General features: G+C 43.1%; 9 protein-coding genes across 17 annotated transcripts; 3 read left to right on the plus strand and 6 right to left on the minus strand.

Moving 5' to 3' along the window:
* Positions 1–5,163: 5,163 nt before the first annotated feature.
* Positions 5,164–11,665, plus strand: PTPMT1 (protein tyrosine phosphatase mitochondrial 1). Its single transcript, XM_021009828.2, is given in 5 exon segments — positions 5,164–6,229; positions 6,231–6,311; positions 7,724–7,804; positions 10,159–10,350; positions 11,280–11,665. Coding segments are annotated over 5 exon segments (933 nt in total). The 5' UTR covers positions 5,164–5,815; the 3' UTR covers positions 11,445–11,665.
* Positions 11,666–11,957: 292 nt separating this feature from the next.
* Positions 11,958–15,782, minus strand: KBTBD4 (kelch repeat and BTB domain containing 4). Of its 3 annotated transcripts, none has more exons than XM_021009821.2 (4): positions 15,698–15,782; positions 14,755–15,372; positions 14,122–14,228; positions 11,958–13,580 (listed from the first exon to the last, which is right to left on the minus strand). In XM_021009821.2, the coding sequence occupies exons 2-4, from the start codon at positions 15,341–15,343 to the stop codon at positions 12,720–12,722; spliced, it is 1,557 nt and encodes a 518-aa protein (XP_020865480.1). In that variant the 5' UTR covers positions 15,344–15,372; positions 15,698–15,782; the 3' UTR covers positions 11,958–12,719. The 3 variants fall into 3 exon arrangements, with proteins under 3 accessions (XP_020865480.1, XP_078004798.1, XP_020865481.1); XM_078148672.1 differs by having other exon boundaries at positions 14,755–15,357; positions 15,659–15,760; XM_021009822.2 differs by lacking the exon at positions 15,698–15,782 and adding an exon at positions 15,568–15,638.
* Positions 15,783–15,855: 73 nt separating this feature from the next.
* NDUFS3 (NADH:ubiquinone oxidoreductase core subunit S3) lies at positions 15,856–21,704 on the plus strand. The gene is made up of 7 exons (XM_021009829.1): positions 15,856–15,937; positions 16,029–16,124; positions 17,848–17,945; positions 18,242–18,391; positions 19,429–19,554; positions 19,640–19,759; positions 21,472–21,704. The coding sequence occupies exons 1-7, from the start codon at positions 15,868–15,870 to the stop codon at positions 21,637–21,639; spliced, it is 828 nt and encodes a 275-aa protein (XP_020865488.1). The 5' UTR covers positions 15,856–15,867; the 3' UTR covers positions 21,640–21,704.
* A 72-nt stretch (positions 21,705–21,776) lies between these two features.
* Positions 21,777–26,905, plus strand: FAM180B (family with sequence similarity 180 member B). Its single transcript, XM_078148875.1, has 5 exons — positions 21,777–21,894; positions 22,207–22,259; positions 22,618–22,906; positions 24,131–24,201; positions 24,547–26,905. The coding sequence occupies exons 1-5, from the start codon at positions 21,777–21,779 to the stop codon at positions 24,925–24,927; spliced, it is 912 nt and encodes a 303-aa protein (XP_078005001.1). The 3' UTR covers positions 24,928–26,905.
* Positions 26,906–27,025: 120 nt separating this feature from the next.
* Positions 27,026–37,272, minus strand: C1QTNF4 (C1q and TNF related 4). Of its 3 annotated transcripts, XM_021009824.2 has the most exons (4): positions 32,448–37,272; positions 31,053–31,881; positions 29,653–29,831; positions 27,026–28,295 (listed from the first exon to the last, which is right to left on the minus strand). In XM_021009824.2, the coding sequence occupies exon 4, from the start codon at positions 28,288–28,290 to the stop codon at positions 27,274–27,276; it is 1,017 nt and encodes a 338-aa protein (XP_020865483.1). In that variant the 5' UTR covers positions 28,291–28,295; positions 29,653–29,831; positions 31,053–31,881; positions 32,448–37,272; the 3' UTR covers positions 27,026–27,273. The 3 variants fall into 3 exon arrangements, with proteins under 3 accessions (XP_020865483.1, XP_020865485.1, XP_020865482.1); XM_021009826.2 differs by having other exon boundaries at positions 29,653–29,772; positions 31,053–37,272; XM_021009823.2 differs by having other exon boundaries at positions 31,053–37,272.
* A 7,124-nt stretch (positions 37,273–44,396) lies between these two features.
* MTCH2 (mitochondrial carrier 2) lies at positions 44,397–69,197 on the minus strand. 3 transcript variants are annotated; one of them, XM_021009782.2, is made up of 13 exons: positions 68,939–69,194; positions 63,510–63,594; positions 63,215–63,321; positions 55,960–55,986; positions 55,682–55,753; positions 54,098–54,155; positions 53,798–53,849; positions 53,300–53,359; positions 51,879–51,972; positions 49,882–49,929; positions 49,035–49,102; positions 47,048–47,123; positions 44,397–45,529 (listed from the first exon to the last, which is right to left on the minus strand). In XM_021009782.2, the coding sequence occupies exons 1-13, from the start codon at positions 69,023–69,025 to the stop codon at positions 45,443–45,445; spliced, it is 921 nt and encodes a 306-aa protein (XP_020865441.1). In that variant the 5' UTR covers positions 69,026–69,194; the 3' UTR covers positions 44,397–45,442. The 3 variants fall into 3 exon arrangements, with proteins under 3 accessions (XP_020865441.1, XP_020865442.1, XP_078004799.1); XM_021009783.2 differs by lacking the exon at positions 55,960–55,986 and having other exon boundaries at positions 68,939–69,197; XM_078148673.1 differs by lacking the exons at positions 55,682–55,753; positions 55,960–55,986; positions 63,215–63,321; positions 63,510–63,594; positions 68,939–69,194 and adding an exon at positions 54,339–54,431.
* A 10,803-nt stretch (positions 69,198–80,000) lies between these two features.
* Positions 80,001–151,870, minus strand: AGBL2 (AGBL carboxypeptidase 2). Of its 3 annotated transcripts, none has more exons than XM_078148670.1 (20): positions 151,772–151,870; positions 151,028–151,156; positions 150,397–150,460; positions 137,589–137,723; positions 135,043–135,141; positions 133,031–133,216; positions 131,857–131,964; positions 128,542–128,692; positions 125,788–126,570; positions 124,312–124,468; positions 122,326–122,452; positions 121,417–121,517; positions 112,931–113,049; positions 109,342–109,408; positions 93,367–93,486; positions 92,457–92,624; positions 89,411–89,483; positions 84,939–85,154; positions 80,956–80,998; positions 80,001–80,381 (listed from the first exon to the last, which is right to left on the minus strand). In XM_078148670.1, exons 2-20 carry the CDS (start codon positions 151,058–151,060, stop codon positions 80,345–80,347), a joined length of 2,787 nt encoding a protein of 928 aa, XP_078004796.1. In that variant the 5' UTR covers positions 151,061–151,156; positions 151,772–151,870; the 3' UTR covers positions 80,001–80,344. The 3 variants fall into 3 exon arrangements, with proteins under 3 accessions (XP_078004796.1, XP_078004797.1, XP_078004795.1); XM_078148671.1 differs by having other exon boundaries at positions 84,939–85,151; positions 151,603–151,833; XM_078148669.1 differs by having other exon boundaries at positions 151,603–151,833.
* Positions 151,871–154,253: 2,383 nt separating this feature from the next.
* FNBP4 (formin binding protein 4) lies at positions 154,254–181,505 on the minus strand. Its single transcript, XM_021009718.2, is given in 21 exon segments — positions 154,254–155,323; positions 155,716–155,873; positions 157,043–157,176; positions 157,179–157,337; positions 157,879–158,023; positions 158,180–158,321; positions 158,323–158,351; positions 158,353–158,489; positions 163,374–163,564; positions 164,543–164,676; positions 166,040–166,144; positions 168,722–168,846; positions 169,981–170,191; positions 172,249–172,293; positions 172,295–172,588; positions 173,744–173,864; positions 173,987–174,134; positions 174,710–174,896; positions 175,141–175,277; positions 179,226–179,321; positions 181,011–181,505. Coding segments are annotated over 21 exon segments (3,183 nt in total). The 5' UTR covers positions 181,405–181,505; the 3' UTR covers positions 154,254–155,232.
* Positions 181,506–186,235: 4,730 nt separating this feature from the next.
* NUP160 (nucleoporin 160) lies at positions 186,236–232,929 on the minus strand. The gene is given in 37 exon segments (XM_078148961.1): positions 186,236–187,284; positions 187,503–187,607; positions 188,295–188,420; positions 193,051–193,192; positions 194,785–194,886; positions 195,447–195,570; positions 195,768–195,878; positions 196,210–196,270; positions 199,082–199,242; positions 201,738–201,843; positions 201,940–202,036; positions 202,113–202,207; positions 202,357–202,452; positions 207,404–207,523; positions 207,862–207,960; positions 211,082–211,151; positions 212,524–212,683; positions 212,816–212,886; positions 213,170–213,303; positions 213,497–213,657; positions 213,760–213,887; positions 214,418–214,583; positions 214,837–214,936; positions 215,139–215,309; positions 215,615–215,698; positions 222,781–222,849; positions 223,960–224,044; positions 224,317–224,414; positions 224,647–224,724; positions 225,765–225,923; positions 226,447–226,561; positions 227,989–228,067; positions 228,882–229,104; positions 229,376–229,586; positions 231,438–231,445; positions 231,447–231,553; positions 232,655–232,929. Coding segments are annotated over 37 exon segments (4,209 nt in total). The 5' UTR covers positions 232,755–232,929; the 3' UTR covers positions 186,236–187,197.
* Positions 232,930–286,804: the final 53,875 nt, after the last annotated feature.

Below are 286,804 nucleotides of genomic sequence, written 5' to 3' on the forward strand. Positions count from 1 at the left end.
TTTGTCCTTCCTCCCATCACCGCAGCCCAAAATGAGCTGCAAAAATGGGGGTAGGAGTGGAGACCACGGGTACATATAGTGCTATGTTCAAAACAAACCCAAGGTAATCGGGAAAGAGGGGGCAGAGGCGTTGGGGGCTTCAGGCACGGGGAAAAGTCTCAAGGAGAAGGTGGGACTTCAACTCACCTTTTGTAGGAAACTAGGAATTCTGACAGGGGTAGGTGGGGAGGGCGTGGGGAAAGGTGTGGAGATGGAACATGGAGATTACCTTATGAGAGACAACAGCATGTCCAATTTGGCTGGACTATGGAGTGCATGAAGAAGGGGAGTGATGAGGGATAGAAAGAAGAGTGCATGAATTACAGATTCTCCAAGTTGGAATAATTCTTAACATATACTTTCTCCCCCCCCCCCGAAGCTGTGTTTTACAAGACTTTTCTAAAACAGCACAATGCTAAGTACATAATAAGCCTGTAGTAAATATCTCTTAGTTGGTCCCCTATTTTAATGAGGGCTGAAAAATGGGCTCTGAAAGTTAACCAGTCAATAAGCATTTCTTTGTCTACCGTGGGGCACCCACTGTGTGAAGTGCCAGGGACCCAAAGAAAGTCAAGGAAGTCCCTACTCTTAAGGAATTCACTGTCAGATAGGGAGGACAACATGTAAACAAGTGTTCAAACAAGACACCCCATAAATTGGAGATGATCACAGAGGTCAGACACTAGGGTCTAGGGTGATCAGCTGGGACTAAAGCCCCCATATAGCCATCTTTTCCACAATCAGACTTCAAAGGGAGAAAGCTGCCTTCCCTTCTTTTCCAATGGCTGCATCTGACTACAACAGGGGTTCTTAACCTTTTTGGTGCCATGCACACCTTGGGGTATCTGGAGAAACCTATGGAGCCCTTCTCAAAATAATATTTGTTGCCTACATTGCACAATGGAAGGAAATGCTCAATTTCAGTTAGAGGATGGGGAAAGATGAAATCTTTCCCCATCCACATTCATGGTACCTCTATATGGACCCCAGGTTAAGAATCCCTGATCTACAGTAATGATCAAGAACTCCCACTGTCTGAAAAAAACAAAAACAAAAACATGAGCTTCTAGCAGTGGGCTATTAAATTGTTTTTCCAGCATAGTTTCCAAGGAGTCCATAGCATTTCATGGAGACAACCATCTCTGCTGGCCAAATAGAGCCCAAAATGAGGGGGGAAGATATAATGTGTACCATAGGGATTGAAAACCAAAGCAATAAGGAAGACAATTAATTAATTTCATGATTTATTTACAAAGTAAAGAGCAACTACTGGATAAACACTTGCATTTGGAAGTCTGCCTCAGACTTATCAGACTTAGTAGCTGGGTGGCCCTGGGCAAATCACTTAATCTCCTTTCCACAGTTTCCTCATCTGTTTACTGGGGATAGTAATAGCACCTACCTCCCAGGGTTGTTGAGAGGATAAAATGAGATATTTGTAAAGCACTTTGCAAACTTAAAAATGCTATATAAATGCTACCTGCATACAGTACTTTTAAATTTTCAAGAGCTTTAAAACACATTCAGGCCAGATGCAAAGAAGCCTGAAGTGAGATATAAGAAACACTAGGCTGAAGGCTCATTTGCTCCTGAGCAAGTCTCAATCCACTTCAACTTAATTCAGTTCAACAAAAGTTACATGCCTACTACATTCAGGGCATTGGACTAGCCACTAAACAGTCTCCCAGTTCAAATCTCCATTATCCTATTTGGATTCCCAGCTCCCAGTTTCTTCCCTCCCCAATCCATCCTTTAAATAGCTTCTAAATTATTCTTCCTAAAGTATAGTTTGATCATGTGACCTCCCTGCCCAAAGAAACTTCAGTGGCTCTATTATTTTTTTATTTTACCATTATTATATAGCACATATAATTATATTTATTATTTATACTGTTGTGACACATTTATTATTTTATATTACATTATATTATGTAGGGTAAAACCCAAAATCTTCTGCTTGGCATTAAAACCCTTTGCAATCTAGCTCCGTCCTGCTCTTCTAGGCTGGTTTCACATGAATCCTGTTCACTTACTCTACATCCCAGTCATACTGGCTTATTAAGCTGGTCCCTAAACATCTGCCACCTCCGTGCCTTCCCATAGGCTCTTCCTTTTGGCTGGAATGCATTCTCTCTACCTGTGCATCTTAGGATCCTTGGCTCTCTTCATAGTGAAGATCATGTGTCCCCAGCTTCTCACTGTCCTCACCCTTCTTAAATAACCATATGCATATGCACAAGTATGTAATATATTTAATGCATGTGTATACATGTGTAATATATTTATGCACATATACATATATTTACACATACACATATATGCACCTATACATACTTATGTTCAGTATCTTTGCTCCCTCCCCCTAAAAAATGTAAGCTCCTCAAAGGTAGAAAGTTTCTCTCATTTTTTTGTTTTATTTTTGTACATCCAACACCGAGCACAACACATTACACATAGTAGGTCCTTCATAAATATTTGTTGGATTTGGGTTGAATCGCTGTAGCTCAGGAGAGCCCTCTTTGGTTTACGATACAGGGTGTTGCCTTCACCTACATTTTACAGGGTGAGGAGTCCTCATTACTGCTCATTTACAGACAGACTCACTTGTGAATAGTAAGGGTTCCTGCTCAGTTCTTGCCTAGGGGAGCACATACTAACAAATGACGCATAGCCTGGCCAAGATCTCAGAGGGACCATATAATTGATTTTTTTTTCTTTCATTTATTTCTTTGTACCTCCTTCGCCACAGGAAAGAAAGGTACGGGGAGAAAGTGGCAAGGAAGAATTACCCTCACATTCCCAGAGATTTTTTAACAATGCAACAAAACAAACCAAATATTTTACCCTTTAACTACACAAAGCCAGTTATGAGAGGGGATTCAGGAGCCTTGAGCAGGAAGTTAGTTAGGCTGGGTCTGTTACATGTAGAAGGGATCACCTTGTGGGAAGAAGAGAAAGACACTAACCCACCCGTCATCAAAGGCTCACTTACGGAACTGGGAGCCAGAGAGGGAAAAATACAATGTTACATATTTAACATGTAATTAGATAGGTGTACACACACCCCAGACGTGTTGACAGAGTCTCTTTGGCTGGAGGACCTGATACATTTATCTGGAGGTGGAGAAAATTGAGGGGTGGGAAGGTGGTGGGAGGGTCTAGAGATGGGGCGGGGTTTGTGTTTTGAGATAAGAGCTCCTCCTACTTCGCTTGGCTTCTAGGGAACCATTTTGCGGGATTCATTGCAACCATTTTCCCAGCTTCTGAAACCACCTGCGTTCAGCTCAGAAGGAAACGCTCATCCAAGCGCAGGCTCCGGTGAGCGCTCTTGTTGCAGATCCTTGGCAGAGGGCAATGGATTGGGACAGTGACGGCAGCCGGCCTCCCATGATGAGGGGTTGGCGAGGTCTATGAGGAACAGACCAGAACCACCAGAAGAGGAGTTTGTGAGGCCCGTGGTGGCATGGTAAAGAAAGACAGGTGGGCAACTGAGCGCGCGGACACGTTATGTGTTCAGACCTTGCTGTTTCTTCTCCTTGGAACAGAACCTGATGGGGAAACAGCTGTGGGCTAATTATCAGTGATTTCTAAGAACCTTGCTGCTAACTGTCCACCCTCTCCGAAAGCTGTGTGATCCTGAGCCAGATGATTCCCATCCTCTTTGAGTCTCAGTTTTCTCCCCTGTAAAATGATGAGGTTGGATTACAAACAGCAGTTCTTAACCTGGGGTTCATCAAAGAGGTCATTGGATAGATTTCAGGAGATCTATGAATTTGGGTGTGAAAAAATTCATCTTTATTTTCAGTAACCTGTAACTGAAAATTAGCATTTCCTTTAGGTAATTAGAACATGATTCCGAGAACGGGTCTATAGACTGCCAGAGGGGTCCATGACACAGAAGGGCCCAGATCCTCTGTTTGAGAGGATTTCCAAAGATTTTTTTCTAGGGGCAAATCCTAGGATTCAAAGTTAAAAGATTGCTAAGCCAAGGGTCGATGGGCTTTTGGGACTGGAATCATGAGAGACCCTGTCGGTTCAGTATCTTGCAGTTGGGCACACAGTGTGCATACTGTTTATTCATGGACTGCCTGAAAAGAAGCGGAATCATAGGTCCATAGACCTGGAGCTGGAAGCCATCTAGTTAACACCCTCCACTCCTCAATTTGTTGATCAGGAAACTAACATCCACAGAGATGATGTGCCAAGATTACATAGGCAATAGGCTTTTGAGACAGCATTTGAACCCAGGTGTCCTGATTCCAGAGTGCTAACAGGCTGCTGCGTACAAGTGTTGGAGCTTATTTTTTTTTAGTCCTGTTTAAAATGCTGTGCTACTATCATAAGGACTCAACCTTTTTTTTTGTACTGTGATTAATCATTTTTCTCAGTTTTATAAGTTTATGTTTCTAGGGAAATGAGTTCAAAGACATGTACAATCATTCGCAATCTTTTTTTTTTGTTTTGCTAACCCTCTATTTCCTAGAATCCCTTTTTCCTTCATAACTCAGGTTAAAAACCATTTCTAGGAAAAGCCTTTTCTCATCACTTTGGCCGCTAGGAAGAAAGCTTTTGAATAAAAAAGCTCTTGAATTGCTTCTTTCTCTGCTTGTATCTGTAGCACAAAATAGGTCTTTAATAAACGCTCATTGGTTGATTGATAGGTCTTTCTTTGCCCTTCTATTTATTTTGATGTCTCCTTTGATAGAATATAAGCTCCTACTGGACCTGGACCTTTGGTGGTTTTTGTAATCCCACTGCTCGCTGTGTAATAGGCAATTAATAAATGCTTACTGATTGTTTCTTAAATGCTTACTGATTGTTTCGTTCTTTCTTTCATTTTTGTTCCTATATTTGAATACTCATTCTTATTAAGGGAAGTTTCAATAAAAACATTTTAAAAGATAAAAACAAGTTTGAATTTTTGTTGTTCTGTAAGATGCGACAGACAATAATGACGCATCTCCTACGTGCAAGAATCACGTCAGGGCACCATGTTGGATCTCTCCTTTTCTCGGTACCTACTATCTCTCCCACCTCCCCTTCACCCCCAATGACATTCCTACAAACCGCATCCCAGTAAAATGCAAGCTCTTTGAGGTGGTGCTTCTGTCATTTTTTCTCTCTGCATTTCCTGCACCCAGCTTGTGGCTCGTGTGCAGGTGTTCGGCTTGCACATTGAAAGTTCACAGAAAGAGTCCTTTGTCTCTTGCTGTTTCTCTCTATGCTTGTCTTCTTTCTGTTACCCACATTTTAGATAGGTTGGTGATATCTAAACAGCGCTCAGAAGAGGGTAACCAGGAGGAAGGCCTTTAGCCTAGGGCTACTCTTTGGCTCTCTCCTTAGGGGACATAAAAGACTTTTGTCTTTGAATAGATACTAAGTGGAAGAAACAGACGACTGCTGCGCCTGCCCACAGAAAGGAAAAGCACGAGCTGTGGGGGAGCTCCTGCGAGAGCCGGAGCAGAAGTCCATCCCCAAGCGTGTTCCATCTCCGGAAGAAAGACTCCCCTTAATGAAAACCTTCCAGGAAATCTGCATAACCCTGGTCGGGGAGTCGCAGGTCCGGAGCCCTCTGGTTCCTCTTCTTAGCACGATGCTGCCCCTACAGCTGCCATCAGTTTCTCTCGGTTTCATTTAGTGCCCCGCCTTTCTTCCTCTCGATTGGCCCGCGGGCCCGCCTGTGTCCCTCGGGCTCTCCCGGCGGGCCTCCCCATTGGCCGAAGCCGACGTAAAGCCGCGGGGGGCAGGGTCCGTTCCTTTTCCAGCTCCCGCCCCCATGCCGCCGGTGCCCGCCCCCTCGCTCCCCTCCGGGGCCGCCGCCCAGAAGCCGGTCTTGGGCTCGGCCGCCGACGCCGACGGCTCGCCTCAGCCTCCTCTGCTGTCGTTGCTCCCGAGCACGTCAGAGGGCGCCTCCGGGTTTAGCGAGGAGGCGGCTCCGAAGGAGCGGGGGCGGCGGCCGAGCCAGGTCTCTAGACAAGGCCAAGGCCGGGGCCGGGGCCGGGGCCGGAGCCGGAGCCAGGATCTCAAGCCGGGGAGCCTGAGCCCCACTCCGAGGCCAAGCCAGAACTCGGGCTCCTCGCGCTGGACCCGCACTGGCATGGCGGCCTCGACGGTGCTGGGCGCCGGCCTGGCGCGGATCCTCTTCTACCCGACGCTGCTGTACACGCTGGTGCGCGACAAGGTGTCGGGACCGGGGGCACCGCGACTGGTACCACCGCATCGACTCCACCGTGCTGCTGGGCGCACTGCCGCTGCGCAGCCTCACGCGCCGGGTGAGGCGGGGGGGGGGCGGGTGGAGAGGAGATGGAGGGAGGGGCCAGAGGGAGCGCGGCCCGGCCTCCCCCCACTCCGCTCCCTGCCGGCCCGGTGCAGTCACTGCGCAGCCTCATAGGCCAGCTGAGCGGGTGGGAGGGGGAGGGGCCTGCGGAGAGCTTGACCTTTCCTCGACCTCCTCGCGTGCGGGGTGGGGAGCCGGATGGAGGCGGATGGGAGGGGGAGTGGTCAGAGAACCTGGCGCGGCGGCCGGGGAAGGAGAGTGGGGGTCTATCCCTCGCCGGGGGAGCGGGACCACCGGGGACCTGGGCCTCCCCCACCTCGGCAGATCAGGAGCGGGCCGGGCCCTGTGCCGAAGCCCACGTTACCCCGAAGGGTCTTAGGATTGGAATTAAGCCGGCGTCTTTAAAGACGTCTTCGCTGTAGGGCAGGAAGGGACCCTAAAGGTCATCAAGCCCCACCCTCGTTCGTAGACACTAAGTGATTCGCTCAAGTTCATAGGGCTGGTCTCCCAGGGATATTTGAATCCAGGGCTTCATCCAGTCACTACACTTTCCTAAGGAGTCCAGTCCTCTCATTTTTTTAGAGGCCCTGAAAAGGGAAATGACTTATACTGGGTCAATCAGCAAACATGTTAAGAAGTTTACTTTATGCAAGGCTCTGTGCTGGGGATGAGGGATGCACATACAAAAGAGAGCCTAGTGCTCTGGATCAAACAGGTGTTTAAGTAGCAGAGCTGGGGTTTGAACCTCGGATCTCATTTGCCACCTGGGACTGGCAATAGAACAAGTAGTTTATTAAATACCTACTCTGTGCAAGGCATTGGGGATATAGACAAATGGGGGGGGCAATGGTTGGGGAGTCCCTGTCCTTGTAGTTTTACATTCAACTGGGAAATCAACTAAACTCATCCGGAAATTTCCCTGAGAGCTGTCCAAAGTGAAACTGTCAACTTCCTGAAGTAGTGGTCTTTACTGTGGGTCTTCCTGGAAGAACAGTTACTTGTCAAGTATATTTCTGCCTTCCTGTCTGAAGTGTACTAAATGACCTGTGAGGTCACATCGAATTCAAATTCTGTTAACATTTATTAACCCTTTACTGTGGGCAAGGCTAGTGCTGGAGATGAATGTTTAAAAGAAGCAATCTGATGTGCAGGGAAAGATCAGATTTTGGAGTCGGGAAACCTGGCTTCCAGTTTTGGCTACTTAAACAGTGTAACCTTGGACAAGTCACATCCTTTCTACAGCTTTAGTTTTTTCATTGGCAAAATGAGATTAGATTTACTGCTCTAAGTTCTGTAATCATAATAAAGATAACACATGGTAGTCTATATTAGGGGACCAAAAAAAAAAGGTAGAGAAAATGCTGGAGGAAAATTTGAAAAATTTTTTGGGTTTTTTTCTTTCTACAGCTGATAGAGAAGGAGAATGTCAGGGGAGTGATCACCATGAATGAAGAATATGAGACAAGGTTCCTGTGTAACACTTTTGAGGTGAGGGCTTCAGGAAATAAATCTCACCAAAACCTGCCAAGCACAGCTCTTACCCAACTTGCACTCAGGACCCTGTAGGGGTTTTTCAGACAGAGGTAGAAAAAGGTAGGCTGACAGGATATCTACAGGGTCTGGAGACTGTTCAGAGCCATAGGACCCTACAAAACTATGGGAAATTGAACACTCCTGTGCAGATTGACCTTGGACCATACAGTTAGATATTTCTTCTATTTATAGAAATCAAGGGCCTTAAAGTCCTTGTTCCCTTTTAAACTCAACTAATTCAGATGGTAGGTACGAGAGGAATAATCTGAAAATGGCATTTTGAAAGCAAATTTATTACAGTTTAAAATGACCACATTTATTCCATAGTTGTACACAGCGTAACATTATTTCAGATCCTGTGACAAAAATTGGCACTGTTTGATGAAAATATAAACCAAGTCCTTTGTTAAACAAAACTTAGGTCCATGCTGACTGCTAAAAGAAGATTCACATTCTTACTAGACAGATTACAAATTGTTTCTATCATCTCTACAACCCAAGTTACTAAAACATTTGAAGATTCTACAAGGACTTTCTGTAGATCTGGAGAAACATGTCTTCATGATAATAAAGTGATAAAATGCTATAACCTACTCCATATTATTAGTTTTTGGAGAGTGTTTTAAATCAAAAATGCTCTAGAGCTTCAGCCTCAAGACTACATGTGGCTCTCTAGGTCCTCAAGTTCAGTCCTTTGAATCCAAACTTCATACAACAATCCCCTTTGACTGAATCCAAACTACACAGAAACAAATCTCCTTAATAAAAGGATTTGTTCTATAAAACTTGGGACAGAAAGACCGAATTTGAGGACTTAGAGGTCCATGTATGGCCTCCAGGCCACAGGTTCCCTATCCCTGCTCTAGAGCCTTTGTTGAGCTGCCCATTTGGAGAGTGCTTAACATGAGCATATTAGCAATCTAAAATTGTTTCTGGCTTGCTGACTTCTTAAGGAAAGCTATTTCTTTTCAAAAGACCCAAGTAACTTTAAAGCACATTTTTGAACATTCTGAAATCTTCTTGGATTTATTTTTTATTACTTTTTTTAGGCAATTGGGGTTAAGTGACATGCCCAGGGTCACACAGCTAGGAAGCATCAAGTGTTTGGTCTGAGGCTGGATTTGAACTCGGGTCCTCCTGACTTCAGGGCCGGTGCTCTATCCAGTGAGCCACCTACATGCCTCTTCTTCTTGGATTTCTTAAAGGGCATTTGCCTCAAAGATCATTAGCCAGACCTTAAAATATGTATTAGTCTGTTAGTTGTAGAGCAAGTGAGGGATATACAATTTCTACAAAAGTATGCCCTAATTACATTTGCCAAATTTAGATTTGGAAACAAAGCATGATTACTCTATGTAACATAAATATTGATTTTTTTTAAAAAATCAATTTCCAAAATAACATTATATTTATGGCTTTATGTTCATTTAATCAAAGTTTTTAAACTATGGCCATTATGCATGGTTTAGGGTTTTCCAAGTAGGACTGAGACCTGATTAAGTATATACTCCACAGTTAGAAGTCTTAAAGCAAAAATAAAATTGCCAAGATACCATAAAGGCCCTTCCTGTTTGCATCTTTTCTGTCTTTCAAGTAATAATGATATGCAAATACTGGTGCATTGATTTTGATTTGAAAATTCAATTTCCTAGTTAATTTATGCATTCTTCTTTTCCTACCCCTGTTTCACCCCCCACCTCTCAGTAGGAATACTTCCATACAGGCTTAGAGAAACTGTGAAATAGTCCCATAAAAATATACTTAATAGGATTGTACATGTGTGGCCTATATCAGATTGCATGCTATGGGGGGGGGAGAATTAGGAACTCAAAATTTTATAAAAGTGAATCTTGAAAACTTAAAAAAAAATTTTTTTTTAAATTTCTTGTGGAAAATTTTTAAAAGAGATAGTTCCATAAACCCAGGAAACCACTCAGGTGCCAGGATGACCCAAAGACAGAATCACACAACTCCACAGCTGTTAAGATATTCTGTGGTGGAAAATTCTGTAAAAGAAAACTAAAATAGCCAAGAGAGGCATTAAAAAAAGATTGTGTTAAATCTTTAAAATGTTTCCACTGTTAAAAGAACAACTCTTCTTTCACTAAATATTAACAACATAGGATCAGCCATCTTGGAGACCTTTATGCAGAAGGCTTATTTTACAGAACAAGGAATGTTCAGTTTTACTCAGATGATGTTAAAGTTAACCCTGGTAATTATGCTTTGTTCTGCCGAATCTAATGTGTTCACCTTCATACCACCCACACTGTTTCATTTGTTTTTTCTACTGCTGGAATTGATTCCAGGAATGGAAAGCCCTTGGAGTAGAGCAATTGCGGCTCAGCACTGTGGACATGACTGGAGTCCCAACTTTGGAAAACCTAAAGAAAGGTGTCCAGTTCACACTCAAGTACGTGGCACTGGAGAAATGTGTCTATGTTCACTGCAAGGCTGGGCGCTCCAGAAGTGCCACCATGGTGGCAGCCTATTTGATGCAGGTATGAGATTGAGCAGAGTTCAGTACAAACCCTTCCAGGGACCCAGTCACAGACTTCAGAATTGGCCCATCAATAGACTGTCAGAGATCTAGCATAGACAGATAAATAGCTTGTCCCTTCTGGCAGACTTCAGGTTTCTTCTCCCCTGGTAGAAAGAGGAAAATTCTGAGGCCTTCTCTTAACTACTTTGTACCTCTCCTAGCATCTACTAGCGCTTTGCACATAAGTCACTCAACAAATGATTATTCAATGAACTCATGTGTTTCTATGTCATGAAACAAGAGAGAATGGTGTTTTCCGGGCAGCAGTGAGTCCGGGAGTACAGGTTTCTTTTGGTACTCCCGATGAACTGTAGGTGGGAGTGATGCTTTACATATGCTTTGTGCTCAAGAGTTTCAGAACAACATAGGCCCAAAGAACAAAGACCTGAACTGTCAGGCCAAGACTTCCAAGGGATCCTGGCTCTCTCCATTTCTAATCTAATGCAACAGCCTTGACACAAAGCAGTGACAGAAAGAGGTGTTTTTAATCGCCTTGCGGAATTTCACAGAAACGTCTCCTGTCTTGTCTGGCTCTCCTTGATGCTCTCAGTCCCTCATTTGGGAGAGAACTGGTTGGCAGTTCAGGCTCCTCTCCACAGCTTGGGTACATTAATTTGCTTTGCAGCACTACCCGCCTGTAGAGGTTTGTTAAAGCAAGAACAAGTTTATGAAACCGGAGACGATGACCACTTACCTCCGAGGGGAAATCCAAGACAATCTTCAAACTGTGTACGGAGAAAGCTGCAACATAAAATACCTCTACATAAAGTTCGGTTCAAAAATGACTTGAGAGAATAGTAGTCCCTAGACCCTTAGCACCTGGTCTTGGGGCCTGGGCAGAGACTCTCCCACCTCAGTTCATGCCTTCTCACTTTCCTTTCACTCCAGGTGTACAAGTGGAATCCGGAGGAGGCGGTGGGTGCTATCGCCAGGATCCGTTCCCACATCCACATTCGACCTGGGCAAGTAGAGGTCCTCAAGGAATTCCACGAGCAGCTCATGGCTGAAGCAGAAAAAACTAAGGCCTCCCAAGAAGTACCAGGTCATGAATGAAGGAAGGGGACTGGAAAGAACTCTTAAGACTCTGCTGCTCATTGCAGAATAAAGAAGTGCATTCAGTGGACCCTAGGGGCTGTAACCCATAATAGGCAGAAAAACATTTCGCTCTACCAGAAGTGTGGCAAAGGATGGATAACCATCCTTTTTGTCTGCTTTGTTTTGCTCCAGTCTCAGAAAACTGTTCATGTTAACAACAGAAACTAAGTGTAACCTCAGTTCTCAGTGGAATTTTATCTTTTACTACATAGGGGCCAAGAAAAACTCCATTTGATAAGTACCTATTAAGGTCCCATGTGCCCCCCATTTCTCCTCTTAGCATTTGTCACTGCAAAGCATCTTAATCCTGGGAAAGGGGAAGAGAAAGACCTCAGCTCTTGACCTTCACAGGTGTCTTTTTACAGCTCTGGATCTTGGATGAGAGAGAGAATGTCACATACAAGTCTTGGGCATGCAGTCACATGGCTTTAGGAGGTGACCCAGTCAGCGGCAGACACAAACACATACACATCCCACCAAAGACTTTTATTTTGAGAACAGTCCTGGCTTTTCCCTGGGTTCACAGCCTCTACAAGAACAGGAGCTATTTCCATATTGGAAGAACAGTTTCTGCTATGGATCAGAAACAAAATCTTTGCTCCAAATATAGTCACAGGGTAACCTAGAAATAAGTGCCATTTACTTTGACAAATGAGAAGACACTACAGAGAATTCCTAGAATTCTAGATTGTCGTTGTGGTCCCTAAAGGGCAGCCAAGCAATAGCCAAGGCTGAATCCCTCACTAAAACCATAGATCAGAGCCTGAAGGAAAACTGCAAACTCTTGTGTTTTCTTTAATTCACAAGGAAACAGTATTCCTTCTACTGCTTCAGTTTCCTGGAAAGAAAAGGCCCTAGGATGAGGAGCCCTCACATTTAACATTGTTCAGATAGAGGGAAGGCTGTGCCAAAAGATGTAGGAGTTGTTCTGTCCAAACCAAGCACAAAAGTGCCCAGGGATTTCAAACAGCAGGCTAGTCCACCCTTAACTCCAGGGAGGGGTCCAAGACGCCTGTGTAAAAAGCCCCAAGGAGAACTGTAGTCTACTCTAGTTTGGAAAAAGGCTCTAAGAAATAGCCTATGGTGAGCAGCAGAAGGTAGCATAGTGATCTGAGAGAACAGGATTCCTTGGAACAGTGGGTTATGAGGCCTTTCAGGCTAGGGTGAGGAACAGAAGGAAGTGACCTGGCAAAAAGGGAGGAGCAGTGGTCTACTTTTTTTCCCCGCAGGTCCTTAGGCCAATACAAATTGCAGGTTGGTGAGCAATACCTTGATGCCACTGGTGACCGTTAGAGCTGAGGTGGCAGGGTCAAGCTTGTAGGTGTTGGCATCCCCCTTTTTGTAGTGGTCCCGGAATACATAAATACTGCCGTTGCAGCTGGCGATCTTCCAGAGCGAAGGAGCTGAACTCCAGGCCTCAGGAAGGCTAAGCCGGGTAAAGCTGTCCAGCAGTGGGTTATAACACACTAGGGAGTCCCCCTCGGCTACGATGAACACCAAGTCCTTGTGTACAGCAGCATGCATGTGGCCTGCAAAGGGTAGCAGGTAGGGCTTCACATGGCATTTCTCTGTCTCTGTATCAAAGCACTGGATGAGCCTAGAAGGTTTTGTAAAGAAATCCAGATCATTCTCTTCACCCCCAAGCAAATAGATGATCCCATTGAGATTGGCCCCAGCAGCCCCCGATACTGCCACCTCCAGCTGGCTAGTCTCCGTCCAGACGTTGTCTCCCACTCGATAGTAGATAACAGCATTGGAAAGGGTATCTTGCAGGGTTTTGCCACCTAAAGAGTAGATGGCATCTTTTCCAGGCACAGAGACCAGGGTATGCTGGAGCCGGTCTCGGGGTAAGGGAGCACACCACTCCCAGTCAACGGTTGCATTGTTGCATTTCCACATCCTGCGGGGGATTGACCCACCTACCACATACAGGTCACCCCCGTGCTTGCAGGCTGCTGTGATCTGATGGCACAAGCTGTTCTGGCCACTTACACTGATAGAGTCATCCCCAGCACAGCGTAGGGAGACAGCCAGGGAATGAGTGCGAGATGATTCCTTCCCAATCAGGTAAATGTGTACATTCTCTCCGATTTCCTGTTCACACAATTAAAACACAGAAACTGTCACTCCTGGATTACAGCTGAGGAAGACCTGATCCCAATGAGCTCCCCTTCCCACTGCTGTCTTGCTCAAACTCACCCCCATCTGGTGGCTGTGGGAGCCTCAGCCTGACTCTCCTCCTATCACTGTTTTTCCAGGGCTTTTTATGCTAGAGGAAGAGAGTTAATTGCACTCAGATCTCCAGCTGTTTTACTATGTGGTTGTAAGTTAAATTGTAGGGTCTGTGTCAGTTTGCTAATGTTCAAGTGGTAATGGAAAGACCACACTTAGAGAGTAGCTGGATGGATGAACAAGTACTAGGCACGGAAAAAAAAAAAAAACAACACCCCAACCAGAAGGAGACTAGAGTCCACTGCTTTTTATCCATCTGGGACAATAAACACATTCTCCTGGGCAATCTCCTACTACAATCCTTAAAGCCAGGCTTTCCTTGTCCTTATTGTCTACATTAGGGAGGCCAGGGGAACTGAAGTATGTGGGGATTATTATGGTAGGTCTCTTAGGGATTTCATACCTTTAAGCTGGACCTGAGTGATTCTGAAAAACTCTCTCGCTCTTCTTTGTTGAAGTTGACCCAGGTTTCTATTGCCTCCGAAGGGTTCTGGGAACGTGGTACTCCATCTGGGGTGGGGGGTGGAGCAGAGGAAGAAGGCTGGCACAATCATTCCATAAGTTACAGCCAGAAGCGTCAGTGACACTAACCACAACATTTACCTACCTTCTTCTTAGGAGGAAAAAAATCCAGCCTATAATTAAGTCAACCTTGTATGCTAAAAGTATGGGTTTTCATGCCCTAGTCTTCCACCTAACGTTCCCACTTCTAATCGTGAACATGCAAAGCAAGGTTTCCGTTTTATCTCCAAGAACCAGCGTGTCCACCCAAAGCCAATTAATTCTTAAATTTTTCATTTCAGTAGTTTGATAACTTATACTAAACATTCAAACACAGCCAGATCCACAGGGCCTTCCAGGCATATGGCAGACCAGCACCTACGTGCATAAGCCAGATCCCCACGTAAAGATGTTCTTCCCCAAGCATCTGCTGGGTCCCCGGCTCTGGCTAGTTTCCAACTGTACAGCGGGTGGACGGGAACAAAGTCATTTTAAGTATCGGGTCTTCCTCGCCGCGTACCCTCCCCGAGCTTACCTTTGATGATGTCTGTGAGCAAGTGATGGGGCAGATGAAGAAACTCCTCGGTGTCCTGCAGCTGGGCGAGGTGGGTCTTGGCGCAGTGCTTGGCCGCGGCGTAGAGCTCGGCGTCGCTGTGCCGATCGGCCAGCCACATCACCTGCAGGCAGTTTCCCACCTGCACGGTCCGGGCCAGAAAGCGGGAGCACTCCTCGAACAGGGAGGTGAGCTGGTACATGTCGGAGACCTCGTAGATCTCCTGCAGCTCGTCGGCGCGCAGCTTCACCGTGCCGTGGTAGATGTAATCCACCAGGAGCTGGAAGACCGACTCGCTGACGTCCTGCAGCACGATCACGCGGTTGTGCGCTTCCCGCAGGTTGGACGTGAACATGGACCTGAAGAAGCAGCTCTGGGCCGACAGGACCAGCCTGTGCAGCTGGAACTCGCGGCCTTCCACCGAAATGGTGACGTCGGCGAAGAGCTCTTCCTCCAGGCACAGCTTCATGATGCCCTGGGCCACGCGGCCCGAGTGCGAGCGGTCCTTGAACGTGTAGTTCACGAAGTAGTTCTCCTCCGTCGAGGCCCCGGGCTCCTCGGGCGACTCCATCGCGGCGGGCTGCTCTCAGCTCGGGCCGTCTGCAAAGCAAAGGCGCCAGGATGGGCGGCCCGAACGTGCCGGCTTAAAGGGAGCCGGGCCACGGGCGGGGGCGGGGCTGCAGCTGCGGGCCTTTAAGCGCCTCGCGGGGGGCCCCCTCCGCCCCCGGCCCGGCCCCCGCCCCTGCGCTCCCCTCCCATCTGTCAGCACTGCTTCCCCGGCCTGCCGACCCAGACCTCTCGCTCTCCCCCGAAGCCAGAGCGTGACACCGCCCCGGGGCCGCCGGGCCGGAGGTGGGGGCCTCCCCGGCCTCCCCCCCTCCTCCACCTCGCCCGTAGCAGCTCCGCCTCGCCCTCGCTCGCTCACCTGCGCCTCCCGCTCTCATCCCGTACCCCGGAACCTCTGGTTCGGCGCCCGCGTGTCCCCCCCCCCGGATCCTGCGCCCGCCGAGCCCTTCCGCTTCCGGTCCGTGCCCTTGGCGCTCCGTGCCCTGTCTCGTCTCCTCCGCTCGTTCTGGGGCTCGGCGTCCTGGGGACATGATGGCGGCGGCGGCGGCCGGGGGGCTGCTGCGGGGGCTCGTGGGGGCGGCCGGAGCGCGGGCGCGGGGTGAGCGGGGGGGGGCGGCCGGGGCGCGGCCGGGGCCGGGGGACGCCCGGGGTCGCCTGGGGCCTCGCTGAGGCCGCGTCTGTGCTTGCAGGGGCGGCGCGCGCCGGGGCCCTGGTGCCTGTGCGGAGGGAGAGCGGCCCGGGGGCCCGCGACCAGGCCGGGGCGGCGGCGGCCGGAAGCCAGCAGCGTGAGTAGCGCCCCTGCCCTGCAGAGGGAAACTGAGGCGCGGGGTGAGGGGGAAGTGGGGGGGAGGGAAGGAGCCTGGCCCCGCCCCCCGCTGCGCCGGTGCCCGTGTCTGGGCGGCCGGGGCTCCGACGGGCCGGGGCCGGAAGCCGGCGGACCCCCAGGCTCGACTACACGCGGCGAGGACGGACCGAGAACCAGGATCGGCCCAGACGCCGCCTCGAGCCTTCTCCAGCCGCGGGACCCCGGGCCAGTCACTGCGCCTCGGTCCGCCTAGGCGACCTCGTCCGTAAAATGGGGGAGAATAACGGCATTTTCCTCCCAGGGCTGTGGAGGGAACCGAGTGAGATGATATCTGTAAAGTTCTAAGTAAATGCTAGTTATCGTTATTACGGGTACCTCCGCAGTGGGAGGAGTGTTGAATTTGCAGTCGTAGGACTTGAGTTCAAATCCTTTCTCCACCACTGACCCATCTGTGTGACCTGTGGGAGAGGCATCTAACCTCTCCAGGCCTGTTTCCGTAACTGTTTTAAAAAAACGAGTGGTTTGAACTGTTGTTGAGTTATGTCTGACAAAGGCCGTAGGGTTTTCTTGCCAGAGTTACCAGAGTGGTTTGCCATTTTCTTCTCCAGTGTGTCCCCAATTTACCATGGGGAATTGAGGCATTTGCTTCCATTAACTTAAAAATTAACCTCAAAAACAAGGGTTAAATGACTTACCCATAGTCCCACAGTTATTAAGTGTCTGAGGCTGGATTTGAACTCAGATCCACCCAGTGCTCTATCTACTGCTCCACCCCACTGCTGTCTTTTCAAGAACCTTTACTTCCCTGAATCAGTGACTCTGTGCTTAGCCCTTAGCACAGTGCCTGCCACATTGTAAGCATTAAGTAAATGCTTGTTGACTGCCCTAAGAGAAGCCTTTGAAGGACATACAGTCCTAAGCCTTTCCCTTTGGCAGTGAATAGCTGAGGCCCCAATGATGCAGTTTCCCAAGACCCCAGGACTGTTCACAGCGCCGAGACTTGAATCCAAGCCTGGAAGTTTACGTTGATGGTTCTTTATGATGCCCTATCATAGCGCCTTGAGGAGGAGGTTAGCTCTTGATTCATTCACCAGAGCTGTGGGATTTATGAAGAGAAGACATTCATCTGTGTTAATCGAGAAAGGTTTCTTGAAAGGGAAGGCTTTTAACAAGACTTTCTTGGGAGCAGCTAGATGGTGCAATGGATAGAACACAGGACCTGAGTTCAAATCCAGCCTCAGACCAAACACTTGACACTTACTAGCTGTGTGACCCTGAGCAAGTCACTTAACCCCAATTGCAAAAAAAAAAAAAAGACTTTGTTGTAGAAAGACCACTAGATTTTAAATCACAGGACCAACAGGGGATTTAACTTTCTGGGTGACTTTGGACAAGTCATTTAATTTCCTTGGCCTCAACCTCATGTCCCAGACTAAATCCTATAAATCTTTTCATTGAATTGCTTTCCAGCCTAAGCATTGCCACTGTGTTCATTTCATGGTAATGCCTTCTGGGATGCAGTGTGATTTTCCTGACTCCCAAGGGCCAAGTCTTGAGACTTTCAGGGATTCTTCTGAATTATTGCTAAGAAGGCTCCAAGTAAGGCCTTAAATGCCATAGCTAGCCTGTGTTCTTCCTTCTCTGCATGCATTCCCTTTCCATTTGCCCTCTGTAAAATGTGATTTCTTTTTTTTTCTTTTCAGCTACAGTTAAACAGTGGGACGAAGTGACCCATAAGCAGCTCTCTGCTTTTGGAGAATATGTGGCTGAGATCTTACCCAAATACATCCAGCAAGTTCAGGTGTGGCTACTCAGCATAGATGATTTTCGTGGCCAGTAGAGTTATTGGGCTGTGGGTCAGTACCTCCTCAGGGTCAGTGGCTGAGGCCTGAGCTAGGGAAGCATTGCATGTTTGTCACTCCCACTTTAGCAGGGGACTTAGCAAATAGTAAGCGCTTGAGCAGTGACTTTTCCTTGACTTGGTGGATCGCAACATGCTCATTCCAGACTTGTGCCTGCTCTGCCACAGATGGAATGCCTTAAGCCCCATTGTAGCCTCCTTCCAGCAGCTCTGGATTCCCTTTGCTTGCTTTGTAGGTGTCATGCTTCAATGAACTAGAGATCTGTATCCATCCCGACGGAGTCCTCCCTGTGCTGACGTTCCTCAGAGATCACACCAATGCCCAGTTCAAGTCCTTGGCTGACTTGGGAGCAGTCGATGTCCCAACCCGACAGAACCGTTTTGAGGTAAGTGGGGAGAATCAAGAAGCTTGGGGAGTTAAAAGAAGAGATGGATGGTCTCCTTGTGTTTGTGAAAGCTTTTTGAAAACTGTGAGCGTTATCCCTGTCACTGTGGCATTATTATGTATTACTTCACTCAAGGACTTGTGATTGTTTCTTGGTGTGCACTTCCTCCATCAGCACAGACCACAGCCCCTCCATGCTTTAGGAAACAGTGCTGTGAGTGGTGGTAGCCACCACAAGGTAGTGGCCAGTGTCCTGGAGATGAGCCTCCTCAGACTTAGCCCGGTCAGTCTTTGGATGACGCTTTGCGAAAGCAAAGTCACTTCCTTGCCCCAAAGAGGCATCAGAATAGGACTTGAATTAGGGGAGTGTTGGACAACATAGGAGGCAAAATATGCCCACCATAGAACATGTGCTAGAAAATGCCACCGACCTTCTTACTTCTGTTCCTGAAATGTTGGCAGACTAGGCCTCTATTACATTATTGTGGTTTTACTCATCCTAAAATCAGGAGCTTTTTGAAGCAACAGAACCTGTCCCTGTAGACTTAGAACTGCCGTGGAGTTTACTGAAGTCATTCTGTATAGTATGCATCTCTTAAGGGTACTAGGGTCACATCCTAAAATCAGACTTGTCTCATGGAACAGTTACTTCTGGATGCTGGCCTGGATAGATATGGGTGCCTCATAGTAACCATGAGCAAGGTTGGGAGTAGCACCACCTACTGTAGGACAGGATTGAGGAATTGCTAAGAGCTCTCAAGAGCTGGGTCTCCCACAGTTGCTTTTGTTTGAGCTTAGGGAGACTATAGCCACTCTGAGTATAGGCAGATAAGGTATACCATGCCACGCTTGCACTTGGGAATTCAGATGCAGCTGAATGCCTGGAGGTTTGGGGCTTGAACAGGGAAGGAGGGCACATTGGAAATGAAAATATTATGACCCCATTATTCCACACGCTTATCCAGTTTCAACCTCATTGCTCTTGCTGGAGCCCCCAGTGGAACCCAATTCGCTTTTTCCTTTCTGTTTCTGTTTTAGATTGTTTATAACCTGCTTTCTCTGCGCTTCAATACTCGGATCCGAGTGAAGACATATGCAGATGAGTTGACTCCTGTTGATTCAGTAGTCTCGGTGCACAAAGCTGCAAATTGGTATGAAAGGGAGGTGAGTTCCTCTAGTGTGAACATGAACCCTAAGCAAAGACACTGCAGGCAGTGTGAACCTGGTGTCTGGATTTCATTTCTTGTAGGTCTGGGACATGTTTGGAGTCTACTTTGCCAATCACCCCGACCTCAGAAGGATCCTGACAGACTACGGGTTTGAAGGACATCCTTTCCGGAAGGACTTCCCCCTCTCTGGATATGTAGAGGTACAGGGAACCTGGGTTTAGTCATTTGTGATTCTATGATCTGTCAAGCCTAGAAGACATTAACCACTGCCCCACCTGGCTGCCCCTGGTCTTCCATTTTCTACTTACCAATCATTCCCTGCTTCTCTCTCACCCCCCCCCCCCCGGTATTGAACCCTCCCAAGCAAAGGTCATTTCCAGCCTGGCTTCAGGAGAGACCTCACAGACCATCTGGTTGAATCCCCTCATTTTACAGAAGAGGAAACTGAGGCCCAGAGAAGTCATTTGACCTAGCCTTAGTCCCCCAGGCAGAGCTGCTGGGTTTTGAACTCAGGCCTATGGCTCCAAAGCTAATCTTTTCTACCCTGTATTTCTCTGTTGAGGCTACTGAGGGCAGGAGGAGTAGTCAGACTCTGGCATTAGTCATCTGCCCTGGTGGAGACTCCATACCCTAGAACCCACACCTGTTGTGTTGCCACCTAGTGGGTTATATGGATGTAGGCTAGCAATGCAAACCAACTTCGCTGGCTCTGTTATATCAGCCATGTACAACAGATCTTTCTTAAGTGTGGGCCGGGCACTGTGGTAGGCACAGGAATGGCAAGACAAAAGATGAAATGGTCCCTCAAGGAGCTTACATCCCACTGGAGGGATATAACTTAGACACAGTCAGTGAATCAGCAGGTATTTGTTAACTGCCTACAGTGTGCCGAACACTATACTAGGATGCCCATACCAAGAATGAAACAATCTCTTCTCAAGGAGTTTAGCTTCAAATGGAGAGACATAACACATATAAGTATAAACTGAATAAGTAGAAAAAGAATAAATACAAAGTATTTAACTACATTAGCGTTTGAGAGTAAAGAGCCAGGGGATGGGAAGGTCAGGAAAGGCTTTCATGTAGAAAGTGGTGCATGAACTGTGTTTTAAAAGAAAAGAAGCATTCTGAGCATCAGGGATAAGAAGGTAGTGCAGTCCTGGGCTGGGGGGTGGCCAGTGCAAAGGCTCGGAGACAGGAGAGGGAGTGGGGAATGGGAAGGAGGCTTTTTGGCTGGATTTTGGAGTACACTGTAGGAGTTTTGTACGGAGAAGCCAGAAAGGAAGGTTGGGTTTGGTTACAAAAGGGCCTAGGCAAGAGAGTGTTAGATAGGTTAACCCAAGTCCTCCGGCACAGCAAGAGAAATTGGAGCATCTCCCCCGTGGAGGTGGCTGGTAGTATCATTTGCCTATTGGGCTAAAGGAGACCTGCGTTCATATTTATTCTTTGACATTACCTAGCTCCAGGACCCCAAGCAACGGCATCAACCCGTCTGTTACCTCCTCTGTCAGATGGAGATAATAAGAATCCTTCCCACGCTGAGTTGTAGTGAGGGCCAGAGGAGATCATCCGTGGCAGGTGTACTTGTCCACGTCAAGCACTGTGTCCATCATGTGAAGGATCTTCAGCGTGGTTGCCTAGTTTTCAGTCCCACATCCACTGAAGCATAAAGACCCATGGTGTCATTGACCTTGCAGAGTGCTATTGGAGATGCCAGGCAGGCATTAGTCTTAGCACAGCCTGGTACCTTGTTGGTCATTGACATGGACAGAGGATGAAAGGAGAGGGTAGGGATCAGTGAAGAATTGGCTTCTGGATCTTAAAAGCTGAAGCAGGGCTACACCTGTGGCTAAGTGACCCTGGGCAAGGTGGCCGCACCCCCAGCTTGCCCCTGGCCTTTTGCTCTCTGCAGGTCCGATACGATGATGAGGTGAAGCGAGTTGTGGCAGAGCCAGTGGAGCTGGCCCAGGAGTTCCGGAAGTTTGATCTGAACAGCCCCTGGGAGACTTTCCCTGCCTTTCGCCCGCCTCCTGAGAGCCCCAAACTCGAGGCTGGAGATAAGAAACCCGAAGCAAAATAGCTTCTGGCAAGAGCAGAGCCTGCCTTGTAACTGAATATTTATGTAAATAAAGTCTTGTACCTGGACTTGCAGCTTCCTCTTCGTTGGTACATATGAAGGCCCAGGGGAACCTTCTGGTGTCCTTTGTTTAGAGAATGATGCACGTGAAGAAGCAACAGAGCTGGGAGTCCGTCTCAGCAGGTGGAAATGAGCCAGCCATGCACCAAGGGTCCAGCAGGATCCAGGCCTGGTTCAGTCGGCCATGGGCCAGGCAAGGTTTGGTTGTGTTCTGGAGATGAGCCAGAGTGGACTAGCATTGACTAAGGTCGCTGTGACTGGTCTGGGTAGACCCCAGAACTGGCTCTGACTTGAGTGATTTGTCTCCAAGGACCGAGCAGTTCTGAGTTACAGGTTTTGGCTGGTAAACTACCTTGTTTAGGTCCAAGAGAAACATGTCCCACCCACCCTTTCTTTCATTCTGCAGACGTGATGATAGACAGGAGCGCTTTCTCCCTTTTAGGGAACTGAACACACATTCCTGTTCAGTGAGGCTATCCTGACAGCTGAATGGGTCTCGGGGCTTGCCAGACCTTCAGAACTTCACTGAGAAAGATTTTGAGGGGCTAAAGAAGAGTCCCAGGGTATGGGTGTTTGGAGAGCCTGCAGCCAGGGGTCAGCCTTCCCCAGAGAGAATCATAGGGAGTTTGAGATGGTGTCTAAACTTATGTAATTAGCACAAAGCCCACCCTCTGAGTAACTAACTGTTGGTCTTGGCTGCTAAAAAAATCCCAGAGGCGTTGGCTGTGTTTGGTGGACAGTGATGACCAGTTGTAGGATGTTTTCAGAGTGAGCACAAAAAGTATTGTGGGGTCACAGGACCCAGGCATGGACACACCCCTAGGGGAGTGTCAGTAAGCATTTGCTACCAAACGCCTTGTTCTTATTAGCAGACGTTCTTATTAGCCAGCTGGGCATAAGCAGAGGGAAATGGGGCTCTGAGTGCCAGAAAAAGCAAATTCCCCAAATTCAGGGGATGAGAAGTCCCCCTGGGAAGCAGTGGAGACTGCAGCCAGCCCCACCCTGCTCTACATTGGAGGCAGATGGGAGAGTGAGGAAGAACCGGTTCCAGTGGAAAGTTGGAGCTGTGGTGGAGACGGGAAAGCTAGGAAGCTGGGGAAGTCAGACAGCATTGTACGTGGCATGGCCCTGGATCTGCAGCTCCGAAGCTGGCTTTGGGCAATCCTGTGCCTCTCCCTTCCTGTGGGGGCTGCATCTCGATGGCACACAGGTAAGATCAATGAAAGAGGAGCAAAAGAAAGGCAGGGCTCCTCTAAATCCAAGGGGGCAGCCTCGGGGTTGTGGTGCCAGACCCATGGGCCCTGCTCTTGGACAGTGGAAGGGCGTAGGAGGCTATCAGGGTGCTGGTAGATGCGATGATGCTTGCTTATTCTTACCTCCCCCCAAGGTGTGCCCAAGCCCTGGACAATACTGGGCTTAACAGAGGAAGATACCAGAAAGTTCCTCTGACTCCAGGCCACAGAAAGGCCTCTTTCAGCCTCCCAGATAGGAAGGGCTCAGCTAGAGCTGAAAGAGGCCTGCATTAAATAGATGCCATGATAGCTTTCCCTTATCTTGATCAAGGGAGCAGTGAGGGCCTGACCTGGGTGGTGATGACCCAGAGAACTGTCCGTTGCCTTTCTCTCCCTGAAAGCCAGTGCTTTCAGGCCACCTGCCAGTAAGGTACCAAGGGAGTTTGGAGCAATGCTCTTATCCTGTCAGTGGTGTGAGATGGCTATATCTTCCCTGTCCTGGGAGTTGTCCTGGGATACCCTATTCCAGCCACGTCCTCCCTACCCAAAAAGGATCCTCTGTCCCAGACAAAGCCTAGGAAACTGTTTCTTCGGTGGAAAAGGATCCTGCTGGTCCCAGACAAGCTACTGGCTGGGGGGGGGGGGAATCATGTGCTAGGGTCAACGATTGGACAGTCCCTCCCCAAATGCAAGGCTGGGGTGGAGGAGCCCAAAGAGCTTGACTGGGCATATTACAGAAAGGAGGAGTAGGTTAAGACTGAGCTCGGCTCCCAGAAACAGGAGCTTGAGTGGGGTGTGGCGGGGCAAATAGGACACAGTCTATGCTTGCATTAGGCTCTTTCCTTTGAGTGAAGGTTAGGGAAAAGCAATGGATTTATTTGGAGGCTGGAGGCCTGAGTTCAGAATTCCAATTCTGTCACTGAGTGACCCCAGGCAAATTGCTTCCAATCTCTGTTCCTCAGTTTCCTCACCTGTGAAATGAGGGGATTTAACTCAATGATCTTTAAGGTCCCTTCCTGGTCTAGATCCATGATCCTGTGATCTTTTCATGTGCCCTAGAACAAGGCAGCTAAAGGGCCAGGGTGTCTGGGATATCTCCACTGTGTTAGTGGCTTCCTGTACTATGGATAGATGCTTATATCGAGGGGTGTGGCTGGAGAAGAAGGGGGAGGAGGCCCTGAAACCTGTCTCTGGTTCTCCAGGACAGCCTATGGACAGTGCTGGTGTGGGCGGTGTTCCCCCGGAGCCAGAGCACCTGGACGTGGTGTTTGAGGTCACTGACCAGGGCCAGGACTTGCTGGGTGGTGGTGGGATGGGTTGAGGAAGGAACTTAAGGCCTGACTCTGGGGTGGGGAGAATAACAGAGGTCCCTAAGCCCTGGGAGAGCCACATTCTGCTGAGGGCGTCCCATTATTCAACCTTCTGCCTTGAGGTCCCCTCCCAACTGACCTATAACACCTCCTTGCCAAAGCCCTGTCCATCCTGTTTCCCAAGACCCACACATCCCCTATTCCAGTCCTGATACTGGGGCCATGTTTACCCTGGCTAATCTGTGTCCTAGACCATTATTTCTCCCCCTGGCTCCCCTCCCCTCCCTCAAGTCCCTCTTTCTCTTTAGCTCCTGTGGACAGGGCTGAAGCTGGACACCACAGGACAGTTCAGCGTCCGGGATGAGGAGCTGGCGTCAACGCGCCCTGGCCGACGCCTCGTCCTCTTCCTCCGGCGCTGGGTCCCCAGCACCTTGGCTGGCACTGAGCAGCAGCTGGGGCAGTGGCACCAGGCCACCCCCCTGAGCCCCTCAAGCTTCCGGCAACTGATGCTCACTGGCGTGGCCTGCATCTATCGCCTTCATGCAGCTCTCGAGGGAGAGGAGAGGGCTGGCTGGGCTGAGCTCTTCTCCCTTTTGGGACAGGAAATCCTCCAGGACCTGTGCAAGGACCACTGTCCCCAGGGCCAGACCCCCTTGCTGAGTCCTTGGGCCTTCCCCAGTGACCCCTAAGCCCTGCCCTGGGCAGTGGGCATCTCCTGCTTCTTTCCAGCTCCCGCCCCTCCACCTCGGGGAGCCCCCCTGCCCTGGGGGGTTCAGCTCTTCTCTCTCCTGCTCTTGCCTCTTTCTCAGACCCGTGGTCCCCAGGAAGCACAGGGGAAGTCCCCTAGGCGCTCTGGTCATCAGTTGCCTCACCTGTAAAATGAGAGTTGACCTCGATGATTTCTAATGTCTCTTTCAGCTCTAAATCCTATGGCTCGGCACGGGGTCACAGCTTGGGCAATATATATGCATGTACACATACACACATACATATTTATATGAGAGTAGCAGTCCTAAGAACAATCGCAGAGCTGGAACTAGGGGATGTGGTGTCCGGTCTTCCCTGGGCAGCACTTCGCAGTGCATGGCACATAGTAGGCACTTAAAAAAATGTTTATTGACTGACTGACTGAGAGAATTGTGGAGTCATCAGTAATCCTCCAGGGGCCCCCTGACTGACTGGCAAGGCTGGGGATAGAAAAAGAACTTTTCCCAACCCTAGACTTGACCTTGACTTTGAAATCACAATTTTAACCATAATCCCAACTCCCAATCCCATAGCTTCCTGAAAAGTCTTTCAGCAATAGGATTAAGTGAAGGAGGTTTGGAGGGAGGAGCCAGGAAGCTTGCTGAACGTCAGTGAGATCTGATGTGGGAATGATGAGGGGGGACGGGGCCCTGTGCACAGGTAAGGCAAGCATCAGCAGGGCATGCTGCTCCCGCCATTCTAACGAGACCATCCCACCTTCCTGGGAGAACTGAGGCAGACGCTGAGAAGCAAAGCCAAGCTCTTCTTGAGAGTCACTTGGTTATTGCCAAGTCCTGGGTCGACTGCCAGAGGTCAGAATGGGACTCTCAAGGAACCGAGCTATAATGGCGGTGGGGAAGGAGGTATCTAGACTTATCCTCCTTTTGGGAAATTTCATGTTGGACATGAGCGTTGTGAGGAGCAGAATCTGGACTGCTGAGCCACCTAAGCCTCCCACCCCCTTTTCTGTCCTCCCAGGCTCCTAGGGTCCTGGCCTAAAGAGCAACCGTAACCTCATGTCCCTGCCAACCTTCCCCTAACGTACTCTGCAGATCTGCTCTGTGGTAACGTTTTGCTATGGGCATGGTGATGTCCCCTTTCCTCCTCTATTCATTCCTCGAACCAGTTCGTCCATGTCAGAGCAAGTGGCTGTTCTCAGCATCAGCCCATGTTAAAGCTCACATTCTCCTACGTCCTATAAACCATCCTCTTCAATGCCATGAAAAGGAATCAGAGATTCGAGGGAGGGTTGGGTGGTGGGTATGATAGAAGAAAGTCCCGACGTAGACATTGGGTCAGTTAAAGGGATCTAACGAAATGGGCACGTGGAAGGAGGGTTGGGCCAAAAGTAGGAGGAGGTGAGCTAGGGAGGTTCACCAAGGAGTATATCTGGCTGAAGAGAGAGGAGAGCATGGAGGAGTGGGGATGAAGAGGTTCAGGTAGGGAATCCAGTTAGAGGGGAGTCAGGGACGTCAGGGAGTCAGCATCAGACTGGGAGAGGGGTATCATTGGGCCAGGGTCAGAGCCCAGGAACCATATGGGGAAGTCAGACCATCAGGCTTAGATGATGAGGTCAGACGCCTAAACAGGGGGTTAAAACAGAAGTCGGGTCAGATGAGAAGGCAAGTTAGGGCACAGGGGCTGAGTTGCAACTAGCATCTCTATGCACTGCCTTTTTTTTCTTTAGGGGTTAAGTGACTTGCCCAGGGTCACACAACTAGTAAGTTTCTGAGGCTGGATTTGAACTCAGGTCCTCCTGACTCCAGAGCCTGTGCTGTATCCACTGTACCACCAACTGCCCCCCAAAGTATCTCTTTTCCACTTAGAGGATTTGGCCTATAACATAAACAGAGTTTCTCTGTCTTTATATTGCTGGCGTCTAGCACCATTCTGGGCACTTAATAAATGCTTGTGGATTAAGTGATTCTTTCCTGAGCGTGGCTGACCCCCACCCAGACACAGACCACAATGTTATCTTTCCCACCCCTGCCCCACCTCACTTCAGGGCAGAACCCAATCAGTCCATGCTGAGACAGAGAGTTCCAGCTCAGATCTTGGCAGCTGGAGGCATTTGGAGCCCTGCTGCTTTATTGGCCCAAGTGCAGACCCCATCCCCACTGAATGGCTCCTGCAGCATTTCCAGCCTTCATGCTGACACAGTGACACAGACATGTCAGTTGAGCCCACTGGGGCACGAAAGACAGACACACGTATACACAGCATGCATCCCTCCCCCTCCCATACCCAGTTGGGTCTTCTGTCTCCACAGGCCCCCTTTGGAGAATGGATCAGGGGTCCAGGGGGCTGAATTGGCCTGGAGGGATGTCTGGGTAGACCAGGAAGCCAGTGAAAGTGATGTACTTGCCGTGATTACTGTAGGCTCCATAGCCCTCATGCTGGTGACTGTGGAGCCAGACAGTGTCCCCAGGTTTCAGGGCCAGCATCACACTCTGGCTCTGCATCTCCCGCCGCCTCGAGGGACTGTCGTCGTAGATCATGGCTTGTACCTCGTCCCGATTCTTCATCAGCTTCACTGACAACATCTTGTGAGGCATCTTGCCGATGGTGAAGGAGAAGTAGTAGGCGCCAGGCAGGCGGCAGCGGAAGATCCCTGAAGCGGCATCGAAGTCCCCTCCGATGTTGACGAATTCCGTGTCAAAGGTGAGTGGCCTGTGTCTGACAGAAGGCGCTTCATCAATCCCTACCAGGCTCTCAGAGCGGGCCGCGGAGAAGGCAGAGCGGGGATCGGGTTCAGGCTCTGCTGCCCGGGCTCCAGGCAGCTGGGCAGGGAGGCCCTGGTGGCTATGGAAGTAGGAGGAGGTGTCTGGATAGATGAGGTAGCCACTGAAGGTGGTGCAGGGCCCCCCTGCTGAACCATAGAGTGCATACTGGGGGTCCCCATGGAGGCGCAGCCAGACCGTGTCCCCATAGTCCAGCTGCAGCATGGCGCTCTGGCTGGCTGCCTTGCGCTCAGGCCGCTGCTGTTCATCAAAAGCCAGGGCCTGCACCTCATTCCTGTTCCTCACCAGCATCACTGACAGGCTCTTCTGAGGGTATTTACCCACAGTGAAGGAGAAGTAGTAGGCCCCTGGAACTCGGCAGCGAAACAGGCCTGTCCCAGGGTCAAAGTCACCTCCGATGTTGACATAGACCTTGTCAAAGGTCACTGCCATCTCCGTCGTACCCTCCAGGCTGGTGGTCCGGGCCACGGAGAAGGCTGAGCGCAGCTCAGAACCTGAACCCAGTGCCCAGCAGGCCACAGGGCCAAGCAGGCTCAGCAGAAGCCCAGTGGTCATCAGTGACATGGCCTCTGCAAGGGAAGGGAAGGAAGGCCCTTCAGGAAGGCCTGTGCAGCTTGGCTTCAAGTGAAAGGCAGAATGATAGGCTGAAGGGCCCTCCCCTTTTTTTAGCCTGCTCCACTCTGTGCCAGCCTTGGGGCTAGAGGCTGAGGAAATGCTGGCAGAGTCAGGAGGGGCTGCTGAGAGGGAAAGCTAGGCCTGTAATATGGTAGGGGACACTCTAGAAGCAGAGTCCCTCTCTGGGCTTGGGCAGTTCCTCTATATAATGAGCACTTTGGACAACATTATCTCTCAAAGTCCCTTCACACTCAAAATCGGTGACGTCATCATCTGTGAACAGGCCTGGTGGGTGATAAAGGATTCAGCTGGTCTTCCGTGGCCCACCTACACCCAAATCCTGGTTCACATGTACTTGGTACTGTGTTGGCAGCCCAGGCCTCAGGTCTCAACTAAAAACTGCGATAAACTTATTCACTCTAAAGTCTGAACTTAATGATACCCTGGGAGATTGGCATTTAAATACAAAAGTCTGGAGAAGACCATGTCCACCCTCAAGGAATGAATCTCTGGAGATATTTCTTTAATGGAGGAGCTTTTCTGGGTATCCTCAGATTATGCCACATGACTACCTACTTATAAAGTCAGCCCCGACTACAAGACACAAAGTCCGAGAGGGTCCCAGAGCGCAGACACAGTATAGCGTACAATAACTGAGAGGCTGGGACTTGGCTTAGGACTCCTGCTTATCATATATACATACTGTATAAGACATAGTGTCATAATGTCATGCCTAATACATAGTATAGCGCAAGGCACTCTGGGTAACAGACCATGTAACCTGGATGGAAGCCTGGTGGGAACCAAAAGAATCACCCTTTGGGGATGGGGGGGGCAGGTAGGGCTTGGGTCTTTAGACACACTGTGCAGCAAGTCACTAGGTGGTCTAAGGCCTTATTCTGGAGCCCAGGGCTAGGGGCTGACTGCGTGCCTGCCTATTCTCCCAGCTGGCATCTCCCAGGTTCCTAGGAGCTTTCCAAGGCCCAACAGGAGTTGAGGCAGGCCTGGGAATAGATTACAGTAGGGAACTTAGGAGCAAAAGGGACCACAGGCCATCAGCAAAGAGCTCCAAGCTCAGACCAGAGGGTAAGCTAGGAAGGGAGTGAAGCCAGTTCACTGGCCTTACCTGTCCTGGTCTCTTCTCTAACTCCAGCTGCTCTGATCCCTGCCCCTGAACTGAGTAGCCTGATAGCTCTCTTCCCATCACTGCCTCCCCTTTAGCCTCATCCCCGTCATTTGCATGACGATTCCTCCCCTTCCACAGCCCCCCAGCTCCCTTCTTGGCTCTGGCCAGGTCTTTTCCCTGCTTACGTTGCTCCTCTCCAGTGCAGCCCCAGATGAAGAGGGATGCTGTCACTTAGAAATTCCAGGGAGGATGGAGCTGGAGCAAATCGCAGCTGTCTATTCAGACTCAGTTTCTCCTTTTGCACACTGGAGGGAAGACAAGTGGATCCAAGTGCCTGATGTGAAGTAGCTAGAGTGGTGGAACCCTTTGTAAAAAACAAACAAAATACCCCAAATGCAACATTTTCACCCTAAGGAACAGGGAAACTGCTCTGCTCTGCCCAGCCCCTCCACGTTCTATTTTTAGAGGATTCTGAGTGGGTGGAACCTCACAGATCAGCCAGTCCAACTCTTCATTTTATCAATGTGGAAGTGGAAAGGAAGGGAAATGACCTACCCAAGGTAACACGACTAGCTAATGGCAAAGCCAGGGCCAGAACTCAGGGTCCTTTCCACTCCGCTCCACTCCATTCTCTTCTATCAAACACTCTGATACCAGCAGTAGCCTCTTCCTGATCTCTCATCTCCCCTATCCCCCCACCCAGGGTCCTCTTCCTGATTCTTCCCATATTCATGGTGCGGCTAGTTTGAGACCCTTCTCATCCACCATCCTCCATCCAGTGTGGCAGCTTCTGTAGGAGGGGAGGGGAGAGGATGGGGGTTTTAGAGGGGGTGGAATCAATCTCTGCATGCCCTTCCACCTTCCATCAGCCAGCATGTCCCGTGCCATCTGGAGCTACCAAATTCTGAGCTCAACCCCTCCAAGGCCCAGTGGGTGCTATCCTAGGACAGATGTGAGGCAGCGCTGGACTGTGAGTTAAAAGGCTGTTCCCTTCACTTACCAGGTGGGGCCTGAAATAGAAGACAATAAAAGAGAGGAAACTGGGACAGGGAGAGAAACCAGAGCTAGCAGCTCCAACAGACAACACTAAGGAATGGAAAATGCAGCAAGCTGAGCCCGAGGCAGACAGCGCCCCCCCCCCCCACTCTAGCTCACTGAAGCCTGAGCAAAGTGTGGTCCTAGACTCTCTACCCCAGGTCTCTTCCTACCCCAGCCCCATCTCCAACCCTGATGGCTCCAGCGGTTCCCCCTCTTACCTGTGCATGCCACCCCTTGGGGCCCCAAGCCCTCTCTCTTATCCCTGGAGAATAAAAGCCCTTGATTGACTGTCCGCTGCGCCCCCCACCCCACTAATAGCCCCCCTTTCCAGGGAAGGAGCCCTCTAGAGGAGAGGACCTTGGGACCCTCTCCTGCCCAGAGCATTTCCCTTCTCTCCTACCTCACCACCTTTCACCAGCTAAGCTTTCAGCGAAAAACCCTTCGTTCTTTCTGCGTTCCTGGAAAGGGCTTCCCGAATCCCCCCTCCAAAGAAGAGGCCCCCTCCCCTATGGCACCGTAGGGTGCTCACCACCACAAGCAGCCTCACCTGGCTGTGCCTGAGCCCTCTGTGATCCCGCGATTCTGCGATCCCGCGATCCCTCGATCCCTCTCGGGCTCCAGGAGCAGCCGCCGGCCGGAGCTGCGCACTGACAGTCCGGACAGTTCCGAGGAAGGCTCGAACGAGCGCTCGCTGCGGTGGCTGGCGGCTGCAGGCGGGCCAGTAGGGAGTCGAAGGGGCGGGGGACCGAGGACAGAGGCGGGAGGGGGCAGAGGGAAGGGAGAGCGAGCGGTGGGGACCTCCGGGGCTGGGGTGCTGGGAAGGCGGGGGACAGATGGAGGGAGGGATGAGCAGGAGAGGAGGCGCTGGGGGAGGGGAGGAGGAAAACGGGGTGGAGGAAAGATAATGAAGAGGGGAAACTGTAGGTGGGCGAGGAAGGGAAATGCAGAAGAAAGACTGGAAAGGAAGAGGGAAAAGGGGTGTGTGTGTGTGGGTGTGCAAATAGCAGATGCTCCATAAATGTTTATTGAATGAATAAAGCAACACATGTGACCTTGGACAAATCACTCCACCACGATGGGCCTGTCTTGAACTGGATGCAAGACCCCTGCAGGGCTTACAGTCGATGCTCTATAAATGTCACCGTGTTACTTGCAAGTAAAAAAGTGAGCTGAAAGTCATTGTTGAAGACATGCGCGAGGGAAGAGGAGGCAGGCTGGCCATTTGGTGAGGGTAAGGATGACAGATAGCAGCGAGCTGCCCAGTGGTCCAAGGGTACCAGGAAATCAGCAAAGAGTCCACCGGGTCCAAACATTCTTCTTACAGGTATGAAGCATGTGTGGGGACAAATGGCCACTAATTGTAGAGGGGCTGGGATCTGCAAAGGCAGGTTTTTGGGTTACAGGGGCTTCCCAAGGTCCTTTGAAGTATCCAAGGATGAATGCATAGGCATTAGCAAAAGAAGGCAAGGAAGATCATACAGGGAAGGCCAGCTACTAGGGCATTGGGGGATTCAGGAGAGAGGACTTAGGATTAGGGTTTGGGTTCTCCTTTCTTCCCTGACCTTGCTGGATCATCACGATCTCCCTACAAAGAACAGTTATTATTAGTCCTATCCTACCCCAGAAACTTCTGTTGAAGTCTTCCTGCAAAGAATGCTGGGCTCTCTAAAAGAAGGCTGTGCCATTGGGGCATGAGCTCTCCCCAGGCTGGAAAGGCTCCAAGTAGAGCTCCAGTGGTGGTCTGAAGACTGGACTACTTCAGGGGAGACATCTTACCTGGCTGAATACAGACCAGGTGATGGATTTTTCAGCCACACCAGCTTTCTACTAAATCACAGAAGGGTTGCAGTCTGCAATGGTGGAGAGAGCCACCCACACCGACCAAACTCAGATCGCAAGTATTGAAATCAGAAGGAAATTCAAGGCTGGAGTGATGAAATACCTTTACCAAAGGTCAAAGTGAGATAAGGGGCTCAGCTAAAACTCAGTTCTGGACTGGAGTGGGGTCCACCGAAGGCTTGAGATCTAAGCAAGGAGAGGAGACAAAAATGAGGGTGGAAGGTCTGAGAGAAGAGAGTAAGGGATGAGAGGGCTTAAATGATTACTGACCAAAGCATCACCATCCTCCTCATCACCCAGGCTCCTAACCTGGGGATCATCCTCAACTCCCGACTTGCTCCAATATTTTTCCTCTCCATCCCTTTTCTTCTCGCAGTTGTCACTTGGGTGCAGTCCCTCATACCCTCATGGCCAGACTTTTGCAATAGCTTTCTGATTGGTCTCTGCCTCAAGTCTCTCCTCCCTCCAATACCACTTCCATACAGCTGCCAAAGTGATTTTCCTAATGCCAAGGCCTGATTGTGTCATATACCATCACCACCCTGCTCCCTCATTCAAGAAGTTCCAATAGCTCCCTATTACCTCCTGGCTCAAATATAAAATGCTTGGCATATAAAGCCCTTCACAATCTGTCCCCTTCCTATCTTTCCAACCTTCTTAAACTTTTACTCCCCTCTGTAAGCTAGCTACACTGGTCTTGCTGTTCCTTGAACATAACACTCCATTTCCTTCCTGACTTCTCACTGTCTGTCTCACATGCCTATAACACTCCCCCTCCTCACCTCCACCCCCTAGCTTCACTGGCTACTTTTAAGACTTGGCTCAAATCTCACATTCTAGTCTCACCTCTCTCCCCACACCGCCAATGCCTTGCTTCTGACATGCTCTCTCATTTACATTACATAGATCTGGAATGCATATTTTTTTTTTGCAAGTTGTCTCCCTGAATTAGAATGTGAGCTCCTTGAGGACAGGGGCTGTATCTTTGCTTTTCTTCGTAGCCTCAGGGCTTAGCACAGTGCTCTGGCTCATAGTGAGTGTTCATTTAATATTTCTTCATCATAAATCTGAAGAGATTGAGACAGATTAAGAAAAGATAAACTTGGCCAATGAAGGAATCATCCTGGATTTCTTCTCTCTAGGAGTGTGTGTGTGTAAAGAGAGGCAGATAGACAGAGACAGACAGAGACGGCAGGCCCATCAGGAGTAGGGTTCAAAGCAAGGTAGAATTAGGTGATAAGGTTATTTGCTCAGGCCCAGTTACAAATGAGAAGGGGTCAGTAGAAAGAGGGAGAGAGACACACCTAGCTATAGATAGCTGCTCTTTAGAAGTTGGACATACCAGGAGCTAAGGAAGAAACAAATCCCAGAAAGTTATACTCAGATAATCTCTGTTGGAAAAGATCTTAGAAGTAATTGATTCCAACCTCTCATGGGCTCCCTGCAGGAATTCTCTCTATGGGATACTTGAAAGGAGGGGGTGGTTACTCAGGCTTTGCCTGAACATTTTCTTTGATGGGAGCTGGAGGAGATGGATGACGGAGACAAGGGTAGGAAGGGTCAGCACTTGGCGGAAAGGCTGGAGTCCTTCCAGACAGTTTAATTAAATCCCTGCAGTAGCCTGCCTTGGGGTTCTGAGCCATGTGGTCCTTTCTCTTCTCCACAACAATGACTTTCTCTAGGGAGAGAAAACCAGGACAGAAAGCAATGGGTCAAGGGCAAGAGAGGATTTCCACTTTTGGAATATGTCGAGATCTTCCAGAAAATGAAGGTGCCAGGTCAGGGGAGGGCAGTTTAAAACCCAAGGGAGGAGTCCTTTTTCAAGACGATGGAGTGTGCCAAAGCTAGGAGTTATGGTGAGGAAGTAGTTTCTAGGAGGGATGAGACACTTAGCAGTCTTGCCAAATAAAATCTACCTTGTCCTAAAAACCCAGGAGCCTGATGTAAGACCAATATAAGACTGGCCTGGCTGATTCTGGGTCAGGATCTAGTTGAAGGCCCTTTGCTAAGCACTGAAAAAGAATCTTATACCTTCTCACAGAAGACCAGGAAGACAACTACGACTTTGTAACTTTTCTCTTGTTATTTTGAAATCAAGTATGTGTCAAGGTAAAGAGGTAGGGGTTGCCCAACAGATACCTGAGCTGACCTTGGAGTGAGAAAGATCTGGGTTCAAATGCTGCCTCTGTCACTTAGACTGCCTGTATGATTCTGAGCAAATCATTTAACCTCTCTCTCAATGTTCCCAGGTAACTAAGACTGTAAATTACGGGGAAGTTATGTTCTGTATACACTGGTTATATAACCTCCACTGGGCTCTCACTGCTGCTGGGCAATCCTGCTATACCTCCCTTATATCAACTCGCTTTCCCACGTACTTCCAAACCTTCTCATCTCTCCTGAAATCTCCCCCTACGCTCTCAGCTGAGAACCTCCCCTCATATTTTACAGAAAAAAAAGGAGGCCATCTTCGGTGAGCACCCACTTCTCCCCTCTTCCTCACTGCTGAGCATTCAAACACCTTCTGCCCCTCTGTCCTCCTCCCGTTTCACATGATGAAGCTGACTTATTCCTTACCAAGGCTAACTCTTCTACCTATTCAAGGGATCCCATTCCATCCTGTCTCTTCCAACAGATTGCCCTCTCTGTTATCCCCATTGTCTCACTTCTCTTCAATTTCTGTCTGTCTACTGGCTGTTTCCCTACTGCCTACAAACACACCATGTCATCCCCATCCTCAAAAAAACCTTACTCGATCCTTCCCCATTAACTATTGTCCTAGACCTGCTCTGCCCTTTGTGGCTGAACTCCTTGAAAAGACTGTCTACAATAGGTGCCTCCAATTGCTTTCCTCTCCTCTCTTTTTAACCCCTTCCAGTCCAGCATTCCACCAAAACTGCTCTCTCCAAAGTTGATCACTTTGCTGGATCTTCCTTCAGATCACTCCCTCTAACCCTAAGTGTCCTGGGCTCTCTTCTCTTCTCCCTATACACTGCCTCAAGAGTTGATCTGATCAGCTCCCATTGATTTAACTACCATCTCTATGCTGATAGTTCTCAAATCTACCTATTCTGCCCCCACCATTCTGCTGACCTCTAGTCTTGCACCATCAACAGCCCTTTATCCATCTCAAACTGGATGTCCAGCAGACATTTTAAACTCTGCATGTACAAAAATGAACTCATTACTCTTTCTAAATTTCCCCCCCTCCTACCTTTCTTATTGCTGTAGAGGGCAACACCCTCGCAGTCCATCAGGCTCGAAACTTAGGAGTCATCCTGGCTCCTCACTCTCTCTCAACCCCCATATCCAAGCTGGTGCCAAGATCTGTTGATTTCACTCCTGCAACATCTCCCAACTATGCTCCTTTCTCTCCTCTGATCCTGCCCCACCTCTGGTGCAGGCCCTCATCCCCTCACCCCTGGACTACTGCAACAGCTGTTGATGGGTCTGTCCGCCTCAAGTTTCTCCCCACTCCAACCCATCCTCCATTCAGCCACTAAAGTGGTTTTTCTAAAGTGAAGGTCTACTTCTGTCGCCTCTTCCCATCTCCCATAAATTTTAGTGGGTCCCTACCACCTCCAGGATCAAACACAAAACACTCTGTTTGGCATTCGAAGGCCTTCACAACTTAGCCTCCTCTCACCTTTCCAGTTTTTTATACCTCACTCCCCAACCTGAAATACCCAAAGACTCTGGCCTCCTGGCTTTTCCGCCAACAAGACACTGCCTGCATCTCTTAGCTCTGTGAATTTTCTCTGGCTCTTTGTCATGCCTGGAATGATCCCTCTGTTCATTTTGACCTACTGGCTCCCCTGGCTTCCTTGAAGTCCCAACTAAAATCCCATCCTGTACAGGAAGCCCTCCTAACACCTCTTATTTCTAGCGCCTTCCCTCTCTGAATTATTTCCTATTTATCCTGCACACAGCTAGCACATACATATGTATATGTGTACATATGTATGTATGTACACACACATTTTTTTTTTGTCTCACCCATTAGATTGTGGATTCCTCAAAGGGGCTGTGTTGACTCTTTTTGTATCCCTAGTCCATAGCACAATGCCTGGCACACAGTAAGCACTTAATGTTTATTTATTGACTAACCAATAAAATCACAGGTTACACACACACACAGCATGTTCTCCTGTATTTGCTGAGAAGTAAGCTTAAAAGCTTACTTTAAAAGTTTTAAAAGCTTAAAGAAAGGTGGTGTTCTGATAAAAGAAGGGACATAATTAATGTGTCCTGGACCTTGGAACCCAGTTCGTAAGGAAGAATGGTAGCAGTGAGAAGCCAGTAGGAGGAGTCAATGAGTCCAAAGCAGGGATTGCAGCTAGACGGCAAGGAAGAGGGGAGGGAGTCTTGGGGTCAGTGGTCAGCCTCCATTCCCTTCCAGAAAATGCTTTTTCACCCCATTGTAATGACATTCCTGCACCTAAGAGGGCCTCTGAGTAAGGACAGACTGGGCCTTCTTAGTTGGACGATCCTGGGCAAATCACCACACCTGTGATTGTTTCTCCAGCTGTAAAATGGAATAATACCTATTGCAGCCACTTTGAAGGTTTGTAGTGAGGATCAAATGAGATAATGCATACAGGGTGTTCCAAAAGTCTTAGTGCAGTTTTAAACTAATAGTTTTAGAGTTAAAGTTAAAGACTTTTAGAACACATTGTATAAAAGTTCCTTGTAAATGTGAATGTGCTATTATTAAATGTTTTGGGTCTCTGTAGAACATAGCATCCCTAGGGAGGCCTGTGAAAGAAGTTACTAACTTCCAGGGAAGTTTCTATTCGTCTTTTTCTATGTCACAGACCCCTTGGCAGTCCAGAGAAGCCTTTGAACCCTTTCTCAGAATATTTTAAAATGCATAAAATCAAACACATAGGATTGCAAAGGAAACCAATTATATTGAAACAATAATAAAAGTATTATTTAAAAAATCCAAAACAATGGAAACCAAGGCAGACAAGTTAAATGATTTACCCAGGCTCACCCAGCTAGTAAGTGTCTAAGGTCAGAGTTGAACTTGCCTTCCTAATTCCAAGCCCAGAGCCCTCTCTCTCTTTACTGGGTCACCTGGCTATCTCTAAAGTCAGGATCTGAGATGTGCCCCCAAGTCCCCTATATTATGTCAATCTCTGATCATTCAGGTCCTGTTCTGGTATTCATCCTTCCTTCACTTGGTGCTATAATGAACAGATGTGATGAGATCTTTTCTAGAAATGTGGCATAACCAGAAAACATTCCATTCCTTTGGCTGACTTCTCAAGGCTGGGGTTGATACCAGTGAAGCACCTTCTCATCCACCATGCTTATGACTCCCACTGATTTTTAAGACTTAAGAGTGGGAAAGACAAAGGCGGGTCTGTGTGGGGGAGCACACAGTTGTCCTCTGATCCTTCTGGATACTTCCAGGAAATGCTTTCCTTTCCCCTACCTTTTTTTCCTCTAGATTCCTATCTCAGTTAAAACAGCCAAAATCTCCCTCGCTTGTCTCCACAGAATATTGGCCACACTTCTCCACTTCTCCTGCCTCTCTGGGATGCCTTCAGGGTCTCTGGTCTTTTCTTGGCTTTGAGTTCCCAATCTGGCACTATTGATAAATATTCCTCTTCAGGCTTGCAGTAAGTCGATTCCAGGACAGTTGCAATTTAACCCAGATTTTAACAAATGTTTATCAGTTCCAGCCTGAGATCTGCAGCCAGAATGCCTGAGAATTGAGATTGAGCTATACCCAAAGCAAACCAGGTCCTTAGGGGCTCCTATTGCCATCATCACCATAGGATCCCAATTGCCCAGCTGTTCTCAAATAGGGATAGTTTTCCATTTGGGAATACCTAAACCTCCAACCAGAAGGCCCTCCCCGGTCACTTATTATCTATCCCAGTAATATCAATTTTTTGTCCAATCTCTCCTCACCTCCTATTCTTGCTTAGAGAAAAACCGGTCAGTTTTGCCTCCAGGCTACATAGCCTCAAGGCTGCTGATCTTTATCTCTTATAGCAGGGATTTTTCATCTTTTTTTTTGTGTCATGGGCCCCTTTGGCAGGTGATGCCTATGTATCCCTTCTCAGAATAATGTGGTTTTTTTGGTGAGGCAATCAGGGTTAAGTGAGTTGCCCAGCATCACACAGCTAGTTAAGTGTCAAGTGTCTGAGGCTGGATTGGAACTCAGGTCCTCTTGATTCCAAGGCCAGAGCTCTATCCACTGTGCTACCTAGCTGCCCCAAGACTAATGTTTATAAATGCACAAAATACTCAGGACAGTAAACCTGCTATATTGAAACCAATTACATCGAAATAGTTAACATTAAAAAAAAAGTTCACAGACTCCTTGTTAAGAACCCTTTTGTGGTAGAAGCAATTACCTACCCCTTCCCCAAGTTAGGCTAGTTTTTCTTTCAAAGGTATTACAAGCCCTCCTTGAGATTTAATTGGCTCAGGGGACTAAAGTCTCAGGCTGTTGACATCATTTCTTGGCCATCTGAGAAAAATGAGCACAAGGAGCTCAGGTGTACTCTGATGCCGGGCTAGAAAACAGTGTGCTGTGAGGCCTGGTTGGAAAAGAGTGGACAAGTCAGGCAAAGGAGCTCAGCTCAGTCGAATTGACTTAGGACCCACCTTACTGAATGTCCTTCTCCTGCTATGGCTAAGTAAAGCTCCCTTTGTTAACTTACTGTTGGACCCCTTCTCACAATATGCACAGGATTTCAATTATACTTAAAGTCATCTGTATAATATCTATCTATATATATATGTATTTTTTTAAAGTTCATTGACCTCAGGTTAAACATCCTTTATTCTAGAAGTAACAAGAAGTCACTGGAGCTTACAAGGTGTAAACTTTAAATTGTGCAAAGGAACGAATTGTCAGGAATGTGCTCTATGAACATCACTGTGGCTGAAAGGAGGACAGATGGACCAGGGAGAGAATTTGGGGCAGGGAGAATAATTGGGAGACTTAGCAATAAGGAAGCTAGAGGACCTAAGAAAGAGGCCCTTTAAGTAGATGGAAAGGGTTGGATGCCTTTTAAAGGTTCTTAATGTTTTCTGATTACAGCCCCTCAGCATCAGCATCTTTTGACAGGGGCAACTTCTTGAGAGGCTCAACAGGAGGTACAGAAGCTGTGGCGATTCAAACTCCTGGTCTCCTCCACCTCTGAGGTTTACTGAAAACCTTGGTTACGGGTACCTGACAAAAACACACTTAAATGACAGAAGCATAGCTCATGTGAGGGATGTTTCTGACTTCTCTTCTAGGTGGGCATCCTCTGCCTTTACCCCAAGCTTGAATTCTACAGTCGAGCTGGGAAATGGGGAAACAAGTACCAGACAGGTGCAATGTATACACCTATTGATCCAATGTTACTGAGATCAGGCCTGCATTGTGGGCCAAAACAATGAGGCAGAGAAAAAATCTGAGATGGGTAGAAGGATAGTGAGGTATGGGATTGGCTAGTTAGGGTGAAAAACATCTAGGTAAAACACCTAGGCACCTGGCTAACATTTGGAAAGCACTACGTGCCAGACACTGTGCCAAGTGTTCTACGTCTGATCCTCACAACAGCCCTAGCAGGTAGGTGTTATTACATTATCATTTCACAGATAAGGAAACAAAGGCAAATAGAGGTCAAGTGACTTACCCAAGGTCATATAGCTATTAAGTGTCTGAGGCCAGATTTGAACTCTGCTCTTCCTGACTCTAGGCCTAACACACTACAACTAGAGTCAGGAAGACCTGTCAAATCCAACCTCAGTCACTAGCTAGGTGATTCTGGGCAAACAATTTCTATTTGCCTCAGTTTCCTCAATTGTAAAATGAAGATAATAATACCACCTACCTCCGATGGTGGTTGTGAAGATCAAAGAAAATATTATTTGTAAAGTTTCTAGCACATAATAAATAGGTGCTACATGTTGGCTATCATCATTATTCTCAGTTTCTATTTTTAAGTGACCATAATTTATGGGAGGACAAACCATGGTAGACATTGTATTCTTTGTTCTCCCTTAGGTTTCTTCCTGAAGAAAAATAATTTTTAAATGTCAATGTCAAGAGGAAAGCTTCCTTCATAGGAAAAAAAACATTGCTGAAATTGTAATTTACCATCTTTTGGACTGTAGAGAAAATAAGATAACTGAGATAGAAGGGAAAAAGAAAATGAAAGGAAATATTACTATAGTTTAAGTGGCTGATCTAAAGTTTCCAAAAACTTAAGGGCATCTTTCCTCCTCTAGGTGCTGGTCAAAAAATTGATGAAGTGGTCAAAGAAGAAGCCAAAAAGTTTGAAAGACTTAGGACCTTTTGATGAGGCAGCATGAATGCACAGGTGTGGGAGGTGGGAGGGGAGGAAAGAGAGCTCGGTGAAGGGAGAAAGAGACAGGAAAGAGAGAATGAGAGGGAGAGAAAGGGAGGAGAAACATAGAGAGAGGGAGGGAAAGAAAAGAGAGGGAGAAGGGGGGGGAGAGAGAGGGAGGAGAGATTTGTGTTATGCGTAAATGCCATATGCATATTATCTTTAGTCTTTGAGTTGCTGATAAAAACGTTAAGGGGTAAGACAAACATAGATCCCTTAACATTCCATTGAAGATCTCCTTTAAACTGACACTAGCCCACTAGTGACCATTTGACCAGTTCCAAATTTACCCAAATTCTGTTATTGTCTCGTTCACATCTTTCTACGTTTTTCATAAGGAAAGCATGAGGCACTTTTATCACAGATCTGCAGCACTCCTCTGATCTACTATGTCTCTTGTCAAAAAGGGAAACGAGGTTACTCGGCACTCCCTGTCCTACACTGCCTGTGTGTGACTTGGCTGCCTCTTTACTATCATGGTCTACAACTTTGTCAGCAATTGAAGTCACCTTCACTAGCATGCAGAACCTATTTTCTCTTTTAAACACTGGGAAAACATTTGCCCCTTTCCAGTTCTGTAGTACTCCTCATTCTCTGGACCCTTTCAAAGATCACCAACAATGACTCAGTAATGACATCTGACAGTTCTTTCAACAGCTGAGGATGCAGTTCCACTGGGTCAGATGACTTGAATTTGTCACGGGCAGCGAGGGTGCTAGCTCATTTCTATTGGGTATTAACTACCTGGTGGCCATTTTGGGTTTTGTCCTTTCCAGTCCCAAAGCAGAAAGAAAACAGATCAAATTTGCATAGTTCTACCTGAATGGTTTTGACTGTTATCATCACCAGTCCCCCTGCTCACAGCAGTCCTGTCCCTTCCTTGATTTTCCTTTGTTCCAACAAGACTAAACATGCCCCCCCCCCCCGGTCTTCTGGCCTCGCCATTCCTTGCCAGGCTCAGTGTGCTGCACGTTGGCACACCTGACGGTCTTCTTTTAGAGCCCTACCATTTTTGTACTTGTTACCTGTTCTGCTTTCTATTTTCTGTACCTGCCTTTGTTGAAAGGTGAATTTCTGAGACTAACTAGTTCCATAAATCTCCTTTCTCCCCCCATCAGAACTGCTTCCTTTTGTGTTTCATTTCATTCTTGAGTTCCTACCCTAATTAACCAATTTCCCTCATGGAACTTAAGTCAGTGGAATCTCATTGTTCTTCTGTACCTTTTGCAATCCACACTCCTCAAACTTAGGGTGCATTTAAGACTTGCCTGGAATTCTTCTCTATTACAAATTCATGGAAAGGAATGATTACTTCCCCTTCAGGTTTTTTCCTGTGAAAAATCAGATGCATATAATTCCCCCCTGTTGTTCCCTCTACTTAAAACAGAAGGATCTAGCAGCTGTATCAAAAAATCAAGTTTCTGGTCATACATATCACACCCAGGCCCCTGGGCCAGACATGGTGTTTCACAAACTCATTTACTCTTTCTGTCCAAGTGATCTACAGTAGATTATGATGGATTTTTTTACCCCCTCCCTTCACTGATATTCACACAAATGCTCTTCATTCTGCCCCTTGAGCCCTACGTTTCCTCACATGAATATACATTAGTAACACAGGGTGTCCCTATATGAATGCAGTTTTAAGCTTTAACAACTTTGTAAGTATAAATGCTACAAACTTATAACAACATTTGAAAGATCATTTAAAATGTTTGTTAAAATTCAATATAACCACTATCTTGTGCTATGTCTCTCTTTTTTTTTTTGATCAGGCAACTGAGGTTAAGTGACTTGTCTAGGGTCACACAGCTAGTAAGTATCATGTGTCTGAGGCCAGATTTGAACTCAGTCCTCCTGACCCCAGGGCCAGTGTTCTATTCACTGAACCACCTAGTTGCCCCCTGCTATGTCTCACTTATCAATTTTTGGACTTTGTAAAAAACTTTCATCAGCTGACCAACTATAAGGATTGCCTTCGTAATCCTAGCCTTAAGACTGTGATGAATAAAGGACATTTTAGACAAGACCCCCCAAGAAAAAAGTCTAAGGGAGATAGATCGGGTAACTGAGGTGGCCAAGCCAAAGGACCACCTCTACCAATCTTCCAGTCTGACAAAGCGTAAACCAGAAACTCACACACACAATGCAGAATGACAAGGTATGATATCTTGTTTAAATTGACTGAAATTCACAAAACTAAATAGGTATAAAAGAAATTTAAAACAAACTTTTAATTTTTTTTGTTAGCTTGCAGCATTTACACTTCTACAGTTATTAAAGTTTAAAACTGCACCAGGACTTTTGGGACAGCCCAGTATGTAATGCTATTTCCTTCCAACCACCTTTTACCTGAGTTTTTTCCTCTGAATAATGTATGCTCACTGAGAAGCACATTCCAAACAGATCTCATTTCAAGCCTCAGCGATACACACCTATGAGGACCAATCTGCCTTCTTGTGCTGGGACCTCTAGTTTTGTCTTGCTGGTGGCCCAAATAGACATTTGCATAGTGGCAGTTGAGGTCACAACTTTTAATTACTGATTCCTTCCTTGAATTTCGTCTCCTGCAAACCACTCGGTTATCTCAGCTGTTAATCTCCTATAGCACAGACATTCTTCCAGCACTTCGTAAACTGTGGGCTGCGATCCCATGTGAGATTGTGACCCTCAGTTTAAGAAGAGCTGAAGGGGTTGTGAGTGGACACGGTTTAAGAAGCCCTGCCCATGGTAGCTAGCTACATGGTTATGTCTCTAGGCAGTTTTCTCCTTCCTTAGTATAATTTCGTAACTGTTGTGGCACTTAAAGCTGGGCTTTGCTCACTTGTCTTCAAACCATCCCACCTGACCCGTGACTTCACAGCACTCCAGTGGCTCTTCTCCCCAGACAACTGCCAGCCAAGCAAAGATAAGGCAGGAGGCCTGCTCTTGCAACGATGCGAGAGGCGAGGCGTGACCTTTGTGGCAGGGCCTGGACGGCCAGACGGAAAGAAGGCCGGACAACACCTCCGTTCCACTGATCTCTAGTTTAATCTGGAGCTTGATCTCATGGCACCCCTCAGGAAGGCAGGCACCTTGTATTTTGGTCTTCTGTAACTGTCAACCAATTCTGCACTGAGTACCTCCCTACTGAAGTAGCACCATCTCAGCAGTTTTCAGCCTGTACTGCCAATGAGAAACTGTAGCTAACCCCAGACTCTTACTAGCAGATTCCAGTATATGGCTCATTATCTTATTCAGATTTATCCATACACATCATGCGCAAACAGTCCGTTATTTTTAGAAAACTCTGCATTTGCAGGGTAGTTATCAGAACTCATGTTTCCTGAAACACTCAGATTTTTCATGGTGCTATCTTGAGGCTTCCTATAAGATTAGAGGTTTAGGATGCTTATGATTCTGGAGCTAGCTTCATAAAATAGTACACACCTTGTATGTAATCCCATTTAGAATGTTGGGAAATAAGATACAGGAAAAACTTTTTGTGAGATAGCAAAACCTACATGCCCTCTGGTGGAAGACAAAAGGCTACAGTTACATTGCTCCTACAGCTAAGATCACTTTTTTTTTTTGGTTTGGCAATGACCCAGTACATTTTTCAGACATGTGACACCACTGGTAACATCAAATTTTCTTTAGTGATTTTTTCTGGATCTTTTAGATGTATCCAAAAAAAAAAGGAAAAAAAAGAGTTTAAGTTTTTTAGAATTTTATTTTTCCATTTCCTTCTAAAATGTTTTTTGTTCTGTAAATTTCTGTAACGCACGTGGTTGTGGGTCACACCATGCCAGGTTACTGATGTTTTGGCTAAGAAAATCTTGGTAGTGGAGAACGAAATCTACATTATCAGACCCAGAATTATCAAAATCCTTTTTAGAGTGTCATTAGAAATTAAAACTAAACCACTCCCACCCTCTTTTAAACAAAACGGGGGAGGAGGAAAAGAGAAGAAAAATAAAAAGATCACGTACAGTTAAAATCAAATTATAATGCACTGTTGGGTATGGCAAGGACACAGCTCATAGAAAGGACCAAGGACAGCACTGTAGTAGTTTTCTAATTTGTGTTTTCTACTTTACAGGGTTTGTTGTGGAGCTTATAGGGAAGGAGGGTTGAAGTCATTACCAAGTCAGCTTTCATTTTGGTTACAGGAATTTAAAAATAATCTTTGCTGTTGTTGACATGTCCTTTTCAAAACTCACTTCTATTTCCATTGAGTTGTGCAGAATGAGGGATAGGGCCAGAGAAACTTATTCAGAGCCACATAAGGGGAAGTAGGCTCCGTGGGGATCCTACCATCTCCTTAGAGTCCACAAGGAGAGTAATTATTTATCTCCTAGAAAACTGCTTTATTAATTTTTCTGACATTTCAAAAGCTGTTTCTATTCCTGTTCAGAATTTAACGATTTGTCATTCTTAAAAAGTTTAAAATCAAGGCCTAAATTCCATAATAACCTGCCCATTCCTCTAGAAAAGTGCAATTTTACTTTATGTAAATCATAGCTAAACCTAAAGCAAAAACTGCCCATTTCAGGAAAAAGAATCATTGGGGAATCTCAGCAGTAAAGCAGCTTGCATCGGGAAATGAACAAAAAAGGCAGACACCAAACACCTCCATTTCCCCAAGATTAAATGATTATTAAAAAAAAGCGCACCACACTGTATAGAAATCAACATTCTCTCCCATAATTCTGTGCATCTGGGACTACAGAAATGTCATTGCCCCTGCCCCACATCTTCAAATTAACATCCTCAGGTCACAACAGTAAGTCTTCCCAAAGGGGACCTTCCGGAAAAACAAGCTATTTCCGCGACTCATGTTTCCCTGGAAAAAAATCAAACAGATACATAAAACTTATAGTGAAGGCCATGAGATCAGTTAATCCAATTGGCAAAATGAGAAAAGACACAACAGATCTCTTGGAAATGCAACTAAATGGTTAGGGCATACAAACGATCCACTTCCACAGAACAGAAAGCTACACCCTCTGCCTGATGGTGACAAGCCCAATCACCAAATGCAAATGAAATGCCATTCTGCCTCACACTGAGGGCAAGAAGAGGCTCTCCACAGCCTTTACAAAGCTGTCAGTGCTACAGGGGTATGTCTGACTTATGCATGGTCCAATTTTACTATCTGTGCTAGGTCCCAGCAAGAAGTGAACTAGAGGCTCCCCCTGTGCTCCCCTCCTTATAGGCCTGGCCTGGCATCTTCTTCTGGAGCTGGCTCAGTTTCCCAGGTCACTCTGAGGAGGTATAAAGGAAGCAGCCACATGGAGAACTCAGGCTTCTGTTCTTCCTTTTCTATGGGGTGGGGGGAAATGGCTCGAGAGAGAAGGGGGTATAACCACAAGAACAAATTCTCTCTCCCTAAACTGGGGACAACAGTGACTGTGGTGAAGTGCGTAGCAAACTCAATTGCCTAATGCAGGGAGGAGGTATGTGATCCCTGAAATTAGAGGTAAAAAGTTACTACGATGGCTATTTCAGCAAAACATTGTAGCCTTTTATTCTCAGAGAAGGTCCCTGGACTTCTGTTGTGGGACACAGCAAGCCCAGTGGGATGCAGTCTTCTCCTACTCATTTTTTACAGACTGATCTTGGACTTGGTGAGATAGAGCTTGCTCTCACATCTATCACAACTGCCCCAAAGTAATGCAACAAAGAACTTTTATCTCCTTTCTTCCTGACCTTGTTTTGTATAAACATTCAAAAGCAATGGTGGCCAGACAATCCCTCGCTTTTTAACAGGCTTGATGCTCAATGGTGGCCATGGTTACAGTGAGGTCAGAGACTTAAGTAATCATTGCTCAAACAGCATCCCAACGCATCAACTCTGGGTCTAAAAGGACATTTGTTACCCTGCATACTAGACTGTACTCAGAGACAATGCAGCCTAGCTCTGTCACTGATCTGCTGCAACAGATTAATGTGACTTCCAGTGCCAGAAATTCTTCACCTGCAAAGTGGGGTAATACTTAGCCTCTAATAACTGTTGGAGAAGAAAAAAAAATTTGAATCTGCATCTGACTGCAAATTTGATTCAGAGTGGGAGGGAAACAAGTGCTTAGTAACCAACACTCTTTCAATAACCTGAGCAGCCAATGAACTGATCCTTTACAGGTTAATGCGCTTTTAAAAAAATTTTCTATGGATTATTTCTCACATCTCGTTTCTGTTTGCTAAGCATGACATTGTCCCCTTCTGCCAGAATGTCAGACTGAACGCCATTCAAATTAAACAAATGACAGATTGGTAGCTGCAGACCAAACTTGTGTGAGAAGGAGGGATCGAGTTAAAAACCTGGAAATACTGGTTCGCAAAACTAAAAGAGTAACCATACCTCTTTTTGCAGCATAGACCAGCAGTCTAACCAGGAAGTGTAAATGGGGGCGTACGGAGGGCATCCACCAGCAAGCCTGAGAGAGAGAGAGAGAGAGAGGAGCTCGGTTACCCTCCCCTGGCTCTGTGGAGCCTGGCACCCTCCAGCCCCCACAAAGGTGAGGAAGACGAGATGCCTGTCGTGAGGAAACAAACGTCACTGAAACAGGGAGAGAGGTGGGACCAAGTCTTTTACAACTGAATCCACAGGCTAGCAGACTCGGTTCATTCTTCATTCTTTAAGTACTACTTGGGAGCCCTGCCTGGCAGATCCTGCAGGAGGCCCTGAAGACACTTAAGCACCATGGTTACTGTCAAAGAGACTCAGGGAGCCGCGCTCTCCACTTTCAAACAGACACCGGCCGCTTCTGCTCAGGCAGTGTCTGGGAGAATGTTCGCAAAGCCTTCCTCTCACGTGTGCTTCTACTCTGGGATGCCTTAGAAATCACAAAGTGGACCAAGGTGCCCTGAACACCAACACCCCATTTCCTCAGCTTGCATCCTGTTTGATGAATGGCATGTTGACAAGGATATCTCTGCATTAGGCACTGCACAGGGATAGAATGAAGAATTACTATAGGTGCAAATTACTACTAAGGCAGAAATACGCATTCTGGAGGGCCACTTTTAGCGGGCAAAAGCTGGACGTCTGCATTTTGGCCTCCACTGAAGCCCTCCTCCGACACAGTGACCCTAAAGAGTAGCAAGAGGGTGACGAGCCCAGGCCCAATGATGGAGGGTGTGCCTGTCTTCTCAAGGACCAGGAAGGAAAGGCTCATTATCAGGCTGGCCAGGGGAAATGAATTTTTCATGAGGACTATCTGCAAAGGTATAGACATTGTAATCTGTGTGAGCACAGGGACTGTCCATCCAGATGAAACTATGGAGCTCTGAAGTAAAGTGATACAATGTAAGGGAAGGAGGAGAAAAGGCAATGAAAATGAACCTGTCAAACGTACTTCCTTGCAAGGCCTGTCCTTCCACAAAGTCCTTTCTGATTGAAGTTCAAACCTGATACCCACAAAAACAAATCACCAGCCCTTCTAGTCACCCAGAGGGGTGACTCCCGCGGAGAAGGTGCCAGCTAGCCCCACCAACTCTGACCCAGAACAGGCAAGCCAGGTGAGTTGAAGCAGTGGGGTGGTTAAGGACAGACAGAAGGCAATATGTGCAGAGCAAGTCAAACTGGTCACCATTTCCCTTAGACCCCGATGGAGACAGACCAAGAACCTTGGGCACAGTCATGCTTCCAGCCTTCATCCTGGGAAGCAGCCCAGCCACTCCTTCTGAAGACCCAGAAAAGATCTGGCTATCAAAGTCTCTGGCCCTGTCAAAGGCTTCACACTAAAAACTGATATAATTTTGTCCATGGAAATGACATTAAAGGGTATTAGCATCTGCTCTGCCTCTGCACCTAGTGGACCACGGGACCTTTCCATCTGACTTGAGAGCTGAAGCTGAAATTGTCCCTTTGTGCTGTAAGCTCTCCCAGCAGAATGGGAGCTCCCTGAAAGCAGGGCTGCCTTGCTTATCTATTTGTATCTCCGGTGCTTAGCGTAGTGCTTGACACACACAAAGTGGCTAAGGGATATAGGTGTGGTTTGTGTACATGAGTTGATAAGAAAAATAGAAGAATTCAATAGTTAGCTTGCCTCCTTTGGAGTAGAAACTCCTTGAGGGCACAGACCATATGATTTGTTTTATGTCATATTATAAGTAATTGTTAAAAGTTCATTGAATGTGCCACTTGTTAAGATATACACAATCACCACCTAATAATAGCATAAATACCAAATCAGGGACCGGAACTCATAACATGATTCAATTACAAAAGGAAGACTGTTGCTTTGGGAGAAAAAAATTGTCCTTTCCAAAATTCCCATTACGACCACCGCCTCTGAGTAAAAAAGGAACTGACAATCAAGAGAAAGAAACCAATGGTTACTTACCCACAGTTGTTGACAGCCATCAGGTTGGAGACAAGCACAAAGGGATAGGTCAGCATACTGGCAAAGAACTAGAACACCAAAAAGTAAGAAGATGGCAAAGATTTCAGGACAACTTTTAATGTTCTAGCATCTATTCTGCCTCTATATCTCTCTTTCAAATGGCCCAGGGGCATATTATTTGCACTTGGAGTAAACAAGAAAATTGATTAAGTATTCATTCTGAGCATGGGGATGAGAAATATAGAACCTCCCAATGCACATTCAATACATCCTTTAAATTCCGGCCATCAGAGGCAGGAAGTTAGTCCTTGGACCAAATGGTGTATTGCCTCACATAGAGCTCTCACTTTGGTTGCTTGATCAACAGTTTCATGTAGAGAAAAAGGCTTTGTAATACATGGGGTAAAACCATATACAAAGATAATTAGAAATAAACGAACATTTCAGAGTCTCACAGCCAAATACATGAAAAGGGTTACCTTTTCCAGGTTAAAAGGGTGCTGATTTAGTTAGGCGATATTTTAAAGGTACCACATGGATCAAGATAATGAAAATTCTTCATCACTGAAGTATCAGGAAGTTCGCTCCCTCAGGCCAGAGGGTCATTCAGAGCTATAACACTAGGCTAACAGAGGTGGACAGGCTGATTTTTTAGAAATGGTGTGGATTCAATAATAAGATTTAAGAAATCGAGGTGCCACTATTCACCTACAAATATCAATGAACCTGGGAGGAAATGCCCTCTAGACATGTGGTGGATGACTTCTACAAATACTCTCAACACAGACTGGATGATAAACACAAAACTCTGTTTCTAGGCTGATGAGAGGAAGATGAACAAACTTACTCCAGTAACAGCCTGGGAATAACTCTTCATTTCATTCATGGTAGAAACCTAAAAAAGGGGAAAACCTTTAGAGCAAATGAGAAAATTCTGCTGCTGTTAACAACAGCTGAGACTATCAACATATCCCACACCTCATTGACAATCAATTTCTTTGTAAAGCCTTCCAACTAGATTATAAAAGTATTATGAAGAAGTAGACCAATATGATTATTCAAATCTATGTGAAACAGCAGACAAATACACATTAGGTTAAAGTGATTTAGGTACAGAAGAATGAGGACAGATTTTTAAAAAGACTGGTTAACCATTACCTAGAGGCAACCAGGCGACACAGTAGATAGAGCATTGGGCCTGGGGTCAGGAAGACCTGAATGCAAATCCAGCCTAACAGTAGCTACGTTACCCTGGGGAGGGCACTTAATTGCTCTCTGCCTCAGTTTCTTCAACTGTAAAATGGGATTAATAACAGCATCTGTGTCCAGGGGTGCTGTGAGGATCAAATGAGATGTGTGGAAGGTGCTTAGCACATAGCAGATACCTGTTCCCTCTCCTTCCTATTGACTAGAAATATGATTCCTCTAAATAGGGTATTCAGTTTAAGACATATGGTCCTATTGCAGGGAGATCCATCATATGGCCCTTTCCTTCAAGTGATATACAAATCCAAACCATGTCTGACCATGGATTTTCTTTGACTGGCATTTCCTCATAGAGCCACTGGTCATCCTGTTTTTCTCCATGGTATGCGGTAACTAGGCAGCTAGGTGGTTAGGTGGATAAAGTGCTGGGCCCGGAATCAGGAAAACTCCTCTTCCTGAATTCAAGTCTGGCCTCAGATATTTACTAACTGTGTGACCCCTGGGCAAGTTACTTCACCTCAGTTTCCTCATTTGTAAAATGAGCTGGAGCAGGAAATGGCAAACTCCTTCAGTGTCTTTGCCAAGAAAACCCCAAATGGAGTCATGAAGAGTTGGGTGCACCTGAAATGACTGAACAACAATGGGGAAACTGCCATAGTACCATTATGCCACAGAAGGGCACTTCACTTAAATACTCTAAGTGTCACCAAAGGGAGAATGTATACAGGTGATGTCAGCTCCCCAAACTCCTTCTTGCAGAGTACGAATTGTTCAGCTAGGGTCCATGGGAAGAATTCAGGGGAGCTAAGAACTTAGAACTTTTAATATTTGAATAACTGCATTTCAATATAATTGGTTTCCTTGTAATCCTAGGGATTTTATTTTATGCATTTGAAAACACTCTGAAAAGGGGTCCGTTAGTTTCACCACTGCCAAAGGAGGCCACAACACAAAAAGATCAGAACCTCTCCTCTCATGCAGAGGGAAGTGAGGGATTCTTCAGGACTTCTTCAAAATGCACCAGAACCCCAACGTATGCTGAACTGCCCCATTTCTCCTTAATATTATGGGGAAGCTCAGTCCACAAGTGGTTTGGACAGATGGCAATAAAGAGATGGGCTCTTGAAATCATCTTCTTATTCTTGTGCTTCCCTCATATACCTGTTGGTTTTTCATACTGGTTGCTGAGGCTGCTAGCTGGCATGGTACATGGAGTGTTCTACCTGGAGTCAAGAAGACCCCAACTTAAATCTGACCCCAGACACTCACTAGCAAGGTCTGTGACCTCGGGCAAGTCACTTAACCTCTGCCTGTCTCAGTTTCCTCACATGTAAACTGGGAATAAGAGCACCTATTTCCCAGGGTCACCGTGAAGGTAAATTAAGATAAAATTTACAAAGTGCTTTGCAAACCTTAAAAGTGCCACAGAAATTCTAACTACTATTTGCATAATCTTGAACCAATCCTACATCATAGCAAGTTCCTGGAAATCCACAGGGCCTTTCTATGGTCAAGAGTGTAAGCTTCTCCATTAGCTCATGGCAGTCCAGCCATTACAGTTCTTTTTCACTAAACTAGGATTATCCAGCCCTAAAATGTGGGTCAGGTCATAGTTTCTGCAGGTCGAACACAACCTACCCCACTCTCCAGTGCATAGGTATTGACGAGGTAGGCCAATGAATTACAGAGCCACAAGGAAATGATGTCCCCCAGGAGGCGAGGAATAAGGCCCCTGCCATAATAAAAAAACAACAACAAAAAAACAGGTAAGAGTTTAGAATAAAGACAAAGGGATGCAAAAATCTACTCTGTGTTAGCCATACTTCAGATGTTTCGAGTTTTTCAAAATGAGATTCAGAGAAATAAAATAACTTTGAGTAATTAAAAAATCTGAAACCAAAGACCAGAATGTAATCACAAACTGAGCACATCTTCACCTAATTCACCCTTCGGGAAATGGAACAGACAGAGGTCAAAATACTGAATGCTGATTTCCAAAGCCCTTCATTCCATTTTAAAAACGTATAGGTGAAGTAGACTCCTCATACTCTGCCTACTGGTCTATCATGTTTATTACTATTCACTACATTTTTTGAAGTCAAAACAATCTGTTAGAGGCTTAAAAGAGGATCAGATAGGGATTCTGCTCAACAAGGTTTTATAAAATCAGAAATGCAAAAGAAAAATCATTAAGAAAAAGAACATTGTGCAAAGAGGATGACTTTTAAAGTGATACCTCGAGGGGCCCACATGAGTCTAAGAATGTCTTCCTTTAGAAGGTTTTAAAGAAGGAAAATGGTAAATTCTCCAGCAAGGACACAAGAACTAAATGGACTCTTGGAATCTTTCACTTCCTCTAGACGAGTAAAAACGAATGCTGCTAACAAAGGACAAATTCCATCATCTTCCTACCTGTAGGAACTCTTACTGGAAACGGGCAAGCTAACATTTACGATGAGGTTACTTTAATACATGCTTATCCAGGACAAAAGGATTAATTTTGGGTGAAAAAGCTTAAATCACAGACTATTAGGTCAATGAGAATATGAGTTGGAAGGGTGCTTGCAGTAATTTCAATCTTGAGGGTTCATTCTGAAGGCAGAATGAGGCCTAACTTTTCAGAAATGGGTGGATTTGTTTTGCTTGCCTATGCAGACTTGTTATAAGGGTTTTCCTTTTTCTTTTCCCTTCAATTTATTTTTGGGGGAGGGCGGGGGACTGGAATGAGGGCAAGGAGACTATCAACAGTATTGCCAAAAAACACGGAAGAAAAGAGAAGTCACTGAAGCATTTGAAAATGCACAGAAAGAAGTTTAGAAGGAAACAAATGAGCGAGATAGCTTTGAAATTAACAATGAATTTATTATATCTTAAAAGGAAAAGCAGGCTGTAGATTTTCATGGTTTTAAGTACAAACTTCATTTTATTTGGAGTCTTTTAAGTTCAGCACTTAAAATCAACAGACTAAAGAGAAACCTTTACCCCTCCTAATAGCTCCCTTTGAAGATTCCCCACTCATGCTAAATTACTTAAGCAAAATCACTTCAACATCAACTCACGCAAAGAATCCTAGGAAGCCTTCCTCTCGGTAAATGGTTACTATGGAGTCACACAGTCCACTGGATGAGGTAAAGAGAAAAAACAGAATGTTTTGTTATTTTGGAGACATGAAGAAAAGCACTTACATTGCTGACACTGATGAAGCCGAAGGTCCTCCTCCACACACCTCCTCATTCCCTAAGCCTCTTAAGTGAGTTCCTTTAAAAAAACACCCTTGCTTTTTTGGCATATTCACACATAGAAAACAGGGTGACTGCAGGTGTACAAGCAGCAGCAAAGGAGCATCACTCTCCCATGATGTGGTCAATCAATCAATATTTATTAAGCACTTATTACGTACCAGAGCCTGCACTAAGTGCTGGGGATACCAAAAAAAAAGGCAAACAACAGTCCCTGCTCTTGAGGAGCGCAGTCTAATGTTCACATGGAGTCTCTGTTCTATCAGTCAAAACTGTTTGTCAACCTCATCTTATGAATGCGTGGTATGAGGCACTCACCAGTATTTGGTCTCTCTGCCAATGAATTGCACCATAGACCTCAGGGTAATCACTGTAGGAAAGAGAGAAGAAAGGCATTGGTAGACACTAACCCTGAAAACCAGCTTATTCCACCTAGAGAGACTTAGCTATCTGGATAACCAGGGGTAAAAAGAAAACCACAAAACCCCACCCCCTCCCCAAACAAAATCACTAATAAATCCCACAGTAACCCTCCTGAGACGTCAATGCATAACATGAATATTAATGGAATGCATAGCACGTCCCACACCCGATGATTTGTTACACCAAGAAACATACCATGGAAGGGATGTGTAACGAGGGTAGCCGCAGAACGCGCCATCATCTCACGAGTCGTCTAGAAAGAATTGACACATATTTCTGAAACCTAAATTTTGACATTCAAAAGTTGTATGAGATCAAATGCGGGTGAATACTGTACGATATGAAAAGGGAGTGAGGTGAAACAGTGCTCCAGCCCTGTAGTCAGGAACAGTAGCATGGAGAAGATACAATAGAACACTTCATCATTCTAGCATACCTTTCACTCATGGATTTCAATGTTCTTTTTTAGTTATTCCTCAAAATATCTCTGCGAGGCCGGTTCCCGTTATTTTCTCAATTTTATAGATGAGAAAAACAAAAGCAAAAAACAGGGAGGGTCACCAGCAGGCAGTCACAGAGCTGGAAGAAAAACTAAGAGTCCTGAATTCAGAGCATAAGGTCATGCTCTCATTCTGAGTGACTTTCTTTCCTGAGTGACTTTCAATCAATCCAGACACCTCTATCACGCAGGCATTATTTCAGGGGCCTCTCCAGTGAGAGGTGTAGTAACTTTTAATAGGGCTACACTACAACCCTATAAAAATAAGAAACTTGGAGTTGCTGAGAATAGTTGTCATTTTTCTATTCTAGGGCACTGTATGGTGATAGCAAAGAAGAATAAACTATAATTCCTAGATACAAAAATCCCAGTTTTGGAATATGCTAAGTTTGTCTTATAACTTTTCACACAGAGCTATGTCCTTGCTATTAATAAAAAGACAGTCTCTGTGAGTCACTATTGCCTAAATGGAAGACTTTTGGGACCACCCAAATATGTGTGAATTTATCAAAATAAGATCATACAATACAAAATGGGTCAAAGTTAAGTGAAAAAAAAAATTTTTTTAATGAAATTTTATAAACAAAATACCGAAGTCTTAAACTTTAGTTGCTGAATGCTAAAACCTAACTCTATGACAATATCTAATACCCAAACAAAAGGAGAAGCTCTTTTGGGAGTATGGATAGGCAAAACGGAAATTTCTTTAGGGGAAGAAGGGATGGTGAATGGGGAGATCCCAAACTAGCCAAGTGTTAGAAAAGCATTCCTAGAGCTATGACAGTTAGCATGCCTTGGGCCTCATACTATCTATCTTTAACCTTTTCTTGAAAATTTTTAGCTCTCTCAGGACAATTTCAGTAGCAACATAATTCTAACAGTTTAGACAAAAGAGTCTCTTCAAGGTTAATTTTGGTTGAATGCATCTTTTTTCCTAAAACAAGATGTAAAGTAGCACAGCTAAGTCAAAACCAAGTTAATGGTTTCATTTTAAAAAACAAGAGGAGACTAATGAATGATATTACAATTACCAACAATCAAGAAGCACTTATTCAGGAGGCCTCCTGGGGCCAGATCCTGTTCTAAGTACTGGGAATCCAAAGACAAAGAATGAAACAATTGCTATTCTTAAAGTCAAGAAATGAGGCAAAGGGAAACTTGAGGCCTTGAATCAGACACTGATTATATATGTCTGAAGGTCTACTGATTCTATACATACTGTAGCACCTTGAGTTCAATTTAGGGAAGAATTTTTTTAAATATCTAGGTTTATCTCCTACCTCCTTAATAACCTTGTCAAAGCTGGATGGGCCATCTTTTTCTGCAGAAGGTGGAGGTCCTTGTTTTAACTCCTGTGAAAAGAATAAGAGTCAGGCTTCTTATGGTTTCAAACAGAATAATTCAGACTTGTGTCTACTCCACAGGCCAGCGGTTTATTAAGTACTTAAAGTACTTAAATTAAGTACTTAATTATGGTGCCTTCTCTTGAAGGAAGGGTCAAGCAGCAGTAAAAATCTGCAAGGACCGGGTTCATGCATAAAAACCAGCTTCAACATACCTCAGCCTTGTCACAATCCTGGTATCGCTACAGAGGAAAGGAAAGAAAAAGAGGCTTTGGGTTATTGTAAAGTCCTACAAAAGAAGACCCAAAACACAAATTGTACTGGTGGTGGCCGGACTAGGTAAGATGTCATATGTATTCTCCTGATCACATATCTTCCCCTGTCATTCAATCAATGGTTACTGCCAACCAAGTAGCTGACCAACCACACTGCCAAACTGGGCATATGGGTCTTGGACAGAAACAGTGCTAACAGGATAGGCTAGCCACACATGCAAAAAACTGGTGGAATTATAGAACAAAACTTCTTTTTTTTTCTTTTTTGTTTTTTGGGTTTTTTTTTTTGGCTAGACAGTGGGGTTAAGTGACTTGCCCAGGGTCACATGGCTAGTAAGTGTTACGTGTCTGAGGCCACATTTGAATCCAGGGCCAGTACTCTATCCACTGCACCACCTAGCTGCCCCAAAATTCATTTTTTTCTTCTGGAAAGAACAGGATGGATACCAAAGAGCAAGGCTATAAGAACATCAACTTTCCAAAGTCTGATCAGCTGAAATCATACAACTATTTAAACTGCTGTAATACCTGAAAGTTTTTAAAGCAAGAAAATAACATTTGCACACAGAACTCAAAAATTCACAAAACACATAATATAATTATTTCCTTTGCTCCTTCACACAGTTCTACAAGGTTCTGATTACAAAAGACCAATCTAAGGTCACATGGCTATTGCCAGCCAGCACACAAACTCTGGTATTCCAATTCTGAGGCCAACATCTGTTTGACTACACTCCTGAAGAAGGTAATGCAGAAGGATTAGGTATAGTTCCTCTCAATATGATTTTATAAAGATGATTTAGACATACCAAAAGAAAAATTACAAAGAAAAAGGCCATCAGAGGATTCTGGGAAGATGGCAGAGTAGGTCAGAAAACTTTCAGCTCTCCAAATTTCCCCCACAGAAAACGACAGAGAACATTGTCTCAGACAGAATGCAGAGCAGCAGAAATATACAAAAGTCAGGCAGGGTAAAGCAGCTGTTCTCCTAAGACAACCTAAGAAGACCCCAGGAAAGACCTGACCTCCAGAGGCAGAGGTTTGGCCAGAGTGAAGTACGAACATGTCCAGGTCAACTCTGTGGAATCAATAAACAATAAGCACTGTAGGCAGCTGGGGTTGGGAGGCAGCCTCAGTCTTAGAAACTTTCATCTCACCAACAGTGTGGGTGTCCGACCACAGAAGGCTAGACGGAAGGACCTTCCACTATTGAAGGATGCCAAGCACAGCTGTGCTGATCAGACACATCCTAGGTGGGCTGTGGTGGTGGGGAAAAGGAGCTAGCACACACTCAGTGGGTGCAGTAGCTAGGGGCAGGGACCCCATTGGCTGTGGACACTGGCAGGAGGGCAAAGTCTCTGGTTTCAGTTCCAGGGCAGAGAAGACAGCTGTAGTTTGCAGCCACCAGAGGGACCACAGGGAGTAAGGTCATTTGCGAGAGTTACCTGGGCTCTAGCCAGGGCTTAGGACTAGGAGAGAAGAGCCCAAGGTTGAGCCCTGAGCCAGATCTCAGAAAATTACAGTAAGAAGGATCTGAGGTTTGGGGCATTACTCCCCATACCTCAGGAATAGAACTTGATCACACTAGTAGCTACAAAAAAAATAAAACAAAACAAAATAAATAAAAATGAGCAAGCAAAGAAGAAAGAACCATAGATAGCTACCATGGGGATAGCGAAGAGATAATGGAGCTAAAAAAGCCACTCCTTTTTCAGTGAGAAACGTCAAATGATTAATTTGACAAAAAGATTTCTTAGAAGAACTTAAAAAGAACTTTAAAAATCAAGTAAGAGAGATTGAGAAAAAATTAGGAAAAAAATGAGAGCAACCCAAGAAAACCAAGAAAATTATTAAAAGGAAGTCAACCAACTGGAAATAGAGAACCAAAAACTTAAGGAAGAAAATAATTCCTTGAAAACTAGAAATGGGCAAAGGGAAGCTAATGACGTTCTAAGACACAAAGAAATAATAAAACAAAATCAAAAGAATGAAAAAATAGAAGAGAACATGAAATATCTCATCGAAAACCAACTGATCTGGAGAACAGATAGAGAAGCAATATAAGACTGTCTGCAAGTTATGATTGAAAAAAAAAATCTTGACACAATATTACAAGAAATTACCAAGGAAAAATGCCTTGAAATTCTAGAACAAGACGGCAAAGCAGAAATTAAAAAAAAAAATCCACTAATCACAACCTCAAAGAGATCCCAGGAGGAAAACTTGCAGGAATATCATAGCCAAGTTTCAAAGTTCTTAGGTTAAGGAGAAAATACTGGAAGCAATAAGAAAAAAAATTTAAATATTGTAGAGCTACAATAAGGATCACACGAGATCCAATAGCTACTATGTTGAAGGACCGTAGGTCTTAGAATACTATATTTTATAGAACAAAAGAGCTGGGGTTATGATGAAGAGTAATTTACCCAACAAAGTTATGAATAATCCTGAATTTTAAAAATGGACATTTAACGAACTGAAAGGCTTTCAGGTATTTGTGATAAAAACAGTAGAACTTAAGGGAAAATTCAACATGATATCCAGGGGAAATATAAACATTAAGGACCAATTATAAGGGACTCAATAATTTACTTCTTATATATGAAAATATTATCAGTTCCATTATGACAGTCATTTTTTAAAGAAAAGCTTGGGCTGAGTTGAGTATGATGGGGCGATTCTAAAAAAAAACTGTATAGGGAGAGATAAAAAGGAGCAATTATCTCATACAAATGAGCCAAAAAAGGAAAAAGTGATAACAGAAGAAGAAGCTAGTGGGGGGAGAGTAGGTAGTGCTGAAGCCTTACTCTCAGCGGGAATGGGTTAAAGAAGAAACATATATATCTAAAAGGGTATAAAAGTCTTCTATATTCAGAAAGAAATAAGAGGGCAAGGGGATAGGGTGGGGGAAGAGGATAAGGGAGGGATTTTTGGACGTGTGGGTAGGTTAAGGAATAGGAGGGCAAGGTAGTGGGTAGAAGTAAAGCAGAGGAGTGAGGAGGGATAGGGTGAGAAAGATAGTGAGGAAAAATAAAAACAGGAAGGAGGAAAATATGCAAGTTATTATAGCTCAGAATGTGAATGGGATGAATTTACACATAAAATGGAAAATGATAGCAAATTAAAAATCTGAATTCAACAATATATTGCTTTCAGGAAATGCTATAAAAATGAGAGATACACACAAATACCAAATAAAGGTCAGGAGTAGAATTTATTATATAAAAAAAGCAGGAGTAGTAATCATGATTTCAGACAAAGTGAAAGCTAAAATAGATTTAATCAAAAGAGAAAAACAGGGAAACTATACTATGTGTCAGCCATATTATTCAATATTGTTTAAGACTATTTAAAATAACTAGACAGTATATAATACCTGAGAACATATTTGCCAAAACATATACAGGAACTACACGAACATAAATATAAAACAGTTTTTATACAAATAAAGTTAGATCTAAATAACTGGAGTAATGTTTATTGTTCATGGGTAGGTAAAGCCAATATAAAAAAAAAGACAATAAGTATGATTATAAATATCTAAGTATATATAAGTATATATATGCATGCACCTATCTTTGTGTGTATTTATGTGTGTGTATGTGTGTGTGTGTGTATATATAAATAAAAAATACATATATACATATCTATCCCTTCGCTTTATTGTAGCCTTCTTTGGGAAGGGGGGAGGAAGGGAGAAAAAAGAACAAAGTAAAAAGTACACAGCAGAGAACAAAAGGAAACTCACAGGGAAGCAAAGAAAAGATGGACAGCTCTGAACACAAGGCATAGTATTTATTATATAGGCTTTCTTGAAATGGAAATTTTTTGCTGTATATTTTTAATACTCTTACATTCTACTGCGTATATGGCAATGTTTTTTTTCTTTTCTTATTTTATATTTAGATTAATGTTTCTTTTTCTTTTCTTATTGTCTAAGTTTCAGTATTTAAGTTTTAAAATAAATAAAAAGAAAAAGGACATCACACAAAGAAGACAACTTTTAAAACGACATTATGAGGGGTATATCATTTGGCCATCAAGTAAAAAATCAAGTCACACTTGAAAATTGGACTTATTTCTTTAAAGTCACATACACTCAGCTCTGACAAAAATAGAAAGTGGTAACATTTGTGCTTCAAGGTTTACAAAGCACCTTTCTCACAAGAATACAAAGACAGGCAGTGCAAGTATCATTTTTATTTTGCAAATGAGGAAACTGAGGTATAGGCATAGTAAGTGAAGGCTTCTAGATAAGAGTACTGGATTCAGAACCAGGAAAACCCCAATTCAGCTCCTTCGAGATCCTGGGCAAATCATTTATTTAATCTCTCCTCACCGCAGTTTGAAAAATGGGCATAAGAATAGCACCTACCACACTAGGCTGCAGTGAGGAATAAGTGAAATAATGTCTGAAGGCTTCACACATCTTAATGCACCACAGAAATGCTAGTTATTATTATTATTGAAAAATGAACCATAGGGAGAACATGGTCATGCTAAAAGCACTGAAGCTAGGACTTGAAACTGAGACTCTCCTAAATTCAAGGTCAGTCCTCTTTCTCTTCTACCTCATAAGAACTGGAGAAAGGTAAATAACAGAGAAGCCAGAGATGAAAGAAAAAATGTCAAGATTAAATGGAGTTATGGCTTCTTGTCAAACTTGCTCTTCCTTCCCTAGATTCTGACTGTCTAATAGTCTGACCGTCTAAAAATTCCTGTTTATCTCTGGACATTCCTTTTTTGGAAAGTTATTTATTTGCCTCTTTTACATCATTCTGGCCTAATTTCAATGTGTGCTTGGTCTAGGTATAATACAGTAAAGGCTGAAAATTACTTGATACCAGAGGCTTTTGTTCCTCCCTGATGCCAAAGCTGCCTTGGACACTGACCACACTGACACTTAACTGGGCCATCATCTAAGGCAGTGGTGTAAAACTCAAATAGATATGGATCCCTGTGGGGCTGCATGTTGAATCAGAAAACCACAAACTAACATTATCTGTTTTATCATATTTTTATTTACTTTGTTAAACATTTTAACTACATTTTAATTACATTTTAATCTTCAAACAAAATCCAAGTGAAAAGACTATAGCTACATGTGTGTGCTACACACACACACACACACACACACACACACACACACACACACACACTGTTTTCACGATAAAGTTGGATTTATAGCAGGGATGAAAGGATGGTTCGATGTTAGGAAAATAATTGGCATAATTAGATTAATAATATTAAAAACAAAATACCTAAAACACACAATTACAAGAAGATACAGAAAAGGCCTTTGACAAAGTACAACACTTACCAATGCTAAAATCCCTGCAAAGCATAAGCTATTTTTATTATGATAAAAAGAATCTAAAACCAAAAGCTAGCATTATTTGCAATAGGAAAACACTAATTCCCTAATAAATGCAACAATAAAGCAAAGATATACCCTTTCCGCACTATTGTTCACTGTAGCTCTAGAAATGTAATCGAAACCAGACAAAAGAAATTATAGACAAAGAAGAAATAAAATCATCCTTATCTGCTGATATCATGGTTTGCTTCAAAAACTCCACAGAACTTTAGCAGAGAAACTAATTACAGTTAAGAGCTTCAATAAAGAAACAGAATGTAAAACAAATCACTAGCATTTCAATATAACAAACTCCACAAGCAAATTAGAATATAAAATTAATATCTACATATAAAATATATACAATATACAAAGAATATCTGGGAGTTTATCAAGGCACACTTAAGACACAGATAAATACAATCACAAAACATACCTCAAAGAAATAAAGAATGACTTTAATACTTAAAGGGAGACTCATTGGCCATCAGTGGCCCAGGTCAATATATTTTAAAAAATGGCAAACATGGCAGTAAGTAGACAGATTTACTGCTATACCAATTAAACTATCAAGGAAACAATTTACAAATTTAGACAAAATGATAATAAATTTCATTTGGAGGAAGTGAAGTTTGAAGCTGTAGAATCTTGAGGGAAATAATGAAAAAAGTAGTAACAAAGGAGGAAATAGTACCTTTGCACCTCAAATTTTACTATAAAGAAATAACCACCAAGAGGCAATGTGATGTTGTAGAGAGAGAGACACCTGGACTTGGAGTCAGGAAAACCTGAGTTCAAGATCCATTTCTGACACATACTGTGTGACCCTGGACACTTAACCACTCTGTGCTCTAGGCAATTCTTTAAGACTAGAAGCTGCAGAGAGACACTGCTGCTCTACACTGGCAACACGAGTTTCTTCACCTGGGAGGAACAGGCTAGATAAAGAAAAATCAGGAAAAAATGAATTCAGTAACTCAGTGTTTGACAAATCTGAAAATATCAATTACTTAGGGAATAATTCACCTTTTAACAAGAACTGCTGGAAAACTTGGAAAGTAATACGGCAGAAATCAGACCTAGGCCAGCCTATGACTACACATGCCACAATAAGCCCCAAATGCACATATAACCTGACTATCAAAGAGCCCATCACAGAAAGTGGTACCAGAGAACTAGATCAAGCGTCTTTTAGGGCTCTGACTAGCATGTGCTCTAACCTAAACAGCAGATAGATGTGATCACAAAAGATAAATTATATCATTTTAAATTCAAAGAAATCGAAAAGTTCTTGCAAGAACAAAACCAACGCAGCAGAGGGATGCGCTACGTGGACTGGGGGAAAAAACCAACCACGCATCTAGTATTTTGTGGCGGTGGTATGGAACAGTGCAGCCCTGGTCTTGAAATCAGAAAGACTTGGCTTCAAATCTCATCTTACACATATTTACTAGCTGTGTGACCTGGACAAGTAACTTAACCTGGCTCAACTTCCTCATCTGTAAAACAGTGGCCTCTAAGGTCCTTTCCAGCTTCAAGTCTATGATCCCACAACTTTATTTCTAATATCTAAGATACATAGCGAAATTAAACATATAAGAAAGATAGCTATTCTCCAGTGGACAACTGTCTTTCAGTCACTGGAAGTGAAAAGGGGAACAGACATTCCATATAAATGTTAAGCAGATGGGAGAAGAAACTCAAAAGGGGAAAAGGTCACGGTTAAACACATACCCCTAGGGTGTGTACACATAACAACTGATCTACCGGATCAATAGCATAAGTTATACACAAAAGGTTATTTACATGTATGTGAAAATTATTTTTGAATTCACTGACCTGCAAAACTCTACTGTGGACCACAGTTCCGATGGCTCCAGAACACAGTCTGGGAGTTAAGCCTTTAAAGAGCCCGCTTTTTCCATCGATACTCATAATATGTTGAGCTGAGAAAGTAAGCCAAACACTTAGATCACAACCTGAAGGGATTACTACCTGTACACAAAAAATTCCAGAAGGGAATCTTCATGATCATTTCAGGAATTCTAAATTCTACCCTCTACTCCCTTAGGCTGACAAATGTGCAACAAAGTTTCATAGTCAGCCACCTCAAAGTAAATAAAGACCAGCTTACCATAACAAAAGAGCCCAGGGAGTTGACAGACTTGACGCCCAAAAATATTTCTTCCCAAAGTCGGAGGAAGAGGCTCATATCCCACCTTCAAGAGTTAAAAAAAAAAAAAGAAAAGAATTGTTATCACAGCCTTGAAAAGAGTAGAACTAAGTTTGAATGTTGCTATACAACTAAGGATGAGATGTGTGTTTTTCTAGCCAGGAATGGAGTACTTCAGACCAGAGAGAAAGTAATTTTGTTTTAACAAAGTACACAGGGGCAGTTAGGTGGCAGTGGATGGAGCTTTGCCCTTGGGAGTCAAGTGGACCCGATTTCAAATGCGGACTTAGACACTTGACACTTACTAGCTGTGTGATCCTGGGCAAGTCACTTAACCCCAACTGCCTCACCCAAGAAAAAAAAAGGGCACAGAACTGCAGAAAATGTGACAATTAGTCTCCAAAGAAAATCTGAGAGCTATTTACATTTGGAATGGCAAACAAACCCCGCGCCCCCCCCCCCAAACAACAACTGTTAAGTCAACTAGAGAAATGAGAGCATGAATTTCAAATTCAATTAGCAAGACAGTAAAACTGGCTAGACCCACAGCCACAAAATCTGAAGGGCAGATTGTGATCAGAGGTAGGGGAGGTAATTTTAATGTGGATTGCTATCTCATTTCTGTAATCTGTTCAGTTTTTAAAAATGCTAAAAGGATATTACTGGGAGGAAACAGACTATGGGCTATGGCCTTCATTTTCTACTATCATGATTGCTAAACATTTTTGTCTCCCTAAAAGTACAGTGAAGCATTTTTTTTTGGAGTGAATACTATTCTCCAATGGATAAGTAGTCAAAGGATAAAAACAAACAATTTTCAAAATAAGAATTACAAAATAATAAGCAACTATAAGAAAAACTGCTCCAAATTACTAAGAACAAATCAAAATAACATTAAGGTTTCATCTCATACCCAGCTTGATGACAAAGATAACAACAGACTGTGGAGCTGTAAATTGGTCCAGCAATTTGTCAATTGGAAAGCAATTTTGTCATACTCTAAGAAAGTGACTAAAATGTCCATATCCTTTGACCTACAGATCCCATATCTGGCCTTTTCCCTCAAGGTCAAAGAAATGAAAGTCTTATCTACAACAATAGCAGCCCTTTTTGTGGAAGCAAAGAAATACAAATAAAATAGACATGCCCTGTTAGAAGTTGGAATAACTTATCTAGTGTGAAGGTAATGGACTTTTACTAAACTATAAAGAACTATGAATATGAAGAATTCTGAGAAGCATGAGAAGGAATATAAACGGATGCAGAGCAGTAAGCTGAAAGAAGACAACACCATACATAAGGACAACAATGGACACAAAAATAAAAACCAAACCTGAACACTGCGTAATTATTAAGACCAATCTCGCCCCAGTAAAGGAAGAGAAAATATGCAATCCTTCCTTTTTTTGCAGAGGTGGGAGTCCCATGGGTGTAAAATACTCCATATATCATGTCAGACGTGGTTAATGTGCTGGTGGGCTTTCCTGAATTCCTTTTATTCTTTTTCTATTATTATAAGCAGCAGGGGAATATGTTTGGATATTTGGATGTAAAAACAAAGACATCAATAAAATTTAATATTAAAATAAATACTAACAATAAATTTAAAAAAGAATTTGGCCAAATTTACCAAAAGTACCTACAACATACAGCACACGGCTTCCCTGGGCGTCAGGAAATACAAAGACAAAAATGACCCATTTTCACCCATCCTGAGGAGCTCACACTCTACAAATAGGGACAACAAGCATACATAAGTATATACAAGAGACATATAAAGTAGACACAGGTAACCTTGGATGGAAAACCACTAATTGGCCATTGAGGAAGGCCTCCGGTAGAAGATATTGCTTAATCTGTAGTCCCAAAGAAAGCCAGGAACTCCAAGAAGCATATAGAGAGGAAGAACATTCTATGAACGAGGAACAGCTAGTACAAAGGCCCAGACAATGGAGATGAAGTTTCCTGTGTGAAGAACAGCATCACAGTTAGACTCTCTGGTTTGTCAAGGAGAGTAATATGTAAGGAGATCAGAGAGGCAGGAAGGGCCAAGTTTTGAAGAGCTTCAAATGCCAAACATAAGAACTTTTATCTGATCCTAATAGGAATGAGGAGTCAATATAATTTATTTTATTTTATTTTAGCTTTTTGGTGAGGCAATTGGGGTCAAGTGACTTGACCACAGTCACACAGCTAATAAGGAATAAGTGTCAAGTGTCTGAGGCCGCATTTGAACTCAGGTCCTCCTGATTCTAAGGCCGGAGCTCTATCCACTGAGCCACCTAGCTGATCCAATTTATTTTATTTTTTTCCAATATTAAGACTCCCCCCCGACACACACTTCCTCCTTACTGGAAATAAACGAAAAACCAAATCCCTATAACAACCTCAGTCAAGAAGTTTCCATATTTGCTACATCTAAGAATGTGTGTTTCATTTTGTACCTTTGTCTCCATCTTTCAGTGAAGAGGTGAACAGCATGCTTTATCGCTGATCCTCTAGAATCATGATTGATTAATCACTATATTGATTAGGTCTTAAAATTTTCAAAACTTTGTTTTACAATGTTGATGGTATGGTAGAAGTTGTGCTCCTCATTCTGCTCACTACACTCTGCAGTGGTCCATAAAAGCCTTCCTAGCTTTCTCTGACACTATCGCATTCACTTCTTACAGCATTCCCTTACATTCATGTACTGTTATTTGTTCAGCCATTCCCCAACTGACAAGACCTTCCTTAAGTTTCCAGCTCTTTGCCACCACAAAAAGAGCTGCTATAAATATTTTTGTACACACAGGACTTTTTCCTCTTGCCTTTGTTTCCTTGGGGTACAGACCTAGTAGTGGTATTACTGGGTCAAAGAGTATACTGTACACAGTTTAATAACTCTTTGGGTGTAATTCCAAACCACTTTCCAAAAAGATCGTACCAATTTACAACTCCCCCAACAGTGCGCTGATGTGTATGTTTTCCCAAAGCCATTTCAACACTTATAATTTTCCTCTGTTGTGAGGTAGGACCTCTGATTTGCCTTAATCTGCACTTCTCTAATTACTGTCACTGGACTTTATTGAGTTTGGGTGTACGTCGGGGCATGTACGAGGGATATACAGCAGTGTGGAAAGGCTTGAGGTAGGTAGATCAGTTAGGAGGCTTACTGAATAGCATCAGGAGAAACGTGACGAGGCTGGTGGATGTGATAGAAGAGAGAAGGCAAGCAACACCTGAGATGTGGAGACACAAGTGTCAAGATCTGGGAACTGACTGGATATATATATTCAGGGTGAGCAAGAGGGTGGAGTTGAAGACACCAAAGTTGTGAACTTGGATGACTACAAAGACAGTGGTACCCTTGACAGTAACAAGAGTTGCTCATGAGAAGGGTGAGGCAGGGAAAGAAAATGAGTTCTGTTTTGGATATGCCTGTAGGCTAACTGAATGTGAAACATTTAAGCAGTAGCTGGCAGTGCTGGACTAGAAGTCAGGCTTGGCACTAGGGCTGGATGCATAGATCTGTCCATGTATAGGAATGACAATGAAACCCAATGGAGCTGATGAAGTTACCAAGTGAGAGTGCAGAAGAACTGAGAACACAAATGACAGTCTGCACGACAGTCTCAGGGTATATGCAGTCGGTGGACTTGACACAGATGATGAAGCAGCAAAGGAGACTGAGAAGAAACACCCAGGAAGGAGGAGAACCAAGGAAAAACAGAGTCACACTGTCACGTAATGCCATACGATCCCAACTGTAATAACAAGTGCTGGATGGTATTGGCAAAGGAGAAATTTTGGGGAAAAAATTAAAAATATTTAATGCTTCAATTGAGGCAATCTGAATATTGACAAGCCTATTAATGTAAACAATTCTATAAATACAGAATACCATTTAAAACCATTTTACAAGAATTTATCAATTCACTCAAACTTAGCTAATAGCCTTTCAAACAACTTGTTTTTTAGCTCTAGGTGATGCTCATCCTGTCACGAGCCACATGGGTCCCACATCAGACCCTCAGAACAGACTTCTTCAGAAACCTGACTCAGCAACTCTTCTCAATTACCCTATTATCATTTCTGAATGAGCTCCTTGTGTCTAACTAGGTATCTGGTTCCAAAATCTGCTACAGAATAGCAGCTGCAAAAGAAACAACACCTTCCCAGTGCAGCCCCAAAGAAATCCTACCAACTTCCCCTCCAATAACTGTGAAGATAACTGTAGATATGACTTCTGTTGAAAGGCAGAGGAAGAGGATGGAAAGAGGCAAAGAGGAAGCCTTTTCCCTTTAGTTGGGAACTTTCTTTTGAGTCTGAAGGAATCAAGACACTCAACTGGAAACCCAAAAAGATTGTATATTACTGGTTTACAAAGTTAGAACAATATCCCATGGGTCTGTGTTTCCTCTTGCAATGTCAAGTCACTTTAGCACTTATGTACCAAAGGGAGGCAGAGAAAGGTTTGAAAAAGGTTTGGAGGAGGGGAAAATGGGAAAGGGGGATTGGACCACATTGGGGGTGTTGGGGAGAGGATCAGGAATGAGTCATGAAATCCACTGGTCATAACTATGTCCCATGGTCTGTTGTTATCTTGGAAATTTCCCCATAGCACTTATTTTACCCAAGAGAGGAGGGAACTGATCACACGTTCTTAACTGAAGTTTAGGGACTCCAGGGTCCAGAAAGGGAGGAATGAAAGGGAAGGAAGAGGAAAAGGGAGACCAGGGGAGAGAAAAAAGAGGGAGTCAGGAAAGGGGGAGAAAGTAGAAAAATAGAGGCCGGAGAAAAAGGGAAGGGGAGAGGAGGCCGGGGAAGCAGAGAAGAGGCCAAAGAAGAAGGGAAGAGGAGAAGAGGCCGGAGAAGAAGGGGAAGGTGAGATGAGGCCAGAGAAGAAGGGGAAGGGGACAGGAGGCCGGAGAAGAGGCCAGAAAAGAAGGGGAGAGGAGGCCAGAGAAGAAGGGAAGGGGAGAGGAGGCCGGGGAAGAGGAGAAGAGGCCGGAGAAGAAGGGGAGAGGAGGCCAGAGAAGAAGGGGAAGGGGACAAGAGTCCAGAGAAGAAGGGGAGGGGAGAGGAGGCCGGGGAAGAGGCCGGAGAAGAAGAGGAGAGGAGGCCCGGGAGGGCGGGCGCAGGGAAGGGCCCGGGCAGAGCCGCGTGCCCCGCGGTCCCGTCTCACTTTGCAAGGTCCCCTCAGGACTGACTTTCCGGCCACAGGAGGGGGCCTTCGGGGCCCAGGGAACCAGGGATGAGTCAAGAACTCCTCCGGCCCCACAGGTCGGGAGCCCGAGCCTCGGCCGAGTCCTCGGAGCAGGCCCAGGCCGGGGACTAGGCTGGCGGCGGCGGCGGGCGAGCCTCCGGGACGCAGGCCCGGCGGCGGCGGCGGCGGCTCCTCCTACCTGTACGAGCACCTTCACGTACATGAGCGGCTGCGAGAGGATAGTGAGGCCCGAGCCCAGCAGCACCTGACTGGCCGCCTCCGTCATGATGGCACCCACGGACGGACCGACGGACTAGGGGACGGGCGGACCGGGCCACCGACCGACCGGGTCCCGGGTCACGTGCCGGGGCCGGCGGCTTCGCTGACCCGCGGAGCGCGCACGCACGCCCTCTCCCCGCCTTCCGCGAGCGGCGGCGGAGGCGCGCACGCAGGGCCCGAAGAAACGGCAGCGCCTCGCGGACCGAGAGGACTAGGCGAAGGCTGTGGGGCGGGACCGCGCTCGCGGCCCGACCACGCCCTCTGATTCGACCACGCCCTAGGCGCCCGCGGCGAGGCGGAAGGCTAGTGCGCTTGCGCGGGGCAGCGAAGGGCGGGATGAGGTCAAAGGAGAAGGAGGAGTCGGAACTGCCCTGGCGGGAGAGTTTGAGGAAAGCGGCTCTTGATCGTCCTTCGGCAGCTCGCATCCCTAACCATCGGAGAATCACGGAGATAGCCGCCTTCCTCCCAGGCACGGCCTGTGTTGCTCCCATTTCACACTTGCGCAAACTGAGGGCGGGAGAGGGTTCGGCGAAGCCAGGGCCGCGGGAGCTTTCACTTCGCCGAACGGGGCTAGTGGCAAGCTCCTCCCGCCGCCCCAGGCTGCCCGTGCCTGAGGATCGCGAGCCTCGGGGGGGGTGGCGTCAGGGCGGGAGGGCTCGGAGGCCCTCGGAGCAGGGCCTCCTGATACCAATAACCAGCCCTTGGCAAAGCGAGCAAGTGAGGCCGAGAGGTTAAGTGAGTCAGTGTCTGAGGCGGGACTCGAGCTCGAGACTTTGGGGATGCCGAGGCCGGCAGTGGTGAGAAATCCGCCGTGGATGTCCTAGGCTAGGAAGATGGGAGCAAAGGAAGGATCACGTGAGCTTACTGATATACTAAGATCTAGTGTTCGTGTAGCCGTTTTAAGGTGTTCGAAGTGTTGATCCTCACAGCCACCCTGGGAGGAAGGTACTATACGTCTCCCTCTTTGGGGTGAAGAAGCAGGTGTGAGGAGGTCACACAAGTACTTGGCCAAGGTCACGCAGCTAATGAGCGACTGACCTGTTTGAACTCTGATCTTCCTGACTCTAGGCCTCGCTTTGTAACCCAGCTGCTGCCGCTTAGCTGCCCAGATGAGGGGCTTGATCCAAACGGGTTAAATGACGTGTCGACTTCGGGGAACAGTGGGTCATCCAGTTTTGTAGTAATATAAAGAGGAAGTCATGGAAATGAGGTTGAAAAGGTGGGTTATATGTGTTATTGTGAGTGGTTGACCAAGCATCCCAGGATCATTTGTGGACACGTAGTAACCCATGTTCTCAGCCCTATCTTGCGCTGTTGTGGGAAAGAGAAATAGAAGCCATGGTCCCCACTCTGCAGAGTTTATGGAGCTCCCCCGAACTGGAGATAGGACACTAAAATGCAAAAAACAAGATAGGTGACAATATCCCCACAAGAGTCCTTTGATGACCTAGTGTGTTGTGAAAGTGATGCTGGGTTCCCAGACTGCAGGGTGATAACTGTCAGGTCCTACTCAGCTAGACTGTCTTCAAGTATGGGCCCAGACTGTTGTCTTAAGAACAGCCTAGGCCTGGAGAGGCTCATCACCAGGAGATGGCCAAGACCCCCAAACAGTATAGTACTGGACCAGTAGTACTTCAGTTTCAGAATTCTCCATTGTGGCCTTGACTGTCATTTAATCCACACTTTTCTTCACTGAATCTTTACTGAGTGCTGAATTGGGTACAGAGCCTCTCCTAAAGGTGAAAAGGGGCAGCTGAGCTTTATATGGGAGCATTCTGTAATGTTGACTCCATTTTGTTTCCGTGGCTAACTAATTTGAGGAAAGGGATGGTAAGCAGGCATGCTGGTTAGACATCAGAGCTGCTCAAGGCTGTTTTGGGGAATTAGCCACATAGAGGTGACAAGTGAAACCTTTCGAGTGGAAGACATCTCTTGAAAAAAAACACAGTGGCTGAGGCCTGACTTAGCCAACACATATTTGGCAAGGGGAGGGAAGAAAGCCAATTAAAGCTACAAGAGAATCATTCAGACAAATATGATAACCAGGATAGTGAAGTGACCATAAAGTCAGATAGAAGAAAATTTCAAGAAAGGTTAACAGTTTCAAAGTCAAGGCCTTTTCAGAAGACAGAGAGTCAGGATTCTTCATTTATTTTGTGTTATTGACTCCTTTGGCAGTCTGGCAACCCCTGCTCAGAATCATATTTTTAAATGTATAAATACATAAGGCTACAGATGAAACCAATCATATTAAAATATCTTTTTAGAAAGGTTAAGGTTCAGAACCCCCAGCTTAGAGGGTAATACTTCATTCTGCTTCTTCCACTATGTTGTTCCAGATTGATAAAGGAGAGGTGTCAGTTTTTTTCTGATTTTGCCTTGTCTAAGCCTAGAGGTCCTTGATTTCATTCCGTTGCCTCTCCATGCCATTGTATACTTGGCTTTGGAGTAAATATGATATAAATACTCTATTCTGTGTTTCTATTTATGTCTCCATTCTATTGACCTATTTGCCCTATATTATAGTTGGCTAATATAGCCTATTTTGTGCTGAAGTGGATAATGTCAGTCTAAGAGGTGCATACTGTCTGTCTACAATTCTCTGTGTAGTTCCTAACAGTCATCAGTAGACAAGCTATTAATGATCAAGGTTTTTATATTAACAATAGTTGATTCCTTTACAGCTGTAACAACAGAGCATTAGCAAATAAGATTACATATCTTGAGTAGAGTAATTTTGACATATAGATGGGAGATCGTGGTGGAATAGTCTCTGACTTTACTGGGTCAAATAATGTTTTAAAATCATTAAGTACAGTGAGATCTTGTAATCTTCCTAACTCATTCCTAATTTCATGGTAATGGAGATGTGGTTTGCTGTGTAAAATTGCTCATGAAAGCCTGTCTCTATTCTGCTAATGCTCTCACCAAGGATGCCTTCGACTGCATGTGTTGAATAGGCTCTTGGAAATTTAATATAGATGGGAAAGTAGGCATTTAGGTTGGTAGCCAGTGTTTTCTCAGTTGCCTTTTTCTTTCTTTTTTTTTTTTGGTATCAATAAGTTCTAAGATTTTTTTTTTCTATACCTTAACTACCTTTCCCTCCCCCTCCAGATATATATATGAATTGATCCTTCAGCACTCTCAAAGGTGTGTCACTTCTAACATAGATCTCCTTCTTTAATATCTAAAACCCTTAGTTTTGGTATGTCTGATTTCCCCATCTACGTTCTCTTCGGTGACATTTCTACTCCAGGAGTACGTTTGGGACTTTGATGTCAGAGTGATGATGATGACAGTTTGTAATGAAAACTTCGCAGATCTTAATTTTTTCTCCCTGTTGTCCTTCCATTTTCATCCTTAAATGCCCTTGGGATAAGTTTTGATCCAAGTTTTTTGGAAAGTTGGATCACTTTCTGACCTTTCTCTAAACTGATTTTACTTTCTCCATAACTTTTCTCAGCTAAAACAGAGAGGTGGTAGTGCACATGATCTTCCCTCATCCTCTTCTATTAGATTTTACAAATGAGTTTGTAGCCTAAACCAGTATTGCCTTTGGCTACTAGGTCTCTCTTCTTGGCAAGTAAATTGTTTGTTGACTAGGATGCTTTTCAAGGATCTTTTGTACTTCTTATTATTGAAGTGGATTTATATCAGCTAAATTTCTGTATGATTGTTAGAGACTTATTTGTGTCCTTTTTATACCTGCTATCCATTTTTCATTAGTAGCTTGTTTGAATACAGCAGGATTAAGTTGTGTGCCATTATCTTTTTCTCATTTTGATTTTTCTCGCTTTGTAACAATTTTAATGGTTGCTCTGATAAATAGGTGGGCTGATTATGTCCAGATAGCTCATTCAGGTAGGACTTCTGTATCACATTCCTGTCTATTAAAATATAAGCAATTTCATTTTCTTGGACCTTCTTAGGTGCTTGCCATGCTGTCAAGTGCCTGCTGCTTATTTTCTTGAAGTAGTCATGATATACGTGTGAGGCTTTTTTGACTTCTCTCATTCCTTTTTCCTGATGCATGTTTTCCCGTATACGTTCTCACCTATGCCTGCCTGTGCACTGAAGTTACCAAATACCAAAGTGTGTGTTGATTTGATGGGGGGACAAGGAAACTTGTTGAATTCTATTAGAATTTCTGCACCCTCTGTAAGACAGTGGTGCATAAACTGCAGTTATTTTTTTTTGTGTGGTAGTCTTTTTGCAAAAGCTTATGTAACCTGCAGTAAGATGACAACATGTCCCATGAGGTGATGTCTTTGGATGCAGAATCAAACCAGCTCATTCGCTTTCCTTAAGTGAGAATCTATGAGCCATTCTCCCATTTAATTACAACTTCCTGTTTTGTTTACAGTGAGAATATGAAGATTGATATGTTTAGTCCCTGCAGTAATGTACACTTGGTCATTAGGTTATATTCTCTTATTTAAAGTAGCAACAGGCAAGTTATAAATGGTCTAAAAACTGTGATTCTGGATCCTCCCCCCCACTTTTCACTATCTGCTATCATCACCGAAGAAATGTAAGGGATGAGGACCATGTGTGTCTGTGTGGTTTGCCATGGCCTAGCCACTTATTGCCAGTCACCAGCAATCATTTATTAAATGCTTATATGTCCTAATACTGGATTAAGTGCTGTGGATATATTGAAAGTCAAAAACCAGTTCTTGCTCTCGAGGAACTGCCATTCTAAAGGAGGAGACGACACGGAACAACATTTAGGTGTATAATATATACAGGGAATATGAAGGGAATCTCAAGACAGAAGTCACCAACAATTGGGAGTACCAAGAAAGGCTTCCTGCAGAAGCTTGATGGAAGCCAGGGAAGGGAAGAAACCAGTGTGAAGGGGCAGAACCTTACAGGCATGGGGGTCAGCTAGGGAAAGGCATCCAGCCTTCAGTGATAAATGCCTTCAGTATTTAGCTACCAGGCTGGTCCTTGGAAAGCAGATGCCATCTGTTGCTAGGACCATACTTGAAGCCTTTCTAATGTGGCAGAACCTGCCAAAACTTTGGAGAACCCAGGGTCATGACCTCCATGCCATAATGGGGTGTCACAATAGACTTTTCGGGGAGTGAGCTGTTGTTATAAAAATTATGTTTTCCCAGCAACTTTTTCTGAAAAACACTTTTGCTCCCAGAAGTACATATCTTATATAGTATTATGGCACTCTATAATCTTACTGTTGACCTGAATTAATTTACAGCACTGTTCCCCCATGTCTGGAATGTACCCCCTCCTCATATGAGACTTTCTGAATCCTTTCATCCAAATTCAGCTCAGGCACTGCCCCTTCTGTGTCTTACCTGACTTCCCCAATTGAATATGCTGTCTTTCATCAAGTGATCCCAGAACATTTTGGACTTCTCTTTTGCCTTCATCCCATTCTATCTTGTATCATCCTTCTCTACATACTTGGCATATCCAGCCTTCTACTGGAGACTTTTAAACTGCTTGCATAGACCTTATCATCCATTTGGCTTTCTACATCTTTGTGTCTGCAGGGCCTACCACAGTACCTTGTATACTTCATGTCTGTAGAATTTAATTATGAAGGACAGAGATTAGCTTTAACAAAATGTCACTCCCAAACCAGTGTTCTACAAGTTGAGGATGTTATTTGGCCTGAGGTGAGGCAGTAAATGGATGTTATCATGCCATTTTTTTGAAAATTTAAATCCAAAAAAATTTATAGCAAGTATATATATATATATATATATATATATATGTATGTATATATATGTGCATATATATGGAGAACTGAGTCAAATTTATAAGAATACCAGTTATTTCCCAGTTAATAAATGGTCAAAGTGATATGAACAGGCAGTTTTTAGAAGAAGAAATCAAAGCTGTATATAGCCATATGAAAAAAGGTTCTAAGTCACTATTGATTAGAGAAATACAAATTAAAACAACTTTGAGGTAGTACCTCACACATTGGTTAATGTGCCAGAAAAGGAAAATGACAAATGTTGGAGGGGATGTAGAGAAATTGGGACACTAATTTACTGTTAGTGGTGTGAACTGATCCAACCAATCTGGAGAGCAATTTGGAACTATGCCCAAAGGGCTATAAAACTATGCACACTATATGCTTTGATCCAGCAATGCCACTATGAGGTCTGTATCCCAAAGAGATTTTAAACAAAGGAAAAGGACCTGTAAGTAAAAAGAATACATATTTATAGCAGCTCTTTTTGTGATGGCAAAGAATTGGAAATTGAAGAGATGTCCATTAACCAAGGAATGGCTGAATAAGTTATGGTATATGATTGTGATGGAATACTATTGTGCTATGAGAAATGATGAGGATTGTTTCAGAAAAGCCTGAAGAGACATGAACTGATGCAAAGAGAAGTGAGGAGATCGAGGAGAACATCGTATACAGTAACAGCAACATTGTAAGATGATCACCTGTCAATGACTCAGCTGTTCTGAGCAATACAATGATCCAAGACAGTTCCAAAGGCCTTATGATAAAAATGCTATCCATCTCCAGAGAAAGAACTGATGGAGTCTGAATGTAGATTGAAGCAGACTTTTTTTAAACTTTAGCTTTCTTTTTTTTTGTCTGTTTTCTTTTGCAATATGGCTAATATAGGAATATGTTTTGCATTACTTCATGTTATTCACTACAGTTCAGTCGTTTTTCAGTTGTGTCCGACTCTTCATGGTCCCATTTGGGGTTTTCTTGGCAAAGACACCTGAGTGGTTTGCCATTTCCTTCTTTAGATCATTTTGCAGATGAGGAAACTGAGTCAAACAGGGTTGAGTGACTTGCCCGGGGTCACTCAAGTAGTAAGTGTGTGAGGCCAAATTTGAATTCAGGAAGATGAGTCTTCCTGACTCCAGGCCCAGTGCCATCTAGTGCCCATATGTATAATTTATATCAAATTGCTTGCCTTCTTAAGGAGGGAAGGAGGGCGACAATGTGGAACTCAAAATTTAAAAAAATGAATGTTTAAATTTTTTTTACGTGTAACAGAAAATTAAAAAAAAATTATCCTTTCTCACAAGAAGACCTGAGTTCAAATCCAGCCTCAGTGACCCTGGGTAATTAGTCCTGTTAGCCTCAGTTTCCTCATCTGTAAGATGAGCTGGAGAAAGGAAGGGCAAACCACTTGGGTATCTTTGCCAAGAAAACCCCAAATGGGATCATGAAAAGTTGGACACAACTGAACAACAACAAAAATGATTGTTATTTGGTCCTTAGAACATTTTGGTACCTCATGTTAAATAAGGAGAATTGGTATTGAAAAGGTTAACAGAAAAACATTATCGTTCAGAAGCAAAACAGGACTTTATTAAAGAAAAAGGGAGGCCAGTTAGAGGTGGCTTACCTCCCTAGAGAAACAACTGTATTTAAAGAACAAATGTAATGTGATAAGAAAAATATATTTCCTGAACAGAGAGGAAAGCAGTGTTTGTCAAAAATACAAAATGATGGTTCATCAAATGGAGATGACTTCTTTGGTTGTCTTCAAGCACAAGTTATTGTAGGAATTGTATTTGCCTGGGAATACCAAGGGCATCATGGGTTAATGTAGAGTCAATTGATTGTGACAGCAGATTCTACTTTCAAATGATCCTTGTGTTCCCTTAGTTGGAAAAATGAAGAAGTTCCTCATGAAGGTACTTGAGAAAAGTCCTACGATGCAAACCTTCACTTTGGGGAAAAAGACACAAACACTGGAGATGAGAAGGTTGTGAAAAAGAATTGAGGAAAAACCAAAAAACAAAACACCTCAAAATGCCGCACTGACGTTTTTTGGATCAAGCCCCAAGATTCCTGTAGAGAAGTTTCACCCTCATCCTGCCTTCTCCACCTTGAATCTGAAGTTTTCAGAAAAATTCCAACATTAGGGTAAGATTACAAATTGGATCTTTTTTGCTTTACATTAACCCCAGCCTGGTAGCTCTCAAGTGAGAGAAGTGTCAGCAACTTTTTGGTTTAAGTTTGTTTGAGCAGCAACAGGCTTTCTGTATCCCTTATAACTTGCCTTGCGAGGGTTTCTATCTTGTGAACTGAAGCATTCCTACCGAGGCCATCCTTTGCCAGGCTGTCAATGAGAGTCTTAATTCTGAGAAGTTACACAGAATCTGCCTGTAATACAGAGTTTTACTTTGGAGAAGTCAAAGATTTTCAGGGAATTTGTTGTCCTTTTGGGATTTTTTTTGGATATCACTGAAGATTTGAAGCCATGTTTTCTTTTTGCATTAATTTCTCCCCTTTTTCCAAGTAGACTGTGCTGATCTGTCTTAGTCAGGCCAGGCCTTCTAGGAAGTTTCCATATTTTTTCCTTCCTTTTCCTTTCTACAGGATTCTGAGGGATCTTAGGGGTCAGAGAGAAAGTTTTGCCCAGCAGCATAGACATAGAAGTTACTTTTGGAATCCAGCATAGGGACCTGATAGAAAGGCACAAATAATTGTCCTTCGGCCTCATTCCTTGTTTTTACTGTAGCTGCCCCATTCCAAATCTGCCTTTTTGTGCAGGGGGGGGGGGTGAGGGGAGCTTTATCTTGATTGAGGAGGAGATACTAACCTTCATACTTGAGACCACATGCATTCTTAAGGCCATAGAAGGCTTCCCTTTCCCCCTTCCTTTCCTAGTTCATAGACTACTCTTGGACACCTCAAAGACTAATCAGATTTGGGCATCTTAACTGTCTTTGTCACCTGGACACAATTTTATCAGAGTATTTAGAACCAGAAGAGGCCTTAGAATTGACATAGTCCTAGCCTAACCTGATCATTTTCTAGAGGAATAAATTGAGACCCAGTGAGGTAAAGTGGTATCAGACCCCAGATCCCCTAAATGCAAATACAGTGCTCTTTCCATTGGACTATGCTGTCTCATACACAGTATCCATGTTTCTCACAAGATTCCAGATTCTTTAGATTTCAGCAGATTTCTAAGGTCCCCAGAGATTAGGACAGAAACGAAATTAGCTCTGCTAAGGAGGAGCTCCATTTGATACACAATCAGGCTTTCATATTGTGATAAACTTGGATAAATTCACATTAGCCAATGGAAAAATTGTATTTATTAGTGCTCATCTTCTTATGAGGAGCTACTGTTTAATTTTTCCCAAAGTCTTATGGCTAAGAGTGAGATTGCTGGACAGAGCATAGAAAAGAATGCTGCTGCTAACTGCTCCTTCCCTGCTTGGATTCTTTTTTTTTTTTTTAATTTAAGCTAGGCAATGGGGTTAAGTGACTTGCCCAGGGTCACACAGCTAGTAAGTGTTATGTGTCTGAGGCCGGATTTGAACTCAGGTCCTCCTGAATCCAGGGCCATTCTCTATCCACTGCGCCACCTAGCTTCCCCGCCCTGCTTGCATTCTTAAAATGAGGATGGATGGGGGTGGGGCAAGGAGGGTGGCTCCAGCAACTGACTGAGAGGCCAACCCAGTCTTTGAAGATCTTGGCAATATCAATCAACCCACTGAAAATGCCTGAATTATTAAAAGTTGACCATATGAAACCATAGCCAACTGTTGGGTATTACTGGTAACTAGTGGATTGAACAATATCACTTCATACAATTATGTACTGCTGGACAAAAAGGATAAGCTACTGGCAAAGGGATGAATAACTTATTGCTGAGAGCCTTTTGGCACACCATCCCAACCATGGATGTGTAGTGTCAGTCTCTAGGAAAAGGACAAATCTCAATGGTGTAACTAAGGCAGTCATCTGGATATAAAAAATGTCTGCTGTCCCAAGCCTGTGGTGTAACCCTTTTAGTGGAAGTAGCAAGGAGCGCTGTAAGAAGAGAGGGTTGGGATTAGGGTTCAAGTCATACTGAGATAGTTTATTTTCCCATAGCTAGAACACTGGGGTTTGGGGCAGCACTGCCCAGCTAGATGGGGGAAGGGGAGGTGACCATGCCTTTTAAATTGACGGCAGTGAAAGTATAGAACTCATGAAGATAATAGAGGAACCTCATGAACTGTTAGTTTTTGCTACCTGACACAACAAAAGCCCAAGGCCTTTGGTGCTGCGTTGGGTTACTTTAAATGAGAAAGGTACCTAAGGTCAAATTGACTGGTAGCTATGGAAAAAAAACTTCTTGGAGGAAAATTTCAGATATGACAAAGACCCTGGGGGTCTGGGAGGGAGGGAGGGCGGGCCCAAATACCATTTTCTCTAATAATTCATATAACAATATAGGATTATTTTAATTTTCTTAAAATTGTCAAGGATTTTGAAGCATATGACATTTCAGTTTAATACTTGAACATATTAAAGGATATGGGTTTAAGATGATTGAAATATTAGTGCCATGCTGAATACACTAATATTTAGACATTCCAAATAAGAAAGAGCTTCTGGAATAAAGTCATTACCACAGAACCAATGGAAGTTAACACTCACTTTGTTGTTATATTCTTAAACTCCAGGACCCAGGTGCTCCATGAGCCCGGTTTTCCATCTCTGTTACTGAAAGACAAAGGCTTCCTACAGCAAATTAAAAAAAATAAAAGGGAACTTCTATAGGACTGGTCTCCCACTGGAAACAAATGTTATGGGTCCACTTGGTATAGACTATGCAGAGGGGCACAAAGAGCAAAGATTCTTATTCCCGTTTACTGTTGAGAAAACTGAAGCACCTCGAGGGAAAGTGATTTGTTCAACACTGACTACATTGGTCAAGGAGCCCAAATTTGCAACAAGGGACAGATGACCCCAAGATTAGTCTCACTGCTGCCTTTCTGCTTATGGTATACACCTTCGATGGTTTGTATGGGACCATACAGTTAGCTCAAGCAAACTACTTCCATACGTATACAAGGCTTTGGAGAGTGACAGTAACTGTTCTCAAATCCCAGACTCTTGGATTTTTGATTCTGGAGTTGAGTGAATTTGTGTAGCAAGTCCCAGGATAGGGAGAAGCCTTTTGAACACAGGTTCTAAAGAATCTGGAAACAAAGTCATCACAAAATAACTGTAATTTATTGGCTGTCATACAGAAAATAGTGACTCTTCCCCCACAACCCACCACCCGCAGGACAGAATTTTTTTAAACATTTTACTCAACTGCCAGTAGTTTAATTTGCCTCATTGAGATTTCTGGCTTCATTTTTACCTCCTGTCTATTTGTGACAAGAAGTATTCTAACATAGTAATGATGCCTGACACTGCAAGTACTGTCTCTCTCCTGTCACACATATATATTTTCCTGATCCACCGTTCAGTTTCCTGTCATCTTTGTTAAGCCTCTGGTTAGCATCACATGTTCAGCATCACAAGCTCAGCTCAGATGGTGCCTACTGTGGTTTTCACTGTCTCACACGGATGATATTTGCATTACTGGATGATGCAGGAAAATCTCGAGGCTTGGATGCTGTGGGTTGCAATCCAGTATAATGATTATTAACCAGCAGAGACAGTAATTAGTACCCAGTATATTAACACATGTAATTTACAATCTCATAAAATAAAAGGATATTGTTAAATAATGGTGGTAATTCTTTTCTTCTATATTATTTTTAAAAACACTTTCACGTACATCATCAAAATTGATCCTCCTAACCAGGTAGGTAGGGCAGATACTCTTCTCCTCTTATAGATAAGGATGCTAAGAGCTAGTTAACATAGCTGCTTTGTGGTACAGTGGTGACAAGAGCCTTTGTCTCCTGCCATGGCGTTCTTTCCACTATGTCATTGGTGTTAGTCCCGTACAAATTTGGGCTAGTAGCCACTGCTAAGATCAAGAGCAATATCTGGAATATTTTTTCACCTGACTAGAAGTTAAATCACTAGCTTTCTGGGAGCTAGCTAGCACAGGGTCACATGCATGGTAGACACAATAAATGTTTGTTAAATGGAATGAAGTAGAATTATTTGGGTTATCCATGGGCAGTAATTACTACTACTGTGGCATGCAAGTTGAGTCATCTCACATATCTCTTCAGTACCTGGATGTTACAGTAGATGAACTTTTTGATGGTGTCCACTTGCCTGGATGGAGTTGAAGAGAGGAGACAGACTTGATTAACATGGAGAAACGAACCAAAACTCTTCTATAAAATACAGTGCACTATGTGCTCCTGGATCCTTTGCACTATACTTGTAATGGATGAGAAATTATGATTCTTCCAGTGATGAACGTCATAATAGGTTGTTTGTCCTTAGACCTATCCTTTTAGCACCATTCTAAAAGACATTTACTCCTTGCCACAGCACTTGTTATACAGTGTTAGACATATAGTAGATATTCAATACTAAATAACCATTTATTATTTACTTATTATTCATTTATTATTTGCATATGGTATGTATTAGGCAACCAGTGCCTAGCATGCTGCTTTACATAGGGGGCAGCTAGGTGGAGCAGTGGATAAAGCTTTTGCCTTGGAGTCAGGAGGATCTGAGTTCAAATTTGGCCTCAGACACTTGACTAGCTGTATGACCCTGGGCAAGTCACTTAACCCCTACTGCCTCACCAAAAAGTAAAAAAATATATATATATATATATATATATATATATATGCATATATATTATAAATATAAAAATTAAATTATATAGAAATCAAATAAATATATATATATATATAAATTTAAAATAATATGCAGTATGCAAAGTGGTATGCTAGGCACTGGTTGGGGGAATTAGGGGAAAAGGAATAAAACAATCATTAAGAAATAGTTGCCCTCCTTAGGGAGGTTGCAGTGAATGTCATTCCAGGACTCTAGGCTCTGGTTACTTTTTACATTATAAAGTATTTGTTCAGTCTGAAGATTAGCAGCTGGGCTCATACAACTACATGTTCCACCTTAGTATATGGAGGGGAGAATTGAGCACATTAATCATTTGGCATCATGGAACCATTTTATTTCCTGTATTTGTAGGGAGAACTGACAAACTGGCACCTTCCAATGGGTGCCTGATTCAGTGAGGCATGGGCCCTAGTGAAGAATGTCAGTGTACCTCTGACATAAATACCCTTAGCACTACTAGGCACTGAAATATTACAGGGTCGGAGGGGGAGGAGAAAGAAGCTTTTAAACTGGTATAATACCTTTACTTAGTTATCTTCTCCAGGATTCCTTGGAAACTATCTCCTCCCTGCGACGAACCATAGTCATCGTTGGGTTTAGAACTAGAAGGAACCTTAGAGATCTGGTTCAACCCCTCATTTTAGAGATGAAACAGATTCAGAAAAGTGAAGTGACTTGTCTTTGGTCACACAGTGAGAAAGAAAACAGAGGTGGAATTAAAACCCAGGGCTTAGCACTTAACAGTAAATATTTCCATGTGTGTAGCCTCTCTCCCAATTGTATGTGATGTGAAATGTCAAAATAATACTTCCTTTCATCGTAGATGAGTTACATGTGCTTATATGTAAAAGTAAGGATACTTGAGAATCATCAACCTGTAGGAGACAGCAACGCTGTAGCCTGGGGCTGAGATGATTCAGGGCATTAGGTATGAACCAAACCAAGAGGTGACTAAAATAATAAGCTGGAGAAAAAGAAATTTTGTAAGAATTTCTAGCCAAGGGAACTAGAAGATGATTTAGCCAACACAAACTGACTGAACATGATCTAATTTGTGGGTCTGGGAAGGAGATTTCTGGTCAGAGAAGCCAGGGATTAAGATGCAGCCAGGCCAAATGGCTGTGGAGAAAATAATTTTGGCCCGAACTTGGGAGTTTACTCAGAAAGGACCTTGTTTTCCTTAAGAACCAAGAGTTGAACTTTTGAAGAGCTAAGAGGAAAGAAGACAGACTCAGTGTCAAGCACCGCATCAGCCTGGACTCTAATTGTTCTGTGTGGGTTTGTCTATCTCATTTTGTGTGTTTGATCTCAAGAACGGAGTGCTATAGGAGTCTCTGCATGACAGCTACTGGAGAATACAGGTTCTGAGGGGCCCAATATTGCCACAGAATCCCAGGCTCTTAAGAGTCATAAAAGACCTTAACTCTTTTAGACATCTATCTAGCCCAGGGCTGGGCAGCCTTCCAACTCGAGGTCAGACTTCCCCTGGGGTCAGTCAGAGGGCCTTACTTGATCTGGAGTGCCATATGTGGCCTCGAGGCTGCTGGTCCCCCAGCCTTGGGCTAGCCTAATGTTTTCCAAACTGACAGCTGGTGCTGGTCACATTTCCCTTCTAAAATACTAACTATGCAATTAGGGGCTACTCAAAAGAGGCAGAGGAGGAAGAGGCTGGGGCCTGGTTGGCCCACTGTTCAAGACTGGCTACCTGGGAGAAGAGAGGTAAGAAGGAAAAAGAAGCTCGAGGAAAGTGAGTGGGGCTGGACCAGGCTGATGTCCTGAGCAGTAAAGGTGATAGCCGAAGCAGATACAGAAGTTGACTTTTGTTGGGGAGGGAATATGAGAGGAGAGCTGTAGGGAGGAAGTCAAGGAGATTAGCTGCTCTTTACTTTCTCTTGCCCTCCAAACAGCCAACACTGTTTCTACCTTTATTTCAGGTTCACTCTGCAGAGAGGGAGACCTGTGTTGTGGGAGGTTATGCTTCACCTCTGCTTCTCACTTTAACCCAACCCTTTGCCCTCTCTTCTCCTCCTCTTTTTTTTTTTTGTGAGGCAATTGGGGTTAAGTGACTTGCCCAGAGTCACACAGCTAGTGAGTGTTATATGTCTAAGGCCAGATTTGAACTCAGATCCTCCTGACTAGAGGGCTGGTCCTCTATCCACTCTCTCTTTCCCTCTTGATAAATGGGAGGGACTTCTGACAAGATGAGGCAGTGACAGAGCCTGTATGTTTACTGCTTTCTTTCCTGGCACACTCCCCGAAAACCTCATTTAGAAAGGATTTCCCCCCCAGCAGAAACAAAGTGCTCATTAGGTAGGATCTGTAGGCCAAAGCATAGCCTAAGTTGTAAATGAATCCCTTTTCTTTTAGAGACACTGGCCAGAAATGCCCTTGTTTTCAAAAAACAGCCTGTGGGGGCAGCTAGGTGGCGCAGTGAATAGAGCACTGGCCCTGAAGTCAGGAGGACCTGAGTTCAAATCCGGCCTCAGACCAAATACTCGACATTTACTAGCTGTGTGACCCTGGGCAAGTCACTTAACCCCAATTGCCTAAAAAAGAAAAAACAAACAAAAAACAGCCAGTGACTTGGTTAAGAATATTCCATTTCTCAAAATACACAAGGGTCTGTCTGTCATGGGTAACCTATACCCTTCCCCCCAATATTTACAAGTACAGTCAATACAGTTCAAACCAAAAAATGTTATGTGACTGAATTATTTTGAGCAACACTGACCTAGTCCAACAGTCTCATTTGACAAACAAGGCAACTGGCACCTAATGTGGTGAGGCCACATAGCCAGTTAGGGCCAGAGCTGAGCCTTACAGTTTAGGCAGGCCAAAGAGAGCCAAGGGGTTTTAGAAGCTTAGCTTTAGAGCTGGAGAGATCCTTAAAGGTCGTCTTGTCCTACTGAGAGTCAGAGAGCAGAAGCAACTTGTCCATGGTTACACAACTACTTAAGAGAAGCAGTAGAAGGAGAACCCTGGTCTTCCTGAGTCCCAGTTCCAACGGCTAGTCCATCAGTCCCTTACACCTCTGCTGCCTGTCAAGGGTCAAGGCCTGCAGAATGACATCTAAAGAAGAGAATCTCATTGTTCCTTAACTGATGACTCAGCATTCGTCCTGTATGTGCATGGGCATCTTGTTTCTCCCAGTCCTTGTCACTTTGGGGTATCCAGTCCTGGGAGAGAGGACTCCTGGTGTGTGAGGATGCTTAAATACTTGCAACTGTTCCTGATTGACCACTCGTGTTATTTAGAATCTGAGAGAGTTGCCCAAGGCAGTGGAGAGGTGAAGTAACTTACCCTTGGTCACACAACTAGCATATGTCACAGAGGTCCTGAGGCCAAAGATTGGTCCACTGCACCACATGCTCTCTCGTGTGATAATAAATGAAATAATTACCTTGCTGAATCAGACTATGAAAAGCCGTCTGTTTGTGACAACTCTCTTGGCTCATCTTCAGAAAGAGTGGAGGTGGGTACTGCTTAATTGCTATAGGAGTCTTGCTTCCTTTTGAAGGTGCTGACATGGTGAGTAAAGGCTGATGATGGGTGATGTCCTGCTGCATTAACAGACAGTTTTGGTAACTGTACATCTTTTCCTTCCACGGATATGCTGCTAAGAAACAAACAGAAATGTCACCTGTACTATCTACTGCTGATCTGGAACAAAGCCCGGAACATCGAGTTGGTCTTTGTAGTTCAAAGAACGGCCAAGTTGGTTTTGCTCTAAGAGGCATCTCTCACACAAGGCCAACCTTTTGTGCACTGGAAACGTGTGTCCTCTGAGCTAAGAAAACCATAACCTAGTGGAAGGAGAGAAGCCGGGGAAATTCTCCCGCTGCAACACAAGAGCTTCTCACGTGGTATGTTTCTATCGTCACAACTCCAACTTTCTGAGCAGACAGTTAAAAGCATTGTAACCTGGGCATTACAGAGTAGAGAGATAGCTAGCAGTACTCCATGATTTAAAACCTTTTTTATGATAGGCAGACTCCTAATTGGAAAAAAAAAAGACAAAACCTTTGTTCCCTCTAAGAATATATCTAAATAGGATCATTAAATCTAAAGTTCCAGTCAAAAAGGTTTTCTTTTGTTATTATTACATTTTCTTTCATCACTTTGCACACACACATGTACACACACACATATATATTTAGGTCTCCAGGCCAACTTTTCTGTTCGTAAGAACAGAATATTGGGGCTCAGGTGGCAGTGGTAGGGCCATGTGGCCCAAACAGTGAGGCTTCTGCTCTTGGTGTTTCCCTGAGATTCAGAATAGAGGCAAGAATTTTCCAGCCCTTTCTAAAAAATATAACAACTCTTTATTAAAAGTGAACTTAAAACAATATTATTAAGTATGAGATTTAATGATGATCTACCTGGAAGAAGACATAAGGATACAATTGAGCACCTTTATTCGCTTATGAGTGCGTGTTGTTCCTGAATGGAGACAAAGCCTGAGGTGCAATTTGGTCCTCTGTGAACTTGGAGAAGTTCTTTAACTTCTCTGGGCCTTGGTTTTCTCATCAATAAAGGAGGGGATGAGATCAGAGCTGGGGCATGGATCCCTGTGGCAATCTGGTGAAGCCTGTGGACTTTTTTCAAAATTGTGTTTGTAAACTCATAAAATAAAATACATAGAACTACAAAGGAACCCAATTATATTGAAATACAGTTTTCAAAACAGGAAGAAAACAAGTGCACGGATCCCACGTTAAAATGCCTTAGACTTGATTCCCCCTAGGATACCTCCTAGCTGTAAATTCCATGATTCTAGCCATCTTAACTTTCACTCTAGCCAGGGTCTTATCCCTAGATTTGATTAGCCTAGTCTTCTCTGCTGTAGAGGCAGGTAGGGGGTGCCATAGTGAATAGAGTGTTGGGCCTGCAGTAAGGAAGATCTGAGTTCAAATATAGCTTCAGTCACTAGCTGTGTGACCCTGAGCAAGTCACCTAACCTCTGTTTGATTCAGTCTCTTCAGCTGTAAAATGGGGATAATAATAGCACATACCTCATAGAGTTGTGAGGATCAAATGAGAAAATATTTGTTAAAAGTGCTTGGCACAGAATCTGGCTATATAAATGTTTATTCCCTTCCCTTCTTCTTTACTGAATCCTTAAAATGGAACTGAAGGCTCTTATCTTTAGTTTATTCTTAATTTTCAGGCTCTTAGAAGTCCAAATATTTCCAGGCTGCTTTCCACAGCTAGAAGCAGCTAATTTATCCTGACTGATCTGGTAGAGTTAATGAGAGATTTTTTTTTTCAGCTCCTATTTGGGTAAACTAGAAGATTTCTGGACTAATAATATAATAGTAACAGTAATGATTATTACTCAAATGTTGTTTTTCAGGCAGTCTGACTCTCTGTGACCCCATTTGGGGCTTTCTTGGCAAAGATTCTGGATTGGTTTGCCATTTCCTTCTCCAGCTCATTTTATAGATGAGGAAAATGAGTTAAGTGACTTGTCCAGGGTCACACAACTAGCAAGTGTCTGAGGCCAAATTTGAACTGATCTTCCTGACTTGTAGGCCCTGAATTCTATGCACTGTGGAGCCCCCTAGCTGTTTCTCTAAAGCAGAGAAGAGCATTTTAATCAAGAATAGGGGTAAGACTGGCTTGATGAAGGTTAAGATGGATAGAATTACAGAATTTAGAACTCGAAGTAACCTGGGGGATCATCTAGCACCCTCTCCACTGTTCCACCTAGCTGCCCTCAACAACAACAACAACGAAGATTTTTTGGACCAATAATAATAATGATAAAAAACCACAGTTATTTGTTATGAGAAATCTCAGAAAAAACAATAAAAACTATGTAGTATATTACTACAGGCTGCAAACGTTTTAGCAGCTACTGAATGTCTAGAAAGACGTGTTTTAGCGGCTAGACATCAGAAGCTCACTAGCTTTCATAAACTAACAGATGACAAATTCCCTTTAAGAATTCAACCAAGGAACCATATTAGAGCATCATTACTAGCAAAACTGTTTCTCGTATTTGCCCAGACATAATGTTGACCCATAAAAATTAAGAATAATATTTTTAATGGATGTTACCATACCAAGTACTCAGTCTCCAAACAATGTGGAATGATAAGTTCTCAAAGTATAAAGATCTAATCGGAGAAAGCAAATGCATGTTGGAACAGGATGAAGTACATATCTCTGGTATCTTGGGGACTACTAGAGTGGTCTCTAAGATCTTTCAGTGAGCCTACAGAAGATGAGTTTATCTCCCAATACTTTTATTGAATTAGGAAAATCAATCATTTTATCCACCTTCACTATAGTCTACTCACTAATCAGTAAGCATCAAAGAATAACAGTTGATAGTTACTTGTCCTGTGACCATTTCGATCTGAATGCCATTGAATAAGATTAAAAAAATAATAGTAACTCTTTCCTGTGGCCAAAATATAAAATATGAAGAAAGAGATGACAGTCTTAGAGGGCACCCCTTTCTAGAGCACATTCTCTTTTGACTCCTTTTGCCTCATCACCAAGAAGCCAATTTTTTTTTTCCTTTTTAAAGAAAAGAGAAACAGATGGCATCTTCCCTAAAAGGTGGTGTGGCTTGGCGTGGCCATCCAATGATCCTTCAGCAAGTCTAGCCCAGTTTCTTTTCCATTTTGACAAACTGATCTAAAACAAAGTTCCTTAGGCCTGGTAGAATCAGGGAGCAAGAAGTCTCGCAAGCTACTGTTCTCCCTGTGGCAGTGGTCGGGGCTCTCCACCTTCTGTGTCAAGAGCTGAAGGTCTCTTCCAGTAGTCGGACGGCCACCCACCTCTAACCACTAGCCAACCAGTCAGCAGTAGGGGAGGAGAGGGAAAGGGGGAGAGAGACAGACAGAGACAGAGACTGAGCAAGAAGTATGAGGCAAAAAATTATATAATGCTCAACAGATGTGGTAGGAAAGGAAGGCAAACTAAACTTGGAGGAACCTGCATAGGTCAGTGATAATTTCTTACCCTGATTTTGGTGGCATTGTAACTATGTATGATTGTACTTGGAATACTTGAGAAGATATGCCCAAATGAAAATAGTTTAATCTTTTCAATAGGACTATTATGCGATAGATAAAAATACCAGTTTAAATAAATAGAAAATTGCAAATTTATGGTGTTAACAAGCCAAAGACAGCTACTAGGTTAGAGAATGAGTAAGTGGAACATAGAATTTTAATTGAATCATAAAAGCAATTACATGATTTTCCAGCATAACAGAAGCAAGGTTAAAAAACTGAATAGTACATGAGTTGCTTACTCTATCTAGAGGTCTACCTTGCTTTAAGCAAACCTGTACAGGATAACCTGATCTATGAAAAAGAGGAACTCAGGAAGGGGGTAATTAACTAGACAGGAGGATTCATCTCGGGATTCTTGAAGTAGCATATTTTCTAAATACATATGGCTTGTTATACAAAACTTTGATTTACACACTATTTTTAGGGAAAATTTTATTACATAAAGCAAGGTAGACTTCTATTGGAGTTCAGTGAAAATGCATTTCAGTTCCCAAGAAGGAAATTTTTATGTGCATCATGGTCACATTTAGTTTGATGGAAAATAATCCATAAGATATAATCCTGGGAAATATACAGGTGGATTAAAAAAAGTGTTAACCAAGTGCATGGTCAATACAGAATGAGTCCACTGTAATGCAGAAGCATAATTCCTCCCAGGTTACATAATGCATCTACAACCAAACCAATATATCTCCCAGGGAAGCACCCACAGGGTGTCATTTGTAATGCAGAGCAGTCGAGTCCCGAGGATATATGTGTATGTGAAAGGAAGTCTGGGACAGAGAGAAGACTTGATGTGTCTTGTTTGCAGGGTATCTGCCCTTAGACCTGGTTTGCTTCATACCTGAAGTTACCTCATGATTGCTGGTTGGGCCCTTTCTCCAAGGGTCTGGAATTTTAAAACCCGGCTTCTTGCTCTGTATAAACAAAATATTGAAAATTTAATTCACTTTTCACTGAAGTCCCTCCCTGTCTTACAGGTTCAACTCAGGTGCCACTTTCTCCCTAATTGAAAGTGAACTTTCCCTCCCAGATTTCTCTTTTGCAGTGACTGAACTTCTCTTTCCCAAGATCCCTTGCTCTCCTTTGTCTCCTTGTTAGATTGTGAATTCGCTGAGCCAAGCCTGTGTCTGTCTCTGGATCTCCAGAGCCTAGTACAGTCTCTCACAATTCGTAGGTTCTTAATTGATGGCTGCTCCATTAAACTCAAATAAATGTAGCAACTTCTAATGTTACAGCTAGGGCTGGGAAGCTTTTGTATTTTTTTCAAGTATCTACTATTGAATCTACTTTTTAACATGTCTTAAGCCTTATGATTCCCGGACAAAAGGCACATGGAGGGTTGTCCACTGAACCCTTCCATAGATAAATGGAAAGCCCTGGGTAGGATCTCATTCACAAGGAGGAGGGAAGCCAGGCCTGAGGCAATGGTATTTAAACACAGACTGTCTTGAAAAGGAAGAGAAGAGGAAGAATTCACCTGTGGAAAGAAAGAGGTGAACCCTTATCTTTTCAACTGAGCTCCCCTTAAAGCTTCTAATAATAAGGCCCAAATATCTCTTAGGCTATCATGGTAACTAAGAATGCCAGGAAAAACCAGTTAGATGAAGACACCATTTTTGCCACAGCAGGGACCCATTCTGTAGCTCCTCAGAGCATTGGAGTGTGGCTGCCATTCACAGAATGTGCTTCATTCACTGGGCCTCACGCCTTCTGACCTTCCCAGCAGCCCTGCAGGGAGGCGCTGCAGGTTTTATGCTCCTGTAGGAGGCCGTGTGGTGTGGTGGAAGGAGGGCTCTATTTGGAGTCAGAGGACTTGGGTTAAAATCCTAGCACTCATTGACAAGACCCTTAACTTTTCTTTAGTTTCATCAAATGTAAAATAAGGAGGCCAGACTAGATGACCTCAAAGGTCATTTCTATAAGCATGTAATTCCTCATTTTACAGATGAAGAAACTGAGGTTGAGAGATGTTAAGTGACTTCCGATAGCTACTAAATGTCAGCAGCAGGATGCAAACCCAGGTCCCTGCTGGCTCTGAGCCCAGAATTCTCCCTGCTATATCATGCTCACCTCTTCATAGCCTAATTTTGGACAATACTTCAAGAATCTCTCCAATGACAGACCAGAACCCCTCTGTCTCTTTATAAACCATCCTCATGGGTTGCTATGGCCCCCCAAAATCTGTTCCCTCCTCATCCTCTTTCTGGTGATGTGCCTCCCCATACTTAGGAAGGCTGGTCTTTGCATCGGCCATGGTCCAGGCATGGTCCACTCCATCCTTGCTGCTCTAACCAGAGCCTCTGCAGCATGGCGGGACTTACCAAGGCTTGTGCTTGGCTGACTTAGCCTTTGGAAACCCAGGCTCACCTCTGCAGCAGGATGAGAAATCAGAGAATGGCTGTTGTTGATGTGTGTGTGGAAAGGGCCATTCCCGCTGGGCTATGTTATGGACAGCATGGAAAGTTAGGGTGTGAGGCAGAAGAGACCTGGGCCTCATTTTGCCTCTCTGACACTGAATGGGGGACAACCGCAGGCTACTTACTTAAACACTGTGAGTTCCAGTTGATCAGGGCAATAGTGACAATGTACCTATCGAACCTACTTAACAAAGTCCTTGTCAAGACCCAATGAGAAAGCATATGTCATCAATATCAACTATTGGGAGTTATCTGTTGCCTCCTTTTTTCACTTTAGGCTGGTTGGCTTCCTGCCGCCCTGGAGCATGTTGGGAAGCTGTTTTCATCAGTTGGTAAGTGCTTAAAGAGTGCAAATCAACTTGGTTGTAACATAATTTGGAACATATGCCTGGCCCCCATTCCCAAATTTCATGAAAAAACCAAATGTAAATGAATTTTGGCTTATCTGCTCTTTAGGGAGAGGTAACTGTGACTTATCTTTATTCATAATCAGAGATATGATGGGCAATTTTGGTTACTTGAGGGGGCTATCTTTGTTTCTTCCATCAAAAAATGGTATGTAAAAATAAAAATAAATTATATGTTCCATTTAATCAAGTGTGATTAGTTTGAAAATACAGATGTGCCATTTAAAATGCAGATCAATCCTCTGTGATGTATTATATCATCAAGAGGGTGAGACACAAAAATACGAGATCAGATGAGAGGTGCTCCAGGTGGTGTATGTGGGGCCAGCAGGCCTGTCTGGGTCCCTTTGTAGAAGGTAGCTTGGATTCTTAGAGTAGACCAGAACCTTGTTATGTTGGATAGAGAGTAGAATTCAGCAAAAGATTATTCATCTTGGATCCTACCCAAGAAGGGTTAGTTATAACAGAAGTATAAAGAGTTAGCTATACCTGGCCCTGGAGAAGAGATGACAAAATGTACCTCCTTCCTTTATTGGAAGTGGAGGGAATGGAACTATGGGTGCTGAGCGCTGTCCATACTGTCAGACTTCACTGTTGTGTTGATTAGTTTTGCTGAATGTTTTTTTTTCCCTTCTTTATTACAAGGGAGGGCTAATGGGGGGGAGGAAACACACACACACATATATGAAGATGATGTAAAAGTAAAATCTATCAATAAGTTTCTTTAAAAAAAAAGGTAGCTATTAATTGTAAACTAATGCCATGCCACAGATTCCCAAGAACAGCATTTGAACGAAGTCCCAGTGTCTGACTGATCCATCTCTGGTTGCCCATACTTTTGTTTCCATAATAAATTAGTTTCCTGGCAGTCTTCCCAGTCTAGTGTTTGGGCCTATCTCAGCTCTGCCCTTCCCTCACTGGCTAACTTCCTTCCCGAGTCGGAGCCTGGGCCTTTTCCTATGTGAAAGGAGCTGTTGACGCTCAGCCACCCTCTTTGCTAGAGTTTGGTGAGGAAAGCACTTTGTAAGCCTTAAATCCCCAGAGAAATGGGAATTCTACTTGCCAGGGAGCTTTCAAGCTGAACATGTTTCGGGGCTGCTGGTCTCGTGGAGAAATGTTTTAGCCCAAATCTCGCCTCATTAAACTTTGAGTTCTCATTTTTCACTTGGGCCTCTGGATCTTTGAAGAAGATGGGCTGTTTTTTCAGCATGGTGGTAAATTCTGCTTTTTCCTAGTACAATTGATTGGAAAGAGCATGTTTTTAATTCACCTAAAACACACACACACAAATTCCTATCTCTGATATTTGAACCTTTGCAATTTTGGTCATTGAAAAGTGAGATGAAAAAAGGCTGCAATAAGCCTTAGAGGGTCTGAGCCTGTGGAAGGAAGGACCATGTTCCTCAGCCCCAGCCTTTATCAGAGCAGTGTCCCTGGGGACCTAGCCTGGAGCCAAAGGCGAACTTGCCACACCCTGGGCCCAGTGCAGGCAGAGGTGAAGGAGGTGTCAAGGGGCTCTGGCTGAAATCTGATTCAGAGGTACCAGGAGAATCTCCTAGCCATGAAAGGGCTTCTAAGGCCCAATAAAATCATCCCCAGAAGTCCTCAGATGAGTTCTGATTCCAGGATTGATTCTGGTTTGTTTTTTTTTAAAATGCAAGGAAACCCCTTTATCCAAGTTGATAGCAAAACACAGAAATTGGAGAAAGCATCTATGTGAGGAATAAGTATACCAGGCACTCCAAAGTGAAGGAACTCTTCCTTTGGGAGTGAGAGAGCTGAACTCAACCAGGAGAGAGAATCTGGGCTCTTGTCCAAGGGAAAGCTTCCTCAAGTCTTTGTTGGTGCAGTTAGCTGGGGAAGGACTGGGACAGGATTCTCAACTGGACTTCCCCGTAGTCCCCCTGCCTACTCTTTCCTTGTAACTGAAACTAGATGGCTAGAAGGAAGGGCCCAGTCTACATTTTTCTTACTTGGCCATCTTCTGTTAACTTCAACTCCTGGATAAACCTGTTTTTCTGATGCACCTTATTTCTTTGCTTTCTGGTCTCCAGTGGTTTCTTTTTCTTCTTTGGTTTCTTCTTCTGGTCAAGCTATTCCAGAAAAAAAAAGAGAGAAAATCTTCAGACATTTATGATCCCTCAACTAAGTGATATCTTTGTTTAGGAGACCCACTCCAACAAGGCATGAAAAACCTTTTCCTCATTCTGACAACACAAGTGTATGAGCGAACAGAAGAAGTATCAAAGGGATATTGAGAAAAGATTGTTCTGATGGTTTTGCTAAAGCACATGTTCTTTTCTTCTTAAAAAACGTAAATAGCTTTATGTGGTTTTGTTCCTCTTTTGTTTCTATTTGTTGAGTGTAAAGTTTATAATGTTTTCCTTTATTCTAAACAGAAATTATCAACAAAAAATAGAAGGAAATTCAAATTGAAATACACAAGGAAAAAAATTAAAAGTATTGAACATGAAACTGTGACCTTCATTATTTAGAGTTGTTTTAAAAAAAAACAATTAGTGTAATAAAATTAGTGTCAACTAATTTTTTTTTTTTTTGGTGAGGCAATTGTGGTTAATTGACTTGCCCAGAGTCACACAGCTAGTGAGTATTATGTGTCTTAGGCCATATTTGAATTCAGGTCCTCCTGACTCCAGGGCTGGTGCTGAGCCACTGTGATACCTAGCTGTCCCTTCAACTAATTTTTAAAATTGTTTTTATAAATTTAACATTGAACAGTAATTTAACTAAACTTGCCTAATAACTAAATTAATTTCAATATACAAAGTATAACAACTTGGTGCTTTAAGATTCTACCAGGATTCTTTGTACATTCTTTGTCATTTCTTTTTCTTCAGTCAGGTCATAGTTAGTGTTTACTCTTTTTGAGTTGGTTTTTTGGTTTTGTCCTATTCCACTAGAGACTTACCAGATTTTTAAAAATTTTTCATTCTTATTGGTCTTAATTACATTATGGTATTCCATTACATGAATGTACCACAATTTATTTAACCATTCTTCTATTGGTGGATATTTATGTTGCTTCTACTTTTTTGCAACTAAATCAAAATAATTATTTTTAAAGAAGAGTCACTTCTTTTTTTTTTAATTTTATTAATTTATTTTGATTTATCAACAATCACTTCCATATGCTTTTGAGTTTAAAATTTTTCTCCCACTTCCTCCCCCCCACCCTCCCCAAGACAGCACACAGTCTGATATAGGCTTTACACTTACATTCATTCCTATTAAACATATTTTCACATTAGTGAAGTTGTAAGTAAAAATTGAAACCAGTAGGAGGAACCATCAGAAAGAGGAAACAAAACTCAACAGGAGAGAAAAAAAATGATAGCGATTCAACTTCCATAGTTCTTTCTTTGGATATGGATAGCATTTTCCATCACATGGCCTCTGGAGATGTCTTAGATCCTTGTAATGCTGGGAAGGGTTAAGTTTGTCAATATTAGTCATCTCACAACGTTGCTGTTATTATGTACAACATTCTCTTGGTTCTGCTCACTTCACTCAGCATCAGACCATACAAGTCTTTCCAGGTTTTTCTGAAGTCTGACTGCTCATCATTTCTTATAGCACAATAGTATTCCATTACATTCATATACCACAACTTGCTCAGCCATTCCCCAATTGATGGGCATCCTCTCAATTTCCAATTCTTTGCCACCACAAAAAGAGCTGCTATGAATATTTTTGTACATGTGGGTCCTTTTCCCATTTGTATGATCTCTTTGGGATATAGCCCTAGAAGTGCTATTGCTGGATCAAAGGGTATGCACATTTTATAGCCCTTTGGGCATAGTTCCAAATTGCTCTCCAAAATGGTTGGATCATTTCACAACTCCACCAACAATGCATTAGTGCTCCAATTTTCCCACATCTTCTCCAACATTTATCATTTTCCTGTTTTATCATGTTGGCCAATCTGATAGGTGTGATGTGGTACCTCAGAGTTGTTTTGATTTGCATTTCTCTAATCAATAACGATTTAGAGCATTTTTTCATATGACTATAGATGGCTTTAATTTCTTCATCTGAGAACTGTCTGTTCATATCCTTTGACCATTTATCAATTGGGGAATGGCTTGTATTCTTATAAATTTGTCTTAATTCTCTATATATTTTAGAAATGAGGCCTTTATCAGAGAGACTGGTTGTAAAAATTCTTTCCCAATTTTCTACCTTCCTTCTAATCTTAGTTGCATTGGCTTTGTTTGTGCAAAAACTTTTCAATTTAATGTAATTAAAATTATCCATTTTGCTTTTCATGATGTTCTCTATCTCCTGCTTGGTCATAAATTCTTCTCTTCTCCATAGATCTTATAGGTAAACTATTCCTTGTTCTCCCAGTTTACTTACAGTATCAGCCTTTATATCTAAGTCATGAACCCATTTTGACTTTATTTTGGTATATGGTGTGAGATTTGGGTCTATGCCTAGTTTCTGCCATACTCTTTTCCAGTTTTCCCAGCAGTTTTTTTCAAAGAGTGGGTTCTTATCCCAGAAGCTGGGTCTTTGGGTTTATCAAATAATAGATTACTATAGTCATTGACTACTGTGTCTTGCATATTTAACCTATTCCACTGATCACTCCCTCTATTTCTTAGCCAGTACCAAGCAGTTTTGATGATTGCTGCTTTATAATACAATTTAAGATCTGGAATTGCTAGGCCACCTTCCCCTGCATTTCTTTTCATTAGTTCCTTTGATATTCTGGACCTTTTGTTTTCCAAATGAATCTTATTATTATTTTTTCTAACTCTATAAAATAATTTTTGGTAGTTTGATTGGTATGGCACTGAATAAGTAAATTAGCTTAGGTAGGATTGTCATTTTTATTATATTAGCTCGGCCTACCCATGAGCAACTGATGTTTTTCCAATTATTTAGATCTGATTTTATTTGTGTGAAAAGTGTTTTGTAATTGTGTTCATAGAGTTCCTGGGTTTGTTTCGGGAGGTAGACTCCTAAATATTTTATAATGTCTACAGTAAGTTTAAATGGGATTTCTCTTTCTATCTCTTGCTGTTGGGCTTTGTTGGTAATATATAGAAATGCTGATGATTTATGTGGGTTTATTTTATAGCCTGCAACTTTGCTAAAGTTGTTTATTATTTCAAGTAGTTTTTTACTTGATTCTCTAAGTATATCATCATGTCATCTGCAAAGAGTGATAGCTTTGTTTCTTCTTTGCCTATTCTAATGCCTTCAATTTCTTTTTCTTCTCTTATTGCTAAAGCTAAGTTTCCAGTACAATATTGAATAACAGTGGTGATAATGGACATCCTTGTTTCACCCCGATCTTATTGGAAATGCTTCTAGCCTGTCCCCATTACATATAATGCTTGCTGAAGGTTTTAGATAGATGCTATTTATTATTTTAAGGAAGACTCCATTTATACCTATGCTTTCTAGTGTTTTTAATAGGAATGGGTGTTGTATTTTTCAAAAGCTTTTTCTGCATCTATTGAGATGATCATGTGGTTTCTGTTGGTTTTGGTGTTGATATGCTCAATGATGCTGATAGTTTTCCTAATATTGAACCAACCCTGCATTCCTGGTATAAATCCTACCTGGTCATAGTGTATTATTCTTGTGATAAGTTGCTGCAATCTATTTGCTAGTATTTTGTTTAAAATTTTTGCATCTATATTCATTAGAGAAATTGGTCTATAATTTTCTTTCTCTATTTTGACTCTTCCTGGTTTAGGTATCAACACCATATTTGTATCATAAAAAGAATTTGGTAAGACTCCTTCTTCACCTGTTTTCCTAGATAGTCTATATAGTATTGGAATTAATTGTTCTTTAAATGTTTGATAGAATTCACATGTAAATCCATCTGGCCCTGGAGATTTTTTCCTAGGGAGTTCATCAATGGCTTGTTCAATTTCTTTTTCTGAGATGGGGTTATTTAAGTATTTTACTTCCTCTTCTGTGTTAATCTGGTCAATTTATATTTTTGTAAATATGTATCCATTTCACTAAGATTGTCGAATTTGTTGGCATATATTTGGGCAAAATAATTCCTAATTATTGTTTTAATTTCCTCTTCCTTGGTGGTAGCTTCACCCTTTTCATTCTTGATACTAGGAATTTGGTTTTCTCCTTTCTTTTTTTAAATTAAATTAACCAAAGGTTTATCTGTTTTATTGGCATGTTGTCTCATTATTGTCATTCTCTTGAATGAAATTATTGATTGTTTCTATGATTTGTTGTTTGACCCAATCACTTTTTAGGATTAGATTATTTAGTTTCCAATTATTTTTTAGTCTGTCTTTCCATGGCCCTTTATTACATATAATTTTTATTGCATCATGATCTGAAAAGGATGCATTTAATATTTCTGCCTTTTTGCATTGGATTGTGAGGTTTTTATGCCCTAGTACATGGTCAGTTTTTGTGTATATGCCATATACTGCCGAGAAAAAAGTATATTCCTTTCTATCCCCATTCAGTTTTCTCCAGAGGTCTATCATACCTAACTTTTCTAATGTCCTGTTCACCTCCTCAACTTCTTTCTTGCTTATTTTGTGGTTAGATTTAGCTAGTACAGAGAGGGGGAGGTTGAGGTCCCCCACTAGTATAGTTTTGTTGTCTATTTCTTCCTGTAACTCCCTGAACTTCTCCTCTGAGAATTTGGATGCCATACCATTTGGTGCATATATGTTTAGTAATGATATTACTTCATTGTCTATGGTGCCTTTTAGCAGGATGTAGTTTCCTTCCTTATCTCTTTTGATTAGATCTGGTTTTGCTTCGCTTTGTCTGAGATCAGGATGACTACCCCTGCTTTTTTTACTTCAGCTGAAGCATAATATATTTTGCTCCAGCCTTTTACTTTTACCCTGTGTATATCACTCTTTTTCAAATGTGTTTCCTGTAAACAATATATTGTAGGATTACGGTTTTTAATCCATTCTGCTATCTTGTTTGTGTTTTATGGGTGAGTTCATCCCATTCACATTCACAGTTATGATTACTATCTGTGTCTTTTTCTCCATCCTTTTTTCCCCCTGTCTATGCTTTTCTTTCTCCTTCCCCCCAACTAGTGTTTTTGCTTTTGACCACCGCCTCCTTCAGTCCCTCCTCCCTTCTATTATCCCTTTCCCTTTTCTTCCCCTTTACCCTTACTGCTTCTTTCCTCCCTTCTGTGACCCCTCCCTTTTTTTTTTCCCCTTTTCCCTCCTACTGCCTGTGGGGCAAGTTAGATTTTTATACCTAACTGATTATGTTATTCCCTTCTTGAGCCAAATCTAATGAGAATAAGGTTCAAACAATGCTCACCCTCCCCCCTTCTTTCCCTCTGCTGTAATAGGATTTTGTGTCTTTTCCTGTAACACTGGGAGACCTGTTTGCTGGGCTGCTGTACTGCTGCTCCCCGTCTTTCTTCTAGTTCAGTTGTTCCAGGGTTTTTTCCTGGGGTGGTATTTTCTGGGTTTTCAGAGGTTGATAGGGGAGGGTGAGAGCAGCTACCTTTTTACTCCACCATCTTGGTTCCCAGAAGCCGAACAAGTCAGTTCTTTTTAATAACAACAAATGATGCATTGGTTCAGAAGAACATGGGAACAATACTAGCCATTACTCCTTGGACTACTCCAGGCAATGCTTTAATAGCCTGAAATCCCAATGGCTCTAACATCCATTTAGCACTTACATTTCGCACTGGGGATCACTTTCAAGTGATACTATAGGTTACAATACAGAAATAATTGTTGTTGTTGTTGTTCTGTCATTTCAGTTGTTGTCCGACTCTTTTTGACCCCATTTTGGGGTTTTCGTGGCAAGGATACTGGAGTGGTTTGCCATTTCCTTTCCCAGCTCATTCTACAGATGAGGAAAATGAGGCAAACAGGGTTAAGTGACTTGCCTAGGGTCACATAGCTAGTTAGTGTCTGAGGCCAGATTTGAAGTCAGGAAGATGAGTCTTCCTGACTCTAGTTCTGACACTCCATCTATCTAGCTGCCTCTAATATAGAAATAAACTCTGTGTAAGGCCACATCTGTGCCTGGGCAGGCAAATAAGCTGCATAGCTAAAAGAGTACGTTAGCTTGGTACTGTAAGACTGTCCTAATAGCATGCGAAACACAAGACTAGTGTTTCTGGGTCTCTACAATATGGTGTGGCTATACTGATGAGCTGCAGTAAATTTAGCAAAACAAATCTTTAGCTCTTGTCTAATTTAATAGACAAGGTGGACAGAGTGCCAGGCCTGGAGTCAGGAAGACCTGAGTTCAAATCCATCTTCAGATGCTTATCAGCCTTGACCCTAGGCAAGTCACTTCAACCTGTTTGCCTCAGTTTCCTCATCTATAAAATGAGCTGGAGAAGGAAATAGCAAGCCACTCCATTATCTCTGCCAAGAAAATCCCAAATGGGGTCATGAAGAGTCAGATACAATTGAAAAATGACCAAACAACAAAAATTTAATTCCTGGAAAAAATTCTACAAGGTTGTACTAAAGGGATGGCTACTGAATCTCTGGAAAAGGAGGCAGTGAAGCCAATGAGTCATGTCAGACTAAAAGTCATTTCTTTTTTTTTTTCTGAGAGTCACTAGACTTAGTGTGGTATGCTAGCAAAGTCTGGTGAATGCTAGAATTCAGAGCTGTCTTTGCAGCCAGGGAAACCTGTGTTCAAGCCCTGCCTCTGACACACACTAGCTGGGTGACCCTGGGCAGGTCACTTAACCCATCGATGCTGTGGGCAACTTTTAGAAACAAAGTTACAGAGGAGCCTCCAGCTTGGGTTGGAAGAGGGCGTTTCCTCTGCCAGGAATTTCCAGTTTTGTCACAGGTTCCCTCCCTGTTCCTGATAGATCAGCAGATCAGAGGAAGACCGAAGATATAATTTACCAAGATATTAACACAGATTTTGAAAAAAATTGCTGATGCTTTTCTTGTGAATATTGAGAGACGTGGATTAGACGATGATACCGTTTGGTCGATTCAGAGCTAGTCAGCAGTCATGCCCAGTCATTATTGGTTTGATGTCAGTTTAGAAAAGGTCTCTAGTGGAGTGCCCTAGAGATCTGTGTTTGACTGTGGGTGGATTCCTAACAGTGAATTACAGGGCTGAGACCCCAAAAGATCTTGACAGGTTAGAATGTTGGCTAAATTTGTTGTTATTCAGTCATGTCCAGCTCTTTGTGACCTCATGGGCCATACCATGCTAGGCCCTTTTAATCCTTTTCTTTCTCTCAGAGTCTGTCTGAGTTAATGTTTGTCATTTCCATGACATTATCCATCTGTCTCATCCTCTACCATCCCCTTTTCCTTTTGCCTTAAATCTTTCCCAACATCAGGGTCTTTTCCAGTGAGTCTTGTCTTCTCATTATGTGGCCAAAGGATTTAAATTTCAGCTTCAGTATTCAACCTTCCAATTAATAGTCTAAGTTGCTTTCTTTCAGTATTGACTGATTTGATTTCCTTGCTGTCCAAGATACTCTCAAAAGTCTTCTCCAGCACCACAACTCAAAAGCATCGAAGTGCTCAGTTTTCCTTAGAGTCCTACTCTCACAGCCATATATAGATACTGGAGAAGCCACAGTTTTGACTATAAAGACCTTTGTTGGCAAGGTGATATCTCTGTCTTTTAGTATGCTGTTCAGATTTGTCATAGCTTTCCTTCCAAGGAGCAAGTGTCTTTTAATTTCACAGCTGCAATTGCCATGTGCAATGATTTTTGAGCCCAAGAATATAAAATCTGACATTGCTTCCGTTTCTTCTCCCCTTCTTTGCCAGGAAGTGATGGGACCAGTTGCCAAGATCTTCAATATTTTGACATTAAGTTTCAAGCCAGCTTTTACACTCTCCTTTTTCATCAAATTCCTTTTTACTTTCTGACATCAGAGTGGTATCATCTGCATGTCCAAGAATGTTAATATTTCTCCTTGCAACCTTAATTCTGGCTTTTGATTCATCCAGCCTGGCATTTCACATGATGTACTTTGAATGTAAGTTAAATAAAGAAGGTATATTCATATACCTTATTTATGTACACAGCCTTGTTACACTCCTTTTCCAATCTTAAACCAATCAGTTGTTCCATATTTGGTTTAACTGGTGTTTCTTGACCCGAATACAGGTTCCTTAGCAGACAAGTAAGATGATCTGGTATTCTCATCTCTTTGAGGAATTGATACATTTTGTTGTGATCCGCACAGTCGAAGGCTTTAGTGTAGTCAACGAAGCAGAAGTGGATGTTTTTCTGGAACTTCCTTGCTTTCTCCATAATCCAGTGAATTCTGGCAATTTGGTCTCTAGTTCCTTTGCTTCTTTGAAAACTAGCCTTCTCTTCTGGTAATTCTCAGTTCACATGTTGCTGAAGTCTAGCTTGCAGAATTTTAAGCATAACCTTGTTGGCATGTAAAATGAGTGTAGTTGTTCAGCAATTTGTTTTTGTTCTTGTTTTGCTTTTTGGTGAGGCAATCAGGGTTAAGTGACTTGCCTAAGGTCACACAGCTAGTAAGTGTCAGAGGCCAGATTTGAACTCAGGTCCTCCTGACTCCAAGGCCAGAGCTCTATCTACTGTACCACCTAGTTGCTCATTATTCAGCAATTTGAACATTCCTTGGCATTGTCCTTCTTCAGAATTGGAACATAAACTGATCTTTTCCAATCCAGTGACCACTGTTGAGTTTTCCAAATTTGCTGGTATACTGAGTTCAGCACTTTAATAGCTCATCACCTCCACTAGCCTTATTGTTAGCAGTGCTTTCTAAGATCCACTTGACTTTGTTCTCCAGGATGTCTGGCTCTAGATCAGTGACCACACCACCCATGATGTTAAGATCTTTCTTGTATAGTTCTTTTTATGTATTCTTGCCACTTCAATCTCTTCTGCTTTTCTTAAGTCCTTACCATTTCTGTCTTTTATCATACCCATTTTTGCATGAAACATTCTCCTGATATCTCTAATTTTCTTGAAGAGATCTTGTCTTTCTCTTTTATTGTTTTCTTCTATTTCTTTGCATTGCTCATATAAGAAAACCTTATCTCCCGTTGCTATTCTCTGGAATTCTGCATTCAGTTGGGGATATCTTTCCCTTTCTCCTTTCCCTTTTTCTTTCCTCAGCTATTTGTAAAGCCTCATTAGACTATCATTTTGCTTTCTTGCTCTTCTTTTTCTTTGGGACTCTTTGTTGCTGCATCCTGTGCAATACTGTGAACCTCAGTCCATAGTTCTTTAGGTACTCTACTAGATCTAATCCCTTAAATCTATTCTTTACTTCCACTTCATAATTACAAAGGATGTTATTTAGATCATTCCTTGGTCTCATGGTTTTCTGAACTTTCTTCAATTTCAGTTTGAATTTTGCAATAAGAAGCTCATGAGCTGAGCCACAGTCAGCTCCAGGTCTTGTTTTAACTGACTGTACAGACTTCTCCATCTTTGGCTGAAAAGCATATAATCAATCTGATTTTGATATTGGCCCTCTGGTGATGTCCATGTGTAGAGTCGCCTTTTGGGTTGTTGAAAAAGAGTGTTTGCTATGACCAGCAAGTTATTTTGACAAAATGCTATTGGTCTCTGCCCTGCTTCATTTTGTACTCCAAGGCCAAATTTGCCTATTTTTCCACTCTCTTTTGATTTCCTACTTCAGCATTCCAATCCCCTATGACGAATGTGACATCTTTTTTTGGGTGTTATTTCTAGATATTGTAGATCTTCACAGAACTGATCAATGTTGGCCTCTTTGGCATCAGTGGTTGGAGCATAGATCTGTATTATTGTGATGTAGAATGATTTGTCTTAGATTTGAACACATAGCATTCTGTCATTTTTGAGACTGAGGTACTGCTTTTCTCATCCTTTTATTGACGATGAGGGCTACTCCATTTCTTCTAAGGGATTCTTGCCCACAGTAGTATATGTAATGATCATTCTCATCCATTTAGGTTCACTGACACCCAAGATACTGATATTTAATCTTTCCATATCCTATTTGACCACAGCCACCTTACCTTGGTTCACAGATCTTATATTCCAGGTTCCTTTGCAGTACTGACCATTTTTTAGGGGGCGGGGGGAGCCAATAGGGTTAAGTGACTTGTCCAGGGTCACACAGTTAGTAAGTGTCTGAGGCTGAATCCCAACTGCGGCCCTCCAGACTTCAGGGCCAGTGCTGTATCCACTGCATCACCTAGCTGCCCTGTAGTATTGATCTTCACAGTCTCAGATTCTCCTCTCCTCTCAAGAAGCCTCTGCAGCCGAGCTTCCCTTCAGCTTTGGCCCAGCCACCTCATTAGTACTGGAGGTGCTTGCAGTTGTCTTCTGCTCTTGTGCAGCGGCGTGCTGGACACCTTCTGACCTGAGGGCTCATCTTCTGATGTCATCTCTTTTATCATCTTAGTGCTGTCCATGGGGTTTTCTTGGCAAAGATACTCGAGTGGTTTACCTTTCCCTTCTCCAGTGGATCACCTTTTGTCAGAACTCTTCACTTTGACCTATCCATCCTGGATAACCCTGCCTAGCTCCTAGTTTCACTGAACTATGCAAGCTCCTCCACCATGACAAGGCAATGATCCAGGAGGGCAACCAAATCTATTAAGATTCAGTTCAGTGGTGTGGAGAGCAGAGAATGCTAAAGCAACTCCATTTTGTTCACAGTTCCTCTCTCTCGCCCCTGACCCTGGTGTGTATGGCAGCCCTACATCCCCTGTGACCTTCCTTACTGCTGAAACAAGAACAGTCCTATCTGTTAAGGTGGGGTTACAAGAGATAGCTAACCTGAAGAAGAGTCTTTTCTGCTAGTAGCCCAGCAATGGGCCTGTCCAGTCATGGGAAAACACATCCCCTATTCCTACAGCTCCCAGCAACAAGTCTTGTCCAAACTTAAGGTAACCCATACCCCAATTTACCTCTTGTCTAAACTAACACCTATATAAACTTTGTTCTTTTGTTCCTTTGGGGAGTCTCTGCCCTGTGGATGGGGTTCCCTTGCTGGGGAACTCAACAAATCCTCATTGGTTCCTAAATTTGTGTTTTGTTTTTGTTTTTGCTAGATGATGAGGTTAAGTGACTTGCCCAGGGTCACACAGCTAGTTAAGTGTCAAGTGTCTGAGGCTGGATTTGAATTCAGGTCCTCCTGACTCCAAGGTCAGTGCTCTATCCACTGTGCCACCTAGCTGCCCCCGCTTCCTCAATTTATGGCATTGGGTTTGGGTTATGATCTTGGTTTTGGGGCTGTATTTCTGGTTCTGATTTGTTGTAACACCAACAATTTTACCCACAGCAGGTACATATGTAAAGTCTGACACTCGGCTTCAAAAACTCAATACCACTAGTACAAGATGGTAGCAGCATGGCTAGATAATTCATCTCAGTGGACTGAAACCTCAATATGAGTCAATGGTTTGATGTAGTATTTAAAAAACGAACACAATTTGAGCCTGTGTTTCTAGAGGCATGGTGTCCAGGCCTAGGGAAGTAGTAGTCCCATTGTTCTCTACCCTCATGACACAGGAGGATGAGGTGACAGAACTAGGGACCCCTAGCTTGGAAAACAGAAGCCTCAGCAGGGACACACATGACAGCTGAGTCAATACCTGAAGGGCTGTCACACAGAGGAGGAGCTACAGCATCTTCTGTTGGCCTCAGAGACCAGGGCTCAGAATGATGGTAGAGGTCATGACAAGGACATTTTAGGCTTGATGTCAGCATAGGGAGCAAGTTAGATGCAGGTGAGGCCACGGTTAAGATGCAGTGGGGAGGAAGGACCAGAAAGGATTGAGTTCTCTCTATAGCTCCATTCACTGGTGTTACAGAAGGAAACAAGTTTCCTAACAGTGACCCCAGAACAGAACAGAACTCCTCTCACTCAAACACTTCTCACAAAGGCTGGAAGACAGCTTTCTGAGGGTGTTGTGAAGGGGATGCTCTGCCTGGTACAGGTTGGATGAGACAGCTTCTGAAGTCCCTTCCCACTCTTAAATTCTTTTTTTTTCTTAAATTCTATGATTCTGAGGAGACTACACGGAAGATGTAAAGGGGTTCTGAGATGTGAGAAGGGGGAAATGACAGAACTCATGATAGATGGTCTCAGTCTCAGACAAGAAATGAGATGAGAGGCACAAGAGCTGAGGGTGTGAGGAGGAAGAGGTTTGGAATAGTCTCTTTGAAGACTATGATAGTTAATCAGAGAAAATTAGAAGGCTTGCTGTGCATCCCTCAGGGGCCTTGTTGGAATGGTTCATTTTAGAGTCAAGACTATGATGGGAGAAAAGGGAGACCAGAACAGAGGAGATGGTTTAGGAGAACAGCAAGTATATGGTTTGGAGGTCATGGTGAGGACAAAAAACAGGCAGAGGGAGAGATGAGAGGACATGGGATTGTGACCACAGAGGAGATTTTCACCATCTAAGATGCTGGAGATGGAACAGTTTCGGGAGGTAGAGAAATTTAAAGTACGCTCACTCCTGTGGTTAAAGATGGAAGATGGCAGATAATTATGGGAGTCAGGAAGGTTGATGAACTTAGAAGCCAGGGTCTCAGAAGGTTCATCACTGAAGTCACCAAGAGGGAGGCAAGGTAGAATTGGTTAATGGAGTTGGGGCAAAGAGTAAAACTATGAGCCAGGTATTGAGGAGTGAAGAAGAGTAGCTTCAAGGTCCACAGATCAGAGCAATAAAGATCGGGACAAAGTGACACAATCAGACGGTGTGAACGTCAAAGAAAGCGTGTTCAGAGGTGATGGCAGGGGAGGATCTAGAAGCAAGGAGTTTGCCAGTTTCCCCTCCTTGCCCTGGGTACTGTAGACATGAAGGGAACAGCAGTCAGCACCGAAGAGGGTGGCCAGGGCTGCAGCACCTTCAAGAGAGTGAGGCTTCAGGTATGAACAGGAAATTCAAGGAGTGTGAGAGGAAGAGACTGAGGAAGATGGGACATTCCAGGTTTTTAGTAAATGCAAGCTGACTGACAGACAGAACAGCACAACAAGGATTCCACATGGCACGATGGAAGGGAAACGCAGTGGGAAGATAGATGGCTAAGATGGATTGGGCTGAGAATGCCAGGAGGGGAAGATGGAGAAAATGACTTTCACCAATGCCAATGGCAGCTCTCAACTATAGGGATCAAAGGAGCAGGAGGTAGGCATTTACTTGCTACAGGGCACAGTGAGGATCAAGGATGGAAAAGTTTACAGACTCTATCAAGGTTCTAGTGGGAACATATACGTGTGAAGAAGCATCTACTGAGCCAGTCCATGTCTGTTTCACAGTCTGTTAGATGGAAATCAAACTTCTTCACTTATTTTGCTCAACGAGAGGTTGGAAGAACAAACTGGGGTGATAGATGAGAGACATGTTGGACAATCATCACATCAGGCATTACTAGGGCCATCGCACCCATTGGGGTAGAATGCAAATGCCATGAGGCCAAGGAATGTTTCGGTTTGTTTTGGTGTTCCCATTGCTCTGCACAGTGCCTGCTGCATAATGGAGGCTTAACAAATGCTGCTGCTGCTTTTTTTTTTTTTGGTGAGGCAATCGGGATTAAGTGACTTGCCCAGAGTCACATAGCTAGTGAGTGTGTTATGTGTCTGAGGCCAAATTTGAACTCAGGTCCTCCTGACTCCAGGGTCGGTACTCTATCCACTGTGCCACCAAGTTGCCCCTGATAAATGCTCCTTAAATTTAAATTTGTCGAATTTCTTATCAACCAACAGCTAGAGAAATAGAATCACAGTATTTTAGAACTGAAAGGGGGCCTTGAAAGATATCCAATCCAACCCACACCTGAATAAAAATCCCCTCTAAAACATAACTAACAAATGGTCCTTTAGCATTTATTTGATGACATCCAGGGAGGTGAAACATACTACTCCCAAAGCTGTCCAGTCAGTCAACTAGCCAGGCCCCGTGCTAAGTTCTGAGGAGAGGAAGCAAGGTCTAACAAGGAAAACACGCAAACAATGATATGCAGGTCAGATCCAGCCCAGGGCTGGGGAGCCTGTGGCCTCGAGGCCATATGTGGCCCTCTAGGTCCTCAAGTGCAGACCTTTGATCAAATCCAAACTTCACAAGTCAAAGGGCCGTACTTGAGGACCTAGAAGGCCACGTGTGGCCTCGAGGCCACAGATTCCCCACCTGTGGTCTAGACTGTAAGTTGGAGATAATCACCAGAGGGAAGGTGCTAACATTAGGGGGACTGGGAAAGGCTTCTTGTATAAAGTGGGGTTTTATCTGCACCTTGTAGGGCAGCCATGAGGGAAGGTGGGCATTCTAGGCAGAGTCAAAACGCTCATTCCACTTTTGGAAAGTCCTGGTTTGTAGGAAGTTTTTCCTAAAGCTTGATATGCAGGCCTGCATTATCAGTTTGTGTATATGTGTTATTTGTGGTTCTTATAACAGAGATAATAATTGCCACATTCTTTTTGTCTGATGCTTTATTGCTTACAAAGCTCAAGCAGAATCAGGTTCTGCTTGGCCCCAGAAGGCAGATGCAGGCTGACATAGCAAAATACCTACGCATGATGCATACCGTCCTGGACTGTGATGGGCCAGCTGTGTGGGAAAGGGGATGCTTGTTCAGGACAGGTTGGAACAGGAGGCCATGGAGCGTCTTTTTCTGCTCTTTTCTGACCTTCTGTGATCTGATTGGGCTTTACAGTGATGCCTTTAAAGGAATACCTGAAACATCTAATGCTGTAATACTAAGTATCCTTAGTACATGAACGATAAAACTATTCTGTTGTTCCTAAATTTCATTCTCCATGTGGGGAAACGTATTACAAAAATTTTAGTTCAAATGAAAATATTAACAAATAAATATTTTTCAAGTCTAAAGTCTTCTTCAGACTTTTCCCTCTTCCTCTCAGGCCTAACCCTTTCTTTTAGGAAAGTATGATAAATGTTACTTTAGAATGTCTTGTATTACAGACACAGCCAAAGACATGAGGGGATTCTACTGTTTTGGACATCTCTCTTGCTAAATCTTGCCTAAATGCTGAGTATAGTATTAAGATTTTTTCTTCAATATGTAAGAAAATTTAAGGCAAGTCTATGAAAAAGCATAACTACTTGAAAAGGCTAAAACCAAGCATTTAAAAATATAGATGGAAAGAGTGAAGATTCTTTACATTCAGAAATGTGTCATTTTTTCATGGCTTATATCACAAAACAGAATTTACTTTCCCTAAAAATGTCTCCATGAGCCCATACAAGATTATTTGGGAGGATGGGGTCTCAGTGAAGTTGCCAGTGGCCTGGGTTTGGGGGCAAGGATCCCGCGGTCTTTGCTGAGTTCTTCTCGTCCTTGGAGCATGAGCCCGTTTGATCCCCCCTCTCTCTAAGACATTGTTCTTTCCTGGCACCCCTCCTACTTGACTGTTCTCCATTCTCCATTCCTCTCCCCTCTGCACCAGATGTAGATGTTCTCCAAAGCTCTGCTATCAGGCCTCTTCTCTTGTCTCTGGCCAGATGACTCACCCTTCCATCTATCCACCTGGTTTTTCTCACTAAGACTCTGTCCCTAACTGCCTGCTGGACATTCCCACCTGGATGTAGCATGGGTGTTTACAATTTAGGAGGTTTCAGGTGAAACTCTGAATATTCTTCCCAAACCTGCCTCTCTTCCAAAGTTCACTTATTTCTCAATGAATGAAAGGATGGAAATGCTAAGGCTGGAAGTGTCCACTTTGTTTGGTGTTCACTAAGTCTGTATTCCCATTGTGACAGGTGATGATGGATTCAAATATCGACTCTTGCTGGCCTCCTGAATATTTAAAAATAAATGGCAAAACAAACTCCTATGTTCATAAATAAGGGGATTATAATGTCCTCTGTTGTAAGTACGCCTTAAGAATATGAAAGAAAACCAATTCCAAAAGATCACCTTCACAGTCCTAGGCTCCAGTCTACAACAGCGAGTGATACTATCAGAGTGGCTTGCTTTCTTGGGTTCAAAGCTCCATCCCCTTCTCTTACCTTTTCTGCCATATCCAGTAAATGAACAGGAAGCCCATCTGAGAGGGAGCTGTCAGAACCACTTGTACTGTTTCAGAAAAAAAGCCATGGATGTTATTTACAATCTACCCAGACAGAATAATGCTTGCATATTCTCTACAGCATAACTCATTTACTGTTTGTTGTTACCCCCTACTTTCTATTCCTCAGAAACCTTTGAAGACCCCTAAAATACAACTGAAAATCGCGACCTCGCAGGCTTACAGACTATAGAGCTGGAAAGGCCCTTAGGAAACAACCAGAGCACAGCAAAGGTGTCAGCTGCTGTGAAGCGAAACTTCTCCAATGCTGCCCAAACCAGATTAAAATGTCACTGGGAAAAGTTTTTAAAAATAAAGACAACACAGCACAGATGAGGCTAGTTGAATTTTCCGAGGAGAATTCACCAATTGGTAAGTCATACATCCAGGATTCTACCTAAGAGTCTCTGGTTCCAAATGCAAAGCTTTTTCCATTGTACCACGCCCCTCTTGGCACAGACACCTATGGATGTCATGCTGTGAAGATGCCCTATGAAGGTGAAGTATGGCGTAGTGTACTCAGAGGGGCTCCTGCAGAGGGAACAAGGCCACCATACAGCAGAGTATATGGACCCCAGAGCAGTGAAGCCAGGGGTGGGCCTCCTACGGGCCCTGTACCCCACCCTTACCATCTAGGGTAGTGACTCTATTTACCTGACACAAACCAATCTTGGATTATCTTCAGGTACCTTTCCTACCCCGCCAGGGGGTTCGAGGGCATCCAGCTCAATCTTCCCCTAAGGTTTTTACCCTAGGGCAGCAGCCTAAGAATACTCAGGCTACAGCATCCCCAGGTCCCTACCAGCCCTCTGGTCTAGGGGTTCCTTTATAAATCCTGTGGCCCCAGGGGGAATGGAGTGAAGTGTAGCCACTGACAAGAAGATGAAGATGACGAAGAAAGCTCAGCAGCAGCAGGAGCATGGCAAGCATTCTTCTAGCAGGGGCTCTGACTGAATCCTGGGCCCTCCTCCCCCCAGATCCCATCATTCCAGCTCCCATCAAGCCTTGGCTGCTCTGTTGTGTCCAAATTATACGGTGAAGGTGAGGAAAAGGATCCTTATTGACCTGAAGATGTCCATTTCTCTTCCTCCCAGACGAAATCCCTGGGGAGCACTCCTTTCTGAAGATGTCTGTCTTTTGAGCTAAATACTGAAAGTCATCTTAGGATCTGGAAAATGTGGTTTTTAAATAATGCCTTTTGTAATTTGGGTGGGAGAAGGGGAAGAAGGGCATGCAGCATTACCATTAATGCTAGTCTGGGAATGGTAGTCTTCTGATAACAGGGGGCCCCCAGGGGTATGGGAACTACATTTCCCAGTAGACTTTGCAGTCCATTCATAATAATATGAGTGCTATTTTGGAAGCTTGTCTCTAGGTGAGCTCTTTTCACCTCAGTCATTCTCAGGCATTATTCTTTCCCCAAAAGCTGTTTATCCCAGAGGAAGAAAGAAAGGAAGAAGGAAGGAAGGAAAAAAAGAAAGGAAGAAAGGAAGAAAGGAAGAAAGGAAGAAAGGAAGAAAGAAAGAAAGAAAGAAAGAAAGAAAGAAAGAAAAGAAAGAAAGAAAGAAAGAAAGAAAGAAAGAAAGAAAGAAAGAAAGAAAGAAAGAAAGAAAGAAAGAAAGAAAGAATATTATGCTTGGAGTCACGGGAGGCCTGGGTTAGAATCCTGCCTCTGATACTGACTAGTTGTGTGACTGTGAACAAATCACTTCACTTCTTTGAAACTGTTTCCTCATCCATAAAACAGGTATGCTAATAACTGTAACACCAACCTCACAGGGTTGTTGGAAGAAATAAAGAAGCAAATGTGTGTAAGGTGCTTTATAAATCTTGAAGTGCTCCATAACTGTTATCTCTTATTCTCATTATTGCTGGGCTTGGAACTGGAGCAGCAGCATTGATTTGAGGGCCATCTATGGCCCTAGGGACATGGGTATCCTGGAACCAGGTTTGACTGGAGAGCTTCCAATGCCACACAAACCCTCTGAAGGGAACAGGAAGCCCTCCCAGGTCCTTGCTAATTCCCAAGACAATGGTAGACTGAACGTTTTTGTAATAACATAAGGAAGGTGATGATAACGATAGCTAGTTATAGCTCTTCTTTCCCGTAGCTGAGTGCAGGAAGGGGTTATGTAGTTCCAGGTCATTCTTGGTTAAGGTGTTCCCTTCTGGATCCCAGGCACACACAAGCCTCTGTATGTCAGCAGAAGAAAACCCTCTCTCCTCTGCTCCTCCATTAAGGAAAAAGTCAAATGCTCTCATTTTTGAGCAAGCCCTCAAAGCTTCTTCCATGGGACAGTCGGGCTGCTTTTTCTCATTACAGATTAGAGAAAACATATCATTGTAACTTATTAAAAATTCTGATTGCTATCTGGACCAATCTAAAACCCTGTCCCCCTCCAATTCTTTCAGGATATGGATGAGTTAGGATCTGAATATCCCTTCTGGTCCTTTCCTTTTTTACATCTCCATTAGGATTTTTCCTGAACTTTCACATATCCAGTCTTTCTGTTTCCTGGGTTGTGCCTGGATAGAACTGAGAGTCCTGTAGTCCTGTGGGCTACAGACCACTGTCTTTAGCTCACTTCACATTTCTACAGTTGCCCTACAAGTTGGCCTACCACTTTTCTGGCCACGGCCCCACCCTTCAGCTTACGTTTGGGTTCTCCTCTGAAGGGAGGGAGCTGAGGCTGAGAGAGACACCATGGTGGGCCCGGTCTCTTTACCACTAAGTGCTGGAGCCAGGGCTGGACCCCAGGTTCTCCTGATTTGAGCACGTGGAACTTGTCACGATGACCTTGCTCAGTCTCAGTGATGGGTTTAAGAGATGAGGAACTGAGCTCTTTCGTATTTGTGAAAAGGGGCAGGACAGATGATGTTCAAAGTCCTTCCCAGTCTGCTCATTCTGAGCTTCTGTGATTCTCCCTTTCAGCTCCTCAGCAAGGCCATATGAGGAACATGGGAGAAGAACCTTTCCAATCACCTTCCTGTTTCACCACTGCCCCCGAGGCTTAGCACTCTGATCCCTTAGCTGTTGGCTGGCAATCTGCGCAGCCTTAGTTAATGATTTTCTGAGTGCTTCTAAAAGAGGGAACGTGGCAAGTTAACCATTGTGGCTTCTCTCAGAGAAAGCCAAGCCACACACTGCAAGCTCTGCTCCAGCTGGGTTTGTCCCCAGCTGGGCTCTGGAACTTGCACACTTGTACCGAGCTGCTTTGCTGAGCAGAGAGAGGAGCATGTACTCTCCTTTTTGAATACGTCCCTCGTAGAGTAAGCCTTTGGGTGGCGATGGGGGTGGTAGTGGAGGTGAGGGGAGGTTGAGGGAGTTTTATTCCTGATCTACAGGCTGAGGAACTGGGCTAATGAATACTTAACCTTGGAATTCTCCAATTATCCTTCCCTAATACATTTGAAATGGCTCCTTAGTATTTTTCTTGGATTCTTAGGTCCCATTTTGACTAAGAGTTGAGGTAATATAATAGAAATATAAATAATGTCTCTTGTTTTTCCTTGGTGATGGAACATATTACCTAGATTCAATGTCAGACAAAGAGATGTCACTCCAATTGCCATCCAAGTCCATTTCTTGTCCAAGTTCTGAGAATTTCTTATAGATTTCCTCTTTAAGCTCTGTTAAACATTGCACAAACTATGGGACAGAAGGCAACAAGATTGAATGAGATAATAAATATAAAACTCTGTAAACTTCAAAATACTAAATAAATGCTAGTTATTATCATTATTCTCTAGGAGTTGTAAAAAAAAGAGCTGTTTTTGGGAACTTGGAAAAATAAGAATGCTTCAATAAGAACGATGACAAATCCTTTCACAAATTTTTCCTGGAAATAAAGTCATGCCACCATTTTGGACCATGGTTATTTGGATTCTTATCAAACCAAGAGTACTTGAGTTATTGAAAACGTAGCTAGAGGGAAAGAAAAAAGTGAAGAGTGGCCATTCCCGATTTCATCAGATGACAAAACTGTCATAACTAATCTTCATTCAATACTTAGTTTTGTCAATATTTTTACCAGCACCACTGATATAGATAATACCCCTGCTCAAACCTGTCCAGAGAGTCTTCAGGGGTTTCTGTGGACAAAAAATTCATTCCCTCTGTCTCCTAGGTGGCCTTTTTTCACTAGCCAGTATCTTAATTTCACTGCTGTGACTCTCCTGAGTTTGAGGTGCTGCTGATGTGTGAATTTCTACATTAAAAAAATGAAGCTAAGGGATAGATCAAGCCAGTGTTATTATTACAGCTTATACTGCATTTATATGACATTTACAGAAGAAGCTAGGTGGCACAGTGGATAAAGCACTGGTCCTGGAGTCAGGAAGACCTGAGTTAAAAATATGGTCTCACACTCACTAGCTTCGTGACCCTGGGCAAATCACTTAACCTCTGTCTACCTTCATATCATCAGCTGTAAAATGGAGATAAGACAGTTATTCCTTCCACATCATGATTTTCCCCATTGCAGTTTTGATATATCACAGGTTGGCATCAGAAATTAAAGGAGAATTTTTTGGGGAGTTTTGCGGAAGCTGCAAGTAACATGCAAAGGCCAGTAGACAACAGAGAGCCTATGACCAAATACTTAACCCAAATTTTACAATAAGACACTGTAAATAGCCCATAAAAGAAAAATAAAAAATTCAGACTTCTCTGGTATGAAGGGAGGGCCAACACATTTTACACAGATTTTCCAGATCATGGCGCTGGGAAGGGAGAGGCACAGTGCCCTCGACCCCCACGATGTGGAAGGGATAACTGTAATAGTACCTCCCTCTCAGGGCTGTTGTGAGGACAAACTAGATAATATTTGTAAAGCCCTTAGTATAATGCTTAGTATGTAGTAGACACTTATTAAATACTTATTCCCTGTCCATTTCCTTATTTCATACTGAAACTACAAGTAAAACATCCATTTGGAGAACTTTCCTAGGCAGAATAAATATTTGTATTGAATATCTTTAGTTTTAGGAAAATTTTCATGGTTTTATTGTATGATGAGACATTGAGACGTCTGAACAAGTAAATATCTGGACTTCACAAGCAGCTGCTGCTTTCTTCTTTGTTTCTTTGGGTTAATTAGAGCAATTTCTCAGAACATTTTAAAAAAAGGACAATTTTTTGCATTATTTGCATTATTTAGGCATTCTCAGTACAATGCAAACTTCTCAGATGCAACTAATTTAACTTCCAAACATCATGTACTTCACCCAAACAGTGATGCCACCACCATGATGTCTACCTGCCATGGTCTTTCAGGCATGTGGATGATACTTGGAATGTTTTGAGAGGATGGGGAAAAAGCTGAAAATAAGAAAACAACATGGGCACTTTGAGAAGGGGGGGGGGGGCTCAGTCAAAGTTATGTAATGGTAGCTTGAACACGTTGGTGTAGACCAAAGTGGTATTGATGTTCTTTAATAGAAACAGCTGGTGGAATCCAAATGGGGTCTTTATAAGCCTTTAGAAGTCCCATGACTCTACCAAGTATATAGCTGACAGGGATGGGCTGGGAGTCTTGTATGGCAACACTCTGTTATATCATCTGGAATGGAAGGTCAGACAATTTCTCCATGATGGCTGCCTTGACCTAGAATTGCTGCCTTTCCCACAAAAGGTAAGATACAGCTGTCTCTTTCTCTCACTCTGTATATATGTATATAGTACATATGTACATATGTATACACACGTGTCCTCATTGGTTCTGTCATGATCAAATAACTGATGATGATGCTGAATAACGCTGGAGCCACTTCCAATTGCTGCCGTTCTGGATCCTTATCCAGCATCACAAACTGTAAGACAGAGAGTTGGACTAGGTGATCTTCAAGGTCTCCTGAGGCTCAGAAATTCTGTGACTATTTATATCCTCTTGTTCCAATAAGAGCCAAAGTCCTCCCCACCTCCACTCCAGAGGGCGTTTGGTCGTAATCTTTCTGCGCTGTCTGTTAAGAGTTAATGATGTCTTTGAAGCAGTTACTTGCAGCCTCATATATTTGCTTGTCTCAAGTACAACAACTTTTCATTTTGGTTTCTTCCCTCCTAACTTTTGCACCCTTCCCTGCTCTCCATTCTAAGATAGATAACAGTCAAGCTTTCATCAAGGTCATTCTCAGGATGTTTACTGGCATCCAAGTTGAGCAGGTTCCTAGCTGAGAACTGCTCCTTCCCAATGTCATCGACCAAATTTCATCCTTAAGTTATGGGAACCAACCCCTCGCAGGTTTGCCCACAAACAGCCATCTGAGGTCACTGAGAGTCACGAGTTACCCCAAAGACCAAATACGAGCACACAGAAGACTATCCACGTTAGGCATTCACGCCTTGGCTGATCAACATATGGAGACGTTGTCTAAGAGCTTGTTTGGCACGTGATCTTTACGACCACTTCGAGGATGAAGGCCTTGCTGAAAAGGTTCCATCAGAAGTGAATTTTTTGTCTGCGTGAACTAGAGAAATACAGCCTCAAATTTCCTTGCTGCCTCTGATTTGTCTTTTTACTGTTACATGGAGAATGGTATTTTATCAGTGTGGAGAAGGCCAGTGAAGGAACAGAAATTCTTCAGGCCTGGAGGAAGAAACTCCTGAACTGGAATGAAGTTCCGCTGAGGAGGCCTTAGCCAACATCCACTCCCAGTGCTTGTTCTTCATCCAAGCTCTGGCTAGCTGTAATTCAAACTCTTCAGTGACCCCACCAGAATCGATGTGACTTGCGTGTTTGGTTTTGCTTTCACTTTTTTGGTTTTTTGCTTTTTGGTGAGGCATTTGGGGTTAAGTGACTTGCTTAGGGTCACCCAGCTAGTAAGTGTTAATTAAGTGTTTGAGGCTGGACTTGAACTCAGATCCTCCTAACTCCAAGGCCAGAGCTCTATTCACTGTGCCACCTAGCTGTTCCTGCTTTCACTTTTTAAGTATAACGTTTACCACATAAGTACTCATTTAGGGAGCATTTGCTGCGAAATGTTGGATAATGGGAAACTAACTCTAACTTTTGGAATTAGCTCCATGAACCTGGAACATATCGTGGCAATTAATTTCAATTATGTTGGTTCTAAAATTATAGACATAGAGTCCATTGCTAGGCTCACATTCATAGCCTTTCTAGTTTGATTGGCAGAGCTTGTACTCCACTGACATAGTCTTCAAGAACCTACAGTTACTTCCACACTTCGACCATAAGAAGTAAGACACTGTAAAATTCTGAAAACAAAAATCACCCTCTAAGAACGATGAGGTTCCTAAATTATGCCTTGCATACTTTCAGGCTGCCTACACCTGCATTTGGGAACAGGGAACACTAATGGAAAGAACACTGGACTTGGAGTCAAGACACCTCTGTTCAAATCAGACTCCACTGCTTGCACCCGGGGGGATCTCTGGCAGTGCCTTTTTCCATCCCTGGGGTTCACTTTCCTCTTTTATTAACTGAGGGTATTGAACTTGACTTCTTTGGTCCCTTCCAACTCTAAACTCTAGTGTTCATGTAACAATACAATGATTATTTTCTTTTTCTGTGCTTGACCAATGTCATTGAACATGATCATCTCTACACATACAGAACAGAAAAAGAGGATTGTGCATGTAGTTGTGCCCCTATTATGACAGCTTACATTTTTAAACAAGACTATAATACATTCAACATGTTTCAAAGCTGTCCTGCTTGTTATCTTCTTAACCTCTTGCTCACTTCTGGACATTTTTTATTTGTACAAGCTCTATCATGACCCTTTTTCACTCTCTCTTTTTCTTTTTTTAGTATTCCTATCGCCAGTCTCCACTCTCTGAATCCCTGCTACTCCTCCCCAGCCTCATTTGCATAAAAATAAAAAAATAAAAAAACCCTTCATTACAGCAAATAAGCACAATCAAATAAAACAAGTTCACACAAGTCCCACAATGTAGCTTCCATTCGGTCCCTTGAGTCCTCGGCCTCTCTGTCAGATTGAAGGAACAGGCTTCATCACTGGTTTCCTGGATTAGTGGCTGGTTGTTGCATTAGAGTTCCTAATTCTTTTGAAAGTATTTTTCTTACACTGTTGTAGTTATTGTATACGTTGTTCTCCTGGTATTGATCACTTCATTCTGCATCAGTTCATACAAGCCTTCCCAAATTCTCTGAATCCATCTGCAGTAACATCCCATTACATTCACATATTATAATTTGTTCAGCCAGTCCCCAATTGATAAGCATCTCCTCAGTTTCTACTTTTTGGTGTAACAAAGACTGCTACTATAAATATTTTGTACATATATCTTTTCCATCTTTCCTTAATCTCTTTGGGGTAGAATGGTGGTATTGGTGGATCAAAGGGGATTGCACAGTTCCCTGATTTTTGGAGTTTACTTCTAGTTCAGCTAGGCCAGTTCATAGTTCCATCGACATCATACAACTTGATAGTATACAATATGCAACAGTATTACACAGCTATTATTTTCATATAACGATACTGCAAACCTCCCCACTAAAAATCTTCCTTGGATGCCTTGACATGGTGCGGAGGTAACTCTGGTTTCTCAACACCTGTACCAGAAGGCTGCAAGATCCATTAGGGCCTTTGCTGGTAAGAAGGCTTTTTTCTACAGGACTGGCAACAGATATATCCCAAGGGCGAGCCCTGCAGTGCCCCAAGCCTGCCTGCTGAGAGATGAATGGGCAAAAAGATTGATGATGAAGAAATCATGAAATGGTGACAGGACCTGTGGGTGAAAACTGACCATCTGCCATCAGTGTCTCCCCTTCCTTTCCTCTCACTCCCTTCCTGACTCTCTGCAGACTGGCTTTTGAGCTCATCTTTCAACAGAAACTGCTCCCTCTAAAGTCGCCAGTGATCTCCTAGCTTCCAAGTCCAGTAGCCTTTTCTCAGTCCTCATCCTGCTCCGCCTCTCTGTCGACCTCTCTATCAACCTCTGTTGATGCTATAGGTTACTCTCTTCTCTCTAGGTTTTTGTAACACTGCTCTGTTGTGGTTCTCCTGTCTCCTTAGCTGGCTTTTTATCTAGATCACAGTCACTTAATCATCAGTGTCCCCAAGGCTCTGTCCTGGACCCTCTTCTCTTCTCCCTCTGAACTTCATTGAGTGAGGTTTCAACAGCTCCCCTTGATTCAGGAATCTTCCCTATGCTAATGATTCTCAAGTCTCCATGTCTCGCCCTAACCTCTCTCCTGACCTCTTACATCTTTGTTAATGGAAAACATTTAAATGTATTTATATATATTATATATTAACATAATATACAAAATATATACTACAGTAATTAATTTGCCCTTCAGGACCCTCTAGTGTCAGGCTCCAACCTATATACACACATATACATATATACATACACACATGTACACATAACATACATACACACACATATATAATATAAATACATACATATAGGACAACTATTTTGGGAATGATGTGATAGATTAGAGAAGAGAGAAATTAGAGCAAGGGATCCATGGTCCAGCTGAGGAGGAATTCCATGGCATGTCAGAGGGTCCTAAGATTTACAGCTGCGAGGGACCTTACAGGCCATGTAATCCAGCCCCTCATTTTACAAAAAGGAGCCTCCCCGTGAGGTGATGGGGTTTACCCGAGGTCATACAGGTAGTAAACAGCAGAAGCAGCGTTCGAACAAGGACGAGGGCGTTGGGTGCAGAGAGAAGAGGGATCGATACATCTACGGTGGGAGCAGAACTGCCAGGACTGGATGTGGGGGGGTGACACAAAGAGGCGATGAGCCTGAGCCTTCTCGGTGATGGGGAGAAAGTGGCCATCATCAACAACAGCAGGGGGATTGGGAGGTACAGGTTTGGGGGGCAGAAGGTGGGCTTAGTTTTGGACCTGGTGAATTGGAGATGTTAGAGGAGCGCTCACAGCGCAGTTGGAGATGTTCTAGCAGGCACAATGCAGGACCGGAGAGAGAAGTCTGAAGTCGCCTCTACAGCCATGATATCTGAAGCGTTAGGAAGGGCTGGGAGAGAGTGGAGGGCCACAGACAGCCGAAGAGAGAAGAACTAGGGAGGGAGACTGAGACACAGCGGCACCCTGCAATCTAGGAAACAATGCACAAAATGTAATTTCCTAGTAACATGTAATTCATAAAGTAGGGTGTGTGTTACCTAAACACTTTGTATTATGCAATTTTCAGGTCTTCTTGGCCTAACTACTGTCCTGATCTGACATATGGTGAGCTGTGAAAAGCTGCCAGATTGAGGGTGGGGCTCCATCATGCGGGATACAGCCTCGGGAATTTTTTGTTTTTCTTTTTCAAGAAATGGTAAGTAGCCATAGGCAACAGAGAACTTACCATCTTGTACCCCATTACAGATGGAAGAGAAAAAAAAACCTGGAGCAGGGAAAGAAATAGTTCACTTGGGGCTGCTCTCTGCAATAGAAAAGCTGTTCATAGGGAAATAATCTTCCTTGAAGTGGGAGAAGGGTAGAGATCAGTGTGATGGGGACTCGTCCAGAGTGAAGTAGCGTTGAACTTCCCCTGGTATACCTCATCTTTTAATTACTCAGAGTGATGACAATCATTAAAATTTACACAAAATCATGATTTTAATTGCAATTTCTTAAATTTCCTGTCTCCCCTATTCCTCCCTCAACAACTCAGGTAAGACAGGAAACAATGACCTTACCGATCACTGGCCTTAGAGTAAGAGGCCTGAGGTAGAATCCTGTCTCTACTAATTACCACCAATATGATGAATCCTTTCCCCTCTCTGAGTTTCAGTTTCCTCATCTGTAAAATAAGAATGTTGGACTAAAAGACCTGGATCCCAGGATGTTGCTCATTCCCACCTCTAGGCTTTTTCTCATCAAGATTTCTCTGCCTGAAGCACCCTCCCTTCCCAACTGACTCAACCCTGTTTGCTCTTTCAGCTCCAGGGGATCTGAGAGAGACAGAGAGAACAGTTTACTGACTTTTTTTTTTCTATCACTCCAACTTCCCGATCCTTGCCCTAGAATCCCTAGGATCCTCCCCTTTGACAAAAGAGTGGTCTCTTTTCACATGTAGGGCCCGCCTACCACTTGTTTGTGGAGAGGCAAGAGAAGGCTTCACCATCAGTCCTTTGAAATGAAGACTGGACACAGCACTGAACAGAGTTCTGACGTCCTTCAATGTGGTCTTCACTACGTGATCGCAGTCATTGCAGAAACTCTTCTTTTGGTTCCGTTTGAGTCATTCTGTCTCAATTCATACAAGTCTCCCAGAATTTCTCTGATTTCTTCATCATTGTCTTCTTACAGTGCAATAATGTTCCATCATCGTCATATGCTGCAATTCGTTCAGCCATTCCTAGATGGGCAGCCATTTTGTTTCAAGTTTTTGCTTCTAAAATAGTACTGCTAACGATATTTCTGAGATCTTTTATTGTGCTTTTGAGCAACTTGGGAGATATATACATACATGCATACGTGTATATACATGTGCAAGTACACACATAATACATATATGTGCATATTATATATAATGTATATGTGTATATGCACACACATATTTGTATTACTCCACAGTTCTACGATTGATAAGCTAATTAAAATGTACTCATAAGAGAGGTGAAATAATACACATTATCAAAACTTTTATTAAGTGCCTGGTGTATGCACAGCACTGTGCTCAGTGCTGGAGGAGGTACAAAGTTGAGACATGATAGGACTCCTGCCCTCAATGAACTTAAAGTAATAAGTAATCAGGAAACTCTCTCCACTTTAACATCATTGGGTTTGAGTCTCCTGTTACACTCTGAGAATATATGTTCAGAATCATTTAGTGATTCAATGTCTGGGATCAGTTTAGAATTAAACTTTCTTTGCGCCCAAGCCTGTATTGGGTGGCCTGGACTTGGCTGTCTCCAAAATGGGACAGTGAAGAGGAATGGAGACCTTTGAGTCGTGGGAACAGAAAGCAGCTTTACCGAACATTCTCGTTGCTCATCAAGGCCTTTACATTTAGAACCCAGAATCCTCTCTTTTTGACTCTGTATTGAATAAAATGAGCTTTTACCTTAGTGCGGTCAGGATCGCAGAAATCAAGAAGTGTGTCACAGACATGATAACCGAGGGATTTTAGGTCCTCAGTATTAAAATGAGTATCCCTTTTCCTGCCTGGAAGAAAACATGAACATCTGTGATCAGAAGTTAATTTTTTGCTGAATCAGGGTGATACAGAAATAATCCAGTAACTCGTCTTTGAAAATACCATTTTCCATAGTTCTCCTACCACTTGTCTAACCACTCCTTCTCAGTCTCTTTTGCTGACTCATCATCCAGACCAGTAGTGTTAAAATTACATAGAAACAGGAGCCACTAATCCATACATAAAGATCCCTGTGGACTACATAACAACTTCGTTTTAAAAGGTAATATTACCTGTGTTCTGTTGTGTTTTTTATTTATTTTATTAAATATTTCCCAATTCCATGTTAATCTGTATCATGTCCCCTAAGTGTGGCTGTTGTTTCCCTATGCTCTTAACTCACTCCGTATCAGTCGATCTCCAGGGGATCTCATGAGTTTCATCATAATCTCTATGCCAACCACTCCCAAATCATTAAATCCAAATCCAGTATCTCTCCTGAGTTTTAATCCTACGTTACCAATTGCCTAGCAGACATTTCAAATTGGACTTCCTTGGAACATCTTTAAAAAAAAAATACCACCCCTAAGTACAAAATATAATGTTTTCCTAAAAATACAGTATTTCTTTCTCTTTGGGTCAGGCCAAGTATTTCCTAAAATAAAAGCCTCTGTTTCATTGTTATTATGAGTATTAGTTCAAGCCACAGGTAGATGGCAAAGCATTTCTTTAGGATAAAGTAATTTAGCAACACTGAAAACGTGCCCGTCTTTACAAAGTCTCTGGCTTGGCCTGCCCCTGTAATGTTGGGGTACTGCTGTCCAAAGGAGTTCTTACCTAATGTTGACCCTCCAAAGGTCGACTCCATAGTGTAGCTGTTCAGAATTCCCATGCGCCACATCACAACCCGCCCAGTCCCTTCTTTGCACTTGTGGACTTTAAAATTACAGCTCCTAAAGGAGAACTGAAGAGAAATCCGACTCCTCAGTTAGTGCACACCTCAATGTCAAGCACGCTCAACAACAGTTGTTTTTGTTTTTCCATTTTCAATTTTGACTTCCTTATGGCAATATAGACCCTTCTATGATGTTACAAAGATTTTCTACCTCCTCAGAGATTTGTCATTACTTTCTCTACTTTGATCGTGTGACACCCTTTCCCCCCAAAGCAAGCTCTTTACTATCATTTGGCACTCTCCTTGTGCCCACTGTGTCTGCCACCATTCCCTCACATGGCCTCACTGCCCAGCCCTTCTGGCCTACTCAATCCACCCCTGAGCGTGTCTTGTGTGTGGCCACCATTTTGAATGACTTCTGTCCTTTCCCCCCAATCCAATGCCATTCCTCCCTCAAGGTCCAGCTCAACTCCAACCCCTTCTGTGTCAGTGTTCCTGACTACACCAGCTTTTGAGAAGACCTTGTCTATAAGCTGTTCTATAGGATTAATGTTTTACGTAATTAATTTTCTGTATCCCTGGAGTTGCTTAGCAAAGTGTTTTGAACTATGCATAGAGTCACAGAATTTTAACACTTTACAATATGAAGGCACCACAGAAATTATAGTCCTGTACAGAATCATAGAATCTGAGGGCCTAAAGCAGGCACCTAACCTATCCATATACAGAAAAAAATCTCCACTGTGAAATATGAGACAAGTGGACACTTAGCCTCTCCTTGAAGACTGCAAAGAGGGGAAATCTGTCCCACCTTGAAGCAAACCAGTCCTCCTTAGGATGGTCTGGATCAGCTGAAAGGTTTCACTGACATCAGGTCTGAATGTGCCTTCTGTAGCATCTACCCATTGCCCCTGGTTCTGCCCTCTGAGGCAAAAAAAGGGAACAAAACTCGCCCCTCCTCCAGTGAGTTCCTGCCAGTTTCACGGGTGAGGACAAGAAGCACTCCATAAGTTTCCCAGTGGTTGGTCATGTTTCACTAGCTCATGTGATGAGGTCTACACCACTCAAAGACATCTTTTATTCTAACCTGTTACTTGTCAAAGATTCTAGCTACTCCTTTAACTGACACAGACAACAGCCCCTCTAGAGCCCTCAGTAAGTGGCCTCCATGAGGTGTTGGGAACATGCCTGTCAATGTCAGGCAGTCTGGCTCTTGGGTGAGATACAAATCCATTGCCAGGCCTATTTTTTAGACCTTTGTAGCCTGTTAGGACCTGCCCACGCTTGTGGTTCAACTGTGAGGCCTTCGGTGTGGGGGGGGGGGAGGTGTCACCTCAGAGTAGGTATTCAGTCGAGATCAACCAACTACTTCCTTTTCATCCAACATAAATAGGAAAGATCCCCTTAGAGGATCTAAAAATTGGATTTTCGCTTTCAAATTATCCTCTCTTTTACCATCTGTATGTCCCTCAGCTACAGAGTTGTTTCTAAAGAGAACTGTACATGTTTTATGATCTGAAGCCTCTCTTTTCAGTCCCTCAGTGACCTTTTCATTGTTTGCGAGCTTGAGGCAGGTATGAGGGTGTTTCAGGTCATATAACCCTATGAATTTACTGGCTTATCTATCATGTGACCCCTTCTTCTGGTGCCACACAGAGGGTAGGCATAAGTTAAGAGCTCTTCACCTACAAAAAGCGTAAGCGTTCGGCCCAGGACAAGTGGCTGCTGTGATTCTTGGAACCTCATTTGGAAACACTCTTCTAGCCCCTGAAGAAGCTCTTGCTGGGACTTACACTTCCAGGAGGATAGTCCATGAAACACAGAAGCAACAATGTCAGAAACCGCACGGAGGAGGCAGAGCTTTCTCATCCCCCAACCGAACGATGGAAGGCCCTTGGAGACGGCAGCAAGGCGCCTGCCGTGCTCACCTTGTCCGGGGCATTCTTGCTGAGCATCAACGGGAAGACACGCTCGTGGAGCCGCTGCTCGCGGCTGGCGCTGGCGCAGCCGTACAGGAACGTGTTGTTCTTTCGGCTGTGCCCGTGGAAATCGCAGTACAGCAGGACCTCCCGCTCCTCAAGGACCCTGCGGGATCGAGGCTGCATCAGACCCAGGCCCCTGAGCCTACCATCAGAACTACTAGAACGTGTCTTCTGCCCACCTCCACCGGATTCCTCGAGGTCAGGGGTGGTGGCATCTCCAATTCAGCACACTCAGTTCCTAGGGAACGCCTTGCCCATTGCAGCCACTTGATAAATGATTGCTGAGTTAAACTGGTGTCACTCTGATCCCCTCCCTCACCTTCCTGGAAACCATCAGTGACTCACATGAATGAATCAGTGAAGAAACATTCACTGAGTGCTAGGTGCCATGCTAAGGGTTAGTTACGCAACTCTACAAAGAGAGGTGGTGTCTACCTTGACGGGGCTGCCAGTCTAATTAGAGGAGGCACGTGTAGGATAGTTGTGGCTAGGGAAGGAAGTACTGGGCTAGGGTGTCACAGAGATGGTGAAGGGATTTATGTGACAGGCCCTTTTCAGAAGTAATGATACTAACCTGAAGTCCTATGCATTGAGTTAGAGGTGAGGTGGAGTGGGGAAAGATGCAGATTAAATGCATCAGTAACAAAAAACTGAAGAAGCATTCAATGTGTGTAAAATATGGTGCTAGGTGCTAGGGGAAGATAGTAAAAAGTGAGGTTAAGACAAAGTTCCTGTTCTCATGGAATCTACAATCCAGTCAAGAGGTATTGATAGTCACAGATAACCGCAGTATAAAAGAATACATGCGCAGCACATTAGGGAGATGCAAAATCACGCAGCCTGGGCCCAATGATGACGATGACAAATAAGGTAAACACACCCGCTAACTATCCCTGGTCCTTAGCTGCTCCTGCCCCCCCCCCCCGAGGGCCACTCCCACACCCTGTTCCCTCCATCTGAAATGCTTACCTGCTCCATGCCAATGTGTCCTTTCCATCCTCCCACGCTCTGCTCGCTCACAGCCTCCACAACCCTGGGTGGCCTAACCAGGCTGCCCACCCTGAGGAGCACTACATTTCCTCGAACCCTTGTCTACAGATACAGTAGTGGGTGTTTAAAGGGTCTGCAGAACGTGTTCATGGGCATTTTCATTTCATTTGGTCTTGTGTCTGCTTGATCAGACACCCTAAGGGGAGGGCCTTACAGGTATCACTTCCTTGGCAAGACCAGAATCGCCCTGTATGGTCTGAAGTGAGTATGACTCAGTCCATCGCCCCAGCTGGTGGCTACCAGGGTATGACACGGGATATGCCGGCAGCATTTCAGTGAAGCCGGCTTTCTCTTATCAACCAATGGGATCATTTTTACAAATGGGTTACAGAGCGTACTGAAAGACTGACCGAGAGCATCTGTCCTCCTCACCTCTTGATCATGTTCCTGGTGTGCCAAATGCAGGGGAAAGACTCTTTCAGAATGGTCTTGTAATGCCTGTTCAGGTCCCTGCCTGCCAAGGAACAGCGATAATTCCCCACGATCACACCATCCGGATTTAGCATGGGAACCACCTTAAAAATGAAGATGTCTCTGAGGAGCTGGGCGTCAGGGGAGTCTCCGAGGATAAAGTCTAGGAATCCTTTCATCATCCAGGAGCTGTTGCTCTCCCCAGGGTGGACTCTGGCACTCAGAATGACTGCTTTCTTTGCAGTGGCCATTTCCGAGTTCTTAGATGGGTTGGTGATGGTGAGCAGATAGACGGTATTGCCCGCAAGGCTTCTGCACAGAGTTCTGAGCTTGCAGAACTGAGACTGGACGGGATTGTTGGCCACTGTTAGCAAGTAATACCGCAAATCCGTGTACGTGTAAGGGTAGAAGTGAGCGAAGTAGCAGGTGTCCTGGTCATGTGGAAACTGGACTGTCCACGTGAGGCAGTAGAAGGCGGGCTGTCCCTCCTCTGCGCCTTTCCTATAATACTTGATCTCATCTCCCGATCGCCTCCAGCCAATGCTCCGGGTACGGGCATCCGCCTCAGAGTACAGAAGAGGCTTCATCCCTGTGCTGTAAAGGCTCTTGGGTTTCAGCAGATTGACGATGGTGAAGCGATATGTGATATCTTTCCTGGTGTTCTGGACTCGGAAATAAAACCACTGTGTGTGCTTGCTAGTATACAGATCAGTTCGCAGAGTGAGTTCGTACTCATAGGTGTCTCTGCAAGGGAGAAAACCAAAGAAAGGTCGAGCTCTAAGGAGGTTAAGTGACTTACCTATGGTCATACATCTAGGAAGTGTCAGGCGTGAGATCTGAACCCGGGTCTTCCTCACTCTCAGTCCTGTTTTCCACTTACCAGTCTACTATTCCACCCATTGCCCTGGAGGGCAGGGACTGTCTTTGTTTTACTTGTTTTTTGTATCCTCAGGGCTTGTCCCGATGCCTGGCTCATAGTAGGTGCTTAATGAATGTTTGACTGACTGCCTGTTGACTGTACCACTCACTCCTCTTGGTCTTCAGGCTATTTTCATGTAGGTGTTATAGTAATAGTCTTTTGAAAAAGAAAGTCTATCCCATAATACGACCTGCCATTTATACAGTATTTCATATTCAGTATTTCATTTGAGACTTTTAACAGCCTTTTGAGGTTGGTTGTACACTTATCATTTCCATTTTACAGCTGGAAAAACTGAATGGGGCAGCTAGGTGGTGCAGTAGATAGAGCACAAGCCTTGGATTCAGGAGGACCTGAGTTCAAATCCGGCCTCAGACACGTAACACTTACTAACTGTGTGACCCTGGGCAAGTCACTTAACCCCATTGCTTAGCCAAAAAACAAAACAAAAACAAACAAAAAAACCAAAAAAACCTTGAAGCATAGAAAACTTAACTGACGTGTCCAAGTAGCATAGCCTGGCCAATCCTGGCCCCTTTCTCTAAGTGAAGGAGGGGGTCCAGGGACATACAGCTAGAACGGTGACAAATCCTTAAGTAACTCTCCAGGCCCAGTTTATCCTTATCCGCCCTGCTCCTGAATGGCAAATTGGAAGTGCCTGGATCTGCTCACTCTAAGCTGGTAGATTTGTAAAAGGCTCTCTTTAGGCTCCCTTTGTCTGCCTCAGTATAAAGCTCAAGAGACCCTAACTCCCTTGAGTCACTCCAATTAGTTTGAAGTTCTGGGCAAGGCCAGTTTTCTGTGTTGCAGTTATGTGTGTGACTTCATTCTGCAGACTGAGAAAAAGGCTGGAACCCATTGGGCCTGTGGTGAGGTAGAAGCACTCGTCTCCTTGTGGAAGATGAGTATGAATTCCCCTACTTCAAGAATTACTGAGAGCCTAGACCTTTGAATTAAATCAGTCTATCAAAGACTCTACCAGGTGTGAAAAGTCCTCAATTTATTGAATCGAGGTGCTTAGGCCTTGAAGCCTTTGACTGACTGGTTCAGGCAAGAAGTCCAGGCACTCTGTAATTCCCTAAGGTAAGACTGTGGGAATTTGGCAGCCCCAACCCCAGCACACACAGACAGAGGTATCCTTTTTTGTTTCAGTGGTGGTCTGTATGATATTAGGACATTTTGTAGTTACATTAGAGGTGAGCATGTTCATGTCTCGACTCACTGAGACGCCAGCCTGGATTGACTCACGAGAGTTACACAGCATATTGCAGGGCCAGGATTCGAGCCCGGGCCTCCTTTCAAAAGAGTTTCATAACTTATGAATGGATCATTTACTTTGAAAATTTAAGACTAGTGTTATGTAATTTTGATTTCTTAGGGATAACTGAAAGACTTTATTCCTGCTTTGCTTCTATTTTCGTGAGGACAGATAGGGAAATGACTACAGAATGTGGAAGACTGGAATTAAAGTATGAAAAACAGTTGCCCCCAGAGGTGGAAATTGAAGTGAGAGAAAAGCCGCCTGCTCAGATGAGGGATGTATCTGTAGCTTGGCTGGGTGGGTGGGGGATGGCAGCTGAAGTAACTTGCTCTTCTAATTTTTTTTTAAGGGAGAAGGAGGAAGCTCAGTAGCGTGCTGTCCTTGGGAAATGTGACAAATAACAGCTTTTCCTTTTATTTCTACCTTTCTTTCCACAGTGAATCCCAAATCTCATCCCACTCTTGGAGGCAACTCTCAGCAGGCAGCCCCTCTAATTACCATACCCCTCCAGAAATTCCTTTTCATTATTACTCACACTCTGATGGCTTTCTGCAAATTCCCGCTCTCAAACCTCGACTCAAACAGCAGGGTGTCATCTTCTGGTCCTTGCAAATTGACAGAAAGTTGTTTGATCACTCCTCGTTTGCCTCCTATTCTGGAGCTGGTGAAATAGGAACCCATTGGGGCTGAGAAAAGGGACAGATAGAGAAGCTGGTACAAGTCATCGTCTTTACTTACACAAACCCTGATGCTGATGGTCATCCAGGCGATGGCCTTGGTTGTCAGGGTCGAAGTTCAAAGATTTTGTCTCAGTGGGTACTCCCTGTGCTGACACAGTTCATGGCCCCTCTGGGACACAGATAGTCTCAGAGAGTTCCTACTCCAGAAAAAATTCAGTGGTCAGCACCCAAGCTTGGTGATGAGCTAGTCTGATGTTAGTGAGGCTGGTCCTCAAAAAAGAGAGCAAGTCTGTCACGAGGGATGTGCTCAACGTCTTTCTAGCTTGATAGAATCTGACAATTTGTGCTTTGTTGGCACAGGCTTTGAGAGGCCAGGCTATCTCTGGGCTATGGGAGTAGGTCTTTAATAATAACACCAAGCATATCATTAGAAAGTCCTGTATTCACATGAAGCATTGACATAGCAGGAACAAGGGACAGAAGATGGGGGGGTTCCTATGATATGCTGGTAGCCCTGAATACTAAAAAATGTGGGGGGGGCAGGGAGGGGGAGGATTGGAAGGAGGCCTCCAGTACCCAGGATAAAGTCTTTAAGGAGGAGCTACAGGAAAACACAGACAAGAATTGGATGGGAGGAGAAGGTGCAGAGGAGAAGCCTCCGTGGAAGGGAAATCTACACTGATAAGCACATAGCCTAGAGAGTCACCTTCTGCCGGGATGCGGGGTTCATGGCAAGGGTTTAGAATAGGGAAAAAGAGAAGGGCAGTTGTATGAAAAGGAAAGCAAAGTAAGAGGGGCAAGGCTGTCTGAGGTGGGAGAATAAATAGAGTTGGAAAGGAAAATGGCATTGCTGGTCAGAGTGGGGGGTGAAGAAGAAAAGCCCTGGGGAGTGGTACTGCCCCTAAAGCCCTAAATCTCCCTAAAACCAGGACACTCGGCAGGACCCCAATGACCCCAGAGCTAAGGCAAAAGTCTTCACAGGCCTACTGCCTGACCCAAGGGGTCAGAAGTTCTCTCTCTTGCCCCCAGGCACTCTCTGCAGCACAGAATCTTAAGCCTTAACCACCTGGTCATGAATTCTGGAGCTACTGTGTCTATCCCTTGATATGCTGGCAAGGGGAAGGGAGGGAGGTTAGTGGAGACTGGGAAGGGATTAAGATTATAATCTACCAGGAAGTTGTAGTGGGGTTACACTTGTGGTGTGGCAACTTGACACTCATGGATTGGGTCCCTGAGGGCTGGCCATCTCAGTTTCATGGTACTCTGTGGGTCTGTACTCCTGAAATTAGAGCTCACAAGTGTTTACCTTTAATAGTTAGCCAGTTGACACAATTTTCTCAGAGCATTACTACAATGGTGTAGCACAAACTGTAAACCAAACATTCCCCCCTAAGCCTGAGGGCCACTCGTGTGAGCAGTGGACACGTGCATGGAATACCCTCGTAGATGCCCACGTGGAGGCAACAAACGTGGCCAAAGCAACGCATGCTTCGGCACGCAGGGCCCTGTCCTTTCTCTTTTTGGGTTCTCTTCCTGTTGCTTCTTTTGGGCGCCATGCCTGCCGGGCCTCCTCTCTCCTCTGGCCTGCTTTGTGCTAGCTGTAGCACCTCCTGCTGGATGAGTTTCTCTGCTGCCACTTGCCACGTCTGATTGGGGGGAAGGAGGAGGGAGAAGTCCCTTCCCCTCTGTGGCTGACCTTCATCTGCCGCCAGCTTGCCTGCTTGGTTGAGGCTTCGCCACCCCCTGGGCTGGTCTTACTGTAACGCTATGTGCCTTCAAGTCCCGGAATAGCACAATCACAGAAGAACCAAAACTGGAGGTGAGGCAAAGAAGATCGAGCCTGACTGACGTGCTAGGCGTAGGCTGTGGTGTGTCGTCAACAATGACACGTGTGAGATGTCGCATGAAAGCCATCCTCATGGGCGGCACAGGCGGTGGGCGGTCTTGCAACAATAAGAGCGGGGGATATTGGACAGATGGGCCAAGTTCTGCTCGGGCACACACGGAACGTATACACCTAAAGGGAGCTTGTCTAAGTGTTCAGTAGCTCCTCTGTGCAGGCTTTATGCGAAAGCTACAGACAGAAAGAATGAGAAAGTACAGATGGGCTGCCATCTGCAAAGCAAACACAGATTCACTGAAGTTTGGCTGTATCCTTTGGGTGCTGGATAGGGTTGAAACTCAGGGGGCATCCTGATCTCCCAAGCATCCAAACTGCAGTTCCCCAAAAGATCAATGGTGATTCATATTGAATACCCGAGGCAACTGTAAACATGGATAAACATGGACGGAGCATGGGCCAGGGAAGTTGGCACATCTGGCCCCTCCACGCTACCTGTGCTTAGAGCTGCTATTAGGCCTGAAGACTTGCCCACAAGGTATGGAATGGAACACCCGGAAATGGACTATCCAGGAAAGAATGACCGAAAAAAGAGGCAAGCTAGTCTTGGAACAAGAGCAAGGGACGAGAGATGACCAGACCCCGAGCTGGCCTAGAGCCACTGGCATGCTAAGTGACTTAAGGGAAGGCTCTGGCATGCCGGCTATGTGCTCTAGGGGTTTCTGTGGAAGGCCATGCTCATGAATGGCACAAGATGAGAATGTGAGAGAATGAGTTGAAATCTGCATCACTCTAGGGAGTAGTCCCAGCAGTGAAATTACAGCTCCACTGAAGTACTGATGGGTTTTATTTTTGTTTTTAAAATACATATTTTATACATGTTCTCTTAACACAATAATCACTTCCTAATCATCCCCACCAATTATCTTCCCTTTAGAAACATGTTAAGTAAAACTATATTGATGTGTCTTCTAAAAACTCATAGAACACTGGGAAGTGACCACCAAGAGAAGGGAGGGGAAAGGGAGGATGAAAGGTAGTGTCAGTGATTGAGTAGAAAAATGGAAAGAGCAGGTTCCCTGGAGGCAGCTCCAGCGAGATCTGCTGTAGAAAGGAGGAAGCCACAGTACTGGCTTAGAATCAAATAATAACAACACCACCACCACCAATTTTTTTGCAGAACAGTGAAAGTACCGAGGCTGACCTTCCACAAATATCAGCACTCTCGATCAATCTGGTCACCAAAAGATACTTCATTCGCTTTTCACATATGTGATCACAGATTTCTCTAACTGTCACAATGAAGCCCTTTTGAGGAAAATGAGGATACCTGACTCAACGTGATAGACCACTGTGCCTTTTCCCTCTCCGACGATTTCCGGCACCTTCTCATTTCCTGTAGGTTGATAGAAATACTCAGGCTTGGATGGGACCCATTCTGAAAGGAGATGTCCATAGGAACATGCCGTCAATAATTACCTACAGGACATTTCACAGCAGAAAGAGCAGAAAGTATGCAAAACTCTACCAAAATTACTCTGATCATTTCTGCCAGAGCCAAAACAAAGACTTCTTCTCCCTTCCAAAGTATTCCCCTTGGCAGCTTATACTCGTGGTATTATTTGTTCTCCTTCTGTAAAGGATGCTGGGACACAAGGACAAGAATGGAAATCAGCCTGGTCACTGGAATTGACTTGTAGGATGGAGGCTCAAAGTGCATTTCTCAGAAGACTTTAGGGCTCTTAGGGATTTCTAGAAGGAACCAAGAGACATAGCAAGGACTGAGAGGGCCGAGGTGGTGTTAATTTGGAAGTCAGCTCCAGAATATGGTGTAGAATGTGAGGAGTGCTTGAACTCCACAGGGAAATACCGACCCCACTGGGCCATCCAACCTTCCTGGCTTTGCCTTCCCAGTGGACGAAGCAACTATCTGATCCCCAGGTCAGTTTCCCAGTGATCCTGGGAAGGGCAAACATTGCGTAGTGAACACTAACATGAGTATATAACATGAGAACAGAAAGGCATATCCCCCTCCCTCAATGAATAAATTTGTATTCTGGTTTATTATCAGTTACATGTGAGCTGGAAATAATATGAATCAATTCACCAGAACTTGGTCACACAAAAAGTATGCAAAGTGGGCCAAGAATGGCTTTGGAATATGGAGGCACTGGGTTCAAGTTGCTGCCTCTGATGAACACTTTGTGTGTGACCCGGGCATATCTCTTGACCTCTCATTGTGCCAAACTCCTCCCTAAGACAACTCCCTAAGTTACTGGAGCCTCTGGCCTTCATCGAGGGAGGAAATTTCTATATTAGGAGATCCCAATACAAATTAAGTAACAGGCCTTGACATATAGACAGGTCACCTCTAGATAAATGATAACCTTTTACTTCTGACCTGTGGTGACCCCTCTAAGTGAGAAGAACTTACCAGCTCTTACCCCTAATTAACAGAAGTCCATTACTACTAACTCAGGAAGTAGCAATACACATTAGATTACCAATGTGATGAATATTTTCCTTGATGACTTCACATTCTATGGGCCATCGTGGAGCCTGTAGAAACCCATCGTTAGAGAAGAAAGCAAAGAGATTTCGGGGTTCTCGGAGGCGTGGGTTTCCTTCACCAAACTCATCAAAGAGCAGTTGGTTGCTTTTAAAAAGTGGGGTATCCAACAAATGGGAACCTGTGAAAGAAAAAGGGACTACGTAAAAGGTTTTCTTCCCAATCTTGAGAGATCTAATCCTGAAAATATCAACAGTTCAGTGGCTTGTGTTTTTCTATAAAGGATATGGAAATCTTAGCATAGAAATGTTTTTCTAGGTCCCCTATTAGGGGGAGAGAATGGAATAAACATTCGCATAGTGCCTACTATGTGTCAGGCACTATGCTATCAAATACTATCTCATTTGATCCTCGCTGGGAGGTAGGTGCTATCATTATCCCCATTTTACAGTTGAGGAAACTGAGGCAGGCAGCAGTGAAGTGACTTGTCCAGGGTCACACAGCTAGTGTCTGAGGCTGGTCTTGGATTCAGGTCCTCCTGACTCTCCACTGCGCCACCAGTTGTCTTATCTGACTCCTCCTTCAGTATTCACGTGTGTCAAAAGTAGATTTTTAGGAGAACATAAATGTGCTATGTTTGATGTCATACAAAGGTCCCACAGGTATCCTGCAGTACCTCTCTTTCCCCAATCACTTCAGTGGGACAAAAGAAGATTCACAGAACTCTGAACTGTTCCTAGGAACTCACCCACTCCTCTTTATTTCATCTAATATGGCACACAGTAGGAGCTTAACAAGAAGACAGGGTTGTCTTTGGTCTGGTGTAAGTGGATGCGAAAGCCTTCATAACAGTTTAAAAATCCTTTTTCTTTTGCTAAAAATGTATCTTTTCCTGTCTATACAATCTACCAGACCTTACCCAAACTCTGGGTCCTGTAGCTGTGGGAGACTATACATGTCATCTTTGGAACTGGGAGTCACACGTGTCCGTCACTTACTGATGGGGTATGTCACAGTCTTGTGTGGCTAAAGGACTGCAGTGTATCTATCTGTCTGTAACCTATGCTGGCTTCTTCATGCAGAGGTTAGCAAGGACCCTAAACATTCTTGCAACAGATGTAATTCCTCATCTATATATTTTAAAAACAGAGTGCTGAGTTACTACTCATTTATGAGCATCAAAAAGGAGAGTGGGGATTTTTTTTTCTACTGAGGGGCATACATAAGTAAAACGCAACTGAATTATTTCTTTAAAAGAGAACTCATTCATTTAAAAAATAATCTATGTTAAAAAAGAGCTACCCACTTGCCAAGTCACACAGGCCACATCCTAGAGTATACTGCCTCTCTTGCCTAAGCAGACATGAAAGATAAACAAGGTACTGTAAAATAGAAGGAAGCATAGCTCTGTAGTCAGAAATCCTAGGTTCAAATCTCTCCTTAGACCTTTACTAAAACTGTTTAACCTCGGGCAGTTTACTTAATCTCCCTGGACCTCAGTTTCCTCTTCTGAGCTTCCCTCCACCTCCAAATCTAGGATCCTATGGTCCTAAGGCAAGCCCCTCGTCAATGAGCAGTTATCTTTGTTGACTCCAACCACTCACCACTTTTCCCTCCCATTCCTCTTATGGCAGGTACCCTGGGGTGAGATGCCACCTCTGCCCTCATTTGCTGTGTGGTAACTTCCTTGAGCTTTAGCTTCCTCTTCTCTAAAATGGGGGTGATAATACCAGTGCTTCCTGGCACCAGGGGTCACTGGGAGGTGAGTGCCCTATCTACATCACAGGCATGACTTGTAGACATAAGGCCTGGCCTTCTTCTTTTCTAACCATTCTAACTGATTGTCTAGCTAATCAAAATAAGGATAGCAATAACCTCATTTATACTCTGAACAAAACTTATTTACACTAGTAGACACCTTCTTCTCCCCACTGTAAGTTATCTGGGTGAATTTAAATATTACAAATTCAAGTCAAAGTTTTCTTTTAGCTAGACTTTTCAACTTACCATCTTGGGAAAATGAAGTTGATGCAGGTTTGTAGAACCATGTATTGGCTGTCTCCATGCGGGAGATGAGCCCAGCAGTAGGCGAGGCACACGAGTTCCCTGGCACAGAGGAGATGATTACATTAATTTTTTAAAAATTAAAGAAAAGTTATCTAATTCAACAAACTCTCTGAAACAGCATCGCCAGTACTTTCCTGAACCAAACGCATCTCACATACAGTGAAATCATGATTACCCAGGCTAATGACCAAGGTAATTACTGCTGAATGATGAAGCGATTATTTTACCTGTCCTGCTCCCTCACTTGGGTCTCTCCTTCTTGCTCACTATTCTTACATGACTATTACTTCCAAACCTGCCTGGACTGCTTTCTCTAAGTCCCTGGTTGAATTTACAGGCAGTTGACCAGCAATGGCTTTATCAACCGCTAATCAATCGATAAACATATTATCAGGGCACCAGGCCTGGAGTCAGGAAGACCTAAGTTCAAACCCGGCCTCAGATGTGTACTAGCTGAATACGTTGGGCAAGCAAGTCACTTAACCCTGCTTGCTTCTGTTTCCTCATTTGTGAATGAGCTGGAGAAAGAAATGGCAAACCACTTCAGTATCTCTGCCAAGAAAACCCCTAGTAGGGGTCATGAAGTGTTGGGCATGACTGAAAAATGACTGAACACATGCCAAGAACTGTGCTCAGCTGTGGCGATACAAATAAAGACAAAAAAGTCTCTGTCCCCAAGGAGCTCCCCATCTAATGGGAGAAGAGATAACTAGATACAAGATACCTACAGAAGAGATGGGAGGTAGTCTCAGAGGGGAAAGTACTAGAAGCTAGGGGGATAGGGAAAGGCCTTCCTGTAGGAGGAAGACTTGGAGCCAAGTCTTGAAGGAAGCGTGCAAATCTAAGAGTCAGAAGTGAGAAGGAGGAACACTCCCAGCACAGGGCAGAGATAGCTAATTCACAGGGAAAGAGGAGGAGTGTTATATTCAAGGAACAGTAAGTAGACCAGTGTAAGTGGAACACAGAGTGAATAGAGGGGAACAGTATAAGAAGCCAGAAATGTTGGAAGGGACTGGGTTGCAAAAAGCCTTAAATGCCAGAAAGTACTTTCTATCTGATCCCAGAGGTAACAGGGAGCCACAGGAACTTCATGAGCGGGGTGTGTGTGTGTGTGTGTGTGTGTGTGTGTGTGTGTGTGTGTGTGTGTGTGTGAGACATGGTCAGACCTTGGCTTAAGGCAAATCCCTTCAGCAGGCGAGTGGAGATGGAATGGAGTAGGGAGAGACATAAGCCAGGGAGATGAATTATAAGGTAGAAGTTCAAGAGAGTGATGAGGGCCTGGAGCAGCATCAGGGTTGCATGAGTGACGTACATGAGAGATGATGTTAAAGTAGAAGCAACACGATTTGGCCACAGCCCGTATGTGTGTGGAGTGAGAGTGAGGAATGGAGGATGACTCCAAGATTCTAAGCCTGGGTCATAGGGAAAACAATAGTGTCTTCGATAATAATAAGGAAATTTGGAGGAGGGAAGGGTTTTGGGGAAAGAGAATGAGTTCTGTTTTATATGTGCGGAGTTTGAGATGTCTATGGAATATCTGTTGTTTTTCTTCAGTCTTTTCAATCATGTCCAACTCCTTGTGATCCCATTTGGGATTTTCTTGGCAAAGATGCTGGAGTGGTTTGCCATTTCCTTCCAGGTTTGAACTCAGGGAGATGAGTCTTCCTGACTCCAGGCCCGGCACTCTATCCAGTGCACCATCTGGCTGCCAGTCAATGGGATATGCAGCTCATGAAGTTCCAAAGGCAGTAGGTAACATAGGACTGGAGCTCAAGCATTACCATTCTCAAAAGCAATTTAGAACTATGTCCAAACTATGAAAGATACTAAACTGTGTATGTTCTTTGACCTAGGAATACCATAACTAGGCCTGAAGAGATGAAAGAAAGAGGAAAATATTTATAGCTGCTCTTTTGGGAGTACCAAAAACCTGTAAACTAATGGATTGTGCACCTTTGGAGAATGGCTGAACAAATTAGAGTATCTGAATGTAATTAGGATATTATTTTGCTATAAGAAATGATGAAATGGATGATTTCAGAGAAAACTGGAAAGATCTGAATGAACTGATGTAGCCTGAAGTGAAGGGGCCTAGGTGAAGAATTTATACAATCACAATACATTATAAAGAAAAGTAATTCTGATTTAGGACAGAGAGGTGAATTAATGTGCAGAATGAGAAACATATTTTTGAATATGGTCAATATGGGAATTTGTTTTCCTTTGGAATTTGTAATCTAAGTGTCACACTGGCACAGTGTTCAAGAAGTCGGCATCACCTCTGTGCATTGAAGGGATGGGAGAGATACAAAGACAAACAGCCCTCTCATAAGCCCTGCTTTCCAAATTCTTGGCAATGGCAAGCCAGTACTACAGAACAAGGGCCACACTGCTGGATCGACAGAGCAGTTGACCTCAACTACTTCTCTAGGCCCCAAGGAACCTGATGAGAGAGGCATGGCTCACACTCATGCCTTACTACTTACATATCAGCTTCTCCTCTTGCAATGTATCCTGTTTCAAATCATTTCTTTTCCGGAAATTTCCCTTGAACAGGTACTGCGGAGACCTCTCCCACGTATGCTGATGTTTAGTGGCATTTGGTAAACCATCACCCTGAGCTAAAAGCAAATGTTTAATTAAGAGGGCTGAAACACTCATCACAGGACAAACTTAAGCGTAGTATGACAGAAATAGCCCTGCTGTTGTTACCAGTAGAATTAAAGCCTTGCCAACATTCCAAACTGATTTCACACTCTTCATGGAATTATCTGGCAGAAGAATAGGGGATAACATCTAAAGCTCCACCTCCCCTAATTCTTGATGATGGCCCTATGGGGAGGAGCTTACATGAAAACATTTGGGGCCCACTGTCACCCTACAAACTTGGAGATCACAGAGATCAACCTTGTCTAACTTCTCTCCCAATGCTGAATTTTCTCTACAATCTACCTGACAAATGGTACCTATTCTCATTCCCCACAGCAACTCCTCTTTCCTCATCTCCCTCCCTGCTCTCCACTCCTCCAAATATTCCATAGTCTTAGTTAAAAACCAGCCTCCCCTTCACTGAGGAAATGGAGCATCCTCCAGGTGCGCCTGCAGCTCCTCTCTTCCCTACTTCTGAGCTTCTCTGTATTTCATCTCTCTATTCCTTGCCAAGGTTAATTCTTCACTTCCTCCAGGACTTCGTGCCAGCAATTAATCCCTCTCTCCTGTTTGCTCAGCCTCTGCCCTTTTGGCTACTTCCTATTTGCATATAAATGAATTTCCCAACCCTAAAATAAAAGTCCTTTCCCCCACACTCTATCTACTCCATCTTTCCTTTTCTTCTTTTTTTTGACCTTTATTTTTTAATTTAAAAAAAATAATGAACTTATTTATTTTTAGTTTTCAACATTTACTTCCATTAGATTTTGAGTTTTAAATTTTCTCCCCCTCTCTCTCCTCTCCACCTCCAATACCACGTGCAATCTGATATACGCTCTACTTATACATTCACAGTAAGCATATTTTCCCATTAGTCATGATGTAAAGAACAATTAGGACTAACAGAAGGAACCATGAGAATGAAGCAATAAAGCAAAACAAATGAAAAGGAGAGCAGATAGTCTGCTTCCATCTGCATTCAGACTCCATGGTTCTTTCTCTGGATGTGGACAGCATTTTCCATTGTGAGATTTTGGAGTTGTCTTAGATCCTTGCATTGCTGAGAAGGGCCAGGTCTATCAAAGTCAGTCATCGATTAATAGTGTGGCTGTTACTATGTACAACATTCTCCCGGTCCTGCTCATTTCCCTCAGCATCAGACCATACAAGTCTTTCCAGGTTTTTCTGAAGTCCGCCTGTTTATCATTTCTTATAGCACAACAGTATTCCACTACATTCATATACCACAACTTGTTCAGTCATTCCCCAATTGATGGGCATCCCCTCAATTTCCAATTCTTTGCCAACACAATAACAGCTGCTATAAATATTTTAGTACATGTGGGTCCTTTTCCCATTTTTATGATCTCTTTGGAATACAGACCTAGAAGTGGTATTGCTGGGTCAAAGGGTATGCACAATTTTATAGCCCTTTGGGCATAGTTCCAAATTGCTCTCCAGAATGGTTGAATCAGTTGGCAACCCTACCAACAATGCATTAGTGTTCTAATTTTCCCACATCTTTCCCAACATTTATCATTGTCCTGTTCTGCCATGTTAGCCAATCTGACCATCTCCCCTTTTCACTGCCAAATCTCAACACATATGAACGATAAATCAACAACTACAGCTCTAACCATTCTCCTGTTTCAGTCCAACATCTTAAACAGCTTACAGGAATTAAGCATGTCCCAAATTGAATACAATTCCTCCCAAAAACCTGTTCTCTTCCTTCTGACTTTACTATTTTTGTTAATGGCACCATTATACCCCCGTCACCTATGTTCAGAACTTAAGTGTTTTCTTTGATTTTTTTTCCCCTTGCCTTCTCCAGCCAATTAATTGTCATTCCTAAAGTTTTGACCCTGAGAGTCTATCCTGCTCTCTCTCCCTATATTACCTTCCTTGTTCAGGTCTTCCTCTACTACATACCATCTAGCTGGCCTTGCTGCCCCTCCTCTTTTAGCCCTTCAATACCTTTCAGACTTCTACTAGCCTTATCTTCCCCAATGATTTTGCTCAAAACAGCTTAATGGTTCCCTATCATTTATGAAATGAAGATCAAATTCCTTAGCCTCATATTCAAGACTTCCCAGAATATGACGCCCCTCCACCTTTCTAGGCTTGTCTCACGCTATTCCTCTGCACATGTGCTATGCTCCAGCCAAACCAGACTCCTCCCTTATCCCCCATCCAGGTCCTATGCTGTCTCACCTCTATGCCTTTACTTGTTATGTTCTATATACATGGAATGCCCTTATCACCTCTGCCTCTTAAAACCCCAGCGATGATCAATAGAACAAATTAGGTATGCAACATACAGAAGCAAACAAACATATTAGCATAGAGTTCACAAAATCCAAATACCTCCCCATCCACACTATTTGACAAAAATGTTTGAGAAAAATGAAAAGCAGTCTGGCAGAAATTAGGTACAGACCAGCGTCTCACACCATATACCAAGATAAGCTCCAAAGAGATGCATGACTTAGACATAAAAGGTCACATCATTAACATAATAGAGAAGCAAAGAAGAAAATGACTTTTACAACTATGGATAGGTTCGTGACTAAACAGAGGATAGACAAAATCACAGAAGATAAAATGAACAATTCTAATTACCTAAAATTAAACATTTTTTTTTGGGCTAGGCAATTGGGGTTAAGTGACTTGCCTAGGGTCACACAGCTAGTAAGTATCTGAGGCTGGATTTCAATTCAGGTTGTCCTGACTCCAGGGCCAGTACTCTATTCACTGCACTACCTAGCTGCCCCCTAAACATTTTTTGCACAAACAAAATCAATGCAGGTAAAATTTGAAGGAAAACAGTTAATTGGGGAAATATATATATATGTGTATGTATATATCTACATATATTTATCATATGTAAGTATGTGCATATGAGTGTATATATATATGTATATATGTAGATATAGATATAACATAGATATACATTCAGAGGAAGAAATCCAAATTGTTAACAACCATATGAAAAATGCCCCAAATCACTAATAATCAACAAAATGTAAATTAAAATAATTCTATCTTTCAACCTTACAACTATCCAATTGAAACACGACAAAAAAGGAAAATGACAATTATTGAGGAGGGAGGTTTCTTCAAGAAGACGCTGGTGAAGCTGTGAACTGGTACATTCGTGGGAACTGTCATTCTGGAAAGCAACTTGGAATAAGCAAAGTCACTGAAGCGTATGTGGTCTTTGACCCAGGGATACCACTAGGAGGCTTACACCTCAAAAAGACCCAAGAAAAGCAAAAAGGATCCATGTGTATAAAACTATGGTAGCTTTTTTTTTATAGTAGCAAAGAACTAAAACTAAGAGGGTGACTTTCAATTGAGGAGTGGGTAAAGAAATCATGGATATGAATGTAATGGAATATTATTGTTCTGTAAGAAATAATGAAATAAACCATTTCAGAAAAACCTAGGAAGACTTTAGAGTGAAGTCAGAGACCAAGAACAATTTATACAATCACAACAATATTGTAAAGAAAAACAACTTTGAAAAACTTAAGAATTCTTACTAATAAATAGCTAACCACAATTCCAGAGCACTGATGATGAAGCATACTACTCACCTTTTCACAGAGAGGAGATGGACGTAAGATGCAGAATTTTCATACATTTCATACATTTTCAGATACAGCCAATGTTGGGATTTGGTTTTTGACTATGCATATTTGTTATAAGGGTTTTTGTTTTTCTATTTTTTCAATAGGAAGAAAGATGAGAAGAAGAGAGAGTTGGCATGGGAATGCCCCTGCCCCCAAGAGAAAAAGAAAGAGCATAATTTAAGTATTTTTTAAAATGTACATAAAACACAAAAAGGCCAGAGGAATTACAGACAGGAGGACAGCTCGGAAGATAACGGGTGTAATTCCATAGATAGATAGATAGATATAGACACATACACACACACATCACATACGTGTGTGTGTGTGTGTGTATGTGTAGACAGCTAGCTAGTTAGCTATACATAACAGAGATTTACACGTGTTTCACATACAATCTTTTTCCTGTTCTGTATAGGGAAATTTTTATTTCATTTGGCTTTTCCTCAGTTGCCAACTCCTCCAGGAAAACTTACTTGATTCCTTCAGCCAAAGACAACCCTGCTTCCTCAACCCTGAACAGTTAAGTCATCGTGCATTTATTAAGTGCTTACTGAGAGCCAGGCATCGTGCAAGTATTGAGAATACAAAGAAAAGCAAAAGACAGTTCCGGCTCTCTAGAAGCCCACAAGCCAGTGGTCAAGACAAAATGCAACTATGTGCAGCAAGATATGGACAGGCTAAGGTGGAGATAATCTCAGAGGGAAGCACTAAGATTGAGGACTGGGGAAGGCTTCTGGCAGATGGTGGGACTTTTGCTGAGATTTGAAGGAAGCCAGGGCGCAGGAAAGAGGAAGAAGAACCGTATAGATGTGGCCATAGCCAGCCAGTAAACATGCACAGTTGTCAGGAGACAGTGACTTAGGTGAGAAGCAGCAAAGAGGCCTATGTACTGGATCACAGAATATGTGGAGGTGTGTAAGGTGTAAGAAGACTGGAAAGGTTAGGATGTGGCCAGCCAATGAAGGTCTTTTTTTTTTTTTAGGCAGTTGGGGTTAAGTGACTTGCCCAGGGTCACACAGCTAGTACATGTCAAGTGTTTGGTCTGAGGCCGCATTTGAACTCAGGTCCCTCTGACTTCAGGGCCGGTGCTCTATCTACTGCGCCACCTAGCTGCCCCCAATGAAGGTCTTTAAAAGCCTAACAGAGGATTTTATATTTGACCCTGGAGGTAATAGGGGGCCATTGGAGTTCAGTGTATAAAAAATATTTGCTATTATTATTTATTGAATAATATTTGGTTTGGACAGTGAGCTGTGTGACCCTGGGCAAGTCATTTAACCCAGTTTGCATCAGTTTCCTTATCTGTAAAATAAGTTGGAGAAGGAAATGGCAAATCACTCCAGTATCTTTGCCAAGAAAATTCCAAATGGAGTCACAGAGAGTCGATCGAACACAACTAAACAACAAGAACAAATTTGGTTTGAAACTCTCTTATGTGTATTTGTTATGTATCTGCTATTAGAGAGGCAATGTGGTGGAGCACAGAGGAGACTGGCTCTGTAATCAAATTCTGCCTCACTTACCGCCTGACATCTCCGTGCTTCAGCTGCCTTCTCTCTCTCTGTGTAAAAATGGTAGTTGTTCAGGCATTTTCAGTCGTGTCGGACTCTCTGTGATCCCATTTGGGGCTTTCTAGCAAAGATGCTAGAGGGGTTTGTCATTTCCTTCTGCAGTTCATTTTACAGATGAGAAAACTGAGGCCAACAGGGTTAAGTGACTTGCCCGGGGTCACACAGCCAGGAAGTGTCTGAGGCCAGATTGGAACTCGGGGAGATGAGTCCTCTTGACTCCAGGCCTGCACTCTGTCCTCTCTGCCACCTGCCTGCCCAAGAGTGGCGGGGGATTGACTAAATAAATCCCATCATCTCCACCTTAGGTGAAGTAAGTAATGATATGTCCTGATACATTTATCAGGTGAGAATACATCTCAGTTGAGGGGGGGGCCCAGTGTTTGCCTTTCTTTGTATCTCCACTGCCTGGCACATAGTAGGTGTTTAATAATTCCTTGTTGATGATGCTGATGATTGTACACTAGATATGAACAAGTCTGCCTCGACATTCCTCTAGGTTCAACAAGATCTGTTTAAACTGGCTCAGGGACTTCATTACTTCCTCTGAGGCTTGCATAAAATCAGGAGCAATTTTAGAACACAGGAAATTTGAACAGATGACAAGTTGTGTCTTTCTTTTTTGGGGGGGGCAATTGGGGTTAAGTGACTTGCCCAGGGTCACACAGCTAGTAAGTGTCAAGTGTTTGGTGTGAGGCTGGATTTGAACTCGGGTCCTCCTGACTTTAGGGCATGTGCTCTATCCACCGCCACCTAGCAGCTCCCAGGTGACAAGCTGGGAAAGAATATTCTAGCCTAACCCAAGAAGGAACTGCAAGAGAGGGCAGGAAGTGGGAACTACTGTCTAGGCCTCCCCACCCTCATCTTCACTGGAGCATGACCTTGTAAACTCTGAAAGGTCCAAAAGATTTGGGGCTTCCATCAGAGTTCTAGCGGCCTCCCTGGACCAGCTGGTGGCAGTGTCTGCATCAGCAACCAGAGGGAACTGGATGCAGCTTTAAGGCTCTACAGAGAGCCCAGCAGGAAACAAAAAGGCTGTCCTGCCCAGGAGAGACATCTGGGGGACTCCATCCTGTAACCTGGCTCTCACCTTGCCTTGGGCTCAGGACAGACTCATGGGAGAGGGTCACAGACTTCTGGGGGCGATTTTTGTCCTGATTTTACTCTACCCTTTCTAAAGCTAATGAAGCCTGAGTAATTGATAGACTGGGGACAAGGAGCAGCCTGGCTCTGGGGACCTGGCCTGCCTATGGCGTCGGGGTTGGAGAGGAACCCCCAGAGCTCGTGCTGCCCATGAAGTGGGGGAGGTCTCTGAGGTCCCTTCTAGCTCTGGGGCTCTGATCCTATATAGATAGTTGCCTATATGTTATTTCCTTAGGGGGGCACCTGAGGTCAGGAAGACCTGAGTTCAAATCCAGTCCTCTGACATTTACTAGCGGAAGGGACCTGGGGCAAGTCACTTAGCCTCTGCCTGCCTCAACTATAAGATGGGGATGGGGATAATAACAGCACCTACCCCTCCCCCCCGGGTAATGTGTATTATTAGCACAGAGTCTGGCACATAGCAGGCATGATATAAATGCTTATTCTTTTCCCCCTTTCCTTCTACCTACTCTACTATCTACTCTCCATGAGGGTCGAGATCGTGTTCCACTTAGTGTTTATTCTAACAAAATACTCTACACACAGGAGACATTTTTCAATATTTGCTGAAGTTAAAAATGGCCATTCAGAACTGTTGGTGCCAGCCTTCAGTATGCCAGGGAGCCCAGTGCCTCTGAAAGCAGCCTGTTCTATTTTTGGATGGCACTATTAAATGGAATGCTTTTCCTTATAGTAACTGATGAAAGCTGACTGGGAAAGAGCAAGGTCCTGAGTCCATGAGCACATCACTAGAGACCTTTGGTCGACTGCAGAAGAGATCAAGAGATGATACCAGACTGGTTGGTAGTTATGTCTTTCCACAGGTATAACATGGTTTGTAGGAAATCTCTGTCTCCAATCCTCTGCCTTTTCCCCGACCCCTTTCTTCTTCCTCACTCCTCTTCGGTCTTCCTCCCTGTCCCCAGCCTTCTTTCCTCCTTTTCCTCTTCCTCATCCTCCTTGCTGTCTCTTGCTTGCTTCTCATTCCCCCTTTCTGTCTGGTCCCTTCCATGGACAGAGGCCAAATTTCTTCCCTGTCTGCATGGTCTGCTGGATGCCACCAAATATGAAGCTCCTTGTTAAAAACTTGAGGCTCCAGAAGGCTCCTTCCCAGATTTCACTCTTTTCCGACAAAACCGCTCAACTGGGGGCTAAAGGTTAAGTGCAAAAGCCAGAAGGGTGGGGCAGAGGGCCAAGGCCAACCCGTGCCAGGGTCGGAGGGCCACACGCGGAGAAAAAGCCTCTTGCACTGATGAATAAAAGAATGGAGGTCCGGGTTATACTTTATTTTGTTTGCCCAGAAAGATAAGAGTCCAGACTTAAAGAGAAACATTTTCAAGTTTTTGAGGGCATCCTTCACATCCTTCAATGCATGCTGCCAGCTTATTTACATAGTTACTCAAATGTGTTACTGGTGAAATTCACGGCTGGGCAATATCCTGTCCAGGCAAAACAAGATGCAATATTAAAATCTGGTTCATAAAATGTTGTAGTTAATTAGAGCATCAGAGGTCATCTCACTCCATACCCTAAGACACAGGAAGATGAAGTGTTTACCCAGAGGCAGGACCAGGGTCTGCAATTGAAAGCTGAACCTGGAATCCCTGTTTGAGGTAAGAACCTAGCTTCTGCCACTTACAACCTCAGGCAAGCCAAGAATAAAATCAACGTAACTAGTCTAAGAAGAGAAGCAATCAAGTGGAAAAATGTCGTGTGAAAGACGTACGATAAAAATCTGAGAAGCAAGATCTACAGAAAAGTGACACAGATATACAAGATTTAAGAGCCACTCCCCAATAGATAAAGTGGTTAAAAGTTTTCAGAAGAAATGCAAAGTATTAACAGCTACATGAAAAAATGCTTTGAATCACTAACAAAAATGCAAGTTACAACTCTGGAGTTTCATCTCACATTCATCAAATGACAAAGATGGTGAAAAACAGATAGTGAACTTTGGAGAGCTCTTGGCAAGACAGGCACACTAAATCACTGTTGGTGCAGCTATTGTGAAGATTAAATGAAATAACTACATATAAAGTGCTTTATGGACCTTCAAATACCTCAGAAAGTGCTGTCTATGATGACGACGGTTGCTGTCATAATTTGCCAACCAGATAGATTCAAAGGGGATACTTGTTTAGAATATAAACTCGTGTCAAATCTTATGGAAACAGGTGATGGAGATTATGAGCATCACCACTTCATAGAACAGAGAAGCAGTAAAGCATAAAAGTAGTTTAAAATTCTCTGTTCTGCTCCTGGCATTTCTCCTGGAGTTGTAAACACCACATTGGACTGTTCCTTGATCCCTTCTGAAGCCACACTGGCTCTCAGGTAGATGACCATCTTCCAGATGAAGGATCAGCCAATTAAGGAGGACTCTGCCAAGAATCTTGCCAGAAATGACTAAAAGAGAGATCCCCTCCCTTCCCCCCCCCCCCCCGATTATCACAGGACAATCTAGTTCCTTTTCTTTTATAGAGATTGACAATGGAAGCATCCTTGAACTCCTGGAGAATAAGCTCCTCTTACCATATAACCCAGAAGATTTCAATCAGCTTTTGCACAAGCAGTGGACCCCTCCTGCCTTTAAATCTCAGCTGGAATAGAAGCAGCACCAGGTACTTTGTCACCCAAGAGGAACCTAATGGCATTCAAAAATCTCTTCAGTTGGAAGTTCAGCTAGAGAGGGACTGACTTCAACCTAAGATAAGCAGCTTCAGCATTGGTTAATGAAGGTCTGTTGAGAATGCTATGGAAGTGTTCAGCTCATCTCTCCAGGGCTGTGTCTTTATACTAATCAATGTGGCTCCATCAGCACTGAGTAGTTGAGATGCACCAGAGGTCTTTGGCCCATAAGTGGCCTTCAGGGCATCGTAAAAGCACTTTGGATTGTTACCATGAGCAACTGAGCCAAGAATTGCATTTTACTTTTGATGGAGTTACACGCTGCCTTCTTAGAGACAGACAAGCTAAACTGCTGGTAAACCCCGTGGAGTTCTCATTTTTCATTTAGCAGTGTCTGAATTTTCCCATTTGTATTTGGGTATATTTGATACAGATAATACAGATGGACAGTGAACTGGGCCCAGAGTCAGAGAGGAGAAGGAGGAGGAGAGCAGGTTGGACTGCTTCTGGGCAACTGTGAAGACTTGGTACTCACCCCAAGCTCCCCATAACAGCCAAGGACTATTTTTTCTTTTTCTTTTTCTTTGTTTAGGCAATTGGGGTTAAATGACTTGCCCAGAGTCACACAGCTAATAAGTGTCAAGTGTTTGGTATGAGGTCACATTTGAACTCAGGTCCTCCTGACTTCAGGGCCGGTGCTCTATCCACTGCACCACCTAGCTGCCCCTAAGGACTTTTCAGTGCAAACATTTTACTGGTCTTGACGTAAGGCACTAAGACCTGGAACACCACTGCTCAATAAGAAGAACACCCAAAGAGTAATGGGAAGGTACACGGCAGGGGAGAGCATGCTGAGTAAGGATGCGATCAGGGAAGAGAAGATGGGCTAGTCATGTGACGAGAGTGAGGGTGCACAGGGTGAACAGCTAGACAGCTGCTCCCGTACCTTCTGGAGAGTGGGAGAGAGCGAGGAAGGCATCCAGCACACTGGAAAGAGCCCGTGGGGTGAACTTTTGGGAGGGCATATCTATAGGAAGGGATTCTCTCTAGATAGTGAGGTCCTCTAGATATCTGTTTTCAGATGACATTGTGGTGATTCATACAGCTCCAAAACAAAGTGTGCTATCCTGAATGAGATCCATATCTATTTGAACAGCTTGGCCTGATTGGCCACACAGGAAAATCAAGAATGTCTATCGTCCACACTCCCGTCCTCGCTTTAGACGACGTGTTACAAAATAAGAGGAGGACGGCACTTTGGTCTTAATTCTTTGGTCCCCTCTAAATAGAAAATCTCGTCAATATTTCATCATTGTCATAGTCTAAAATGCTAAGAGAAGGAAGAGGTCCTTGATTAATTCAGTGAACAGAAGTAGCTCCACCTTTGATCAGGAGGTAAGGAGAATGCTTGGTGGAAATAACTTAAAAGAGATTTTTGACTTGTTGTCCACTTCAAATGTGTGACTTGGGACTAGAATAGAATAGGGGGAGATGAGGTCAGCTTACATGTAAAAATTACAAAATTCTTTTATTGACCTTAAATTTCTTTGTGAGACAAAGGCCTATCATTTTAATAAGAATGTTATTACAATATTATAACAATATTATAATTACAATATTATAACAATAACAACGATATATTTAAATCATAGAATATTAAGGTTTCCAACAAAGTGAAAAGAACTACCACTCAGATGGCAATGGATAGGTACTCTCTGGGTAACATAAATAAAAATGAGGAACAATGAGGGAGAACAGGAGTAAATTATGCCATTAGGTAAAGGTATGAGTGAAAAAGAAATTGTCTGGTCACATGGCTACCGTGAGGGCTAAACAATGCACAGACTGTGTGCCCCGTCAAGATAATCTAGGTATAAAGGGAAACCAAGGGAGGCCTAACTGCCAGTTTGGCCAACCGTGACAAACTTATGGGAGAACATGAACAGGAGTTCCACAGGCTGGGTGGGTGTGGGCAGGGTGTGATCGGTACCACTAGAGAGCATAACACTCACAAATACATTTGAGTATTTGGGCATCTATATGTAGAGTCCAAAGTCTCACCAGGGCATGGAGGGGACTTTGGGTCTGAAAGGTGCTGCCTTGGCAGTTGGCACGGTGCCTCTAAATTATGGTCCACACTAGGGAGGCTCTGTCTGAGACTGTAGAACTGAAGACTCCTTCTCTGGTTCCTCCTCCAGGTCATACCCTCTAACCACAGGCATCCCACAGGGCTCTGTCTCGGCTCCTCTTCTCTGCTCCTTCTACACCACCTCACTGGGAAAGCTCATCATCGCCCATAGGTTTAATCACCATTTTTATGCTGACAATTCTCACATCCACCTGTTCTTCCCTAATCCCTCTGCTGGCCTCCACGCTTGAATCTCTAACTGCCTATCCAAGTGGCTGTCCAGTAGACATCTTCAACTCAACATGTCTAAACATTATCTTTTCCCTCAACCCGGCCACACCTCAAACTTCCTCATTGCTGTCAAGGACAACATCATCCTGCCAGCCCCTCGGGGGCTCACCATCTCTCACCCCCCATATCCAAGCTGTTGCCTAGACCTATCGATTTCACCTTGGAAGCATATGTTGAACATTCCCCCTTCTCTCCTCTGACACTGCTCTCTCTCGGGTGCAGGCCCTTATCCCCCTCACTGCAATAGCAGCTCCTGGGTCTGCCTGCTTCAAGTCTCTCCCCACTTCGGCCTGTCATCCATTCAGCCTCCAAAGGGATTTTCCTGAAGCACAGATCCGATCATGTCACCCCTTCCACTCAAAATCCAGTTGCCCCCTATCGCCTCCAAGACAAGCACAAAATCCTGAACTCAATGACGTCTAAAGTCCCTTCTATTTCTAAGTCTATGATCCCCATCCTCCCCGCCCCCACTTCCAGGGATGAATGCTTCTAAGAAAAAGAGACACAGGAATTCTCCACCCACTCAAAGGGCCTGGGATTTCACCTGAGAAGCTTGAGATCTTCCAGATGATCACATCCAACCCTGGCATTTTACAGAGGAGACTGAGACTCAGAGAAGCCACAGGACATAAGGATAAAATCTGGACTACAGACTTGGTTTTCCTAACTTTCCTGTGCTTTTTCCTTTACTCTGTGAATCAACCAATAAACAAACCAACCTCTGGCCAGTGAAAAGGCGACGTTTTAATGTCTCTCTGACAGGTAGGTTTATTATTCTAGAATATATCTGAAAGCATTATCTTATTCATTCCAATCCATTCCCATATTATCTTATTTATTCCCTTCTCATTCATATCCAAGGTCCACTAGAAATGGGTGTTTGGCATCGGCTGTGCCCCAGATTTATCAAACCTTTAATGGCTAGTAGTGTTTTCTAAAAAGTTGCTTGCAAGCAAGGGTGCACCATTGGCATCGCAAGTGTCTCAGGTATACAGCAGGCATATAAGCAGGCACTGGGCAATGCAACAACTGCTTGAATTGAACTGAATTTCTGGAGGCATGTCCTCACTTTTCAACCTCTTTTGCTAATAAGAACCTTTGGCAAATCACTTGACCTTGCTTTCTTTTCTCTGGGTGCTAGATGGGACTGCCACCTTTTGGGCATATGATGAATGAGTGAGAGTTTTATACAATGCTTAAGAGATGGTGAGAAGGCTCTGCTCGAAGAGCCCTGACAAGCTTTATTTCTTACCTCTGAAGTATCCATAATACTGAAGATGATGGTTCATAAAGGTATCATAAGGATCTTTGAAATGCTAAGAAAGGAAAGGACACCTAGGTCAGGCAGTTCCCCTGTCATGAGGGCAAGTATTTAAAGCAGCTATCTACTACTGAGGCAGTCACGGAAGGTGAGCACAGAGGCTGGGCCAAAGGATGGGGTGCCTGCTCTTTCACTCATGATTGTAAGCAATTCCCATCTAGGAGGGGTAAGGGACCTTCGATGGTGAGGAAGACGAGAACAGTAAATGTTATTATTGTTCGGAGCACCTCTCAGGGTGGTTGTGAGGATTAAATAATATGTGTAAAGGGCGTGGGGCAGCTAGATGGATTAGTGGATAAAGCACTGGGCCTGGACTCAGGAAGACATGAATTTCAGTCTGGTCATAGACACTAGCTGTGTGACCCTGGGCAAGCCACTTAACCTCTGTTTGCCTTAACTGGAGAAAGACATGGCAAACAGCTCCAGTATCTTTGCTAAGAAAATCCCATGGCAATCCCATCAGAACACACCACTTGATATTCTTCAGGAACCTCCTCTGATCTACTTTTTGGACTCGAATGGCATCCAGAACTCAGATTCCAAGGGGTGAGAGCGTACTGACCTGCTTCAGCTCCGTTGCTATTACTGGATACATGTTATTCTTGTCTCACGAGCTCTAGATTAATCATGTCAGGGGACCCAGCCTTACATCCTAAGCTTCCAAACCGGCAGCTCCTTGTTTTGAAAAAAGCTACAATACCAAGAAATGACAAGCCAAACCCACCGTCTCCCCCTTTCTTGCCACCCCCCCCCCCCCCATTCCCTTATCTAAAAAAAGGCAAGGTCCCTCCTATGAGGGCTGGGGTGGGGAGGAGGTTGGAGGATGGGGCAGCAGTGGGCACCCCCTAAGGTGAGTGTAGGTGGGGAAGAAAAGTATGTGACTGTCCCCCCCCATCCCATTTTCCCACCTCACAAACTGGCTAGAGCTCCCTCACAGGCAGGGGACAAGATGGGGGGGAGTGGGAAGGGTCGGGGGAATCAAGGAGGGGAGGGCACTGGGAGTCAGGCTGAAACTGAGATCAGGGCAGACCCCAGAGAGCTGGTGAAGGAGCTGGGTGACTTCTGACCTCTCCCAACAACTGGAACTTGGACCCAGGGGCCCTGGGTTCGAATGCCGACTCGGCCTCCACTTACTACCTGTGTAACCTTTGGCAAGTCCCTGCCCCTTTCTGGGCCTCAGTCTTCCCATCTGTAAAACGGGGGTAGGGGGCTGGACTAAGATGCTCGCTAAGCTCCCTTGCGGCCCTAACCCTTGGGGGGCCAAGGGTCCGCGAGGACTTCATGCAGGAGACCCCGGGCTCCGCACCTGCACCGGAGGCTCCAGGAACCCAGCGCGGACCCCGCGAACGAACACCCAGGGTTGCCTGGCAACAGCGCGGGCGAACTCGGAAGCACAACGCGTGGGGCGCACGCGCCATTGCTGTGGGAACCTAAGCGCACGTGCGCCCAAGGCTCCGCCCCCTCCTGGCTGGGATTGGTTGGCGCCAGGGCGGGCGGAGCATGTCGGGAGATTTGAATGAAGGGGGCGGGAGCTGTGAGCCACTGGCCGGCGCCCGGCAGCGGCTCCGCCCCCCAGGCGCCCTACCCCCGGTTTGTGTTTAACCGAAGCCATTGTGCCAGAGGGCCCATTTATTCGTTCGTTCGTTCGTTCGTTCGTTCGTTCGTTCGTTCATGCACAGCTCAAAAATGGGGAGTGCCAAAGTCCCAGCCCTTTCATTTTAGAGGCTTAGAAAAGGGAAACGCCCGCTAGCAGCACGGCCCGCACCGTTCCTTCCTTCCACCGGCCCGGATCGCCGCCTGCCTTCGCTGGAGTCCGAGCCACCCCTCTCTGGACTCCTCCTCTTCTAAGCCCTCTGCCCTCAGCTGCTCCCTCCGAAGGTACCCACCGTCTCTTCATTTGATTTGCAGACCACCAACTGCTATCTTTAACCGCCAATTATCAAAGGAGGTAATGCCCGTGCAGCGTCCAGCCCTCAGCTCCTGGCACACAGTAGGCGCTTCGTAAGTGCTCTTCGCCCTCCTCCCCTCCCCAATCTAACGGCCGCCTCTCAGTTCTCATCCTCCTTGTCCTCTGCAGCTGGTGACAACTGGCCATCACCAGTTCTCTCTGAAGAGCGGTGGAGGGATAGGCAGCCCCTCCTCCGGGCCTTCCAGCACCAGCTCAGGTGCCCAGGGAAGCTTGAGGTAGCCACCAAGGTTGGAAATGTCCATTTCTCAGGATCACTGTTGAGCCGCCTGTGCTCGGAGATACAAACGCTAAGTAGAAGAGGCAGCCAGACACACGTCTAGCCTACGTTCTCGATGCTGCGTGCCTGCAGCTGCTGGGGACAGGGACAAACCCCTGACCCTGTCCTTTTGTTGGTAGCCCAAGGGGAGAGGCCGGCCGCCTGATCCCCAAGCAACATGTCCCCCAAAACATGGCGCCTTTCTATAGTACTTGTATCCTATGGAGGGATCAACTACTAGTCGTCTTTGATGAGAGCCACCAGGTATGTGGAAGCAAGGGATGAGCCACAGCTTCTGGTGCCCTCTGTCCTTCAGCAATGGGATCAGAACAGCTCCAAGTGAACTCCTCCAGCTCAGCCCATGCTACAGGTGTATATACTTGCTATTTACTTATCTGTGTGAGACGTTTCCCCTACAGAATAGATGCTCTTTAAAGGCAGTGTTGGCCGTGGTGAATGGAGAAAAGGAGACAGATACGGGCATGGAAATTAGAATCGACAAGACTGGGCACTGACTGCATATGGTTGAAAACTTAAAGAATCTTCAGCCTGGAGAAATGGAGATTTTTATGAGGAAATACCCATTAAAGCCCCTGGGTGTTTACAAAGTCTAAGTGGAAAAAAAAATAAAAGCAGGAATGAGAAATCTTTTTGTTTGCTTTTTAAATCTCAGAACAAGTTTACAAGGGCTGCATTAATGTCCAATTTTGTATTTATTTCTCTGGGCACTGTTTTGGCTCTTGCCAAACGTGTCTAACAGAACCGTTCACAGGACCTGGAAGGGGCCCGAGGAGCTGTCTACATCGGTCCCCTCATTCAGGCAGACTCACCCAAGGTCTCTTAGGTGGTGACGAGCCATATTGTTCTAATACAGCAGTATAACAAAGGCACTTCATTCGATTGCAGTGGAGCCTCAAGCCAACCCTTACAAGGTAGCTTACTACAAGTATCTCCATCCTACAAATGTCTTCATACGAACACACCAACACAGCTAAGGCTCAGACAGAGGGCTAGACCATCAACGTCAACATGGACAAAAGCATCTAAACCTCGGTTCTTAAGCTGAACTTCCTCTTTCTTGTGAGCTTTGGCCTCCTGAGTGGCAAACAGGCTGCACCTGGGACACAGCGAGGAGGCCCTGGGGCCCAACAATCGTGTGAAGTGTAAGAAATGGGGGGGTCGTTCCCAAGCTGCTTCCTAGTTCCATCGCCAGGTACTTATAAGGATCCCCTGCTGCCGTATGACAGGAGGCAAGGAGCGCTCAGCAAGCCTTTTCTGTCTTTTTGGCACCCCAAGTCGGACATAGGAAAACACTTTCCTATAGAAACATTGTTCTTTGTGGTGGTTGTGATCCAAAAAAGTATTAAGGTAGCAATATATTAGCCTCACCTTGTGTATTTAATAGGCTTTGGTCTGTTTGCCCAAGAATCCTGCTGCAGTATAACAACATTGTTTCTATAGAGAAACTTGCTCCAAATGCAAACAAATGCTCGTACTTGGAAGCTGATGTGTGAGAATAGGCTAGTTACAGAGCGACAGAGTTCAGAGAATCACAAGGATCACTTGTATCAGAAGTGTAAAAAGATTTTATTAGTGCATATATACAAATCTACAAAGTCAAAAACGGGAGAAATACAAACAGCTCTAAAACACAATTTGCTTTTCCTTCAGTTTAAAGAAAGTGACTTTTACCTGATTGTGATAAGATACAAAACACAAAGAACAGGGAACCGCTGTTTAAATATTGGAATCTGTACAGACGGTAAGTACAAAGAGACAGAAGGACCGTGCACTTGAGAACAGGGTAAAATGGAGACAAAGAAACATTAATCTGGACTTGACTGCTTCTGACATACTCATTCTGCTAAGAGCAAGGGATTGAGACATCCACCTTTCTTTACCGGAGATATTAAACGGCAATCGTTGCTGCTTGTGTGAAATTCTGAACCCAGCCTCCACGAGTGTCCAAGTGAGATGAGGACATTCAGCTCTAGAATCTCTGCGGACCAGTGCAGACACTTGTCAGTATGGGAGAGCCATCAGACTTAGGTACTGCAGAACATGGGCGGCAAGCAGCCCGAGGCTGGAAGCACAGGCCGGGATTACCAGGCTATAAGCAAGGAACAAGGTTTTGGAGAAAAAAAGAGAACTGCTGCCTTCTGCTTAATTGCACTTGCTGGGGATAGATGGAAACTACAGCGATCTGGATGAACCCTCAGACCTCCCTGCCCCCTCCTCTCCTTCCTTCACACCTTATTAAGCCTGTGATCGAGATACTGCTCCTCAGCCTTAGCATCAAATTGATGCGTGAGTGTACACACACGGCCAAGGCGGCAGAGGAAGTCCAAGGGCCTGGCCCTTTAACTTCAGCTGTTAAGATTCCAATCCTCAGAAGGGAGGGAAAACTTGGTTTTCCACGTGTTCTTTCACCAACAGGAAATTCAAAGCTCTCTCCCAAAACATTTACAGTTTATTTGACAACAGTAAAAGTGGTAAGACTCTTAACTGTACATGAAAATGAAACACAAACGCCCCGAATGAATTATGTGTTTGAAGCTGTTTTTCTCCTCTTTAGTCGAGCACGCCAATCCTCAGGAAGGGCCTCAAAGTTAGCATTTCTCTCAGCCATGCCACTGTGGGAAACAATGGACACATTACTTTGCCAGAAAGAGAAAGAACCCCTAGGTTCCTTTGTTGCTGGGCGGTGGGAAGTATTTAATAAGCTTTCTATGCGTCCCGCACATCATCCTGAAACAAGTATTTTGTATAATTTCTCCATTTATCCTTCTAGTGTGGGAGTTAATTTTCTTCACAAGTTATGGCCAAAGTCATTCAATTAAGTGCTCAACTTCCAAAAAAAGCCTTTAGAAACACCAGCGTCTGGATGAGGCCTTGAAATACTAGGGAAATATTTTTATATGTGGATCTGTTTCTCAGGAAAGGATAAAATTCAGGGCAGGGCTATGGTCTGAAGGATAAAAACCCTCCTCTACACCTTAAAAACAAAAACCAAACTTCACTATACCTGACTAACTGCTGCTGTTTCCATTCCTCGATTCGCTTCTGTGATGTCAATTCCCTGTCTTCATCACTGGAGCTGGAATTCTCCTCTTCATCTAACTCCCGCTGGATGCTCTGCCACTTCTTTACCAGAGATGGCATCTTTGTTTTACTCTTCTTCCCCTGAAAAAGTCCAATGTAAAATTTGGAAAAAAATTATATATAAGAAATGAAAGAATATAAGCACTAACTTGAAGAATGGGACAAGGCAAGAAAGCTAAAAGAAAAAGAGGGGGAATATCAGAAGATCTGTACAGCTGACATGACCACTGAGTTACAGATCTGTGTTAAGTTATTCCCTTATTCAACAAAAGACAGCCGCTGAACTCCACAGAAGACCCCAAATGGCTCCTCGAGTACTTGGACATCTAAGACAAAAAATGGGTGACTGGGAATTTGAAAGAGGCTGAGATCACTGCCTGAGTGGGACCAGGACAAGTTTTATTGAGAAAGTAACACGTGAACTGAACTCCTGCAGGATTTGAGGAGTTAGAGCTGGGGGTGTATTATAGTGTATGTTAGGGTAACAGTAATAAGCACAGTTTGGTGGGCAGAGGACAGATGATCATGTCCTGAGAAGAAATACATGCTACAACTTGTATCCCCTGGGCTATACACACTTCAGCTTTCATCATCTAAACAAACACGATTGTGATGTTCATGGCGATAAAATTACTTCTAACGAGCAGCGCACACGCACACGATTAATTCTACGACACCCAAAGCTGCTCCATCATGGGGAAAAGGCTCGCATCCTACACAACGTCTATCTTCTTCTGTTTTCTTCTCTTTCTACTGGCTCCACTGAATATCCTCTTCAGAGCTGTCTACTTCTCTAACTCCCTAATATGGAAGCTGCTTAAGACACTATCCTTGGTTCCATCTTTCATTTCCTTACGCTGCCCCCCCCATTCATGCTGATTCCCTCTGCAACATCCATCTATCTCTCAAACCCATCCTTTATGTTCCTACACTGTTGCCAGTCTAATATGGGAGCTCATCCCCTCCCCCAACCTGTCTCCGTACTGACATAATCTTCCCAAAGGCCTTCCCATTCTCCTCTACAGACTACTAAGCCAGGTTCACATTATGTTACCCAGAATTCAAGGCCTTTCCAATTTGATGTCTCACCTCCCCTGCAGTCTTATACCAGCTCTGCAACTCCCTACTGATAAGTCCCCACCTAATGAATTCCTAAGTCATACTTGAAATCTGAATCCTTTAGCACAGTTCTCCAACCAAAATAGTCACTTGCTATTTCTATAAATGAGTTATGAGTACACATCCTATACCTTGTCCTTCTTCCCCTTCCTGCTCTTCTCAGGTGGCGGCATTTTGGGAGCAGGCGGAGGCGGAGGCTCTGTGACGCTAGCAGTGCTCAGCAGGCTTCGAGATGGGACTGGCTGTAATGTGGGAACAGTCATTCTAACGGTAAGGGGCACTCAGGATAGGACATGACAGCAGGAGATGCTGCCAGTCCCAGATAACTTGACTGTAGGCCCACGCCTGTGCCTTGGTGACTGGTGCCTGTTGTTTGATGGGCGATATCTGAGGTTTGTTGATGGCTGACATTTACAGTTTGGTGACCTGACAGAGACATCATAAAAATCACATAAATGACAAATAACACGTGACTAGACAGAGAGTTTGAGCTTAACAGAGATTTCTGGAACAAAACTCTACTTGTTTATACTTTCAGGCTGTCCTACAGGATACTTAAGAATCAAGTATAAGATGGAAAGAAAAACCTTTTTTCATCTTAACCTTTCCACTCTTACATCTAGTAAAATTTAGAATATCTAACTGATCCCTCAACTTTAAACTAGTACAACCTAGAGAGTCAGTTAATCACCAGGAGGGACTGTATCTACTGTGTAGGAGAAGTGGGACAGACAGGACCAACAGTCTGATTCAAAGAGTTCTGGTCTTCGCCCCCAGCCACCCTGCTGATCGGTGGCAAGGTCAGAACTAGCCTCTAAGTCTCTCCTGACCTCTGCATTGCTATGTGAAAGCTGCTGACAAAGTGAGGCAGGGACCTAAGCAGATTTAAAAATCCACTTCTGGATCTGAAAAATCTAACTCGACAGCTCTACCACATCACCAGGTTAAGTGCCAAGATGCGGCTCACCTGTAGTTATGGCTGGCTGGCTATAGAGAACTGGAGAGCCACCAATGGTGGCTGATCTTTGGGCCACTCCAGCAGCTGTGTCTGAGGCTTTCCTCTTCACTGCTCTGGTAGTAGTAGAGTTGGAGGTGATGGAATCAACTGAACTCTAAACAGAAAAAAAACTTCTGATGAGTTTTAGACATAAGTTAAACAATCTCTTCTAAAAACAAAACAAACAAGACACTTTTTAAAAAGCTGCACTCATTTAACAAAAAGCCACTCAATCCCAATTCCTTTCCAAGATTCCCATGGTGCCACTCACCTGGCTGCTGACAGCTGGAGTTGCTACAGAGGGCTTTAAGGGGGCAGCTTCTTCGGTTCCTGGGGCAGGAGGCTCTTCATTTTCTTCATCCTCCATCTCTACCTCCTGAATCTCACCATCCTCTCCAGGAGGAGGTGGGGGGTGGGGGAGGAGGTGACTCTGGGGGAGGGGGGAGGCGGGGGTGGCATTTCTAAGGGTAATGGAGGCTGAAGCACAGGAACACTGGATTGAAGGAGGGTCCAAAACGGAGTAAGTGGCACGAGCGACGCAGAAGAGACTTGGCCAGGAAAGGGCTCTTTACAAAGAGAACCTAAGACAGACAGACACACGTTAAGAGAAAAAAAGAGACCGATCTGGACAGACAACTGATCGCTGGCACCACAAGTGAAGCCCGCTCGGACACAGAGAAACGCCAGACCAATTTATCTACATGCCTCATACACTTGGAATTTGCACTGCCCAGTTTGCTGCACTCAAAAAATATAAAAAAATCATCACTGTTTCCAATCAGTATAGTTGAATGACATTCAGAAAAAGCTAAGATTTAAGAGGTTCTTTCAGAGGCTACTCTAGCTGAGTTCAATTTCTTACTGCATCGGAGAACCAGGTAGAGAACAGTGCAACGTGCAGGGGTGGAAGACTGAGTTGGTTAACGATGAGTTTTGAGCTAAATGGAAGTCTAGTGAAAACAAGAAGCAGTGGGAAGGAAGAAGTGGCCTGGAGCATCGAGGAAAGCTCCCTCCCTTGCCCCTTAGCTTTCTAAACAGTTTCATTTAGGTTAACAAGCTAACAGCTAAGGGGCAAACAGACAGTACGATTCACCAAAGAATGCAAGTTTCTGATCAGGGTGGACAAATGTTTAGAATATAGGGCATTATGGAATCCTCAATGGTGGTGTCAGAGGTGATTCTGCAAAATCAATGGGTAGCCTGCCATCATCAGGTCTTTGGGATGAGGAAGCAGCTGAGAAGAGGGCTCAGAAAGGGGAGCAGAAAGGCAACAAAGACCAAACCATTCCCAGTTTGTCTGCTGCCCTGCCAACAAAACCACCACTGAAAACGTGCTGCTGATGCGAAAGATCGCAGGCCTAGCGTGTCCGGCTGAACCTCCCCTAATTCAGCCTCAAGTATCTGAACTGGTCCCTCTAGCTTGGCAAGAGGACCCCCTTCAATTTATCTCCCTCTTTTTCTGAGAAATGGTGTGAGGGAGGAAAAAGGAAGAGAAAAACTTCTCCTCCACTTTATTGTAAGTAGAAGATTTTCCCTATTTCCTGAGAATTTCACAAAGATTTTCTTTTCTTGAATTTAAAGAATGGTGAGCCTCAAAGAAACCGCCCAGTCAAACACTTATGGGAGAAATGAGGGAGATGAAGCAAAGCCTAGGTCCTGTGTTCTACAACACATTTCCCCAGTAGTAAATGAAACAAGTCCAGGGACCTAAAAGTCTCAGCCAAACAAATCTCACCTCTCAAGAAGTGGATCCAGCTGCAGCCACCTGTTAACAGTTTCACGGTCAAAAGCAGTGTTAAACATGGACTTATAAGAGAACTTTAATGTAATGGAATAGAACATATAGGTTGCATAAGCCTAGAAAAATAGGGATACTGTATTTGTAGCTCCATATAACTCAAAGAAAAGCATCAGCCAATAATCACTTAGCTTCTACAGTATTGCTATGTAGAAGACAAAGACAGACATTAATGAGACTATTTGAAAAGCTCCAAGTTCATCAAAGTATTAGATATCCCACAGATCCTAAAGTCGCTCTTAGTGAGTACATACAAAGAAAAACTATAGTACCATGTAGCTCACCCAACTGTTGATCTTTTAGATGCTAAGAAACTTTGCAGATTAGACAAAAGTATTTGCTGTACTGCAGGTCAGCAGACCACTATTAAAATGTGGATCAAGGGCTCTCACCAACACATCATTCTGACTTAGCTAAAGCTGTGCTATGCACTTACAGAGTGACCCATCCTGTAATGGGCATCTGGGTAGGAGTTCAGCCTGGTGGGAATCTAGAGTGAAGCACTTAGGCTTGTCTTAAGAGATCAGTACTAGGACAGATAATCAACAGCGGCATTAGTAGGCTTCTTCTGGGTTGGTGACAATTCTATCCCTCCTTCCACAGCAAAAACACACTACTGGCACTTGTGAAATACATGGCCAAGGTCAATGGCATGATAACAGATGATGTATTATGAGTACATTAGATGTTCATATGGTAGGCTGGACCTGAGGTCAAGTACTCAGGCTGTATTAGTATACAGATGAAGCCTTGGTTGTGGTATGTGACACTAAACCTAACTAGAATTTGATCAGCCTTGTGTACATTAGTTTGAAACAAAACAGATGCCAAATTACAGCAGACACCAAGTACATTAAAGATGACTATGCATTGGTAATTTACACATAAGTAAGCTAACTCAAAATCTACAGTCTAAGCCTGAAGGATAGTCTTTCTGGGCCTAAGACCTGTAAGGTACCTTGATGTACTGGCTTGAACTAGGCTGATGGGTTAAAATTTTGATTCAACACTCAGTCTTGAGAGCACATGGACATCTATGGCACAGACTTGTTGTTGTTCTAGTCACACTGAAATAAATATGCCACTTTTTATTTTTTTCAGTACTCAGGAAATCCTACAAGACTGAAGAAGCCCACGTCTGGCTGCCATAAGGAATAGCATCTCCACAGGTAACCTTACTGAACCACAATATGAGGAAATTATCTCTTAAAGTTGAGATCAAAGTGAATGGAGAGTTCTGAATCCTACACCTTTTTTTTTCCTATGCATGTTTACCCATACATGTACTTTTTATCCCCATCTCACTGTATCCACAAGTACTAACTAACCTGCTGGTATCATGGCTAGAGACAAATGGTGGCAAGCAATAGTTAAATTAAAAATTATAACTTCAGGTCTAGGGGACTAAACAAAGGTAACTTTCTGAAGCTAAAATTTCATTACAGGTGACAAAACTTAAGCAAAACTAAATCTCTGGGTATCCTAAAAAACTGTCCACCTTCAGGAATAAAGAAGCGAAATGAGATATTACCAGCATATTTAGAAATCTGCCAGTTCCTTCACTAGGGAGACCACCTTTTTTCCATTAACTGCTAGCTATTAAAGACACTACTTGCATGATAATATTCATTGATTAAACTTTTCTTCAGCAGGCCTTGAAGTAATGTGTGCTATTTTCCATAGCAGACATCTCAACTGTGCCAAGCGTGAGATCAGTTTGTTTAACCGTACCTTGGTCTTATCTTAGGAGGCCCCTGGCATGAAGAGAGGCTTTATGCTCCCCACAGCACGACCTACTTTGCCTCCTGGGAGGAGGCTAAGGGAGCTGCTTTAAAAACATTTCGAGATTTTCTTTCTGGCATAATCAAGTGGGTGACTAGAAAAAGCAAGGCATAAATGGATGTGGGTACCACTATTAGTGTTCGTGGTACCATTACTAGCAAGGTTAATGATGCGAGGATTCCTCCTATGTGAAGATTACATGAGTGGAGAGAAAAAATGACAATATGTCATGACCTCCCAGTTAGGCAGGACTGAGATCTAAAGGATACTTTATATGCCTCTTAAGAACTGCGTTCAAGCGTCTTCATTCAATCACTATGTACTAAAAACTACTATAATCGACTTGAGATTTACATTTTACTGCTGAATGTACCATGAGGGGCCCAAACCCAAAACTCTTCTTCATGAATACTCGAGTGAGGTGCTTCAGTTCTGCCCATCTAGATTAGAATATGGTTCTAGTTTCATAGGGCTCGTTGGGATGGAGAGATGATCAGGAAAGATGCTGATCTGGAGGCAGAATTCTGGAAGGTAACATTAGTTTTCACACAAGCTGCTTTGGGTATAAAAAGTTTCCATGGCTCTCAGATAAGCATCAAGTCATTCGTTTAGAGGGAGGACAGATTTCTGTCCCATTTAAGCTGCTGCTAGTCATATCTATCTTCATTTTAAGTTCTTCTACTCGGAACTGGTGACCAATATAGACCAAACTAACTTTCTTGATTAGTAAGAATAAATTCTGTACAGACAGAATTTCAAATAATTACTCTTCTTGGAGGTCCAAAGGAAAGCTGGAATGCACGTATTAAAAAAAAAATATCACTTGTCTAGAGCCCACAATGTAGAATGGACTCCATTAGGCACAGAGATATGAGAAAACCAAAAGTTACTGTTTTCTCAGCAAGGTTAGAGTCTCCTGGGGACTAGGGCAAAACTTCCCAAATGGGACTGAATTGTTTTCCACTCCCATGGTCCAATGCAGCAAATGCTGCCACCCAAAGGTAGCAGAGAAAAACTACTGAATGCCACCATCTCATCTTGATCATGTCAAGAATCCATTCCTTTTTCCATTGCTAAAAAACAGCAGCAGTTAGACACAAATTGATCTTCTTTTGTATATGTATCATCTGCTGCCTTTACGAGTTAAATGCTTCAGTTATTTTTGTATGACCTTCCAAGCACTCTCTGGCACTGTCATTTATTTATCCCTGAAGGTAAGATGTCATTCTCTCACATGCAGAGAAACCTTAAGATAGCTGAGGGGATCACATCCAGACTTCAAGAACTACCCACTGAGAAACCAACTGTGCGACATGAATATTATCGACCCTTTCCAGTAATGACCTTCTTCTGTGCCCGTGCCCCCAAACCACTGGCTGCTGTACAGCATGGCTTCCGTCTGCCATGGCTCATAACTCGCACTTCAACTACACAGAGGGCCAATCTGGTTATAGGCAGCGTCCGTCACTGGAATTCCCATCTGACAGGGGCAGGCACGAAAGAGCAAATCACTGTCTTGGTAACATGTGATTACCAGTCATTCTAATTTAATGTTCCCATCTTTATACTGTTAACAGGTCACAGCCTTCCAGGCTCACGGGTAACCTTGGAACTTGGTCCGAGTGATTCTAAGTCATTTTCAAACACGGATTTAAAGTTACTGATGCTCTGACAGCACAGTCTAACCACTCCAGGCACAGGGCTACTGTTTTTCTTAATGTTTTCCCTCTTTTGGGTTGAGCTACTATTTTTTAGTTAGTAGTTAAAGCTGTATTCTTAAAAAAAAAAATCATCCTCCTTGTCACAAGCACTTCCCGTATATGTGTGAGCCCCTGAAACCAAGCCCTTCCTGCCTAATGACTAGATTGCAAACTGCCACTTTTACCTGTGGAATTCTCAGTGGATTCCCCAGAGTTTGCATCAGCAGCACTTTTCTCTTTCAAGATTTGTTTATGAAGAGTCTCTGCTCTATTTTCCTGGGCTTGCCCTTCTCCTTCTTCTTCTTCTTCACCATCTGGGAACTCCCACTGAGACTCGCCCGAGTGTTCGTTTACATAGAAATAACGTCTATGATCCCTAAATCACAAGAAAGAAAACACATGTTTTAAGACCTAGTCTCCTGTAGTGACACTTCCACTTGGTCCTGTCCCAGGACAGCAGTCTGCTCTCACAGGGAAGAACCTCTTCTTAATGAACTGCTATTCACAAAGGCAACAAACAGCTTTGAGAATTGAGGAAGGAGAGCCAAGGATGATTCAAAGCTATTTGCACTGCCAGCAGCTCTGTGAATACAGCCCTGAGCCCTCCAACTCCAACAGATGACGGGCTTGCAAAACATCTCATTTTTTGCCAATGCTTAACAGGGTTTCAAGTTTCATTAATGAAGGGACTCAATCGCCTAGAACCCTAATTTCCCTTCCAAAGAAGAGAACAGCGGAGTTTGTGAAAGATGGCTCTTTCCCTCTTGGACCGTGGAATTCACATTTCATACTCTTGATATCAAACACAGTGAAAGCTAAAGAGAGGGAGAGGATCTGGGAGCTGAAAAATAAAAGAGCAAAGATTTCAAATAACGAAAAAAAAAATCAAGAAAAGCCAAATATAAAAAGAAATATTTTCGTCTGACCTGCTGGCAGAAGATAGTAATCTTGCTCTTCATTCACATCTTCCGCCACGAAGCTTTCCTTAACTTCACCGAGGTTAATCAGGAGTAGTTGCTTCCAGAGGTCCTGTAAAGCGCACAGAGCTCTCGCATGCGCTTAACCCCCAAGCCCGCCCTACTCCGTGAAATTACACTCTGGAGAGTAAAAACCAGCTTGGTCCAATCTTGGGAAAAAATCCGTTACATGGAACACTTTAAACATTTGCTTTTTGTTTCTCCAATTTGTGGCTGGCCCAAACTCTGTAAGTGCTGGTGGTGCTCTGCCTGCCCAGCACTGCTAACCGAAGCCGCTCGAAGTCTCCAAGAGGACGTCACGTCGTCAGGTGGTGATGATCACAAATCATGTCTGAGATGTCAAAGGTGAAAGGTGAAAAGGGGAGAAGAGTGCGTACCTGTCCCAGTGGCAGGACCAGCCTTTAGGAGTGGCGTTTATTTCATACTGTTTTAGTTGTTCTGCTGCATCCTGTAGTTTTCGTTTGAGGTAGTTTCCATTGAGAGCTCCTTCTCGCCAGTCTGCAATCCGCGTCTAGCAACAAACAAATTCAATTCAATTCATTGTTCTAAGGAGTAAGTTGGCTGGCTTCATGGAATTGCATTCTGAGAGGCGACAGCCAACTGGGCGGTGGCTCTCCTCTCTGGCCAGGAGGGAGAGTCACAGGCCCAAAGCTGCGGCACACTAGCAGGGAACAGTGATAATAACATGTATTGACTTGCTCCTGTTAAGAGTATGATTGAGATCTTGTGGTTCATGGGTGGGAAGGTGTTACTAGGATCTGAATCCCAATTTTCATCAGTGCAGGGAAGTCATCAGGATGCAGACCCCTTCCACCGATGCACATCACCAACTCACCTTAAACTGATATTCTGAGAGGGTTGTTGGGGCACTGAAAGGTTGGTTAGGTGACCTGCTCAAGCACGGAGCTAATGTGAGTCAAACGGAGAACTCGAACCCAGGTCTCTGTGACACCCCAGCCAGCATTCTCTTGTCTATGCCGCATTACCACAGAGGTCAGCTTGATCAATCAATGACCTCTTGCACTCTAAGGGTGATTCATGTAACATGGGGCTCTAGTCTATTCTTATGTAGTCTTACTTTGACAACTTCATATATCACCTATCCATTTATTATTTGTGAAAATGGAGAAGCAAGCTAAGGTACTCAGTTTTGGTTTTAAAAACATAACACAACTTCATTTTCTACACATAGGCCTGTTTGTTGTTGGTTGGTTAAGTTTGCTGAACTACTGGCCAGGGTCACAGGTTTCTTCAATTCCTAGTGGAACGATTTCTTCAGTTGTGTCGGACAAGTGAAACGTTTGTGTCACAAAAGGGGCAGGGCGTGTGCGGACCCCTACTTGTCTGTCTGTTACTGGGACGGCTCCACAAGCACTGGTGTGCTGGCTGTCAGAAGTGCTTTCATACAGCTATGGAACAATGTTCTGGACTTACATAGAGCACTTCAGGACTCGTGAGGTGCTTTATTACATGTGGTAATAACAACGGCCAACATTTTTAAGGTCTGGAAAGCATGTTACAGACATTATTTCATTTCAACCTCACAATAACCCTGGCATAGTTACAATTATGATGCCATTTTACAGATGAGGAAACTGAGGCAGAGAGAGAGGCGAAGTGACTCGCCCGGGATCACACAGCTACAAAGGCTTTGAACTCAAGTTTTCCTAAGTCCAGCACCGTATCTGCTATGCCATCCAGCTACCATCAAAATTATGTTTTTGCTTTACTTGTGTTTCCTGAATTGGCAGGTCAGAGATGTATTTAGAGAGGAAAAAATCACTCTTGAATTAAAAATCTAATACAGTCTACCAAACAGATAATCACACAGAGAACTGATGGTATGTACAAAATTGGCTGACAGTTGAACCTACCTCAGTCTGTAAGAGTAGCACATGAAAATTGGAGATGGATTGTCTGCTAATTCCTAGGAATTCCAGTTTACTGGTCAGGGTATTTGCCAGTTCTCCAATCTGAAACTGTTCCGCAAAGGAGAAAAAAAGAAAAAGAATGCAAGAAGTCAACAGCAGCTCCTATGAACTCTCTCTCCACTGACTGACAGAGACATCCAAATATGCATCTGGACAATTTTCTTCCCTAGGCAGTCTCTCTGCCTCACAGTCATAAATGCAGAGCTAGGTTTGGGGTGGACACTAAAAAATAGTCCTTGAGAATGAAGATTCCTGACATTCTTTTTGGCAGTGAAATATCTACACACAATGAAAACAGTACACACGATCATGCAAATCACAACCACAGTCTGTCAAAGCCAACTAGATGCTAGGACATAACATCAGAATACATTTCAAACACGATTTAAAATAACTCATCTGACCTAAAGACTCAGAACTGCACATTGTAGGACATTTGTAACCCTGACTACCTATTTCTGAAGAGGCCTTTTAAGCGGACAGACACATACATGGAAGCCTCGCACAGGAGCCAGACTCTCTCACTGTCCAGGCTCTACTTTGCTCCAGCCCTTTCAGGTAAAAATAAAACAAGCGATTGGCGGAGATGTTCTTCTGCTGGTGGGGCTTGTAGGATGGTAGTCAGGATAAAGTATGTTACCAGCCGGCTGCAGCCAGAGAATCAGATTTATTTTTCCTAGTCCAAACAAGGATTGCATTTGCGACTATGCTGTTAGAATAACGCTCTAAACAAATTCATTCTGTCAGTTACCCCTTCACCCTAATGGTCCAGTGTTTATGCAACTTTAAAATTGCATGCAAAGAGTCACTTGCAAGGAAATATGGCCCACAGATTATTATCCGGAAGAAAGTAACATGGCCAAAGTCATACTGGTGGGCAGGGCCAAAGTGTGACCCAAGCCTTTTCTACTCCAAGGCAGGTAACTCACTGGCCTGAAAACAGGCAGCACTTTTCCAATGAAGTCTCTTTGAAAAAATATATAGGTATACTTTCTTTTTTTTTTTAAATACAGTTTTTACACAAGTGAAATTTTGGGAAAAACACATTTACACCAGAAGAGTCAAATATGCAGCCTAGTCAGATTAAAATGTAATTGAAAAGTTTAACTAAATAAGTAAAAATATAATACAGTGATAATGTTTGTTTGTGGTTTTCGGACCATTTCTAGTTGAGTTTGACACCACTGATGTAAACCAAATGGTGTTCAGGTAGTACCAAACTGCTCTCTACACAATGAATAAATAAGTTATTCCTTCCCACCCAGGCCAGTTCTATTCCAATCCAAAAAAGATTTTTGGTAATTAAATTATAATAGGAAAATACATTAATAGTATTAACTGGAGAAAAAAATAACTCCTACACAGTACTAGTCGCTACTGCTGGCCTTACAGTTACTGTACTTGCTTGCATAAATCTACGTGGAAAAGAACTTCTATACAGCTAATGTATTTTATTGTTTTTTTCATAAAAACCAGCTCTGAGTTCTATTAGTTAGTTCAATAGTTTTCTTAAATTTCAAGTTTATTAATTTTTCCTTTGGTTTTCAGTATTTCTAATTTGGTGTTTAATTTGTTCTTTTTCTAGTTTTTTAGTTGTATGCCCAATTCATTGATCTCTTCTTTTTCTATTTTATTTATGTAAGCATTTAGAGATATAAAACTTCCCCTAAGAACTGCTTTTGCTGCATCCCATAAGTTTTGGTATGTTGTCTCATTATTGTCATTCTCTTGAATGAAATTATTGATTGTTTCTATGATTTGTTGTTTGACCCAATCATTATTTAGGATTATTTAGTTTCCACTTAGTTTTTAGTCTATCTTTCCATGGCCCTTTGTTACATATAATTTTTGCTGCATCATGATCTGAAAAGGATGCATTTAATAGTTCTGCCTTTCTGCACTGGATTGTGAGGTTTTTATGCCCTAGTACATGGTCAATTTTTGTGTATGTGCCATGTACCGCCGAGAAAAAAGTATATTCCTTTCTATCCCCATTCAGTTTTCTCCAGAGGTCTATCATACCTAACTTTTCTAATGTTCTATTTACCTCCTTAACTTCTTTCTTGTTTATTTTGTGGTTAGATTTATCTAATTCAGAGAGAGGGAAGCTGAGATCCCCCACTAGTATAGTTTTGCTGTCTATTTCTTCCTGTAATGCCCTGAACTTCTCCTCTAAAATTTGGATGCTATACCATTTGGTGCATATATATTTAGTAATGATATTACTTCATTGTCTATGATGCCTTTTAACAGGATGCAGTTTCCTTCTTTATCTCTTTGATAAGATCTATTTTTGCTTTTGCTTTGTCTAAGATCAGGATTGCTACCCCTGCTTTTTTCACTTCAGCTGAACCATAATATATTCTGCTCCAGCCTTTTACTTTTACCCTGTGTGTGTTACAGGTAAGGTACCTAGGAATTTCTTAACCATAACCCCCGCTTGTGAAAATAACCCACTAACTCATATCTTTTGTGAATGACAATTTATGCTTTGCAGATAGTAAAAACCGTTCATTGTGCTAAATTGCAGTCTTCCTAGTTGCAAAAGGCTGATTAAAAAAAATAAACTGGGTTAGTCAAATTTCAAATCTTCATCTGCAAGGCTGCATGAATTAACACACATACTTTCAAATCCTGTTCTTCATCCAGCTTTGGCCCCATTTGTGACTTTAGTTTTTCTGGACATTCTTCTGCCTCTGGCTCTTTGTCAGAATGCTCATCTATTTTCTCTGAATTTTCAGTGCTCATCGCTGGAAAAGAAAAACACGTTCACCTTGCTGACCAAAACCCTAGTCTTCATGAGCCCTTTTCTTCCCTTTAGGCTACTGTCTGGTCATGGGCAGCAAAGGACTGGGAAACGCCCACCTCAACTATTTCTTCATTGATTTTATGCTTGCGATCAGAGTGATAGATTTCTTTTGGTTCCTTGTTGCTTTGTTTCATCTTTCTTAGAAAATGTATGATAAAACATAAAACTTCTCAAAGAGAATAACCCCACCCTTTTGCTGTCTTCACATCCCCAGTGCCCAGCAGTTCTTTGGACACAGCAGGCACTTAATAAATGCAGGTTCTTGATTTTTACTGTTAATACTTCCGTGAATGATCCACTAGGAATTCTTTCCCAAAGCGTTCCTTTCAAACTGTTCTGCTGATTCTATGCAACTCATATGCCAGTACCTGAAACATGGCATGGACAAGAGTTGTGCCACAGAGATGAGCTCTGGGCATTTTCAGTGACTTCTTTATAATGCATACTCCTTGCCATAACCTTATTCAGAAGTTCTCTGATGTCAGCATCCACCAGCACTGGAACTCTCTGGTGGGGAATGGAAAATGGCGCATGTCAACTCTAGGCCCAGTCCACCCAACACCTTGGTTCCAGTTCCTCTTACTTTGGCTTTACTTTTCAAGCTATTCACTTCAGTTCTACTACCGCAGCTTCTACAGCTGTCAATACAGCTTAGATGTTTTAGGAAACAATGAAATCCTCCCAGAGGACTTCCACAGACTTCTTCTGAACAAAGAACCAACAGCACCTGGAAATTTTTACTAACTGCTTTACTGCAGATCCACGTAATGACATTTTTCTTTCAATATACCTCCATTTCTGCTTCCAAATATCCTATTACCACTAGCCTAATGCTTTTCATGACAACTTTTTATTGTTTGCTATTATGTCCACTTCTGCTTTTTTTATGTGTTCTCTATAAAAGGGGATGGATCTTTATTCAAAATGTCCCATCGATTAATTTATAATTGATGAAGATACTATAATCTGTCAATATTAAGGACGGGATAAACAAAATTGTACTTTATACTATCACTAGAGGAAAGTAATAACCTAAAAGGTTCCTTTCAAAATGCTACAAAAATCCTTGAATTACCAATTTCGCCATTTTCTGGGGTATCACGGCCAGTTTTGCTAGAACTCCGGCTAGTAGATTCTGGACTGGTAGCTCGGATAAACATCTTCCATTTCCCTCTTTTTGACATAAGTCTACGCATTCCATCTTGAGATGCTGATTGACTGATATCAGACCGTGGACTAGACCCTGACACACTACCATCTCCTTCCTCCAATGCCCGTAGTTCTGCCTAGAAAAAACCCAACAATAAAGTTACATCAACTATTCATTTTGAGAATTGGAATAAGTGACCAGAATATAGTGTATGCTCTTTAAATGCAGAAGAATACATCTCCTAACTTTCTTTGTAGTTCTAAAACCTAGTATTAATATGCCACATACAACAGATAATCAGATTATTTGTTGATGATGATTCCGCAGTTAATGTTTAGAAAAACAGAGATCATTCTACCTATGTTCAAGGATAGTACCTAAAGATCTCAGAATAGAAAAGCTCTTCAGAATCTGTTCCTCGCACAAAATGGTTTATACAGCTGCCTTTCCTTCTAAAGCTCTATCACTATAGGAGAAATTCTCAATTATGGGTCCTCTGATACTCGCTTAACTCTCCTTGAAGAAGGAGGATCTGCCCCACACACCCGTGACTTCTGCTGGCTCTAGCAGGCAGAAATGGCACCAGGGAACTTAAGTTCAAATTAAAAACCTAAGTCCCATGTACTAAATCTCTACTCTGGCCTTTCTTTTGGGGGGAGGGAGGTGGCGGTGGTTTGGGGAATAAGGAAACTTTTTTGACCAAATGCAAATAAGCAACTCTTTTGCAGCTTACAGTCTTAATTCTAGGGATTCTCAAGCTAAAGAGTCTGTGGACTTTCAATCCTAAATATTTTATTTAATGCATTTAAAACACATCATTCGGAGAAGGGGTTTGGAGCTTCACTAGACTGTCAAAAGGGTCCAACAGAAATACAACAAAAATTAAGAGTCCACGTCTTTGATAATTCCCTGAGGCACTAAGAGGGTAAATGATTTACCAAGAACTACAGAGCTAGTAGGGTCAGAAGCATCAGGACCCAGATTTTCCCGACTCTAAGGCTAGCTCTCTTATCTCTGCCAACAAGCCAAAGTTACTAAATGCCTACTGTGTGCTAGGCACTGTGCTAAACATGGTGGATACAAGGAAGGGCAAGACAGTCTCTGTTCTTAAGGAGTGCACAGCACAACATAGGAGACAACACATAAACAACTACATATAAACAGATTAGTAATGGGATAAACTGGAGACGATCCACAGAGGGAAGGCAGCTGTATTAAGGCTGTGGTGAGGAGGGGAACTGGGAAAGGCTTCCTGTAGGAACAGAGATTTTAGCTGGGACTTGAAGGAAGCCAGGAGGCAGAAATAAAGAGGGAGAGCCTTCCAGACATGGGGGACAGCCAGAGAAAATGCTCAGAGTGGGATGATGGAATGACTTGTTTGAGATCAACCAAATAAGTAGTCATCATAACTAGACCTGGGGAGAAGGGGGGGCAAGGGGCAGGAGGAGAAGGTGTCAGGTCTAAAAAGAATGGAAAGCCAGGGGAAGTTATGAAGGGGTCTGAACACCCAACAGGATGTTATAGTTGATCCTGGATGTGATAGGAAGTCACTGGAGGAGGAGAGCAGGAAAGACGCTGTATCAGAAGGAAGGAGACAAAGTGTGTGTGCATGAATGACAAGGTCTAACTTGTGCTTTAGGAAGATCAATATGACAGCTGAGTGGAGGATAGAGTGAAGTAGGGAAATCCACTAGCAGGCTATTAGAATAGTCCCGTGAGAAGATAATAGATAAGGGCCTCCACCAGGGTGGTAGCAGAAGGAGAAGGGGTGGGGGGGAATCCTATATGAGTGATGTTGCGAAGGTAAAATTGACAGGCCTTGGCAACAGACTGGTTGGGGGTGTGTGTGAGACAGAGTAAGGCATGAGCCCTTGTTTGTGAGCCTGGAAGACTGGGAGGGTGGCGTTGCCCTCTGTGGTAACTGGGAAGGATTTGGGTGGAAGAGGTACTGAATTCCATTTTAGACATGCTGAGTTTAAGCCCCACTCCACAAAGAAATAACCCTGAAAGTAGTGACAATTTTAAATGTAGTACCAAAGTTAAACAAATTTGGGGGGTAGTAGACCAAATTCTCCTAAAGTTACTGTTGTCAGAAACTATGAAGTGGCCTCATCAGTCCACTGATGCTGTCATGTGTGCATACATGTCCCATAAAGCGACTTGTGCCCTTCATGTCAGAGCTCCCCCATTTACCTTTTTTCTTTCCAATACAAGCTCCAGTTCAAGGGTGTCTTGTTCTTTCTTCCTCCTCACTCTCTCCGGACTGCACAACACTACACAGATCCTCTGGGGAGTTGGCGTCCACGTTTTCTCCCATAGTTTCTTGGGTTCTTCTTGTCCCTGGCAATTCCTCTGCCGTCACCATCTCCTTTACCTCTGCCATTGGATCGACTTCTTGACAAATCACTTTTCTCCTCCATCTTTCCTCTTCCTCTTTTACACCCTCAGGCAACAAAGGGGCCAGCAGAGCAGCCGCCACCCCTTTCTTCTCCTCTTCACTGTTTGAAAGGGCTTGGATCCCCTCGTTCACCTCCTGTAATGGTATGGGAAACATTCTCAGTGACCGTTTCACCTCTTTGATACACGTCTGCTTTTAGAGCCAAGAAGCCCAAAAAATGTGAGTTGGGATAAATGGTGTCGGCCCTCTTTCAGCCACCCAAACAATGTCCATAAATGTAGACCTTTGTGGTCGGGGTCCCATCCGAAGAGGACCCTTACATAGCCTTTGTTCACCTCAAGTATCACTACTGGGAACAAATAGTCTGTGAACTTGTGCTCCTTCTCGAGATCACCTTTACTCCGACTATAATAAGCAAAACTGGGAGAAGGCACTCTCGTCTGGGGGAAAAAAGATCAAAGCATCTTACGTCCATGTTCTATTAATTCAGCAAGTAACTTTAGACAAGCCCTGAGTCCAAATCCATTTCTGTAAACTGAGCACCTCACAGGGATGCTGCGAAGGCCATTTAAAGTGATGTGTTCTCCCCTTCCCTGGGAAAAGGTGGCTCAATTTATTTGTCAAATGAAGACTAACTGTCCTAACTGCACCACGGAGTTGTCATGAGGCCCAAACATGAAGAATGATTTAAAAAATGAAATGTACCACACCAACCTGGTTGCTAACAATGCATTATCCTTGAAGTACTACCTCATTTCAATGCCACTAGTGTGTAGGTAACCTGGTATTCTCAGAGGTCATACCAAACAGAGTACAAATTTGGACAGACAAATTTTATCAGCAGACAGAGTCTATTGTTTAAAACCAGCTTCACTAGATTCAAGCTCATCAACAATGGATGCTTAAAAAATTAAGTCAATTCAAAGTATACTGTCTCCCAAACACAGTCTCTAGCACACATGGCAATAACATAAGATGTCAAATTCTATTACATGCCAATAGCAACAAGAAACCTAATCCAATAAAACAAATTGAATAGTAAAAAAAATCTCAATACAAAAGGGGTACACGAGCATGAACTTTTAGTGTCCAGAGGAAGACAAAAATACTTTGAATGATTTCAATAGAAATTTGGGAGGAGAAACTGGTCACGGAGGATCCTAACAAAAGATTCAGACGTAAGAATGAGTTAACAATCCAAAATTAGAACCAATATCACACGTATAAAAAAACCTAACATTTCAATCATATGATTAATGTGAATAAATTACCTAAGCTGCCGGCACTGACCTTTTTAACTTCTCGCTTAACCAAGAGTGGCCCACTCTTATTAGTGGTAACAGAAAGAGCCTTTTCTTTGGAATATATATCTGCTGGCACCAGGAAACTTGTCTCAGCACCTGCTACAGAACTAAAAAGGAATATTCTTAGCTAGCAGCATAGAGAAGAAGCTATACAGACAAGGAGAGAATCTTGTGACTCTATAATGAATTTCTAATTGGGGGGGATAAACATTCCAAAGATCATTCTCACCTCTGCTGGTAATGCTGTATCCCCTGCACCTGGGTAGCCAGGTACTGTGGGAGTTCCCACGTCACTTCATTTGTCTGTGTGTTCCAATAGTAATAGCAGCCTGTGTTCTCATCCCAGACTTCTTGCCAGTCTCCCATCTCAATCCCCACTAGAAGAAAACAAGCAGATTTTCGTCAAGACGGAGCGCTTCCCACAATTCTGTGATTAGCCTCACAACCGCTCAGCTCCCAAACCAGACTTCCAACAACAAGCTGCCCTCCTCTGCAGTGTCTCCTGAAGAACCAACCCTATAACAGCAAGTGCGGCTTAAAGAGAGAACAAGAAAAAGGGAACTTCACTAGTTCAGCCACGTGTCTCTTTGACCTCCAGGGCATATAGTTAAAGGTAACGCCTGATTACTCACCTAGCAGAGATACTTACTGGTCCTAATGAGACGGCACATAGGCATCTATTAGGGCAGATCTCAATGGTAAATAGCCATCTTTACACAACAAACATTCCAAGCACCCAACTTCCAAAAATATTTCAAAGCCCACAATCTTAAAGGTTGGTAGCAAATAATGACATCTTTTATCTTCAGTGCTACCAACTAAAAGCATTTACATTCATTTATAATTAACTTGATTATGAAAAAAACGAGCAGTGCACTATAACTTCTATCTTCCCTGTGCCCCCTCTGCAGGCTATAAGATGACTTCAAAGACACTAGGGAACCAAGCTCACCTCCTGCCAAGGAGCACTGGGTGTCATACTGCCACCCTGTGGCGTGGCCTGAGTCGGTTCCATTTGCAGATGAAGAGGAGACGGACGCCGTTCCAGACTCCTTGGGCTCAGGTCGAGGCGGAGTTGGAGGAGGGGCAGAAGTGCTAGCAGCAGACACAGGCTGGGGGGCTGTTATGGCATCAATCTCCTTTAAAAGGAAGTAATGACAAATGCATTAGATTTAAAATCAATAAAAATGGAGAAAATATAGTAACCATTAAAAAAAAATTCAATTGTATTCAATCAAGTCCCTAACCTCTTTCCCAAGAAATACAACGACCAAATCTTAAAAATCTTAGGAAATTTTTTTTACAGAATTACGTGCTTAATAATTTGTTTTGAGAATAAACTATTTTAGTGGCTATTGCCACTAAAACTGAACTATTACTAACCGCTAGGAAGTTGGCCAGTGTGCTGTCAATGTCGGTGGACTGGCTTCCATTCGCCTCCTTGGGCAAGGCTGGTTTTTCAGGCGTATCACCCTCATCATCATCACTGTCTGCATAGGCACCAAGCAAACACAAGCCTCCTGGTCACCAGACAAAAAAGAAACCAAATTAACAAGAATAAACCAGAACATTTTAGGAAAGATGTCTCATGTATGATTATATGATAACTGCTATGCTCTATTTTGTAAACTTTTAGCCCAAAAGCTGAACTTCACATTGTCACTCAGCAGATAATGAATGAATATTTTCTCCAAAAATAAGTTTTCTAATTACTGAGCCAGAGCAGTCAACATCTGTTTCAGGACCTCTTGAAATTAGCCACAGACACAAAAAAACCATGCTAACGGCACTCAGCTGTGCTACAGTTTCTGTAGTTTGGGGACTATGAGTAATATGCCAATATTGCTAAAAAGAAATAACAGAGACTGTAACTGATCACTGGATACAATGTAACAACCAGGCAAAATATTTTTATCCTAGGCTTTCAAGCACATAAAACATAGGGTCATCCTTTCCAAATATTTACTGCTTGAGTAACCAAGCATTAGGAAGTGAAATAATACTTGGAACTGGCTAATGGTAGTAACCATTAATATAACTCCCTCAATTCAAGTTAATCAGGTTCTTCTGTGCCACTTATTGCCTCCTTATTTATGTCTGTCACAATTAGGATACTTAAAAAAGCATTCTTTAATCTGTCAAGTTGATTGTAGTTTTCTACGTCTGAAGAGCCAAACCTTGTTCCTGGATCCCATCTTTGCAGTACTCACATTCAATTCTGCAAATGCTTTAGCAAACTTATGTCAATAGTTCCAGACACTGTGTTGGAAACGTAGCCCTACTTTTTTTTTTCCCTCAGCATGTATGTTTCTCCAAGGGGCAGTTATCATTCTGTTTTGAGCCCGAGTCACACATGCTGGAATTACAGCAGCCTCTCACAGCCCACCTCCAGCAATGGCAGGCACAGAGCTTCCCTTGCTCCATTTCCTACATGGGCTGGGTCATCCTCCTTGAACAGCCTAGGGAGCAGGGCTCAGTGTGTGCACAAATAGGCTTTAGTCCTATCTCAGCTCAGAGCTCCTGCAACTCATGCTATCTACCAGTGGCATAATTTTCAAAATTTTTATTTTTTTCTTAGGTTGCTTTCCACTATGTCAAGTTAGCATTCATTTTACTAGCAAGAACAATTCATATCTCCAAAAGTGTTTTAAAGCTTATGAAGTACCTTCTTCAGAAAAGCCCTGCAAGGCTGACATTTTAAATAGAGGATTGCAATTTCTGTCAGCTTTCAGTTTTCATTCACTAACTTTTTTGATTGCTGCTTGCTGTTTCTAAGGACTTTGTTAAAGTGCAATTAAAAATCTAACTCCTTTAAATTTTCTGGATCTTAGAGATAAAATCCTCCTACATAATTAAGACTTAAAAAAAATACTTAAACGAATATTTAATTAGATACAATTTCAAACAAAAGGCATTAATGAGTAAGTCATTAAGAGTATAAAAATAACTAGTAAAGAACAATTTTTAAGTATATCTAATGAGAGCTGATAAGTAAACTATTTTTACAATCTATTATATCTAAATTAAACTGAAAAATCTATACTAGAATCTAGACAGTGGGTCCAGATTCTAAATGGCTATATGTGCTCTGATTCTGAGAGAGCGCAAAGAGGGAAGGGAAGAAAGGAGAGAGGATGGGCATAGCACAGAGTTAATGCTAAAAATATATATGCTTTTACTTATGGATTAATGAAAAAAAAATCTTTTAAGAGAATGCCACGATCACCTAAAATAGATGAGTAAGCAGCTATTTTTTTCCCTAGAGAAATCAACTCCTATAACTCTCAAATGAAAACACTCATTTAAACTTTAATGTTTCTGTATTGCTTCAATATTACGGACTAATGCTTTATTTTGGGAGGTCCAGACCTAAGTTCATTAGAATATGAAACTCTCCCTCTCCACAACCCACCATGCAATTTTGTTTGAAAGTTGCTGTTGCCAACTGAGAAACTGCTGAGCCCCCTGTCACACAGCTAGTACCTGTCAGAAGTATAAGGTGTAACTCACAACCTGCCTTCCAGGTCAGCCTCTACTATGATCCCCCCACCGCCTCTCCATTACCAGACAGTTTGAGGGAGAAGCAGGATGCTGATTTCAACTAAATGCCCCAGTTCTAGTCCTGGCCTGCGAATACCACCTTTCCCTTGCAGATCTGCACTGTGTGAGACTGTCTGCCTAATCAAATGTTACTTGTCCACTGTGTGATCTATGAGCATATATACAAAAAGGGGACAGAACACACAGAAAAAGCTACTAAATGTGGTTACATGGCCACTGAGTGAGGAGAAGAGCACTCTGGGCCACTGGATCAAGGAGCCCTTCAGGGACTCTGAAGAACAGGCAGGACTCAGAGAAGCATAGAAGAAAGGGCTCATTCTGGGCAAAGCAAATAAAGGAAAGTCATGATGTGAACAGCAGACTCAAACTTGGTTATAACAACAAATGTGGCGGTAGCTAGGTGGCGCAGTGGATAGAGCACCGGCCCTGAAGTCAGGAGGACCTGAGTTCAAATCCAACCTCAGACTAAACACTTGACACTTACTAGCTGTGTGACCCTGGGTAAGTCACTTAACCCCAACTGCCTAAAACCAAAACCAAACCAAACCCAATAAATGTGTAAGTTAAAGAATGGGAGTTAAGCTTGGAGGGGGAGGCTGCAGACAGACTAAGGAATGGGGGACGTTATGCTTGCGGTACCCAGGAACAATATCTAAAGACCTTAATTCAGCTGTGGTCCATCCAAAGGATCGGAGTGCGAAGCTGGAGGGAATGAGATTACTTAAGAGACAACTGCAACAGTTCAGGCAAGAAACGGCCAAGCGCTGGACTGGGCTAGAATAAGCCAGCGGCTTGGGGTCCTAAGAGACCTGGGGACAAAATCCACCTGACATTTAGCGAGCGGGTCATTTGAGCTCTATGACCATCAGTTTCGTCACCCTCATATAAAACGGGGATATCTGCAGCACCTACTTACACGTAGGCTGTGAGGATGAAATGAGACAGCGTAGGTGAACGTCAGCAATAATAAGGGTGGTAGCAGGACTCCAGATTACAACTCTTCCTGCTGCCTTTTCTAGGAATGGGTTAGACCAATTTCCACAGAAAGCCTGAGCTGTCAATTCTTATCTTAGTCTCAGTTTAATGATCAATAATGTTTAGGCCAATTTGGCACACGCCTTGCCTCATTATCGATCCTTTCAGGACAGGGATCAGGCCTGAGGCTCCTATGGATTTTCCCTACAGCATTAAACACAGAACTCACCCACCCTGCACAGAGTACAGCCTGTGTTCAGTAAGCACCTGCTGAGCGAACCAATCTTCACGATATGTGATACTGCTATGAACCTACTCCAATGACCATTCTACTATGTTTTTCTCAAAGTGGTATTTTGAGAGTTCATTTTCTTCCAGATACCCTGTTTTAATACACAAGCTCTGTAAAACTCTTTTAGTAGTGGATGAAATCTAGTAAATAAATAAAACAGGTTTGAACATCTCATTATATTTCAACACTATTCCTCTGCTTCAGGGTAAAATCTTATCCCTAGACTAATTACAGTATATGCTTCAATTTTGTGGGACTGGAATTAAAATTTTCCGGCTCATTAACAGTATAAGAAAAATTGAGATTTGTAAGCATAATTTCCCAAAATATATTTAGATAGCACTACCATGTTTTCTGGCAGCTAAATTTTAGTTTTTCCAATTATTTGAATTTTAAATAATTATCAAATCAAATAAAGTATTTAATTATTTGGGGAGGTCTTCTCAACATTAAATTTGCCTCAAACTGGGTGAGCTGTACAAGCCAGTGGCAAGTCAGAAAGAAAGCAAAGATTTTTTGAATTTTTGTTTTATAAGTAGAATAATATCAGTGAGACAACTATAATTAATCAAAACGTACTAGTTAATTCTAATTATTCTAGAAAGATAGAAAGTCAAAATCCAAACAGCCAAATCCATACCTGTTGCTTTAACGTTGGTAGGTCTCGTTGGCATGACTGGTTTGGGGGGATTCTGAACAATAACTTTAGGAGCTTCTGGAACAACTTCCTGCTCATCTGAAAGAACAGTAAAGAAAACTTAGACTACAAATGATAGCATCTAAAAATTCTGACCCAAACCAAACAAAAGACTCAAATAACATGACTTAGGGCATAAGAATTAGTTCCTTACTTTTAAAAATTGTTTTAAATTTTGATAGTAATTGTTTTGACATCACCTTCATTTCTGAAGGTATCCCTCTTCTCTCTCCTACCCAGCAAGCCATCCCTTGCTAAAACTAAAAGAGGAAAACAAAGGAGTTATCAACAAAGTCTGACAGAATATGGCATGTTCCACACCCACAGTCCCAGCACAATTTCTGGAAAGAACAGAGCTCCTTACACTCATCATACAACTTAGGAATTTCCAAACACAAATAAAAAAGTATTGCAATTTTTTAAATCCAAACTTGTTATCTCCTCATTGTTTGGAAGCCCTAGAATGGCACAATTCCTCCCCAGATGCAGATCTCAAATCGGCCATAATTTATAGTATTAAGGAGTGGCCTGGAGCAGTGACAGATTAAGAGACTGCCTGGTCACACAACTAGTATATGTCAACAGGCAAGACTTGAATCCAGAATTTTCTGATCAACTCTTTACCCTTCTCCCCTACAGGCCAAGTAGCTTCTCATTTAAAGATTATCACATTCAAAACCTAAAAATTTAATTAATTCTTTAACAATAACTCTCAATCACAAGGGCTATTTCATCTGAAAAGCAATAAAATACAGCATTTCCATTTTTCAGAATCATACACACCAAATCTAGAATCACAGGAACCCAGTTTGAATCTCTGCTCTATTACAAGCCACTCAACTTCTCTGAAGGGCCTCAGTTTCCTCGCCCATAAAATGGGTGGGTGAGACTAAATGACTTCTAAAGTCTCTTCCGGCCCTAAATCCACATTCTTTTTTATAATAATGTTTTCTAAGTAGCATGGGAGTGTTTCCCAGTAACAAAACTCATTAGTCATCTAATAACTTCTAAGGGGGTGGGACAGAGATGCTGATGACCCATATCTGGAAATAAATTCCACTCCTCCAGGAATGTTATATTTTTGACACTGTTACCAATCAGGCTTTTGCTGGATTCACTTCAACGAGCATTTTACTAAACCCTTCCCCATGGGCCATGCGCTAGGCAAGGTGCTGGGGGAAGCAAGGACCAAACAAAAACAAACCCCAAACCCCAGAACTCTTAAGGCGACAATCGTGGTGCTCTCCCGGCTGGGGCAGCCGCAGGCGCTACAGCGTCGCTACCATGCTCAGTAAAACAACCCCGGCTCGGAAGCCGCGGGGGTGACCTTGGCCCAGTCACGTCCCTCGCTCCGGCCCCGCTCCGGGGCGGTCGGGGGCAGCTGGCTGTTGGTCCGTGCTCACGCAGCCGCAGGGCTCCCGGCGAGAGGCCGCGCCGAGATGGCAGCCCCGGCCTCGGCGTCATCCGGCGAGTCCTTCGGGAAGGCTCCTCCCTGGCCCGAGGCCAGCCGCGGGGCGGAGGCTGCGGCGGCTTCTCCCGGCCCGCCCGGGCCCCACACTCCTTTTTCTTCCTCCTTCGCCCTCCACCCCTCCAGGCCCAGCCCTGGAGCTCCGGGCCGGACTAGGCCCCAAGCCCCGGGCTCGAGTTTGGGGTGTTCCCGCTGGCAGCGCGCCCGAGGCGGGCCGTGACTCCTACTCGGGGCCGAGGCTCCGCGCGGCCTTTCCTTACCTTCCGAGGGCGAGTCCTCCAGGGAGGTCGCCACGGTGGCCGCCGTCGCTACCGCCGTCGGGGCAAGGGTCAGGGCCGGGGTCGCCGCTGGTGCCGGGGCCGGAGCCGGAGCCGAAGCCGAGGCCGGAGCCGGAGCCGGGGTTGGGACCGGTGCCGGTGCCGGTGCCGGAGCCGGAGCCGGAGCCGGAGCCGGGGCCGGGACCGGGGCCAGGGCCGGAGCTGGAGCCGGAGTCGGGGTCGGGGTCGGGGTAGGAGCCGGGGCGGAAAGCACCGCGTCCACCTCAACCTCGGCTTCGGGCTCCGCGTCTCGCCCAGAGGCGCCGCTCCGAGGTCCCGGCGGGGAGAGCTGCAGGATGGGCCTCCGGCCGGGTACCGCCCGCGACTTCTTCCCCATCGCGAGCCTCCGCGCGAGCCGCCACTCGCGTCAAGGCAGCCGACAGGGGGAGGGCAGGCGGCGTTGGCACGTCCGCACCCGATCAATATTCATGACCCACTCCCCTCCCCCGAAGCCCACAGCGCCTAACCGGCTCAGCAGCGCGCAGGCGCCAGCCCCAATGGGCGGGGCCGGCCCTAGCCGAGCGGGCCATTGGCTGATTGAACCGACCAATGGAGCCCAGCGATCTCTGTCACGTAACAGTCTCTCCTCGGGAGGGAGAGGGGCAGGAGAGACCTCTTAAATTTCCTGCTGTATGTGTTTTGGGTCTGGAGTCTACTTCCGTGTGCCTTTGGTGTGTCTCTCGCTTTGAGTGTAAGTTCCTTGAGGAGGGAAACGATTTCACTTCTATCCTATTCGTAGCACCTAGCACCAGGCGTGACACAAACTGGGGGCCAATGGCTCCTCAATCCATCGGTAAACAGTAAGTTCCGACTATGTCCGGAGCAGTATGGAAAGCCTTGGTCAGGTCAATAATGGAACGATGGAACGTTGTATACAGACCTCTGTTCTGCTCCTGGCATTTCTCCTGGAGTTGTCAGTGGCAAAGACCGTATGTACCGTTCCTCGGCCCTTTCTGAAGCCATGCTGGCTCTCAGGTAGATGACCATCTTCCAGGTGAAGGATCAGCCAATTAAGGACAATCTTGCCAGCAAGGAGTAAGAGAGAGGGCCCCAACCCCATGATTGTCACAGGACAATCTATTTCCTTTTCTTTTATAGCGACAGAAAATGGAGGCATCTTTGGACTCCTGGGGAATAACCTCCTCTTGCCATATAACCTGGAAGATTTCAGTCAGCTTTTGTATGAGCAGTGGACACCCCTCCTTCCTTGTAAATCTCAGTTAGAATAGAATCAGTATCAAGTGCTTTGCTGTAGGAGAGGAGCCTAATGGTATTCAAGACCTCTTCTTCAGTTGGAAGTTCAGCTAGAAAAGGATTGACTTCAACCTGAGGTATATAGTCATCGGCTTCAGCACTGGTTGATAATGGTGTATTGAGAACGCTATGGAAGTATTCAGCCCATCTTCAGGATCATGTCCTTATCACCAATCAACGTGTCTCCATCAGCACTTAGTAGTTGAGATGCACCAGAGGTCTTTGGCCCATAAATAGTCTTCTGGCCTCCGACACTTACCTGGCTGTGTGACCCTGGACAAGTGACTTCACCCTGTTTGGATCAGTTTCCCCATCTGCAAAATGATTTGGAGGAGATGGCAAACCACTCCAATATCTTTGCCAAGAAAACCCCACATGGGGCCACAAAAAGTTGTACACAACTGAAATGACTGAACTTGAGAAACATGGTGAATGAAATGGAGTCAGCCTCAAAATCAGGAAGGCCTGAGTTCAAGTCCTGCCTTGGACTCATAGCTATACCTTTCAGCATCCTATGCAGCTGTCCAAGATTATAGATTTCAGATTTGTAGTTGATCTGTGGTTGGTAGAGGGAGTGCCTTCCCTAACCAATGAAATCACAGGTCTGGTATCACTGGAAAAAAAAATTATATGTTATATAATAAAATTATAAAAATTATATAATTATAATAATTATATAAGATGAGAGATTAAGAGAATTGCCCCTGGTCATAGAGCATGACAGACAATAGATGACATTAGACAACAGATAATAGAAAGAGATGACATAAGAGATGGAATCTGAACAAAAGTAATAGCTGGCATTTAAATAGTGCTTATTTAAGGTTTATAAAGTGCTTTACAAATGTTATCTCATTTGATCTTTAGAATTTGGTTATCGTTCCTTGTGCTGGAAGAGGGTCTAAATGACATCACTATGTCGGTCTGACTATGGCTGATCAGACCAATGTGCGCTCAGAAGGCTCTGCCACAGGTCAGGCACAAAGTCTGAGAACTTGGGATGGAGCTGTCTCTAGATTTTCACATCTCCTGTTTCTTTTGAGCTACTTCGATTCTGTTTTGCTCACAGAGCACAACGCCTTCTCTGATGCAGGCATGCCCTGCTGGCTGGTCCTGTGCCAGTCCCTCATGTCTCACACTCGATTTCAAAGTTCTTCAGAGAGACTTTGAGAGTATCCTTCTATCAGTTCTTCTGACCTCTGTTTGAGTGCTTGCCTTGTGTGAGTTCTGCGTAAAATAGTCTTTTAGGTAAATATGTGTTTGGCCTTTGGACTACTTGGCTAGGCCATCAGAGTTGCAGTCTCTGCAGCAGAGTCTGAGTGCCTCGCAGTTCAGGTAGAGAGAGAACCTCAGAGTCTGGAACCCTATCAGGCCAGGTGGTCTTCAGAATCTTCCTAAAACAATTCAAATGGAAGTAATTCAGTTTGCTGGCATAGTGCTGGTACGTTGTCCAAGTTTCACAGGCATGCAGCAATGAGGTCAGCACAACCAGCTCTGCTGACCTTCAATTTGGTAGGCAATCTAAAACCTCTCTTCTCTCCCACGCTTTCCTTCAGAGCCTCCCAAACACTGAGCTGGCTCTGGCAGTTTATGGGTCAACCTCATCATCTATGTGTACATGTCTCTTCACAACACCCCTTTGAGGAAGATGCTATTATTATTATCTCCATTTTGCTGAGGAGAAAATGAGGGAGACAAAAGGCAAGTGACTTGCCCAGGGTCAGGCAGCTAGTGTCCGCGGCAAGATTTAAATTTAGGTCTTTTTGCTTTTTTGATGAGGTAATGAGGTTAAGTGACTTGCCCAGGGTCCCAGAACTAGTGAGCATTATGTGTCTCAGGCTGGATTTGAACTCAAGTCCTCCTGACTCCAAGGCCACTGCGCCACCTAGCTGTCCCAAAATCCAGATCTTTGTTTAACACCAAGCCCAATACTGTCTCCACTTAACCTGTTAGCAATCCAATTAACCGACCACTCCACCAGTATTCACTAAGTACCTGTTATGTTTCAGGCATGGGGCTAGGCCCAGGGAATAAAAAAAATGAAGTTTCTGGCCTCAAAGTGCTGATACAGGTTAATTTTAGGGTGGGAGTATTTCTACCTGTGGAGATCAGTGTGAGCTTTTCATGTAGGAGGTGGAGTTTGAGCTGGACTTTGAAAGAAAGTTGGCATTCACATTGATGGAGATAGGGAGGAAGTGAATTCCAGGCCAGAGGCACAGCCAATGAATGCAAAGACAACTGATGGGAAATGGAATGTCATCCTAATTCCAAGTCCAGCACTATTTGAATGAAAGGGCTAAACTAGATGAACTCTGTATTCAGTGACAAGGACGAGAGGAGTCATAGCTGGATCCAGCCTCTCCAGACCACCCTCTCCACACGGGTCAAACAGGCTTAAAAGAGAGAGGAGATCACATCGCTGCTTGGTGCTTGTTGAATCTATCCGATAGAATGGAAGCTCCTTTGAGGAGCATCTTTCCTTTCTGTCTTTGAACCAGCCTAGGACTGCTTGGCACATAGTAGGAGTTCAAAAAATGTTTGTTGAACTGACTGTGGCAAATGAAGATCAGTTAGAGTAATTGGGGATATTTTGTTTTTGTTCAGTTGTTTCAGTGATGTCGGACTCTTCATGACCCTATTTGGGGTTTTCTTGGCAGATACAGGAGTGGTTTGCCACCTCCTTTTCCAGCTTATTTTACAGATGAGGAAACTGAGGCAGGGTGAAGTGACTTGCCCAGGGTCACCCAGCTATTAAGTGTCCGAGGCCAGTTTTGAACTCGGGAAGATGAATCTTCCCGACTCCAGGCCCAGCACCCTACCCACTGCTTGGAGAAAAGACTGGAGGGGTACATCTATAAGGAACAGAACTATCTTTAAATATACAAAGGGCTGTCATGTGGAAGAGGGATTAATCTCTTCCTGGCTGGCCTTTGTGATAGGACCAAGAGCACGGGGAGGCTTTTCCTAAAAGACGACAGAGCTGACACTGATTAGCTTCCAGCTTCCCTGACAATATCCCGGTCATCTAACGGAACAAAAAGCCCTAGCCATGGGAGTCTAGGCCCCTCACAAGTGGTGGATTTCTGAAGCTCATGACAGCCGTCCTGTCTTTCCCTCTAGCTAGCCCCGATAATCAGGCTTATTTTCACATGGATGCGGAATGCTGTGTGGAGAAGCTAAATGTCATGGGATTCCCAATAGCCTTGTTTTGTCCCAGGAGTGAATGGTAGCTAAGAGAGTGCTGATGTGGAGAGCTCCCCCCTCACATCTCCAGACAGAACTAAGAATAATGAGTCCCAGTTTCTTTAGCTATAAAATAAGGGAGAAGGACTAGAAATGCTGAGGCAACTTTCTAGATGAAAATCCTATGACTGGAGTTCCCTGGATTCCTAATAAATGGACAAAATCAAGTCTAGCTTCAGGAGTCCCTATATTCTCAACCTCCCCCCAGCCCCTTCAGGCCCCTTTTATGTGTTGTCTTCCTCCACTGAAATGGAAGCTCCTTGAGGGCAGGGACTTGTCTTTCTACTTGTATTTGTATTCCTAGTGCTTGGTACACTGTGTTAAATAAATTCAGTCTGTCTATTCACAAATCCTCTCCTGAATTGGGGTTTAGGTGTTGATTGATGCCTAAAACTCCTCTAAGAGGGAACAAAGTCTTTCATTCCACCATTGGAAGGAAAGTTCTAAAGTGCCAACACCTGACTGATAAACACATCAAATCTCAAAGTCACTAAAATGTGACCCAGCATTTAATCAATGAGTGCAAATGTACGAGAGCCTTTCTGGCTTCTAACCTAAAACAGAAGTGCAATGAATTTGGCTCTGATTATGACCCCTAAATGAAGATCTGAGAGCAAAGTCAAAGAAAATTCTACAATATGCACAAATAACCAAGGTATACACACAGCTAGTTCCTTAAAAGATGATGATCAATAAATTTTAATGTACAGAATAAAATCCCAGAAGATTTTCCTATCTTCTTTTTCTCTCAAGATCTCAAGGTGCGAATGCCTCTGACCAGGGAGGTTTACGTTTTGGTCCAGCCCTTAGTAAGACTTGAATAGAATCAATCAATCAATGACTCACACCCGGCCTGGTTACAGTCGATTGAGACAGTACATTGTGATGGATAGAACTGAAAGTAGAAACTCGTTGTTTCTACTTTCTACATAAGCTGGACGTTGAAACTTGCAACATCTGCATCAATATAAAATCGCGAGTTGTCTTCAAATCGGGCTTCAGGGTTAAAATTGGAACATGTTAGCCTCTTCAAACACCTGCTTATTAGTTTAGTCTTGGCTTGGGCAAAATGTTTGACATATTACTGAAGGTCACACAAAAACAACAATAACACAATCCCACAATAAATGAAGGACCAAGAGAGGGAGCAACGTTTTCAGGCTGGGGTTTTTTTTGTATGGAAAATACATGTCAGCTCCGGTTCAAAATGATTCTGCTGAACTACAAGATGTGATGGGGAATGACAGGGTTTGCAGGGCTGATTTTAGTTGTTCGCTACAACAAATCACCAGCCTGTTTTCTTGGTTGAAGGTGGGTTTTAATCTGCAGATAAACAATGTCTTCAGTAATTTAAAAAAATATAAACTCTACAAAAGCTCCTGAATCCTATACAAAAGCAGCTGCTTCAGACCAATATTGAGAACCAGAAGTTGTGTATAGCACCACCAGCCAAGTGAGTACAAGGACCTCTGCGTGACTTCCGCCTTCCTGGCCTCCAGCTGAATTCAGGCTTAACATGGTACATATCCTTTACAGTTTACAGAAATCAGCCTTGAGTGCAGGGTTCCTGGAGAGGAAAGTCTCAAGCCCTATGAGGCACCAAGAGGTTGCAAAGGTTAGAATGTCCGTAATACTAGTGTCGGCGATACAACACATCCCGTGTTGCCCGATCAACTTTTTCCTGGTAGTCATTCAATTTGTCAAGTATTTTCTGGTGCAGCTGCAAGAGAGGGGGAAAAAAAAATCACATGCTCATGAGGCAGTTCAGTCCGGTAGCTGAAAAAATGAATCAAGCTCATTCCTGGCACCAGTTAGAACCCAGATTGCTAATGAAGTTGCTGGCACCTTCCCTTCTTTTTCCCTTTCAATTTTAAGCTCCAGGAAGTGAAGGGCAAAAAGTAACATGCTAACTGGCTCCTAATGAAGAGTATCACTTACAGCAAGGTTATGTGTGTTGGCACTATTTTCTCCCAGTGATTGAAGAAGTTGGTCAATGGCAGAGTATGGAAGCCACACCATCGGAGAGGTTGCAGACAGTGGAAACTAAAAGAAAAGCATAACTTTTATCAAATAAACTAAATCACCTGAAAAATTCTGAGAGTTTTACCTCTATTCTAAACCTTTAAGAGATCATATACTTTCATTTTTTTCTTCAAAACTTTTTTTTTCAATAACAAAATGAAAGTAAATGCTACACAGGCAGAACACAGGTTTTTTTTTTTTAAAAATCTCATTTTTTTCCTCGATTTAACTGCTTTTAGGTACAGCAGTTGTTTCCTTAAAAGAAAATTCTGGTTTCACTTAGCATTAAATTTTTTTGGGGAAGTCCAGTCTCCTCCAAGTGACTAATACAGCCACCATTTCTATAACTAGAACACCACCAGAAACTGTGATTTAAATTAACAGGAACCCCCCCCCAAAAAAAAAAAACCAGTGCTCCCATGTGGACTTTCTTTGTATTTTGCTGCTTAAAAGAGAAAAATAACACTGCGCCCGTCTATACAGTATCTCTTTTTTACGGAGGCCAACTCTGACCACAACCCTTTAAGGTAGGAAAATGAGATATTATTATTCCTGTTCCACAAATGGGAAAATGGAGGTATTAAACACTTATATTTTAGGGGAAAAAATCAGTGATGTAATTAATTAGACCCAGCATGGTACTAACACCCAAAGAGAAGTTTAATTACAAAACCTGGCTTAACTAGAAAAAAGTCAATTTGTGCCCACCTCAATTCCAAAGTATTGATGTCCTTTCCCTAGTACAGCATCAACATACTCCGAAACCAAATCCACAGCTTCTTCTAAAAGGTCATAGTTTAAGTAGAGACGGAGTAATTCAGCAGCATCAACCTTCTGCAAAAAGGAAGGATGGCAAAGTACAGTATTATATTGAACTCCCTTAGATGTTGCACTTAATAAACTGAAAATTTCAGTGAGTTAAGGCATAAGTACTACCTAGGATCTTGGACCCCTAATGCTTAACTCATTCTGCAGAAACTTTGATTTTTTTGTCAGGGGAGGGAGGGGAATTTCTTAGGGATGATGTCATCTAAAGACTCTGGTTACTCTTGGAAAATTTGAAATAGGCCATTTTCCAAAAGAGAACTGATCTTTATGGTGATGTACTGCTAGTTAGTTTGATAAATAAAGAGGGGCATCTACAGAGCAATTGAAAAACAAGGGGGATGTTAGAGAATCTGGGAAGAAAAGGCATTAGCAGCTGGGAGGATGGGAAAAAGTCTCCTGAAGAAGGTGGCATTTAAGCTGAGTCTCAAAGGAAGTCAGGGAAAAACTAAGAGTCAGAGGTAAGGAAAGAGAGTATTTCAAGTATGGAGGTGGGGGTTGAGGTGTTGAAAACTGCAAGGAAGCCATTGTTAATGAGTTGGAGAATATGTGGAGGAGACTGTAAAGGCAGGAAGGGCTCAGGCTAAGAAAAGCTTCAAAAGCCAAACAGAGGATTTTCCATTTCATTCTGCAGGTGATAAGGCAGCACTGAAGCTCACTGAGCACTGGGATAACATAGTTAAATCTACAATTCAGAAAAATTGGGGTAGCTAGTTGTCGAAGTGAATAGAGCACAGGCCCTGGGGTCAGGAGGGCCAGAGTTCAAATCTGCTCTCTGGACACTTACTAGCTATGTGACCCTGGGTAAGTCACTTAACCTTGAAGGCCTCCAAAAAAAACCAAAAACCAATTACCATGACACCTGGGTGGAGGATTGAAACGAGGAGATCTGAGGCAGAGTCTAATTAGAAGGCTGCTGTCATAGTCTAGGACTTAGACTCTACCTAGACTCTAGGTAAAAGGTGATGAGGGCCTAAACTCGGGTTCCGGCTATGTGACTGGAGAGAAGGGGACACATATGAGAGATCTTATGAAGACAGAAGTGACAAAATTTGGCAATGGGTTGGACGTGTGCAGTGAGCACAGCTTGAGCGTGACTGAGGTTGTGAACCTGAGTTGGTTAAGAGGATGCTGGTTCCCCGGACAGTAATAGCAACGCTCAGAAGAGAAGACGGTGTTGTTTTTTTTTTTGGGGGGGGGTGGGGAAGGGAGGCAGGGAAGATAATGACTTATGCTTTAGAAATGTTGAGCTCCAGATGCTAGCAGGACAATCAATTCAACATGTCTAGAGGCAGGTGGTGACATGGAGCTGGAGCCCAGAAAAGAGGCCAGGGCTGGAGATACCGATTTGGACATCATGCGCACAGACCTTACTGACCCCACAGGAACTGATGGGATGGCCAAGTGAGGCAGTCCAGAGTGAAGAGACCCTGGAAAAAGAGGCTTGGAGGACACCCAGGACGAGTGGGAGTGACTGATGAGAAAGCAGCAAAGGAGACTGACTCAGAATGAGTGGTGGTCAGGTAGTAAGGACAAGAACAGGAGGTCCACAAAAACCTAGAGAGGAGAGGGGATCCACAGGAAGATAATCCAGTGTTAAATGCTGTAAAGGTCGCTGGGAAAAGGCCACTGGGCCTGTAATTAAGAGTCACTTTTAACTTTGGAGAGGGGGGATTCAGTGAAATGATGGGACGGGAGCCAGAACGCAGAGGGCTCAGATGAGAGGAGAGGAAGAAAAGGCACCTGTTATAGATGGCTTTGCTCAGGCGCTCAGCTAAGAAGGGGAGGACAGTTATGGGATGGCAGCATCAAATAAGGGTTTGTGTTTATTGTAAAGTGAGGGTTGTTTTTAAAAGGAAAGGCGAAGACATTAACCAATCTGTAGGCAGCAAGGAGCCAGCCAGGTCTCTGTGAAGGTCAGAAGACGGAAGGATCGAGAAAGTAAGAAGTTTAAGATGAAAGATGTTTGTTCATTATGGAACAGGCACTCCAAAAAGCCATGTGGAAGGGTTAAGATCTAGGAGGGCAACATTGTGAGGGCTGTACTGAGTTGGACAAGCCCGAAAGACAGGCCAGCTTCTGATCTTAAAAAGTGCCAACTTTTTCCCCAAATGAGGGGAATGCATTCTGTTCTCGAGTGTACTTGCTATGTGACAACAAACTTTAACCTGCCTGCCTCAGTTTACCTGTCTGAAGGCTGGTTGGGAATAGGTGGAGAGGCAGCCAGCCAGTATTTCCTAGAATGGTAGGTAAATAGCAGCAGTGTTTATAGTTAAATATCCCAAGGAACAGAATGAAAGGTATAACAAAAGCTCCAAGTCATCAAGGTAAAGGGAAAAGAATTTAGACTCAGAGGACCTGAGTTTGAATCCTGGCTCTGCTCCTTACTGGCTTAGGTGATTGGGACAAATCACTTCCCCTGCCTGGATCTATTTCCTTCTCTGTCAGCAAAGGGCACTGAATTAGCTGATTCCCAAGGTCCCTAGACCAACTCCCTTATTTTACAGAGGAGGAAACTGAGGCCCAAGGAGCTTCCGTGACTTGTCCTAGACCCCATGGGCAAAAAGAAGCAGAGCCAGGATTCAAACCCAGTCCAGATTCCAAAGTCAGCCTTCTCTACCACAAAACCTCTCCCTCAACGGTGTCTGCTCCAATTCGATTCTGTTTTTGCCCGATTTATTAGTTCCTAAATATCTCATACATCACTCTTTTCTGTTTTAAGCTCTGAATTTGATCTTCTCTCTCTCAACAATCAAACCTCCTTTTTGTTACCTGTCACGTTGTTTCCCTCTCTCCCTCTCTTCACACTTCATTAAACCTTTAGCACCCTCAGTCTTTCACATGACTCACAACACCTGCAAACAACTGGCTAATGGCTATTAGGGAGAGCTGGGTGTCCTCAAGACATAAGCAGAAAATGTCAGATTTTCTGAAAAAACATTTTTTTCTTCTCTGCCTAATACAATTCCGTTTCCTGTGAATTTCTTTTGCGATGAAGGCTGTCCTAGGTCCTCCTTGATATTCCATTATGTAGGATGGAATAAAATGATAAAAATAGGAGAGAGCTGGGTTCAGATCTCAGCTTTACCAACTGTTATCTGTGTAACTCTGGACATGTCACTTCGCCACTCCCCCGCAATTTTTTCACCTCTACAACAGGGATACTACCACCTTACCTACTTCTCAGGGCTTCTGTGGGGAAAATGCTCGATAAACCTTAGGGCTACAGAACCGTGAGTCATTATTTGGGAGCCAATGAGACTATTATAGTATTATATAGTAGAATTATATAATATAGAGTGTGTGTGTGTGTGTGTGTGTGTGTGTGTGTGTGTGTGTGTGTGTGTGTGTGTTGCAGAGTATGGATTATATATACAGTACACACATTTATTTTATACTATATATATATATACATACATATATATATATATGTATGTATATATATATATATATATATGTATAGTACAGATTATAGTATCATTGGACACTTTTGGGGGGGGGGTTACCTTATGTCCATATATATAGAAAGGGGAATTATTAAATATGCTGGCAGGAGGCATTTTTCTTTTTTTAGAAGTGAGGCAATTGGGGTTAAGTCACCTGCCCAGGGTCACACAGCTAGGAAGTGTCAAGTGTCTAAGGCCGAATTTGAACTCAGGTCCTTCTGACTCCAGGGTCGGGGCTCTATTCACTGCACCACCTAGCTGCCCCTTGGCAGGAGGCATTTGACAGGAATTTTTGCTGAATAATCAATGAAAGGAGCCCTGGTGTGGGGAACTGACGCCCAGCCCCAGGACTGCTGGGATGCCTGTGACGGGCTTCACTTCATCTGCAAAAAGATGATTTGAAGCCAAAAAAGCTGACAATGTTTTGAGCTTCGCTGAGAAGCCAAGTGTCCTGAACCAGAATACTTGGGCTGTGCTCTATGTGTGCAGGCCCTAGCTGAAGCCCTGCTCCAGTTCTAAGCACCATATTCTGAGAAGGACATTGGTTAGTTGAAGGGAAGAATGGCAAAAGAAGGGCAGGGCAGCTGGGACGGTGAAGAAGGTGCCCGAGATCATGCAATATGAGGATGGTTGATGGGCCGGGCATATTTAGCTGGGAGAAGAGGAGACCCTGGAGACCATGAAAGGTACATCTGAAAGGCTGTCATAGGGAAGAGGGTTAGACTGTCTCAGCTTGCTCTCAAGAAGCAGAGTCAGATTTAATAAAAGGGCAAAGTTCAGCTTTATGTAATCAAGAGCTTCCTAACAATCAGAACCGTCTCAAAGCAGACTGGGCAGAAGGCTGCCTTGTTGAGAGGATTCTGGTTGGGGTATGGTCTGGATTCTGAGCTCCCTTCCAGTTCTAGGATGGAGTGAAAGTAAAGAACAATACTTAACGCTACCTACTCAGAAGGCTGGAGTGAGGAAAACACTTTGTATACATGAAAGAGCCATTGAAATTATATGCCATATGATGGATTTTTACCTATATGGCAAACTCTATACCCAAAGGCAATAGGGTTACACACAGAACTACAGCTAGACTTTTCCCACTGCTTTTCTTCCAAGTCATTGTTGCATCACTTTGCCACTACTAACCAGGTTATGCAGACAGGTAGATGGAGAGCTTTCATGAAAACGAAGGGACTCCTTACCTTGTAACTATTTATGAGCCAATTGGGCAAAGGAACCCCGTGGGACAACAGCTTGTTGATTACACAGTGGTGATACAAGTTATTTTGGCATTTGTATTTTTCCAGGTAAGAGGACAACAACCGCCAAGCTTCATCAGTAGCACTGGAAAACATGATTAATTTTCAGATGCCTCAATCTGCTATGCCATAAGAGTTAAAAACATTTCTGTAGAAGGAAAACCCATCTTTAAAAACACACACAGAGACCTATGAAATGTGCCAAGGAAACCTGATGTGCTTTGTTCAGACAAAAAGCCAATACAATACAGAACTGCATTCAGAAAAACCCCATGGTGAGTATGACCATTTGTGTTATTTGTGGGCTCTGGTCGACCAGAGAAGAAAAGCTGAAGGAAAGGGTTTTCACACACCTGCTCAGAATTAAAACCTATGAGACAGTAGCAAAAACTAATTTAAAGATAAAGGATGAATGCCAACAATTAAAACCTAAATAATCTTACTAAACTGAAATGAAAATAAACAACTGATTTCTAAGAAAAATTTGCAATAAATAATTCTGTAACATCCATACATTAAACTTCAACAAACCATAATTATATGCTAGCCTCTATGGGGTGTCTAGAAGTAAAAGACTTAGTTGTCATCCCTGTCCCCATCCTCTCTGCTACGGGCTCTCCCCCTCTCCCCCTCTCCCCCAGGTGAGACACTTTGGTTATCAAAGTGAGAGAAATCAATTAAGAAAGCTACAGAGACAGCAGTATAAGGGAGAAACCAGCGTACTGGAAGCCCACAGATCTGTTTTCTAGAACTGGTTTTGGTCCTGATCAGCTGACAACCGCAAGCCACTTCATTTTTCTAGGCCTACTTCCTTATCTGTAAAATGAGGTGGTTGGCTCAAATAATATCTAAACTCTCCTGCTAGCTCTCAAATAACTAGAGTCTAGATTGTATGATAAAGACTGGAAGCGCTATGGAAAACCAAGAGTGAAAGGTAACCTTGAGCAGGACCTGGTCTGGGGCTCAGAAATATCCGACTTCATTATTGGTGAGGGGGGGATGCTTAAGGGGAGAAACCAAAGTCTTAAACAGCTGCTCTAGGGAATGTGCCCAGGAGGAGGGGGATCGAGGTCAAACAGAAGGGCCGTTAAAAAACAACCAGAACTCAATGGCAGTTGGACATTATGAGGCTATATGTGGTATATGGATGGAAGATCTTGTTTTTTAGGGGTAGGGGGAAAGGGGAAAGGGATGTCAGGTTGGAAATTTATTAAATACCGACTTCTGACTAATCTCTTCCTTCCTTCCTGACTAGGCAGTGGGGTTAAGTGACTTGCCCAGGGTCACATAGCCAGTAAGTGTTATGTATCTGAGGCCGAATCTGAACTCAGGTCCTCCTGAATCCAGGGCTGGCGCTCTATCCACTGTGCCACCTAGCTGCCCCTGACTTCTGACTAATCTCAACTTGTATTTTTACAGTTCTTTTGGGATTACAAAACACTTTGCTTACAGAAGCCCTCTGACTGAATGGTTTAAGAATTTTTTTAACGGATGTGGGGGAGGGGAATAGCATTGTATATATGCCATTACATATTTCTTTCATAGAACATCTAACCCAAAATAAGCAAGGTAGCTTCCTACATATTAGCGATTTATACAATTCAATCACCGAAATAAGCTATGGGTCCGAGACACTTAAATCCAAAACACATGCCAGAATTAATGCTAGTAAGGTACCTGGATTCCTTGGTGGTGATGACAGATGAAAGCTGATTGGCCGCTAACCAAGCCCATGCCTCTGCCTGTGCTGACTCCCCACCAAATTGTAATTTGATGCACCTGTAATGCAAAGTGAGCATTTAAATCCTCTTCTTTTAAACAGTCACTGTCACTGGGTCACTAACTTTACCTTCCCCCCCCAATTTTCAATAAATATTCAGAAATATTTCCTTCCTTCCTCTCTTTCTGGCAATGTGGTTAAGTGACTTGCACAGGATCACACAGCTAGTAAGTGTCATGTATCTGAGGCCAGATTTGAACTCAGGTCCTTCTGACTCCAGAGCCACTGCTCTATCCACTGTGCCACTCAGCTGCACCTCAGAAATATTTTCAAACTGAGACTTTCAATTAGCCAATCAATAAAGACAGGAATTTAATTATAACTAAGAAGTGTCAGTCATCAGCTATAAATTTAAGCTTTTTTTAAAAAATCAATACACAAATTTTATATGACTTTTAAAAAAATCTCCATTATAAATGTGGTTTTTTAGAAAGCCATGAAATTTTGCTTAAGTGACGCACACCAGCTAAACTGCTGTAAAATGAACTTGTAATTCAGACATGTGTGATAATAATAAGCAGACTGCCAGCGTTTGATAACAGGATAATTTGATACGTACTTGAAAGCCAGCCCCTCGAAGACTGGCGTTAGAGGGAGTTTAAAAGCCTGGCAGAGCGACCTGGCTGTGTCAAAAAGGCCAGCCTGCACCAAGAGGGCGACCGTCTCCTCTGCCGATGAGCTCCCTGCGTAGACGAGACATATATTCAGTCCTAGCCCCACTGATAAAGAAAGAAGTCACACTTCAGGGCTTCGCAGAGAAAGGGATCTCACGGCCTCTAGCTTGTTGTGCACATGGTCCAGAAGAATGCACAGACAGCTGGGCACTTAAAAGAGTCTCCGATGGGTATTTGAGAAGAAACGTAAAGCAGTGAATTCCTACCTGCAATGGCAACAGCTGTTGGGTCGTGCTGGGCCAGCGTGAGGCGCATTCGGGCTAAGGAACACTCCCTCTCTAGGTCTTCTAGTTCCAAGATTTCAACTTGTCGGCTCGCTAGGAAACCACAAAGAGAGAGGCTCTAAAACCCTGGGATAAATCAGATAGCACTAGACAGTACCATGTGGACTAACACAACTTGTCCTTCCTCTTTGCCAGTCATTAAATAAAACCTTCCAATTTCTAAAGGCATGAAGAGGGTGGAAAAAATTGGTCTTCCAAGTGCATGACCTTAAAAAATCAAAGTCACATTACTATTTCAATTAGTTCTTGGACTGTGTAGATCTGAGTCAAAAACAAGATCATGAAATAAGGATTAAGCAGCTACTAAGGTTAGGATTTAAACAGTTACCAGGCAACAAACACTTAGCTGAAAGTTCTCACTTACTTGGGACAGCTGTGCACTCTCCATCATGATTCCTTTTTGGGGAGGCTCCAGGGCGTTCATACTAGTAGGCAAAAAAAAAAAGTGATCAGCTGGGTGATAGAAATTTTAATTAGACATAATCAACTCAACTGTACCAACATGGTAAAAATGATATCAATTTTAATTTAGATATTTAATGCTATGTCATACCATCAATGAGCTAAATCACATAATGTTTAGATGTCTGGTCATTTTTCAGTCATGTCTGACTCTTTGTGATCCATTTTGGGCTTTTCTTGGCCAGAGATAAGGTAATGGCTTGCCATTCATTTCCTTCTCCAGCCCATTTTATAAATGAGGAAACTGAGACAATCAGGGTAAAGTGACTTGTCCAGGGTCACACAGGTAGTAAGTGTCTGAGGCCAGATTTGAACTCAGGTCTTTCTGATCTAGGCCCAGCACTCTTTCCACCTAGCTGCCTATTAGATACCATAATAGCAAAGCTCATTTGCAGGAAAAAAGAATCTAGAGAAATATCAAGAGAAATAATGAAAAAAAGATAGGAATGTTGACTCAGGAGACCTCAACTTAATATAAAACAGAAGCCATCAAGGACATTTGGTATTGGTTAAATAAGGAAGAATCAGAAATAATGGAGCTCAGTTTTTGAAAAAAAAAACCAGAAACATAAATTACTTAAGAAAAAACTTCCTATTAGATAAAAAATGGTTGGAAAAACTGGAAAGCAATCTGGCAGAAATTAGGTTTCCATCACTATCTTAGATGATATTTTAATAATAAATCAAAATGGATACATGGCCTGAGTGTGAAGGATTACACCATAAAAAAGTTAGAAGCAGATCATACACCTTTCACAGCTAGCAGCAGGAGCAAGTTTTTAATCAAACACGACAGAGACAATTACAAAAGATAAAAGATAATTTTGATTACAAGAAGTTGAAAAGTTTCTGCACAAGCAAAACTGACAGAGTAAAAAGGGAAGCAGTCTACTGGAGAAAAAAATCTTTCTATCAAATACCTCTGATAACAATTTAGAATCTAAGACATCTACACAACTACCAGATATTGGGGGCCACAAGATATTCTTAAGAGATAAGTGGTCAAAAAATATGAACAAATAGTCTCAAAAGGAAAAAAAAACTATCAATAATCATATAAAGGAATGCTCTGTCACTAAAAACAAGGAAAATGAGAATCAAAAAGCACATGCCAATGGGGCGTGGGGAGATGAGCGTGTCAGCCACTCTGGAAAGCAATATGCAAGTGTTCCACTGGATGGCTAGGTACATGTGCCAAGGGGTAGGTCACAGCCAAAGCTAAGCCTTCATGCCAACATATTCACAGTGGCACCTTTTGTGATTATAAAGAATTAGAAACAATGAATGATGTGAGAGATAAAAACAGAGGAGGAGGGAAGGACCTGTGACCAGATGCAGAGGCAAGTTGGCAGAGCCGAAGACAATATACACAATGATGTCATACAATGACAATGTAAGCGGAAAGAACACCACTATCAAACAATCGAATATGAAGATTGAAAAATTACAAAGAACGAGCATAGGCACAAAGAAAGCACATGAGAAAACACCATCTCCCGTTCACTTGCAGAGGCAGTGGTGGGGTAACAGGTATGGTAGGCTGCATGTGTTTTAAGATACTTTTCCCCTACATATTAATCAATTTTGCTGACATTTTTTTCTCTTCTATATTTTTTTCTAAAAAAAAAAAATTCTGTGTTGTATGAAATGGCTCTTTAGAAAGGAGCAAATGGAAGGATATAGGAAAATTTAGTCAATGTAAAACCAAAAGAGAGCAATAAAAATTATTTAAAAAAAAAAAAAGGAAAAGAAAATGAATGCTGTGAAATTGGAAGGAATAAGCTTGGGCCCAAAGAAGAGAGAGAAGACAACCCTGACCCAACTCCCAACTCCCACCCCATCCTTGCAGAGGTGGGAGGCCACTGATGTGGAACATTACATATGCCATGTTTGTCAATATACTGATCTCTTTGTGGAATTATTTTCTCTTCTTCCTTTTAAAAATTATTTGTTGTAAAGGATGGATGGGGGAGGGGTACAGAGAGAAAAATCTAGGCAACATTAGAACAAAATAAAATCCAGGCAATGTTAGAACAAAAAGTAACAATAAAAATCTCTCTCTGAAAGGAAAAAAATCACTTATCCCCTGGGGCTTTGTGCGTTAGAGCTCTGTTAGCACATACTCTCGGGTATAACGGGCATCATTTGCTTGCATGGTGTTCTAATAATGATGGTTTTGGTTCCCTCATGTGGTTGGTTAAAACATGATGTTCAGGAGTCCTGGTCTTAGATCTGATCCCTGCACAGGACACTGAGCTATACTTAGTTTTCAGGCCACATACTCCATTGCATTTGTGAGGCAGCTGGCAAGAACTAGGAGTGGGGTATCCATGCCCTTTGCCATAGCAGAAATTGAGCAATGAATGTGGATGGATCTAAGCAAATTCATCACCATCAAAGGAAACTTTAAGTGCATGTACTTATGGGCAGGAAGGTGCTAACATTAATTTCATGAACATATATGTAATAGATGCAGAACATATTATCAATAAACATTTTTCACCTTCTTGCTAATGTTGTATCAGGAAAAGTGGTTAATCAGTGACAGTTAGATAGTTAAAAACATCATGAAAAGGTGAATTAACTGGACAATAACACGTCAATAACTATTGTAACACCATTCAATAAGAAAAAGTCCAAAGACAGAAAGTTTAAATAAAATAAAATGAGATAAGAGATGTGACTGTGCTATACCCAAAGGGATATTGCTGTTGCTGCGGTTAATAAAACAATACAATACAATTCCCTCAATCAAAGAGAGAACGTTTCCGTACCACTGCTCCGGATGCTGGCTGCACAATCCACGCGTATTCGGGACGGATTAGGCGCAGACAGTTGATGGCTGCCAGGTAACAGTTGCCTTGTTTCTCAAGCCCCCGGAGAGTTCGTACTTCCCTGCCAAGACGCATGCCATACTCAAACATCACTGTGCCAGCTGTGGAACAAGAACAGGTGAGACATCACAATGACAACCAGTGCTTCCTTCCTGTGACACACTGCCACCTTCTAGGGGCCAAAACCAACAAGCAAGCCGATGGTGACTTACAATCACAATGGAGTCTATGCTTTCTGACCTTTCAGGCACCACAGCGGTACTAAGCCAGCTTCCCCTCCTTAGAGAGACCCCTGAAACCCAGGATGGAAAATAATGTGCCCTGAGAAGAAAAGCTTGCACTGAAAGGATTCAACCTTACTGTAGAGATTTAGATTATATTGGTTGAAGGACACAATTGAAAAATTCTTGTTAAAAAGTTTTTTTTAAAGGAAATACATCATTTGAGTACAGAGATGCCAGAGAAATACTGTTTCCGGACTGAGAACATGGAATTTTTTATGTTAAGAAGCATTAAATAATTATTTAACTTCAATTCTTCATGAAAATAGTTTTTCAATCAAGAAGAACAATTCCTTTTTTCAGGAGGACATTAACGGTAGCACAGTTTAGTAGAAAGAGTACTAAATTTGGAGTCAGGAGACACCAAGACTCTAATCCCACTTCTAACACTTACTAGTTGTACAATTGTGAGTAAGTCATTAGAACTCATTAAGCCTTTACTTCCATATCTGTAAAATGGAATAATTATACACACACATGTGTAGATATGTGTAATAGTCATCTTACAGAGTTACTGTGAGTAAACAGGATTTGGGAGGGGATGAGATGGTGGCTTCGGAGAAGGTCCTGGGGAGTCCATACCAGTTATATCAGATATGAGAACCTCCTGGTGAGAAAACTCTCTGTACCAATGTGAGTTGGCACTTCCTCTGCAACTGACAGTCTTATAGAGTCGCCTGAGGCACTAAGAGGTTATATGCCATGCCCAAAGTGACAGCTAGCTTTTGTCAGAAGTGGACTTGAACCCAAATCATTCTGATTCAGGTCTGGCTAATTACTCATAATATTTGTAAAATGTTCTATCATTTTGGGACAACAAAGATGTTTCTCAAACATAACTATTCAGAATGCTCTTTATAAAGCATTCAGGTGTTATTTAATAAGTATCTTTTATGCTGAAACAAATCTATTTGACTGAAAAAAAAATTATAGCCAGCCATTTCCCTCAATAAAATTGAAGACTAATCCAAAGACGTTTCTATTTCTTCCCAGGCAACAAGACTTCTTCAAGTAGAGGTAGAATATAATCACTCCCGAGGAAGAAGCACAACTACAGTTGGTCAAAAATTATCTGAAAATAGAGGCATCCACTTCTCTTTTCCTTAGAATGACTTTGAAATTTTAAAGAACTCAGTAAGCCACAAGAGGATCTTTTTTTGGCAAGTATTAAACCTGAAACTGACTTCATCTTAAGAATTTGGCATGTAACTGAGGGGAGATGAAAAGTCCATCCTGTCTTTCGAATAGGAAAGTATTCCTTGTAGGAATTTAAAAAGCCTTGGATGACTCAACATTTGATGAGACTGGAAACCACAATATTTGCACAGAACAAGATAAACAGGAAGGATGATGTTACAGTGCTGAAACGGTACAGGTATTCACAAACCTTTCAAAATAACCCGAATCTTCACACAGTCAGAATTAAGCTAGGTTTGCCTTAAGTAAATCTATTTGAATTAAAAAATTAATAATGAACACAGTAGACACAGAAGAAACCACGGTCACTTCTCAGGAGTCTCTCCTAACTGGTTCCCACCATCTGATGAGCATAAGGGGAAAAGACCAAAGAGCTCTAGATCTGAAGTCACAGGACCTGGGCTCAACTGTCAGCTCTAACACTGACTACCTACATGACTTCTGGTAACTTTTAGCATCTCTGGGTCTCAATTTACAGCTAAGTAAAATGAGGCATCTGGACTAGATCTTCCATCTCTAAACCCTATTCCTATAATATGCTCAAGGCCAAGAGATAAAGATAAAAGTCAAAGTAAAGTTTTGAACCTTTACCTATAATTAGCCACGATTCTCCCAAGCAACATGATAATATGCCTAGTAGTAAAATAAAAGCCCAAAACAAGCAGTATGTTATACAACACTTCTGTAACTGTGGTCACAGAACTGCCCAAGCTCTGCCCATTAGGAGCCTTGATCTAATTCTTGAGCAAAGTCACCATTTCCTCTGCTATAAAATGAAGGGGTACTGGACGAGATGACCTCTGGGGTCTCTTCCAGTTCTGTGAGCTGACAGACTCTTCTATCCAAAGCCTAATCCTAGTATTCCCTCTCCCCGGCAGCATTACCTTGGGTGGGTTTACTTCCATTAAACCCAAATAAGTTAGATTAGATGGCTTCTGCCAGGTCTGACATTCTATGAGGTGGCCTAGTGGATAGTGGCACAGGCCCTGGAGTCAGGAGGACCCGAATTCAAATCCAACCTCAGACACTTGACACTGGCTGTGTGACCCTGGGCAAGTAACTTAACCCCAACTGCCTCAACAACAACAACAACAAATTAGTTTGCCCCAAGGCCTCACCCTTTCGGTAGTTGTGCCGATAGATGTGGAAGGCATACAAGAGCTCATAGTAATTGTGAGTCATCAGATCTACTGCTCGGGCACGTGACTCAATTATCCCCACAACCTAAGGGACAGAAACAAAAAGCCAGGTGAGTGAGTCTGCAGCGACTGACAAAGCCACCAAAGCTCTCCCCCTGCGTTCTCAGGCAGGTTAGATTACCTCATTATGCAGGTTCACATACGGAAACTCGACCAGATCCTGGAGCTGGGAACGTTCACAGAGAACCACTACCAATTGCCGCAAGCAATCTAGCTGCCTAGAAGAGAAAGGGGGATATCAGGCAAGCTTCCTTGTGTGGGCCAAGGAGCACTGGTGGAGGGCTCACTACCTACCTGCTGGGGTCTGGATTCTGAGTTAAGGCCTCATACGCTTGGTCATTGTGTCCTAAATCCAAATGATGTTTGAAAATGCACGTCCTCAAAGTAGCCTAGAAATGAAATAAAGGGAAAGGAGAGGGGTATAAAGCCCTCAATCACAGTACAAAGTTTTAGGCCAAAAAAATTCTCAGCCAACTGCGGTGATATGAAAAAAGAGCAATGAAAATTATTAAGACAAATGAAAAATTTCTCTTCTTACCTGGCTTTTCCAGTCATCACCTGCTTCAGTGATTGCTAACGTGGCCAACTGAATCACTAGTTCAGGCAAACCAACCACATCCAATAATCGCAAAACCTAAGGAAACCGGAGGACTCTTTGTCATCACAAATGGGCTTTTAAGCAGTGAATAATAAAACCAAAATAGAATTAGGCATTTGGCTCTCAAACCAATTAGAAAAACGAAAGAGAAGTATGAAAAGTTTAAGCTGAAGAGGTGCCACGAGGCCTGCCATTAGACATTTGGCTCTATGACTTGTGCATCATCTTCCTTAGTTTCTTCAGTTACCCACATAATGCTGAGTTTTAAATTCCCTCCACTTCTATTTTCACAGATTATAAAAATGACGTCATCTACATGCTACTAAACTTTGATTATTTGTGACAGTTTAAAACAGGCATAGTACTGGTTAAAAAAAAATCTAAAGAATCAATTGACTTTGAGCCCAATATTCTTCATTCTTTTGATGGAGATACTACAGAACAACGAAACCACCAACAGACAGAAAAAAAGCAAGTGGAAATTTGAGAAACTAGGGAACGAGGGGCCTGGACATAGTTGCTGGTTACTTTTTGAAATATCTGTGACTTCAAAGTCCTCTTAGAAGGACAGAGGATTAGATCACCCTTTCACTTTTATAGGTATTTTGTTTAGGATTTTTGCAGTAACACTCATTAGTATTGTCCTCCGGGTTCTCAGATTAATACTACATGTGCCTCGTGGAAGGAAGAGCTGGGGATTTTTCCCCCTTCTGTTTTGAAGCAGTTACTGCTCTTTGAAGGTTTGGTAATTAGCCTGTGAATCCATAGAGGTGTGCTGTATTACTGCCAAGTAGTTCTTTAATGGCCTGTCAGATCTTTCTTTCTGAGACTGATCATTCTGAGTTATTCACTTTGGGAATATTTTCTGTTTCTGTGGGTAATCATCCATTTACTTTAGATCCACAAATTTACAAGCATTGGATTGTGTATCCTTGATAAGTTTCTTACCTCTTTTGCTTTCACAAGCTCTGCTTTCTTCTAATTTACGTGTTTTTGGTTTGGGTTTTTGCTTAGATTTAACTGTTCAAAGTCAATAAACTTAATAACTGTTCAAGATTTTGTTGTCTTTAAAAAAAAGTCACTTCCGTTGTTCTCTTTTCATTTGTATTTTTCTCTTTTTCCATCTTGGTTTATTTTTTTCCTGGGTTTGTAAAGCTACTACTTCAATGAACTTTTTTCCTTGTTGATGTTTAATGTTACAAATGTGCCTCTGGCTCCACCCTACAGATTTCATTATGCAATAGTATTCTCTGTCTTTGGTGTAATTTCCCTGTTACCCCATCATTACTGAGTAAGTCATTTTTTAGCTTCTGGAAGAGTCTGTGAGCCCTTGCAGGAGAAGGAACAACACTATGACTTAATGAGGGTGTGTTCAGAAGAGCAGTCACGGTACGGCATCTCTTTTCTTTATTTGCCTTTGTGGGCCAACACATGTCAATTTTTATCTAAGTTTTGTGAACTCCGGGAAAAAGAAGCATTTTTCCTTTTTCTCACAAATGATCTCCTTATAGTGATTAGACTTAATACTCTGGTTAGTACTATAATTTTTCTCTTACTTATCTTTTGGTTGGATTTCATATTCCAATACTGATGGGTTTAAACCTTCCATAATGACTGAAAGGAAATCTATTTCTTCCTGCAAGACTAAGTTCTTCATGACAATTGCCACAGATTAGGTAACTATATATTTAAGACTGGTACATTCATTTTGAATAGAACCTTTTAGCATCACATTATCCTTTTCTATCTCTTTTAATATACTTTCTAGTGGGAATTCAATTTTGTATGACATCATTAATGTCTCTTAAGGTTTTCTGTGTTTTGACAGCGGCATGATAAATATTCCATCACTCTTTCATTATGAATCTATTCAGATATTTCTTTGGTAAAAGCACCTCCTCCAACTATACAGTTCTGTCTGCCTTTAATGCAATCTGTGGCTCCTCATTTTATGAAGCAGCTCAGTCCATTTGTATTTAGTGTTATCATTGTGATATTTGTCCGGTTTTTTAGTCAGTCTATAGAAAAGGAATATAAGCTTTTTGATTGTTCATTTTTTTAGGGGGGGGAGGGGGAGGCAACTGGAGTTAAGTGACTTGCTCAAGGTCACACAGCTAATAAGTGTCAAGTATCTGAAGCCAGATTTGAACTTAGGTCCTCTCAACTCCAGTGCTGGTACCAGCTTTTTGATTTGTACACAGCTTCTCTTATTGGTCAAATTTAAGAGAACTACACTGAACAAAAGGGCCTCTGTCTTGTGTTTTAGCTCAATTTAACTCACACTCCCTCTTCTCAAAGAGAGAGATTTTACTTTGGGATCTCTCTCCAAACTCTCATTCGCTCTTCTGAACGTTCTTCTTCGCCTGTTACTCCCAGCTACTTTTCTGGAACATTCAGTGACCTGGTCAATAACAAAACGCTTTTCTAAGCCACTGTTTTAGACGGATTGAAACACTTACCTTGTTAGCCACGAGCCTCATCCCAGGCTGTTTGAAGATCTACGAGGATGGGCCCCTGGGTCTGTTTCCTTCTCAAACCCCGCCCCCAGCCTTCCCAGAACGCGCTGGTTTCGCAGGCTGGTCCACACTTCATGATTCTGTACACACTGCGTTTCAATCTCTGTGATCCCCCCTGGACCTCCTTGAACATTCCAGGGGGATCCAGGCTATCCTTTCTCAGTAAGTGATGCAGGCACTTTTGGTAACATATATGTTTTTCCTTATTCTTGTAATGTTGTGATTTAATTATGATATTGCCTATACATGTTGACACCTGAGTTTTTCCCGGTGTTTTGCTGGTTCTTTTTGCCAATTCTGAGCAATCTACTTTAGCTTGCTTTCCTCATATTTGCTTCTAAATGTTTTTGTGTGTCTAAGTTCTCTGGGATGTCAGTGATTACTGTACTGGGTCTGCTTCTTTTCCAACAGACTAGACAATCTATTCAACTCATATCCAGCTTAGAAATAAATGTAGCTTAAATATATAAGGAACGGAGACAAATTTATGAAAATAAAAGCCATTCCCCAGTCAATACATGATCCAAGGATAAGAACAAGCAGTTTTCAGAAGAAGAAATCAAAGCTATCAATAGTCACATGAAAAACATGTTCTAAATCACTTCTGATAAGAGAAATGCAAATTAAAACAACTCCAAGGTAGCACCTCACACCTATCACATTGGCGAACATCACAGAAAAGGAAGATGACAAATGCTGGAGGGGATGTGGAAAAACTGGGACACTAATGCGCTGCTGGTGGAGTTGTGAACTGTTCTGACCTTTCTGGAGAGCAATTTGGAACTACACCCAAAAAACCTATCAAACTGTGCAGATCCTCTGACCCAGCAATACCACTCCTAGGTCTGTATCCCGAAGAGATCAAAGAAAAGGGAAAAGGACCTGTGTGGTGGCAAAGAAGTGGAAACTGAGGGGATGCCCATCAACTGGGGAATAGATGAAGAAGTTGTGGTATATGATTGTGATGGAAAACTAATGTACTATAGGAAGTGGTGAACAGGATGGTTTCAGAAAAAGCTGGGAAGACTTCTATGAACTCATGCAAAGTGAAGTGAGCAGAACCAGGAGAAAGCTGTACACAGTAACAGCGATAGTATTAACAACGATGTAGTACTATTAAAGCTTCAGCTTGTTCTAATCAAAACAATGATCCAAGACAATTCCAGTGAAGAATGCTATCTACCTCTACAGAGAGAACTGTTGAATTCTGAGTACAGATTGAAGCATACTTTTTTCACTTTATTTTTCTCTATTTTTTCTTTTTGGTCTGTGTTTTCCTTGGCAACATGTCTAATATGAAAATGTTTTTTGTATGACTTCACATGTATCATTGATAGCACATAGCTTGCCCTCTCAATGGATGGAAGAGGTGTAGGAAGGAGGGAGAGAATTTGGAACTCAAAAATTTTTTAAAATGCAAGTTAAAACTTTCTTTTACATGTAATTGGGAAATACTTAACTAAATAAATAAAAATACATTTTTTAAAGAAGAAAATAAGCGTACCATTCTTTGGAACATAAATCCACTCTAAGAAAACTTGAATGGCAAGGCAAGCTATACAAGAATCTGGCTAAGGAGCTGGTTTTTTTCGAGCTTGTGTCATTTTTGCTTCTTCAGGGTCTCTTGCTTGATATTTTGGGACTTGTAAGTTCTTCTGCGTCACTTCTTTGGCTGTGCCACTTGGCACAGGGCACTTCTCAGCACTTCTAGTGCTGCCTTTCTCCTGTCTCCTGGTTTTCTAGGCCCAAGCTGCTTTTGCAGTTTACACCTTTTCACTGTGTGGGCATCTCTGGTTTGTGTTCACGTAGGTTTTTTGTCTGCTTTTCTTTGCTGGGGCATTTGTCTTTGTTGTGGCAGGGTTTGGTCTGTGAAGAGGCTGGCACTGTAAGCGCCTCTTATTCTAATACCTTAGCCTACTCTTTCCATTCTCATCCAAGTTCACAAAAATAATTCTACAGATGGTTAAGGATGCACAGATGAAGTTGACGGATGATTTATGTTGGATACAAAAATGTTTTTATCAACTCAGAAGTTGTAAGTTCCTCGAATTTATTAGCAGCTGAATAATTTTGCACTGAATTTCAATTTATGATGAAAAAGTAAGTTTGGTTTCTTTTTGGGGCCCTTCATCTTTACCAATAAGGAAACAAATGGAAATTCTGGAGCTTGCTAATATATGCCTGGGATGGAGTATTAAAGCAGTGTCAGCTTTTTCTTCATAGTTACCCTATTTACTGGGAAATAATGTAATTGCTTTGGGAATGTTCCTGAGCCTGTAACAACTCAATAACTACATCCTAAGACCTGCACCTTCCCTTGGCAATTCATTCTTCTTTTTATTTGGAGCGAATAGTGAATAAAGATGTAACAACATTTACATACACAGCACTCCCCCTACCTTCCCAAGACAGCAATACAATTATACATGTGCCAGGAATCAAAAAGAATGACATTTTGTCAGATTTAATACCTTATCATAATACTGTAGTCGGGGAGTAGAAACTATCTCCCCATCCTCTGTGCGGATTAGTCGATCTAAGAATTCTTCCCTGCCCACTTCAGATGCAGCTTGGCAAAAACATTCCAGAGCCTAAGGAGACAAAGGAATGTTATACACATCACTAGGAGAGGAAGAGGAAGGGAACTAGCATCAGGTGCCTGCTCTGTGCCAGGCGCCATGCTACAAATATTACATGTTACAGATATTCTCATTCGACCCTTATAACAACAAAATGAGTTGTCTGTTTGTTTGCTTGTAAATGCTAAGCCCTAAAGGCTGCAATAAATGAAAGCTGGCACTCGATTGAGACCAAAAAAAAAAGTCTTTGCAACCTGCACAAGTACAATGAGACGGCAAACAGTAAAGGTTCTTACAGTTACCAGATCCTCTCCCAGTTAATCAAGCAGAAAGAATACGACTACATTTACCTTATGTCCTTCTCCCATAACCAGGTAGCACCGGCCCATCATAAAGCGGCAGGAGCCAACACTCACTTGACACCAAGGCTGGAGAAGGCGAATGTATTCCTTGAAGACAAAAGGAATTCTCTTATTAGAAAAGGAACAAAGCAAAGCAAGAACCAGGGAAGCCAGGTATGATGGAAATTGGGTTCAAAGCCTTGTGCACAGAGTGCCTTCGTTTCACTACATCTCAGCAAACTGTTTGGTAAAAGAGGGATGATACACGTACTATCTACCTTACAGGGCCTTGAGAAAAGCATTCTGTCAACCTTAAAGCATGATATGAATGTGATGATTACGAGAAATAACACAAGGCTTAGCATCAAAAATCATGAGTTGGAGTTCTGACTCCATTAACTGCTTACAAGAATAAGTTACAACCTCTTTTAACCATTCACCTTTTACTTATTTATAACATCTATTTAAAAAGTTTTTGAGTTCCAAATTCTCTCCCTCCTTCCTGCCCCTCCCCCATCCACTGAGAAGGCAAGTTATATGACATCAATGATACATGTGAAGTCATACAAAAATTATTTCCATATTAGACATGTTGGGGGGGGAAGCACCTTAAAAAAATGCAAGAAAAATGAAAAAAAAACCAGTATCCTTCAATCTGCACTCAGAATTCATCAGTTCTCTCACGAGGTAGATAGCATTCTTCATTGGAATTGTCTTGGACCACTGTCTTGATCAGAACAACTAAACCTTTGGCAGTAGATCATTGTTATAGTACTGCTGTTACTGTGTACAACTTTCTCCTGGTTCTGCTCACTTCACTTTGCATGAGTTCATAGAAGTCTTCCCAGCTTTTTCTGAAACCATCCTGTTCACCACTTCTTATAGTACATTAGTTTTCCATCACAATCATATACCACAACTTCTTCATCTATTCCCCAGTTGATGGGCATCCCCTCAGTTTCCACTTCTTTGCCACCACACAGGTCCTTTTCCCTTTTCTTTGATCTCTTCGGGATACAGACCTAGGAGTGGTATTGCTGGGTCAGAGGATCTGCACAGTTTGATAGGTTTTTTGGGTGTAGTTCCAAATTGCTCTCCAGAAAGGTCAGAACAGTTCACAACTCCACCAGCAGCGCATTAGTGTCCCAGTTTTTCCACATCCCCTCCAGCATTTGTCATCTTCCTTTTCTGTGATGTTCGCCAATGTGATAGGTGTGAGGTGCTACCCTGGAGTTGTTTTAATTTGCATTTCTCTTATCAGAAGTGATTTAGAGCATGTTTTTCATGTGACTATTGATAGCTTTGATTCTTCTTCTGAAAACTGCCTCTTCCTAACCTTTGACCATTAATCGTCTTTTATTTTCATAAATTTGCCTTAGTTCCCTATATAACTGAGAAATAAGGCTTTTAATTGAGAAAACTGCTATAACTCCCCCCTCCCCACCCCAGTTTCCTGCCTTTCTTCCAATTTTGGCTACGTTGATTTTGTGAAGTGACAACCTCTTTTGAAAGACTGTTTCTCATCTAGGCAGTTAGTGGTGCAGTGGACAGAGTCAGGGCCTGCAGTTAGGAAGACCCAAGTTCAAAGCCTCTGACACATCAACTGTGTGACCCTGGGCAATCACTTAATGTCTGTCTTCCTTGGTTTCCTCAACTATAAAAAAGGGATAATAACAGCACCTATCTCACAAGGTTATTGTGAAGATAAAATGAGATTATATTTGTGAAGCACTTTGCACAGTGCCTGGCACATAGTGCTTAATAAATATGTGTCACCTTCCCCACCATCAGTAAAATGGGGATGATAATATTTATAATTATTTTAAAGAAAGTATTTTGCAAATACAAGTACTATTTAAGTGTGTGTTGGTATAACTACTATATAGGGCCCAAAGATGGAAAAAATACTGAACTTAACCATGCACAAGTTTCCATTTCTTCAAATCACTGGTATTTTTCCTTATAGTTCTAGTGACTCAATTTTGATCCTGTTATTTGGATTTCATTTTCATCCAGTTGCTTCAAAAAAGCTAGTTAAAATCCACATAGTTAAGTGGTTAAAGGGGAATAAAATTAAAAGAACTCTGAGGTTCTACCTTAACCTCATCACATTTGCAAAAAGAGATAGAAACTGTCCATTCTGGAGGAGCTGTGGGGAGACAGGCACATTAATACACTTCTGGTACAACTGAGAATTGGCCTCACAGTTTGAGAAAACACTTTGAAATCATGCAAATGAAGTCATTCAACCATTTGTATACTTTGATCCAGCACTGCCACTACTGGGTATATCCCTCAAGGTTAAAGACAGAAAACAAGATCCTATACACATTTTGCTGTAGCAATGAACTGGACCAAAAGTGGAAAATTCCAATCAATTGGGGAATGGCTGAATAAATTGAGTATGCAGATGTAATGGAATATTATTGCACAGTAAGACAGGACAAAAATGAGGACGTCAGAGGAACACAGGACAACTTGTATTAGGAGATAGAATGAAGAAAGTATTGGAGAAAACCGTACAATTACTACAACAATGCAAATAGAAACCAGGCAAAAAAGCAGATGAACTCAAATGAAATGCAGTTACTGATCTTGGCTCTGGAGGATGAGGACTGTATACGCTGGCAGACAAGGATGCTCCACTTTGCTGTTGTTCTGAGTTATGCGGAAGGGCACAGGGTAGGGGACATATTTGAAAATGATTATGCCGTCAAGAGGCATCAAATACTGTTTTACAAGTCAGGGAAGAGTCAAGAAAGTAAACCGCATTTCCCTCACAAATAAATTCAACAAGTTTCCGTATTTTGGTGTTCACTGTTGTATGAAAAGTTTTTTAAAAAGACGATTTTAAGAATTCATGATGATTCTATTTGTATCCATATGCTAGGATGTTTGTTATTTTAAATGGAAGACTGTGCTTCCCATGTGAAAAGAGAGCCCAACAAAAGGAATCAGGGAAAAGATAGGATGTGTAAGGCTAGCTTCTTGAGAATGACATTGTAAAGAAAAAGAAAGGAATTGTCCAATACTCCGGTGAGTTTTGACCCCTCTCCCCCTGAAACCCTGTAATATACATTAATGAGAAGAGCATAATAGAGAGCTATTTGGGAGACTAAAGAGGACGTATAAGATATAGTTTTGACAAGATAGGGAATTATCTCCAAATATATAATTCAGCAAATGACCTTGCTAACTCAAATGAACACATGTGAAATACTGAACTTACCTGTAACTGTGTGTATTGACAGCTTCCCATCAAACACTCTGGGAAGACGCATCCAGGATTGCTAGGCCACCTAATTCATTAGCTAAGGAAGAGGTCCTTTCACCTTTATTGAAAGAAGCAAATGTACACTACAGAATAAGCCACAACATAGAAGTTTTTGAAAAATCACTTTAAAAAGTGAGATGAACGGAGTGAAGGAGATAAGAGCTAACAATCACTTAACACTTTAAGGTTTATAAAAACTTCCTATCTACTTTCTCATTTTACCCCTACAACAAAATAGGTGTTATAATTATGCCCATTTTATAGATGAGGATACTGAGGTTCTGAGAACATAAGTGACTTGCCAAGAGTCACACGGCTTGGTGGGATATGAATCCAGATCTTCTTGACTCCAAGTCCACTGCTCTACCCACTATGTCACCCTGCCTCTCAGAGACATACGCTCTCTCCACTAGCTCAGCTGGTTAGTAAGTCACGCTTTAAGTCAATCTGGCCCCAACTCATCTTTCCAGCCTTTTCACCCTATATCCCATCACTTGCCAAATGGGCTCCAAGCTGCTTCCTGAACTGGTGCTACATCTCCTCCCTCTGTAACAGAAACATGTTGGCCCCACGCATGGGAATCATTCGTCATCCCCTCACAGCTCACTGCCTCACAGCCATTAAGAGGAAGCCTTTCCTCTGACCCTCCAGCTGTCTGTGCTGCTTCTCTTCTCCAAGTGCCCCATAGTTTCTTATCTTTTCACATGCTGTCTCTGCGGCACCCTCATTCCAGGAGAACTCCATTCCTGGAGGGCCAGGCCCATTTCATTTTTAACCCTGGTACAGGCCCTCATGGGGCCTTGCACACAGCCTATTATAAACTTAGCAAGCACTCGTTAGACTGAATTAGGCCAATGTCCTTAATGTAACGTTTATGTGGAGTAGTTTTACCTCTGCTGTAGTCTGGTGTCACTGACTATACCCTGATGCCATGTACGTGCCTCGAAGACATATATCCTCAGCAGTACAGGGAAACCAGATAATGGAAAATGGATGAACCAGTGGAAAAAAAAAGTCTTAGTGTCTTATACCCTAATGATGGCAGATCAGGAGTAACATCTTTACATATAAATGATAGCACTGCAATGTCTTCCCCACCCCCCCAACTTAAAACAATTAATTCATTAAAAACTTACATTATGCAACATAATATCCTTGTGGGGGCAGCTAGGTGGCGCAGTGGATAGAGCACTGGCCCTGGAGTCAGGAGGACCTGAGTTCAAATCCAGCCTCAGACACATAACACTCACTAGCTGTGTGACTGTGGGCAAGTCACTTAATCCCAATTGCCTCAGCAAAAAACCAAAAACCAAAACCCAAAAAAACCAAAACCCAACCATAATATCCTTGTGGTAGGAAGAGGAAAATTTCCCAGAAGTTTCAGAATAAAAGGATACAAAAGCTGTAAGAAATAATTGGTAATTGTTGTAACCAGCTGAGGCCAATTCACATCAGTTTGAGTGAGAGGTGCCTTTGGCTGAGAAAAGAGATGAGACAGGATGTGTTTTCTGGCCACTTCTTGGAAAAATAACTCCACAATTGTCTGAGGGTTGGATACTAAAAAACAAAAGGTTGCAGACATCATGAGTCACTGGGAGATGACTGTTACAATTATATTAAGATCACTTTAAAGCCTAAGAGGCAATACTGAAAGTGAAGAAAAAAGGGCTACACAGTAACAGTCCTTACCAAGTTTATGTGATGTCAAAGTGCTGGAGTCTGTCAGCTCTAATACTGATAAATGCTGTAGATTGGACTCCCTAGAGGAAGAGAAATGCTCGGTTAGCACATCCTTTTAAACCAAGACCCCTGAACTGTCAAGATAACCTCTCTAAATTATTGGACAAGCACAGAAATTCTGCATCCCCAGCATAAAGAAATGTACAAAACAAATCATAAATTAAGCTGCAATCCTAGAATCAAATTCTAATTTATGAAAAATATTTAGAAACCTCAAAATGCTGTTAGTTATTAACCATAATTACAAATCCTCTAGTGGAATATGTACCAACCAACAAACTTAAAGAAAAAAAAAAGACTCACAGTGTATCAACTGGAACCTCTGAGGCCAAGCACTGACTTCCCCACTTAATGAGGTAATATGACAATAACAAGGGGGCTGTCCGATGGAGAAGGTCTTGCTGAGACTGGAACAGTTGATTCCCACCCAAAAGCACCTAAGGAAAGAAAATGTTGAGGAACTTTAATGTTCAGAGCTAAAATGACAATAGTTTTTAAGAGGGGACTTGATGTCAGAAAAGCAACATGCCTATGGCTTCCTGACAGAATACCTGTACGGCTTCCATGCTTCCCTTACACCTTGTGACTGTGTCATGGGCACCTGCCCCAGTTTTCTAAAGTAATACTTACAGCATCTCCTAGCCTCGTCAACAGCTGCTGCAGGATCAATAGGTCTCGGCAGATAAGGAAGCGAGTACTAGCAATTTTACACACACCTCTGCAAACCACATTCCCTGTAGTACCACTGCCATAAAGCTGAGCAAGGTTCATGCGAACATTGAGAGGCTGGGCTACAACAAGGAAAACAAAGGAACACATACAATAATGGAGCTACACTGGTGATAAATGACACTGTTTAAACTGAAGGAGAACGCTTGCTCTTGCGCACTTACTGGGATTGAAGCCCTTTTCCATTTCTATTTCGGTCTCGTAGTCCATTTCCCGTATAAGAAGTCCAATTGCGTGGACTGGATTCCTGATCTCCTGAAGTTTACTGCAGATGTCTTCCATTACATTTTCTCTGTAGGGACAGAAAGAGAACCCTGATGACTGCCGGCAGTATGGTACTAAAGGACTTCAAACAAAACATCCTAAGAAGCAGCTGAGCCAGCCATGAGATCCGAGGGTCAGCTTTTGAATGACTTCAAACAAAGACAACTTTTTAAGCTCTTAACAAAGCTTTAAAAGGAGCTAAGAACTGCCCTCTGGCACAAAGTGTCAAGTAATTGCCTCTTCTGGCTTCTCAGAAATGCCAAAACCCACCAATGGAGAAAAGAACATTTGTACTTATAGTTCAGAGGAGGAATCTTTAAGATGTCACCGCAATTAATGACTTTGATTATAACATCTGGGTTATGTTTCACAGTCTGTTTCCATATAAGTAAAATCATTTGCTGGTTTTCCATGCATAAATTAGATCCTCTATTTGTTAATGATACTGACTCACTTTACATAGTACCCATCTGAAATGTACTTCTACTATATTCCTTTAGTATCCAAGATCACAAAATCTCTGTTATGAAGCAGACTTTACCCTAAGTTCTCCCTTACACATCATTTGCGATCAAGTCTTCTAGAATCTGTTCTGCAGCCCTCTCTGGAGACTGAAGGTGGTAGCAAGCCATTTCCATCATGAATGACATTTCCAAAGAAATGGATTCCCCAATCAATCGGAGGCATTTGATGAGACATATAACATCACGTGCAATATCTAAGTCTATAAGGAGAAGAAATCCCAGCTTTAAAGATGTGAATATTAATTGACAGTATTTTTTAAATAGGCAGAGTTGACAATTTTCATGAGCATAAAGGTTGAAAATACTTGTGTCCAATCAGTTTTGCTCGAATATCTACGGTGGCAAAGACTTTTCTGTCACAGTAGCAAATTTTCTGCATCTACATGCAATAAGGATAATGACTGAAAGGCTGAAGAAGAGGGGTTCAAAAAGGGAACAATTAATTACTGTTACCATCAGAAATGGTGGTCTCATCCTCTGTCAAAAGATTCTCATCGGGCAAAAGATAGAGATGATCCACTAGAGCACAGGGCACAAGAAAAGACAGGAACCCCTGGAAATAAGAATCTTCCAGTTAACTTTAAAATGTTCAAAGACAAATATGGAGTAATCTCTAACTCCAAATGAATTGCACAGCTACAGGAAAATCAGATGATTACTATGTGGCAAGAAAGGAACTACAAGGAAGCAAATGAACATTCAGAAGAGTCCAATGACGAGTAGGAAGAAGTCCTTCAGAATGCTTCTATCCTTACTTTTTTCAACAGGCACATCATATTTGCATGAGGATTCATATGCAGTGCAAGAGGACGTGAGAGTGCTTCTTGGTACTGGAGACAGCAGGCATAGAACTTGGACCAGAATTCAACTTGTAACTGCCGAAACTCTTCCTGAGAGAATTCATATTCCGTTACACTTGCCTGGAGCTGGCAGAAGAATAAATGAAAATATTAGTGCAGTTCATGACTTTCTTCCCAAAATAATAATCCTCTCTCATTAAAAAAGGTCTTCTATAGAGACAGTTCAAATGGAGCTAGGGCAAGAATGACTTAATACTGGTCTTGCTTTTTCCTGCACTGGAGAAGTATATATTTACCTATGAATCTCTAATTTAAAAGTTCACATATTCATGTTTCTTAATTACCAATAAAATTAAAGTTATTTTCTTACTAATATTGATGAAAAATATGTAAGACTATGTAAAGTTATAATTTTTCCACTCAAACCTCACCTCATTTTCAACAGCTAAAGTAACTTCTTTCTTTAGCTCACTCCAGGAAAGATCCAAATTCCTCTCTGTTCCTCGACGGAAAATCTAAACAAACATTAAAAATGACATTTTAGTATATTATGCAATACTCCAAACCTAATCAAAACATTCTAATTCAGATGGCATTATAATCAGGCATGAAAATGTACAGTAGACAACAGGTGTACTTTGTTTTCTATAATAGATATCTTCCTGAAAAGTTGTGTAAATAGCATTTTTGTAAAATGAATTGGTTTTGGTTACACCTGATTTCTATGTATCCATACAGAAAGTGATGAATATTAAAGTGTCGAAACCATTTAGGTTAGGATAAAAGTAGAACCAGAAGCAATACTGTGGTGATATACTACAGAACACCCAGCCAGATACAGAATGTGGATAATGCCTTCCTCATACAGATTACAAAAATGGTATAGAGGCAAGCTACAGTAATAACAGAAGAATTAAATAACCTTGACATCTGCTGGAAATCTAATTCTGCTAAAAGTAGAGCATCTAAAATTCTTGACTTGCCTGGTTGACAATTTCATCTCTCAGAAGGTAGAGGAAGCAACGAGGAATACTGCTATTCTAGACTTAATTCTGACCAACAAGGACTGGTTGGCGACGTGGAAGTGACAGGAACCTTGGGAGAAAGTGACCACGTCATCTTGAAGTTTGTATTAGTGAGGAAAGGAAATACGGGGCATAATTGGACACTAATTCATTCAATAAATACTTACAGAGTACCTACTAGGTGCAAGGAAGGCCCCATGCCAAGTGCTATGGGGACTGCAGAAGTAAACAAGAAACAGTCCTTATCTTAAGTAGCTAATAAGAAAGGGCAATAAAATAAAAATACGAATAACTGTAAGATAAAGAAAAACTACCTCAGGCTCCAAACAGTTTAGGGAAAAAATACTGCTGTAATCTCATGGGTAAAGACTAAAGATATACTGTTCACAATGATCAGAATAGACTAAAAAAAAAAAGAAATTCTAGCTATATAATTCTTAATAAACCTAATTAAGAAAAAAGGGAAACAGTTCAATTGGAAGGGGCCTTAGAAGCCAGCTTCCTAGTCTCTCTAATTGATTTCAAGAAATGTTTATCTGCTTGAACATCTCCAATAACAGGGAACTTATTACCTAAGGCAGTCCACTCTAATGTTAGATCTTTTAGATTTTTTATACCTTTATGCCAAGCTGAAATTTGCTTTCTTCTATTTGCCATCATTTAGTACTCTAAATTAGTTCTCTGAAAAAATTTAGAAAAAGCGCAAAGCCTCTTCCTATGTAAGTCCTTCATATATTTGAATTTCACTCATTCATTCAGTCATCAAGGTTTACTATGTGTAATGCACTATATGCTAGGCACTGGGCAGTACAAACTTACACAGAAATACAAAACTCCCCCTTTGTCTTTTCTTTTCCAGGCTAAACATTCTAAATGATCAAGAAATTCTCAAAGAGGCACAGCTTTGAGTATCCTCTTTTGGCTATGCTACAGATTTTTAATACCCTTTTACAATTAGGTACCTACTACCCTATTTGACTACCATGGGTATGGAACATTGTATATACAGTCAGGCTCAGTTGGTGTGCTGATTAGTTTTACTGAACTGTTTTTCCTTTTTTGCTCTTATTTGTCATAGGAGGTGATTCCTTGGTTAGAGGTGGAAAGAAGGTTAGGGCTATATTTGGAAGCTTAGGTGATGTAAAAATCCAAAGAGTTAAATACAAATGAAAAATCTGAATGCACGAATAAAATGTGGTGTCCAGAACGAAACATGGTAATTGGCTAGCTTATTACCTTACTTGTTGTAAGTATCGCTCTCCTGTTAATGTAGTCCAAGATCACACCAGTGTCTCTAGGAGCTGCGTCATACATACTATTGATTCATAGAGAGCTTGCACTCAATTAACACCTCTAAGCCTTTTTCAAAGAAACTGCCATTAAGCATCTCATACTTGATTTTCTGATTCCCAGAACTGGCCTTTACTCTTGTTAAATTTCATCAGCTCTTTACTCCAGCATGTTGACATCATATGGACGTTAATTTGGCCATGCCCCTTGGCTTCATGAAGTCTGTGGACTGGATAAATATGCAATCTATTTTCTTCCAAGTCAGCAATAAAAATGTCTGACAGAGTAAGGCAGAAGACAAACCTCCACGGAGAGACCTTCATTTAGGTGGCTATCAGTTCATTAAGGATTAGGATATAGTCAAGCAGCAATGTACAAATCCACTTCATACTATCATTGGGCCTACATTTATCTACCTAGCCTACTAGGATGAGAGGCTTTATCAAGCGTGTGGCTGAAATCTAGGGATATTATATCTATATACTTTTACAAATGTCCATGATACTACTACTATCCCTACTATGGTACCTTGCACAGAGTACTAACAACTATCTATTGAACTGAGTTTCAGAGTCAAATTTCAAAATCAGATCACCAGGCAATGGCCGGGTCTTTCTAATGTATCACACTGGGAGAGGGATGAGTGGGCAGGGCAGACAACAGTGACAACACAAGTGTCCCCTCCTACATCCTATCCATTTACCCACCATTTTCAGTTAAAACCCCCTTGACCAGACTGGCAAATCTATGGGCAAATAAATTCTTCCTAGCTGCTATGAGAGTGATTCCATCTTGAGTCAAGACCATATCATTCTAGTAATTTAAGCCAAAGGGCAGTATAACTCTAGAAAAGGGCTTAATAGGACTTTTTACCTGAGGTTTGTGAACTTTTTTTTTTAAACAATATTTTGATAACTGTATTGCAACATGATTTTTTTGTAATCCTACGTATTTTACTTTATACGTTTAAAAAAACATTCTATGAAAATTCCATGGGTGTCACCACAGTGCTAAAAGAGTCCTGGACACAAAAAACATTAAGAGAGCCTGCTTTACAAGGTACTTTTCCAACGACCTCAGATTTTAAAGGAATCAGAATTCTAGAGCTGAACAGGCTATCAGAGACCATCTATAACAAATCCTTCATTTAGTTCATATCAAATGATTATAAACATAATACTGAACATCAACGAATTCAAGCTTGCTTAGTACCATTTAAATTAATTTCAACACATAAACTATCACAACTTTTTAGTCACTAGCCTCTAAGGTCTCCAACAGAATGCTTTGTTTCTTTTCTTTCTCATTCACTTCTCCATGTTGGTAGGCTGAGTTAATATTCTGTTCTTCTGGGATTTTTTTGGGGGGGTGAGTGGGTATTACATGATTTCCTAAAGGTCTTTCTAGATTGCTGCCTGTTTTTTATATTTGTCAGTCTCAGCTGCATTAGAGTATTCCATTACACACATGTACCACAATTTATTTAACCCCGCCCATAGTGTTAGATAGCTTGGCTGCTTCTAGTTTGTTTTTAAATAATTGCAAATAATGCTTCCATGAACATTTTTCATTCATTTTGTTTTGTTTTCGCCAATGTGTTCTGGCTACGCTCCTTACACTATTAGGTCAAAGGGTGTGATTATTCTTCTCATTTTCACTGTGTACTTTGGAGAGACTGCTCTCCAAAAAGAATCTGCTTTTGAGTTTGCAATTCCATCTGAATGAATAGAATGAAATAGTTACCAAAATACTGTTTAAAAAACAAAGTTCACAGACCTAAGAAGCCCTACTAAGCCCTTTTCTAGAGTCACACTGACTTTTGGCTTAAATTACTAGAATGATGAGCTCTTGACTTGTGATGGGATCTCTCTCATATGATTCTACTTCTGAGTTCGCAATTCCACTTGAATAAGCAGAATGAAGGGAATGGATAAATGTACCTATTTCTTCACAACTCCACAGACGCTGAATTTCATTGCTTGTAATTATTTTTGCAATTTGACCAGGGCGAGGTGCCATACCTTAAAGCAATTCTTCAGTTTGAACACAAGGAAATGAAAGCTCAAGGAAATCGAATGACCTGAGGCCAGAGAGCGAATGAGTGGGAGAATCATGAGCAGAACCCAGGTTTCTGACTCCCAGACAAATACTCTTTACACACCACGCTACTTCTCATGTGTATACACAAAAGATTAGAGAAGGGAGAGGGCACAATAAAGGAAAAATTATGGAGGATGGGAAAGATGCTAATGATGTAAGCCAAGTAATACTTATTTTTAAGAGGATAGAGATGAACTCTGTAGATATCAATAGGCTTGGCTGCAATCACTGGCAAATTTCTAAAATAATTATAAAAAAGCTGTCATCTTTTTAGAAAAGAATAAGGTGGATCATTAGAAAAAAGCCATGCCAACCACTGTTGGTGGAATTAGGAACTGACTCAACCATTTGGGGAAAAATTTTTGACTTATGTGAGGAAAAATGATTATACTTTGACCCAGTAATCCTAACAGCAGGAATATACCCCCAAGCAATTAAAAGCTAGAAAGATCCAGGGGACATCAAAATGCCCACAGAAATACTTCTTGGAACTTTCTGGAAACAAAAGTATCTACCTACTGGTTGGAGAATAGTTGAGCAAACATGCATACTATGATTATTACTGTGCACTAAGAAATGGCAAAGAGCTATTCAGAGAAATGTGGGAAGATCTGTATGACTTGAAGCTGAGCTGGAAGAACAATAAATACACAATGACTACAAAAATACAAATGAAAAGATTACTGAAAGGAAGTAAAAGGTTTAATAATGGAAAACAAGATAATGGTTATGGAACACAGATGCTAAAACCTATCTTCTTCCTTTTAGCCGAGAGGAGGGAAACAAGGGCAGAATTTTCCCTACACTGTCATATGCAATCACTATATCATCAGCTGGTTTTGCCTACTTATTTTTCTTTCTTATATGGTAGGAATCAATTCTAAGGGTGTGGTGGGGAGGCAAAATATATCCAGAAATGACTGTGATGTAAAAATAAAAGATATCAACAAAACCCATGTTTAAAAAAATAGAAACGAACAATTCATGCAAAACTATGTGTCCTTATAAAACATGTTAAAAATATCAAAGAACAAGTAAAATTATTTCCTTTTCTGAAAAAGGAAATAGTAGATTGGTACTACTGATAAACATCTAGGCTGGCAGATCCATGGAGTGCCACTGAATCTTGACTTTAGCATCATAATTGACAAAGGCTTCCACGGAATCCTTGTAGGAAAGACAAAGAAATATGGGCTAAATGACAGGATTATTAAGTGAAGTTTCAATTTATTAGGTAACTGTACTTATAAATGAGTTAAAAGAGTCCCACAGAGTTAAACTGGAGGGAGACAGCTAATAGATCACCACACAGATCCCTGGCCTTGCCTCAAGTATTTTTATCAATACTTTTATGAAGATAGAGAAAATGCTTAACTATTTTGCAAATGACATAAAGTTGAAAAAGACAGTTAATGAGATTCAAACACCACAGAATACTGATTCAAACACCCTGAAGGGCTGAAACGCTGGGCTCATCAAGGAGATGAAATTTAGTAGGAATTAAGGTCAAGTTCTATCCAGGTTCAAAAAAAAAATCAACCCTACCTCCACAGACTGGGAGAGATGTGGAAGGGGAGCGAGCAGGTCACACGAAAAAAGATCTGAGGGGAGTTTCAGTTGCCAAGTTTAATGCGACCCGATGGCATGTGATGGGGCTGCTTAAGAAGTTACAGTAATCTTAAGCTTCATTAACAGATGTATCACACCTTGAGCAGTGTGTTCAATAGCAGGCGTCATGTTTTAGGAGGGACATATGCAAACCAGAGTGCACCCAGCAGGATCTGACTGAAATGGCCCTGGTCCTGGAATCTTGTCATACAAACAATGGGTGGAGGGAAGTGAGGATATAGAATTGAAGAGAAAGATAAGGTAGCTTACTTTAGAGAGTCAAGGTCTCATGTGAAAAAGCAGACTTGCTTTATGTTGTTATCCACTGGCTAGAAATTATTCTACCTCAAATCTGCCAGGAAAAATTCCTATTTACTGAAAACCTCTGATGAAACATCTTAGGGTGAAGAATTCTTTCGTAAAAAAAAAATAAACCTTTGTGCCTAAGATTCTCTTAAATCACAGGAAACCCACATTCCTTCTATTTCAGCCAGACACTACCAACTGAAAACCAGCCCAGGTCATACCAGTACTTCTTCTAAGGGTGGAAATTCTATGGAATGAGCTCAGTAATCATTTTTTGCATTGGAGGGAGATGTCTCAAGGCATCACAGCCAGGAAACACTGACAGGAACCTGGGGAGTATGCCTCATAAGGAATTCCTTTACCAAGAAGTGAGAGGTTTTACTCTTTAGTAAAAGATCTTTTATCTAAAAAAAAAATCTTTATCTCCTGCCTCCTTTACCACCCAGTCTTTAAGGCTTAAGTCCTATGCAGTTCTTACTTCTCCCTCACCTTCTACAGCCAATCAGTTATTAGGCCTTATTGATCCTGCCTTCAAAACTTCTCTTGCATTCTTTCCACTCATCCAGATACCCACCACCCTAATTCAGGTCCTCCTAACTCCTCTCTTGGACTTCAGCAACAGCCTCCTCACTGGGGTATCTGCTTCTAGTCTCTCCCTTCTCCATCCTATCTACACAACACAGGTCTGGACCATGTCACGCCCCTCCTCAAAAACATGCCTACTGCCTCCAGGAGAAACTACCAACTCCTCAGCTTGGTTCTGAAATCCTTGTATGTACAACTTGGCTCTAACTGTTTCTGGAACTCAACATTTCCTCTCTTGCCTCTGCACAAACTGCCCCCCACAGCTAAACATGCTGCTTCTCCATGTTTACCTCTTAAAATCCTTAGCTGCCTTCAAGGGGTTCCCTCTGTGCTTTTCCCGATCCCCTAGTTATTAACGCTGTCTCCTCAAATGATCTTGTATTTACTCAGCCATTTACATACTCTATCCCCCAGTAGCGTCTAAGTTCCTTTAGGACAGGGACTGTTTGCTGATCTTGTCTTTGTATTCCCAGGGCCTTGCACAGTGCCTTGAACATAGTAGGTGCTTAATAAATGCTTGCTGAATTGAACTGAAAAAGTAGTTGTCCTTTACACTATAACTGTTAGCACATCCCTCTACCTGGGTGAACTGTAATTAACAAATGCAAAGCATATTAACCTCATTGTTTCTTGCATAAAAATGCAAAATATTAATAGCAAATATGGATCAATTTCTTGCTAACCTGTAAAGCTTTGAAAATAGCGGCATTTGTGAATCGTCCAGGCGTGAAAAGACTCTCTAGATAGGTCTCCTGTAGGAACATACAGCAAAGTCAGCAAATCCAAATGAAAAAGATTAAAAACCGAACTTGAAACTTCTTTAAAAAAAAAAAAGAGAGCCCAAATTCCTACATTTTCATTCACATTAGATAAGAGTATGGAAATTGTTTCTACATTTGAATAAGTAGTTCTCTAATCTCTACAAAGTAAAATGAAAGCTATGATCAATTTCCTTCTACTAGATAGAGCTATTCTCGCTCTTCCTTGGAAGAATGCTGCTGCTCAGCTTCCAACTTAAACAGACTTTGGACTGCTGAGGATGGCAGTGGGAAATTGGACTGCTCCTTAAATGGCACTTCAACTCTACTGGAAATCCTCTATTAGAAAATGCCTTCTTAGAACATACATTGTGACTCAACTAGAAAAATTCACTTTTGTATCACTTCTTAAGGTTTTCAAAGGATTTTCTATGGATTACCTAGATAATCTTATTTTATTCTTAAACCAACCCTGTGGGACAGGTTTGCCATATGCCATTCTTCCCATTTTACATGTAAGTGGTGGTAATTAATCATGGCTAACATTTATACAGTGTTTTAACGTGATGGTACGGTAAAATTTTTAATCACTGCAACATGGAAAGCCTCCAACACTGATGTTCCTAACTTCCACCACCAGGGTTCTAATGTGATGTTTCTTACAAAAAAAATGCAATCAGACAGGGGTTTCAATTGAAATTCTGGGGCCCCCAGTTAAATCAGGCAGAAGGACTCCGCCTTCTTTCCAGCCTACAGTCCTCTGGATTCACTTCCCTTTCATACCCCCACCACTACCAATAATAATAACACTAATAACTTCCATGTGAATGCCACTTGGATTTGACCCTCATTTGATCCCCTGAGGATTAGGCAGGGCAAACACTTTTACTCTCATTGGACAGGTGAGGATGGCAGTGGGAAATAATAAGCTAGGTCTCCTGACTCCAGCTGCATCGCTCCTGCTACCTTCGAGGACTTCTAGGTCCTCTCAATGCTCCTAGCCCTGAAGGGGTTAACCGAGTGGGCTTTCCATCCATGAAAGCCCGTGTGCAAAGTCAGCCCCTCTCACTCCTTCAGATCTGCCTTGAGCTGGGTGCCACTTACTCTTGGGTCCTGGTCATCTCTGATAGTGACCTCCTCCTCTGGCACCGACTGCATGAAAACTGGGTTCCACTGTCCTGCAACATTACTGAAGAAAAGCATGGCTGTCAGGCTAGCAACAATGACCACCCAGAGAGAAGCTGAGGAAGCGTGACCTAGCCATCCAAGTCGCTGTAGAATTTAACCTTCAGCTCGTGCTCGCGATGAGCTGCCAGCAGGTTCAGCAACAAACCACCAACCCCTTCCGATCTTGGACTGACACTCTCACTTCTCATAAAAACCACAGCCACATCTCATAAGCCACCTTGTTTTTCAAGGGCAGGTATGTTTTAGGGTCACAAAGAGGGAAATAACTCTTACTGTTCAAAATTGATGTATTTCACAATTGTTTGGTTCTCGACATCATGCCACAGTGCCCAAATATCAGTGGATGTTAAGGTAAAGTCAATCAGTGTCTCCTAAGGGAAGGGAAGAGAAAAGGTCAGCACATTAAAAACTAGAAGGAAAAACAAACAAAGAAAACCTAGAAGGACATCACCGCACTAAACTGTGGCAGAATTCAGGTAAGAGCTTCATTCAAACGTGCAGGGAAATTTTGCTTGATAGCCTGAAGTCTCTTAAACCATATACTGCTTTGTGGTCTTGACCACTACGGTTTACAAGAAGGGGATTTTCACCATGGGAACCTACCTGAGACGTGAATAATGAGGAAATGTGATCTAGACTGTAGCGGTTATTTTCAGTGCTCACCAACTGGAAGACGCAGAACTGTTGAAATACAAATTTTTTAAGCAGGATGATCAAACAATGCTTTAAATAAAACAATCAGCTTAATCAAAGGTAGCTGAATTGTTCTGAAAAGCTGAATTGTTTTGAACCACAAAGCAGTATTGGAAACAACTTGAAATTTCACTGCAAATTGCTGCAGTGTCAGTGTTATTTTCTTTAAAATGAAGAAAACAAGGGGGGCATTCATCTAGTCATTTATCTGTATACTGCTCCCTGTCCCAACCTGCTTTTCACCTCTTGTTCTAGGCATGGCATTCAAATCAACTGTTTTTGGAAAATATGACTAAATGACTATTGCACAGATCAACTCACTGATCTCGATGACTCTTCAGACCCAATCTCCCTTCCCTGGCCCCCGTTTCTCTCTATGCTGTCTCCCCCTTCTAGAATGAATGGTTCTTGACGGGAGAGCCTATCTCACTCGTTGTATTTGTATCTCCAGCACTTAATGCAGGCCCTTGTATGTAAGCAACCAATAAATGCTTCTTTATTCATTCATTTGAGCAATAGCTTAATTATGAGAGCTAGGAGAATGACTTGTGAAAAGAAATGCTCTTGTTGAGAAATATATTCTGGACTCATATTTGCCCCAGTATAGAACACATTCCCAAGTACCTACATATCTCTTCTCTATACACAACGGCCACGGTTGAGCTCTTCTGAGATGCCTATTTTGGAGACATGCCTGTTCTGAAGAATGAAGAAAGTTTCTAGGGGCAGGTGACCTCTCAGGACCTCTCTCTATTCTTCCTCTTTTGTCTCCAGCTAACTCCCCCCATAGTCCCTTAAAAGCAGAACTTCCTCTACCAACTCCATTTCTCTACCTCTATTCAAAATCTGTTCATTTCTGCGTCCCCACAGTACTTGCTGGCATCTCACAAATGACAATTAGTTTATGCATGAAATGTTCAGTAAGGTAAATGAATGAGATTAAACTTTTAAAAGACAAGAGGATTCACTTTATAATGTGGCTCCAAAACACTCATGTAAAGCTAATAGAAACACTAAACATCATATACCTGCCCCTGTTTTGGCGCATGCATATAGACACCCAGGCAGAGGCCCATGGAAGGGGAATAGGCGAGGCGCAATTTGTGGCCAGTCCCAGCTGCCAGTCTCAGGTCTTTATTTACAGGCACATATTCTAGCATGTCAGCGACCATCAGGCACATTTGGTCCTGTTCAAGATGGAAATATAACAAGACCTAAAAAAAAGTTGTTAAAGATTCCTCCCTCTTTCCCTCTGATCATCAGAAATGTTCAATCCAAGTACACTAGCACAAAATTCACCACTGGCATTTATTTGAACAACCTGATAGATTTTATTTATATAAAAAGGTAGAGTGAAACATTTTTCTCCCATTTTGGCAGATCCTAAAAAAGAAACTGGTATCACTGCTGCCATTTTTATGATGATGTTTTATAGGTTTTAAGTTTTTCTTTTTAAGTTCAAGGATTTTTAAAGTTTTATTTTACCAAAATATATTGTTATGACTACAACCTGTTCCTGTTACGCTTTAGAAATTTTAAGTGCAAACTGCAATGTATAAAAATAAATCTCTTAATGAAGTCAGGATTTCCAAGATTTCTGATTTGTCTTTCAGATCAACATAATGAGCTTCAATCCCTCATCATTAACCCTTTAATCTTAAGTTTAAGAATGAGAACAGGCCCAAAGTCAATGGCTCTTTGGGCCTTTACCTTGTAAGACCACATCCGGAGCTTGTGATCCTGGCAAAGTGCAAAGATGAAGGCATCGTGCTCCACAGAGTGAACGGAAAGACTTACAGGGCGGTCAGAAGGGCTCTGGTCACCCCTAAAAATGTAAGCATACAGAGCTACAGCAAAGCCAGAGAGCAGTTATTTACGAGATACGTGTAACATGGAGTTTTTGAGGTTTTCATGTACTTTTAATCAACAGTAGCAGCAGCATTAGTTTACTACCTGATGAAGCATTCTGAAAATACTGTTATGGGATAGGATTATTACCAGTTACAGAGGCTAACTGTGGACTCATATTAAGTTTGTATTGTATGTTTAGATTTGAGTCAAATCAATGTCACAATTTACAACTGAAAAAGGTTCCATTCTAATAGCATTTTTTCTCTCGTATGCTAATCTGCTCTAAGAAACAAGCAATTTCTACTAATTATTCTAGATGAAACTGGATATAGAAAATTAACTATATATATATAAATAAAAAAAATATGTAAATAAAAATACCTACATATATATAAATAAAAATACATATATATATATGCATATATATATATATATATATATAAATCTCTCTCTCTCTCTCTCTCTGCGTGTGTTTGTGTATATGTTCCCATTCCATGAAAAGCATTGGACAGAATGGACGCTATGGGAAATGTATCAGAAATTCATAAGTGAACCATGACTAGACTCTCTGGGTTTTCTGGGTTCACAATGCTACAAACTTTTCCTCTCTAGGATGTTATTTAACACCATCAATTACAAAACACTTAACAAATACTTTGGAATTAGTATGACATTCTCTACTATAAGGCATCAAATCCTATAAATAAGTGTTTTTTGTGCCTTTTAAAAAATCTAAGCCAAGATGAATTGGAAATTGAGAGGATGCCCATCAATTGGGGAATGGCTGAGCAAGTTGTGGTATATGAATGTAAAGGAATACTATTGTGCTATAAGAAATGCTGGCATCTCACAAATGACAATTAGTTCAGAAAAACCTGGAAAGACTTGTATGGTCTGATGCTGAGTGAAATGAGCAGAACCAAGAGAACATTGTACACAATAACAGCCACGTTGTGTGATGACTAATATTGATAAACTTAACCCTTCTCAGCAATACAAGAATCTAAGACATCCCCAGAGGCTTCGTGGTGGAAAATGCTATCCACATCCAAAGAAAGAACTACGGAAGTTGAACTGCTATCGTTTTTTCCCTCTTCTGTTGAGTTTTGGTTCCTCTTTCTAATGGTTCCTCCTATTGGTTTTATTTTTTACTTACAACTTCACTAATGTGAAAATATGTTTAACTGGAATGTAAATGTATAGCCTATGTGAGATTGTGCGCCATCTTGGGGGGGGGGTGGGGAGGAAGGGGGAGAAAAATTTTAAACTCAAAAGCATATGGAAGTGATTGTTGATAAATCAAAATAATTAATAAAATTTTAAAAAATAATAAAAAATCTAAGCCAAGGCATAAATTAGACCAGTACATGGCTTTTGACTTTTTTGAAAGCTACTACTAACCTCATAGCTGTTGGCATCCAGCCTGTAAGCAAACGTTGCATTACTGAGCTCTGTTTCAATTCTACAACTGACACAGTACCTAGAAAACAAAAAAAAAAGAAACAAAATATATCTAAGGTCCCCTTACTTATGTTTTGCCCGCCTAAAAGTAGTCCTCAGTAACAAAACAAAACAGGGTAAAAGACTCAAACAGTGAAGAGAGAAACTTGGGCTATATCTTTACCTGAGGAGAACACATTAAAAAACATTTCTCATGATGATTGAAAACATGTGCTTGAAGTTCAACAAGATGACCTACTGACAGGGTCTAGCTTTGGAAAACACTTTACTTCTTCCTGGGAGCGGAAACCAAAACCATTTTTTAATCACATTAATCTATTTAATATTAATAATTTTAAATGCTAGTTTTTGACCTTAGGACAGGAGTCCATGTTTTGGTCCTATCATCTATAATAATGCATTGTATAACCTGGAGTAGATTATATAATTTGAGGGCTCAACTTCAATTTTCCTACTCTTTTATAGGTTTCATTGCTCCTGTTACACTTTGGAATCCATGAGTAAAACATGTATGAGACCTGTGCAAAAAAAAATGGTGCCTTATTTAATTCAATCAACATTTATCAAGTATCTAATATGTGCAGACCTCACAGGTCTTCCAGTCTAATAAGGGGATAAGTTAAAATTTAGAGGTCAAGTAATACTGCCTAGGGATTCAATGCTTTAAAATATGAGAAGATGGAACTACATGAGCCATGCCAGCGAAACCCTGTTAGGAATGCTGGGGAAGTGGCCCCTTCCCTTGAGAAAGGAGGCAGGACGGGACAATGTGGAGCCCCTTTCTCCCCTTCATAAGACATAATTATAAAATGGAAGCCAGGTCCCCATCTTACCAGGTATATCATGAGGAGGTAGTTTCAGGACAAATAATGCCCCGGAAGCTGAAGGGAGAGCAAACATTGCTTCCCCCTCACTGCTAAGCCAGGCAACTGAAGTGGTAGAATTGGCTGCCAGTCCAGGAACTGTAGGGATTAACTGGCAGTTGCAAGGATCCCCGAAATCAACTTTCCCAATATCAGTGAATATTGACTGCATTTGACTCTCAGTTACCAACTCCTGCAAAATAACAAGCCATTTATAAATTAAAAAATAATCACTCCTTTATACTAATATCAATCCTCTTAAAGTGAAAATGGGTTGTCTAAAAAGAAAAAAGTTCCTCTGCAATCTTGAAATATTCAGTCTGATGCACATTTGGTAATTACAGCTCTAGTAAGGAAATCAAGTTTGCTCACAATCTAAGGGATAATGTTCTACGGGCACAACTAAAGGGGGGTTATGAGTTAGTGATAGCCATAGTCATTCTGGAAACTTCACTTAAACTTACACTCCTGTACATCCGGGAAGGGTGAGGCAGTATTAATCTGTGAACTGTATGATTGGTTAAAATCAAAATGATCACATGATTATGAGTCTCAGAGACGTGAACACCTCCAGGTAAGACATTACAATTTTGGAATCTGAGGCGGATGGCATTATTCAGAAGATTTATGTCCAGAGATTCCTCCACCAGCTCTAATGTATCGCCTGAGGTGACCCTGTGGGGAGGAGGGAGAGAGAGAGACTTCCTGGTGGTTATCAAGTTTATATTTTACTCTGTTACTGGGCAGTATAAGAATATTATATGTATAAGAAATACTATATGCAAGTACCCCACATTTGAGAATTCAGATAAAAGACCTTAGACCAATGTTACATACACAATGCTATCCAAGAGCCCCAAATAACAAAGTTATAGTTGAATTTACAATGCAGAGAATAATATAAAACCTAATACTAAAAACATCCCCACAAAATGAACATACTTCGAAGCTTCATTTATTTGAAGCAATTCAACTCAACGAGCATTCTAAAGAAGCTACGAGGCAGCTAAGTGGAGCAATGGATAGAGCACTGGACCTGGAGGCAGGAAGGGCTGAGTTTAAATCCTGCCTCAGACATTTACTAGCTGTGGGACAAGGTACCTAACCTCTGTTTGCCTCAGTTTCCTCATTTTTAAAATGGAGATAATAAAAGCACTTACCTTCCAAGGTTGTTGGGAGAATCAAATGAGATAATATTTATAAAGGCCTTTGCAAACCTTAAGGTGCTACACAAATGCTAGCTATTATATAGCATTTCTGTTAGGCACCAGAAAGAAAACAGAATAAGTGTAATGGCTCCTGTCCTCAAGAAATTCACATTCTATTGGAGGTGGAATAATTGGAATTCAAATACGTAAGTACAAAATATACACAAAGTAATTTTGAGAGCATGGCAGGTGGCTGACAACTGGGGGGATCAGGAAAAGCCTGGTGTAGGAAGTGACCCTTGAGGTGAGAGCCCCAAAAGAAGCTGGAACAAGAGATGGTAAAATTTAATAGGATGGAAGAACTGTTGCCATGAAGTTTGTTTTCATGATATTGGTCATGTGACTAAATCAATATAACACCAAGCAAAGGCAACTCCCACGAGCTTGGGTGATCCACTGCTAACTCCTATAGCTCATGGCAGGGCCTGCCCAAGTAGCATGTGGTCAGCTATCTGTTCATCATTACACACCACTTCCACAGTTAAAGGGACCACAATAGCATGTAAAAACGGTTCTAATCTCATGAGGCTGTTTGGTTTTCTCTTGCTATTTCCAAAACCGGGCTTGCATATCAGGAGGCAAAGAGATTCCAAACTTTAAGAAGGGTACTAAAAAGAAACATTTTCAAACTCATCACCTATACACTTCTACTGAAGACAGAACCCTTTGGTCAAAGGCTAACTGGAGAAGGAGGTTTAGCCTTCATTGCAAATCCTGACAAGCACTTCCACACCCATGTTTTCCCCAATACAACAGGAGAGTGCGCAGTGGCAACCCTACATTTTTCGAGGGCTGCCTAAAATCCTTCAGTGGGCTGCGAGTGACCCACGGGCTGGATGTTGTGCAGGCCTGTACTAGAGTGTAAACTCTGTGAGGACAGATCAATATCTTATCTAAACTATGTATTTTTCCTAGTATCTATCACCATGTTCTATATGTTACTACATAGTACAGTATGTTTAATGTTGGTCATTTTTATTTTCTACTGTCTAGGATCATAAATTTATAGCAGGAAAGGTCATTCATTAGAGGTTATATAGTCCAACACTCTCATTTTACAGATGTGGAAACTGAGGTCCAGAGGTATTACATAATGTGACCAAAGTCACACAGGTACTGAGTCAGCAAAGTATTAAGTCAGAATTCAAATCTGGAATTTTTCCTTGCTACATTTGTTTGCCACATAACTTAGAAATGACATTTTTAAGTCTCCTCCCATTCTTAAAACCATTATTCACCTAAAGTAAGGTTCCCCATTGGTACAAGAGTATATATGGCGCCAGCCCTCCTTTCTGCAGAGGTAACTGTAACACCTCACCAATGAATTGAACCTGTTTCTGGTGACCGAAAACAACAACTTGCTGCTTTTATATAGTAGTAGAAGCCACCACCGCACTCTCACATATTTCACAGTTCCTGATAAACCCACAAGTTCTGCCAAAGGGAACATCGGAGAGAGGCTTAACACTCAAGAGCTGAAAGCAGCCTTAGATAACAGAATGTTAGAGCTGGAATGGACTTTAGAACAGAGAATGTCAGAGATGGAAGGGACTTTGAAGCACAGAATGTCAGAGCTGAGAGGGGCTTTAGAACCTATAATACCAGAAGGAAAGGGCTTTAGAACATAGAATGTTAGAGCTGGAAAATTTCTTAGAATATGAACTCAAGGGGCAGCTAGGTGGCGCAGTGGATAGAGCACCCGCCCTGGAGTCAGGAGGACCTGAGTTCAAATTCAGACTCAGACACATAACATTTACTAGCTGTGTGACCCTGGGCAAGTCACTTAACCCACTGCCTAGCCAAAAAAAAAAAAAGAATATGAACTTCATGGGTAGGAGAGACTTTAGAACATAGATTTGTTGGGAGCTGTAGAATAGAATGTCAAAGTGGGGAGGAGCCTTAGGATAGAGACTCTGAGGGGTGGGAGGGGCCTTAGAGCATGGGATGGGAGGGATGGGAGGGGCCTTAGAGCAAGGGATGTGAAGGGTTGAGAGGAGCCTTAGAACAGAGAATGGGAGGGGTGGGAGGGGCCTTAGAGCAGGGAATGGGAGGGGTGGGAGGGGCCTTGGAGCAGGGGATGGGAGGGGTGGGAGGGGCCTTGGAGCAGGGGATGGGAGGGGTGGGAGGGGCCTTGGAGCAGGGGATGGGAGGGGTGGGAGGGGCCTTGGAGCAGGGGATGTGAAGGGGGGGGCTTGGAGCAGGGGATGGGAGGGGTGGGAGGGGCCTTGGAGCAGGGGATGGAGATCTTTGGAGACAGGGCCTCAGAGCCCATAACGTCACGGCTGGGAGGGATCTTCGAGAACGTCCGAGTCCGAGCCGGGACCCCTTCCGATCCCTTGAGCCAAGCTCCCTTTTTACAGAAGAGGACACTGAGGCACGGAGGGGGCGGTGACTGGCCGCTGGGTCCGAGGGCTCCGCCCCCAGCCCAGCGGCGGCCTCGGGGGCGCGGACGGGCCGGGGGAGGGGAGGGTAGCTTGAGGGGCCGGGGTCCAGGGGAAGGGGAGGCCGGAGCCTGGAGGCCCGCTCGCCGCGTACCGGAGCCGCCGACGGTGAAGTCCCGGAAGCGCCGCTGTGTCTCTCGCTCGGCACCGCACAGCTCCACGAAACTCTTCTCTAACGCTCCCGCCGCCGCCATCTTCCCGCCGCCGCAAGGCCCGACGGGATGCGAGGGTCCACCCGACGGCCTCGCGTCACTTCCGGCGCCGCCGCGAGGCCCTGCGAAGCTTCTGGGTCGGCGAGACTCGGCTCATCGCTGGGGCCGGCCGGGCCGAGCAAAGGCCAGAGCTTTTAGTTCCCGGTTAGAGCGTCCCCCGAGGTCGCCCCCACCCCCACTCCCACCCCGGCCCATTTCCGCCGGACTCCGAAGGGGAGGAGTCAGCGGGGGGGGGTGTTTATTTCTTCGCGCAGGCGCAGAGCTGTCAAGGGGCTGCGGCCTGGTAGGGCGGGAAGGAAGCCGAGCTCAGGGTGTTGCAGTGCAGGAAACTGAGTCACACTGCCCTGGACCTAGAGCAGCAAGGGACCCGAAAGGCCATGTAGCCCAACCCTCTCACTTTACAGATGCAGAAACTGAGACTCAGAGAGGTGAAGTGACTTGCCCACGGTCCCAAAGTAGTAAGCACCGTAGGTGGGATTTGAATCCAGGTGCAGCTAGGTGGCTCAGTGGATGGCGCTGGTTCTGGAGTCAGGAGGACCTGAGTTCAAATGCGACTTCAGACACTTATTAGCTGTGTGACCCTGGGCAAGTCACTTCACCTTGTTTGCCTCAGTTTCCTCATCTGTCAAATGAGCTGGAGAAGGAAATGGCAAACCACTGCCATGTCTGTGCCAAGAAAACCTGAAAAGGAGTTACAGAGAGTCACACCACCACTACTACCATATACAAAACAAAGCATGCAAAAGACAAGGCTTCCCGGAGGAGGTGGAACTGAAAGGAAGCTGGGGAGGTCAGTGGCTGGAGCAGAGGACGGACCTTCCGGGCATGGAGGACAGCCAGCGAGGATGCTGGGAGCTGAGAGATGGAGCCTCTCGGTTGAACAAGGTGGACAGTGTCACTGGGTGGAGGAATAAGGTGGAAAAAGACAGCACTGTCTTTTACCTTCTTTGTATCCTCAAAGCTTAGCACATAGTAGGCGCTTAATAAATATTTCTTGACTTCTTGAGAAATATTTTGCAAGTCATTTTTTTAAGGGTTCTGTTCAGACTTGATTACTGGTTGGATTCATTCAGCTGAGTTTGACATGAGTAATGGATATAAGTCTTTTTAAGTTAGAAATTCTTTATATAGTGACATTGATAGTGAATACTGAACATCACAGAAAATAAAATTGACTCGTGCTTTTACAAACAGGAAAAATAGAACTAGACTGTAAGCTGTCTGAAGGCAGAGGCTTTCACTTTTGTCTTTGAATTCCCAGTAACTAGAGTAATATCTGGCTTATGGTAGGCGCCTTATAGGGCAGCTAGGTGGTGCAGTGGTTAGAGCTCCGGACCTGGAGTCAGGAAGACTCATCTTGAGTTCAAATATGACCTTAGACACTAGCTGTGTGACCCTGAGCAAATCACTTAACCAGTTTGCCTCAGTCTCCTCATCTGTATAATGAGCCAGAGAAGGAAATGGCAAACCACTCCAGTATCTTTGCCAAGAGAACCCCAAATGGGGTCACAAAGACTCAGACACTACAACAACAGATATCTTATAAATTCCTGCTGGCTTGATTGGGTCAACTTCTGACTTCCACAGGAGAAGGAGGGAGAGGAGAGAAGGACCCCTAAGACAGAGTTCCCTTTGGTGCTTGAACAGCACCACTATGTTTTGTCCTAGAGAGACCACATCTGGGCTCCTGTATGTACCAGGTGCTACAGTTTAAGAAGGGAGTCTACTGAGAGGACCCAGAGTAGGAAAGATGCTCAGAATGGTGAGTGACCTGGACATCATGCTGTGCACTACCTAAGTATATTTAACCTGAAGAACAGGGGACTTGGAGGGGAGAGGCTAGCTGTCTTCAATATTTGCATAGTCGTCCTATGGGAAAGAGATTAGATTTCCTCTGCTTCACCCCAGAGGGCGGAGCTAGGAGGACTGGGGGGAAGTCGTTGAGAGACAGGTTATTGGCACAATGTCAGTAACAGCTGGATCATTTAAAGTTGTGCCAAGTGGAATGGGCCAAGTTGGAAGACAGTGAATCTTCAACCGATGGAAATCTTTTAGTGGAAGGAAATTCTATTCAGGGAAGAAGTTTGACTAGATGATGTCTTCTAAGGTCTCCCTCCCTTGCCTTGCCCGACTTGGAGATTCAGTGTGTCCCCCCCCCTGTGAATAGCAGTGATCACTTGAACTGGAGGTCAGCAAGAATTTGTAGAATAGAAGGACCTGACTTAAATGATAAATGAAATTATACTGCCACCTGGTGGTACATTACTAAAGCAAGCTGTTGGCTTTGTTCATTGTCCAAATGAATAGTTGTTTTCTGAGAAATCTATTTTTTGGTCTCCTTTCGTGTCCTCCACGGTACCCATTGTAGTGCTAGGTATACAATAGAGCTTAGTAAATATTGGTTGGTAGCACTTGGGGCAGGTGGGTGACACAGTGGATAGCCTGGACCTGGAGACAGAAAGACTCATCTTCCTGAGTTCAAATCCAGCCTCAGACACTTACTAGCTATGTGGTTCTGGCCGAGTCACTTCATCCTGTTTACCTCAGTTTCCTCATCCGTAAAATGAGCTGGAGAAGGAAATGGCAAACTACTCCGGTATCTTTGCCAAGAAAACCCCAAATGAGGTCACAAAAGAGTTAGACACAATTAACAACATACCTTCTAGTTCTTTTTTGAACATGCTTTATAAATATGAATGAAGGCCCATCCATGCCTACCCGCCTTTGTGACTCTTGTCTATCTCCTTAGGATTTTAGATTTGGAGCTGAAAGGGGCTTTAGAGGCAGTTGAGAATAAGCCCTTTATTTTATGTGTGAGGAAACTGAGGCACAGAGAGGTAAAATGACTTGCCTAGAGTCACAGGGTCTAATTCAACAAGCATCTATTAAGCACCTACTATGTGCCAGGCACTGTGCTAAGCTCAGGGATCTGTAAAGAAGGGCAAAAGCAATCTCTGCGTTTGAGGAGATCACATTCTAATGGGGAAGACAACAGACAGACAAGTTGGTACACGCAAGATATATACAGAATAAATTGGAGATAAGCTGAGAGGGAAGGCACTGGCATTGAGGGCAAGTGGGAGACGCTTCTTGCGGAAGATGGGACTTTAGCCAAGACTTGAAAGAAGCCAGAGAAGCCGGGAGGAAGAGATGAGGAGGGAAAGACTTCCAGGCATGGGGTATAGCCAATGAAAAGGCTTGGGGAATGGAGGGTCTCGTGGGAGGAATGGTAAGGAGGCCAGTGTCTCTGGATCGTAGAGTATGTGGAGACAGCTGGAAAGGTAGGATCTGACACTCCAGGCCTGCCTCCTTCCAAGTCCAGGCCTCCACTTAGCACAACATTCTGCTCCTCTCCTAAGTTTCTACCAATATTCTGGGGGCTGTCATCGCTTTCTCTTGACTTTGTGAGGCTATCGATGGAGCGTGTGTGATGTACATTGGTTATATCACATGATTAGTCTGTCTTTTTCCTTGTACTTTATTCCTTTTTTCCTTTTTCCTCCTTTTTGGAGGGGGCTATCACTGGCTGTCCTGACATGTCTCGCCACTGGACTCCAATGACTCTGGAGGAGAGAGTGAGGCTGATGGCTCTGCACAGCTCTGCCTCACTTCAGTCCAATTCACTTGCAAGTCAGGACATCACCCTCCTGATGTCATTGGTCCTCTTCAAGAACGAAGGATGAGCAACAGTCTTTTGGAGGATAGGCCTAGCATTGGACCTGTTGGCTTTCTGAGGACCACTCTGGCAAAGCAGTGAGAGGCGCATTGCCAGTAGGCTGTCCAAGACCACACATGAAACAAACAAAAATACAGAATGGCCCTCAGCCCTGTGTGACCACAACAGAGACTGTGCCTAAACATTAACTTTAGAAAATTAGCACTAAATATGGAACCCTTTAATTCAGGGACCCTCTAGGTGAACTGATGCTACTTGTCCTGAAGGACAGATTAAGTACTAAATTGGAAACAGGTAAGGGAGATGATTTTCTAAGGGGAAAGGGTCCTCTGTGATTTACAAGGATGAGAAGGAAAATAGAAAAGAAGTCTAGAGAGAGTATCAAGGTAAAAAATGCGAATGGAAGGGGATGAGGAAAAAAAAAGAATAAATATTGAAAGAAGGGTGTCCTAAGGGTGTCTTCTGTAATATTAATCATTGTTGTTGTTCGGCTAGTTAGTGAGTGCCTGAGGGCAGGAACCGTAATCTGGGCCCCTAACTGAACAGGAGAAGAAGAAGTGCAGGCTAGAAGTCCTGTTGTTATTATTGGGTAGTTTCAGTCATGTCCTACTTTCTGTGACCTCATTTAGAGTTTTCTTGGTAAAGATACTGGAGTGGTTTGCCATTTCCTTCTCCAGCTCATTTTACAGATAAGGAAACTGAGGCAGACAAGGGTAAGTGACTTGCCCAGGGTCACACAGCTGTTAAGTGTATGAGGCCAGATTTGAACTCAGGAAGATTAGTCTTTCTGACCCCAGACATGGTATTCTATCCACTATGCCACTAGCTGACATTTATATAAGATTTTAAGGTTTATAAAAGGCAGCTGGGTGGTGCAGTGGATACAGTGCTGGGCACCAGAGTCAGGAATACCTGAGTTCAAATTCTGCTCCAAAAGAGCCTTTAAGGTTATCTAGTTCAACCCCTTCATTTTATAGTTGAGGAAACTGAGGCCCAGAGAGATTAAGTAATTTGCCCAAGGGCACACAGGGCAAAGTAGTCCTTACAAATGATCTAGTTTAACCTGCTAATTTTTCACATCAGAAAACTGGGGCCCAGATAAATTAAGTGACTTTTCTAAGGTTAAAAAGGTGCTAAGTAAGAAAGTCAGGACTGGAACACGTGACCTCTGAACACAAATCTGGCACTTTCCCCATCACGCTCCATACGTACTACCTCACTGTGACTCTAGGTACTTCCTCTTGGCTGTCCTCAGATGCCTATCAATCCCTGCCTGTTCTGAGTTTTACCCCTCTATAAAATATTCTCTCACCTAAGTGTTGGTTCAAGTGAACCTGATTATTTTATATCAGAGTATTGATGATATAGCTGATGTTTTACCTCTCAGAAGTATTTGCATTTTTTTTTTGGCTAGGCAATAGAGTTAAGTGACTTGCCCAGGGTCACACAGCTAGTACGTATTATGTGTCTGAGGCTGGATTTGAACTCAGGTCCTCCTGAATCCAGGGCCGGTGCTCTATCCACTGTCCCACCTAGCTGCCCCAGAGTATTTCCATTTTAATGTATAATGCCTTAATCCAAAAGAATGAATCCACCATTATAATCTTGGGCATAAAGGATTGGCCATTTGGGGATATTTTTTAGCTAGAGGAATCATAGAATAATAGATTTAGATCTGGGAAGAGACCGGAGAGGTTGTTACCTATCTGGCTCATGTGTAAAACTGATCCTGAGAAGAGGAAATATCATTTGTTCTTTTAGCAAAATATGAACAATGATAACTACCTGAAATGCAGAGCAGAGCTACAGGGATAGAATCTGGCTTTGAAGGCTCCCAGAACTGCTATATTACCAAACAGTAGGGTTTTATTTTATGTTTTAATTAATTTCTTTTTAGTTTCCAATATTCACTTTTATAAGATTTTGAGTTCCAGATTTTGCCCCCTCCTCAAGATGGCCTGCAATCTGATATAGGCTATACATGTACAATCATATTAAACATATTTCCACATTAATCATGTTGTGAAAGAAGAATTCAAACAAAGGGGAAAACCATGAGAAAGAAAAAAAAAAGAGAGAGAAAATAGTCTGCTCGATCTGCATTCAGACTCCATAGTTCTTCCTCTGGATGTGGATAGCATTTTCCATAATGAGTCCTTTGGAATTGTCTTAGATCATTGTTCATCAGCTCACAATGTTGCTGTCACTGTGCACAGTGATCACCTGGTCCTGCTCACTTCACTCGGCATAAGTCCATGCAGGTCTTTCCAGGTTTTTCTGAGGTCCGCCTGCTCATCATTTCTTATAGAACAATAGTATCCCATCACATTTGTATATCATAACTTGTTCAGCTATCCCCTAATTGATGGACATCCATCAATTTCCTCAATTCCCAATTCTTTGCCACCACAGAAAGAGCTGCTATGGATATTTGTGTACATGGGAGTCCTTTTCCCTTTCTTATGATCTCTTTGGGATAACAGATCTAGTAGTGCCATTGCTGGGTCAAAGGGTTGGCACAGTTTTACAGCATAGTTCCAGTTTGGCTCTGATGAGGGGCCCTTTCCTCTTTCTTGGTCTCCGTCTTCCCTGAACCCCCAGAGCTGAGATTTCAATCACGCCTCGCCTGGGAGAGTGGCGGGATGTCATTGAGCCTCTCTGCCCCGTGAGATCAAGACGCTAGAAGAGCACACTGGTCAGTCAGGACACTGGCCTGCAGTTACTCGGCAGACGTAAATCTCTTGGCTTTCTTCTTGGATCTGCTCCTTCCTTCCCTTTTCCCTAACCCCCAATTTATTTTGTATGGTGTTTTGATTGTTGTTCAGTCATTTCAGTGGTGTTTGACTCTTCATGACTCCATTTGGGGTTTTCTTGGCAAAGATACTGGAGTGGGTTGGCATTTTCTTCTCTAACTCATTTGACAGATGAGGAAACTGAGGCAAACAGGATTAAGTGACTTGCCCAGGGTCACACAGCTAGTACGTGTCTGAGGCCAGATTTGAACTTAGGAAAATGAGTCTTCCCGATACCAAACCCTTGCTCTATTCACTTCACCACCTAGCTGCCCCTTGTCCATTCTTGAAGAGGACCAATGATATCGGGAGAGTGATGTTTTGACTTGCAAGTGAATTGGATTTAAGTGAGGCAGGGCTGTGCAAAGTCACCAGCTTTACTCTCTCCTCCAGAGTCATCATCAGAGTCCAGTGGCAAGACATAGGTCAGGACGACTGGTGATAGCCCCGGATATAGTGGAGACCTTGGCCTTTTTAAACCAAGGTCCTTCCCAGGTCTCAGTTTGTCTGGCGCAACACCCATTCAGTAATTAAAGGCTGGATAAGAACGGAAACCAAGGCTCTGGGGATACAAAAGAAGTTAAACTGTCCTCCTCCCCGCTATTTTCCAGCTCTCAAAGAGAGTGTAAGGGAAAAAGCAATATGCAAACTATGGATTGTACAAACAAGTTATATTCAGGGTAAACTGGAGATAATCTCATAGGAATTGGGAGATGGCCATAACTTAAAAATAGGAAGAGCTGTGGTCCTCCTTTACTTTCCCTTCCAGTTTACCACAAATGCCAAAAGGTGTTAAGTATCCAAAAGAAAAAACTTGTTTCGGGTCTATGATCTGGATAAAGGTCAGGACCCTGATTAAAAGGACTGGTCCAGGGGTCCGTCTACTCCCTGCACCTACTACTTTGGTTGTGTTAGATTTCTCCTTTGGTGTTGCCCAAATACCCAGCTGTCATTGGAGATTACGTGTGTCCCCCAACACAGCTACCAACCAGAGCCTGACATAGCTTTTTTAGGCAACCACAAAGCCACGCCTGTACACCATTTATATTTCTTTTGCTTCCTTTACAGATCCTGTTTATACACCAGTAACAGTGAAGTTCTTTCTCTGTCTGCATGGGACTGTCTCAGCTTCAACGCTGACAATGTCTGTCATTAGAATTGTTTGTTTCTGAATCTCAGCCGAGAAGAGCAACAATTGTCTTTTCCTTTCCATTGCCTCTTCTTTCTTACCAATGCCAAGTCTGGGACCCTACTTGTCAAGAAGCCATCCAGACAAGGAAATGCTCTTTCTTGGGATGTGACAGACATTTTAACAAAAAATTTGACCCTTGGCCCAGTACAGAAGTCCTTCCTTAAATGGTGTTTCTCTGTAAGGCTTCTGCAGTATTTTTTAAAAAAAAGACATAAGCACATAAACTCATTAATTGTTTCAACATTCCTTTTGGAGAACTAGGATTAGTAGATATTAGGATTCTGGTTTTACAGAACATGAAACTGAGTCACAGCCCTAAAATGATTAACTCAGGAGGGCTCTGGTGTGGTTTGACAGTTCTATTATTTAATTACTTTTTATTTTAAGCATTTAAAAAATTATTTTTCTCCTAAAAACACAGAAAGAAGCAAAATGTGTTTCCTTCACTTAAAGACAATAGAAGCATGATGATAATAGACCTATACATAGTGATTTAAGGTTTAAAAACTACTTTACATACATTACCTCCTTTGATGTTCATAGCAACCCTATGACATTTAGTAACAGTTTCCTCCTCCTCTTCCTCCCTATCTTGCCCAGGTTAGAAGTATAGCAGCCACTTACAGACTTGATCTTAATTCGAGCTTAAGCCTGGAAGCTTTAACCTGTTCCTTTTTTTCCCACCTAGGATCATTAGCTCCTTTTTAGGCAACCTGGTGACCCTGTGCTCCTGGGGGCTCACCATATTGTGCTGGACTGAGTATGAACACCCTGTTGGTTTTTGCCCTGTTGTAGCTTAGAACTCCTGAACTCAATCAGACAATCAACCTCAGCCTCTCCAATAGCACCAACTAGAAACATGGGTTACCATGCCTGGCTTCCCCGCTATTTTACAGATGAAGAAAATGAGGCTCAGAGAAGTTAAAGGCTTACCTATGATTTCTTGGCAAAAAATGTCAGATGGAGGATTTGAATTCAGGTTTCTCTTGATTTATCTGTGGTCACATAGCTGGTAAGTAATAGAGGCTGGATTTGAGTCAGATCCTTCCAACTCTAGGCCTGGTGCTCTGTGTGCACCACCTAGCTGCCCCTTGTTATGCTGTTTCTAAAGGTCTAATTTCTTGCCCAGGAATACATTATGCTGTTTCTAAAGGTCTAATTACTCCTGGGCAACACAGAAACAATTCCCTTATTTTATAGAAGAGGAAATTGAGGACGAGAAAGGTGAGAAGTCATTTGCCCAAGGTCACATGGGTGGCAAACAGGGGAGCCAGATTTCCAGCCCAAGTCCTATGAGCTCAAACTGCCTCTCACCATAGGCAGGAGATATACATTTTATATAGCCTCGTGGGAAATTAAAGAAATGACATATTCAATCAAGTGAGTCAAGTCAACAAGTATTTAAGTGCTTACTATGTGCTAGGTATTGTGCTGAATACTGGAGATACAAAGAAAAGACAAACAGTCCTTGCTTTCAAGAACCCACAGGCATTAGGTTCCCATAGCTCAACAAGGCATTTGAAAAGCCTCTCATTCTATCCTTGTGGACAAAATGGAGAGGTGTGGGTTGGGTGATGGTATAATTTGGTTGATTCAGAGTTGTTTAAAATGACTGGACTCAAAGAATTCTGCTTAAAGAATTGGTTGGATGTCTTGGTGATGTTTAGATAGAGGAAGAGAAGGTTCAGGGGCAGGAGCCCTTGGGGAGATGATGAGCTTTCCCTCGCTGGAGGCCTTCAGGCCAAAGCATGACTTCTTGAGGATAGTCTAAAGGAGAGCCTTGCTTAGGGGTTCAGTCCAAGTCTTCTAAACTCTCATCTCATTCTGAGATTCCACAATTCTCTTTTTCTATGGTTCTGTGGATTCCAGGAAGGAAGCTGTTCTGGCTTTCTTCAAGTTCCAGCTAAAATTCCACCACCTGGAGGGAGCCTTCCCCAACCCCCTTAAGGCTAGCTTCTTCCCTCCCTTGGTAATCTAAATTTGTCTTGTATATATCTTGTTTGCATGTTGTCTCTGCCATTAGACTATAAACTCCTTGAGGGCAGGGAATATTTATGCCTTTCTTGGTATCCTTAGCTTTTAGCTCAGTGCCTAGCTGGGCCCTTAATGAATGCTTGTTGACTTCAGTTGGTGGAAACTCTAATGAGCCCTTAATAAATGCTTGTTGACTTTAATTAGTGGGCTCTTTTTTTTTTTTGTGAGGCAATTGTGGGGTTAAGTGACTTGCCCAGAGTCACACAGCTTGTGAGTGTTATGCCGGATTTGAACTCGGGTCCTTCTGACTCCAGGGCTGGTGCTCTATCCACTGTGCCACCTAACTGCCCCATTTAGTGGGCTCTTAATAAATGTTTGTAGACTTCAGTTAGTGGCAACTCCAGGCTGGGGCCCTGGGTTCCGATGTACTAGCTATGCAACCTTGGGTTAATTACCTCGTCTCTCTAGGCTTTGGAGCAAAAGCATAGGACTAGGTTTTCTTTGATGCCTTCCACTTATAACATTTTGTAGTTTTTATGATCTCGAACTCTCTGAAATGATGATGCAAGTTTTAGAAAGCCTCAAAAAGTTTGAGGGGGCATCCTAGCAACTGAGTTATTTAGCTGCATATCAGCATCTGCAAGGGAACTGAAATCAGTGATGCAGGGAATAAAGGGTGTTGTCTCCAACTTCCTCAATATCTAGGAAATAGGGTACAGTGGACACTGTTCCCGATCAATGACCCTAACCAAATCAGGGCTCTAAGACTGGGGGCTGTAGCTTAGAGCCAGTTGTTCAGACTTTAAAAAAAAATACGAGTTAATCTAATGCACGGGGTGCTATTGTAGATATTATTTTATTTTATTTTTAGCTTTTTTCCCTCCAAGGCTCCAAATATTTGGAACATATTTAATGGCTGTTGTTTCTCTGTCTGCCCCATTTACCTGGGAAGCTCCTTCTTACCTTTCTATTTAGTAAATGTTCTTTTGTCTAGACATATTGGTCTTTCCTTGTTCCCTGCATTCCTAGCCTGTGCTTGTGGCTTCCTTGATGCCCCTGAGGATCCTAGCTCCTTATAGTGCTTTTCCTAGGCAATGCTTCGGTTTCTTTTCTTTTCTTTTTTTAAACTTCAAAATGCAGTATTTCTTTTTCCAATAATCAAAGTTTTTAGGGTCAAATATTTTCCCCTCTGCCCTTTAAAGGAAGAGATAAAGGATGTGTGTTTTCTTTCACATGTAAAGTATTATTATGCCTATTAGCTATTCCAGGGGGCTCACAAATGTCCCTTTTGCTTTGAATGTTCTCCATCGGAAAGGATTTAACTCATTAAGCCAAAGGCCGCAGATGATTTGGCATCACTTGTCTCCAGTGGGTGGAAGTCTTGTTTTCTCCAGAGGATTCATTTAACAAACATCAGGGGTCATTTATTTTGGGGAAAGTCTAGTTTTAGAGTTTTTTCCTCCTTTTTTACTTGTGTGACTTCAGTTATTTCAAAGCTTTATCCAACTGTATTTTTTTTAGACAGTTGTAAAAGATTCTGAACTTAGTATAATGGAGAGTGAACTGTCTTGTAGTAGACAAAGGAGAATGATGGTAGCTAGCATTCTGTGGCACAGTGGATGGAACTCTGGGTTTAGAAACAGGAAAACACATCTTCATGAGTTCAAATCCAGTCTCAGACATTTACTAGCTGTGTGACCCTGGGCAAGTCACTTGACCCTGTTTGCTTCAGTTTCCTCACCTGTAAAATGAGCTGGAGAAGGAAATGGCAAACCACTCCAGTATCTTTGCCAAGAAAACCCCCAATGGGGTCACGAAGAGTCGGACATGGCTGAAAAACGACTGAAATGAAGTATTTGTATAGCACTTTAAGGTTGGCAAAATGCTTTGCAGTTATGAAAGCAGATTTGAACTCAGGTCTTCCTGATTCAAGGTCCAGCGCTGTATCCACTTGGCTACCTGTTTAATGAAATAACACATCTTCCCTGAGCTCTGATGAGAACCAGGTGGTATGCAGAGCAAACACTGCTTTAGAGGAAGACATAAATGTCTGTCTTCTTCAGGATTTCCAGTTTCTAATGATTTATATTCATGCACATAAACATACATCACATTTCTGACTTTTCCTTCCTCATACTTTTTACCTACAGGCAATAACACATGACTTCTCTTTGGCCCCTTCCTGGGAATCACTGAAATCCGAAAGAGCTTTGCTGTCCATCGAGTCCAGTGTACCCTATGTTGATCTAGAGCCCTCTCCACAATTTACCTGACGGGTGGTCATTCAGCCTTTGCCTGAACAATATTGGTGACAACTCCTGATCTTGGGGAGACCATGCAACTTATGGAAAGCTAATTTTAACCATTGTAGTTCTGCCCTCTGGGGCCAAGCAGAACAAATTTAATCTCTCTTCCACATGACAGGTCTTTAAATGCTTGAAGACAGCAATACTTCTCTCCCACAACACCCAACCCTCATTCTTCTCCAGCTTTAAACAATCCCCAGTTCCTTCAAATGATTCCCATAAAGTGTGATCTTAAGGCCCGTTTCCTTCTCTAGATTCTTCCCATTTTATCAAAGTCTTTTTTAAAATGCGACACATAAAACCAAACACCTTAGATGTGGTATGACCTAGGTAGAGTATAGCGGGACTATTAATAGTAATAACAACACTAATAATAATGTTGTCATTGCTGCTGTTGTCAGTCAGTTGTATCTGACTCTTTGTGACCCCATCTGGGGTATTCTTGGCAAAGATACTGCAGTGGCTTGCCATTTCCTTCTCCAGCTCATTTTACAGGTGAGGAAACTGAGGCAAACAGAGTTAAGTGACTTGCCCAGAGTCACATATCTATTAAGTATCTGAGGCTGGATTTGAACTCAGGTCTTCTTGATTCTAGGCCCGGTGATCTGTGTCCTGCACCACTAGCTGCCCTACCAATAATGACTTATAATAATATAAAATATATAATATATTTATATTTATATTATATTTATATTTATATATATATTTATATTATATATAATATAGACATAGGAATATAAATATATAATATATTAATATAAATATATAATATTATATGTACACCAAATAAACATCATAATACCAAATAAAATACTATAACTACTGATGTATTATTGTTTTATACTAATATATTAGTAACAACAATAATAATCATGACAACAATAATAGCTGGTACTTCTATAGTACTTTTAGGTTTGCAAAGTGCTTTACCCACGTCATTTTACCCTTCAACTCCCGGAGGTATGTGCTATTATTATCCCCATTTTATAGATAAGGAAACTGAGGCAGAGAGAAGTTGCATATGACACTAGGGTTGCCTAGCTGGTGTCTGAGGTCATATTTGAACTCAAGTCTTCCGGACTCCACATGCAGCACTCTGGCCACTGTGCCACCTGGACCTTCTGACTCTCAATGTGACCTAAAATTCATCAGATTTGCTGTTTGCTATGTTTCGCTTTTGATTCCTACACAGTTTTCGGTCACAGGATTACGGGCTTAGAGCTAGAAGGATCCTCAGAAGCCATTTCTTCAACGTCCTCATTTTATAGTTAAGGAAACTGAAGCTGGGGAAAGTGGTGACTCGTGGGAGATCATGAGTCTGTTGGGTGTGCCACGCTGCCTTCCCCTGTCTTTCCGTCTTTTTTTCAGACGATCTGCTGCCTAGCCTGGCCCTTCCCATCGTGAAGTTTAGTCTTGGAATCCACGTGGAAGGCTTTATAGAGAGCCCACGCGCACTGCTTCTCCTTTAGACTTGGCCCAACGTTCTAGTTTATCAAGATACTCGGGGTCCTGGGTCAGTCACCCAACAACCTGATTTCCCTCCCTAGCTTTGTGCCGTCTTTATCGATCTAAAGACTTTGATGAAAATGTGAAACAGCCCAGGGCCAGGCACAAATCCCCACGGCGTTTCCCTAGAAATGTCCCTCTGAATGGACATCAAAATGCTAGGGACTATTCTTTGGACCTGACCAATCAGTTTTGACATCACTGGTGGAACCGTTACCTAGAGCAGCGATGGCAAACTCAAATAGAAAGTCAACCATTAAATATACCTAAGGATTCCTGTGGGTGCAGATTGACTTAGAAAACTACATATTCACATTACCTGTGTCCTGCTATATTTTTATTTATTTTGTCAAATATTTCCCAATTACATTTAAGTCTACTTCTGGAGGCGGTGGCTCTGTGTTCAGTCTTTTGACTGAGACCATATCTCTCCAGCTTGTCTGTAAGAAAAATGGGAGAGACGGTCGAATGCTAGGATAAAATCTAGTCAAACTATATCCACTGCATTCCCCTGATTTAGCAGATCAGTGACCCTGTCAAAAGAAAAATGACATTATTCTGGCATAACCTATTCTTGTCAGAGTCAGGCTGGCTCGTTGTAGTTGCCATTTCCTTTTTTCTAGATGTCCACTAATGACCTCTTTAATAGTACAGTCTAGAATTTTGCCAGGAATGGAAGCCAATTTCACTGGTTCAGAGTTTGCTGACTATGTTTCCATTTTGAGAATTGCAGACATTTTTCTTTCTGCAGTTCTGTACCATCTTGCCTGTTGGCCATAGTCTTTCACAGATCATTGGTAACAAAAGGCCCAAGATTCATGTCTGTCAGGTCTCCAGTTCTTTGAGAACTCTGGGGTACAGTTCCTGTGGATCTGATAACTGGAATTTATCCAGGTAGCCAGGTGCTTTCTTACTCTTTCCCTAACAATTTGGGGTTTTAATCTCTATTAGCCATTTTTGTTTTGTCTCGTGTGATCCAAAGATTGTGATCCTAGGCTACTAACATGAAGCAAAATAGGAGTTGAATAGTTATGCTTTCTATCATTGCCTGTCACTGGCTCTTCTGTCCATGAGTGATTTCTCTCATGTCAACCACATAAGGAAATAATGACAGTAAATAAAATAATAGGAATGGAATTCTGTGAGCTTTCGATGCACTTTCACCAAAATAATTATCTAAATAGCTGTCTAAAAGTAGGTCTTCCTGCCCCATACCACCCTGGGGGCACCTGGAGGGTCATAGCTGGAACTACTATTCTGTGTGATCCCACTTCCCCTGGCCCCTCAGCTCACCTTCTAAGGAGTAGACCCTGCCAGGGCCTGGCCATCAGCACTGTAGCGATAACATTAGGATCTCTCGCAGTTGGACACTCCTACATTGATGGTCTTCCTAATTAGACTGAATTCCCTGAGAATTGAGCCGGCTTTTTCTGTTTGTAACTTCGGTACTTAGTAAATGCTTGCATAAAGTATAACATAAGGCATATAATAAATGTTTAATAAGTGCCCTTTCTTTTCCTTTTTTTTCTCCTCTTCTTTTCTCTCTGCTTCTCTTTCTTCTTTCGTCCTTCCTCCCTCCCTCCCTTCATTCCTTTCTTCCTTCCTTCTTTTCTTCTTCCTCCCTTCCTCTCTTCTGTCCCCTCCCCTCCCCTCCCCTCCCCTCCCCTCCCCTCCCTCCCTCCCCTCCCCTCCCTCCCTCCCCTCCCTCCCCTCCCCTTCCCTTCCCTCCCCTCCCCTCCCCTCCCCTTCCCTTCCCTTCCCTTCCCTTCCCTTCCCTTCCCTTCCCTTCCCTTCCTCCCCCCATAAATGGTTATGAGACTATTATAGGAGGCAGAGAAACAAAAATCTTCCTCTTGATGCATACAAGATCATATATCTAAAACTGTAAGGGACCTCAGAGGCCATATCATTCACCCTCTCACTTTAAAGCTGAGGAAACAGACTGAGTGAGATGCAATGACTTGCCCCAAGATATATAGGTATTAGGTATTAGAGGAGGGCAACTAGGTGGCCCAGTGGATAGGGCACTGGGCTTGGAATCAAGAAGACTCATCCTCATGAGTTCAAATCTGATTTCAGACACTTACTAGCTGTGTAACCCTGGACAAGTCATTTAACCCTGTTTGCCTCGGTTCTCCACCTGTAAAAATGAGCTGAAGAAGGAAATGGCAAACCACTCCAGTATCTTTGCTGGGAAAACCCCAAAATGGGGTCATAAAGAGTTGGACTGAAATGATCAATAATATTAGAGATGGCATTTGAATCCATGTCCACTGACTCCAGAATGAAACTTGCTTCCACTGTACCATGTTGCCACCCTCTGGGACAATATTTCTCTTTGCAGCAATTATGCTCTATAGAAAGGTGGTACTAACCAAAGACAGTAGGGGTGAAATTCCAATGATCAATTAAATAAAATAATTCATCTCCCTTGGGTAGTGGAAAGAGCAGTGGATTTGGAGACAGAAATCCTAGCTTTGCTAGTTATTACCTGTGTGAACTTGGTAAAGACACTTTAACAATAATATTAATAATAATAGCTGACATTTATAAAGCAGTTGCATTATCTCATTTAAGCCTTACAAAAACTTTTTGAGGTGGGTATTACAGGTGTTATCACTCCCATGTTACAGATGAGAAAATTGAGTCTCAAAGAAGTTAAGTGACTTGCTCATGGACACAAAGCAAGTAAGTGTCAGAGAAGAGGTTTGGACCCAAGTCTTTTTTTATTCCAAACCCGGCATTTTATTCACTACCCTCACTCAGTCTCAGTTTCCTAATTTGTAAAATGAGCAGATTGGATTGCCCTAGATGGTCTCTAAGGACCTTTCTAGCTCTAAATCCTACAATTCCATCATAAACCTCAGTGACCTTAGTATGATTTGAGCACAAGTCACAAAGGATAGCATTTTTAAAGTGACATAATGGTAGGTCCAACAGAAGAGAGCTGTCTTTGGAGTCAGGGAGACCTCTGACTTATACTGGTGATGTGACCTTGGGCAATCATTCAACCTTTCATTGCCCCAGGCAAGTCTCTTGGATGTTAAGTTTACCACCAAACAGGTTTCTTTCTGCATTGGTAGGAGTTCTGAACACCCAATGAAATTACAGGTCCATTTTTTTTAGAAAGTCAAGACACAGCTGTTTAGAAAAGCATTTCTATTTTGGTTTGAAAAAGTGTTCTATTCCTTGGACGAAAGCAGACCATAGTCATTTGAGGCTAAAGATGGAGGCTGAGGAGGAAGAGTGTAGATTTAGAACTGGAAGGAACTTTAGAAGTCACCTACCCCCTCATTTTACAGATGAGGAGCTGAGTCCCACTGATGTTTAAACTCACCCAAAGTCACAGAGTGACTGAGAAGAAGGCCCAGGATTTTAATACAAGTCTTCTGACTCAGCAGCTTGGTGGCATCATAGTGCACTGGGCTTGGAATCGGAGAGACTCATCTTCATGAATTCCAATCTGGGCTCAGACACGTACAAGCTGTATGATCCTGGACAAGTCACTTAGCCCTGTCTGCCTCAGTTTCCTTATCTGTGCAATGAGCTGGAGAAGGAAATGGCAAACCATTCCAGTATCTCTGTGAAGAAAACCCCAAAAGAGGTCATGAAGAGTCAGACATGACTCTAGGGGTTAGTACTCTTTCCACGGCACTGAAAATAGAAAACATCAAAAAGAAATAAGTATTTCTCCAGTGATCCAAGAACTTATCGTCGGTGTATACAAAACTCTCTCCAAGCCAAGGTCACAGACTTCCAGAAAAGTGGCTAGAACCTCTGCTGATGAATTGAAGGAAATTTGTGGTGAGGAAAAATACACCCATCTGAAAAGAAACTCAGTTCACAAGGTCAGCCAAGCCCAAAACAACATTGGAGAATGAGAACTTCTTTCCCTGAACAATACCAATCTTAGGCCCATGGCAGGCCGACTCATTAATTTTTAAAGTGCACCAATGTTCGCACCTATTTTCATGCTTATAATTCTATGGGAATCTTGCGGGAAAAAATGCTGAAACAATTAAAAGTCCCTGAAATCTTGACTTCATGTTTTGTATGATTGTGGCAGGATGTGTGGTGTATTTCTTTTTCACTGTTGCAATGATTGATTGGTACTCTAAATAAGTAGTGAAGGGCAAAACCATTATTGCATTCACCCAGATGTTTGAGGTCAGGTGGCCGTCTCATTTTATCTTTAAAGAATAGCAAATGCTGTCTTGAACTCCCACAGAACATAATAAATGATCGCTCATATTTCAATAATGCTTTGAGATTTGCAAAACACCTTCCCCCACCAAGGGCCTGTGAAGAAAAGGAGTCCTTGGATTCTTCTATCCATTGCTATAGATGGGATTTTAGAGCGAGAAGGTTGGGCTGGGTGACTGCCAGAAGTCCCTTCTGACTCTAAATCAGTGGTCCTGCAGACCCGTGAGATCATCCAGTTCAGCTCCATTATTTTACAGGTAAAAAAAATGAACCCTAAAGAGAGTGGATGACCTGCTGTGGGTCATATAGTAATGAGTAACTGAAATGGGACTTGAGCCCAGGTCCTCTGACTCTGGATCCAGTGTTCTTTCTCCTGAGACTCAGAAAGGTAGAGGTACTTGTCCATGCCTGCACGCTTAGTAAGTGCCATACCTGGGCAGCGGGAATATATATGTATATGTAGATATTATATATATATATATATATATATATATATATATATACACACACACTTTATTAATTCATTCAACAAAAATATATAAAGCACCTACTATGTACAAGGCACTGGGAATATAAAACCCAATATAAACAATGACAAAACAAACAAACAATGTAAACAATAGTTTATATTTGTGGTTAGAGGGTTGATGAGGGGACTGATCTATTGAGTTCTCCCAATTTACTTGCCCCTAGAATCTCACACTTTAATAGGGGGCCCAATGTATATTAAGCAAGTCCAGTTGCAGGGCAGATAAAACAGACCCAGGGGAAGCTAGGTGGCACAGTGGATAGAGCTCTGGCCTTGGAGTCGGAAGGACCTGAGTTCAAATCCAGTCTCAGACACATAATGCTCACAAGCTGTGTGACTCTGGGCAAGTCACTTAACCCTGATTGCCTCACCAAAAAGCAAAAAAAAAAAAACAACAAAAAAAGATAAAAGGACCCAGCCAGTGGCCCTTAGTGTAATATATCTTCTTTAATATCATTCCCATTCACAAAACCATATCCATTTCTGATGTTGGACCATTTGAAAACTAATGAGGTCGCAGGGAGAATTTATAGAGAGAAAAGAGCCCAGGACAGAGGTTTGGGGACAAAGAGACTGAGAAGGAGTGGTCAGACAGGTAGGAGGAGAACCAGGAGGGAGGCTTGTCATGAAAATAGGGGAGAATACAGTATCTGAGAGGAGTGGGGTGGCCAATAGTCAAATGCTGCAGAAAGGTCAAGAATGATGAGAAGTGAAGAAAAAGCTTTGGATGTAGCAGTTAAGAGATCATTAGTAATCTCACAGAGAACACTCTCAGTTGAGTGATAAGGTCAGAAACCAGATTGGAATGAGTTAAGAAATGATCATAACTTTCCCAGCCTGGAATCTAAGTGTTTACTAGCCCTATGAAAACTCTTACACAAATATGATCTAGAGGAGGCAGCTTTAAAAAAAAAAAAGATGCCACATGTGAACTACTATCAGATATTTAAAGGCTCCATTACAGTTAGGTAGAGTTAACTCTCATGAGAGAATCCTAAAACAAATGTGACTTCAAAATTCCTGAACTGCCAAGTCATCTGGGGAAAGGCCAGCTTTACCTGAAGAGGTCAGAGAGGACTGATGACAGGTTGGGGCTTCTTCCTACTAGCTTCGAGTACAAAGGCTCTGGTGGGGGCAGCTAGGTGGCGCTGTGGCTGGAGCATGGCCCTGGAGTCAGGAGGACCCAAGTTCAAATCCAATCTCAGACACATAACACTTACTAGCTGTGAGACCCTAGGCAAATCACTTAACCCCAGTTGCCACAAACAAACAAAAAAACAACAACAAAGGCCCGTGGTGACCTCTAAAGAAAACCATTTAGTCCCCATGCAAGATTGGATTGGTAGATGAAATCAATGGTGAATGTGTACTGTGGTGATGCAAGGATTTTCTGGGTAGTTTTGACATGTGATAGAAGGCCCCGGCAGCTTTCAAAGCTAAGATTTTGGTTCAAGTTAGGACTTTTCAATCTTAGGGGTTGTCTCGCTGTCCATAAGTAATGAACATAATGGCAATCCCCAGGGTCGGCTCCAATGATAACTGTTCTCACGTAGAAAGAGCGTCTCTACAAAATCCTAAGTACAAGAGAGATATTAGCAAGAAAACTCTGAGTGAGACATAGAAGCCAAAGAAATCTTTTGAAAACTCCCCCAATATTGATCCTAATCCATGTGAGGCCAGACCCACAAATGACATCTTTATTTGTTGTTGTATATATGTTTGTCCTTCGTTCTCGAAGAGGACCATGACATGAGGGAGGTGATGCCGTGTCATGCGAGTGAAGTGGACACTTAAGTGAGGGAGGGCTGTGCATTTGCTTCTCTCTGCATATGCAGTGTCTCCTCAGCAGAATGTGAGCTTCTTGAGATCAGGGACTGCTTTTATTTTTGTCTTTGCATCCCTTGTTGAATTGGATTGAATTGAATTGAATTGTAGGAGTAGACATAAACTGTACAGCAGGAAATTATGAATGTTCATATATCTCTGATTCATTTCTGTCTACAAGAAAGTGTGGTATAGTGAAAAGAACGCTGGACTGAAAATCAGGAGAGATCTGGGTTCAAATTCTGCCGCTGAACCTGACTAGTTGTGTGACCAAAAGGGCAAGTCACTCAGCCTTGGGGAGCCTCCGTTTTCTCATCTTTAAAATGAAACTAGTAACCCTCTAGTACTTATTTCACAGGGTTTGTTGTGAGCATCAAATGAGATGATGTATGCCAAGTACTTGGTAAAGCTGGAAGTACTATATAGATATTAGCTACTGTTATGATGAATTTTGCTTTTATACTTTCCCCAGTCAAAATTGAGGAGAAATGGGCACTGAGAAGAAGTTGGGTTTCCAAGTACAATATTACAAATATATAAAAAATTCTGCCTCTGACACTTACTAACTGTGTGGCCCTGGGCAAGTCACTTAACTTCTTTGGGTCTCAGTTTCCTCCTCTGTAAAATGATAATAATAGCACCTACCTCATAGGGTAGTTGTAAGGATCAGATGAGATAATATATATATAAAGTGCTTTGCAAACCTTAAAATACTACAGACATGCATGTTATTATTGTTAGTGATGTCATCATCATGATAATCATGACAATTCTCTCAATGTGTTTATCTTGCAAAGCTGAGGAAGTTGAACTAAATTATCCATAAGGTACTTTCTGGCTTTGACTTTCTAAGGCTTCTCCCAGCTCTGACATTCTAGGTTTTAAAGTCTCTCCCAGCTGTGACATTCTGTGTTCTGAGGTCCCTCCCAGCTGTGACATTCCCTCTTCCTAGGTTCCTTCCAGATCTGACATTCCATGTTTTAAAGTCTCTCCCAGTTATGACATTTTATGCTCTAAGGCTGCTTCTTGCTATAAGAAAAATTTTGAGGGGGACCAGACCTGTGATTTCATTAGTGCAGGGAATTCTTAGTATGAAAATGGTTAACCTGTCTGCAACTTATTGTCTTAGAGAGGTGACTGGGGCAATGCATGTTAAGTGATTTCATGATCACAAACCTAATTATTTATGTGTCCAAGGTGGGAATTGAGCCCAGACTTCCTGCCTTCAAAGTTGCTCTCTATCCACTATATCGTTGAGACTCAGCTCTAATATATTAGCTTTTATGTTCTAAGGGTCAGAAAGATGTAGTAGAAAGCGGTGGCTTTGGAAACCCAAGTTCCAGTCTCCCCTCGGACACATACCAGGTGTATGGCCCTGGGCAAATTACCTAGTTGCTCTTTATTTCAGTTAATTCATCCATAAAATGGAAACAATAGTGCTCATGACCTATCTCCCAGGGTGGTTGTGAACAGTTGCTTTGTACACCTTAAAGTGCTATATATCTACACACATATTGAAGCTATTATTATTATTATTATTATTACTATTACAACCCCTTCCAGTTTAAACATTCTGTGACTTGACTAACTTGGTGCCAGTCTAGACAGCTGACTTAATTTTGTTGGCTTTCTGCACCCCCCAGCCAGGGCAACTGCGTGCCCACCCCCAGAAAGCTTGGAGAGGAAATTCTTTGACTCATGACAAAGCCAGTGGAAAGGATAAAAGAAGCCACTTCACAGCATGCTGTCAAAAATGTGGGCACAGCCTGCCATGCTTGCTTTGCTATAATAACAAAGATAACATAAACAATGGACTTTCTGGCTTGTTGGGTTCTCCTTATCTCTTTTTCCCTTTGTGAGTTTAAGACATCGTGTTCTTTAGTACAGCCCCTCCAAAGAGTCGCCGCTCATTGTGCTTCCCTGCTGCCCCTGGAGAACCACCTAGTCTGTCTGATATTCTAGCAGGAAGGGAGGGTGGCAGATTCTTTCCAGGGGGTGGGGCAACTTCCTACTCCTGGCCGTTCACTGCCCATTTTTAGAGCACTCCCCTGCCAGTAGAACCTTACTTTAGTATTGGTTTCCAGCGCTGTGCCAGCTCTGGACATCAGCAAATGCCCATATCTCTTCCTTTTCCTCTTCCACCCAGTGATCTGGGGCTGGTGTGTCAGGTTAGAGGATCTTGGGGCGTGGAAATTTAAGGGGCTCAAAAAAGAAAGGTGGTATAGTCCAGTGCAGGGTTTTAAAATCTTTGAATGTATCCTGGACCATTTTGACAATGTGGCAAAACCTATTGACCCCCTTCTTAGAATAATGTTTTTAAGTGTATGAAATTAAATAAATCGGATTAGAAAGAAGATCAATTATAATGAAATACAGTTATCAAACTATATTTTTAAAAAGTTCACAGATCGCACGTTAAAACCCCCTGGAGTAGGCAGTCAGGAAAACCTGGATTCAAATCCCTCCTTAGACACTTAACAGCGGTGGAACTCTAAGCAAGTAAGTTAATCTGTATCTCAGTTTCTTCATCTATAAAATGAAGGAGTTGGACTTAATGTTCTACAATATCTCTTCTGGATTTGTGATCTTTTAAGAGAAAAAAAATGTGGCCCCCAAGGTTTATAAGGCTGACTTTGCCTTCATCTTGCCCGTGTTATCAGTGGGAAACAGTGGAGGGAAGGTGGGGGGAGTAAATGGATAATCAGATGTCTGTCTTATAAAGAGATAGTCACCTTCTTTTTTCATCGGTCTGTACTATTGTCTCAAGATAACTTTGAGGGACAGCAAAGTGTCCCATTTCTCTGAGGGTGGGGACAGGAATGGGAAATGCATCCTTCACATTTAGGGCTGGTCTTTACAAGTCTGAGCCTGGGAGGACCCTTCCTGCCCAGTGAGGCCATGGGGTAGGGATGGTGGTAGAAGCTGGGCCTTCTAGGAAATGTCTCACAGGATCAGGGCTGAGTGCCAAAGGCAGAGGCAAACCTGGATGGAATTTGCACTGTCACCACCCTGCCCTTCCCCCGCTCAAAAAAAACCCAACACCCCAACAACAAAAACCTACCTCTGATCCTCTTTGAAATTAGGACATATTTGACCACTTGTTGGGGTTACTAATTATTAGTCAAGTCTTAACTGTTTCTCTTGCCATTTCCTTTTGGAAGGAAGAGCAATCCATATGCCATGTCAAGTGCCTATCTCACCAAAGGGTTTTTTCAAATTATTATTATTCACTCCATTTGTAAAATCATTCCCTGTAGCTTGGCTCCAGACTATCCCTAAATTATTTGCTCCATCACCCTGCCCAGAATCCTAAAGGAAATCATTTGAGAACTGCTCTTGGAGGGAACCCTGGAGGGAGAGGCCAGAGATGTGAGTTTTAATCCTTGTTCTGTTGTGCCCTAACTTCCTGACCCTGGGCAGGCTATAATCTCCCGAATCTTGGTTTTTTCACCTATACAATGAGGGGTTTAGGTTAAATGATCTCTAAACTCCATTCTATCTAGTTGGACTTGGCTCAGATCTGCTCTCAGACACTTGCACCTGGGCAAATCATTGAGCTGCTCTGGGCGTCAGTTTCCTCATCTTTAAAAATGGGGATAATAACAGCATCTACCTCATAGGATTTTGTGAGGATAAGATGAGATAATATGTAATATGCTTCGCAAACCTTAAAGCTCTATAGAAATGTTGACCATTATTATTCCAGATCTCACATTGTATGTATAATAAGCATGGGGAATGATCATATCTGTCCATCCTGGTGGATTATACAGAGCATGTATGGATATTGAATGAACGAATGAAAAAAATTCATTAAACACTTACTATGTACAAAACAGAGTTAGCTAGGTGGCTCGGTGGATAGAAACCTGTCCTAGAGTTAGGAAGATGTGAGTTGAAATCCGGCCTCACATATTTACTAGCTGTGTGACCTTGGTCAAGTCACTTAACCTTTGCTTGCCTTGGAGGCAGCTATTGGATAGAAGGTTGAACCTGGAGTTAGGAAGGCCTGAATTCAAATCTAACCCTATATACTTACTAGCTGTGTGACTCTGGGCAAATCACTCAAGCTCTGTTTGCCTTAATCCTTTGGAGAAGCAAATGGCAAACCACCCTAGTATCTTTGCCAAGAAAATCTCATAGACAGTATTGACATGATATGATCCATGGGGTCACCAAGAGTCAGACACGACTGAATGACTGAACAACGACGACAACGTACAAAACTGGGTGCTAAGTGCTGGGGATACAACAAGAAAGGTAAGATTGTCCTTGCTCCCAAGAGGTTCATGTTCCAACAGGAGAAACACTATATGTGGAAGATCTCCTGAAGATCAGATGAGGCGCAACAGCAAAGCAGATGGGCAATGCCTCTTTTTAAGTGCTGTTTCTGCAGACAAAATCATGTCAGTTTCTGATTTTGAATCAGTTCCCTTTTTGCTTCCAGTCTGCTGTGTGGAACTTTGGGGGTCTCCTGCTGGCCATGCGTGAATGAAGGGCTGTTCAATGCTAGAGTCCTCTAATTGGCTGTTGAACCAACAGAACTGAGTCAGAATTTGGTAGATATACAGAAGAGATTCCCCCATTTCTCTTTTCCTTTATGGCTGCGAGCAAGGTAGGACAACTTTGAGCAGCCTCTCCAGGCCACAGTGGGGGAAAGGCATCTCTCATTCAAAAATGGTTCTGAGCACATGGCTGACCCAGTGTACCTTTGCGTCTGTTCTTCCTGATCTTAGGTGAATGAGTATCCCAAGGTATACTTGTCCAGGTGGTGACCTCAAGGGTATATAAAGTCTGAGGTCTGCAGCTAGGGTAGTGGTGTCAGTATCCACTGATATGACAGCAGCAGATGGCTGAGTAACTGCATTGGGCACAGAGAACTACACATAGCTTCAGGGAGTACAGCGCCTTTTGGGAGAGAGGGCTATTGGCTATGGGATCAATCAATTGATCACTCAACCAATCAGTATTTATTAAGCATCTCCTCTGTGCCAGGCACTGTGCTAAAAAAAAAAAGACATGGATCCTGGGAAGAGAGGAAGATGAAAGATGGGCGATGTTCTATCTATTCGAATTTGCAGCATTCAGATTCATTTTTTCACCCCTCTCCTGTCTGCTTTGATGGTAATTGACTCTGACTACACAAAGAAAGTCAGTGGCCAGACTCAGGCTGAGAAAAAATGGCCTTGACACTTGCCAATAAAAAGTGATTGTTGAAAAATATTTCTAGCAGCTCTTTTTGTGGTGGCTAAGAATTGGAAATCAAAGGGATGCCTATCAATTGGGGAACGGATAAACAAGTTGTGGTACATGATTGTAATGGAATATTATTGTGCTATAAGAAATGACAAGCAGGATGATTTCAGACAAATCTGGTAAGACTTACATGAACTGATGCAAAGTGAAGTGAACAGAACCAGGAAAGTGTTGTGCATGGTAACAGCAATATCATTCGATGAAGACCTGTGAATGACTTATTCTCAAGTCATTCTCAACGGTACAATGATCCAAGACAATCCCAAAGGACTAATGATGAAGCACACTATCTGCCTCCAGAGAAGGAACTGATATTGATTGAATATAGACTGAAGAGTGCCATTTTTCACTTTCTTTCTTTTTCCTTTTATTTGAGTCTTCTTGTACAAAATTACTAATATGGAAATGTTTTCTATAATTGAAAAAAAAAGGGATTGTTGAATGTCTGTTTCTCCCCTCTGTCTTCCTTTTCTCTTTGCCCTAGAAGGGATTTGTAAGGAGGACTTACAAAAGAAGTTACTTAGCTCTTTCAAAAAAAAATAGTTCATTGCTTTACTTTGTATAGCCATTAAGTTTTCTTCCCACTCCAATTCAATGCCCTTAGCTTATCCCCTCGGAAAACAGAATCCTCTAAAGAAATTACCTCAAGTTGCTTTGGGGGTGTCCTGTTGTCACTAAGAGGCACACAGCTCTGCTTAGGCACTGATTTTATCCAAAGCAACACTATTGATCACAAAAGAAGAGGGAAAACAGAGACAGACGACACTCTTGTGGGTGGGAAAGAGAGAAAGGGAAGAAATGTTTTTGTTTGTTTCTCACTTGCCACATTCTATTTTCTAGATAACATATGACATTAAATTGGCTTTACTCCTCCTCCCACCCCCCCCCCCCCACCATTAGAGCTCATTCTGTAGCTATTGAGAAGTAGTCAAATGAAATGTGAAAAGACTTAACTTGGAAGTCATGGAACTCAAAATCAAATCTTTATACTACCTGTGTGCCCTGGGGCAAGTTATTTATCTCTCTGAGCCTTAGTTTCCTGATCTGTAAAATTAGAGGTTTGGGCTAGGTGACTCCTAAAATTCCTTGCGCCTCTAGATCTCTGTTCCAATTGCCTGGGTTCATTTCCTAGTTTTTACGACACTTCTGTGTTGTGTGACCTTGGGACATCTTCCTCATCTTAAATGTTAATAATGTTTGATGACCTCCTTGGTTTAGTTATAAGGGGGCTCCAATGTGTGTGTATCCCAAATAGATTCTGCTAGGGGTCCTTATCTTAACTACCAATCATACTGCCAAGTCAAGTCCCAGAGAGCTGGCTAGAGACATCAACTCCTTCAGGTTCTAGGGGTATCACAAAGAGATTGGGGACTTTTTCATTTTTCGAAAATAAGTGATTTTTTTATATTTTCTGTTTCTAATATTACCATATTTTTCTCAAGTATCCCTGCTCCCACATCAACTCATCAACAGCCATCCTATATGACAAACAGTATTTTTTTGGGAGATGAAAAAAAAATCAGCACAACCGATTGATACATCCGAAAAGTCCAAGAAACATACAATGTATAAGACCTGTGGAGCGCTCACAACCACAAGGGAGTGTTTTGGACGGCATCTTCTTGGTCTTCATTGGAGTCTTGCTTTATCTTTATCATTTTGTTACATTTACTTTTGAACTTTTGGTGGGTAGTTCTTTCCACTCACATTGTTGGAGTCACTGTGTATAGTGTTTTCTTGGGCTCTGCTTATTTTCACTCCGCATCAGTTCATGCTTTCGGGCTTTTTTTCTAATGCTGTTGGCTCAAGGCTCCATTCTGATGTATTTCCCAATATCAATTGACCAGATATTTCTTTAATATCACTTAACTGTTGCCAATCTATATCTCCTCGATATCATAGATAATTATCATCAATTAGCTTTGCAAAAGGATATTTACGGACAAGATATAGCAAGAATAGAAATGTAAGCACTGATCCCTGCCCCCTTCCCAGACCACACTCTCCCCTGTACTGCCTTAGCCCTTGAGGACGGCAGGCTCAAACTTGCTATGAAGCATTTGCCCATAAAGTTCCTCTTCAAATGGGGCAGAGCCATTGGACAGTATCACGCCCTCGTGTGCAGGACATTGATGCATTTTGCTCCTCAGGGTTAGCTCCTTTCCAGACTCATCTCTTGGACATTTGGTGGCTCTCCCAACCTTTCCAGATCCCACGAAACCCTCTATCAAAGGAAAGAAAACACCAACAGAAGGCAGCCCCATCCCAGACACAAACTTGCCTAGGATAATTTGCATTGATGGGCCAGTCACCTTCTGGAGCTCAGAGAGTCCTTTCTATACCTGGTGGCCCACAGGAAGGACAGAAAGCAAGGTTCTCCATTGGAGCTCAGCTCTGGCTCAGCAGTCTTCCCCGTGTAGCAAGGGAGCAGGAGTCGAGTACTCTGGCGTAGAGCTCCAGACCACCCTCATTCCAAATCATCACAGCTTTGCAGAAGCAGGCTCACCCAAGGCTCATGCTCCCAGCACTGGGTCCTCATTGGCTTGTCTACCTGGTTATGTATGTAAAGCATCTTATCAAAATGAAGTGGTTAGAAATATAAACTATTATTGTCACAATCAGGGCAACTTGATGGTAGAAAGCTAATGTTTCCATAGTCACAAGATCCAAAGGAAAAGAGAGCCAGATGCCTTTTCTTCATATCAATTTGATTCAAATCAAGGATGTGTATACATGGTGCCTACTATGCAGTAGGCACAGTACTGGGTGCTTGCGATGTAAAGGTTATTGACACTATTATAAAACCTTTCATTTGGACTTTACCAAGAAAATTCAGCCAGGGGCCAGGCAGGTATTTCCTTTGTACCCCCATGAAGAAAGAATTTGTGAGTGGCAGTGTGCTCCAGGGGATAAGGGAGCTAGCCTTGTAGTTAGGAAGACCTGGGTTCAAGTCCAGCTTTGGGCACACACTGGATGTCTGACCCTGGGGCAAATCACTTCACCTCCCAGTGACACAGGCTAAGACTAGAAGTTGAAGAACAGTTGGTGGTCTGCCTTGGTAGAAGCAATTTCCTCGTCTGGGATTCCTTATACCGTTAAACTCATTGATTCTGTTTAAAAGCAAGCAAACAAGCAAACCAAAAACCCCAAGCATTTCCCAGGACAGGAACCTCTCTGTTGTCATGGATTCCTTTGGCAGGCTGATGAAGCTGTGAACCCTTTCTCAGAATGGTGTTTCTAAAATGAAAATGTATTTATAAAATATCAAATATATATTACACAATGATATAAAATTACATAGCTACAAAATTTATTTGTAAAATAAAATACATAGTCTTTAAAGGGAACCAATTATGTTGAAATAGTTATCCCAAAAAAATTTTTTTTAAAAACAAGTTCCCAGACCTCAGGTTAAGAGACCCTGTGACCTAGGCAAACTGATGCTATCATATTTAAGGGAGAATGTTTAACTTAGAGATCTGCTATTCTCCCAGTGGGGGTAGCTCTTCTAGGACTTTGTGGGGGTTCTGTGTTGAAGAATTCATCCCCGTGCAACCAAAGTGGTGAGCAGCCTCTGAAATTACCTTGGCTGGTCCTCAGACAATAGACATACAAGCCTTCACTTAGCCTTGAGGGAGGTAGGTGGGGCAGCTAGGTAGTACAGTGGATAGCACACTGGTCTGGGAACCAGGAAGACTCATCTTCCTGAGTTCAAATTCAGCCCCGAACACTTGCTTGCTCTGTGACCTGGGCAAGTCACTTCACCCTGTTTGCATCAATTCCTCATCTGTAAAATGAGCTGGAGAAGGCAATGGCAAACCACTCCAGCATCTTTGCCAAAAAAAAAAAAACCCAAATGGGGTCATGGAGAATCAGAAACAACCGAACCACAAAAGAGGGACGTGGGTGGCCCCTGGAGTCGGGAGGACCTGAGTTCAAATTCAGCATCAGGTACTTCCTAGATGTGTGACCCTGAGCAATCACTCCACTAGTCTGTCTCATGTCCTCAGCTGTGAAATGGGGATCATAACAGAACCTACCTCCCAAAGACGTTGTGAGGATCGGGTGGGACAGGAAATGCTTAGCCCAGTGCCTGACACACGGTGGGTACTGTGTGAATGCTTGTTTCTTTTCCTTTCCTTCCTTTCTTCCAGCCTTCTGGCCCTGAGCCTCTCTGCAGTTAGCTCAGCTAGTCGCCAGAGGACAGACGTGAGCCATCACCTGGCCCCTACCTGCCAGAGACCGCCCCCTGCTAGCACAGGCCTAGAGGACCTGGGCTCCCCTCCAAACCACGAGGAGCCATGAGAGGAGTTTGTCGCCGGAGGTCAGTGACACAAGAGAGCAAGTTATTTTCGAGCATTCAAGAACTATTTATTTCCATAATCCCACAATCCAGTTCAGCAAGTGCAGGCATTGGGCCGCCGGCCAGGGAGACAGTGGCAGAATGAAAACATACGAAATTTCCTACCTTCCCTGTGGCCTCCTGCTCTAATTTTCCCAGTCGGTGTCTGAGAGGCATTAGAAGCACCTGCTATGCGTATGCAAACAATATGCTTATTAAAAATCACCTTGTTCACTAGAAGTTTCTGTATCTGGAAATGGTAGAACCACAGATTTAGAGCCGGAAGTCATCATAGAGGGCTTGCGGCCCAAGCCCATTTTACAGATGAGGACACTGAGGTCCAGAGAAGTAAAGTGATTTGCCCAAGGTTACGTAGGTTGTGACAGAGTCAGGACCTGAACTCAGGTGCCCTAACTCTAGATCTGTTCCTTGTTCCACCTGTACCATGTTGCTTCCCTAATAAGAGCAGATATTTAGGTAACTTGACTCACAAAGGGTTTTTCTCAGAAGAGCACTGCCCATTGGCTAGGGTGAGTTTGATTATTCCTCTTTTACTATGGTGGAAATTGATCCTCAGAGAAGTTGAGAGCTTTGTTCCCAGTCATAGAGCTAGGAAGTGTCAGAGTTGGGATCTGAAGCCTGATCTGATTCATTCATTCATTCATTCACTCATTCATTCATCCATCCAATTGGTTATTCAGTGGACATTCATTAAATACTTACTGTGTCACAAGAACTAGGAGAAATACAAAGTTTAGGCAAGTGCCGTTCTCTGCCCTCATGGAGTTTAAAATCTGGTAGAGAACTGTAGAGAATCCACCTATAATCCACCCCATTGTGACCCCCCTTCTAGCACTCTATGATCTGGGCAGACTGACCTCACCCCTGTTCTTCACACTTGACTTTCCATCTCTAGTCTCTAGGTCTTTGTTATCTTTTCGCACCTTTCTCCTTTAGTCATTTTCAGTCGCCCCTGACTCTTTGTGACCCCAACTAGAAGGTATGTTCCTGCTCAGTTGTGTTCAACTCGTGTCTCCATTTGGGGTTTTCTTGGCAGAGATCCTGGAGTGGTTTGCCATCTCCTTCTCCAGCTCATTTTACAGATGAGGAAACTGAGGCAAATGGTGACTTGCCCAGGGTCACATAGCTAGTAAGTGTCTGTGGCTAGATTCAAACTCAGGTCTTCCTGACTCCAGAGCCGGCTCTTTCTACTGCACCACCTAGCTGTTCTCTCTACCTCGTTGCATCTGACAATGCCTTGCACATAGTTGGTGCTTGAGAAATGCTTAATTGATCCATGACAGACATCTTACAGAGGGGCAGGACAAAGTCTCAGGGGGAGGACTGCTGTGGACCAGTGGTCTCCAATAATAATCACAGCATTTATGTAGTTCTGTAAGGTTTGCAAAGAGTTTTACAGATATTCTCTCATTTGATTCTCACAATAACCATGGGAGGTAGGTGCTATTATTGTTCCCATTTTACAGATGGGGAAATTGAGGCAGACAGAGGTTAAGTGACTTGCCCAGGAAGTGTCTGAGGCAGATTTGAACTCAGATCTCCCCAACTCTAGGCCCAGGGCTCTATCCAGTGGCCCACCTAGTTGCCCAGGTGTCTTGGCTCTAGGCTCTAGGGTCATGGGTTTTTTCCCATTGCCTTTTCCAGTTGGCTTCTCCGTAATCAGAACTCCCTTCCCCCAACCCCCTTCTTGTTCACATCCTTCTTCAGGGAACTTGTCGCCTTAGCTGAGCACAACCGACCACTTTCTTTTTCTTCCGAGCTTCTGCAAGCTTCAACACAGCTGGCTTTTGGTGCAGGGCCCATTAGATCTGGTAAAGCCAGGAAACAGATGCATCCTCTTGTCCTTAACATGAATTGTTGGGGTTTCTTTATTCTATTTAATTTTTTTCTTTGGTTTCGCCACAGGCCAGATCTCTGTCTCGATCAGCACAGAGGAAAAAAGTAATTACTGAAGTATTAGAGTTATTATTATTTCCTGATATTGAGGGCTGGGCCCCTGACTTGCATCCAGTCTTTTGCCTGAGTCTGGTCAAGACTTGGCTTCCTGGAAAAAAAAAAAAGCCTAGGGGAAAAAAAAAGCATCAAGTTTATGCCATCGAAAATAAAGTGGAGATTTACTTGAGAAATTTGAATTTGTGGAGACAGGTCATTGGACAGTCAGTCACCCAGTGGTTTGGGAAAGCCTAAATTATCTGTATTAGCTGTCAGCTCCAGTTCAGTCAGCGCATTTATGAAGCACTTGCTGTGTGCCCAGCTTGGTTGTGAGTGCAGGGAAAGGAGTTACAAGTAGAGATCAAGAGACTTGCCCACAAGGAGCTTATATTCTAATGAGAGAAGAGAGCCCCTAAAAGAGAATTGAAAGGGGATGAGAGGAATGGCCAAGGAAGTCGTGAGCTGAGTCAAGAAAGGAGTAGGATCCCTCCTTCCATAGAGGTTCTAGGTCTAGGAGGAGCCATCTAATCTCAGAGGAAGGGGCTTCAGGGATAGAGGATACTTCCTGTGTCTGAAGAGTTGGTGTGCACCGGGGGAATTCACCAGAGTCACTTCACTCCCTGCTTTGGTTTGCAATAGGTGGTTTTAGAATCCAGAAACTGTCTCCTACCTCTTTACAATCTCCACCAGAACCCTGACCACCAAAGTGATAGATCTGATCGTATCACTCCCTTCCTTAATAAACTTCAATGACTCTCAATTACCATCAGAATCAAATATAAAACCCTCTGTCTGGCACATAAAAGTTCTACACAACCTAACCCCTTCCTACTGCTCCAGTCTTTTTCTTACCTTACAATCCTGTGTGCTTTACAATTCAGCTCTACTGATCTTGCCCCCTACACTCCCATCGCCCGTGTCTGGGCTTTTGCACTGGCAGTCTTCGTGTCTGGAATCCTTACTGTGGTGTCCTAGCTACCTTGGCTTCCTTTGGGATTGAGCTCAAATCCCACTTTCTGTAGAAGGAGGCTTTTCCTGAGCTCCCCAGCAGCTAGTGATCTCCTCTCCAAGACTACCTTCTACATTATGATTATTTCTTGCACGGACCTAGTTATTTTCATGTAGTCTCTTCCATTAGAATGGAAGCTCCTTGAGGGCAGGACTGTTTTTATTTCCTTTGCATCCCTAGCATTCAGGGCTGTTTCAGGCACTTTTTAGTACTTAGTAAGAATACTACCTGATTCCTGACAGAAAGGTGATGGACTCAGAGGGCAGAAGGAGACTTGACTTTTTGGATATGGCCAATGTGAGAATTTGTTTTGTTTGACTTTACATGTTTGTCACAGGAGGTCTTGCTTTCTCACTGCAAGGGTGGGGGGGAGAGGGAGAAAAGGCAGATATTCATTTGGAAAAAATTAAATAAAACGACTGACTGTGAGAAATGAAAGAGTTAAGTTTCTACATAAGTAGATAAGAAATCAGCACAGACAGGCTAACTTCTCTGTGGGGGGAGTGGGGGAGTGATAACACAATTCTAGGCATGTAATGTATGTTAGGGATGGGACATGTAAGGAAGATTGTAACCCAGAAGGATTAGATCAATCCTGATCCAGAAGGGAGGAGTTAGGCAATTCTGACTATAAAGCTTGCCCTGACTTCTTTTACCTCGAATTTTCTCTCCTTCCAAGGAGGTACGCCCACTTCTCTGGAGAATTGAAATGACACGCAGCCTCTTCAATAAAAAGTCTTTGAGACACCAGTCTTCGGAATTGAGTCTGGCATCATCTTTATAACACTGACCACGACAAGTAGAACACGAGCTCCCTTTGGACAAAGGTTAGCTTTTTTATTTTTGCATTCTCAGTTTGGGCCACAGGCTGGTGCACTTAGTAGGCGGTTCATAAATGTGTATTGAATTAGAGAAAGGACATGACAAGTGGTTGTGGGTTGGTACTTCCGGAGAAGCCATGACAACTCACACCTAGCTTGTTGCTCTGCTTGAATCAACTGTAAACAAGCAGGTTCTTACTTAATTAACTAACTAATTAACCATCCAGGGAGCAGACAGTGGGAAGAGGGCTGGATTAGGAGTCAGAAGACCTTGGTTCAAATCCCAGTCTTACCATCTGTGCCCTTGTCACTTTACCTTTCTTGGCCTCAGTTTCCTTATCGGTAAAATTAGAGGGTTGTACCTGTAATGTACTTCATGTTTAGTCTGATTCTATGAGGGTTGTATACAACGTGGTCACCAGGTGGCGCTACCCTCAGGCCACCTGCCCAGCAGTATCGTCAGAGGGTATTCAATGTGCATGCACTGGCTGTCCCAAAGGTAGTACTATTCTCGCTGCTCATCAGAGGACACTTGGTTAACCAACCCTTGGATTTCTTCCTGGTTCCCTGGTCCTCATTCAGGGCTCTGGCCCTGATTCACCCAGGGGAATAAAAATGGAATATTGTTGATCAAAATTTTGAAAATCTTGATGTGGTTCTCTCCATGGCTCCATCCCTTCCTGCATCTGGGAGACTACCTTCAATCCAGTGGATGCTGTGTGTTTCATACAATCTCTCACATTGCAGCCACTCATATTTTTATTGTGTAAAGAAAATCAAAATATTTGTTGCAAGCTACTGTGTGAGTACTGAACCTGATGGTCTTTCCCCTAATCCAATTCTGTTTCCATTCTTCCATCTGGGGGGCGGGGTGAGGAGGGAGGGAAGAAAATAACTTGGCCTTGGTCTGGCCTTCCTGGACTTTTTCATTGGCATCCCAACAGCATCCCTAGGATGAGCGTGGCTGTCAGCAGGGTCTTCACCTGAGGACAATTAGGACAAGATGGGCAAAGGCAGATATGAGGCTCTACAAGGAAAATGCTATGTCATGCATAAGGGGGATTTCATGAGTACCCCACAAAGGAGCTATGTTATCCCTTCGCCACATGTCCCCTGGACTCTATGTGTACTAATGTTAGAGTATGTCACAGACTTTCAGGGGATTTTTTGTACCAATTATAACATTAATTTTTTAGAGCTAATTGATATCACTGATAATCAATGGGGGAAGCACACTGGTGGGGGTTCATGAGTCATGAGATTAAAGAATACATCCCCCAAACTCCTTAGGGTTGTTCCCTTCTAAGGGAAGACATGGTAGTCATGTACTGCAAATTGGAGTTAGGAGTTTCCCAAGACTTGGCTATCTGTAACCCTGGGTAAGGTACTTCAACTCTCTCTATCTCAGTTTTCTCATCTGTAAATAGGGATAACTACACTTTTCTACCTCACAGGGCTGTTGGGAGGAAAGAACTTTGTAAACTTGAAAGTACTATAGAACTATGAGTTCATAGGATAGTTGAGGGAGAATCAGAAGGGACCCCAGAGGACATATAATCCAATCCCCTCATTTTACAGGTGGGGACACTGAATGCTAGGAAAGTTTACCCAAGACCACAAGACAGTAAGCATCAGAGACAGGCTTAGAACCCAGATCTTCTGACCAGTATCTAGTCCTTTCCCTTGGCTTAGTCAGTAAGGTGGTCTAAGTAGCTGGTGGAGCAGTGGATAGAGCTCTGGACCCGGAGTTAAGAAGACATGAGTTCAGATCCAGCCTTAGATACTTCCCCAATGTGTCATCCTGGGCAAGTCACTCAAACTCTGTCTGCCTCAGTCTCTTTATGTGTAAGATAAGGATAGTAATAGCACCTACCTCCCAGAGTCCTTGCGAGGATAAAATGAAATTATAGTTGTAAAGTGTTTTGTAAACCTTAAAGCACTAGGTAATTGTAAGTCTTCTTTCTCTTCTACCACGTAGCTGGCAATGTGCCCGGCACATAGTAGGCATTTAATAAATGTTTGTTGAATTGGACTGAATTATTATTGTAAGTTTAGTCTAGAGGGAAAGAGCTGGAGCAGTAGTAAGTAAGGGCTGTGGGCCAGCACCAGTGATATGACACAGACCTATGGAGCCCACAAAAATCATAGCATCTCAGAGCTGGCAGGCAGCCCAGAGGTTTCTTAGTCCAACCCACACCTGAACAGCATCCTACATTCCCCTTCTACAACATCCCTGACAGTCATCCAGCCTTTGCTTGAAGACCTCCTGGGGATGGGGAGCTCACTCCCTGGAGGGGCTGCCCCAGGTGACGCTTCGGGTGGCCAGACTGATTCCAGCCTTCCGGTGTGAGGTGCCCCCATCTCCATACCCCAACACCGACTGCTGGCCTTCATTTCTTTTCTGCCATCTTGATTTTCATCAGGTCGTTTCACTTTTCAAAGCAGAATAGAAATATCACCTGGGCAGTCAGCTCTGACAACCACAGAGTTTTCATTTCCTTTTTGCTATTGGAAGAAAGTGACTTGAGTTACAAGCAGTTCACAGATTCAGGCCCAAGAGGAGAGGCCAGAGGTCCCTAGCAACTGCAAAGAATCTGGTGCCTGGGGACATGCTGGAGCTGGGGGAGGCGGAGGAGACAGCTTCCTGAGCAGCAGGACAGCATAGAGCCGGCCTGCCTCTATTGCAAAGCTGGGGATGATGAAGGAGAGAAGGTTCTTCCTTCTCACAGCCCCAGGTATCCACTGTTTTGAACAAATGGGTGTAGGAAAATTTGTTTTTTAAAAAAGTATTTAAAAAATAAAAATGTTCACCAGAAGATTATTTTGAGTAGGCAGTTTGCCTTTGGCATTCACAGAAATGCAGAACGTTACATCGCTCAGGCTGTACTCTTAATCCTATGGAATTTCCCTATGCTAGAGAAACCTCTTCATCTTGGAAGCTCACTACATCTTTGGACTTCACGTATTGGAATTATCCCCCATCTCTCTGTCCCTCTCTGTGCATGCATATATCTCCCTGTCTCTGTTTCTATCTCTGTGTCTCTGTCTTTCAGTCTCTCTGTCTGTTTCTGTTTTTATCTCTGCATCTCTCTCTGTGTCTCTCTCTGTCTTTGTCTCTGTCTCTCTGTCTCTTTTTATCGCTGTCTCTCTCTGATTGGCTGGCTCTTCCCAGAATCTCCATTTTAAGGAGGATGCTCCTCTCCAGGCTGCACTCCTGACTGTACTTTTTCCCCTATCTCCTCATGAAGCTACCTTCTCCCTCTTTTCAACTTCCTTTTATCTGTTGTTCTCCTCGTTAAAATGTAAGCTCCCTGAGGACAAGAACCATCTTTGTGTTTATATTTGTATCTCCCTCACTTAACACAGGGCATTGCCCATAGTGAATGCTTAATCAACGCATGTTGCCTTAACATCAGGAAGGGACATTAGAGATCATTTAGTACAAACCTTTTCCTTATACTGGTGAGGAAACTGACCCTGAAAGAAGGGAAGTGAGTGACCTAATGCCGTGCAATGACCCCATGTAATAAGAGGATAGGCTGAACTAGAGTTGTCTGCCCTGGAGGAGAGAAGACAGGGCCCATGTGAGAGCAGTGAGTTCTGGGGAAAGAGGGCTCAGCCTCGCTCTGCTTAGTCCCAGAGGCCAGAGCTAGGAACAATGGAAGAAAATCCAGAAGAAGCCAATGCAGGAGAGGATTTACTCGCCACCACCTGTGTTATGCACTGGGAATCCAAAGACAGACATTAAAGAAGCCTGGTTCTCCGGGAGTTTACTGACGTTCTTTGGCCAGTGTTGGCCAAGTGGGATGCGCTGCCTTGTAACCTTAGTATAGTGGAATAGCACAAACAGAGGCTATGAGGGTTCAGCTCCTGCCTCTGGTCCTTATTGTCTGTGGGAGCTTGAGCAAAGCATTGCACTTTCTTGGGTCTTTGTTTCCTCATCTGTAAAATTAGGGAGTTGGGCTAGATGGTCCCTGAGGGTCCTTCTGGCTCTTGATCAATGATTCTGGGATCCCAAGTCTTCCCAGAAGCTACATGATCATTCTTCAGATGTGTGATGGTTGGGGTTCTTCTTTTGGGTATGGGTTGAACTAGATCCCCAGAGCTTAGCGCAAAGAGGGGCACATGAAAGGAGACTGTTCTTTGACCGACAGTTGTCCGCCCCCAGCATCGGCCTTCTCGCTTCGACCTCGTTGTGGTCCTCTTTTGACCACTCCCCAAGAGCTGACCCTGGGTTCTCAGAGTCTGTGTCAGTGGAACACTACCCATGGGAGATTGTACTCAACTGGGAAGGCTTTTAAGACCCACAGAAAAGGGATCATTGCACTACTGGACACATCTGTGTCTTGTCTCCCTACCAGGTTGTGAGCTCCATGAGGGCAAGGTTGGTGTCTTATAAATTGAGCAGATTTATATGTAGCCGGAGTTGAAGGAGAATATACCTCATGGTATGCTGAGCCAATACCCTGGTTATTTCTGGGGGGAAATAGCTTCGTGGGGAAGAGGGTGGGGAGTAGAATAAGGATAATATAGCACCTACTGTGTGCCAGGCCTCTATGCTAAGTGCTTTCCAATTATTATGTCATTTGATTCTCACAACAACCCTGTAAGGTTGGAGATGTTATTATCCCCATTTTATAGTTGAAGAAACTGAGGCAAAGAGAGGTTAAGTGACTTGTCTTGCTAGGAGGTATCTGAGGTTGGATTTGATCTCAGGACTTTCCGATTCCAGGCCCAGCGCTCTCTCTCTTGACTGACTCTCAGAACCGAAGAACTTAGAATGATGGAGGCAGCTAGGTGGTGCAGTGGATAGAGCTCCAGCCTTGGAGTCAGAAGGATCTGAGTTCAAAGGTGACTTCAGACACTCAACACTTACTAGTTGTGTGACCCTAGGCAAGTCAATTAACCCTGATTGCCCATTAAAAAAAAGGAACTTAGAATGACAAAGCAGTCCTCTTATTGACCATGAGAACTGAACACATCTGACTCAGTGGTTCTTTAAAAGGAAATGATCTGCTCTCCACTCCTCTTTTTTCTGTATCTGCCAAGAATAGAAAGACTTTAAAAATTTCTCCCCTTTCCTGTCTTGGTGGGGGAGAAGGGTTGGGAACCCAGCAGAAATGGTAATCTGTGAACACATGTCAGATCAAGCATATGTGTAGGCTTTACAGGTCTGTTCCTGGGCCTTGTGACCCTGACTACTGCTTCCATTTTCTTTTCTGAGTATAGGTGAGCAAACAGCAATCCTGAGGTGGATGTGTCTAGCCTCAGAGGTGGTCTGGCGAGGCAGAGAGATCTAGGAATCCTTTGTCCCTTGTTCAGAGATGACTGCTGTCAGAGGATAGTTTCTGCATCAGAGAGGATGACCGCCTGGTCATTAGAGAGACCCTGGCCTGGCTTTCTAGAAGACCTGGTCCTGGAGGGAATTGTTTGGATGGTGTGGAAATGGAAATCATCTATTTAACAGTCCCACGAACTACATCCTACCTTGGTGTAGTTTGAGATAGTTTGCAGAAGAGGTATTAACTTCTTGAGAGTGTATAACAGTAGTGTGAAGTTACTGAATCTTGTTTAAACTGATAAGATTGGGTATGCAAGATCTATAAAGGAAGAGGCATAGTAGCATAGGGTTTGATACATCCAAGGACCCCAACTACTGGGTTAAGGACTCACGGTTTGACCAAACCTGCTAGGAAACCTAGAAAGCAATATGTCAGAAAGTAGGCTTAGTCTAACATCTCACACACCTACCACAGTAAGCACCATATGGACACAGGGCCTACATATAAAAAAGGCCATATCATCAGTAAATTCAAGGAGTAGGAGAAGAACACCATTTACAACAATCTAGACAGGGAAGAGTTCTTTTTTTTTTTTAACAAATTTTATTAATTTATTTTGATTTATCAATAATCACTTCCATATGCTTTTGCGTACAAAATTTTTCTTCCCTTTCCTCCCCACCACCCTCCCCAAGACGGTACACAATCTAATATAGGCTATACATACACATTCCTATTAAACATATTTTCACATTAGTGATATTGTAAGTAAAAATTAAAACCAATAGGAGGAACCATCAGAAAGAGGAAACAAAACTCAACAGAAGAGAAAAAAAAATATCAATTCAACTTCCATAGTTTTTTCTTTGGATGTGGATAGCATTTTCTATCACAAGGCCTCTGGAGATGTCTTAGATCCTTATATTGCTGGGAAGGGTTAAGTTTATCAATATCAGTCATCACACAACGTGGCTGTTACTGTGTACAATGTTCTCTTGGTTCTGCTCACTTCACTCATACAATTCTTCCCAGGTTTTTCTGAAGTCAGCCTGTTCATCATTTCTTTTTTTTTTTTTAATTTATTTATTTTGTTGTCCATTCTTTTTTTTTTAAATATAAATTTATTTACTTTTAGTTTTCAACATTCACTTCCACAAGTTTTTGAGTTCCAAATTTCCACCCCATCTCCCCCCTCCCCCCAAGGGAAGAGTTCTTAACCAAGCAAGGGATAGACTGAATATCAGGACATAAAAGTGGTTACATCAAATTGAAAAGATTTGGTACAAACAAAATCAGTGCAGTTAAATTGAAAAGGGAAACAACTGGGAAAAAAATCTTTACAGCATTTCTGATGGGCTAGACTTAAATCTTTTTTGGGTCTCAGTTTCCTCAACTATAAAATGAGGGGGTTGACTTCAATGAACTGTAAATTGATGATCAGTCTTATTTTATTTATTCTTCCCTTCTCAAGCTCTACATGGAGCCAAACCATACAACCAGTGGCCTGCCCCATTCAATAATCTGTGCCTGACCTCTGTGTATTTACACAAGCGGCTGTCTGTGTGTGGAATTCAGTCCCTCTTATCTGGTTCTGTCTTTCACAGTGCTGGTCTCCCTGAAGGCTCAACTCAGGTATCCCTTCTCCATGTTGTCAGGGTTCTTTCCTTACTTAATCTTCCTTAAACTGTACATCGGATCGTAGCATTAGAGCAAGGAGGGACATTAGGGGTCATCTAGTTCAACCCCTTCATGTTAACAGAGGGAAAAACTAATACATAAAGAAGTTGTAACTCACCCAGGGCCATATAACCAGTAAATGTCAGAGGCGAGATTTGAACCCAGAACCTTCCTGGCTTCAAGTGTGGCACCTTATCCAACATACCACGCTGCCTCTCTAGTATATGTTTTATCCCCTCAGTAGAATGTCACCTCCCTGAAGGCAGGGGCTATTGAGTTTTTGTTTGGTATCCCCTGGGCCGACCGTAGGGCCTGAATAAAAACTTGCTGAATTGGACTGAAATATGGACCATGCATGTCTGTGTCCCTTGCTTTGCAGATCTATCCCATGTCCCATGAGTATCTGAGACCGCAAATTACGAAGGTTTCCAGCATTTCAAATCTGTGCTATGAAGAATTGAGGCCTTGTTCCAAATTGGAATATTACAAACTTATAAAAGACTAACTTTGTCTTGGAGGAGACAATACACCATCTGCTCTCGCTGGGACTTTGGTGTTTTATGAGAAGATGGGTGGTCACATCATCTCCCATCCAGCATTGGTTCGGGGGTGTTTTTTAAAGTTATGTAGAATGAATGGAATGTGAGATAGCCGTGGGACACACCATGGGACTAATGAAACAGATTTCCTTGCCAAATCAAGTCCCTCTTTGTGCACATTCCTTCCTCCTCTTGGTATGAAATCATTCTGCTCCTCCCAGAGCCCCGTCTGTGTTACCCTGACCTTTGGAAGGATTGTAGAGATCAAGCTGGGCCCTGGGAGTTTACATGGAACCCCCTTTGTGGTCAGTTTGGATGAAGAAAAAAACTAGCCAGTTATTAGTCAGGCAAGAATTTGTATTTTCCAGTTTGGTTAAGAAACCAGTGTCTCCTTCTCTTTCGATGACCATGGAATTCCCAGCACCAGCCACAGACTGACCCACTAACCCCAGCCTAGGACGGGATCCCTCCCCCTCCCCGAAGTCATAGCCTAACCTGAGCTCTAGCCTAGCCACCGAAGGACTCCTGACTCCAACCATGAGCTGATCCTCTAGCCCCAGCTGTCTCACAGATGTTGTTCATGAATGGCGCTGGGCTAAGGAGTGGGGATGTCTCAGTGGATCTCCATCCCCCTTGCTAAAACAATGTCTCTGAGTACTTACTCTGCTGGTAATGGGGAGATGGCTTCTTTCCTGTTACAAAAGAGAACAGGTTATATGCCCTGCACATAGATATGTATCTGTCTATAGATATAGGTGATTTGTTCCAGATTCCATAAATTTAGCAGTTTAGTAAAGATGTATTACTAAAGACTTGTTTGGTTGATTGATTAGTGTGGAAACCGTGATCACCCGAAGGAGGGACGGGCTAAAGTTGTACCAGCTCTGAAGAAGACGTTGAGCAGACAAGCAGTTTAGTTCTTTAACCAAGACTACTTGGAAGCACGTTTGGGCTAGTTAAAGGTAAAGGACTTAAGAGAAATAACTCATTTCACCTCAATTCAACTCGATAAACTTTAAGTGCTTGCTCCTGTCCTGAGGTCTCGGGCCCCAGAAATGAAAAAGGCAAAAAACAAGAAACACCCCAAACCAGCCCAATCCTTTCTCTTAAGGAGTTGACAGTCTAGTAAGGGGAAGAGATACATATTGAGATAACTATAGTGCAAAGTAGAATCAGTCAATGAACAAGTATTTATTAAATGCCAACTGTGTGCCTAATACCATGCTAAGCACTGGGGACACTAAGAAAGGCAAAAGCAATCCCTTCCCTCAGGGAGCTCATATTCTAACGGGGGAGACAACATGCAAACAACTATGTACATACGTGATGCTGTTTATCTTTTGTTTTCAAAGAGGACCAATGATACCACAGAGTGATGTCATGTATTTCAAGTGAATTGTCTTTAAGTGAGGCAGAGTTGCACAAAGACAAAGATGTCAGCCTCACTTTTTTTTTTTTGCTTAGGCAGTTGGAGTTAAGTGACTTGCCCAGGGTCACACAGCTAATAAGTGTCAAGTGTTCAGTCTGAGGTCAGACTTGAACTCAGGTCCTCCTGACTTTAGGGCCACCTAGCTGCCCCAGCTTCACTCTTTCTTCCAGAGTCATTGAAGTCCTGTGGCAAGAGGAAAGTCAGGAAGACTTCGGATGGCCCAGGATGACCTTGGCGTCTTCGATGTCCGACCAAGCTCTCTGTGCTCCATGGCTCCTGCTTCAATCACCTTCATGGCCATTGGAACAACTTGTTCTCATGCCCGTTCCGCTGGAGAAAGTCCTCCGGTGCTAGGAGTAGCCTCGCCCTAGCTCACTGACAAGTTTGAGGGCTGTTGATTCCCCCCAACCTGATTTACTGTCTACTGAGATGATTTTATTGGAGTATGGTCGCTGTGGATGCTGCAGGTGAAAGCTTCGTTAAGGTGGACACCAAAGCTGGAGGAGCAGCTCTGGAAAGAGCTAGTCCTCCCCGGGCACCCTCTAAGCTCGCTGCCAGATGAGTCCACTTTGTCTTCATTTTTTTTTCTTCCTATTTAAAGGAGGGTGCAAATTGGGATTGGGAAGGGGTGGAGAAAGTAAATGCAGAATGACTGTGATATAGAAACAAAACATCCATCAAAGTTTTTTTTTTCTCTAAAAATGGGCGAAAGTGCATGAGGCTGCTTTAAAATGATTCTCATTGGCTCCAATGGTTTTAATGACAATCTTTATGCATGACTTCCAAATTTATACCTCCGTTCCCACATCACCAGCTGCCCCCTCTCAGCGAAACATCGCTGGCATCTCAAACTCAGCATGGCCAATGTGGAACTCACCAACTTCTCCCCCAAATATACCTTCCCTTATAACTTCCCTGTTTCTGGCAAGGACATCACCATTCTCCCTGCCATGGAGGCTCTTATTTGTTCTCTTTCCCTCCCTAACCTGAGCACAGAGCCAATGTCCTTTCCACTGGGCTATGATTTCCTTGAGAATAGGGGCGTAACTAGTAATTTTTGTTGTCGTTCAGTTGTTTTTTCCCCATTTGAGGTTTTCTTGGCAAAGATACTGCAGTGGTCTTCCATTTCCTTCTCTAGCTCATTTTACAGATGAGGAAACTGAGGCAAACAGGGTTAAGTGACTTGCCCAGGGTCACATAGCTAGGAAATGTCCGAGGCCAGATCTAAAGTGGGGAACAGAGACCTCAGGATTAGTTCGATGTTGGATTAGGAGGCGTGGCCACCAGGAGAAGCAAGCTGTGCCTTCCAGTAGCTTCTTGTTTTTAATTAATCATGCCATTAGTTGGTTGCTAAACTCAATTGATCCTTCATGAGGATTGTTAGTACTGTAAGTGTCCTCTAAACCTTGGAACCGTGGGACAAAATCCTGGTTGCACTACCTTGGTGAAAGCAGTAAAAAGCCTCATTTGTTTAAAGATCTTATCTAATTAAGACTTTCACTGGTTCAAACGGGTGTTCCATCTGGTTAGTTTAAAAGAGTGAGATTTCATGGTGGAGGCATATAATCCCCACCCACTAGCAACTACCGAGTCATGTTTATCCTTCCTTTTCCAAGATCTGATATTTGCTAATTATTTGCCTTTCCCGTTGACAGGAAACAGAAGGAAAGAATCTGCAAGATGATTTATCCAATGTCCCAGAGGAAAATCAGGAGTGGAGAAGGTTTGGCTGGGCCTATCATCCAGGCCTTCAACATGTGGTTTGTAGTCTGAATGCAACCCACCTGACCCTGAGGTGTAGCCTGACATGAGCTTTTTTAAGCTTTTGGGTTTTTTATTTTCTTTTTTTATAATTAATTAATTTTTAGTTTTCGACATTCACTTCCATAAGATTTTGAGTTTTAAATTTTCTCCCCCTCCCTCTCTTCCCCCCCCAAGACTGCATGCAATCTGATATAGGCATACATATACATTCATATTAAGCATATTTTCACATTAGTCATGATGTAAAGAAGAATTAGAACTAATGGGAGGAACCATGAGAAAGAAGAAACAAAACAAAACAACAAAAGAAAAGGAAAGCAAATAGGACGCTTCCACCTGCATTCAGACCCCACAGTTCTTTCTCTGGATGTGGATAGAATTTTCCATCGTGAGGCTTCTGGAATTGTCTTAGATCCTTGCATTGCTGAGAAGAGCTAAGTCTATCAAAATCAGTCACCACACAATGATACTATGTACAATGCTCTCCTGGTGCTGCTCACTTCACTCAGCATCAGTCCATACAAGTCTTTCCAGGTTTTTCTGAAGTCCACCTACTCATAATTTCTTATAGCACAACAGTATTCCATTACATTCACATACCACAACTTGTTCAGCCATTCCCCAGCTGATGGGCATCCCCTCAATTTCCAAATCTTTGCCACCGCAGAAAGAGCTGCTATACATAGTTTTTGTATATGTGGGCCCTTTTCCCATTTCTGTGATCTCTTTGAGATACAGACCTAGTATTACTATTGCTGGATCAAAGGGCATGCATAGTTTTATAGCCCTTTGGGAATAGTTCCAAATTGTTTTCCAGAAGGGTTGGATTAGTTCCCAACTCCACCAACAATGCATTAGTGCTATAATTTTCCCACATCTTCTCCAACATTTATCATTTTCCTGTTTTGTCATGTTAGCCAATCTGACAAGTGTGATGTATCTCAGAGTTGTTTTGATTTGCATTTCTCTAATCAGTAATGATTTAGAGCATTTTTTCACATGAAAACTGCTTGTTCATATCCTTTGACCACTTATTGATTGGGGAATGACTTGTATTCTTTCTCTATATATTTTAGAAATGAGGCCTTTATCATTTGGGTTTTTTTACTTAATCAGCTTTCTCCTTAAAAAAGTTTAGGTTCTCAAGGTAGAGAGGGTCTTAAAGTTCAGGACTCTAACCCCCTCATTTTAGAGCTGAGAAAACTAAGGCACAAAGAGGTTAAGGGGCCTCTCCGTGGCCACATAGGTAACCAATGGCAGAAGCAGGTCCTATGACTTGAAATTTAGCACTTTCTACTACATTATGAGATGAATTAGTAGGTTACCAATAAGGCTTACCCTGAAAACAATAACTAACATTTACATAGTGCTTGCTATGTGCTGGGCACTGTACCAAGCAAGCACTTTACAGGATAACGTTAATGCCAGACTTGGAGTCTAAAAAGACATGGGTTCAAATTCCCCCCGACCCTTTCTAGCTGTGCAACCATGGGTAAGCGTGTCAGCTCTCTGCGCCTCAGATTCTGAATTTGTAAAATATGGCATAACAGAACTGGTAATATGGATGTTACAGAGTTGTGATGAGATAAGAGCTATAAATGCTCTATACCAGGTGGGGGAGCCTGCGGCCTCGAGGCCACATGTGGCCCTCTAGGTCCTCAAGTGTGCCCTTCGAATCCAAACTTCATAGCGCAAATGATGCACTTGAGGACCTAGAGGGCCACATGTGGCCTCGAGGCCGTAGGTTCCCCACCCCTGCTTTACACCATACAAATGTTTGCTGTTACAGTTACATTACAAAGTGGTTTATATACATTTTTCATGAATTATTATACTCTCATTTGTTATTATTAGAAAGAACTTTACAATATTTCATATGAACCTCTCAACATTTGGTAGGTAGGTGCTATTATCATCCCTTTTTTATGTTGTTGTTCAATTTTGTCAACTCTTTGCGAACCCATTTGGGGTTTTCTTGGCAAAGATACGGGAGTGGTTTGTCATTTCCTTCTCCAGCTCATTTTACGATGAGGAAATTGAGGCAAACAGGGTAAAATGACTCGCCCAGCGTCACACAGCCAGCAAATGTTTGGGCCTGAATTTGAACTCAGGAAGATGAGTCTTTCTGACTCCAGGCCTGGAGCTCTGTGCACATGGCGCCGCCTCGCTCCCCTTTTTATAGATGAGGAAACTGAAGCAAACAGCGTGTGACGCATCCAGCGTCATTCAGTTATTAAGCATCTGAGGCTAGCTTTGAACTCAGGTGTTCCTGACTCCAGGCCCAGTGCTTTATTAACTGTACCAGCTAGCTGGGAAGTTCCTTGAGGGCAGGAACTGTTTCTTTTCCTTTGTATGCTGGGTCCCCTAGCTGCTAGTATTTTCTCTTCTATCTAGTGTATATGTCTCTTGTGTATACATGCATGTGCATGTTGTCTACCCCACTAGAATGTAAGCTCCATGAGGGCAGGAGACTCTTTTTGCGTTCTTCCTGTATCCCCAGAGCTTAGCACAGTTCCTGGCACACAGTAAGCACTTAATAAAGACTTGTTGGTTGTTAACCATGTATTGACCTGATCACGTATGAAAAGCATTTTGTAAATCTTAAGGCTCCATAGAAATGCCAGCTATTATGATCTTTCCGAGGAGATGACGTTCTTAACCAATACCCAGACAAAGGTCTTTCTTTTTCCTTTTCCATCAATCAAGCATTAGGGATGCCTTAAGTCTGTTTGTTATGTGCTGGGCACTTGGGAGACAAATACAAAAATGATAGGGTCCCTATTTACTGATTGGACAGAATGGTGCTGTCGGCGCAGTTGGGGCCCTCCCTCTCTGTAAGGGCTTGAGATAAGGTCACTGGAGGCTCATTTTGTGATTGTTTGGAAGCCTGCTTAGCCTAAACAGCTTCTCACATGCCGAGAGTAGATTTCATCAGTCCACTATTTGTGTGTTTCCAAATCAGCACAGATGTATTTGGAATTGTTCCATAACCAAGGGAGGGTTTCCCTTCAGGATTTCCCCCCTTCCTCATCCATGATGGCCTCATCACAAGAGATTCCTCCATTGTGTAACTGAGCACTCCAGAGATATTAGCTTGCTTGAAAACTATGTCTCATGGTTGGCAGAAGCCCTGTGTCCAAGATATCCAGACCTAGAGGGTCAGTGTGCACCGGGGTCCAGAGGATTCTGTTGGAGTTTTCAGGAGTGTCCATATTAAGAAAAAAGCCGACCCTGTTGAGAATACAACCTATGTGCTTATGAGAAAAGCCTTGGTTAAGAAGAAATGCTGTCATCCTTCCTTTCTGCGAATGCCAGATGATCCCTGAAAGCCCATGTAATGCCAAGGGCTAGTGATTTAGTTTTGTCACTTAGGTTTTCTTTACCACAGTTGGATCCCAGAGTTAAGGACATTACTGGAATATGTCTAGAGAAATTTCACTTTAACATTGCAGCAAGCTATAACCCTCTAGAGGCTAGATAGAAAAACATGTGTCTACACTTTGGGATTTGAGCGTTTTGACTAGAGTGTATCAGACTCACTGGGCAAAGGGATTGACTTGATTCCAGTTATCTTCTTGGATTAATATTAATCTTAAGTGCACTTCATATATTTCTTGTAAGAAAACCTTTCAGAAAACGAGAACTTTTTGTTCTGACTTTTAAAAGGCAAGAGGTAAGTAAATTTAGGGGCAGCTAGGTGGTGCAGTGGATAGAGCACTGGCCCTGAAGTCAGGAGGACGTGAGTTCAAATGTGGCCTCAGACCAAACACTTGATACTTACTAGCTGTGTGACTCTGGGCAAGTCACTTAACCCCAATTGCCTTAAAAAAAAAAAAAAGATGTAAGTAAATTTAATAATTTATTAAATTTAAAAAGAAAGGCAAACTATTTAAAGACCACATAAAAATATTCCATTACCAATAATATAAAGAGAAATCTAAGTTAAAAAACTTTTGAGTTTTCACCTCATACCCATCACATTGGCAAAGATTATAAAAGGTAGAAAGAGTTGCAGTCGAAAGAGCTGTGGGAAAACAAGCATGCTAATATACTGTTGTATGAATTTGTCCAATCATTCTGGAAAACATTTGGGATCTTGGGGAAAAAAAGTCACTGGACTATTCATCTCACTCCTGAGTAATTTTCTTGAAAGAAGGCACAGAAAGAAAAGCCCGATAGATTCCCCAATATTCACAGCAGCACTTTGTGGTGGCAAAGAAACCAGCAATAAAACAGTGGGCAGTTCCTGGGAAAAGGCTAAATGAATTGTGGGATGTGGTGGGGAAAGCAGTTTTAAGTCTGAAGAAATGAAGAATAGGAGGAGATCAGAGAAACTTTCGGAAGTTTGTGTGGACTGACGCTGAAGGAAGAAAACAGGACCGGGAAACACTATGCACGGTGACCGTAGCAAGGTCTACAAAAACTTGGGGAAAGGGCAGCTGAATTCAGATTTCATTTTGTTACCAGGGAACAGATGATAAAGCCCAAGACAGATGTCGAATGTTGTATATGCAGTGGCTTCGGCACTCTTTTTTGACTGACCTGTTTTTCCTGGTTACAAGGGAAGGTTTTCTTGGGGTGTGGTAAGGGGGCCCACATACCAGTGAATAGCCACAAGGTAAAGACCACATCAAGTTGGCTCTGGCTCAGCAGCATTGTCTTAGAGAATGAGAGTGTCTTCCCATTGGATGAAGCCCTGGGCAAGCCCAGGGTTCAGGGGTCATTTAGTGTAACTTTCCACTCAAAGGGTCAGGAAACCTTTCACAATGCCTCTGACAAATCTACACTGCAGGTCATTCTCTACAATGGGTCAGACATTTCAATTCAACTGAGTTGAGTTCGATTTAGTCCAATCAGTCCAATTCAGTTCAGTTCAGTATGCACTGATTAAGTGCCTGCTGTGTGCTATACCTGTGGATAAAAGGACAAAATTAGCAGGTCTATGTCCCCGAGGAGTTTACATTCTTTCGGGGCTGAACAACATGTACAAAGACAAGTAAACAGAAAATGTTTGCAGAGTAAATAACAAGGTAATTTTTATGGGGTTGGGGTACAAGGAAGGCAGAAGCCTGGATGATTTCTAAGCTCCTTTTTAGCTCTCACATACCACAGAGGCAGCTAGGTAGTGCAATGGTTAGAGTCAGACAGTCCTTTGTTCTGATCCTGCCATCAGATACCTACTAGTTGTGTGACTCTAGGTGAGTTGTTTAACCTCTCCAGGCCTTACGGTTCACATCTATAAAATGGGGTTAAAAAATAACGTACCTACCTCCCAGCACTGTTGTAATGATCAAATGAAATAATACTAAAGTGCTTTGGAAACTGTAAAATGCTATATAAATGCTTTTTAAATTATTATTATTATTATTATTATTATTATTATTATTATTATTATTATTATCATTATTACCTGCTACCATGATCTACACGCAAAGTGAGCCCTGCTATATTGGAGGAATGTTTGCTGAAGTCTCAGATAGAAGGTTCATTAGCCCATTGTATGAGTTGGGACATTCCAGCCTATAGATACAGAAATACTTGTTGACTGACTGCCTGCCTGGCTGGCTGACATGCTGATTGACATGCTGACTGACTGACTGGTGGGTTGCCTTGATGACTGACTGGCTCACTGACCAGCTAGTTGACTGGCTGACTGGCTGACTGACTGACCAGCTGGCTGACCGTTGCTTCACTATGGGCTGCAGATCTTACCATGTGAGACTTTTACTCAGAGCAGTGACTTTGGGCCACTCCACCTTGCCTCCCATTCAACAGAATGGAAGTGGGTCAGGCCCTCAACCATTATGGAAGCTAGTCTGACTGGTTATATGCCAGTGTTTACTCAAGGAGCTTGATTTCTGAATCTTGGTCTCATCTTGCCTTCTCATTGCTGCCATGCCAGTATCTCCAGGTTTTCCTTTAATTAGTGTTCAGGGACATTCTGGGGTGTTGTGGGCAAATATGTCCTCCTAGAAACCCAGAGGCACAGATCAGGAAGTTCAAGCTAGAAGGCAATCTCAGACCTATCCAGTCTCCTGGACAGGGCCACCCCCAGGCTAAAGCAGTGACCCCATTTTGCCCTTTCTGTGTTCCAGAGGAAAGAGGGCTGCATTTAGAGTCAGAGAAGATGGGTTCAAATCCTGCCCTTGCCACTTACCACGGGTATGACCTTGGACAAGTGATTGAATTTCTCTGGGACTCAGTTTCCTCTACTATAAAATGAGGAAGCTTTGACTAGATGTCCTCAAGGGTACCTTCCAGCTCTGATCTTATGATTTTTCTCAATTCTAGGCATCCTCTTGCTCTATTAAAACCTGATCTTTGAAAAAGTTTTAATGAATTAATTTACCCTGAGGAGTAAATGAGTGAGAAATCTTCATATGCTAGCCCTTCTAGGAGTAATCACATTTTAACATTTTAAGTATTTTAAGAAAATTTTAAGAAATATCACATTTTAAGAAAAAAAGCTTTAAACCAAAGAAACAAATGGAAATTCAGGCTTCAGCAAGGTGCATGAGGAGTTATTGGGGGGAAGGGACGTCAGAGTTTTCTCAACAATTTGACCGGGGGGAAACCTGTGGCCTCAAGGCCACATATGGCCTTCTAGGTCCTTGGGTGCAGTCTTCTGGCTGAGTCTAAGTTTTACAGAACAAATTCTTGTATTAAAGTGATTTGTTCTGCGAAGTTTGGATTCAGTCAAAGGGCCGCACTTGAGAACCTAGAGGGCCACATGTGGCCGGGAGGCCTCAGGTTCTGTACCCCTGACTTTGGCAATCACATTAAAAAGGCACCTGCCACTCATAAGGGCAGCTCTGCTCCTGGGCACTTGGAACTTCTAGAAAGACTTCCGTTCACCCGTCTCTCTATGCCAATGCATCAATTCCTATGCTGCAGGCTTTGTTCCTCACACAAGACGTTGTCTCCAGACTGTAGGTAATTTCACTGGCTCTTCCCCATGAATGGAATACCCTTCATTCCCATCTCTGTGTCCTGCTTCCTTGGCTTCTTTCAAGTCCCAGTCGCAATCCCACCTTCTACAAGAATTCTTTCCTGATCTCCCTTAATGCTAATGTCTTCCCTTTGCGGATTATCTCTGATTTATCCTGTCTCATCTTGTTTGCATGTGGTAGTTTCCATGTGGTTTCCCCCATTAGACTGTGAGCTCCTCAACAATAAGGATTGTCTTTTGCCTTTCTTTGTATTCCCAGCATATGGAGTAGGAGCTTAATAAATGTTTGGAGCACAGTAGGAGCTTAATGAATGCTGGGCACATAGTAGGAGTTTAACAAATGCTTGGCACATAGGAGCTTAATAATTACTTGACACATAGTAGGAGCTTAATATATGCTTACTGACTGATAGTTCCCAGCAACCAGGGCATTTCTCACCCACCTGGGAGGTTATCATCTTCTTACTCAACACCGACCTTCCCTGGGAGGACTGATTTCTCCCAAATTGGGAGCACAGCCAAGTCTATTTGCTTTTTATCTGTGATTCAGAGGAAGTAGGGAAGTCAAGTTGTTTGTTTTTTTTTTTTACCCTGAAGAAGGTGAATTCCTTCATTCTGTTTACATGACAGAGGGCCCCTCCAATCTGGGATTCTGTGTTGCTACCACACAGTCCTGATGACCTCTAATCTTCAGGCCTTAGGCTGGACAGCTGCTCCAGAGTTAGAGGCTCTGTTTCTTGTGGGATTGGGAAATCTAGCCTAGAATCAGGCAGGGAGGGAGCAGGAAGAGAAGGTGATTCTGAATGGGAAGGTGAATGGCACAAATTTCACTGAGAAGCAGAAAGTGAAACTCTGACTCAGTCACTCCCTCCAGAAAGAACCTTCATAGGCTCCCTATTGCTTCTGGGATGAATATCTCTCTTGTGTTTGGCACAGAAAGATTTGGAAAACTTGGCTCCAGCCTGCCTTTCTAGGCTTCCTGCACACAATTTCCCCAAGGCCTAGCCAAACTGCCTTACCTATTCTTGGGTCTTTGCCCAGGCTACCCCCGGGGTAAGAAAGCTTTTCCCTCCCCATCTTTGACATTTAGAATCGCTGCCTTTCTTCCAAGTGCTGTCTCCTACAGGCCTTCTCAGATGCTCTTGTTGCTTGTGATTTTGCTGATGCTCTGAAATTACTTTGTATTCATTTTTACTTCTGGTTTTGTGTGTGTGTGTGTGTGTGTGTGTGTGTGTGTGTGTGTGTGTGTGAGGCAGTTGGGTTTAAGTGACTTGCCCAGAGTCACATAGCTAGTGAGTGTCATGTGTCTGAGGCTGGATTTGAACTCAGGTCCTTCTGACTCCAGGGCTGGTGCTTTATCCACTGTGCCACCTAGCTGCCCCCGTATTCATTTTTAATATATTTAGTATTTCCTTTTCTGTGTATCTATGTTTTCCCAGTAGAGTGTAAGCTCCCTAAGGGCAAGGTAATAGCTTCACTCTTTGCTTTGAATCCCTAGTGCCTAGGACAATGCGTGGCACATGTGAGGCATTTAGTAAATTCCTGAATGAATGAATGAATGAGTGGACTTGTCTAAATTTGGAGCAGTAGTGGCAGATGGTGGTCAAGTGGTCTCTGAACCTCTTAGACTTTCAAAGCTTTTACAGATTTTCCCCATTAATTGGCTCTCCAAAAGTGATGGACTTTGGGGTCTTGGAGTGGGGAGCAGCTAGGTTGAGAGGTGGATAAAGTGCCAAGTCTGAAGTCAGGGACTCATTTCCTTGAGGTCAAATGTGTCCTCCTACAGTTACAAGCTGTGTGACCCTGGGCAAGTCGCTTAACCCTGCTTGCCTCTGTTTCCTCATCTATAACATGAACTGGAGAAAGAAATGGCAACCCACTCCAGTATCCTTGCCAAGAAAACCCCAAATGGGGTCACAGAGAGTCGGACATGACTGAACAACACTTTTTTTTTAAAAAGAACATAAACATCTATTTTTGCAAATCAGAAAACGAGTCTTCATGGTACCTGTGCCAGGCAGGACACCCAGAGCTGTTTGGGAGGAAACAGATTGAGCAGAGCTGCCTGTGGCCTGTTTCTGGGAGGCCTCTTCCCTAGTGCTCTAATGCAGACCACCTGGGCTGCTTTGGGTTAATCCACCCAGGGCAGCCCTCCATTAGGGTTCAGAAATTCTGCCTCTATAAGGTTTCCGGAATGGTAGCAACTCCTCCTGTTGCAGTTTCCCACTTGCTCCTTTTTTCGGTACTAACTTTCCTCAGCTGTCAGAGCCAGATGTTGCCAGAGCAATGAAAATGGTGAACTGACTTAAGTAGGAGTGGAGCAGAGAGAAGAGGCAGTCTCTGCAATTCAGGCTGGTGTTAATAATGGCCAAGCTTATGCAGTGCTTTACCTGTGTTATGTCATCTGATCCTCCCAAGGACCCTGGGGTGGGGGTAGGTGCTATTATTATCCTCTTTTTACAGATGAGGAGGCTGAGGCTTAAGGTCACTTAGCTAGTAAGGGTTTGAGGCAGGATTATAGGTCAGATCTTCCTTTGTCCACCACCTCAGTGCCTCCTGGTTGGCATCAGCAGCCCAGATCATGGCTTTAGAGCAAGAAGGTCATCCTGACTAATGTCATAATCTTTTGGTGGTTGTGGAATCGTTTCAGTCATGGCCAACTCTTCATGACCCCATTTTTGGGTTTTCTTGGCAAAGGTACTAGAGTGGTTTGCTGTTTCTCTCTCCAGCTCATTTTACAGATGAGGAAACTGAGGCAAACAGGTGAAGTGACTTGCCCAGGGTCACACAGCTACTAAGTATCTGAGGCTGTATTTGAAGTCATGAAGCTGTGTCTTCCTGACTCTAATCCCAGGCTTCCATGCATCATGGCGCCCCCTAGCTGCACCATAATGCTACACGGGAGGGAACCAAGGCTGGGGGTGGGGGGTGTTAAATGATTCACCCACTGGTTGTACAGCTTGCAAGTTCTAGAAGCAGAATTCAAACCCCACTACATTCTGACTGTAA

Source organism: Phascolarctos cinereus, unplaced genomic scaffold, assembly GCF_003287225.1.
Source record: "Phascolarctos cinereus isolate Bilbo 61053 unplaced genomic scaffold, phaCin_HiC Scaffold_9;HRSCAF=440, whole genome shotgun sequence".
Taxonomy (NCBI): Eukaryota; Metazoa; Chordata; class Mammalia; order Diprotodontia; family Phascolarctidae; genus Phascolarctos; species Phascolarctos cinereus.

Excerpts from the sequence above, each read along its gene's own strand:
- KBTBD4 (XM_078148672.1), bottom strand. The coding sequence starts at position 15,716 with ATGAGAGCGGGAGGCGCAGGTGAGCGAGCGAGGGCGAGGCGGAGCTGC. Across the intron at positions 14,229-14,754 it reads GCTCACAGACATCATCAAAG|ATGGAGTACCACGTTCCCAG; the intron begins GTAAGCTCGGGG and ends CCCCCACCCCAG. Across the intron at positions 13,581-14,121 it reads CACTCAGGTCCAGCTTAAAG|GAAATCGGAGAGAATGTACA; the intron begins GTATGAAATCCC and ends TTGTGTGAACAG.
- NDUFS3 (XM_021009829.1), top strand. The coding sequence starts at position 15,868 with ATGATGGCGGCGGCGGCGGCCGGGGGGCTGCTGCGGGGGCTCGTGGGG. Across the intron at positions 16,125-17,847 it reads GGCGGCCGGAAGCCAGCAGC|CTACAGTTAAACAGTGGGAC; the intron begins GTGAGTAGCGCC and ends TTTTCTTTTCAG. Across the intron at positions 18,392-19,428 it reads CCCGACAGAACCGTTTTGAG|ATTGTTTATAACCTGCTTTC; the intron begins GTAAGTGGGGAG and ends TTTCTGTTTTAG.
- FAM180B (XM_078148875.1), top strand. The coding sequence starts at position 21,777 with ATGCACGTGAAGAAGCAACAGAGCTGGGAGTCCGTCTCAGCAGGTGGA. Across the intron at positions 21,895-22,206 it reads TCGGCCATGGGCCAGGCAAG|ACCTTCAGAACTTCACTGAG; the intron begins GTTTGGTTGTGT and ends GGGGCTTGCCAG. Across the intron at positions 22,260-22,617 it reads GGCTAAAGAAGAGTCCCAGG|GTGCCAGAAAAAGCAAATTC; the intron begins GTATGGGTGTTT and ends ATGGGGCTCTGA.
- C1QTNF4 (XM_021009824.2), bottom strand. The coding sequence starts at position 28,290 with ATGTCACTGATGACCACTGGGCTTCTGCTGAGCCTGCTTGGCCCTGTG.
- MTCH2 (XM_021009782.2), bottom strand. The coding sequence starts at position 69,025 with ATGACGGAGGCGGCCAGTCAGGTGCTGCTGGGCTCGGGCCTCACTATC. Across the intron at positions 63,595-68,938 it reads ACGTGAAGGTGCTCGTACAG|GTGGGATATGAGCCTCTTCC; the intron begins GTAGGAGGAGCC and ends TAACTCTTGAAG. Across the intron at positions 55,987-63,214 it reads TCCACAGTAGAGTTTTGCAG|CGATACCAGGATTGTGACAA; the intron begins GTCAGTGAATTC and ends TTTCCTCTGTAG.
- AGBL2 (XM_078148670.1), bottom strand. The coding sequence starts at position 151,060 with ATGTATCCAGTAATAGCAACGGAGCTGAAGCAG. Across the intron at positions 92,625-93,366 it reads AGTTAACAGAAGATGGCCAA|GAAAAAGCAGAATTTACCAC; the intron begins GTAAGAAAAATG and ends CAATTGTACTAG. Across the intron at positions 85,155-89,410 it reads CAATCATGAGGTAACTTCAG|CAGCATATCCGTGGAAGGAA; the intron begins GTATGAAGCAAA and ends TTTGTTTCTTAG.